General features: G+C 42.8%; 3 protein-coding genes across 17 annotated transcripts; 1 reads left to right on the forward strand and 2 right to left on the reverse strand.

The window, feature by feature from the left end:
* The first annotated feature begins 33,544 nt into the window (after positions 1-33,544).
* CDC42BPB (CDC42 binding protein kinase beta) lies at positions 33,545-124,827 on the forward strand. Its single transcript, XM_039553443.1, is given in 40 exon segments — positions 33,545-33,667; positions 33,669-33,723; positions 62,010-62,101; positions 74,415-74,498; positions 78,052-78,147; positions 82,487-82,635; positions 84,602-84,695; positions 86,021-86,221; positions 88,077-88,325; positions 89,286-89,365; positions 90,337-90,503; positions 90,593-90,712; positions 92,512-92,645; positions 94,340-94,582; positions 96,149-96,259; positions 96,719-96,963; positions 97,146-97,251; positions 97,760-97,884; positions 98,618-98,723; positions 100,310-100,458; positions 101,077-101,171; positions 101,260-101,339; positions 102,792-102,842; positions 103,933-104,022; positions 104,464-104,538; positions 104,937-105,042; positions 107,407-107,543; positions 108,122-108,261; positions 109,811-109,892; positions 113,142-113,358; positions 113,756-113,818; positions 116,580-117,176; positions 120,153-120,250; positions 120,362-120,446; positions 120,593-120,713; positions 120,806-120,923; positions 121,854-121,892; positions 122,022-122,130; positions 122,222-122,292; positions 124,324-124,827. Coding segments are annotated over 40 exon segments (5,235 nt in total). The 3' UTR covers positions 124,456-124,827.
* On the reverse strand, positions 114,488-153,679 carry AMN (amnion associated transmembrane protein). 2 transcript variants are annotated; one of them, XM_019281722.2, is made up of 13 exons: positions 153,508-153,679; positions 151,349-151,467; positions 151,190-151,234; positions 141,401-141,488; positions 139,677-139,912; positions 137,977-138,114; positions 137,788-137,896; positions 136,695-136,777; positions 135,542-135,728; positions 134,621-134,795; positions 132,471-132,573; positions 132,157-132,204; positions 114,488-122,435 (listed from the first exon to the last, which is right to left on the reverse strand). In XM_019281722.2, exons 1-13 carry the CDS (start codon positions 153,566-153,568, stop codon positions 122,397-122,399), a joined length of 1,431 nt encoding a protein of 476 aa, XP_019137267.1. In that variant the 5' UTR covers positions 153,569-153,679; the 3' UTR covers positions 114,488-122,396. The 2 variants fall into 2 exon arrangements, with proteins under 2 accessions (XP_019137267.1, XP_010393671.1); XM_010395369.3 differs by lacking the exon at positions 114,488-122,435 and having other exon boundaries at positions 125,052-132,204; positions 153,508-153,676.
* A 5,680-nt stretch (positions 153,680-159,359) lies between these two features.
* Positions 159,360-229,377, reverse strand: TRAF3 (TNF receptor associated factor 3). 14 transcript variants are annotated; one of them, XM_039552164.1, is made up of 16 exons: positions 229,202-229,376; positions 228,834-228,968; positions 228,193-228,248; positions 215,977-216,115; positions 208,883-214,454; positions 207,887-208,030; positions 193,461-193,717; positions 190,341-190,392; positions 187,968-188,072; positions 186,964-187,131; positions 182,701-182,781; positions 179,953-180,027; positions 178,070-178,162; positions 173,476-173,616; positions 168,351-168,525; positions 159,360-167,129 (listed from the first exon to the last, which is right to left on the reverse strand). In XM_039552164.1, the coding sequence occupies exons 7-16, from the start codon at positions 193,700-193,702 to the stop codon at positions 166,558-166,560; spliced, it is 1,704 nt and encodes a 567-aa protein (XP_039408098.1). In that variant the 5' UTR covers positions 193,703-193,717; positions 207,887-208,030; positions 208,883-214,454; positions 215,977-216,115; positions 228,193-228,248; positions 228,834-228,968; positions 229,202-229,376; the 3' UTR covers positions 159,360-166,557. The 14 variants fall into 14 exon arrangements, with proteins under 14 accessions (XP_039408098.1, XP_039408097.1, XP_039408099.1 ...); XM_039552163.1 differs by lacking the exon at positions 215,977-216,115; XM_039552165.1 differs by lacking the exon at positions 215,977-216,115 and having other exon boundaries at positions 208,879-214,454.
* Between the last annotated feature and the right edge of the window lie 45,233 nt (positions 229,378-274,610).

Here is a 274,610-nt window from a genome sequence, read left to right on the forward strand (position 1 = left end):
TGTTCAGCACACTGATAATGCCAGGGAAGTTACCTGCAGAAATATAGTCCAGCACCCCATAAGCTGAATCAAGAGTGGGATCACTGCCTGCCTGCCTGCCTGCCAGAGTGGTCTTGCCTTCCTGCGGCACTGCACTGGCTCCAAGAGAGCCACCCCTTCTCTGTGGCTCTCCTTGTCCTGGTGGTGCTTCTCCAGGTGGAGACAGAATGTGCAGCTCTGGGGAGGAAGCCTCGGCAGGCCCCTGCAGGGTGCACAGGGCAGCTGTGCAGTGCTGCTAAACCAACATGCTGCTCCTTAAGCACTGGGAAATGACAGCCCCAGAGAGCTGGCACCTAGTCAAGGTGTCCCTGGAGCTGTGGTGTGCTCACATGGTACCAAGGAGGTCAGTCCTGATAAGGAGCAATCACCTGGCTAACGTTTGGAAACAAACATGAATGGCAATGTTAGGACCAGAGCTGGCTGAAGATCAGGAATTCCAGTTCACTAAAAGGAACATTTTTCTTGCCTCCCCCTCCTCTGAGTTTCAGGAAATTGGGGCCAGACCCTTAACCTCAAGGCTTCTTAGCCCAGGAAAAGACTTTCCAAATGCATCTCTCTGATTCCCCAGTTTGCAGTACCCCCAGCCCAGGGATGTTAGGGATCCAGAGGAAGGCACCCCAAAGCCTTGGCCAAACCTAACTCATTCTATATGAGATATTCAAGTCCTGAAGAAAGCAGCTGTTGCCCTGTAACTTTGCTGGAAAGTTTCCAGCGAACCACAGTTTGAAATTAGCCTTCAGGAGCCCTAGACACCAAATGGCTTCACTGGGAAGTCAACCAGCACCTGTTCATGGAGGTTTCTTATGGATCTTTTAGCATGAGCAAACAAAATGCCCCAGGTGCTGGCCATCATTTATACTCTTTAATCATTGTCTTGCTTCCTGGCCTGGTGCCAGCTGGTGCCCTGACATGGCATGGAGGGCTGTATGCACTGAGGACTGTTCCCAAATAAGAGGTAGGGAAGGATAGACTGTACCAGTTTCAGTACTATCCTCCCCACACAGTGCCATTCTTTTTCCATAGCCCTGTTTTCACAGAAATAAAATATCACCCTGCTCAACTGCAATACTATTTCAGACACTTAGAAGTGGGTGAAAAAAACTAAATAAGAAGATAATTCTAAGAATACTGTATTAAGGCCATAGGTACAGCACAGGGGTTCAGGTGAGACCCAGAATCAGATATACTATGGACTGGAAATGGCTAATCTGTGCCACTTGACTTCAGAGACAGAGAATGGTCCCTGTTTTGATTTCTTTATTTATTTTAGACCTAGACTAGCCAGCAAATTTGGTATGGAAGTGAGCAGCTTGAGTACATCAGGCACTTTTTGTGCAGACTAAGTTAGTCCCGCTGGTGTAAATCTCCTTAATGAAGGTTTTGTGGAAGCAACAGGAGGTACAGATGTGTTGTTTTGCTTGCATAACAGGCTCTTAAGGGTGCTCAGGATGAAGTATGCTGCATTAGAGGCTCTTCAAATTGCCAGAATCCTGAGGGGTGCCCAGCTCTTCTGTACATATTGGTGGTCATTTCAGTGGTGGTGTTACAGATGGTCCATAATTTGCCTGCTTTCTCACAGACTTTTTGTGGGACAGTTACTACATGGATTTATCCCCTAGATGGTCAGTGTACAGAATGGGGAATGGGAGTGATCCAAGGCTGGAGGACATAAACTAACTTTAGTTTGGATTTTCACTCCTCTAGTGGTTCTTTGGAAATCAGCCTGGGATCCCTAAGTCTGTTGAAAGAAAGGTATTTGAAAAAAGACTACAAGAAAAGGGCTAAAGAAGGGATTGGTTACACAACTGATCCCACATCACAGCCACGAGCATCTAATCTATCTCCCAGCCATTCCTATTCCATCTAAATAGACCTGTTGTAGTGAAGCATTGAGAGGTGAAAGAGGGGGTTAATGTACTACTCTGTTACTGCTGAAGGTATCATTTACAATTTGGTGGAGGTCACACTGGAAATTGTGTGGTTGTCTCAGTTGATTCTTCAGGGCATGTCCAATGCCTAATTTTCCTGAAATCTGCAGGTTTTGCATTTGTTAAAAATCTGTATATGTGATGTTGAGAGAGGAGATTGTAATGAACCTGTTATGCAGGCAAAACAACACATCTGTACCTCTTGCTTTTATTTAACGCTGTATCCTTATTACTTGGGGTTTACCCTTCTGGTGTAATCTGTTTCCCCCCTCTCAGATAAAGCAAAGTAATAGCTACCCAGGGGCTTGTGAAATATATTAATTGTGGTAAGTTGGAAAGGGCAGCCCTACAGATATGCTGGACTGGGCCAACAAACAAGGTGAGCAGATTAAGCTAAATAAATATTTAAAGAGCTGTAATTAGGACTAACATGGCCTCGCTCCCAAGGTTCATTATTATACATGCACAGGGCAGAAAAGCAACTAATCATGATCTTTCTCCACTTGCTTTTTCTTACATTTTTAACAGTGTTTTTCACTCCCTATGGTGTTCCTGGCTGGCACCGCCTCCCTGAGAGAGGACAGGAGATTTGTCATGGCTTTCTGTGAGACCAGGAAAAAATCTCAGAAAACTTTCATAAAGAAGCAAGGGGGAGATGTTTTCTCTCACCCAGGCACCACCCTGTGCTGCTGGGATCTGGGGCAAGGGAGCAGAGATTTCCTTGCATGGTTATAGGTCTCATCCAAAGCCCAGCAGGACTTGAGGAGCCCTTGCTGAGGGCACCAAGTATCCCAGTGTCACTGTCACACAAACACCCTCCTCCTGTTGGGATGACTCCAGCTCATCCTTGGCTTATATTTGTGGCTCCAAGGCTCAGCTGTTACAACTCTCCTCGAGGCGTACAATCTCACAAGCTGAGAACACTCATGTTGATACAAAGCACAATATCCTCTTTGCTTAGCAACACACATTTCCATGAACACCTCACAACATGAGGCTTGCTGCTGCCTCAATGGTCTTTAACTGAGCCTGATGCCAAGTCTCTTCCCAGGATGGAGGTAAGTGACACAAGGGCCAGTGAGACAGCCCATGGGCTGGGCCACCAGGGCAGCTATCCTGGGTTTTATGCTCCTTGCAGTGCAGCAGGAGCTCACCACCTTGGTGCCACGACCTCTCGGCAGGGAGAGCACAGCAGGCCAGTCACTGAAGGAGAGTTGCCTTCTCCTTCAGGAGAGCACTGAGCTGTCTTCCCCAGGAGAAGAGGGTGAATGAGGGCCAGAGGTTTTTTCCAGATTGCCCATGAACAGACCCTGATGCTGGATGGGAACAGGCCCATAAATTCTGTCTGCAGCATCCCATGCAGGGTTGCTTTTGGTGGGGACCAGCCCCTTCAGGGCTGGTGGTGTGGGTCAGGGCTAAAAGCATACATACACAGCACATTTTTAGGCCTCCATCTTTTCCAGACATAGCATTTTAATTATCTGTTTGTGCCCCTTCCTACCATGCACACAGCTCAGTTTGGATGGCATTTCCATTGAGAAAGACTTTCTGGTCATCTGACCCAAGAGAAAGACAGAAAGAAGGAGGCAGAGTGGAAGGGAACATGTTCCTAGAGAGTCGGGAAGCTGGTGAGCACACCTGGGCAGCACTGGCCAGCAGCCTGCACCCAGACACACTTCCCTGGAAGTGGCCACAGAACAACAAAATTCACATACAAGCACAGGGGAAAAAGAAAAAGAAAAGAAAAAAAAAAAAAGAAAAATGAAAACAAGAAAGGAAAAAGGGTTGTTTGCTGCCCTACTCTTCCCTGCAGCTAAATTAATTGGGTCTTACTCCTGCCGTCTGTATGCCGGCAGTACTCCCACAGCACCGACTTTAATAGGAGTGCAGATTGCAGGATCAGGCCCACAGTGTCTTGGAAAAAATGAATAATAATCACTACGTGGAGAAATACTGCAGTTTGCAACTCAAAGAACACTTTAAATCTGCTTAGCAATTTGTAACGCCCACAGTAGCACACTGTGTAAAGCTGCAGTTATGAGACAAATCACTTTTCCATTAAGCACAGCTCCAGGACGTGCCTTATGGCTGCACACAGGGAGCAGGGAGAGATGGAGGGGAGGGGAATGCTGTGCATGAGGTGGTGCAAGAAGCCAAGAGGTTTGCTTTTTCCAGCAGCAGCTGTGTTATCCCTTTACGGTTATTTTCTGGGCTCGCAGCAATTAATCCCCGTACAGCCTGACTCCAATGTCCATCCATCTGTGGACCGTCGTGCCGCCTCTCACATCTAACCATCTCTCAGTACTGATTACTTTCCTTCAACAGCGAGCCTGGGAAAAGCAAATTATATGAATTTTTTCAAATTACAGTATTTTTCCCAAGTCCAGATCTCAGTGTTTTTTGATGAAGTCTGACCTGGCCACCCAATGTTCTGCCAGCAGTTATCTGACCTCACCTCTGCCCGAAACATCACTCTGCCATGCCAAAACACAACAGTGGGGCTATAAAAGGTCGTTTTAAGGGCCTTCCTCTTTCTTGCTTAAGCATTTGATATCCTGCTGATCTTCTGGAGGCAGAGAATATCTCCAGATGCAATGTGTCCTCGTTTGACTTGGGGCTGTTTGACACTAGCAGAAGGCATTGAGCTGCTCAGGGCAGGAGTAAGTGGCAGGTCCCAGTGTCAGCCACCATGAACTGGTTTAACTGGTGGATTTAACCCACCCTTGCCAGCTTTGACCCTTTTGTCCCCAGACTCCCCCACACTATCCAGTTATAATTTGATGGGTACCAGATGATGACAAAAAGCACCAGCAGAGACAACACCTAAACCACAAGCATCAGTGGCAGGAGGCCACTTGCAACAAATTCTTCACCGAAGGCTTGGGCAGGGTGACCTAGCTCTGGAGTGCCATGACAGCAGAGTGGCCTGCTGAGCACAGATCACTACTGAGAAAAAGGAAGACCTTGGACACACTGGAAATTAAAGTGTGGTTTGAAATGAAGAGAAGGAGGACAGTGAGCTATCTTGAAGCATCTACACAAAAGTACAATGACATTTAAGCCTGTCGAGGCCAGTGAGGAAATCCAGGCAGACTGGGGAATTAGACAAAACAGCCAGGGTCTGAGTGCAAGCTTTTATCTCATTCTTAGAGAAGGTGTTTGGAGACCTTGAATGAGAAAAAAGGGTAGCAAGATAAACAGAGCAGGCAGCTGAATCCCTCAAGATTTTAAAACAATGATCAAAGGAAAATGCAAATGAGAAACCTGCCCCCAGAAAGTCAGAAGAAAAAGACTCATAGCCCAGTGGTGGGAATCAGGTATTAGAAGAGGTATTTCAGCTCCTCCAGGGAATCCAGCCTGTCCCACACCAGGAAAGCACGTTTGTGCTGTAGGGAGAACATGGGCAAGGCTTAACAGATAGGCCAAACTTCTTTCTGCCTAGGTTATGGGAAATGCTGCAGGTCCCAAGTGTTGGATCTAGGATGGCATGGAAGGATATGTGAAAAATAAGATATTCTATGTAAAGGAAAAATTATTTGTGGCACAGATGGTTAAATGATGAAACAGAAGTCAAACTTCCCCAGTTTTCTCTCAGACAGGGGTCTGTGCTGCCATTGTGAATTAGGGATTCTACCAGCCAGCATTTCCACTGGGCAGTGAACCTCCACTTCCAACAGAGGAAAAGAATATCTCTACTTCTTGCAAGCAGTCAGATATTTTTACCTTACATCCCAACGCAAGACAAGTTTTACTGCTGGTTTTGGGTAGTGATGGGGGAGAAGCAAGAACATACCATACCTCAAGGTCTCTTTGCAGACTTCATCCTGCCAGCCTCAGGAGACAGTGTTTGGCTATAATGTGTTTCAAGAGTAAGCCCTAGGTCATGAACCCTGTTGCCCTGACTCAGAGCAGAAGCTAGGGAAATAAAAATTAAAATAAACCCAAAAAATAAAAGTGGAAAAGAAAAATCCCATGATACAGGCTAGTCCTCAGTGACACCAGTGGCAACATTTGATTTCAAGCTGGTCGTGCCTTGCTTAATGGAGCATGGCCAGGGTGCCTTACCTTGCAGCTGTCAGTCACTCAGGGCTGAATACCCCAAACAGATCACATTTGATCATTATTTCTTCAGAAATACCTTAAGGTTTCCCTATAGGACAAAGAGCCTACAGAACCAAATATCATGTACACAAAATATACCCCCCACTCCTCCATCATCATAGTGAAATTTCCCATCTCTTTTCTCCCTCAACCCACATTTTTGTAGCAGAGCAGGTGCTTTTAAATGAAAGAAAGAAAATGAGGAGCAGCTGTTTGATGGCTACTGAACGGCCTGGGATGGCAGTAGCAGCCCGGGCTGAGAAGGATTAATGGGCAGCATGTACATGAGGAGGTCAGAGGTGGCAAATAAATGCAGTTTATCAGAGAGCTACAGAAATAAAGGAATGAATCACATTGCTCGCATCACTATAGATGAGGCATAAATAGAGTTAATCAGCACTGAAAGCATATTAACTCAAGGAGAATTATTCATGCACTGCAGGTGTTTTCCCAGTCTCTGTCCATGAAGTAATGAGTGAGAGCAGTAATTGGTGTCCAGCCCATCTCTAGGCAGCAGCTATTGCCCCTTCTGGACTGAATAAAACTTCCAAATTGCTATGCTGCTTTACAACACATATTTCAACATAATGATCTTTTACTTATTATTATTTTTGGTAGCTTGTGAGTTATAGAGATTGATAGCATCTTTTGCAAAAGAAATAATGAACCCAAGGGGAACTGATAATTCATTGAACTTTTGAACTGCCTCCAAGTCACCTCTCTGGGACTTGAAAATTGTAATGTATTATTTATTCAGCCCTGACTGTGCCTCTTTCAGTGTGGTAGGAAGCTTTGGGAGAGTAATAACACAGGCCCTGTACACTTTCCCTCAACACTTGCTAGAGAGAGCCTGCTACTAATTTTCTTTTCAATAGGGGCTGCGTTTTACCTTTGTAGCCACCTTTTAAAATACCAATTTCTATGTGTCAGTTTATCAGTGCAGCCTCAAGAGTTTCCCTCACTCTGGTCAGCTGAGCTGCTGCTTCCTAGCTGCGGTACAGGAGGTGTTTCAGAGCTCTCACGGGGAGGTTCACAGGCACTGCTGACCTCCCTGCTCCCTGGGCCAACACCACCTCTTCCCACAGACTTCAGCAATACAAGAACAGATCCCCAGATAAGTGGATGTACCTCCTCTGGGTCCAGATCCCCCCAGCAAGGTGCTCAGCTCTGTAACCAGACTCAGAAAAGTGCTTAAACTGAGGCTTAACACAAGCATGTGCTCACCTTCCTCGGGAGCTTAGAGCTCAAAGGATCAATCCCTGCACAAGTCCAAGCCCCGTTTATTTCCCAGTGAAGTGATAAGGTGAAGACTTCAGTGGGTGCTGAGAAAGCAGCTTTCATCCACACCACCAGCGCTGAGTTTTCTCGCCCTCTCCTCCTCATCCTCCCTCCACGGTGTCGGGGAAGATGCTGGCTTTAGGGCGGCTGACGGGACCATCCCCAGCCCTTTGGCCCCTGCACTGGGAGCGGGGCCATGGCGACGGGGCTGAGATGACACCGCTTTGCGATGGCAAAAGCCCACTTCCCCGAACACCTGAAGCAGAGCAGCAGGAGGAAGAGGGGCGAGCACCAGAGGCGTCCACCCGTGCTCCTTGAGTCAGGTTTAGCCTTTGACAGCAAAGGTTACTACAGAATCTCTCCGGCGGGTCTTCACGTGTGTAAATAAGTTGTTAACCCTTCGGGAGCCAACGCCAGCTGCGCAGGTCGTGCCTGGCGCGGGGTGCGAGGGTCCGGGTACCCCGCGGCGCCCCCGCGCATCCTCCCCGCGCACGCCGGCGGGACACGGGGCTCCGCGGCGGAGGAGACGCCGTTCCTTTTCTCCTGGCTCCCTCTCGTGGACCTTCCCAAGCAGCACAACTCGGGCCGCCTCGCAGCCCCTGCCCCGGGGACTCCCCGGCCCGGGAGCCCGCGGCCCTGCCCGTCGTCCTGCAGGCCCGGCTGGATGGGATACACAACTGGAGCTCGGGCTGCGGCACCTGGCTGCCAGGCAAAAGGCAGTAGTTTGAGTTTTCCAGAGTGTGTTCGTTTCACAGCTGTGTTCACGTCCCCAGCAAGAGGGGTTCCTCATTTAATGCTTCTGCCTTCACGCCTTAACACCAGTTTTAGAGACAGATGTGCTTTCTCCCAAGCAAAAAGATCATTCATAGGTGTCGCTTCTCTGCCCTTTCCTGCATTTCCTTAAGCTGAAGTCTTGCAGTAGCTGTGTTGCTGCAATTCCTTTCACTGCTGCTACCCTCTGTCCCATGGGATTGAGCCTGCTTGTCCTTGTGGGGTCCTCCATCTACCCTACAACCTGGTTTAAATCTTCATCTAAGTCTTCAGCTTGCAGAACTTCCAGAGAGCTGTTGCCTTCCTCCTTGTTCCCAGCCTGTCTGCAAGCTCTTCTTCCCCTTCTTCACCCACTTCACCCCAGCTTTCACCTCCCTTTTCACCAGCCATGACCCTACACCTCCTTGACAGCCCTTTTCCCCTCTCTTGCTCCTCTCTAGACACCTTCCAAACTGTTCTCTGCCAGGGCACTGTCAGCACTGCCGTCTGCTTCTGTCAGCTGACCTCTTCCTTTCATCCCCGTGAAGCTGAAACACCTGCAGATGTGCTCATTGTCCTTCATTCCCCTCTATTATTTTTTCCCCTCATGTTTTCATGTTTCAGTTCCAGCTGTATCCCTCACTCCAGCCATAACTCATTCTGAGACACAAAGAGTGACATGCCATGCCACCCAAAGCTGTGCTGGTGATTACCAAGATGTGCCTGCAGCTGCAGGGCTGTGAACTAGGGTCTGATGCTTTGCTGCATGAACTCAGGCAGGTAACTGAACCTTCCCATGCCTGTCTTTCCCCCTTTCATCTGTTCTCTGTATTTCAAACATAAGCTGCCCACTGCAGGACAATTTCTTAATCTCTTGTGGTAAGGTGTCAAATTCAAAGAGGTCCTATTTTTGTAAAATTGAAATCTAAGGCCTGATAACAACACAAATAATGAGAGAGCATATAGCACTTGTGAAATAATCCTTTGCAAATGAATATCTTGGAACTGAAGTGATGCTTTCTAATCTTTTACACATTAAACACCCACAAGCCTGCAGCTGCCTCCAGGCCAATTTATTTCAATTCTACCTCATTTTCCTGTGAGATACTCCATGAGATTTAGTGACAGAATGTGACAAAGGAGCTAGAAAACGTTTTGGTGTAGAACAGTCACTGAGCCATCCAATATGCTTGATGTGCTTATTCAGAGACATAAGTCACTAGGTACTGAAAATTTATGGAGAATTATACCATTTGGTGATGTGTCTGCCTTTCCCTTCTCACTGGTTGGGTTTCTTTGGGCTTACTGGAGCATTTAGCAGGGAGGAGCACACCCTGCCAATTGATCCAAGAGCTCCTCTGCCTCATGGTACAAAGGGTGTTAGTGAAGTGGAAAGCACATGTTCTTTCTCTGTGAGAATCGCTGTTTACATGTCACTTTCTCGGAAAATTTTGCAAGGATTATGTGTGTTAGAAATGTATGAAGACTTCGGAAAACAAAGCAAAACTATTTTGAAATGGTATCATTCAGACTGGAGGGTTTCCCCATCAAGATGGAACTTCACTAGTAGATAGCAAGGTAGTTCACAGCTGACAGGGAGAATAAAGTTTGGTGTCCCTTTGGTCTGGTCATCCAGGTCTCAGCAACATCAACTGCACGTGAGCCGTCCTGGGATCATGCAGTATTTTGGGTAGGAAGGGACTGTTAAAGGCCATCCTTTATGGATGAAATGATCAGGGACATTTTCAACTAGATCCGGTTGCTCAGAGCCCTGTCCAACCCGACCTTGAATGTTTCCAGGGACGGGGCATCTTCCACCTCTCTGGGCAACCAGTTCAAGTGTTTCACCAACCTCACTGTAAAAAAGGAGACAATACAAGGTACTGGACTGAGGGCAGCATGTCTTTCCAACCACCCCAATGAACAATCAAAGAAGTGCAGGAGGTAAGAGAGGTGAACAGAAAGATTCAGCTTTCTTTCATAGTCCCTTGGTGCTAGGCACCACAGATCATTCCAAAGGATCTGCTAGGCACAGATCCTTCCAAAGCACCACTGGCACCACAGAGGACAGCTGACCCCAGGCAGCACAGCACCAGCCACTGCCCACTGCCCAGCCACTGCCATGTGCAAACCCTTTCCACTTGAAGCAGAGATGGGATGCCTCCCATCTCTCATGAGACGCCCTCTTGAGGTGGGGAAGAAGACTCTGCTCCTGCTGCCAGTGCCACCTGTGTGAGACGTGCGCTCAGTGCTGATGGCATGGGGTCCAGCACAGAGCTGGCCACATCAGGGGGCCAGGCTACTACCTTAAAGCATCGGCTTGGCTCCCATGGAGTCCAGCTGCCAGATTCCCACTGCAGTCTGCAGACACTGGATTTGACCCTTGATGGAACAAATGCCCTGAGGCACAGCCCCTTGCAAGACCACCAGCAGCCAAACCCCTTTCCTTGCCCTTGTTCCTGATGCTGACCATCCTCCATCACAGAGCCCTGTGTGGCTCAGACATAGGGGAAGGTGTGTGACATTTGTTTGCCATTGTTTTCCAGAGAGAGCAGTCACTCATGTCGCTGCCACCTCCGTCCTGGCAGTCTGCAAGCCACTTCCCAACACATTCTTGTATCAGAGGGATAAATGCTGGCCAGTGGCATGGCCGCTCAGTGCAGTTAAAGTTGGGGATGTGCTGCTAAATGAAGCAGCATGTGTTCTCTGTCTGCCACTCTCCATCTCCTTTGTCTTCAGCAGGAATTATTTACTGCTCAGGAGCAGCCATGAGGGGCTGGGTGTTGGTCTCCCAGCTGGAGAAAGGCCGGTGCCTAGGCTGAGCTTTGCCTTTTGATTCCTTTGCTGTTGGATTTATTTTTATTCCAGATGAGCAGATATTCTCTTGATGTATAATAGAAATGAGTGAAGGCATAGTTCTTACCCCAGAATCAGTCTCTATGAATTCAGGTTTTTGATCAGCAGACGAAGAGGCAGACAGCAGGGGAAGAAGGGGACATCACAGGACCGTAAGAGTCCTGAGGAAGCCTTGCCCAGCTTTGTGCGGTTTCCATCAGCACAGGAAGGGGCAAAGATTTTGATTCTCCACATCAAAGGTGAAGGCAAGTAAATGAAGTTCATTCACTTCTCATTTGGGCAGAAAGTTTACTCATTCCCCACCAGGTACCTGGAGCCCTAGGCAGGGTAAAGCACTGACTTTTATTCACAGCTCTAGCACTGATCCTGGTTCAAAGACAGATAACTTAGGATTTTCTATTTAGTTTTCAACTTAATATTACATAAAATGGCTGAACAAAGTCCTCTCTAGCCTTTGCCCTGGAGAGGATACCAGCTGTACTTAGGGGAGACAGAAGCACATGCTTTCCTTGCCCTGCAGCTGCAGGACTTCATCTATGGCTGTGCACTGAGACCCCTTTGGTGGCACCTATGAACCTACTGGGTGTGCATGCCACCCTCACTGCACCTTGGGGGGCTCCTTGGTGAGTCATGGGGGTGAGGTGCTGTGCAAACACCCTCCCAGAGACAGTCCCCTGCCACCCCAGGGTCTTCATGCCAAGATGCAACAAAGCGGAGGGCAGCAGCAAAACCAGCCCCTTTGCTGCCCATTGTTAAACTCCTCTCCGTTTGTCCTCATTCACCACAAAACCTCTGTTAGAAAATTTTGGAGATGACTTAAGAGAGACCTCTGCAGTCAACAGGCAGATTTGGGAAGGGATTCCGAGTAGCTGCTGAGTGGGGAAAACAAAAGTGTAACCACAAGCAGCAGAAGATCACAAATCAGCCATCAATATTGCCTACCCAGGGGAAGCAAAGTGGCCAAGAGGGGACAAGGCAGCGTGAATGACTTCAAGACAGAGCCTGAGGTATGGTTGTAGGAAGGCTTCCGAGCTGAGAGGGAAAATGGCATGACCTTGGTGTTATGCCAATCTTATGATGCAACACAAAAGTTACCTTTCCTTCCTTTTTATACTTACTTTTTATTTATAATTTGCAAGGGGAAGGTGGGGAAAGGGAACTGTTTTGGCCTACATGTGGCATGCTGCAAAGCTGAACCATTAAATCTATGAATGCAGGGCTACTTAGGGGAGTCGGTGGCTGCGAGCTGGATGCCCTGCTCATCCCCACGCCCAGGCTTGTGCTCACACGTCGGCTCACACGAAACCAGGAGTGGCACCATGACTTGGTCTGCAGCAAACCTGAGTGCTGGAAGCTCTGACACTCCCCAGGGACTCAGGGCTGCTGACTTAGAGGAGCATTTGATGTTAGTCAGACTGGAGAAGTCCAGTCACAGGCCGCAATGTGGCATCTTATTGCTCAGTTAATTCATCTTATTTGCTAACTTTTACAGGGGAAGAGACACCCTGGAAGGACATAGCCTCTGACAGGCAGGGAGCAGGCAGAAGCCCTGCCAACACAGTTGCTGCTGCTGCAGCTACAACGCAGGGCTGTGGTTAACATCCCCATCACGGTTAGAGGGCATGGTTATGGTCTTCTGCTGCAGCAAGCAGGATCTTCAGCACTAAAATTGGATTTAAGGGAGGGGAAAACGACACTTTGGAAAGAGGGTTCTGGCTGGAAATGATGGAGAAATACTATCACAAGCTCCTGTCCCCTCCCTGGGCTGCTGCTGCCAGGGTGATTTATGAGCTGGTTTATGGACTGAGACATGCAGGAGTGATTGCCTGTTCCTCTGCAGTGCAACACAGGCTGCAGATAGCATCAGCTGAAGGGGGGAAAGCGCTGCTGTGCAGTCCCCACGGCTGGGAAGAGACAGGCCCCCACTCCTGACTACCAAGAGACCCACCCTGGGGTCCTCCTTCCCAATAACATCCAGCTCAGTAGTCACGGCTATCATGCCCTGGCTTCTCACAGGTAGTCAGGGTTTGAAAAATCATATTCACAAGACATCTGCAACATTCAAGGGGTCAGAACTGCAAGGATGCTCCTTTATAAATCAAGTGCAGCTACTAGCTACATCTTCCCAATCAGAGTTCCCAGGGACAAAAAAAGGCTTTTTGTCTGGAATTAATGTTTGAGAGTTTGCTTTATAGTTCTAAGTCAATATCTTTAAATGCTTTGCAAAAGAGCAATGGAAGAGAAAAGCTCTGCAAACTGGCCATGCATATTAAAAGCCTCATCCTTCAGCAGTCTAAAGCCAAGTAATAATCCACTCAGCTCTCAGTTATTTTGAGCTTGCTTTTAAAACAAAATCATCAGAATATTTGGAGGCACTAGACAGTCCAGTATCTCTGACTGAACAGGTCACAACCTGCAAACCTTCCCAATGACCCCTGTGTGGTTGATGTGAACACCCCCCACCTCCTGTCACTGTGCAGGGCTGTGTGTTGGGATTGCAGCCTACTTGGGCCAAGGACAGCTTATGGGATCAGCTCAGTGGCATTTTGTTCTTATCTTGCTTTGCCACAATAAACACAATCATTACAATCAGCATTATCACCCTAGCTATTTATTACTGTTATTTGACTTACAATGATAATTTGCATTATTGCATGAGAGCTTCTTTCTATTCCAAGCAGCCACATTGGATTAGGAAGATATACTGGCAGTCGGGCTGCCCATTTGAACTGACTCCCTCTTCCTAGCAATGGCAGTGCCGGTCCAGCTGGCACGTGGAGTGAAGGCCTGCCTGATGAGGACACCAGCAATTTCCTCAGCTGAGTGTTTCCTCATTTCACTTATCCAGTAAATGGATTTTCACCAGGAAGCCGAGGAACAGGTAGGCGCCCACCTGAGCCTGCAGCAGTTGCACAAATGTGGATGGAGAGACACACCAAAGCCACAATAAAAAACACGGAGTTGCCTGGGACAGGTACAGTCCCCAGGCAGGGGAGAGCTGGAGGAACAGAGATTTCTTCACCCTGGCTGTGTGCAGGGCTGAAGGGAGGGAGGGAGGGAGAGAAGCCTGGCACAGGGCAGTGGGCTTTGGCCCGGAGCCCTGCTGGTGTGGGAGCAAGGGGAGAGGGCTGAGGTAAGATGTCACCATCCCCTCGTTTACCTCATTTACTTGAAAGGTCAGCTGATGACAGAACTGCGAGGAACATTTGTCTGTGACTTTATCACTGGTTTCCATGGAAAATATTGTGTCACAGGGTCGTTTATGAATTCAAGGCAGGAAAAAGCTGAAGAACCAGAGAATCTGGGTAACAGGATTGGGAAAAGGCACGTCATGGACTATGCCTGTACCTTACCGGTGGGCTTTGTACATGGTCAGCGTGCTCGTACGCTCATACCCGAGGCTGCACGGCTGCCACAAACAGGGTTTCCAGCAGGCTACAATAACAAGGCCACGGGTTATTTTTACAAATCCTCACACTTGCAAAGGTCGTTCCCCCAAATCACCCCTCGAGGCCCCTCCGGGCTCCCAGCACGCCCCTCGGGCAGACCCCGTGCCCAGCAGCCCGGCACGGCTCCGGTGCTGTGTCACTAGAGGGCACTCGGGTTATTTTTTCCACCAGGCCTCGAGCATTAATATTCATTGCATGCGCCGCGCTCTAGGGGCGCGTTGGCAGTATTCTCTCACGGCAGCAGAGGGGTTTTTTTCAGCTGTTTTGCAGGGCGCGGGAGCGATCACAAAGGCAGCTCCTGTGTTCCGAGGGGATGCCACAGGGGCTGCCGGCAGCGCCGGGAATGGTGCACGCCCGGCGTGGGCTGCTGCGGCCGCCACGCGTGGGACCGCGTCCTGCTGCACTTCCACGTGGTGCCGGGGGACGAGATGGGTCCTGGCCCCGCAGGGTGTTCAATAAAGTGTGCACTCCCAGCCTTCCGGAGCTCCACACGAAGTAAGAACACTGACACATCTGAAGCTAGATGCCCAGTGAAGGATGAACTAGCAGCGTGAGCTTTTGTTTTCTGCCTCTGCAGCAGATTGGTAACGCAGCAGTGAATACACTTCTGTAGGGGCCTAGAAAGGATCCTTCAGAAAGATGTGAGTGGTGATCTGCCCGGACCGAGGGGTTGTGCTGCGTGCCTTGCTTGGATGGGCTTTTTTCCTCTGTTTTGACCTGACACTAAAGCTCCTGGTGTCCTGTCCTGACTCTGGTGTCCTCAGCGGAGCAGAGGATCCAGCCACTGCCCAAACATTGTCCTGAGCCGGAGCAGCAGCAGCTTCCCCAGCTCGGCACCGTGCCCTACACTTCCCCAGCTGCAGGATGCCCCACGCCACACCCTCCCCACCCTGTCCTGCCCACAGGTGTCTGTGTGCACTCACACACACCAGCACACAGGACACCATTGGCACATGCCCCAGGAGCAGCCAGCAGCTGGCATGGGGTACAGCTCCAGGGAGCAAGGCTGTGAGAGAGGGGCATGGAGGGTCACAGCTCCTGGGTTCCCCCAGCTGGTCGGATCCTCCCTGACCCAAGGGATACACAACCTGTGGCAGATTCCCTGGTGCCTCCTCCACCAACGGCTGGAAACAAAGCCTTTGTGCCTTCCCACCAGGTGCTGGAGCTGGCACACTGCTGTCACAGGATGGTTGGTCTCACTGTGACCCTTGAGCCTTGGCCAGCAGCGAAGCACATGCCTCTCCTCTGATGAAGCACATTTCTCTCTCACAAACCACATCTCATTAACAATAATTCTTTCTAAGCTGTAACTGGTATTCAAATCGAAGTGGAGTATTTTCCCTTATTTATTGCCACTTTATTTGTGCTGGAGTAGCAGCTAGAGGCTCTGATTGGGACCCCCTCATGCAAGATATAATGAAAAGATGGTCCCTGCCCCAAAGAGCTTCCGGTTTAATTACAGAATGAGCGACAACAGATGGATGCCCCATACAGACAGGGAGGAGCACAAGGTAACAGGGAGACAATTATGATTAGCTTAATAACCCACGGTCACAGTACAGCAGCTGCCTGCCATTGTCACTAATTGTCACTCCAATTGCTACAAAAGAACTATTTCAGTTTAATCCCAAATTGCTCTCTGTCTCCCAGGGGCAGAAAACTCAGGTATTTTCCAACACCTCACCTCTCTATGAAACTGTCCCACCAAGCCTGAGAATGAAGGACACGTTGCCCCAGCAGTGGTGCTTTTTCAGGTCCCCCCCTGCCCCTCTTTGCTTCCCACGTGGCCCTGAGACATGACAGCTGTTTCTGTCCCCTCCACTCCTGTCCCTGCCTGGTCTTACCATAAAATCGATGGAGGAGCTACAAATACCCATGCTAGCAGGAGTGCAGAGACAGAGCACCATGCACCCAGCTCACACAGGAGCGAGTAGCAGGAGGAAGTCTTGCTGCTGGAGGTCTGGCACTGTACAACCACAGCCTGAGGATCTAGCCCACCTTTCTATTTTTTTCTGCCTTTCTCACTGCCGTGACTCAGCTGCACGTAAGTCCTCACTCCCAGCATCCCTCCTGTGCTCTGACACTATGACTGTTGCAGTGTAAGACCAAATTGCCCTTTTGTGATTCAAGTAACCATCACAATTTAAGTGGTATTTAATTGAAAACTACTCCCCTCTGTATCGTTCTTGACTAGGTATTTTCTATGTATTTCTGGTTTTTTTTTTTGATGTGTTTTTATGTCTACTTCCAAATGTCCTGCCTGTAAAAGCCATTTTCACTGCTTGGATTCATGTTTGAAATATTTCCAGGAATCTGGCTTGTCCATGTCACACACAAATACACATGCACGTATTGCAGGACCTCTCCCTGCCCAGAGAGGAGGAGAAGTAGGGGGCACATCTGGCCACCCAAATAGGATTTCTGCTCTGACTGAGCCCCAGTCAAGCAGAGGGAGTCTCAGGAGACTGAGCCTGCTGGTCTTAAGTCCAGGCCCCATCAGGCACAGCTGTCCTGCCTCCTCCATTTCTACAGGCACCGGCTGTCATCGCTTTGTGTGCACAGGCACAAGTCGTGGCAAGGTGAGGTGGCCATGAGGTGACTTGGATCATCCCACCTCCTTTCTCCACATCTGCCCATCTTACCTCAGACTGGAAAAAATGGCCTGTAGTGCCTGCTGGGTTATCCCAGCAGGATCCCTCAAGGATCTCCACTGGAGTGGAGTCATGAGCTCATGTGACCATGCCAGCTCTTGGTACTGTCTTCTAGGAAGGAGCAGAGCTGTGAGCATTGCCCTTGCTGGCTGCGGTGGTCACTGTGTTACAGAGACCTCAACCCACACTCTCTCCCTTCCAGGGGCTTGTTTTAAGCTTTGGTTTCCTTTGCTGGCTCCTCAAGCTGAAGTAAAAGACACCTGTGTAGAAAGCATGGGCTAGGGAGGGAGGATGCACTGGTCTGCACCACAGAGGGCATGGCCCTGAGCTCTCCAGTGCTCAGGGGATTCCTGCAGCACCAAACCTGCTGCTGCAGCGTGGCAAAGAGACAGCCAGCGATGAGGAACAGAGGCTGGGCTGGCGTCTCCTGCTTGTGCTCAGAGGCTTCTCCAAAGCAGGACCAGAAGGCTCCTTCAGCCACCACAGCCCACAGGGAGCCAGGAGAGGCTCTGGTGGCCGGGCCAGGTGAGCAGTGGGCTGCAGCACACCCCTGCATGCTGGCACAGTGTGGCAGCCACGTACACCAAAATTGCTGGCTGCCACCACTCTGCTGTGGCATGCAGTGCCAGAGGCCTGGAGAGAAGGGGATTGACAATTTACCAGGTACAGTGGAGCCTGGCCAGCTTTGAGGGAACTAAGTGGGAGCGCTCGCACCAAAGCAAAGGTTAAGCTCATGAGTGCTATGGGCAGCTGCTGGGCAGGCCTGGCTGTGTCCTGCCTGTAAAAGCCATTTCAAGGTACTCCATCCACTTTGTAGTCTTCTAAAAGCAAGAAATAAGTTGCTTGAGCCTTGCAGCTCAGATCACTCTGCGTCCTTGGATACTCACATCAGGTCAAACTTGAATAAATTGTACTTGCTGCTTTCCTAGATATATTGCTTTTGTTGGAACAGCAAACTGCCAGGTTTACTAGCAAGCTGAAGAAAATCTCCTGGGTTTGGTTTATATTTTTTTCCTGAGCATTAATAACTTGTTATTTATTCCACTATTATTAAAAAAATATATTAAAATACGCAAAGATTTTATGGCAGCTACTGCTGAGTCATTTCAAAGTGGAAAAACTCTCGCAGTAAAAATTGGCCCATGACATTTGTTAGCTAGGTTATCTGGGGTTGCATTTCTTTCCTTTTCCTACCTGGTAACTATTGACATGACAAGTACAAGCAAGGTATGAAATAAAGGGTAAATGTAAATTTAAAATAAAGCCTTCTGTGCTGAAAGGTGGGAACTATATTGCAATCAATCTGCTGCTACTGTTTTCCTTCTGCTGAAGTGCATATAAGTCAGGAAAAAGGAGGATGCCACAGAATGTGGCGATGTGCTTGCCGCAGCCCAGGCTGCTGAACGAGGTATCTTGCGGCCTTAAAGACCATGAGAGTTGAAACTGATTTGCTGGCTCATATTTTGCACCATATGTCCCAGCAGTTGAAGTACCTACAAAGTGTGCTTAAGCAATGATATGCTGCCAGGACGAAGGAAGGCTGGTGTTCCTCAGCCTTTCAGCAGCTCTGCTGAGGGAAATGATTACAGAACCTGCAGAATCTGTTGATTTTTTTTTTATGTTGGGAATGCTGAGCTGATTGAACTTGCCATCCAGCCCAGCAAAAAATGGTGAAAGGCATCAGAGGCAATAAAAGGCAAGTCAGTGTAGAACTTGCAGAGTTCAAAAATACTTGAACCAATCCTGTCAGTGAGACAATATTCCCAAAAGAAAATGCATTCAAATAGAATGGGGGTGGGGAAAACCCAACATAAACATGTATTAGGAAGAAAATACTGTTATTTCTGAAGGATGCAGTAATCTGTTTGAGACAGGTCTTGGTAAATCAGTGCTTCAGTGCCTTATTTGCAAAGATGAGACAGATGATGTGAAATGATAAGAAGTCTTGCATAACTAATTCACCGCAATATTTCAGAGCTGTTAGTGGGATGATAGTAAGAGAAAATAGAGAAGACATTTTGTGCCAAGATTTTTAAAAGCACTTCATAAAGAGAAAAGTTAAAGATTAATTGACTACTGGCTGTGGTATGATAATGCAGTAAAGCATTGAGTTAGACAACTGGCTTAAAAACAGCTTATGATGGGAGGCTAGGACGTGAGCACCAGCAGGCATTTGATTTGAAGACTTTAATTATCTGTAATGTCTTGTATTTTTAAATGACTAGGTAGGGATATTGACATATTAGTTACCAAAATTTGCAGGTTAAGACAACAGCTGGATTTAATAAGCAGGAAGGGGTGGTATGTGTGCAATACAACTCTGCTCTGAAAGGTGACTGTGAAAATTACATACTGGAATTTTTTTAATATGGTTATATTTCATGATAGTTTCATAACCACCTGCCCTGCAAACTGAATGGGAGATCCTTGAACGTCAGTGGGAATATTTGCAGATTTGGGTGCTTCTCAAAGTGAATCAGGGCATCAGTCTCTGACCCGAAGCCAATAAAGGAGAGATGGGGTTTAAAGTTGACGACTAATGTGAAACAATAAATCAGGGAGAAGTGCCAAACTGCAAATAGCACTGTCATGCAATACACTGCCAAGAATTTCTGAGTCCTATTCAGGAAAGTTTTGAGCTCATCAGCATTGTATGTCACTGCAATAAAACTGGGAGAAATAATGCTGTTGCTGGGGGTACAGAATGCAGAATCGGTGCCATATGGCCTGTGGTAGGTGCATTTTGCTGAGACTACAGCACAAAACAAATGCAGTAGTTCCACAAGTGCTGGTTTAGGACTGTGTTAAATCTCATGAGCTATGGTAGGTTTCGATTCTGCTTTTCCATTTAAGGGATCTTTAAGATGCAGTAAACATACGCTTCATATAGGGGAGGCTGCTCAGGAATTCAGCTGTTCTGGGTTGCATGGTTTTGTCTGGGTAGTGTTTGAGGCTGAGTGACAAGTGTTGAGAGGCAGAAAAGAAACTCACAGGCCATCCAGAAACAGACACAAGAAGATGTATTAAAAGCACACTCTCAGCAGTCGGGGAGAGAGTACCTGCCTTGTGTGTCCCTATGTCTGTCCAGCCTGAATCCAGAGAGCTGCTCATTCAGATCAGGGCACTGACTGAAAGGCCTTCAGGGATGTCAGCAGCAAGATTGACTTAGACTGTCTTGAGTTCTGTGTTTGGGAAAGCCCGGCTAGCACCCTGGCATGAGGGGTCTGACTCTCTTGAGCATCACAGCTATATTTTACAAGCCTTAAAGAGCAGCTTCTGATGTTCCCACAGTCTTGTTTTCCTCCCTTCTCCAAACTGGGCATGCAATTCAGGTCACAGTCAACCCTTCCATTATTGTTTCAATCCCCCAAGCCAGGAAAAATAGCTTGTAAAGGCTTTCATGTTATCTCTACCAGCCATTTTTTAGTAATTCTGCAGGAACACTCTGCACCCTGCTCCCTTGTTGGGCCTGAGCCTTCCAAGTGTCTTTTGCATCTTTTCTTTTTTTCTTTTTTTTTATTTTTTTCAAAATCCTGCTGCAAACAGCTCAGCTATCTGGGAAATGGCCACTTACTCTTCACCTTTGCCCACTTCTCTGTTAAGAACCTCATTAAAGTGTTCCTCTGCCTTCCTGCAGTTGAATTCTTTACAACTAAAAGCTTCCATTTTTCTTCTTTATCGTACTCACTCCCACTTGCTATCTTCCCTTCACTGCCACTTTTGTAAAATGCTCACATGCTGTTAGGACTCCTACTCTGCCCCATCATGTCCAGAAATCCACAAAAGAAAGATCTTTTGCTTCATCCTGTCAGCTTTTTGTACCCACTTTCAGCAATATCATATGGCTCTGCAAGAAGTTGAGTTGGATTTTGAATGCAAACAATCAGTCACACAGGACATTAATCCTCAGCTGCTTTTGTGTCATCCTCCCCATGTTGGGTATATCTTGTAGATACCAGGATCTTTCACAACTCTCATCCAGCACTCCATCAAACCCTCAAATTCTTAGCATTTCTGTGATGTCCCTTTCTAGATTTCGGTTTCTCAAAGCCTCTGGGGTATTTCTATGGCTGTTCTGCATCTACTTCTTCATCATGCAGGTATTTATGCTATCGGCATTCTTACAAGTCACAGTCAGAACTCCTCAGGAGCCTGGTGTTCTGGGTTTCTGATTTCCTTAGCATCTGTCTCCTGATTATGGGTCTGGTGCTCTCCCTGCACCTGTACCTATGGAACCTGATTTCTACCGAATTTGGCAAAAGCAAAGATGTTGTTGTCCTGCAAGTTCTGTGTAAATGGGTGATTTAATAGAGGAGAGAGAGCAGCTGGACTTTTACCCTCCCAGAGAGAAAGGCAAGACTGCCTCCAGGCCTTACCTACCAGGTCTGGCAACCAGCACAGCCAGGATCCTTGTGGCACCCGGCTGGGAGCCCACAAGAGGTAGGTGAGAAACAGAAAGGGAGCTGGAAATACTGGCATTAATCAGAAGGAAGTGGTAAATTCTTTGGCATACTGCAGGGCTGGAGGACAGAGCCATGGGAAGCATGGGTGGGAAAGGCAGGTACTGGATTGAATGCTGGACACAGAGCAGTTCTGGGGGTGCTGCTATGGAAATGACACAGAGAATGAGTAGAAGAATGATGGTTAGTGCACAGGGCACAGATCCACTGGAAAAAGGTTCCTTAGTTCTGCAGCTCATGAACACTCTCCATCCTGGGTCACTATTGACAAATGGATTGACATGACAAACAGTGACCTGATCTCTGGAGTTCTGCATCATATCTCTAGGTGTGGCACACTTAGCAGATCTCATTCCCTTGTAACTACTCACAGCCCAAGGTCTCTTTTAACATGTGATTGGTTTCTTCCTGTATTTTAGCACTTAGTTCTCTTGCCCATTTCTTATGACAAACTTGAGAAAACCAGCATGTATCTGTACAGTTCTTCATGAACTGTTCCTGTTTTTCATCACTCACTTCTGCAGTGACTACTGACAAAGCAGATACCATACTCCCTTTTTTATCCTGAAACAGCAAATTTATTCACTGAGGGCTTCCAAACTGGTAACTGCTAATAACCCAGGCTCATCATAATACACGCTCACACTGCATATCCAGCTGGCTTGCTTCTGCCACAAAACAGCGGCTTTGTGCATTTTTAAATGAGAGTATTCCAGCTCTCTCAACTTTTCCATGGCTGTGATACTCCTCTGGTTTCAACGTTGTATTTTTGGGGATGTCTTAACTGCATAGGATCAAAACATCCCACATTCCAAGATCCACGTGAACGTATTGTTGTTGGGTGATTTCCCAAGGTGTATTTGAGTTTCACACAAATCAGGGCTTTTATAGGAGAAATGTTCAGCATATGCCCAGCCTGCAGTCTAAAGAACCAGGCTTCTTCACCTGGACACTCTCATTCAGTGTGATGAGGAAAGGAGCCTGCAAACAAAAACTACTGAAGGAGTAGGTGTGTGCTCGTGGGAATACTAAAGCCCTTCTGCAGGGTCATACACTAGCTAGAAAGGGCAATTAAAACACCATTAAAGCTCATGCTTTGTGCTGAATGAGGCCCACAGCCCTGCCTCGGGGTAGTGAAATTGATGCAAACCTTCACTGGAGCCTCAGGACTTATTCTCAAGGGGAAAGGTGGAAGAGGTGCAGGCAGAACAGGACAAGCTGTAAACTTGCAGTACATCTGGGTCTAACCTGAGCTGCAGACTGGTGACTGCATGCCAACTGCATTAAAATCACAGAAGGATTTAGGCTGGAAAAGATCTTTCAGTTCATCAAGTCCAGCTGTAAACCTAACACTGCCAAGTCCACCACCAATGTCACGGCCTGTCCCACAGAGACAGGACAGCTACTCACAGCTAGAAGGGAGATGGCCACTGACCAGGCTGTGTCTGACCAGTCAGGCACCTTAGACATGAGCCTGCCTAATTGCCATCAGGGACAAAATCCTGGAATGGCTGTCCACCCAGGGCTCAGCATGGCTCAGACCTTGGGTTGCTGCCCCACATTCCTGTGTGTGCCTCTAGCCAATGCCATCCTCATGCTTTGCTAGGGGTCCAGGAGGACCCCACAACAGGAGCTGCACATCACTTTGCTCAGTAGGCTTTTGCAGTAGTAACACACCAGATGGTTTTGGGGCAAGATAGATGAGTGGACATGACTAGTGAGGACCTGAACAGTTAAATCCATTGGTTAGCTTAGTGCACTCTTTGTCATGTTCAGAGGAGAGACCCTGTCAGCCCTGCTGAGCACTGTCTCTGCAGGTTCCCTACCTGTGAGGCCTGGCTCCAGGGGTGATGTCATCTCACTCCTGCCCAAAGCCCATTTGCCCTAGAAAAAAAGGCAATTACATGAATCAGCAATGCTTCCCTGTGGCACAGAAGGCCAAAGGTATTCTGGGCTGTGTTGGGAGGAATGTTGCCAGCAGGGAGAGGGAGGTGATCCCCTCCTCTCATCCCTGGTGAGGCCCCATCTGGAGCACTGTGTCCAGCTCTAGGCTCCTCAGTACAAGGCAGACATGGGCATAGTGGAGAGAGTCCAGTGAGGGAAAACTAAAACAATTAAGAGACTAGATCATCTCCCTTATGAGGAAAGGCTGAGAGCCTGTTCAGCCTGGAAAAGAGAATGCTCAAGGGGATCTTACCAATGTGTAATAAAATAAATACCTGAAGTGAGAGTGTAAAGAGAATGGAGCCAGACTGTTTTCAGTGGTGCCCAGTGATAGGACAAGAGGCAGTGGGCAGTGGAAAACCTGGAACTTTCCATCTGAACATCCAGAAATACTTTTTCTCCCTGAGGGTGACTGAGAATGGGCACTGGTTGCCCGGGGAGACTGGGGAGTCTCCACTCCTAGAAATATTCTCTCACCCCTATAGATATTGCCCCCTGCCCTGGGCAACTGGCTCTGTGCAGCCCTGCTTGAGCAGGGGGAGTGGGACCAGATGACTTCCAGAGGTCCCTTCCAACCCCAACAGAAACAGAACAGTAACAGAAATACTGAGGATCATGTGTAACACCTGGACTTCTAAAAAAGGTGACTTCAACTTTCTACTATGACAATGAGTGATTACATTTGGAAGCTGTCCCTGAGATTCTGCTTGAGCTGAAGCCTGCTGTGAGTACTTTGCATTTACTCTTAGAAACTACACCCAGGTGGATGGTTCAGAGAGCAAATGTATTTAAATTAGGCATGTGGATTTGCACCCTAATCATGTTATCATGATTAAGTAGTACCTCAGCATTACCTGAGGCAACCATAGACTACACACCTAACCGAAACCTGAAGTAGTCAAAGCCCTTCTGCTTTACATATGTCAGTGCAGATTTTCACATCTGCAGGGCAAATCACAGATTGGTAAGCAGCATTTTAATGATTGAAAGAGACAGCCTTGTCCAGGACAGGCCCCAATTAACTGCAGTAACGATGAATGCTTTGAAATAATATATCCTGTTCCTGGACCATCACAAAATTAAATTTAGGTCTTGTCCTACTCCTAACATAATCAATAACAAAACCTCGGGGTCAGATGGACATCAGTGGATTTCAATGAAGTTATGACTGATTCTATAAGCCCTGGGGAGTTTAGTTATTGACAGAGTGAGTCTCTGCAATTTGCTCTTGACTCCAATAAAGTCATGGCAATTTACTGTAGCTGAGGACCTACCACCCCCCACCTCCTGCGTAACATCAAGAACAAAAGCAGTATCCATTTAGAATAGAATAGAATAGAATAGAATAGAATATTTCAGTCTATTAGGAAGGGACCTATATTGATCATGCAGTCCAAGCCTGTTCCAGTGTTTGACCACCCCCTCAGTAAAGAAATGCTTCCTAATGTCCAGTCTAAACCTCCCTGATGTAGCTTTGAACCACGTGTAAGGTCACTGGATCTCAAAGAGAAGAGACCAGCATCTCCCTCTCTACTTCCCCTTCTCAGGAAACTGTGGAAAGCAATGAGATCACCCCACAGCCTCCTTTTCTGCAAACTAGACAGGTTCAAAGTTCTTAGCCACTCCTCACAGGACATTCCTTCCAGCCCTTTCACCAGCTTTGTTCCCCTCCTCTGGATGCATTCAAGGACCTCACACCCTTCTTAAATTGTGGGGACTAGAATGGCACACAATATTCAAGAAGATCCTCTCAGAAAGAGAGATCACTTCATGCTCTCCTGTATTGCACCCACACTTGCCACATGGTGTTTGGTCTTGTCTGGGAGGCTGAAATCCCGAGGCAGTTCATAATAGATCAAATTTTCAGAACTTTAGGTTGCTCTAAAATGTGTGGAACATTTCAACGCTATGTGGAGAAAGCTAAAAAGAGAACAAGATAGAAGAGCTGGGGCTGCAGATAACTTTATATTGCCAGGAGTGGTTCAGGGCTGGCATTTACAGAGCTGGCTGGAGACCTGTGTGGGACCAGCAGTTGTCCTTTCCTTCTTCACTGGAGCTGGAGAGCAAGCCTTGCTGCTACTCCCTCCGAAGCCAGGTGAATGCCCTACTAGGGACATTGCCAGTCACCATACAGCCCCCATCCCAAAATTAGCAGGTGCATGTGCAGCTCTTCAGGATCCTCCCTGGCTGTTCATCTGCCCTTCTCCTTGATTCCTGCAGACAGTATGATCTCCACAGACCTCTGAAAAGTCCAGGTGTGTGCCACTGGAGGATGAGTAATTCATCACTCTTCCCAAAAAGAAAGGGATTTACATGGGGAATGACAGAGAGCCAGCCCTCAGCAGAGAGTTGGGAAGTGGGGGGATCAAATATTTCTGGTGGGTGGTGGACTGGCAGTGTCTGGGAGCAGGGGAGTCAGGCAGGGGTAGTACTCACCCTTGCCTGCAGTGCCATGAAGTTCAGGTCTCTTCTGAAGTGCTGTCAATGTTGTTACAAATCTTTGTAATTGCTAACGTGTGAGACGAGACGGAGGGCTTTGGCACAGCTCTCTGATCTGGCGGGATAAGTCTGCAAATCCAGCCTGAGTGCCTCTGGATGTGCAATGGTGCAGTCAAGATCAGCCTGAAGCTTGGCTGAAATCTTTATTCAGAGCAAATGAATAGGAGCAAAATGTCTTTTTTGCACATTGTCAGAAAAATCACTTTGTTTTTGAAGAGGTTTTAGTGAACAGAAAAGTGAGAATTATCAGGAGCAGTCTTTCAGGATATTTGATGCTAGTGCTGGTACAGTTATTTTTTCACTGTCCCAGGATGCTGTGAATTGAAGTCATTTTGGTCCCACCTCTGCCTTTCTGAACAGTGCTCAGAAATTTATAATAAAGAACCATCAGCTGGGAATGGCTTGCCAGGTCATCATTACTGAAGAAGTAAAAGCATTTTTCTGCACAGTGTCTCCTGATGCTTTTAGGGCAGTGTACAACTGCATTTTTCCTGCATGCTATTTATGCTCTGCCTATCTTAGAAAGGGACTGGAATATTTTCTGATTTCAACTTCTCATTACCACAAAATTATTATCTATGGATTGTCCATTGTGGAGAGGGAACCAGGGAAGAGAGTACCATAGAAGTTGCTCTTTATTTTGATTACACATTTTCTGAAAAATCAAAGAGCACTTTGTCAGAGAAGAATAAAGTATGTATTAAAGAAACATTACTTAAAATGCAAAAATATTTCATTCAAAGCAGATTAGTCCTATTCCTTTTAGAGAGACTTAGTTGTGCTTATCTCCATGGGAACACTACTATTAAAGTCAGTGACAGATTTTTAAAGGTTCAAGAGAGAAGACTGAAGAAGTTTTATTTTTCATCTCCTGTCATTCCTCTCAAGACATAAAAAAAATTAATAAAATGCAGTATTAATTTAAAATGCAGTATGAATAACACCGCTACTCTCAGCCACCCAGGAGGACTAATCCTACAGATTAGCTAAGAAAAAGGAACACATTTCCTATCTATTTATTGCACATATCACCTAAAACTCTCTTATTCTCTGCAACGAACAGTACGACTGTCAGCTTGGCTGAACCACAGTGCCAGAGTATCTAGCAAAAAAATAAAAAAACCCCACAAAACAAAATCAGATAATCTTAGTCTAGCGTCAACCCAAGCGCAAAAAATCGCCTCCAGCAACATGATGCTTTTCACACTTCGTACAAAGATTGATCAGACTGAGTCTGGCAGATGCGAAGTTGCAGTAACACAACACTATTAAATGACAAAATGGCAGCTGTACAGAGAGCAAGACATGGTACTGTGACTTGTAAGATGTCATAATTGTTGACAAGTATTTGGGGTTTTTAACATCATCTCTGTACCACTGCCTCCACCTTCTTGGAAGATCCATGAAGAAGTATGAGCCTAAGGAGGATTTTATGTTTTGTTTTGTAACTCTTTCAACACTGCCATGTGCCTAAACAGATTGGGTCATTGAGCCAATGTTTTCCTTAGGATTCTGTGGACTTGAAATCAGAACTGAAATAAAAATGAGCTGTTGTCTTGCCTAAATGTGGTGATGACATTCTGTTCCAGATGTCCATGACAATGACCTCATATAAACCCCTACTTCCCTACACTTCAGTCTTTTTCAGACAAATACTGGGGGGGAAAAAAGAAAAAAAAAACCAAGAAAGAAAAGAACAAGTGATCTTATAATGATTTTGATGAAAGCAGCTGCCCACTTCAGTTAATGCTGCACTCAAAGCGTGAATGGAATGGGAAGCCTTTTAATTTGATGGGATCCATTTCAGGCTCCTGATATTAAACTGCCCGTAATCAGGAAACACATAGATCAGTAAGACTGACGGCTTCCTGAAACAGCAGCAGGGAGGCAAGATCCCTTCTTTCAGGTGAATTTATATGGGCATAAATTATTGAGTAAGACAACTATATGAGTATGAAAAAATGCTGAGGGATAAAATGATGTGTTTGGGAATCTGCTGCAGCTAGACTGGAAGAAGTGAGGAATTAGCATGGTTCCTTTGCTTATTAAGGCACCCTGCTCGCTAAATCCTGCAAACCAAACCAGTCAGAAGTGACAGTATCCCTAAAAGTCTCTACTAATACACCTAATAAATTTTTGCTTCTTCTTTTTTTTTGTTCTCTTTAAGAAAGCATACAGCAAGTACAAAATCTTTTCATATCCTAGTTTGCCTCACCTTCAGTTCAAAATGTTGGGTTATACCATCACTAAAGTCTAGATGCTTACAAGAGCAAAACAGAAGCACTGCCAACAAATGCACCAAATGGCAGAAAGTACTCATCAGGAGGCAACCTGCCAAACTGTTTTGTTGCTCTCTTTTTTTCTTTTTAATTATTGTTATGGGAAAGCATTTTAGTGAAAATTGGAAATGACCAGACTCTCAGCCTTTCCCAGCACTTTCCTGTGAACAACTGTCCGTTCTTTCCTCCCACTTCACTCATCATCATGTGCAAAGGCAAGAGAATTAGTGAAACTCCCTTGCTCAGAGAGTGCATTACCAGAGAGCTGAAGCAGACAGAGCTCCCTGGAAGCTGAAGCACAGTTCTAGCATTCACCAACAAAAGAGCAGACTTTGTCTCCTTTGAGAAATTTCCTATGTACCCTCCCACCATGGCTAACAAGCCAGTGGTGACTTTGCTGTTGTTGTTTTTAATATTGACTGCATTAGCTCAATGTTCAGGCTTACATGGTGCAATGTCATCAAAGACAGCCCCCATTGATAGATTATTTTTGGTTCCCAGTATAGATGACAGCTGTGTATTTACACTGCCTTTGGCAAGAAGGGATTTCTTAGAATATTGCCAAACACAAACAGAGCTGGAAAGGTGACAGTTTCCTAAAAAATAATTCCAGGAAGGAAAGTCCATGATAACAAGAAGATACAAAGCAGTCGTGTGACTTTTAGGCATGTTTAACTCTTTTTTGTATTCTACCTTTGGAACTCATTACTATGAGCTTTCTCTGATTTCAATTTAATTATATTTTGCATTCTGGATCCTTAGAAAACTCCTCCCTTGCTGCACATTAGTCATCTTCTCTCTCAGTTAAAAATTTCTTCTAATTTCCTTAATGAATAGAATATATTTAGGTCTTCTAGCTAGGTTTTCTAGCTCTTTAGACTCTCCCCTTTGCTTATTACTATAAAAATCATTAAAGCAAAAAGCAAATAAAATATTGCAACTTGATGCTTTTTTCCTCTTTTTCTAGAATTATCTGTCTGAATGTATCAAAGGAGATATTTGCAACTTCTTCACTTTTTATTTTTAGCATGGTGTTTTCCTTGTTAATGAGCTACGCTTGCAATTTCTGTCCATAGTCTTTATATTTCTTCATTTTCCTCAATTCCGAAATGATCTGTGGGTGGATTTTCCTGAAGTCATAAAGCAGTGACACAGCTATTTCCTGTTGCCATCAAAATTCTGTAACAGAATTTCTTCCTCTACAAGTTACTAAGGTACTTGGAGTACAGCCAAAACCAAAAAATGAAAAAAAAATAAAAAAGAGAAACACCCGCCCCCCCCCCCCCCCCCCCAAACTTAAGTTGATTGAGTTGATTGGATCCATAAAAACTTTTCAGTAGCCACATGGACTTTGTGCCTTCAGTTCTGCAGATCTCTAATGATTTCAGGTAAGTGAGATAGCTGAGAACCTGTCCACTTGCCAAAAAAAAAAAAAAAAGAAACCTTAAAAAATTTAAAATCGGATCTGTTCCAGAAAAAGGGGCTGTATTTTTCCACTTAAATATGCCATAGGAAAAAGGAACTGGTAAGATGGCTCATTTAATTCATTTTAGCCAGATCACATTTATTTTTAGCCTATGGAATTGGCACAGATGAGTAACAGAAGCAGAATACCTTCAGCTACATTTCCAAGCTTACATACAATTCCTAGTAGGAATACCAAATGTCACCTTTCAGCTCAGTAGGGTTTTTTTGTAGCCGAAACCCTTGCTGTAAAAACCCAGAATTATTTACAATGCACAAGGCTTTTAACTCTTTGCAAGGGTTTGTATTATTTTGGTTTTTTTTAATAAAATTTCAACTAATTCTGGAATGCCTACAGTATTGCTCATAAATAATCCTGCACGTGCTGGTCTGATGTACTAAACCTTCCATAGCTGTTAAAGCCGGATTCAATATCATCTGTCACCCATCTGTCGTTTTCCCAGCACTGGACCCGGTTTTCCCTGCTACTGGAGTAAGTCAGGAATAGCTCCTGAAACCCCTGAATTCTGCTAATGTAAAACAGATTGAGGAGACTGGAAACAACAGGGCGATTGGTAGGCAGAGATGGCTATTTCTTCACCAAGCTGCAGTCTCCTTTATCTCTTCCTTGCTGAAGAAGGCGATGATAATCACCACCTGCAGGAACAGATAAGAAGAGCAAAGACAGATATTGTAACACTATCTTTAAAACTCTGTTCTCCCCGGCCATTACTGTGATCAACTGCCCGAAAATGACTCTCCAAAGTGGTAATAAGCTGAAAATGTTAGGCTCTCCTTTTAAATATAGCAACAGCACCAGAAGAACAATTGTGATTGTTAAAATACCAAGGATCCTCTAAATGAATGTATCTGTGATATGTCACAGTATGAGGTCAGATGAAACAACTGTAACCAAGGAGGAACACGGCGAGAGAACAATGAAAACTTCGAGATCTGCTGTGAAATATATTTTTTTTCCAAGTGGATATTTGCAGAAGGAAGTACAAAGAGATAGAAGTTATTCAGGAAAAACAAAACTATTTTAGTCTACTGTGGGTTTTCTTTGTTTTAAAATTATAGGTTCTCTGTATGATTCACAGGATCTTCTATCGACTTGCATTTTTTAGAATTAACAGGTCCCAACATGCCTGCATCTTCTTGATCCAGGTACTAGGTCCAAATGCACAGGATGGCATTATTATGAACTGAATAGCTTTCAAATGTAACAGATACCTGGTGTCAAAGAGATATCAAACATGCCTGACGGCTGAGGGCTCCGAGAAACAAGTGTTTCTGTAATGATCTGCTGGACCTCTGTGTCACATGGGAAGCAATACTTTCTGCTCCACAATACGCCATCACTCTGCCTGGGTATGCTCCTGACCCTTGGGAAAGGGCAGGTCCCTATGTGCAGCACCGGTTGGGTTTGGCCTTGCCATAGGCCCTGGAGGTGACAGATGGGAACGTTCAGGTCTTCCAGCAGTGACTGACATGGCACGTCTGACCATGAACAAACCCCAGACTGGCTCCTGCTGCCAGAGGCAGGGTGTTCCCAGCCCAGACAGAACCAGCACTTGGCTGCTTCTTTTCCGGTGTGATGGTTTTGAGTGCACAGAGCTCCAACTACCTGCCGGGGGAGACAAGCAAGGAAACAGCATCCTTGCCAGTTCAGCTTTGCATCAGGACCTGAATAGCTGCATTCCTACAGAAGTAAACTCCCATCCCAAGCTACTCAGCATCTTGCCTTGAGGTGCTGCAGCCTCCAGAGAGAACAGTTCTCAGAATAAGTTGTGATGGGAAAAAAGCAGCGCTGCAGAAAGTTTTGAGTGCCTTACACCCAGCTCCCTTCTCCTTCAAGGGATCAAGCAGCTGTGAACACACAGGGCTCTTTTTGCCTGGGCTACCTGCTGCTGGGAAAAAAAGTCCTGTCACCAGGGAGGTTCTGAAAGGCATAAAAAGCCACAGCTTCCAGACACCACATCCTGCTGCAAAGACACGCTACCCAGCCAGCCCTGTGCCTGTTGCCACTGAGCCAAGTCACGGAGCAGGGAATCATGACCAAAGCTGGGAAAGAGAAGGCCCTGCTCCAGGTGTGGTTGGAGAAGTCTCCCAATGGCCACAGTGTCCGGTGAAGACCTGTGGGGATGGTGGCCCTGGGGTCACCTCATCCGTCATGAGAAGCCATGGCCAGGTGTGGGGCTGGGTGGCTCACGCAGGAGCTGGGTGGCTTGGGCAAGCTGCCCGGTCCCCAGTGCACCTGCCTGACCAGTGGGGAGGGACTTTGCCCTGGAGCCCTGTCAGGATGGCACAGGCCAGGGCACGCACACACACTGGACACACATGAAATGGGATTCATTACCTGGTGTGCAAATAGCCAAGAATTGCACACTCGAGAGAGACATTAATTATTTATTTCAGAGTTGTGCAAGCCTGGATGTTCAGTGATATTCCACAAATCAAGTACAAGCCACCAGAGTTTCTGCACCATTATTCTTAAACAGACATTCAGAGATAGCAACTTCCCAGGCTCAGCCCCTCTATTAGGATTGGTTAGTCATTTCCATACAAGTTACATAACCCCAGCTAACTCCTACGAGTGCTCAGAGAAAGGGTCTTCATCTGGGCAGGGGTCTTTATGACCTGTAGGTGTGATCTTTAGTATTATACTTAAGATAGTTCAGAAGTAGAATACATGGACCTTGAGTATTTTGCCAAAGTTAGCAATGTATAGAGAGACATGGAGCCCTTGGAGCAGGTCCAGTGGAGGACAGCAGGGATGACTGGGGGACTGGAGCATCTCACGAGGAAAGGCTGAGGGAGTTATGCCTGTCCAGCCTCCAGAAAAGACAGCTGGGAGAGGATCCCATCAATGTCTACATGTGTCTGACTGGAGGGTGTCAAGAGGATGGAACCAGGCTCTTCCTGGCGGTGCTGAGCAATAGAACAAGAGGCAACTGGCAGAAACTGATGCCCAGCAAGTTCCACCTGAACTGATGAGGAAGAGTTTCTTTATTGTGCAGTGACCATACACTGGAATAGGTTGCCCGGAGAGGGTGTGGAGCCTCCCCCACTGGAAATACCCAAGAGCCCTCTGGATGCAATCCTATGCCATGTGCTCTGGGGTGACCCTGCTCGAGCAGGGAGGCTGGACAAGATGCCCCGTTGTGGTGCCGGACCCATTTTGTGAGCCTGTGATTGTGTGCACGTAGACAGACGCGAACATCGCGATGTACTGCGTGCTCGAAGCTTGTTTGTGCCAGCACGTCCGTGAGCTGCTGCCTGTTCCACTGACTAGGGCTCCTGTGTCGTGCTTGAAAGCACATACAGACCTTACACCAAAGAACCTCCTGATGATCACACACACAGACACAGACACAGACAGACACACACACACACACACAGACACACACACAGACGAAAGTGCGGACGCGGACACGCAACCGCGCCGCCCCTCGGCCCCTCCGCGGCGAATCTGCTGCTACGGGGCGCCGCCCAGCCCAACCTTCCTGTGGCGGCTTCGCACGGCCCCTGCCCACGTCGGAGCGCGCGGGCGCCGGGCGGTGGGCGTGGCCGGAGCCGCTCCGAGGGACCGCCGGGCCCGGGGAGGAGGAGCGGGATCGGGAGCGGGATCGGCCCTTCCCCGCCGCCGGGGCGAGGCCGGAGCGGAGCGGGGCGGGGGGTGGCTGGCCGGGTCCGGCCCATGGACCGTCCGTGCCCGAGGCGGAGCCCGTGGAAGGAGCCGCTCGGCCGCGGGAGGCGGCGCGGGGCGGCTGAGCGCGGCTGAGCCCCGGGGCCTTCGCTTCGCCCCGTCCCGTCCGTGCCCCGCGCCCGCGCCCGAGCGGCACCATGTCGGCCAAGGTGCGGCTGAAGCGGCTGGAGCAGCTGGTGCTGGACGGGCCGCAGCGGCACGACAGCGTGCTGAGCGTGGAGACCCTGCTCGACCTCCTGGTCGGCGTCTACGCCGAGTGCAAGCCGCGACTCGCCGCTCCGCCGCGACCGATACGTGTCCGACTTCCTCGAGTGGGGTGAGCCCGGGCGGGGGCGCGGGGCCGGGTGGCGGGGGCTGTGCATGGTGCCCGGGTGAGGGGCGGCGGAGCGGTCGGGGGTGGCCCGGCCCCGCCGTGCGCTCCCACCGCCGCTCCCAGCAGCGGCCGGAGACGCCGCCCCTGGATGCGGCGCCTCCTGGGGAACACCCCCGTCGCCAGTCGGGCCTTGACCCTCCAGGTCTCCTCCCTCGGTCTCAGGCGAACCGCTTGGCAGCCGGCAGCAGGAACCGCACCGGAGTGTCCTTGGCCTGAAACCCTGCTCGGCTTAGCCCGAAATGTCAGGCTAATCCGGAGCTCCTCGGAGGGTTTCCTACCTGGGGGAGGGGAGGAGGGGAGAGCACCAGGCTCAGGCTTTGAATGTTGCTCTGGTGCCGGCTCGTTGCTTTAGAAAGGGCGTGTGTGTGGCTCGAAGAAACAACAGTTGCCGTTCATCCTACAGTCTTTTTTAATTTGGGCATGCCCCCCAAGGACAGAGTATTTCTAGGCAGCTTTTCTAAGAGCTTTGTTTAATGGTTCCCTACTGTTAAGCAGCCTGATAACGAGAGACCTCCAATAGTCCGGAGCGTGCTGACAAAAGAAAATGTGGATACTTTTGATAGCACTTAGGATAAAAGTTTTCTGTCGAATGTTGTTTAGTTAAGGCTATTGACTAGAGGTATGTGGAGAGCAGAGATCCTTGCCTGCCGCATGTCTAAATGAATTTATGTTAAAACGGCCATGGTGGCTGACTGGTTTATTCAGCTGAGTAAGTTATGAATAATAATGTATGACGAAGGTGACTTAACTTCTCCATGGAATAAGAATTGAAGGGGAGGGAGGAGAGATCATTGGTCACGAGTATATTGTCCCGTTTATCAGCTGTTCTATGCATGTACAGTTAATTAGGCTTTAAAAGAGCACTCTTAAAAAATAAAAAAAAACCACCCCTAAAAACTGAAAAAACCCAACCAACAAAACAAAGGATTTCCTAAGGGAGAGGGAGGGGCAGATTTACTTCAGTAAATGCAAATGCGTGTCTTTAGCACTAGAGACCAGAGCACTAACATGAAGGGACAGCTGGTTCTCCTTAATTTCTGTGGGGACCACCACTCTTTGTCATACACTAACAAACTAAGAGGATTCACTTCCTGGACTCTTCTATTGACGTCAGTAATGCGATTGCCAACTGAATAATTAACCACTTTATCACATCTGCCCCGCAAGGCTGCAGCCTGGGGAACATTGATTATTTGTTTTGTCATGGGAGCTTTGTATGTCTTCTGCAAAGAGCATTCAAGGTGTTTTGTTTTCAAGCTGATGGCTTGAACGAGTGAGCACCAGCAAGCTGTTAAGTATGATAGATCAGACTACAACATACTTTGAAAACTGAAGTTGGAAGGATTTGAGGCAGGCCAGAGAATGATGTGCTTTTTCTATAGCACTGCTGGTGGTTGTGTCTTACTGATTGATCCCAGCGTTGTCATTTTCTGTGTGATGGAGAGGCTGATTATCCAATTGTTTATAAAATCGCTTCTTTTAATTCTATTTATTGTGTTCACTGAATGTGAAAAGGTTACTGACTTGATGAAAAGTATAGCTTGCAATAAAAACAGTGTGTAGTTTTTACTGCAGTGTGGGATTACCCTGGTATAACAAAGTGCCTATTCAATAAATAATTGAAATGTATGTGAGCTACCATCTGGTGCTGCAGAGTAGGGATAAAAGTTTATAATCCAGGCTCTTGATGGTAAGGGGGTGGGCCTAAATCTGGACTGCTGTATATTTGTGTTCCATCAACAAGGGATACCCTTAAAACCAATTACAGTTGATACTGTGTGTTCCTTCCTTTCCTTCAAGCTGTTAAAAACAAGTAAGTGCCAGGAATGAGACACCTTTTATCTGTGTCCTAATGCCCTCACAGTGTGTTTCCACTGACAAGGAACTTGTTTCTGCCTCCAGCTAATAAGGAAAATATCATGCCAAACATGCTAATCTTCCTCATGTCATGATGTGTCTTAATTACAGCCTGATTTGCTGTTAGAAGATATTCTGGATTAATGTGCACAAGTTTTCTGTGCTGTTATGTGTCTGTAGAAGCATCAGAGTGTAGTTAAATACCTGGGATATACTTTGAAGATCAGTGTTTCTTTATCAACTGGAGACAGAAGGAATTTCGTTTTGACAAAATGGAGACTCATCACTGGTAATGGAAATAAGCTGCACAGGTGTTAAGTTTGAATTAAGCTGAGCTATATAACAAGCATTTTTTTACAATTTTGATTTTTAAACTGGGTGTGAGGTGTCACATGTAAATTCCCTTGAAATGATTCAACGTGGCTAATGGACTTGCTAGCCTTCTTAATTGCCAGGGGAAAATAGACTTCAGGTGTGGTAGTTGAGGCAGGGGTTTTTTTCCTGACTGTTGGGTGCAAGGGAGGTTTTGAGTTGTGTGGTGTAGTTGCTGGTTATGGATATCTCTGCTTTCTGACAGAGCTTGGTGCTGCTCATATTCTGTAGCTGGTGGATGCTGGAGAAACTGGGAGTCCAGAAAATCAAGTCCCATGTTCCTCTTGTGAGACTTATGCCACCTCCTCTCTATTCAACATCTGTGGAAGCCTTGCACCTTACCTGTTGAGGGTGATAAAGTCCAAATGGTGGATCCCATTGCTTCTGTCTTATTAATTCCTCTGCTGCTTCCTGGCAGTCCTGCCACAGGTTTATTTCTTCAAAATCTTCTTCCTATTTGCTAACCGTAGAGGAGCGCAGGGTGTGGTCCTTTGCCTTGAGGCAGCTTGTGGCTTCCATTGCTTTACAAATCTTGTAAGAATCTGCCATTTTAACCTTAGCAATTATAGCTTTCCCATGGTGAGTGGAGCTTTCAAACACACTGTTTATTCCCTGTAGTGGATGTATAATACACATATCTTTATGCCAAGTGTCTTTGGAGAAGAGCTAGCTGAACTGCAAGTGAGGAGTCAAAGTCCTTTTCTTCTAGTTATTTTTATTTATAACTTCTGTTGAATAAGCTCTCATAACCCAGTTGGTTATCACTGTTACATTGTTTATATAATAGATATTGAAATAATGCTCAGTATTCTTAGTGGGAATTAAATCCAAATGTGTTAGATGACAGACCCATGTCTACACGTTCAGAAAGAACTTCCCAAATCTGTGCTTAGCGTCTTTTAAACCGTTGCTGCATCTGCTGCTCTTAGAGTGAGAAATAGTTAGGAGTCCTGTTTATTCTAATGGGTTTTGCTCATTCCTCTCTGAAAGTGAGACAACCTAAAGCTATCAGCAGGCACAGAGGAGGCTGCATGAACTTTGGACTTAGCTGATAGACATGAGTGCTGTGGTGTGGTGTTGTCCATGCACTGCAGACGGACCTCCCAAGAGACTCTTCCTGCAAAAAATGCTGTCCCTTGTTTAACTTGACAAGGAGAGAAGTGCAGGAGTGCTGGAGCAGCACAGCTGCAGCTCAGGTGTCTGTGTACCACCTGTCCTTTAGCTTTCAGGTACAGCGTGTTCCTCCCTATGGAGCCTCTTGTTCTGTCATACTGAAGCATCTGAGTCTTGCATAATCCTGTGCTAGAGTGGCTGCTTGCAGGGCACCTTGCTGGCTGGCATTACTCCTGTGCTGGTTTGACATCACCTCGTTTTCCAGGAGTTATCTTAGTTGGCTGTGGCTGGTGCTCACTGCCCCTTCCTTCCAGTCAGCAGGGACTGGCGCAACTGGCTGCTCCGTTTTTGGACAGCTACTTGTCGCAGTTTGCAGCCAGTAGTCAAACATGTTCAGAGGAGAGTCTCACAGGAATGGGCCTTATTTGTATTCAAAATTATCTTGGTGCTGCACAGCCTCTCTTACTCCAGCCTTTGTTTCCTCTGACTCTGTTTCATACTGCTGGCCTGCTACAGAGGGCAAGATGGCACCTGTCCCCATACACTTCATTCAGTGTTGTCTCACTCCCAGACTGGGTACTGGCTGGTTCTCTCTGTGGGAACACCTCAAAACCTATGTCAGAGTAGTTTAGACTGATCTGTGTTTGTTTTAAGCAGGCATATGAGTTACTTCTGTGGACTGTTTCTCCTCAGTTGTTAGGAGCTGTCTGTTTGAATGCTGACTTACCTTCTGTGTTCTCAGTTTGTGCAAGGTCTGCTACCCAGCTAGAGTGGTGTTCTGCTTTTGGATGGTGGTGGTGGGGTTTTTTGTGTCTGTGTTTGTTTTTGTTTTTTCCTGAGAGGAACTTTAAGGATGCTGAAGCTGTGGGGAAAATGAAGAAGATGCAGATGATTAGCACAAGTAGGCCAGCCTGGCACCTGCTGCTGAGCTCTTGAAGACAGTCTGGCATAATAGACAGTGGATGCTGTTGTAGTAATATCAATATATTCCCAGTCTGAACTAAAGGAGAGAAAAAATGTACACACAGAGTGCTCAAAGCAACCTCTAGCCTATTCCTGAACTGCCACTTTTGGGTATATATTTATTACACTTGAATCTGGACCATACATGGAAAAAATCACTCACAGAACATTCACTGGGAAGGGCTGCTGTCCTGGTGCAGTGATTCACAACTTCAGGTCACTGTCGGGACTGGTGCTTCAAGTTTGGATCTTGCTGTTTGGAGGGGCTCTGTGAGCTTTGCAAATTGACTCTCAGGCCCACTCTTTTCTCCTTCCAGTTCTGCTTAAAGAGGCACCGTAACCTTTCAGATAAAAAAATGCTTACTTAGGGAAGGGATAACCTTTCAGGGTGGCCTTTCTTTCAGGACAGTGTAGAGCCTGTTCTCTCAGCCTGAGAGCAGCTGTGTTCAGAAGTGTACATGTGAGCCTGACGAAGGGTCTTTCCAGCCTGCATTAGAGCATATTCTAAACTAGCTGCAGGGTTGACCTAGTTCTCTGCCACAGCAACTGCTATACTAGAAAAAGTACTAGGTAAGGGCAGGGGCACAGTGTGTGGTGAGTGTGCTGCTAGTATAAGAGGCAGAAACTATCCTTAGGTATTTTTGAGATGACCTCAGAGTTGATGGACTTTCAGGGTTGATTATGAGGATCTGTTGGTCTTTTGGGGTTACACCAGGTAAAACTGTTGCTTGGTAACACATCATATCTCTTGACTTGAGGGCTTAAATTCCTCTCTTCATTCCCTTTGGCACTTCTCCCTCCTCCTCCCTTGCAGAAATACACATAAAAAGCCAGGAGGGGACCTGAGGTTCTGCCAGCTCTTGTAATGTCCTTCTCTGTGCAGGCAGAAGCTGTGCAGTGAGTTATAAGCCTGTTAGGCATGTGTATGAAGTGACAGTAGTTGGCTAATGAAGGCAGCTAATGAACAAGAAACTGAATTTCACATTTTGGCTGAGTTTCCTCTACGTCATCCTCTCTCCACCAAAGCCTGTTATGATCCATTACACCAGAGCTAGTGGCAGGGGGGCCCACTGGGGCAGGGTACAGCTACAGGTGCCTTGCAGGTGTTCTGGAAAGGTGAGTGGTGGTAGTGACCGTGGGTTTTTTTGTGCAGTGTGGATGCAGCCAGAACTCTTCCCTGCTCCTGAAGGCTTTCCTGTGGTCAGAGACGGGGTACCATAACTTGGATCACCCTCAGTAACAAGGTCTTTATGGTCATCTGGCAGAATAGTGTGACCATGGCTGCATGGAATCCCAGTTTCCTGCATTCTCTGCTTCCATTAAACTGGTTTTGTTCTTTTCAAAAATGTATGTTAGGATTAATTAATGTTGAAGTAGCCCAAACTGCCATGTTAGCTTTGACAGCATTGTAGTCTAGGCTAGTGACACGAGGGCATGTGGTTAAAACCCTGCTGCTGTATGATGGTGGACTCTCTACAGGACATCTGTTTTAATCTGTTATTTTTAGAGTGAGGCAGTATCTTTTAATGACTTTTTCTGTAAAACTTCATGCTGTGAAGCACTGGCACTGAATGCTGCAGTCATGTTTTAGTAGTGGCAAAGTAACATGGTCTGGAGGATGAGAGGCCCATTGGCATTTGCTGTTAAAGTGACAGATGTCCTGGGTGAAGATTGTCTTTTGTCCCATAGAAGGAAGTCAGTATCCCTTTTCTCCTGTGGATAAAGGGGCTAATAAATAGCACCAGTCTTTATTTAGGGCTTGAGGAATTATGTGGTATATTAAAGGCTGTGATCTATATTTTGCCTTTAAATTTTGTTTATCTACGAAAACTCAGAAGGGGGTAAATAAGTCACTGATAAGTTTGTCTTCATTCAGGAAAATGTGTGCACCTAGTAGTTTCTCACTGATGGCATATGGTAAGGTGTAGAATGCAGAAGTAAGATTTCATAAGCATCCATAAATCTAACTCTTTTCTGTCTTGTTTCACTTGCAAATCTAAATTATTTTCATATTGATTTTTCACAGATAATATTAAGATATAATACTTTGCAAAAAAAAATTACTTAATTTGCATCCTTAAAACTTCATGGTCGGCAGAGTTATGCATTATTAGTGGAAATGGCTTGAAAGTCAGTTTAGATCCAGTACAATTAATTTTTTTTATCAAATTAGATTGAACTAACCTATTTTTGCAAACAATTAATGCGTGGGAATGAGTCATTTTATTCCACACCTACTAGAACAAATGATTTTAACTGTGTGAATCAGAACTGAAGAGACTTGTTTCATTAGCTTTTTTTAGGAAGTTACTTCTACTTTATGGTTATATATTAATGTTTTAGGTTTTAGGAATGTTGATCTGTAGTTGAGATTAGCTGGGAATGTTAAACTACAGATTCTTTAAATTTATAAAAATTACATTTTATCTCTTGCATGTAATTTGAGGCAATTCATGCAAGCTGGTTTAAAATGGGTATTACAAAAAGGAAGAATTATAATACTTAACAATTGCAAATTTATCTGAGCCATTATTAGAATGCAGTGCCTAGGATTATGGGTTCATCTTTTTCATTACCAATGTCTGAAAAGATTAATAGGGTGATGTACCATAAGCAAACTGCTTAGAAAAATAGAAGGGACTTGTTAAATCTTTTTACTGTATTTTTGCCTTTGATAGTACTTTAAATAGAGTTGATGTTTGTTTCCTAAGTCTTTCATAAGGCACACTTGAGAGTTCCAATGTGTTCTTGATGTTACCAAAGGGCTTGTATTATGCTCACTGTTACAGCCAACCGAAGTGCTATGGGGTTGTGTATTTTACCTTTTTTTAATTTTTTTTTTTTTTAAGAAAAGAGATTTAATTTAAAAAATTCTCCAGGTCTGAGAATTTTTATGTATGTTTGCTCTGCGGTTCAATGCGATCTGTTCATTTTTTAGCTGTCTCCTAACACTAAAAACTTCCAGCCTATTTTTCTCATCAGCATATGCAGTTTACCAGAATGCAGGCTTTCATTTATAAAGATCTTGTTCACTATAATGAATGTAGCTTTCTTCAGTAGGAAACTACACACTGTTTTCTTAAGCCCTGATTTTGCATAGACCTCAGTAATCATGTCTGTAGATATACTTAGAGTGCATTCAGATTAAGTGTGTGCATCCATCATTTCCAGCTGAGGCCTTAGGCATCCTGAAGTGCCTGAGATCTTAATTTCTATCATTCATGTCATCAGGGTCTTAACACTGAAACGTGTTATTACTTAACCATGGCCTAAAGCTTCAAATGTGATTAGTACCTCTGGATACCCAACCTGAGACCTCTATAAAGGAGTCTGAGCTTTAGAAAATGCATTAAATCGTTGAAAATGTGTGGAATTTATTAATCAGATGTGCATTAGCATAGTCTGAGGTATAGTTCTTAATTTGCTTAAGTGCACTACTGTTGAGGGGTGAGTATGTATATAGCTGCCTTTCTCCAAAAGGCCAAGAAGAGAAAAGATCAGAAGCAGCACCAATTTCAAATATATCTCAAATTCTTTTTATAATTTGTAATTGTTCTCCAGCATAAAAATAAACATGGATAATTGCTTTGTGAAGTCCTGTTTGGAATGTGTTTATGCCAGTTTAGTGAGATGTGCATGCTCAGGGTTTTGGAAAAGTCAATACAAAGTTCTGTCTGGGCTTTTAATTCAGCTTAAACCTGACTTGCATTGTTCTAATTGTCATCAAAAGATTTGGTGAAAGATGAAGTAACAAGTAAGAAGACACCTGTTTTAAACTTGCTTGAGTAGGTATATGGAAGTCAGTGTTAAAGAGGTGTTGCAGCTATTCTGGCAATACTGTACTTTTATTTGGGACTGTGTAGTTCATGGGATGTGGAGTCATTCTTTTTACAGGAGGTATGATTTTACCCAAAGCATAGCAACCACTACAGTTGTATGGGAGGTTGTGTCTTATGATTTCCTTGTCAGTAATGGTCCCTTAGCCTAAGAACTGAACTGTATGCTTATGAAATCTCTGGCCTCATCTGAGGAAGGACAAGGTTTCTAGTAATTGCATGGTAATAATTATGGGGCATCTGAAATTTTTTTCCCACTCTTGAGGAATTCCTCTGTCCCTGGTTCCCCCTCTACTTCTTACAGAGATTTCACGTGCACCTTGGGGGTGGATGGGGATTGTCTCCATTGCTTTGCACACCTTTGGATTTCTGCTGTTGTTACAATATGGCTTCTATGATCTTCATTTTGCACATCCTTCCTCAAAAGTTGGCTTCTTCATGGAGCTTTTTTGTGTGCTGACGGCCTTATTGCTGCCCGCGTGACTTGGATTATCAATACAGGAAGCTGGAGTGTTCAGAGTGCCTTTTATTTTACTGTAATTAAGGCAGAGTAGAAACAGCAGGAGGGTGACTTCAGGCATGAAGATCCTATTATATCATTTTGAAATATGTTCCCAAAGGTTTGCTTTTTAAGATGCATGTTTAGTCTTTAGATTTAGCTCTTTTTCTGACAGGATTAGTTAGGTTGTCATGTGTTGTTGTTCTCTCCACCTCCATTTCAGTGTATCATGGTGGTGTGGCTGTTGTCTGTCTCTTATTAGCCCTGAGAGATGGACACCCAGTGTGCAAGCCCTGCAGGCTTTGTTCTCCAGGCTTCTGGCCATTCTTGGACTCTGGATATGAAAGAGATTTAGCAATTTTTTTCTATAGTTAGGTGTTTTTCTTATATTTAGGTGTACTTGAGTAAGAAGTTCATATTGAAATTTTTAAATTAACGGTTCAGGTTTCTGTGTGTAGTCTGTGATTGTTTACATTATGTCAGCATGAAATGGGAATGTAGTATCTGACCACATTTTCTTTCTTTTTAGTTTGTGTGCTCTTTAAGCCAAGGAGGGAATCTCACTGTGTCTTCCCTATCAGTGGTTCCTTTTAGGGTGGCATCGTTGCCATGGACTAATCCCTAGTTACACACCTTAAAGGAAATGACATTTTTTGTATTTCAGAACCATGGGACTTCCTCCAGGAGGCTGTGAGAAGAAAAGTTTTACATGTACAAGAGGCTAAAAATGATCTAGTGGTCCTAGTGGAGTAACTGGTAGATGTTGGGTTTAAGTGCAGAGTGAAGGCTGGAGTCTGTGGTATTTAATATTTCTGCCTTTAATGGGTAATAGGTATTTTTCCTAAACTTGCAACACTTCACCTGTCAGAGCAGACTCTTGCAGGTTAGCTGTGTCGCAGGGAAGAAGCACAAACATTTTCCTTCCGGGCCAGCTTGAACTAGTTGTAGTAAAACGCCTGAGGTCATGTGGCATCATATCACTGCTTGGAGGAGTTAAGTTTGACTGCGTTAACTTACTCTGTTACGTAACTGAAGATTTCCATTACCACTTAGTGTTCAGCCTTTGGTTTCCTGAACAGTTGATATTTAAGTTGTGAATAATGTCAATATACACACAGCTGTTTTTAAACTGTGGTTCTTCTGGCCTGGTACTCCAGATAACATGGGACAACATAGTGTGGGGATGCCTAACTGGAGACTGTATCAGGCCCACAGACTGTCTTTATCTTACCCCTAGAGGTATTTACTGGTCATTAAGGCAACTGAACTCTGGTTATCAGTCTGTGTTTGTGATTGTGGGCCAGCAGGATTTACTGGATTGGATGTAGTGCTGTACCAACAAGGCTACACTGGGCAGGCTTGACCCTGTCAGGCACGACCCAGTCAGGTTTACATCCATGGCTAGAAATAACCAATCCTTCTGCATCTTGAAATTGGCTCTGATGTGAATTGTAAACATAAAAGACCTGACATTTTGGGAAGGAGGGAAGTGGGAGATTTTTAATTAAGAAAATGAAAAGTTATTCATGGAGAAGCTTTTACTGCCCTTAGGAAAGGGCTTTGCAGTAATTTTCATCGGCATTAAAGGTATGAATGCATTTGAGTGGCTCAGACCAGGAGAAGTTGCCCTGCTTGATCCTGACAGAACCAAAGGTGTAGGTTGTCTAGGTGTACACTTCCTGTTCTTGTGGGTAGTGTTAAACATCATAAAGATTGTGTTTAGTGTTTTCAGGCATGTTTTGAGGGTGGGGATAGCAGATACTACATTCCATCCTGTACCTTTTGTATACAGCATTATACTTCCTTCACACTGTGAAACATCACAAAATTCAGCATGACAAGTGCAAAGTCTTGCACTGTGCATCTGTGAAAGCTGAGGAAGGACCATCTAGACAGCAGCCTTACAGAAAAGGATTTGGGGATCCTGGTAAACAATTGTAGAAATGGAAGCTGCCTGTGTACATGACTGCATCTGGAGAGTGTAGCCAGCAGGCTGAGGGAAGTGGTTGTTATTCTCTTTACACCACTCTTCCGAGTCCATTTCTTTAGTACTGTGTCTAGTTTAGGGCTTCCTGGTATAGAAAAACCCCTGGGAAACTGAAGTGAGTCTAGCAGTAAGCCACTGATGTGGTTGAGGGCCTGAAGTACGTGATACGCAACAAAAGCCTGAGATACCTGAATCTGGTCAGCCTGGAGAAGGGAATCTCATCGTTATCCTCAACTGCCACATGTGTGCTTAGGGAGAACACAGAGGCAAATGCTTCCTGGTTGGACTGCCAAGAAGAACATACAGCGGAGACAGGCTATGGCAAGGAGGATTCTGATTCTTTGTGAGAGAAAAATAAAAGTACTCCTCCTAAGAATGGTCTCGGACTGGACAAGTCACCCAGGAGGGTGATAGGCTCTTTATCCTGGGGACAAACCTCAGCTGGACAAGGCCTTCGTCACCTGATTGAACTTTGATGTTATCTCAGATTTGAGTAGTTGGGTGGACTCTGATGTCCAGAAGTCCCTTCCAACCTAAATTGACTCTGTGGTTCAGTATATTTTTTTCCTGTGTCCACAAATGTATTTAACGTCATCGGTGCTCTAATAAAAAACAGTTGTTCTTCCTACTTCTCAGAATGAAAAGCAATATGTGAAATAGCATCTTCTTCTTGTTGTAGATGAAGTAGTTCACACAACTTATTTTTTTGATAGTCTTAGGTGGTTACCTTGATTGGCTGGCATTTTACCACAGTCTGAACATAAGTATTGACAAGCTTGTAACTAGGCTTGTAAATGAAGGGAAACTAAATTTTGTTCATGTTGTTCTTCCATGTATTTAAAGAAAGCACCAGTTTCCTTGTTCCTGGCAGTGAATTGCCAGAACAGGTTTTAAGAACTTTGCACCTATGTTTTCTGTCTAATGCTGTTTCTCAAGTGTTTCCTTATGTCTAGTTAGCCTTGATAGCACTTGGAGTATTTTAAAGCATTCCTGCGTGGGGCTGTCAGAAGAGCCTGCCATCCCTGCATGACTGCGAGCCTGAATCATCCTTTATGAAAAATACAGGTTTAGTTGTTCCACTAGGTATGTTCTCGTATCACAAGGGATCTCTATCTAGTAGGGTTCCTAATATGCTTATATCTGACACTATAAGGTGTCTGGCTAAGCAGTTGCTACCAACAGGGTGAAAGAAATCTTCCTCCTAAGAGCAAGATCTAATGGGAGATACTAGCTGGGTTTTTTTATTTCCTCTGTAAACTAAGAACTCATACGACTTACATGAAGTTGGATTCACAACATGGTTTTAATGCTGATATTCTTGATTGATGATAGTGGACTCAGCTAACCAAAATGCACAACAAGTTCAGTGTTTCAAAATCATATCGGTATATGGAAGTGCTGTCAGTGATGAGGATAACAATTTACAAATGGGACAAAATGTAAGAAATGAATCCTTTATAAGTGGTGTTTTTTACTTAGATGGTATCCAAAGTGGCGCTTGACTTTCCTTACAATGAATTTGTATCTGTGTCTCTGAGTATTTTGCTTACAGCAAAACCCTTAGAAAATAAGATTCTTCAAAATTCTTATATTCCTAAATGCCTGGAAGTCTGGTAGATCCCCTTCTCGGAGAGTATATATTGTCAGCTATGTCATGAAGGCATTCATTGACAGCACTATATAATGTAATGGTCCACTGCCCTTCTGGGGCAAGGATTGTCTGTGAGCAGTTCATAATGTGTGTTCATTTTTCAGAAGAAACTTTTCTCAAAGTGTTGTGTACTTGTTTCAGATGCTCTGGTACCTGCACACTGTGCAGGTACCTTGGGACAAAAAGCAGATAGTGAAGTAATGGCAATAACTTTCTTGCAGACTGAGTCTTGCTGCTTAAAACTACGGAGAAATATCATTTTCATCCTCTTATGCCCTAATTTCCTCTTTCAGTTAATTATACAGACTCTTCACTTTTCATTTCTTATTTGTATTTAGAGAAGGCACTTTGCAGTGATGTCTTTAAAACAGCAGTGCTCACTTGTGCACACGTAGCAGCAATGATCTTTTGTGTCAGTGGCTGTAATATGTTGTATTGCACATTGGTAAAGATAGTTCTTTCTTCAAGTATATGGTTGGTAACTACAGAATAAATAATACAGGGACTTCACTGGAAAATGTGCTCCAGTAATTCACCTTCAGAGCTCTGTGGGTGACAGCTGGTGAAAGATAATGGATTATCTTTCTGCAAGAGGAAAGCATGGGCAAGACCTACTTCTTACTTCAATCTCCTTGCCCTTGTCTCTTCCTCCCCCCTCATGTCCCATATAACACTTAAGAACCTGTCCTCTCCATTTTCTGAGGGACTTGGGTGGAGACTGCTTGTTATCACTTCTGTGTTTAAAAAAATAAAACTAATTGGCAAGGAAATAAATTTAGCTGTGCATAACAATTCATGGAAGAGGAAATCAACACTGTCTGCTTGTAATCTTTTAACACATATCCAGAAATAGATTGTTGGAGAGTCATGGTATTTGTTTTAAAATTTGTAGTATTGGAATAAAAAATAAGCAGGTCTGTGAATTAGAAAGCAGTGGAAAAAACATCATTTAAAGTCCAAAATATTGGTCAATATACTACAAACATTGGTCAGGCCAGATGTCTTTACCTGGTGCTTCCAGAAGTTTCTGTACTTTAAGGTAAACTTTATGTTGAGCATTTTTACTGAAATGTCTGTTAAGAAAAATTTTGAAGGAGAGATGGAACTGGTGGTAATTAAAGAAAAACTTCTCACATGAGATAACAAAGATTCTTACTAGACCTTGGGGGTTTTGATCTGTTCAAGTACGTTCACGTAAGAAAGGTGAAACTCCAAAGTGACGTTTTGGTTCCTTGAAAATGGATTCCTCAGAGAGTGGCTCTTCAGAAGAGTAATTCCTTAAATTTTGATTTCATATAATACAGTTGTAAATGCTTCTGGTTTCTTTCCTTTCTTTAAAATATAGCTGAATAGTCAGGAGTGAGCTTTTGCCAACAACTGCACAAACTACTCTCCTATTGTAAAATTTCTTAAAATAATTAGGTACATTTTTGTTCCTATGTAAGAGTAATGACTGGTGTAGTCTGAGCATAGTTAATAGACATAGTGACAAAGTGACCCTTGCTGCTCATGCAGGTAAATACAGTGGAATAGTTTTAACATATGACTGTTCCTTCTCTTTTATGATGACTGATACTTGTTTTGAAAGATTTTGTGGAGCTAGATTTTTGTTTTTAATGATCCTTCTGTGGACTTGGTTTTAAAATTCGAATTATGTAGGAAACAAGAGTTAAGCTTCAAGAAATTATTATAAAAGTGAAATTTTGTGGCTGTTAAGGTATAAACAGTAGGACTCTTGCCAGAAGCGTAGCCTTCAAGGCTTTTAACTCCTATACAGACAATTTGATCAACAAAGAAGCAAGTTTTATAAGCAGAGTCATCCTTCCCCTCAATGCTGTGGGGCATTTGTGTCCTGCAGATGATTGTCACAGACCTGTGTTGTGTGTGTACCTGCTCATGAGAACCAGAATGAAGCTGTATGTTAAAGACTGTGAAACTACCAAGAGATTAAAAACATTTTTGGTAAATGTCATGTCCTTGCTTGATTCATAGTGGCAGTCCAAAGATGGAATAGTGTATTACTGAACAAGCACTCCTGAGCACCTTTGTCACAAGGCTGGGGGGGGGGTGGGGAAGGAGCCCTAAGTGACATATATATTTAGTATCTTATGTAAAGTAAGGGGAAAAAAATCGACAACTCTTCCAGACTTTTCTGTTAGAGAATCCCAAGGAAGTTTATGGAAGAAAAGGATTACATAGCCTCAGCTCCACAATACTAGTATCAAAAATGAACCTAGCTTGCTTGAACTACAGTATCAAGGATGAAGAGTTTGACAGTCTTTATAAGACTGTGGTTTGGGACTGAATGTGTTTTTAAAGTGAGTCCATGCAAGTGGAAAATATTACTTAAGAGCTAAAACAATCATGAAATGGGCAAAGTACCCAAGATTTACTTAGACGACACTGGAGGCAAATTAGTAAAGGAAAATATTAAATTCTGTATGGAAAAAGAAAAGGGAACGGGATATAACTAAAATGACATGTAAAAAAGTAGAAGGGCAACCATTTGGCTTTTCTCTGTGTAAATATTGGCTCAATATCTATACTAGTTTGCAGTTGCATTGAAGTAGATTAAAGCATTTCGTAGATTGACTGAAATTCCTTGGTTTTCTGTTTGTGGTCACCTCTTCTGCTTGTGGTCTCCTCAGAGGCCGAGTACTATGTCAGAAGATTTCTGGAAAGAAGTTAATGTGTCTTTACTGGTTCCTACTCTGGAAATGAGAAGCTGTAAAAGCACATCTACACCAGCAGGGTTTTCCAGCTGCATCTGTACTGGCATGCAGGTGCTCACCCTGGTGTTGCAAAGGAGCTTCCAAATGTTTGGTTGTTATTTCCAAGTATGAGTAAAGAAAAAGGTTGGAAGCCAACAGAATGGAGCCTGAGGTATAGATGAAGATTTGAGATTGCTGGCCTACTACAAGCTTGTTCTGAATGTCCTAGTACTTGATTTTCTGTTTTGAAATCAACACACCTGTCTAGATGGGCTGTAAATGAGGAAGAAAAAAAGGAATTCTCTGCTTAAATGCATGGAAATAAATCTTAAAGCAAAAGGATCATGGATGTAGTGTTTATTAAACAAAGATGGCATGTGGATAATGTTACACTTTAAGTAAAGAGGAGTATACAAAACGGAAAACTTGTGTTTAAAATGACAATCTTAAAAGCAGAATGTTCTATCGGATACTGCATCTGATATAAAAACTTTCTGGGATGATCCTCACTTGCTATGTCTACCTTGAAAAGCTGAGGAACAAGACCTAGAGGTGTGACATGGTATTTACAGTTGTGAGTATAGCTATGGAACAGGTTTTTGTTCCCTACTGCTTCTGGTTTTAAGAATATGCGAGAAAGAGGGAGCGTCTAGAACCCAGGGATCTTGGACTGCTGCTCATCATGCTGGAGTGTGCAGTAACAGGAGGTATGTTCTGGATTGGAATGGTAGTGTGGAGGATATAAGATTCCAGGAGCCTACAAGAGGTTTGGGAATGCCTAGAAGCATGTCCATTAAACAGCATGTCATGTGGGCTGGCAATCTGTTGAGAGCTTTCCTAAAATCATGGTCCAGAAACTGGATTTAAGAATTTCTGAAAGGTGCCACGGCGAAGATGTTAGGAAGAGATGGGCTATAAGTACTAAACAAAACTGAAACTGTTCTTTGATACACAAAATACTGAGATAAGGGGAAAGAGCTTATTCAGTGTAATGTACATAAATTAGCAAAAATTTGGATAGGAAAGCATGATAAAAATACAGAATGAGGGGGAGAGAAGGAGGAAGAACTTCATCCTGCATGTACAAGAGAAAGCTGAATTTATAATGCTTGGAGACTTGGAAATGTCTCTAGGAAGAGGCATGGTGTTCTATTTTTAGATTCTTATTCTGTATGCTTTGCATATACATGTGATGTTAATAGTCATGCTCTAAATCAGTTAGATTTTAAAAATTCACTCTTAAGTGTTCCAAGATTTGCCTCCCCTGAGAATGATTTTTTGATTTGAAGGAAAGTTTAAAAATATGAACCTGTATAAACTGTCATGTGTCTAAGATTATAGATTATCATATATCCAAAATGTTTTGTTTCGTGGGTATTCACTGTGTGTTAGAAAACCAAACCCTGCTTTACATGGATTTTTGTTCTTATTTAACAGCAGATAATTATGGTCCTGGTCAGTTTGAAACTTCAGAATGATTAGCTGATGTTAGCAAGCTGATGGCTTAAGTGGGCAATATTCTAAAACAGAATTCTGCAGGCTTCTTGGTTTATTTCAGTGGTAATTAAAATTTTTGGCTTTTTTTTTTTTTTTTTTTTTTTTTTTTAGCCGTGAGCACTTTAAAAAAAACTGTACTGCTAATGATCTGTTATCATACAGTTTGACTCCCATTTTTTGAAAGCTACATCTAAGGCCAGGGGTAGGATTTTCTCAGTTTTCCAGTAGATTCTCCCCACCCCCCACTCCTGGTAGAAATTTAGACATTTCTTACCCATTTTAAATTTTAACTGTATTACATGGAAATCCTGGGAATAGATACAGACAAATTTGGAAATACACTGAGTCAGTGTCAGACATTAAGGAAAAGTTGCACAGTGAAATTATAAGCATGTTGTCTTATCCGGGTAAAGTTTTCATCACGCCTTGGAAGGCTGAGAGATGTATTCCTCTTCCATTTTGACTCTCTTTACCTCTCCTCTAAGCAAGTAATTGTCAGGAAGCATCCCTCTGGAGATGTGTTTACCTTCAGAATACCCCAGACCCCAGCGATTTTTGTGTAACAGGCAGCTGGCCATGCTCCTGATGCCCTGCTTGCTCTGAGTTTTGTTGGTAGTGACTTTTAGCACTTTGAGTTAGTGAAAATAGTGCTGCTGTATGTAAATGGTGTTCCTCTTCCTTGTTGCCAGCCAGTGGTATTGGAATGAGTAGCGCGAGACAAAATAGCTTTGGCTCTAGATCCCTGGTCTAGAGAGGGAACTGAAGAAGTGAGAGTATTTTTAATAATAAAAAAGCCATTCTGAGCCATCCACTATAATGTGTAGCAAATCTAAGCGTGGGACTTCTTAGTATTCTCTGCAGATTTAAAGACAATGCTCCTCTTCTCTGCTTCTGAGTGTAACTTGAGCTACTGCAAAGATTCTTGTGCCTGGTTACGGTAATTGCTTGTCGCATGTCTTCCTGGCCTTTTCCTACGGCAAAAATCTGACTTTCAGTGACCTTTTAATTAGATCTCAAGCTCCAGGCAAGTTTTGAAACAGGGTGAGTAATGTCTGAGAAAATGTCCTCCTGCCCGCTGCCATTTAGAAGGAAGTGAAGAGAAAGATGTGCCACACCTGTTCTTAAAGTGGCTGTTGCTACCTGAACTATTGAAAAATAGCTCAGGGTATTTATGTGTGGTGTTGCAGCCTTGAGCCATCAAAAAAAAAAAAAAAAAAAGTCAGGTGCAGTTCTATAGCACTGTAAGCTCACCTAATTATCCCATCCCCTTAGTCTTGTATTTCCTAGTTTAAGGTGTTGATCTGGTTGGGAACTGAAGCATCAGGCAAAAGGTAATTGTCGTTTGGCTGTGCTTCCTTATCCAGCTTTCCGTGGAGCTCCCTGTGTGTTAGCAGCCAGGCAGGCCACCTCTGCAGGAGCTGGACGTGCTGCAGGCCGGTGCGTGGGCAGCTCATCACACCCTGTGCCACTTAACAGTGGCTTCTGAAGAAATGCTCCTCTCCTTTACCCTCCTTGCTTGTGCTGGCGTAGCAGCCTCTCCCGACCCTTCAATGATGATGATTCAGTTTGTTCAGCTACAGGGTGATAGCTGTGTTATGTGTCTTGGTAGCTTGGGATCCTGCTGGTTTCGTGAGGAGAATCGGGTCAGTGAGGTGAGACCAGCTGGATTTGTTGGAGCTGACAGAAGGAAGAGAGTAGATCTATGGAACTGCCCGTCTGGTCACAGCGATCTGCTACAGTTGTGTCATTGAACTACTTTACTTCACTCTAAATTTATAAGCAGAGAAAAAGGATGCATCCTAAGGTGGATTTCACTCCTGTCACTGTAAGTACATTTGTGTAGGATGTCTTGGCAAGAACAACTTACTGGAAACCTCTAAGCTGTAAAAATGAAGGAGGTGATGTGGTAAATACAGCACCAGTGTAATGTGTAAATTGTTCTGTTACACAATGCACGTATTATGTTGATAGTAACTTGAGAGAAAATCTTGTCTATATTGGGGGGAAAAAAGTGCATTTACTGTAAGTGATTGAGAAAACAGCTATGCTGCTTTCTTAAGTTTTACTTCTAAGATGAAATAAAGCATGCAGTCAGGAACTAGAGCTTTGCTCATACATTGATGATGTAAGTGGTGGCTTAATTAATGTAAGCGTGTGTATGCTTATATCAGCATAGTGTGGTCATCAGATTGGAATTGTTTTACTTCTTAGGAGGTGCAAGAGGTGCTGGGTCTGATGAAATTTAATTTCATCCTATGTTATTGAAATTTGGGTGAGCTCAAATTTGAGATTTTCTTAATCTCTACTTTGAAACCATCTGAAAAATACGATTTTTTTTCCTGAACAATTGTAATTCTCAGGCTATTCTACAAAAAATTATTAACTATGCTTTTAAGATTATTCATCATGCAGTAAAATAAGTGGATTTCAGCAATATTTGGAATGTTGTTATGGAATAAAAGAAATGCAGTCATTGAGATTTTACTGTTTGGAACTGGTGATTCATGCAAACCCCCTGAAACAATTTTTCCATTACTGATGTGTTTCGATATATGATTACCATTTGCTGTGGCGTAAATGGCCTCTCTAACACCTGCAAAATCTGGCCTTGAAGTAGGAGTACAGAAAAACTGAGATACAAATAAAGCTAAATTAAACAGATACTGCATTCTGTGGTGTTTCTTACAGTGTTTTGACGTGTTTTGGAAGAGCCTATCCTCATTTGGTGTGGGTTGACTAGAAACAGGCTCCGGTGTAGCCACTTCCATGGTTGCTGCACTCCATGCCACATGAACCTCAATTCCAAAAGCCTTTTTGCCCTTCTCCAGCCTCATCCTGGTTCCTGCATTGGGCTGGGGCTCCAGTGCTGGACCTGTATGGGAGTCACATTGGGTGAATGGTTTGGTGGGAGGGGGTGCAATTGGATAGACAAGTTAGCTTTTCCCTGGAAATGTTTTCTGGTTTGACATACCTCATGAAGGATGATGATGTAGACAGTAGAGTGGAGTGTGGTGGGAAGGAACAAGGAGGAGCTCCTTCAGCAGTAGGATGAATTTCCTGGATTGAAGTGCTTGTGTACCTTCCTACTCAGTTGTCTCAAATTCTGGGATGTAGACAGTCCCAAGGAAAATCTGTAAATGGCTTAATGTACATGTGTCTTCCAGGCTGGGTATTATGATCTTGAGGAAAATTAAAGGACTGAAGATGAAGCTTATGAAGGCATTAGATATCAACAGTTATAAAAGAGCAGAAGAGTTTATTGTGAAATAGTAATCTTTTCTTTGCATTTTTTTAGCAAGACTTAAGGGAAAGTATCATTGAAAACCTTGTGAAATTTGAGTAGAAGCAAGATTCATTTGTTTTGGTCTCTGCAGAAAGTGCCAGCTTGCTGACATTGTTGGACTTCTGCTCAGTATTTTAGTCAGTGAAGGTTCTAAGGCTGAAGAGGCTGATGGACCACCAGGGAATCCGTGGTTGGTACATGGTCTGATGAAAGAGCTGGGAATCTTAGGGAAAACCTCAGGAAAAGGTTAGAGAAGCATGGCAGCTTTCCCTCTCCCAAACAAATGTGGCAAGTTGGAAAGAGATATGAAAAACTGGACTACCAAGTGCAGTCAGGAGCACTGTTTCTCTAGGGGCTTTCTTCATTCTCCCATGAGAGTGGGGCTAGAGTTTAATCTCAAACTGCTGGTTTTTTAAATGCCCTTACGAATACATATAAAGGTGCAGGTTTTCTTGTCCAGTCTTTCTTCCTGCTTAAAAAAGTCTGTGTCCTGACAGCAGTATCTTGAAATACTACATTTTGTGAAGCTTTACCAGGTTTGTGTGCATAGTAAGTCACTTCTGGCTTTTTCAAAGTAAATGCTATTTACAGTCACATTTTTCTTCAATGTTAGTACTAACAGTCCCATCTTCCAAGATCAACTTCAGTATTAATAAATAAATAAGACAAACCCTGCCTGAACTGGCTCTAGAAACCAAGTCGTAATTCCCTAAATTTGGATCATTCAGTGACAGTAACAGGAGTAAAATAAGAAATTGGGCAGTGAGCTTCACCCTCTGTTTGTTACAGATGTAAGCTTCCTCTCCTTGTACTTGCATCCCTTGTTGTACTAGCACATGCCATGGTCTGACTGGCATGTGGTTTTTATTTTATCTGTTATTTTTCCTTTGGTAAATGAAGGTCTTGCATATATGAGTACAGCAAATAGTCATTTGGTGTGTTTCTTTGGATGTGTGAGCCAGCACTTACTTCCTCTCACCTGTTAGAACTCTGTTGCTATTTAGTTCTCAAAGACACACAGTGGCCTTGGCAGGAGTTAAATTGGCAATGTAATTTGTCACTTGGACTACTGGAAACCATCTGGTGTTCCTCAGTACTTGTCTGTACAAACCTTGAGTATCATCTTTGATGTCCTTTCATTGTAAGCATGGAAAGCAGTGAATGGGCCAGGCAGGCAGATAGCCAGCTATTAAGTGTTTGTGGTAACATTCATCAGCGAGCTGGCATATTGCTGCTGATTGAGTCCTTCTGTGTGGCACTTGATTTTGGGGCTTGCCACACAAAAAGAATAACAGTGAGCACAGATGATGTTTCAAGGTAAATGCCTTGCTCTTCTGCTGGCAAATTTAGCAACACTAATAGGATCAACATCAGAACTACCACTCAATATTTTTCTTCAAAGCATTTCCCAATGCCATTAGCCTTTAGCTTAGTGATAAATTTTTCATGCAGTTACTGCAGATTAGTGTACAAATTCCAACTGCCACAATCAGTTTTTCTGTAACTGATAAAGCCAGTTATGGAGCAAGATGCCGAAGCTATGAGCACTCAGTCCTGGTTTATGCCTAAAATTAATGATGTTTTTATCCTTTTAAATGTTTGAGGAGTTTTGCATGTAATTATCTGATCCAATTGTTATCCAAAGTCATAGTTCTGTTAAGTATCAGCAAGGTGTCTGATCGAAGGTGCTCAGATACTCTTTTACATGTCAGAAGACTTTCATAAAATGAAGCAAAATCCATAACTGGCAGCAAATGGATGCCTTTGTACAATAGTTGTTCAGAAAGCTTGAAGATTTTTAAAGCATTTATATACCAAATAAAGACTAACAACTTGATATTTAAATAATTAGTTACCACCTTCTGTCTTGAAAAATCAGCCTCAAGAAGACTCAGACTTTCTTGCTATTGTGTTCGTGTATATGTCTGTTTCTACTGGCATTTTATTTCAGATTAATACTGTTAGAAGAGAACATGTTAGAGTTAGGAAATACTGAGTACCAGCCACTGTAAACCTGGATGGCCGTGCTTGGGGAATAATGACTCTTGACAGCTTGTGAAGCAGTGTTGTAGCAAGAGGCTGTTCTGCAAGTTCTGTAGGCACTTCGCAAGAGGTAACCGGGTTACGCTTCTGTGGTTTTAAAGGCAGTGGAGTTTGTGTCATTGTAGTGATAACCAAGAGCCTTGCACCACTGCATTGGTCCAATGGATGCTGATGAATGATGAAGAATTGGATCATTGAGCAAGAGGCAGAGTAAGTGAAGTGTGTGTATGTACGTCATAGAAACAGGAGGGAGGGCATGGCAGAAGTCAAAGGCCCAGGAGAAAATGTGTCAGAGAACACAGAATGTGTCGCCTTTGACTGTAAACAGCAGAACTTTGGTGAAGTTTGTCTTCCTTGAGAGTTTGTATTTATCTCCTTTACTAGGCTCAGTGGAATAACGCCCTGCCCTTCCCACTGTGTGACCTTCCCTTTTCTGCTGCACACTTCCTTTCTTCCCTCTTCTGTGCAGTATTGCCCCACTGTCCCTGCATGACTATGGACAGTGAGGTATGTCTGCTTTGCACATGGGTGTGTGCTGGCTGAGCAGGTGACTGCTGTATTTCTGCTGCCACCTTTCCCTTAGTGGAGGTGATACCGTGAGTGTCTCCTATTCACTGCCGTTTTTTAAATAAAACTTGTAGGAACTTCGTATCTTCCAGCAGCTTCAGTGAAATTTGGTAAAGGGGATATGTAGGGTCTTTATTGGGATCAAAAGGTACTGGGTGAGAGGAGTGGCCTCCGAATGCCCAGCAATGTGATCACACATACCTTATTTCCTTAGGAAACAAGACTGAAAAAAAAAGCATTCACAGAGGTAGACAGTAAGAGGAAACAGGCCAGCACAGGAAAAGGGAAGCAAGGGTCTATTGGAAAAATTAAAACTCAGTCAGCATAGGATGGAAGAATAAAAAAACTTGCATTTCTAAAATACAGAGAAAATTTCACAATCTGATACAAGAGGATTGTACTTCTTTAAAACTCAAGTGTGGGTTGTAACAGGTATTTATCACCTTAGTAAGCAGGTTGGGGCTACCTGGGTGTGGGTATCTCCCAAGACATGTATACAAGCACTAACTTGTTAAACCTGCCAGCCTGCTGTTTTAGTAGCAATATCATAGGAACACTGTTTCTTTGAAAAGGGTGCATAAAGGACACACAACTTACTTGATTTCTAGAATGTAAGTTAAGAGGGATGGCTGAGGGAAATGGTAAAATTTGCTGCTCTTTCATGTTCTTTCTCCAAAGAAAACATCTTAAATAAAGTACTGGACCTGCCTGGTGGGAGTATGGGTCCACAGACAGTTATCTGCGTCATTTTGTTTTTCCCGGACATTAATATTTTGCAATTCACATAGTTTCCTACCACAGTGTTTTGTAGAGGGGATGAGGAGATAAAGGGAGCATGGTGGCAGATGAATTTCTGTCTGACCAGACAGTTTGGACATACCTTCAGGCCAGATCCACCTGAATGTTATCATGTTATGACTTAAACCCCAAATCACTTACAGGATCAGTTCTGAACTGTGAAACTCTCTGGTGTAGTCAGTCTAGTATATGAATAGGTTGTCCCATGGAGTCTTCATCCTTGGAAGGTTTTGAAACCTAATCAGGCAGAACCATAAATAACCTGGTTAATATTGACTGTAATTTGAGCAGGTGATTGGATTAGAGACCAGCTAGTCCCTTTCAACCTGAATTGTGAGTCTGTGTATTATTTTCTTGCAGTTGTCACATTTACTTAAAACTTAGAGCTGCCAATGATACAAAACATCAGATGTTCTTGAACATTTGGCTTCTTCAGCTAAGTGATTTTTTAAAATTTCTGGAAACTTGTACTGCCTGACAAAATATGGAGGAGTCCTCCAGTGAGAGTCCTGGGCTAACTCCACCACTGAAGCAGCAGTCATCATAACCCAGTGGATTGTCTTTTGCCCACTGCAGTGTAAGGATGTTAGCTTTTGTGATTCCACATGATAAATTACTGACATAAATGGAATGATCCAGAATATGAAAAGAAAGTAAAAATTTGAAACATACCTTGACTCTTCTCATTTTTAACTACATTCTAGGTGGGAAAAGTTGACCTATTATTTTTTGAGGGTGATGTTGACAATACTGCCATCCTTCCCTGACTTGCTTTCAGAAATGAGAAGACATCTGACATATGAGGCCAGTGTGCACCCATTCCTGGGGTAGCAGTGCTGAGTGCCCAGTCTGCTGTGTCAGATCATCTCTGCTGGCGTTTCCTGCAGCTTTCAGTCATTTTGAAACTGCCTCCAAGTATTTTCTATCAGGTGCCATAATACAGATTGACTGCAGTGTAGATGGCACCAGCTCTCAAACCTAAATCACAAACCTATTTACCTGTGACTGTGTTTAAATTATGTTTTCAAATTATTCAAATCGATGTTTTCTTTTTGTGTAAACAAAATATCCTAATCCCATCTATCTGTGGAAGAGGAATATATGATCAGAATAGAATTTGTATATGGAGAATTATGTCTTTCATATGCACCCTGCTATTCAATGAAGAAATAAATGCTGGCGTTTCACTTTCCATTATGAATCAAAACATCAACTGTTACTGTTTTGTATTATTTTCTTGAGAGCATACATTACTTGGCTTCTTAAAATTTTTTGTTTGGATTTGGTTTTTTTATTCCTTGTCTGGCGTTACAGAAAACACCCTTCTTCCAAACAAAAATAAGTACAATAATGCAAAATCAGCTTGAGAGAAAAGGCAATGATGCATACAAAGATATTGCACGTAGAGTGTCTATCCCACATTCTGATTACATCCTCACAGTCGTGAATAAACAAACTCTTGCAATTACTCTCAGCTAATGTTACCCTGACAACAGTGTGTATATATAACAAAATTCAGTAATCACTGCCAACAAAACCCCCACTACAGCTAATGCTTCTGTTTGCCAGGATGAAATACTTTCATTAAGGATTAAATCAACTCCAGATCATAAGTTCTGTCTTCAATATTAGGATCAAAAGTAATTATTCATTCCAGTTTATGGAGATAAGTTTGCTTTGAGTTCCCTGTTCATCAAATAGTTACATTTAAAAGGAGAAGCTGTAGCTCTTTTTACCAGTTAGGTAGTGATAAATCACTTGGAATTGTTCTGGCAAGTACAGTGGACACTGTCTCTGATGCTTTTTGGTGCAAGTTTCTCCTCACTCAGTTTTGCCAGTTCTGTGCATGCTACTGATACACATATTTGCAGATTGAGGAACAGCAGCCTCCTGGGACAACTGCAGGAAAGCAAATTGGAAATAGTTTTTGATTTAACTTATTAAGAGAGAGAAATTGTGAAATCCAGTATTTAAATGCAGCAGGTCACATCCTGGTGTAAACAGGGTTCTACTTCAAAATGCCAGTAAAGTTTATATTGGTTTAAATAAATTACTGGTCTGTTGCCTCCTCTGTGCTCTAATCTGCTCTGTAACGGCTGTTGTAGTCTCTGTGGTCATGAGATTCTATTGACATTCAGTTTAATTTTCAAGTTATATTTACTTTTAAGGCATCTTGGATACATTGAGAAAGACTTGGAATTTTTCCAGTTCAGGGGAGGTCCTGCAAAATTTAAACTTTTTCTGTACATTCAAGTGTTTGTGTTCGGTGCTTTCAAAGCAGAGACCACTGAAGCTGCTGTGTTTCCGAACATGATCACCTGCTAAGTACTAAAAGCAAACATTAGTGAAGTGCACAAATGGCTTGTAAAAATAGTAACTTCCTTCTAGGAGTGAATATTTCTTTTAATTTACATATATTAAACTAGTTGATTGTATTGACTAGTACTTCAGTTGACCAATTGAGATGGAAAAAGCAGGACCAACCCAGGACTCTTGTAGATTTTAACAGGAATGGTGGTCAGGAAAATGAGGGCTGCTCATCCTTCCTTCTTCAAGGATACAATTTCTTGAAAGATAGCAGTAATGCCCTTCCCTCCAGGCTCCATTTCTTCTGTGTACTGAAACTTAAGTATGTGCTCTGCTTGATACATAATATTTATTAATATTAAAATACAAAACGAATCAAATTAACTTGCTTTTATACAACTTTATGCATTTCTAAACTGAATTTCAATTTTAGTGGTGTGAAGCTTGATACACTTCCAAGCAGGAAAATTTGTAGATGAAATAATAAAACATTTTGTCATCAGTCAGCAGAAATGTAAGATAAAAGGGGGTTTTTCTGAGTGTACAAGACAGCTTGAACTTTAGTAGATTTGTCTCTTCTGGCTTTGAAAGTTGCTTGTGACCAATTTACAGCAGGAGGGCTTTTTATACTTATACCAATTGTTTCTTTTGCCCAGAGAAGTTGTGGATGCTCCATCCCTGGAAGTGTTCAAGGCCAGGCTGGATGGGACTCTGAACAACCTGGTCTAGTGGAAGGTGTCCCTGCCCATAGCAGGGGCTTGGAACGAGATGATCTTAAAGGTCCCTTCCAATCCAAATCATTCTATGATTTTCTGATTTTGACATTTTGTTTACTTAGTAGAATTTTTGCTAAAATGTGCTATTTACTTAAAACAAAAGTTATTATTGGGTTAGTGTCCTCTAGAAATAAATACTAGATTTTATTTCCCCTTGAGTTTTAATAACAGAAGCTGGTTGTTTTGCGAAATTAGTTCAACGACCAGCATTCTGTAGTAGCAAACCCATACTTAATAAGGGAACTTTCATGTTTATTTCTTGTCTGCAGTTGTGTTTCCTCAATCTGTTTTAATTTGATGGGAAGGAGGTGAGAGAACCTTGCAAAATAGTTGATAGTACCACTGCTGATGGCTGTGGTATATTACTTGTACAGGTGTCTGATTGGACTGGTATAGGTCTCTAACTGGTTTGAGATGGTGGTGCTGGGGAACTTCGGTGGAAACAATTTTGAGTTTGAGGTGATAGTCTCAGTGACCTTGTGGTGAGGGAAAGTGTGGTAGGCATTTCTGCCCAGCTGAAGTAGGGAGTCTAGCAGAAAATGTAGTACTCATTCTTTAAATTTCATACTTTGGATAGACAAGAAACTCTCAGTGAAAGGGGTATTACTTCTGGAGGAAGCCTTTTCAGTAGCACCCTCCTGAGTACAAGGAAGCAACATGACTGTTCTTCAGTACAGCTGTTTCTTCATTATTTTAGCAGTTACGTTTTTTTGCTGAGAGGTTTTCAGGCATTCTTGGTTAGACTTCATAATGAAATTTTCAGTCTCCAGTTCAGACTTCTGTGTCTCTGTGTGGTTATAAGGTTTAGTTTGTTTGTGTTAACATCTGAAATACACCGTCAAGGCAGTGATCCCTCTTGTAGGAATTCTGTTTGGCTTATAACTTATTAGCTTAATCATAATGTAAGGTGAGGTAAACAGGAGTCTGGGCTGAATTACAAGTAGTAGTTCTATGATGTTTTATTCAGTTGCAGATGGGAAAAAAATACATGTGTTTGAAAACTTTGGTCTTTTTAGTCTGGTAGTGTTTGTGATGAGGTGAAGAGCAGCAATCTTTTTGTGCCTAGTTTGAAGAGTAGACTGCTGCTGTGCTTGTGCAAACTCATCCTTGTGCAGTTTGCTTGTACTTGGCACCACTGTTTTTCCTTATTGAGCTGGTCTTCAGAGTAGAGTCTTGTAATAAACGTTCTATCTAAATAGTAATCCACATGCTGTGATACGCTAGAAATAAAGTATTCTTAATGGGATCTGGAGAGGAGAAAACTGATGGATCTGCAGGTATAGTGGAATTTATCCACCAAATATTTTGAGAAATGTGGGACCACCAGAACAAAGTAAGTGTAAGTTAGTTAATTGCTGGACCTCTTTTTAGATTGCAGCCCTTCAGTACTTGGTCTAATTGAGATCTGGTGAATGTTGCTTAACAGAAAAGATAGTTCAAAGGAAAAAGCTTAAATTAGCCACAGATCTTGTGGGAAATGGTTTCACTGCTGTGGAGTAGAGACAGCTATCTCTTGAGATTGGCTTGTTAAAGCCTTAGCTGGTACTAGCTGAAATAATAAAAAGTAAAGCTGCACTCCACTTAAGAAGAGACTTAATCTAGTGCCTGCAGGGTAGGACAGATTTTCCATAGGGTTTACCAATAATGAATGAGCTCTCCCTTTCACATGGTCCTTCACTGATTCACAAAACCCTAAAGAAAGGAGGGGGGAAATCCTTCTGAAAGACCACTTTGCTCTATATTCTTACTAGCAGCAAGACAGAACCATTCATGCGATTGAACTTTTTAAAAAGTGTTAATTGTTAATTAAATAGTGTAATTAGCTTTTTGTCCTTCTGTAGTTTTAGTAGTTGAAAATCTGCTATTGCTCTGGGTATGCAGTGAGTATTTTTGACCTCCAGTTTATGGGTTGGCTTGTGATGTTTCTCTTTATAATTGAATTTTCTTTTTTCTTTTTTTTGTTAAACAGCAAAACCATTTACAAAATTGGTAAAGGAAATGCAACTCCACCGAGATGACTTTGAAATTATAAAAGTGATCGGAAGAGGTGCATTTGGAGAGGTAAGAGATTTTTTACTTTCAGTTGTAGTAATAAAACTTTCATTGTTTGTGCATCTGATTTCTTGTTACAGTTGACCTGAGGACGAAAGGTTCACATAGGTGTATTAAAATACTTCCAAATGTGGGATGTAGCTAGGTACCTAGTGCAAGGTCCCTTTGAAGCAGGAGATTCAGTGTCCAGGTGTGCCATTTCTGTGGCTGGCTCTTTCTGACTTCAGTGTAGCCAAACAAGTGTCTCTTGGATGTGCGTATGGATGGGGTGGTCCCACCTAGCAGCTGCACAGCTGAATTTGGGATCTCTTCTCCCACTTGCCATATGTGCTGCTCGGTGCTGCTCTAATTTAAGACAGAGCTGGGCTGCTTCTATGGTAGGAGCGAGGAGGCTGCTCCGCCCATCTGCCTGTCTCTGTAGCAATCTGGTAATGCAGAAAGACGCATTTGGCTGCCTCAAAGGCTGTTCCCTGTCATCTTTGAAGATCAAAGGCTGCTGGATCTGTTTTTTGGACAGCAAGTCGAGTCATGCTGGGATGATAGGAACGCCTTGTGTTTTGAGGACTCGTCAGTCCCAGGACCCTGCACTGAAGCTTTACTTAATATGTTTGATGAAAGTCTCATCAATTACACAAGCCCGATAGGGGTTGCCACTGACAAAAGCCTTCATGGACAACAGGCATTAGATAACTGAGAACCTCAAAGACAACCTTTTCAGCATTTAAGAACAGGTAAAGTCATAGATGTCAACAAAAAAGGTTATTAACTAGAGAACTTCTAGAAGTAATAAAACCCTTACATTTCTTTCCGGAAACTTCTTCGAAGTAGTGCCACACTAAAGTGAAATGCAGAGACTGCCATTAGTGGCTCACTTCAGCCCATTAGCACCTGGTTGCAGCTTTTGCTGCCGGTGGCTAAGGATAAGCTTCCTGATCCCCATGTCCTGTTGTCTCCACAGAGCAGAGAGCAGGGCTGTCTGCTGTGCTAGGCATTCCTTCCAAGTGTGGTGTGCCCTGGACAGCTCAAACTCTTTCACATAGGGTTTGACTGTGGGACAGGGGTAGCACAGGCCAACCAGAAACTCAGCTAAAGAAACACCAAGACCCTACTTGACCTGGGTTCAGAAAGCAACGAGGTTTCTATGTGCATATGCACTTGGTAATGGGTGAAGTAATGACTTCATATCCATGTGATTTTAAGCTGCTTCAGAAACTGCTTTTGAGAAAAGTGGACACCTAAGACAGAAGTTAATGTTTCAAGAATATCTCTTCATCTGTACCATCATCTAGTGATGTGATGAGGTAACATGTGGTTCACATTTAATCATCATGAACACAGCTGCTGAAGGAACTGGAGCATTTTAATAAAATGTCCAGATAAGCAATAACATCTTGCCCTATAAGACAAAAGTTCACTTTCTAGTGGATGTTGAACTTGATGAGTGCATCACTTGTTACAAAAAAGGAAGTGTTATCTTAGAATAGTGGAAATACTACATGAAAATCAGTTCTTTCACTTGAGTGATTCACTTGAGTACTATTTGAACATGAGTTTTAAAGAAAAAAGGTCACTGTAAAAAGTTTGTCAGAAAAAAGCAAAAATTGAAAAAAAATTGGTAAGTCTAAGGAAAGACTGAGAGCTACAAACTTAGTCCAGAAAAGAAGTCTAAGAAGGGAGGTTTATAAGTAGATAAAAGGCCTAAAGAATCAAGACAGTAGTAGTTACCTGTCTGCCTCTTTGTTAGGGTTTTGGTTCAAAGCAGCGGCACACTTTTGAAGACAATGCCCCCACGTACTGCGTAAGGATTTTACTCTGCAGGAGCTGGGTTTCTTCTGGAGGAAACTAACCAGAACCTCCATTCCAGGTGTGGACCAAATGGCCTTTTGGATTCAAGGAGTGCACAAGAATCAATCACTGGGTTTGACTCTCCTAACAGCTTCAAAGCATGTTTGGTCCAGGAAACCAGGCTAGATACAGTGTGAAATTAAATTCCTGAACTGCATACAATATAGATGGGAAAGCTCAGCACAGGATACTTTGATGTTGTTCTGGTCTTGCTGTGCCAAGTGACTTGCTATAGCGGCTGTCACCACTGATATCTAAAGAATTTCAGATTAGTATTTTGGCAGTTTGTGTTTTGGCAGGATTAGAAGTGGTTTCTGGATCTTTTCAGAACTAGACTTGTGAATGCTATAGCTATCAAAAATGGGAACCCTTTATAGTGACTTCAGATGGAGTCAGTGTTGGGAATGCCTTCCCACAGTATAATATTCAAGGAAGGCCTGTTTTCCATAGTATTTTTTCTGTTCTTTTTTCAAAAGATGCTCTACTTCACCTATGGAACTTACCAATTGGAAATCTCAGTACAACAGCAGATGAAGTATTTATATGCACTTCAAGAGACTTTAGTTTATATTTGCGAGGGCGTTTAGGATGGTCTTCCTTAGCTGTTAATGAAAAGTCTTAAGGTGCATAAAAGATACAAATTCTAGGTGGAAACTTGTGTTAATAGCGCTTGGAGTGCCAGAACCAACAATGTGTTTGATACTCTTTTCATTTGGAAAAGCATGGAACTTCGCAAAAGCAGTTCACACATTCCATCCCCTCCAGTGGAAAGGAAATTTCACAGAAGTGAAATGAGAAAGTATCTTAGTTTCATCCTTCTGTTAGAGTTGTGAGTGCTCACAGAGTTAGTGGTGTCAGTTACCTGTCAATATCACATCTTGTTAATCTCTTACCTAGAAAAGTTTTAGTTTATAGTTGCAGCAGCTTGAAACTTTTGATCAGTTTAAATTATACAGGAATCATTGATTTTAAGTTCACTGTACTTTAATCCCTCTTGCCACAGAGTATTTTGTGCTTTTTGCTTATGAAAGAATCCTTTGACCTTTGTGTATACCACACTGCTATAGCTGCCAGATTTTATAGTTACTATCAAATAGTATGTAAAGGTTGACCTTCCATAATAAGAAAATGAAACATAATTTCTTGAAAGGAGCTTGTGGCATCTGACGTATAAAACAACACTTGAGAAAACTGAATGGAGGAGCTGTGATTAATTTTTCCATAGTACTTTCATACATACATGGGACCTATGTTGGAAACTACTTGATGAGCTTAATCTGCTAAAAATACATTTTAAAAATACCTATAAAGTGCTTGTTTAAATGTATAAAGAAATTAATCAGAATTAAACTAAACGTATTCCTATTAGAATTAAGTAGCTTAATTTAAACACTGAACAGCTAAACAAGGTAGATTTTAAAAAGGATGAAAATTATATTCCATTCTTCTCAGTTTAGCTTCTTTGGATTTTTTGGAGAATGCCAGGGGCTTTATTCTTACCAAACAACTTTTGCATAAATCAGTAGCTTTGAAGAAATATAGTTTAAACAAAATAAAAGCATGGTATTAGTTATTAGTCAGGATCAGTGATCAGTTTTTGCCAGGAAACAATGTAATCCAAGGAAATGTGGTATTTGACCAAAGAGGATTGAGACCACATGTGAATTTATCCCTGTGAATACAACTGCAAAATCAGTATCTAAGACGGATTGATACAATCACCAGTACACATCTGTACTGGCATGTCAGTACCTTTCTCTTTCTTTCTCCTTTGCGGACCAACAGAACTCACTTTGGTGTTCTTTACATTTTTTCCAGCAATATGAGAACTAAACCCAATGCAAAAAAACCACCTGTATGAAACTTCTTCTAGCATGGGATGTCTGAGAAAGCAAGAGGAAAAATGTTTCTTAAATTCTCGTTACTATGCTAGGAGAGAAACAGCCTAACTTAGAGCCTAGAGATTTCTTCCCTAGCCACCTGGACTTCTCCTTTCACATAAAGGAAGCCAGCCACTTTGCAAGAAGTGTGAATTGAATGTCTGAATATCCTTTACACCAGCATGTAAGGCTCTGACTCAGGAAGTCACTGCCTTGAGAACATAATTTATTTTTTTCAGAAGTTTCATAGTAAGGAAGGAAAGTTTGAAATGTTACTTGAGTGCATGACAGTTAGAATAGCTTATAATTTGAAATGCTAGCTGGAAGGAGGATAAACTACTCACGGTTCTTCCTCATCACCTAGGCTGTATTCACCTGGGTATATACCCAGCTGGGTGGAGCATTTTCATGAGTGCCCCAGTGTTAATTTCAGTCTTTCATTTCCCAGGTCATACAGGCAGGTAGTTCATGTATGGAGGGACAACCTCCACAAGGGAATAAAACTAATAATAAGTGAAAAGCCCCCTGAAATAAAATCGGAAATAAAATGGGTTTCTGTTATCTTAATTCTGGTTTCTAAGAATAAAATGACTGCAGAAGTCTGTGTTTGTAGACAAGAAAAAGAGTATTCTCTGTAGCATGAAGTTTTTTGTGAACTACGCATAAAACACACAAACTACACAACAGTGAAAAAATCACTTTTGCAAACTATGCAAAAGTGAAAATACACAGTCTTTAGGAGAGAATGTAAGGAATATCAGCATAGAATGCAAAACTCTTCCAGATTTTCAACCTTTAGAAAACCACACCAAAACAACAAAGAAACCAAAAAAGCAATCCACCTGTGGTTTGAAGTTTGCCTGTGCCTGACTATCCCTTTCATCTAGAAACACTATGGACCGTTACTTGAAATGAAAAGGTGTCCTGAGAACCTGTGCTTGATGGAATTGTGCCTACCTGGGAAACTCAGGCCAGCCTGAGAAATGCTTTCTGCGTGCTTGGTGTTTGGCTGCACATGCCAAAGGAACTGGGAGTAATTGTCCTTACAGCAGGGTGAGAGAGATAGGAAGAGTACACTGTGCGTGGCGACTGCGGCTCTAAACACTTGCATGTGCTCCTTTGCAAGGTTCATCTGCCCTCAGAAATGTGCTTGTGCGTCTTTAAGGTCACACGTCCACATTTTGTGTGAAAGACCCATTTAGGCACACTGCTGTAGATGAGCACATTCCAGTTAAAGAGCAGTTGTTGAAGGAAGAGCGTGTCAAAATGTATCTTGTTTGAGAATTTGGATTGTATAACGTGGCTGACACCTCCTGGAAATTTGGCAGCGTGGAACTGAAACAATTGTTTTCCTTCCCTTATTTGTTAGCAAGGATTTCTTGAATGAGCAATGCTTACTGTGGTTCCTGCAGAAGGGTGGAACTGCTTGGTCTTGCTTAGCACAAAAATAACTAAAACTCTTAATGTGCCCCACCTAAGTATTACTGCTCTGGATGGATTAGAAATACCTTTTCATGTAAGTGCTGTTGTGTACAGACTTGATCTGTGCAGTGTTCAGTAATAATACGTCATCTCGACTCAGGATGCTTAGTCAGAGTCTCAGCTGGGATCAACAGACAGAAAAATGTGTTTCCAAAAGAAAATAATGGCTGAGAGAAAGTAAGACTGATCCATTGTGTACCACAGGTTCTGATCAGTGCTGTGGTTTCTAATGAGAGATACTGGTTGAGGTTGCAGTGAGAAGTGAATGTGTAAAACCGAAGCTTCCTGCGGTCAGTCGTGCTTGGCAGTGAGAGGCAGAGCTCTTTGTGCCCTTTCCACCTTGTAATCACAGCTGTAGGGTACTGAGTTCAGTGTTTTGAAACTTCTAGAAATTAACCTGAGGCACAGCGAGCCTATGGGCTGCAATTAAGGCTTTCTTACCAGTTCAGGAGCTTTGGTGGTTGGTGTTAGGTGCCCAGCAGGGACTGTATCTTCCTACATTGTAGATTAACAGAATTCCAAAGTATTGCGCACCACATATGATACTTTTCATTCAACTATTCAGAGAGTCAAAGCATTCAGAATACAATGCAGAAGTATTTATTTAGTTTTGCTTTTCTTCAGTGTGCTCTTCATGAAAAAATAAAATTAAATCAAAGCAAGCTATTTTCTGCTGTGGAAATGGATGAAGAAAGAAGCTGCTTTGTTTTGAAAATGCTTCAAATGAGCTGGTTGCTATCTCACTCCTCCTCAGCTCCGTGTGTTTGTGTGGCAGCACCAAGTAACTATGGAGACAGGCAGGTTGCAAGGAGCTGGAGAGACACAGTTCATTGTGGTGCTGCTGTGAGAGCAGCCATTTGTCTCTTCAAACCACCCCACGCTTCCCCCCCCCCCCCCCCCCCCCCCCGCCCCGGACCTGAGGAACAGCTTAGGTGCTATTTGAGGCCTTTATTCTTCTTCTGCAGAATCTTTCTGGCGGGTGCTTGTAAGGGATTTCTTATTTGCACAACATGAAGATACACACTGCATGCTCAAAAACCTGATACTGCTTTGTAAATCTGCACCATGGCATATGACCTCTATCAAAAGACACTCTGGCTTTTAAATTTAAATGTAAAATAGACATGAAAAAACTGATAGAGCAGCCCAGACCAGTTTTTCCTCAAAGATGTAATATTAAAACTATCAACTAATGAGCTCTATATCAAAGACTTTTCCTATCCGAGAGTACCAGGAGGATAAAGTAGATCCTGCAGTGTTTTTGCAGTAGCTGGTGTGCAAGCATGAGACAGAAATAGTAGAGTAAAAGTGGCATAAACAAGCTTTAAGCAAAGGAAATGAATGTAATATTCAATTATGAATCTGGTAATAAGACATTATGGATAAATTGTTTACATCTGAAATGACATTTTGTCTCTTTTCCCAGTTGAAAGGCTTGACTAAAATCTCTCCTCAAATGTCTAAAGCCTTTCCAAGTTCCTGTAAAAGGTTAATTCATGGTATTTTACACTCTTTTATCCATGCAATTTTATTGTCTGTTAAACTAAGGAGATCTTTTATCGTCCACATTTATTGATGCCCTTCCTTCCAATTTTATTTTTAGAATCATAGAATGGTTTTGGTTGGAAGGGACTTAAAGGATTTTCTCGTTCCAACCTCACTGCCATGGGCAGGGACACCTTTCACTAGACCAGGTTGGTCAGAACCCCATCCACCCTGGCCTGGAATAATAACAATAATATATGCTTTTTTTCTCTTTTTTTAGCAAGTAAGGCCTTTTCTATTCCCACAGTAGCATGAGAGGCCCTTTAGTTCCTTGATCACCTCAATCGTCCTCTTTCACACCTGCTCCAGGTGAAGTTTGTTTTTCTGAGGTGTGGCTGTGTGTGGAGTTTCCAGTGAGTTTGTATTGCAAGGCAGTAATGTTTACCCATCCCCAGCGGTGTGTATCTGCCTGTGAGTTCCAGACTCGAGTTTCCCTTTTTTCTTAACTACCTGCCATTATGAGAGTATTATCACCTGTATGCCTGTGTTCCTCTTCTTTTCAGCTGAGAACATTTTGCAGTCGAGTTTCACCTTTTTAATTTAAGTCCAGTCCGTGAGAGTAAGTTTCACATGAAAGTTTAAGGTGCCATGAGCATGAATAGTGTCCTAGTGAGCTTTTTTTGTCTTTGCTTTGAAATTAATGCCAGCATGATTTCTAAGAAGTATTTGTTAGCTGGCTTAATTGTTTTTGGAAAGCCAGTCTTATATTTAAATGATTTCTGCACTTTATTGCACCATACTTATCGTTTGTATAAAAAATTTGTAACTTGATGCTGCTTACTAATGCTGATCATGTCGCTCAAAGGGCAAAGTACAGTGGTGGGAAGTTCTGTCATGTCTGTAGAGGCTTATTTGGCTCAGATTCCCACTCTGTAGATTTCATTGGAACATTAGGAAAGGTGGAACTTAACCTGGGATGGCTTTGCACAGTGCAGCCCTAAATGTCAGTATGGAGTGGGTTTTGAAGATCAAAACATAGCAAAATAGTCCTATAAAACAATTCAAGAAGCAAAATACTAACTCTTGCCGAAGTCTAGAAAAGCTGCTTTGACTATATTGGTTCTTTATTTTATTTTATTGCAGTACCAGTGAAACAGAGCTTTGAGACACAAAATATGGGAGGGAAATGTATGGCAGAAGCAATACGAATCTGATGGGGTGTTGTGGCTTGTAGTTACCATAGCTGGATCTCACTTATGCTTTAGCCCCACTTGTCATACTTTTTTTTGACATAAATATGTGTAAAGTTGGTTGAAGTGTAGGCACTAGGATTCATTAGGCTTTCTGAAATCCTCGAGGAAACATACTTGAGCTTTATTGCAGTTTTCCTGTTGCCTCAGCCTTGAGCATGACAAGTCATAGTGATGCTAATCAAATCAGATGGTAATCAGTCCATCCAGGCATGCCTGGAAGGGGGGTTACAGTGGTGGGGGAACCCTTGCATCTGCAGTTTTTCCTTGTCGCTTTTTGAAGAGTTAATAAAACATAATCACCTAAATATCTACCAAACTATTCTGTGATTGTTGAGTATTAGGCCCCCCTGATTCTGCATTCCAACCTGGCATTATGAGATGCAAGTTGGGAGTAAGTTTTCATTTCCTTAGTTTGACACAGGTATTAAAGGTGGTAGTTCTGGGGCAAAGGTGTGTGGATTAGTTAGCACCCATCCCACCCCTTTGGCCAGGTAGAGAGGTGTAGGAAAGAAATCCAAGAACGGAGCAGAGCTGAATCCTCACAGTTTCAGTGGCTGAGGGTTCAGGGTCTCCCCAACCTACATCTTTAACTCGGTGGTCAGTAGTCACTGAGGCCCACACTGCAGTGTGTGTTACTCAGGTATTAAGCATGTATGTATTTAAGTACTTTCTAAATACTTAGATAGCCACAGCAGCCTGTGGCTGAGTTCCAGAACTTTTGTGTGACAATAATACTTTCTTCATCTTGTTACCTTCCTATTCTATTTGATGCTTTTCAATGTCTGTGTTATGAGAAACAGCAAATTATTGTTCTCTGTTCATCTTCTCCATGACATTCATGGTTTCCCGTGTCTGTCGTAGCTGTTATCTCTTGCAGGCCTGGAATATTTTAGGTTATTAAATCTTCTTTGGAAGCTGTTTTATTATACCTCTGCTTGTACATTTTTTTCCTTTCATTATCTTTAGCATACTTCTTTTTGGGTTTTTTTAACTTCTCTTACAGTGTAAGTTGTATTAGCCTTGGAAATGAAGAGTGAACACCAATATTAAATCCTGGTCTGTGCATAACATGAGCACTTGTTCAGCCAGTAGACTTTTAAACTCTGAAGATAGAAACAATGCCTTTGTTCTTAAAGTAGGTATTTGTAGCAGTGTACAAATCTGTGTCCTTTGGAATACCTCTGAACACCAACTGAATGGTTTTTCCTTATGTTCGTAGGTGTGGTGGATTGGTATGTAAGATAAGAACCATCATATTTAAAACCAGACATCTTGCATGGTTAGCACAATTGCAGTATAAGAGACCTCTGTTTGATCTCGCAAAGTGGTCAGTGTGGTTATTGTAATTGAATTTGAGGTATGCCACAGAAGGAGGAATTGATACAAAAGTAAGAAAAAACAACTCCACTGTAACATCTCAGAAGCAGACAAAGCATTAGATGACAGAAGTAAACTTAGAAATGCTGCCACCTGATGAAGAAAGTAAAAGAAAGGTAACTCAAGGAAATGCTGAAGTATTTTATGGAAGAAAGGATCTTTTCCAGTATTGTAACAGTACTCTTCCTCACAATAGCATTGAGTTTATCAGGGCATAATCTTGTTTGTGCTTCCCTGTTTCAGGTCAGACATCAATGAAGTTTGGATTATGCTTTTCTGTTTGTTTTCTTTTAAAAAAATTCTAATGATTCGAGCTGGTTGAGGAGTCAGGTCTTGTCAGGCAAAAATTCTGTCAGTTCTGTGAGATATCTTCAGCAGCCCTAAGATTTCTTTCCAGAGATAAAAATCATGGGGAATTACCTAATTTGCTGTGTGGTTCAATGAATTTTTTTGCTGACATGAGAAGCTGTCCCACTGTTACCCTTAGAACTAAAGCAGCAGTGTGTTTACTGGTGCCATAACTTGATACCCACTTAATGTGAAAGTATGAGTCAGCTTTCTTTTTATGAACTATACTTTTTCTTCCACAGAAGACAATTATCTTCCTCCAGAAAGTTTAAATTGGTCTTTTTAAAGCAGTCTTTTCAGTTGAAAATAAATAGCACTAATATAGTTAGTGGCTGGGGAATTGCTAAATAAGTCCTACAGATTTGGCATCCTTTCTTCTTTTCCTTTCTTCTTTCTCCAGGCCTGTTTCATTTGCCACTTTGTTCTAACATTTGCAGAGCTCCTCTGCTGTGCTTGCCCTCTGTGATGCCAGGCTTCCATCGTTCCTCAGCTGTTGAGCACACTTCAAACTTGTGCTATTCTGCAATGCTTTTGGACGGTGATGGCCTTAGATGAAGTGCAGTAGATGCATATCTGGGTTCTGATTTGTGTGCTGTATTTGTACTTAAATGGCTGAGCAGTTCAGTGTTGTAGTGTTAGAAAACTTGAATGTTGCTACTCCAGGTCTTGCAGAGCTACGCTTGCAAATTGCATCTGCTGCAGAGCATTGGTTCATTCCTCTGCAGTAGGTAACCTCTTCTCTCCACCAGGTAACCTTGGTGCTGCTCTGTCCCTGCACTGGAGGTGGGGGCATTTCCTGAGTCACCATGTTCTGTCTGGAACTGTTTAAAAAGTGTAGTGGGTAATGTCAGCATCTTGCAGTTTCTCCAAGCTTTTACTGTGCTGTTTGACTTACAGTGTGCCTTCAGCTGGATCAGGGTAATGACCCAATTAAGTGTATGGAGAGAGGTTTTTACAATGACTTTTACCTGTGATGAGGAGAGGAGCAAGGCTGTTTACATTTTAGGGCATTACTGGAGGTCAGTTGAACAGTTTCATATGTGCCAAGGAACCTCATGTGTTTGGTTGAGACTTTCTTGTCTTGCTCATCCTTCCACCGCACCAGGAGCAGTGTCTGTGGGAGTTGTTTGTAGGCCAGGAGACACTGGGGTTGCAGTGTAGCTCTGGATATTCTACATTGCTTAGAGAAGCTGCTGCTTAGTGCTGTGCCTTTTCCAGCTGTGTCCAGGGCCAGATTCCCATGTCTTTCCTGCAATGGGTACCTTTTTTCAGAGCTGTGTGTCTGTTACATGACTATGCAGGTGTGTACAAGGTGCTGTCATCCACTATGTGACCTGGTGAGTGGAGCTTCGCTCACTGAGAGGTGGAAGGCTGAGCTGTGCACCTGCAGGGTGAGATGTCTGTCTAAATGTGAATATCCTGTTCTTGTGTTAGTGGAGAAGCAGTAGTTTACCTGCCCCTGACTTGGAACTTCTTTACTGGTACAGTGTAGGGTGATACTACATTTCCCTCTTCCCTCCTCAAGACTTAAGACTTTTTATAATGTTGCTCTGCTTGATGCACTATTCCAACCTTTTTTTTTTATAGTCAGCAAGCATCTTCTTAAAGCTGCTGTAGCTGAATCCTTTCTAGATAAGAGTTTTTAAGCAACAGAAGAGGCGAGGTGATGTCATTCCTGTTGCTTTTCACACGGCTATTCAGAGCTCTGTTGGAAGCAATGAAAGCTGGTTGGTTTTCTGCTTCTGAAATAGAGATGAGCTGAGAAGCAGTAGAAATAGCAGTAGAAATATTCAAGCATGTATAGTCCTGTAAAAATGTTGCTGTCTTAGTCATGATGCCTGTTTTTCTTTTGCCAACTGGAAGAACTTTGTGGAAATTATGGCTTTACCACAAGAAGAATTAGTTTTGGTCTTTGAGAATACAAGTCTTGGTCAAAATAAAGTCTTCGCATTCCTTAGCCTTGAAGTTTTTTTATTCTTTGTTTTTTTTCTTGCCCTGTTACAGCTGTGTGCAGAGCTACTGTTCATAATAGATCAGTGTAAGCAAGTCTAATACACAGGATGCATAGTAAAACACTTCAAGCAAAATGGTGAATAAATAAATGAATTTTTTTTTCTTTTAATATGCATACGGTACACAAAAGCATGCTAATTTGCAAATATCTTTCAAGTTTCTGAGACTTGAAATGTGAAAACAAATTAGTCAAATGTAGTGTATTTCTATTGACAGCTGCCTTTCTTGTTTTCTCAGGCTGCCCTTTTAAATGTTGCCCCATTGGCTGCAGTCATGACTACAAGCCCCACTTGTTCTTGGGAAACAATGCAGCTTTACTACACATCTTCATATGAAAAGCTTCATGCTCCTCCTGTATCATCCCCCACATACTTCATCATGAGCTCTTGACCACACATGGTGCATCAAGCACATAGTAGTAATGTTGGAGGAATATAGAAGGAGCAAAGACTCAGACTGTAATTTATTGATGTGTCAGTTGATCACTGATGACTCCATAGTAACTTACTTTATTGATTTGTGACCATTAAGCTATTTGAAAACTGTATTTCTCTGACCATGCTTTTGTGTGAGTATTGATCTCTTTAAATATTGTATTTTTCTGACCATGCTTCTGTTAAAGATATCTTATTTTTTCAGGTTGCAGTTGTTAAAATGAAGTGTACAGAGCGCATTTATGCAATGAAAATTCTAAATAAATGGGAAATGCTTAAAAGGGCAGAGGTAAGTAATACGGTTTTTTAACACAGAGAATTTTTAAAATTAGGAACATTAGGAAGATTACATTGAAGCTCTTCCAGATTAGGAAGAATTATTTCATGGGCATAGGAGCTTCGTTCTTTTCTCTTTTTTTTTTTCCTTAAGCTGTTTTAATGCAATCAAGTCTGACAGTCCCTTCCAGGCATCTGTTGTTCTCAGCATTACTGTGTATTAGTTTACCAGACAGTCTGCCCTAGTTCTTACCCGGAATTTATTGGGCAGATTTTTGTTTACAGTAAAGGCAAGTTAAAGACTACATGAAAGCTGAGATTGGTGGTACTATGACATTCACAGCTGTATACCAAAACGTTATGAAAAGGTCTTTCTTCTCTTCCATTCAGAAAGCATGCATTAAGGAGCTTTGCATCCTACAGTTTGTAACAGGATTTGTATAGCTAGTAAAACTATAAATATTTTTGAATCAGAGATTGAGATGGTAAAACAAAACGTGTTAAGAAGGTAAATCTGTTTAAGAAGGGTTTTTTTGGTGAAAGGCGATGTTCACTGTCACAGCAAATTGTGTAAATGTAAAGGCGAATGGGTACATCACACATTAGGAGAAGAATACGAGGAATACACAGTGGGAAGCAGCTTCTTAGGTATTTCTAGGATACATACTCCCGTATGATAGAGGAAAACCTTATGGCAGGTATATAATATTACATGAGTTAGCAGATAAATGAGCAATAGATTTGAGGAGAAAAGACATGTACTGCATCAGGACTTGCAGCAGTTCTGTAAGGGGCAAGCAATAGCTGCTTTGCTGAGGTCTGAGCTTGCTGACCCTTCCCTGTCCCATTATTCTGTCCCTTTCCTGACACTTCCTCCCCTCAGCCTGCCCTTCCTAGTCCCTCCCTTCCTTTCAGTGAGTCAGTGCCAGGCCTTTTCCCGTGACAAAATCTCCTCCCTCTTGTTAAGTCCCTCTTCACCACTGCCTTTGCCCGATTTAGTCACAGTCTGTCCCTTCATCCATCCATGCACTTCTTTAGGGGCAGCAGCAGCCGCTGCCACCCGGCTCTCCTTTGAGTTGTCAGGAGATTTCACACCCTGGGCTGTGCTGCATCAGCGGTTCTGCATTAAGCCTTTCCCTGTATGAGGGAAATTTGGTGCCTTTTCTGCGCAGATTTCAGCTGTGTTAATTCATTGGTCAGTATAGAATTATTTTAAACAGAAATCTTTGCAGGGGTCTCCCAAACTCTAATGGAAATACAGCTATGCTGGCTTACTTCTGTCATTTTTAAAGTGATTTCATTAAGTGGCCTAAGTAGATGCAGCTTTTGCATGTAGAGAAGACAGCTGTTTACAAATTGTGTTCTGATCATGCAACTAACTCGTCTTATCCTCTCAGCAGGCATGGAGGATGTATAATGAGCAATAGTTTTCCCAATACACATTTAGGAAAAGTAACAGTCAAAAGACATTTTCTTTCTGCGGATTTTCCCCGCTTACAAAGGACAATAAAGGAGCTGTCTTCTCTGTGGGACCGCTTTCTCTTTTCATGTTCAGTTTGCTCTCTTGATTTGGCTTTTCTGGATAAGCAGGACATTACAACCTGCATATCAAGTTCATGCAACATCTGATTGTTAAAAATTTCCCAAATGTGGTAAAACTTGTTAGCTTTTAAAATGAAGCCTGCAAGACTACACTAGCCTCTTAAATGGAGAGTTCCACTGAAAAAGCAGACTTCAGGTATTTTATTAATCCACTTCATCTATTATTACATAGAAATGTTATCATCATTATTATGAGTGGTCTAAGAAGCATGTTGTTAACACTGGTTTATGTTTGTTGTGTATGACATAAAACATATCAAGAAGTTAGCAAAATACTGCTTATTCATGTACCAGCTGCAAGAAAAAAACCCATATGGTTGGAAGCCACTGAAATAAAGGAAAGGTTAGTGAATATCACCTGACATCCATAAATGGGTTGGAAGCAAAAATAGGCATGCCATTTATGTTGATAAGGACCATTTGTATTCATCGTTCTGACAGCAAAATATATAGTCATTAGAGTATTACTGTTGACAGCTCCAAATAAGTCCTGACTGCCTGATTAGGTAGCCTGTCACACTTTCTCAAGTCACGTCTCAAGGCCTTTTAAGCTAGTGTAAGCAAAGAAGGAGAATTTTATGCTCTGAATTCATGATGCAGTGTTCAGCAGTATTACTGGGTTTTCAGTGTTCATAACATTCCCTCGCTGTTTGAGGTTGCACAGTGTACTGGATCAAGGGACTGATGTCTTCAAAAATAAACAAACTAGTTTTCTGCGTTGGCAGCCTCCTCACATCGTGGTGCCAGGAGAGCTGAGAAGTGCTGTGCTCTGGTGCTGTGGGAAGGGGATAGGATTACTTGGAGCTGCTGTAGCTGCCAGCCTTTTTTTGCAGAGCGCTACTTTGGCCTTGCATTCATAAACCATTAAACAACTCAGTTGGCATTTAATTACAATTTGCTTCTCTTTGCACCAGTGATTACTAATTTATAATGTGACCACAGCATGGTCTTCTCCAGTAAAAATATAGATTGAATTTTGCTTCCTTTGGGAGAAAAATAGTTGGAGATACATTTGTAAGGTGCAATCAGTATATGATAAGGCTTGGGCCTTACAACATTTTCTAATACATCTGAAGAAGTGGCAATGACAAAAAAAACCGAACAGTTCTTGTCTAGAACCCAAACACTTCAATCTGCAGCTACCAAATATCCTGACAATGCCTGTCTGGATTGAGAGTAGTGGAAGAGTCCCAAGGTCTGTTTCTTGATCGTTTTGATCCAATAAAAATATTAATATATTTTTATTGGGGAAGACTCGCTTGAAGTTTATGAAAGTTGGTTTTATGTAAAGATACTGAGAAAACCTGTTACACAGAGCTTGCTTCTCTGAAGTGTTGCAGTGTGCCGTTTGAAGTAAAGGAAAGATTAGTGGAAATGAAAATGTATTATACAGGACAAAGATAAGACAGTAATAGTAAAATCTGCTTATTTCCCATAGTGTGTTAGCAGTGTCTGGAACTGGGACTGTAATGTAATAAAAGTATACATGAAACTGTTTTCATAAAGGTCTTTATTGGAAGAATCAGACTTTTGTAGAGCCATTATCTTTCTGCTACAGATGATAGTGACAAGTTCTCATTTTCTGACTTTAAAAAATGTTTTGTAAAACTAAGATTTGGCTTTGACTTGAATTGATATGTGGGCTTTTTGTTGTTTGGTGTTGGGGGGGGTGTTGTGTGTTAGTGTGGAGTTTTTGGGGATTGGGGGGGTTGGTGGGGTTTTTTGTTTTGGTTTGGGGTTTTTTATTTTGTTTGGTTTTTTAAAGTCACAGTCAGGATTAGAGTGACTGAATGCCTAAGACCTGCAGAGATTCCCTGGCATGTCACTTGTGTAGACTGAATTCCAATGAATAGAGACTTCTGTTCAGTAATTTGAAATAATCCCACAAAACATCCATATATATTCATCCTGTGAAAACTACTTGTTGATGTTGACAATGGCTTTTCCCCCCCTCTCTTCTTTAGACAGCTTGCTTCCGAGAGGAGAGAAATGTCTTGGTGAATGGAGATTGTCAGTGGATTACTACATTGCACTATGCCTTTCAAGATGAGAACTATTTGGTATGTTTGATTCATCAGTAAATAAAAGCTTTGGGTAGTGAAAGAACTTTATTTTTGGTATATTTTTAAAATATTAGTGCATTAAATCAGTCCACCTCATGCCTCACAGCAGTGTTTCAACATTCTTGTTTTCTCCTTGAAGTAAAACTTCAAAGGGACTAACTAACTGTAACTCCAGGAGAGTGAGAAAGTTGTGTAGGACTGTAGTATATAGAGCTTTAGTTAAGAATCTTAAATTAACTAATCTCCCCTTGCATAAAAAATACCATGTTCAAATTTAGTATTTTTGATAAGGTTGTGATTAAGTAATCTGAGAGGTGTTAACTCTGTGAAAGTAACAAATATTTTTATTTTATTTTAAACTTCCAGAATGTCTTTTGAAGCAAGATTTTGTTTTAAACTGGCGAAAGTAATTTAAAAGTTTGGTATTTTAAAATCCTTAGGGGAAAAAAGAGCCTATTTCTTAAAAGTATTTCTATAAAGTATGTTTTTAAATCAGCAGGTTGGTCATCTCAGTAATTTGAGAGACCTTAGCAAACATTTATAAAGAAAATCTGTACTCCTGTGACATTTCTTCATGATGGGTTACTAGAGGTGTGACATACAAGCCCTGTTTACTTTAGTCACAGAATATAGCAGAGTACTGGTTAGGAGCAAAGTCAGTAAAGCCCCAGTATTCTGCAATATACTGAACCATACAGCTTCCCTGTGGCTACTTCAGGCTGGGTTTGCAAACCTGCTGTTTCTGTAACATCTGACACAATTGTAGTGTGAAAGTTTTCACCTTCCTAACACTAGTAGCATGGTAGCAAGTCATGAATATAAATAAGAAAAAATGTATTGATAAAAGCCTGCCAAAGAGTTCAGGAACTAAGCAAGAGTTAGAAAATAATCAATCATTTCCACAGATGCTGAAACAAAACATGTTACTTTGTCATGTCCGAAGTATTTCTAGAATAACAAGCATACAGTAAGAAAATACGTAGTCACATCTTAGGCCCTCATTTACAGGCTGTTTCCATTCAGTGGTTTGTGATAGGTCCAGGTTTTTAATCTCTCACAGTTTAGTTATCTCTGGTACTGTTGTATGATTTCAAATCAGCTTATAATTTCAAATTCCTACAGAACCAACCTTCAGACTTGCATAAAAAGCATCCTGTATTGTATTTCCAAGTAGCTTGGAAGAATGGAGCTACCTAAGGAAAAATCATTAGCTTTGTGAGGTAACAAGTAATAGTAAAGACAGCACAGAGGGGGAATCTTTTCCCAAAGTTCCCAAAGGCGTTTAGATATTGAAGTTTCACTTGACGGCAGACCGTAGACATCTAGCATCTAATTTAAGATCCAGTATCTGAGAAGGCAACAGTTCTGCCCAGCAGCCAAAGTCAGCAGATTCCCAGCTTGCCTGAGGTCTGCTTCCACATGTGCTGAGATGCTGCCTTCCAATTTGGTCTGTTACTCAGAAACCATCTCCTGTAAATGTCTGGTGCTCACAGATGGAGTGGATCTGCATCGCAGTCACCATTGTAAATGATGCATGAAGAAAAGGTGAAACGCACCAAGAAATCAATTCATCCAAAAACCTGGACAGAAGGTTCTCTTCCATACCATCTAGTACTTGTCCAGGGACTGAGATCTCTGATCAATTCTCTTTGGAGCTTGAAGAAGTTTATAGCTACATTTTTCCTCATCCTGGAGAGCGCTGCCTTGTTACAGAGCCTGGGCAGATCTGGTTTACTTTTTAGCTGTGCTGTTCATCCATGATCCTTGCAGAATGGAATACAAAGCTGAGATCAAAACAAGAACAGACAACAGAGCTTGGTTTTCCAACCTGGTCCTCTGCAAGAGAAAGCTCTTGGTTCCGGCATTTCCTCCCAGTGGTGTTGGTGCATTATATCTAGTGATTCTTAAATGCAAAACCACATAAGCTAACCCTGAGCAGAAGGAGAGCCTTGTGTCTTCCCCCACCTAGTGCTCTGCCATCTCTGGCTGTATGATGAAGGGTTCAGAACGAGACAAAGAGGAAGTAAGATACTAGCAGAGAAATGTAGAAGCTGCCTTTGGAGAGTCTAAAAGTACTTAGGGTTTTATTCTCTCTATTTAATATTAACAGAGCATTTGATAATGCAGAACTTACATTTAAGCAAGAAATACAAAATTCTGTGGAATATGTGTGTTCTGGTGTCCATTTTCTGGTTCTGCTCTTGTAGTTTTAAAACCTTTCAAGCAAATACACGATGTATTACTGTTTTCTAAACAGCCAATTCTTAAATCACGACATGGAAATGGTAGCATAACTTTTTTCTGGTTCTTAAAAAGCTTTCATAAGAGACAGCCTAAGTCAAGATGGGTTAAATAAGCCTTTGGTGATTTAGCTGAAGCAGATGCGATGTAAGTGCAACATAGTCCATGAATATTGAAAATTTGTATGGGACTTGAAGTTCTCCATCTCTTCCAGATTTGAATCTCTTCATTTTCTTTCCTAGTCTCATTCATGAAGAAGGGCATATGTGTATCCAACTGCCGTCAGCCTCTCAAAGGCTTCTGAGTACTCATGAAAGTATTTTGATATCCTTTTTTCCTTTGATTTCCAACTACTTTCATCCTGTTTGATGTAGTCACTTCCCTGGAAGAAATGCAATACCTCTAGATTTCAGCATCAGAACAGCCTTTGTTTTAATCCCATAAGAAGGGAGAAGCACCTCCTGGCAAGCAGATCATTTTGAATTGAAAAATTAATACAGCTCCACTTCCTCATAGAAGAGATCTCACCATCTTTCTGTGATCCAGGTGCCTTACTTCATGTGTCACCTGAGTTGCTGTTGAGCTATAAATACTTTGGGAGCTGACAGAAGTGCATTACCTTGTCTCTGAAAGGGAGAATATTTCACTTCCCACAGAAGGCTCTATAAGGTGTCTTTGCCTTGAATTTGACAGAAAATGCTTCAAGATAATATCCCTTTTAAAAGATTTATGGTTTCTGTCTGTAGCATTTTGTTTTCAAGCATAATTGTTGCATGTGTACAGTGTTCAGTACATGCTTAAAGTTTCTTGGAGCAATATACACAGATCGATTTCAACATAAGTGATGCAATTTGCCTATCAGATTAAGCCGTAATTTGAATAAGATAGAGGAAAATACCAAAACTTGTGGCTTTTGGAGTCGCTATTTTAATCCAAAAGATAGTGAGGAAATTGTTAATATTGCACTTTATGTTGCTTGCATTCCTATCTTCTTTAATTTGCTTCCCTTGTGGAAGATGAATCTGTGGCATGGACAGTGGATTCTAGGTTGCTTTTACTTTGAGGAGAAAAATAAGATGACTGCTTTGGAAATTTAACTCCAGAATAAGCAGTTAGTCCTAAAAGCATGTATCAAATCATCTTGGGAAACATGAAACAAAATTGCTCAAGACTGGTAGTACTACATGAAGTCATTATACTTGAAGTGATGCTCTGGATTTAGGTGGATGTTGCTAGGAAATACCTGAAACATAATCCTTGTTTTGTGGTATGAGAAACAAATAGCATGCCTGAGTCTTCTTCTTTTATGTCACCCTATCAGTTTTGGTCTTTTCCATGGATAGGGTGATGGCTGATTGGCCTAGGAGGCTGTTTACATTTTCATTGAAATATATTCAAAGGAACGTTAATCTTTGACTTCTAAATTTCCCACTTTAGTGCCTCTGGCTTGGCAGTGCTTTTGGCTTGTTATGGGCATCCATGTATAGTACAGTAATGTAATGTATAGTGTAATCAAGTGCCTGCCAGCTGTGGTATGCATCCATGATGTGGAATGTGCCAAGATGAGCATTTGAAGATGTTGATGTGATAAGTGCCACTTTAGGAACAACGAGTAGTATTGAAATGGTACCAAAACTGAAAGTAGTAACTAAATGTATATTTTAGACTAAGCTGCATCAATTATTGAGTTTAACTATACATTTTCTTTCATAATCCTCTGGATGTTTGCAGTTTAAGAGTTGGTAACCTACATTAGTTTTGATGATATTAGGTAATTTTCTTTGTGATACTAGTTAAGACAAAAATAAACTCACCCTGATTTACTTGTTTGTTGCTGCCATATTTTATTTGGGCTTTTTTTATCATAGGAACTAAGTGCTGATGTGTCATTCTTACTGTGATTATGAAAGGAATATGTCTTTTTATACTAAGTAAGTAAATAAGTAAAACAGAAGACCACCAATTTTGACTACTTTTCACAGGCATAGAAAAAAAATAGTGAAAGGGTTTTTTTCAGGGGTTCACTGATGAACTGTAATTTTTTTTCTTGCCAGCTGTCTCTCAGTACTTGATTGCTTTATTTCCATATTTTCAGTATCTGGTGATGGACTACTATGTTGGTGGTGACTTGCTGACACTTCTCAGTAAGTTTGAAGACAAGCTTCCTGAAGATATGGCTAGGTTCTACATTGGTGAAATGGTGCTTGCTATACATTCCATACATGAGCTGCATTATGTGCACAGGTAAAATACCTTCTCATTTGGCAAAAACTACATGTACAGTTATATGAAGTTAATCCCAAAGACACTGCTATATATGCAAATGGACACAGTAGCCAAAGGCAAACTGCTATGGATACATGCTTACTTTATGCTGTACAATAGCTCTATAAGCTACTTTATTTTAAATATCAAGTTTTGATGGATTGATATCAGAAGCAGTGACATTTATCTGACTAACCTTTTAAAGTGTCTTCTATTTTTAATCAGGGCTCTTGACTTATTCTCAATTCACTTAATAAATATTTATCTGCCTTTGTCCAAGCAACCTAGAAGTTTGAAGGGGTTTGAAATGGTTTGAACTTTCTACAGATGTTTAGATATTCTGCAAAATTTATGCACAGTAAGCCCATGATAACATCAGTGCATGTACTTACCTGAGGTCATTCTCAAACAGATTTTGTAATCAGTGGGCATGTGCTGGTCTAGTTTTGCACACAAGATGTGTATTCCAAATTAGTGGCTACCATCAAGTAAACTTAGGTTGTGGTTGGTAGTAGCTTGTACAGTTAAAGTTTAAAAAGTATAGGGAATTCTCAACTATAATTCTTTGAACTCTTCCGTTTGCACTTTGATTGCTGTTTTAAAAATTAAAAAGAAAAGACATTTAAACTCTCTAAAACTCCTGTGAGTAAATGTGGGCAATATTTGGGGATTTAATAATGTTACCGCCTCAGAGAAGTTCACCAGAGGCAGCATTGCACCAATTTCCAAGGATGATGGCCTGACTTGCTGAGCAGCTACATCTTTTCATGGGGCTGAATGAAGGTCTGTTGTGGCAATAGGAGTATGTGGCTCTGTGGCCAAAACACGTGCTTTGAACAGGACATGTGCCAATGCCCAAAAAATTACTGCTTGGCAACTGGAATGGATTAGGAGGAAGCATGATTGCTCTGGAGAGGGTTTCAAGGACCCTTTAAGGGCTTATACGACCTGTCAGCTGTAGAGAGGAGACAGTGGAGCTCAGAGAGGAGTCATTAAGCCTTTGTGAACAGCAGTACTGGTCCCTGAGGCAAGTGAGAGCTGCATGCCAAGCAAAGATTGGCTCATGATGCAAGTGGCACTGTGAGGAATGCTCTTCAAAAAACAAACAAACAAATCAGTGTATACTTGTATATTAGTTTTCATAGTCCCCTGCAACTACTGAGCTTGACTTGTGCTTGTGGGACTGTTAAGAGAATGCTGACAATATCTGGAAGTGAAATGTATGGAATAAGTTTAACAGTACAGAATTACTAATTAATTTGCTGGGGAAGCATAGTGACATAGTCCAATTGTCTCAGCACATATTTTTGTGTATTATCATAAGTAAATATGCAATTAAATTTATGTAGACAGGCATAGATTAGCATTTATTATTTTGTATTAAGACTGCTAATGAGTAGCAGTATTAGTGACATTTCAGTAATTAATTTCAGAGCATTAACCCTTGGTTAAAAAAGGTTAATTCCAGTTTGTGTTGGAAAAACGTATCAAGTTGGCAGAATTTTTACACATATGAGAAGCCTTTGTTAAGTCTGTCACAGTTTTGCTCACAAATCTCAAGTGTGAGTCTGGAATTCAGCACCTTAAAAATCAGCCATTGTCAGCTTCCACATCTGTGTAGCAAGGTGTATTAGAACACCTTATTTTTGTTTACTCCTAGTAATTCTAGTCTTCTTCTCAAAGATTAAACTGGAGGTATTGTACAATTTTTAAGTTTTTCAACACATGTAGTGGCATTTGGAACCTCACATTTGAAAAGAAATACAGATTTCATGGTGCAACAAAACTGGTGGGTTTAAGGTTGGTCAAGAGGAGAGAGTCATAAATTGTACCATAAAAAGAGTTTACATCAGTGCGTAAAATTCTGTGTTGATCCAAGATTAATATTTACAAGCAGAGCTAATATTGTGTGTTTAAATCTTTTCACGTCTTTCTGTTACAACAGGGACATAAAGCCGGATAATGTTCTTTTGGACATGAATGGCCACATACGACTGGCAGACTTTGGGTCCTGTCTGAAAATGAGTGAAGATGGCACAGTACGTATAAAGCAAAATTTATTTGGGTTGCTGGTAGTGGAGCCTTAGAAGTGAGTTGCTGCTTTTAAAGAGATTTAGACATCATCAGTGTGCATAAGGGAGGTGATAGATTGGTAACTTTCTGACACGCTAAAAATTGAGGGTACAGTATAACTCAACATACTTAAATGCATTTTTGAAACCTTCATCTCCTTGTTTTACAGGCTGCTAACTTTTAAAGTTAGCCTCTGCTATATTTTTCTAATGTTCACTTTTTGTTCTAATGACCATTTAAGTGGGGGGAACGGTCAGTGACCAGCTACACCAGTTAGGCACACACAAATGTGGAGTCGCCATCCAAAAAGATGCGTAGATGTGGCACTTGGGGATATGGTTTAGCTGGACTTTGCAGTGCTCAGTTAACAGCTGATCTTAAAGGTCTTTTCCAACCTAAATGATTGTCTTGATTCTATAATTAATAAGCAGTTTGTTTTATATGCCTCTGACAAATGGAACAGCAACATGATGGTAATTGGCCATCTTGTGCAGCAGATTGGATATACCTCTAAAAGATAAATGTGACAGGTTTTGTTTGTTTTGCCTCGTTTAGGGCACTTCCAGGGTGCCAGTCCTGCCAAGGTATGACATGCAGCATCGTTCACTGGTTTTGGCACAAAGTCACATCTTGTTGATGTTCTCTAGTCATAAATGCCTGTCAAAGCTTTACCATAAAAAATGCAAAATGAAGGAGCCATTAGAATTGACAACATATTCCTAGAGGTTAGAGCTGTGCTGCCCTGATGGTCAGGGCTTCCCCACTACTTGGGCACAGAGTAATTTCCCCACTTTATTCCTGTAGTGAATCCAGTTGCACATTGGGCAATAAACATTAAACTGATTTCAGACATAATAAAACTTACCCAGGAAATTTGTTCTGTGATCTTCAAATTAAACTGTAAAATTCAGGAGTAGGACCTGATCTCCCTACTTACTCCTTTTTCATTTCAACTTCTGGCAATGAATTGCAGTTTTAAAGTATGAACAGCCACAAAGGCAAAATATATTTTGTCTTTCTGCTTTCACAATATCTGTGATTATTTTGGGTTTCTGCTGTGTTCAGAATAAAACATATCGATGTTATGTAGCAGTAGAATGGAACTTAATCTCTGCAGTCTTTGTTACTTTCTTAATATTTTCTTTGTTATGTTGCTGTGATTTTATAGATATCTTCCTTCTCCATAATCATGTCATGGTGTCTCTGTTTTCCAGAAATACTAGTGTTTGAGTAAAAAAGTTCCTGAGAGATACTGGAAACTTATGAGAATTATGTTTGCCTTATTTTTAAGGTACAGTCATCAGTAGCAGTGGGTACTCCTGACTACATCTCTCCTGAAATACTGCAAGCGATGGAAGATGGAATGGGGAAATATGGGCCTGAATGTGACTGGTGGTCACTGGGTGTCTGCATGTATGAAATGCTGTATGGTGAAACACCCTTCTATGCAGAGTCACTAGTGGAAACCTATGGGAAGATTATGAATCATGAAGTAAGAGTTGTATTAAATCTCTTGTGTTCTAAGTTTATAATGTTTACAGAGCAACTTGTCACTTACAGATATTGAAGTGATGGTAGTTTTTTGCTTTTTCACAGTGTTTTAGATTCATGTTGTGTAGGTTTGTTGGTTCAGATTTTAGGAATGCTTGCTTCTCTGAACTGCAGAAATTTAATTCTTTGACAAATTGGAATTTTTCTCTAAATGCTGATGTTCTTGTTGGAAAATCTAAGCAATCATCACAAAATCAAAATTAAAATCTGCTCTTGTGTCAGCTTCCTCTGGACTGTGCAGGAGAAATGAAGTAATGCATTATTTGCACAGCTGTGCACATTTTCTGTCACACTGATAACAGTATCAAAAAGTGGACCAGTGTAGACATGAGCTGCACGAAGAACCTGAGTTTGGGAGGAGTTGCCTGGAGTGGCAGTGGGTAGAAAAACATGAGCTGCATGAAGAACGTGAGATCAGGGGGTTTGTCCAGGGTCAGAGTGGTAGGGAAACATTGGAACTTGGGGGTGCATTTTGAACATTAGACTGTATGAATAAAGCAGTCCCTGGTGTCCTTTCACGAGCTCTGTTAGAAGGAGGTGGTCATGTGCATACTCGAGGTAGCCAGAAGCTGTTGCATAGGAGAGTGTGTTCCTCCATTTTCTTCTCACCGGGTTTACCGTGCTGGACTCTCACCATGAAGCAGTGATGGATAGGATGTGAAATCCTTGCCAGAGCTGACACCCTTACTGTGATGAATATTAATCTCTTCTGTTGCTTGAATTTCTTCAGTGAACTAGCTGATTGCAACTGTAACCAGTGTAAACTTGTTACTCTGTTAAAATATGACTGTATGCTTTTCATTGAAAGTTTTAAAGTTTCATTTCATTTATGAGGGTTTGGTCCTTAATTATTTCATTTTTAAACTTGAAAAGTTGTATTATAATATATGTATTTATGTATATAAATATATCAGCAGCTTGATCTACTGGGCGGCATCTCTGCCCAAGAAAGAGGGGTTGAAACTAGGATGATCTTTCTGGTTCCTTCCAACCCAAACCATTCTATGATTCTGTGATATGTGTAAATATGCTACTGTCTTTTATTGGAAAGCAAACAAACAAACCAATAACAAAAAAACCCCAACCAACCAACCAAAAGACCCCCCCCAAAAGCCCTTCCTGGCTATACAGCAGTAGTAGTAACATGCTAAAATACAAATAAAGTTTTCCCAGTTTTTTCAATCTACAGTAATTTCAGTTGTTAGTGGTAATTAGAATTTTTAGATCTTATGTTTGTTTATGATAATAGAAATACTTTGTAAATATAGATTATATTTTGGTAAGAAAAACAGGTATTTAACTTAAAAATTAGAAAAATACATTTTAAATATAATAGCATAAAGAATTGACCAACATCATGGGGTTTTAAGAGCTGAAATTAATTTAATCTCAAGGAGTACATCTCCAGGAGATCAACGGGACCTCTGACTAAGAATACCAGTGAGAGTCTGTTTTTATTGTACGATCTTTAATATATTGTTGTGTGTAAAAATTCTGGTATGTCTTTTAAAAAAAGTTTACTTTTCCTGACAGAGTTACTGTAATCACAGATCAAACAGATCTGTTTTAAAGAAATTGAAAAATGATTTCTTGTCTTTGAAATCCAATTTAAGACAAAAAATCTGTCACTGAATAGATTGAATTGTGCTCTGTCATTGCTCATTGTAACTAGAACAGTATTTGACTATTCATCTCCAGTTTTATTGGTGTAATTTTATGGTTTTTTTGAAACTACAGTTGACAGTTTTGGAATTAATTCCTTCTCTAAAAATTTCTCTATTTGTTTTGTTTTCTAGGAACGGTTTCAGTTTCCATCCCATGTTACAGATGTATCTGAAGAAGCAAAAGATCTTATTCAGCGACTTATCTGCAGCAGGGAGCGTAGACTGGGACAGAATGGAATAGAGGATTTTAAGTCTCATGCATTTTTTGAAGGACTTAATTGGGATAACATCCGAAACCTAGAAGCACCTTACATTCCAGAAGTTAGCAGTCCTTCTGACACCTCAAACTTTGATGTAGATGATGATGTACTAAGAAATCCAGTGAGTGTTTGTTTTAAAATATTACTAATGGAAGTGTGCATCTTGCTGCACTGTAAGGTAGTAATGAGAACTTACTTCAAAATAAATAAAGTAAGAGATTAAAAATAAGTCGCTCCAAACGTGAAGAATTCAAGTTTTTCACCTCTTTGGCATTTTGTGCTATCAGAAATCATAAGCTGCTTTTTTAAGTGGTAGCACTTGCCAAAATGCATTACTGTTACATGGTCGGAGTTAAAACATATTTAGGTGGGGAAAAAAGCCCATTAGTTGCCCTTTCAATTTATCTTTACCGGGAGCTAGTATTTGGATTTGTTCCTTCTCAAAGGTGAAATAAAATCTGTCTTTAGAAATACACATATATTCTCTGTGTAGCTTGCAAGCACAGCTGTCCAAGTGAGAGGACTCATACTGCTACTTCTCCACTCACTTAAGAACCAGGAGGTTGGTTCTTGGAGTAAGGAACATTGGTGTTCCACTCCTCCATTTCTGTTGTCTTGTAGTTTACAAATGGGCCAGGAGGAGAGAGCTTTTGTGGTAATTTGTTCACCAGCTTGTACTCCAAGAAATGAAGAGCTTTTGGCATGTTTTTCGATTACATGTCTGACAGTAACTAGAACACAATGACTAACAGCATGCATTTTGGTGCCAGGTCACTTTTAATTAGGAACTTGAAATTTCGGGTTTCCTTTTACTGGCTGCATCGTGCTTTGAACTTGTTGAAATGCTGCCCTTTCAAGTGCCAGTTCAAGAGGCTCCGAAATTCAAGTCATTCTGTTAGGTGACCTAATCTGAAATAAAGCTTGTCCAGAGGCAGTGGAGCATAACTGCCAATTGTCAGTTGGTGTATTAAGAAAAATCTTTCCATTAGCTGTCTCTCTTTTAGCTGTTGAGGCTTAATGAAATGCTTTTCACTCTGTATGGGTTCTCCGTTGGGTTTTCATGCACATTGTTTTCATGCAGGAAGTGGTGCCACCAAGTTCTCATACAGGCTTTTCTGGATTGCATTTACCATTCGTTGGGTTTACATACACAACTGATAGGTAAGCAAAGGATATGTTCTTCATTAAACTTGTTTCCCAAATGCAGCTAATTCCTGGGAATTCTCATTTTTATAAACATGTGGAAAGGTTGATGTCCATAGGTATACCTGTGGCTAAACTTTTATCCCTTGTTTTTTGTTTTTCAAATGTCTGAACATATTTTGATCCTGTTTGCCAAGCTTAGGTGCGTTTGTATTTGATATTTTATCTATTTGAAATGAAAGAAAGTTAAGGGACTAGATGTGTCAATTGCAGTTCCTGCGTTGAGAGGCTGAGAGCAAGTCTTGTCCACAGTGGACATCTGCCAGGAACTGTTCAGGATTATCTCATTCCTCCACTGTCCTGCTGGTGTAGACCAAGTTAACACAGAAGGTTCTGAGCCTGGACAAAGTGGCTCACTTTGCATATCTTTGAAATGTCCTCCCTCTGACTTCAGAGATCTCTCAAACATATGCTTATCTCTGATCTTAAGGTATTATGGCCTGTTTGTTATTCTGTTATTTCTCTTTGCTGGGGTTTGTTACCCCATGAACCCAAAACATGCATGTCATCCTTTTCACAGTGAGATGATGTGCCGTAACTTAAATCCATCTTTGCCTTGCTTTAAACTAAACTTTTGGGGTTGTCCCTCAGCTATCTTAGTGCAGGTACATTTACCTGCTTCCTTTCCTGCCAGGTGCCTGTAACCTTTGGCATGGGAGAGTTAACATTTTCAATCATGTAGGCAGTTTGTGAAGTGAAGGTACATCTGCATCATTGAAGTCCTGCATGCAGGTATCTTAATTCTACAGCAATTGCACAGTAGCTAGGGAATAATAAGTTTACCCTGAGAATTGTCTCTACAGTAACAATTACTGCACTAATTGTATTTGTCAATTTAAGGTGCGTATTTGGTGGAATCCCAGCATGTCCCAGCTATAGACTGCTGTGAGTATTTATTAAAATGTCCTAACTTATGTATTTCTGTTCAGCTCTTTATCTGATAGAGGCACTTTAAAGAATGTGCTGCAGTCTGACACTGTAACCAAAGATACGGATGTACAGCGCGACTTAAAGAACACTTCACAAATAGAAGGCTATGAAAAGAAAATACGGAAATTAGAGCAAGAAAAGCAGGATTTGAACAGAAAACTGCAAGGTTAGTGGTTTATATTTGTTTGGATTCTTAGTTCTGCTCATTGGAACATATTTGATTGAAAATCTTTTCCTTTCTTTTTGGATTTTAAGAATCTACACAGACAATGCAGAACCTCCAAGGTCCAGTGTGTGTTACAGCAAATACAAGCCGTGATAAGGAGATTAAAAAATTAAATGAAGAAATTGAACGGTTGAAGAACAAATTAACAGGTAAGCCTCTGGCATGGTAATTATAGTAATGCAATTTATTTTGCAATAAGTATAATTAATGTTCTTGAAGTATTTAAAAAACAAAGGGTTTTTTAAAGCCTAGTTCAATATTAAGAGGCATTTCAGTTTTTTCTAGATGAACACTTAACTAATTCTTCCACTTGCTTGGCTTGATTGCACATACTAGCATGGAAAGTCCAGAGTGTGATGAACTGTGTGGATGGATTTAGTTAAGTATTTTGTGTGATACTTGTTTCCCTAAAAATCTCAAGAGATCCTGTGCTCTTACTCCTCCATTTGGGGAGGAGTATTGAGTTGGAAAGGTTTTATTTGGAGGCAGGTGTAAGAGAGGAGATAGAAGTCTGGCTGCTCTTCAGTAACATAAAGGAGTAGATGAGGGAATGTGTAATAGTAGTTCACATTTAAATATTTCTGAGCTCCTGCTCCCTTTGTGTTTCTGTGTTTGGTGATGCATTAATTAGGAAGCACTGAGCGTTGCAGAAAAACAAATACTGGCATCTGTCCTGAGGGAAGACTGACTCACCCATATCACTGAAAATTTGTTGCTTGACAATGCTGTTAGTTTATCCATGCAAACCTCCTGTTAGCCCCTAATTTTTAAGTGGGAATCAGTGATAAACAAAGTGGTAGTTTTGAATCCTAATGACTTGGCTGAGAGTTTTATAGAGGCCTGTATACTGTGAGTTCAGATGCTGAGTTGCTGATGCTGATTTTTTAAAAACTTTTTTTCCCCATTTCGTTTGACAATATACCCTTTTTGTCTGTGTATGCACTGCAAAAATCAGTTCTGCTCTCCTACGTAGATTAGCCTTCCAAAAAAAGCTATTCTTGTGTATTCTGAAATTAGCTTTGGTTCACAGCAGTTAGATTAAGGTTCTGCTTTTGCAAAGGGTTTGGGTTTATCTAGGTCTTCAGTCAGTGATGTCCTGTTAAAATCTAGCAGTATGTTCTGATTAAAAAGAGGTATCATTGGTTCACGTAGGGCGGGAGGAAGTTTGTTCTGAGGTGAGGAAAGGAATAATACTTCAAGCATTACAGCAGTGCTGGGGATCCTGAATACATGGGTCCATTTTCCTGGTCTGTCACAGACATCAGGGAACTTGAATGAGACAGTTATTCCCTGTGAAATTTCTTATTTATTTGTTTAATGGAAGTAGTAATTAAAACCAAAATAGAGAATGGCAGTTCATTTTCTTAGAGTTGGTAAGACTGAGCAGAAGTATATAAAGGTGGCTATGCTGGGTTTTTTGCACTTAAAACCAATAATTTCAAATCAAATTTGTTTATTTGTCTTTGAAAGTAAAGAGAGAACAAACTGCTAGGTATAGGGGCAGTCAGGTCTCCAGATTGCCTTGTGCAGGATGGTATTTCTTTCCCAAACTATTTATTAGTTCTTATCTAGAAAATAAATAGTCCTTGCCTGTCTTGCTGGATGCACTAATGACTGTAGCCCTTTTGTTGCATAATGAAAACTATTTAGGAAACACATTACTAGAACTGGAATTGGAACATTTGGGGTTTATTTTAATGTTTTCAAGGGCTAGAAGTTGTGTTCATCAAAAGCAAACAAAGCCTTGTGCTAAGGCTTTTCACTTAGAGATCACAATCTTTGGGGTCTGAAAAAAAGAAAATTATTTTGAGGTATCAATGCCCCAAAGTTACTTTAAACAATCTAAAAGTTGATTTTCCAGGCAAAGTGATGCCAGTTTGCGTGAGTAACGTGGCTTGTTTTATTGGTGTTAATTTTTAAGTTACCTTTAATATGTATTAATCTACAGATATAAGTAAACTGGAAGCACAGCTTGCAGATGCAGTGGCTTTTCGACAAGAACATGAAGACTCCATTCACAAGTTGAAGGGACTAGAAAAGCAGTGTAGAGTACTGAGGCAAGAAAAGGAGGACCTTCATAAGGTATTGATCCAAAGATAGGTACTTCTAAAAATGTAAAGTAGTTCTGGAACAGTTATGTTGTGATTTGCAATTTTAGTGTTTTAAATGCTGCTTTTTAAAACTATGCTGTGATGTTAGGGAACATGTTCAGAAGTACAATAGCTTTCCAAATTATCACACTTCCTTCTTTGGAAGTTGGTGGGCTTTTTATTTTAAATGTGTTCTGCTAGATGAAACAAACGCCTTAAGAATGGTTTTAATTAGGCAGTTTAATTTTTCTTAACTTTTTCAATAGAAGTCTGAGGGCAATCAAGAGAGACTTCAGAGCCTTGGGATGACTTGTTAAGGGATCAGGAACACAAGTATTGTTCTCTTCCATTCTTCTAGTTTCAGGCAGTGATGGGAGACGAAACAGCCCCAGCAGACACCTGGCTGGTATCCCTGGCAGAATTCTGGGGGTTTTGGCCGTTGGTCAGTTTACATGACACCCAGCCTGCTGCTGACAGCTGGGGTGCACCTGTCTATTTAGGGGGAAAGGATCTTTGCACAGAAGTTAGCAGGGCTCGTTGAAAGAGCCTATTTACTGTCTTTTATACCGAAAGGTTAATTATTGCTTAAGGTTGATGATGACTTTTATGTAATCGCTGAGTTTATTTGCTGCTGTGTAAATTATCCCTTCGTTTGCTTCCTAAAATTCAGCAGCATTTCAGTTTTAAATCAGCAACGTATTCTGCACTAAAATAAATAGGGATTTGCATATACTACATACCACTTTCAATAATAATTTTAAAAAAGCTACCTGTATTAGAATAACGAGTTTTGCAAAAGTCTGCCAGTCATATTGTTCCTGAGCATTCATATGGATCCAAAAGTAATCCATGGGCCAAAATCTCTGGGCTGTTTGTACACTAGAATTTAATATTTAATAGTCTCTCTTCTGTCTGTTAACCACCGGTAGGGGTTATTTGCCAGAGTGTATGAGTAGCAGAGAAAGGAGATCTGCTGCTTCTGGTCTGAGCACATGCTTTTTGGGAAGTTAATCCTCCTGCAGTGTCCCTACTAATGGCAGAAATTTTTAGAATTCCCTTGGCCAGTATACATCTATTTTGTTGTATAGTTCTGCTCTTTTTCTCATTTTTTCCTCCCACTATCAAATGATTTTATGTTGAACATTCCATTTGTATTTTAGTTAATTAGTTAATTTTTGTTAACTACTTTCCGTAAAGGAAATAGTTTTTATGCTTTCAATTAAAGTATTAAGAGCTTCACAGTTTATTTTAAGGAATCTTGCTCAGTTTTCTGAAAAACTTCACATTTGCTGCAGCCCACCAGTGCTGGTACAGTGTATTTGATGTCTCTCCTGAATCTGCTGTCTGCTAAAGCATTCCTTTAAAAAAGGTTACAAATACGCAGATACATGGTATTAATCTAAAATTAAGTTATTTAGAAGTGAGGTGGCCTTGTGTACTCACATTTATAAGAAAGACTTCTGGGACACCAAAGGTAGTTTGCTGGCACACTAGAAGCAAATGGCTGTCTTTGTATGTCTCTGTAGCTGCTTAGGTAAACAATTGTGTAAATTAAGAATTAGAAATCTGTAGTAGTTACATGAGGTGGTCAAGACAAGCTTATGTAGGTCCAGTTTTCTTCTTCTTGGAAAGAATATATGGAGTTCAAATTACTCTTTTAATTTTTTTTTTTTTTTTTTTAACCAGCAACTTGTAGAAGCCTCAGAGAGATTAAAGATGCAGTCCAAAGAACTGAGGGATGCCCACCAACAAAGGAAGCTGGCTGTGCAGGAGTTCTCTGAGCTCAGTGAGAGGATGGGAGACCTGCGGTCCCAAAAGCAGAAGCTGTCCCGGCACCTTCGCGACAAAGAGGAAGAGTTGGAAGTGAGCATGCAGAAAATTGATGCTCTGCGACAAGACGTCCGTAAATCAGAGAAGATAAGAAAAGAGGTAGCTTGATAAAATAGCTAGTACTCATGTGTTTCAGCTGCTGCTTACCCAGTATGTCCTATGTGACTGTACTGAAAAACTGCGAGTGTCTTCTGGGGATTTTGGGGTTTCTTTTATTTGCACTCAGACTGATTTGAATCTTGAGGAAAGTATTCTTGCTATATGCCCAGTTTATTGGTTCTGGTGTTTTGATTCTTGCAGAGTCTTGACTCACAGTCAGCTTGAAACCAATAAAGCTCAGTGAGTGTCTTCATGTGCTCTGAGGTTGGAGTATTCTGACTTCATTGGGTTTTTTTAACTGAATGTTTCTCTTCAGCTGAAAGGAGAAATAGCGATACAAACTAAGTATGTGGTTTTCCTTCCTCTGTAGTTAAGTCATTCTAAGAGTGTCCGTAATATCTTTAGGCAAGTTAATTTCCAATTAATATTCTAGGCAGATTATAGTTTTACATGAGATTAAGTGGATAGCCAGAAGAGGACATAAGAAAAAGCTGCTGTGGTTAATCTGGAGTGTTTTAATCACTGAAAAATCATCATGTTTTCTGTATTCTCTGGGTGAAGTGTAGAAGAGAAATTCAAGAGCTCTGTAAGCACTGCTAGAAAAACTTCTGGAAAATTGAAGGGCAGTCTCTGAAAATGTAGTAGATGATGAAGTTTCTAAGGCTTTTATCCATGAACAAGAAGTGATAGTTAACTGGGAAGGGGTGAATTGCTGTGGCATCTCATCTCTAGAGCAGAGTGCAGCAGACATTCAAGTATTGTTGCTTATTCGGTTAAATACTTTCATGCAGAGCTCTAGAAATCTCCAGTCTTTGTTCTTAAAAATTCCTCTGTACTCCCTTTCATAACAGTTGTATCAATCTTCTATTCAGAGCATAGTCTAGAGGTTCATTATCTTGTCCCACAGTTCTAAGTACAGTCCTTTTAAAAACAACTTTGCTAGTTTAATTTGAACATAGAAAAACAAATCTTACTCTTCCTGTCAGGTTTTGAAACCGTGTTGCTATTGCTTGAATTGCAGCAGTTACCTTAGTTGCCACTAAATCTAAATTGTCTTTCTGATAAGCTTTCTGAAGTCAGTAAATGGATGATCAAGCTTATTTTGTGCCATAATTGCAAAGTAAAAATATTCAGTGTTCATATTTAAAATGCTTTGCAGTAATTTGGCTCAAAGGTTGAGATTTTTAGGCTGCATTACTTAGATACTAACGCATGGAGCTGACCTGTAAATGTCAGAGATTTTCTTCTTTCTCAGCTGCAGTGTCTTCCTAGTGCCATTTCCTTCTCTTTGCTTTAATAGGAGCTGTGCAGTTATCCCTGAATGGGCTTGATGTAGTTCACATCAGTACAAAGAGTCATAAAATAATAGTTCTCTGCATGTGACAGATGGATGCCTGAATCACTGAAGGCAAAACAATTATCATGACATTCTGAGATGGTTGTTATAGTGGTGTAACTGAAAATAGAAATAAGTAGAGCTTGCTGCTAGGCTGTGGGGAGGAAAGGAAATGAATGATACAGATAGTGCTATCTTGTGTTGAAATGACCCAAAATGACTCGTTACAGCTGGAAGCCCAACTTGAAGAAGTCTTAGCAGAAGCATCAAAAGAACGCAAGCTCCGTGAGCACAGCGAGGTTTTCTCCAAACAACTGGAAAATGAACTGGAGGCTCTAAAGGTTACATGGTTTTTGACAAATATTTACTCATGGCCCAGAAACTGCAGTAGTTTGGCTTACTCAACTGTTGATACCAGTGGGAGACTTAAAAACTACAGCATTACTAGAAACCTGACCTATCCCATCCAGATTTACTTGCCTTTTTTGCTTGAAAGCTTGTAATTGCTGGATACCAATGTCTTGAAAGTGCTCAGTTTATATAAATTCTAAGCAGCTACTAAACCAGTGTGATCCAAATCTGTTATCTCTGCAACCCATTTCAACCGCTTCTTTGGGTCATGTAAGCAGAACAGTCACTTATGGGCTTAATGCTTGGAGACAGGCACCTTTTAAATCACTTGGTGCCCAAATAAAAATTTTTCCAGAGTGCCACCAACTGGACAATTCTGACTTTTAAAAATATTCTCAAAATATAAAGATCATAGCTTCTCCGTGATGGTTTCTCCTCTTGTTCCGCAGTTGAAGCAGGGAGGCCGGGCAGCTGGTGCCACACTAGAACATCAGCAGGAGCTTTCCAAAGTTAAGTCTGAGCTGGAAAAGAAAATCTTATTTTATGAAGAGGAGTTGGTCCGACGGGAAGCATCACATGTTTTGGAAGTAAAAAATGTGAAAAAGGAAGTACATGATTCAGAGAGCCATCAGCTTGCACTCCAGAAAGAGATCATGATATTAAAGGATAAATTAGAGAAAACAAAGCGAGAGAGGTAAGCTTTTGGGCATGATTCCCTCACTATGGATTTCTTTTTGTTGTGTATATGTATCGCATTGCATGGGTGCCTGTGCAGGCTGGTATTTCACCCTAACTCCATTTATTCCTTTTTGAAAATTCCAATGTACAGGTTCAGCAATGTGACAGTGTGTTTCTATTTCTTGCCCTTCTCTTTAGGCACAGTGAAATGGAGGAAGCAGTAGGAACAATGAAGGAGAAATACGAACGTGAAAGATCTATGCTCTTGGAAGATAACAAAAAGCTAACAACAGAAAATGAGAGGGTAATTATTTCAGGAAACATACAATTCTTACTTCATTAGTCTCTGATGTTGAAGTAGTCTACTCACTGCTCAGAACAGGATCTGTGAATGTTCAGGCACTATGAATTTTAAAAATGTCATTTTTGCCATATAAACATTAGAGATTTGCCTACATAGTAACTTCAGCATCTTGATACTGCTCTTTGGGGGGTTGATTCCCACAATTCAGAGGACATCACCCTTTGATTCTTCATGAAGGCTGCAAAGAGAGGGAATCATTGACACACACACTGCCTGCCTTCCTGCCGGTTTACAGTTAAACTTTATTCCTCTCTGATCTCTACACTTGCTTTTTTGTTTTCCTTTGTTTTAGATTACTGTGTGTAAACTGATAGTTCATAAAAAGAAGCCCATCCAGATAGCCCAGGGTGGTCTTGTTTGTTCAGATTGTAAAGGTGTGTAGGCATACACATATATAAAATGTCTGAAACTGACCTAAGTCACAAGTGAAACTAATCTCTTGTTTCAGCTCTGCTCCTTTGTGGACAAACTAACAGCACAGAACAGACAGCTGGAAGATGAGCTCCAAGATCTAGCAGCAAAGAAGGAGTCTGTTGCTCACTGGGAAGCCCAGATTGCAGAAATTATTCAATGGTATGTGCTGATTAGAGCTCCAGATATGGCCACTTTCAACTTCTGAAATACTGATTGGCGCTTTTTTTAACATATAGCTAGGCCGTGTCTGAGATCAGCAAAGGCATGGTACTTCTGAGAGTTGATTTTGCTAAAATTGCCAAATGCCACTGAAACAAGTACGAATCAGAGTCCTGGTGTCAACTTCCTTCACTCTCTAAAGTGATTGTTGTCATCCAATCTGGAATATTTTGATAAATTCGTTCAGGAAGTTGGTCATGATTTAAAAGGTCAGCATTAACATATAGAACCTCACTAGCTGTACTAGACAAGCACTTAGTACTTGCACTGTTCTTCCCTCTATAATTCACTGTTTTAGCAAGCTGCGTGCAAGAATTTCAGTGTGCAGAACAAAAAGGACTGGAAGGTAGCCCTTATAAAAATTGAGCAAGTAATATGCAGATCATATTCCAAACTATAGCAGTCAATCTCTGCAGAACTCTTGCTAATGGCAAAAGGAAAGCTTCAGTTTCCCTAGCAACTGCCACAATCAGGAAAATCAGATAAAAGAAAAATCTAAAGCAGGCAATCTGAGATGTATTCAGTTTTCTGTTGCTGGGAGAGTTTTTCCTGCTCTGTTCATTCCTCTTATGTCCCAAACCCAGTGCAGACACTCTGATAGTTTGGTGGTACAGTGTTTGGTGCTATGAGCCATGAAACTGCTAAGTTACAGGTTATTGTAATTGCACAACAGGGTAAGTGATGAGAAGGATGCTCGTGGCTATCTCCAAGCATTGGCTTCCAAGATGACAGAAGAACTAGAATCATTGAGAAGTTCCAGTCTGGGGTCACGAACACTGGTAAGGAAATAGGAGACATTCAAGATGTTCTGGGCATGTCTGAGAAGCTACATTTTTGTCCCTAAAAAAAACTAATCCTCTGCTCTGCTTTCTAGTTTTTAGCTACTGCTTGCAAATCCAACTAGGTAATCTGATCAGAATTTGATAATTACAGGGGACAGTTGTTTCATGCTAATATCTGCCATCACAGATATTAAACACTACAGAGCAGAGAAGAAACAATAACTTAAACCATCAAAGGGGAGTACAGAAATATACCTTACCATGTTATGTGCAATTGAATAATTGCTGTTACAGTGGGATAACGAAGTAAGTTTTCTTCTGTGAAAAATTACTGTCTGGCTGATACCAGTGCAAACAAGGGACACGCTGAGAGCATGTGGCATTATTGACATGCAGAACAATGAGACCTTCTGCCATAATTTTCCCATACAGTAGTAGCATGAATTCCTCAAAATCTAATAGAAGAGTTCTCAAAAAGGAGTACGATTTCAAAGAGAAAACACCTTCATAAGGAAAGGAAGAGAGCCATTTGCAGCTTGGCATGGGAGCCCACATCCCTATCAATGCAAGTCAGCAGTCTGCCATGCAGAGTCCATCTGCTGCTGGTTTATACATAGGAGAAGTTAATCATCCCTTCCAAACCTATGAATATGAGAGAATAAGAGAAAGTTTTATTTCTGTGAGCTAACACTTGTCTGCATCATCAGGAGACAATTATAATACTGAGAGGTTTAACGTGAAGAAAGATTGGATCAAGTGCAGTTTGCATTTTTATCTAAGCTACTGCCAGAATAAAAAACACTGTCTGTTCTTTATATTATAACTGGTTTTGTAACTTCTACAGAACCTGCTCTAAGGCAATTACATCTCAACATAAAAAGTGCTTCTCAGTTTTCATGACTGTTATTTGCAAGTTCGTCTCTGACTAGGGAGGTATTCATTAGGGAATATCAGAAATGTAGTCCACACTGAAAAATGGCTGGAAAGGCTTAGAATACTAGCTTTTGGGGTAGTAGGGAGGAATTGCGTGGTGTATGCTGAGGTATAGCATATATATATATGCTATATATATATAGCATCTATATCTTAGCAAGCGTAAGAATTGCTTAGGCAAACATGCAGGTATCTTGGGCATCTCAAGACCCAGATTCTTTTTTTTCTTCTCATGGTTTTGCTACTCTTGGTATGTTTTATGTTAATATGTTTACATTAAATGTTGACATTTGTCTCATATTTGAAAGTCCATTATATCACTGTGCAAGTTTTACACTTGGTTCTAGATTGGACAGTGAAAATTAGTCATTTTCAATGGGTTCTGTCTGTTTGACTTCCATGCTCAGTGATCCAGCATTTTGGATTCCAGCATATTGTGTTAATGGTGTAACTAATTTTAAAATTGCTTCTTACTTCATTTTTGTGTAATGAAGTCTGACTATTGACTGATTTTCATGCAGCAGGTATGCTGTCCATAACTAATTAAAAGAGCATTCTCTGAACCAGTGTGAAAGTGAATTTATGTCTTGAACAAGAGCAGAAATATCCTCAGACAGTTAATAGTAATATTCAGTAACTTACTGCAACAGGATCCACTTTGGAAAGTGCGACGCAGTCAGAAGTTGGATATGTCAGCAAGGCTGGAATTACAGTCTGCCCTTGATGCAGAAATTCGTGCCAAACAGCTAGTTCAAGAAGAGCTACGGAAAGTTAAAGATGCAAACATATCTTTTGAAAGGTAATGAGGGATGTGGTTCTGTTTGGGGATTAATATACTGATCTAAACTGCTGATTAGAATAGCAGCAACTTTCTTAAAATGGCTCCTTGTGCCTGGGATATTGGACTTTGCCAGAAGGATCCCATTCTACAGACTGCACATTTCTTACATAGTCAAATGAGAACTGTAAAAATTTCAAGTAAACATTGCACTGCTATACTAAGTTACGAATCTTGGGTATCTGAGGAAGAGAAAGTGTAAGAGTGAATTCAAAGCAAATTCACTACCATTCCTTCAACTAACTGGAGAGTTAGACATGTTCTTGGGAATTAAAAGTCAAAGTACTATTAAAATAATTTTGTTTAGCAGATACCTGCTGTGATAGCAGAAGTCTTAAGTACAGTTTTAAATATCTAGTCAAGTAATGAGGTGTCTATTCAGGGGAAAAGTAAAATTAATCATCCTTAAAAAAAAAAATCACTTAAAAAAGCACAATGCCCCACCCCCTCCAAAAAAAAAACCAAAGGCATTTTGTGAAAGTCTGAGATGTGGGACCAGAAATTAACAACCTTGTGTACTGGCAGTCCTGCCTTTTAGACATTTCAGATTACATTTTGACCATATTTTTTTACTGTTAGTAAATTAAAGGAATCAGAAGCAAAAAATAGAGAACTGTTGGAAGAGGTGGAAGGTTTGAAGAAAAAAATGGAAGAAAAATACAGAACAGATTCAGGTAATTAAAGTTACTGTGTTCTAACATAGTTCTAACACCACCTGTGATTGTTGCCTTTTAGCTAAGCCGGTTCTGCTTTTGGTTTTAGGTCTCAAACTTCCGGACTTTCAAGATTCCATTTTTGACTATTTCAACACCTCTCCTCTTGCACGTGATTTGACTTTCAGAGTGAGTTATCACATAAAATAACTATAAAAATGAGATAACCGAATTATATTTTTATCATGTAAAAGTAACTCTTAGGCACTGTATGGCAGATTGGTATCTTGCATATTAGCCAAATCAGTGTGGCACAGAATTGGATGCCCAGTAGATGTTAGATAGCTTGGCATTTTGTAGAGAAGCTGGCACCTCTGGGGAATATTCTCAGAAGTTCGCATTAATTATTTCCCATTCTAGCTTCTTTGTGTAGGTTAATCTCAAACATTTGGCTAAATGAAATATATTCAGGGTTTTTTGGAAGTGCTGGCACACCCTGTTACAAATAAGGAATTAAATGCTTTGCAGTTGGAAGATGCTGATTATTACGAGGAAAAGTGTTCACACAGTTCAAGGAGTGCTTAAACAGATATGCAAAATTGTTGGCTCCAGATCTTAATGGAGCGGTTAGAGGAGAAGGATCTGGGAAGAGAATCAGAGGACCCACAGATGTTGGTATAATAAGTTTATCATGACACACCCTGTGATCCCTAGAAAGCTAATCATACAAATCACAGCTCCAAGTAGGCGTTTCACTTTAAATGATTTGTGCATTCCCCGAGGAAGCAGCTGTTAAATTCAACATTGAATCACATTTCCTTACTTCATGAACTCTTGATCCTTGAAGATTTTTCCGGAGTTTTTTAAAATTTTGTTTTGCAAAGCATAGACAGTTTAGGATAAAACCAAGGGCTTGAACTGGAACAAATAATCTGTTTATGAAGTGGAGTTAAAAGGGCTCAGGTTAAAACCTCATCAGTCTCGTTAGATTTTCTATCTGAGATGTGTACTCTCTCTTTTTTTTTTTTTTTCCTTTTTTTTTTTTAATTTTTACTGTTGCTAAAAACAAAAAAGCCTATGGACATGCTGTGATATTTTCATACAGTTTGTGTATTTGCTGTTCCCAATCACAAAATGTCTGTGCTGCCTTTCTGTTGAAGCAGCAAGATGTGCACTATGGGTGACGTGGAGGGAAGAGAGAAGCATGATATATGCTACTTTCTCAATTTTTATCTACTGTAGCTTTTATCTACTGACCTTGATGTTTTCAAACATTGCTTTAAAAAGTACCAGATAGACATTAGACAGTAACATGTAGAATATCAAGCCCATAACTAAACAAGGTTCCATTCTATAGATCCTGAAATACATACCTATTCTCTATGGAAATGCAGGTGGCATTTTCTGATGAATTACATTAGAATTGCTGATACTGTGCTTAATGACTTACATTAGCAATTTTTTTTTCACATGTACTTATAAAGATATTTTGTATCATCTGCATTGGGGTTAATTTAGTTTGAATGGGTATCATTTGGCCATATAAAATATTTTATTTAGCTAGCCAACTAATATTCTATCTGAAGTTTTCCTGTGGGTGATAAGCGATCGTTTTTATCCCTCATATCCGTTACAACAAAGGATTCTGTTTCTTCTTCGTCTACATCTTCTCTGCTAGCCTTTTGGGAAGAAGTAAGTTTTTGCTAGTAGTTTTGTGTCCTTATTTTGTTGTGACCTGTCATAGTAAAAATGGCCCTCTAAAACTAGATATTTTGCTTCCTTCATCTCTCTGTTACTTAATCCACTAAACCTCTTTGAGGCTTACTGTTTTATAGTTCGACTATCTATAAAGCTAAAGCTAAAACTATATAGCTAAAGAATCACACTATTTTGAAATTGTTCATATTACATAATGATGCAATTTGATCTTAAATGGCCCAGCCCTTCCAATCAATTTGGAACAAAACAGAAGTAACTGAATATCTGAACATATTTAGTGAGCTAACTGAACTTGAGACGTCTTCCTGTCTAAACTGGCTGGGAAGTGAGTGATTCATTACTTGTTGCCTTTAGTGCTACTTACATCATTGATGTGAAGTCTAATCTCATGTTTGTTAATCATAGTTTTCATGATGTCCTGAGAGTACAGTAATACAGAATCCTACTTCCACACCCAGCTGCTTTAACTCTGGAATTGTAGCATACTTCCCCCTTGTGCTGGCAATTAGTAGTTGCTAATTTAAGTGTGAAATTAATAGATGGCTTGTAATGGATGCTAGTTTTAAATTTTAGTGAAATATGAGATACTGTGATTAATTAGACATGATTCTTTTAATGACGGGGGCCAATCATTTTAAAACAACTTTTTAAAAGATTGGGTATTAGTAATTTTTTTCTTGTGGCAGACTTGCTGGCTTCTGTATGATAGAAAAATCCTAGCATAGTAAGCTACCATGAGAAATCAGCTATTTTAGGGATGATTGCCAAGGTACTCAAACATCATTCCATACCTGCAAGCAAGAGATTAGACACAGCCTTGCTGGGAGAATTTGACTGTTAGAGCATTTATGCTGTCTACATGAGATTTTGCATTTCAGTACTTCCCGCTTTTCCGTCAGGTGTCAGGGTTTGTTTGGAGGAAAGTTCTTTTTTCGGTGAATGTTAAATGTATGTGTACATCATATAAAAATTGGCACTGGGTCTTGTTTCCGTTTTGTTGACATGAGGACACTTTGTCAGATATGTGGTATCTAATCTAACATGTTTGCTGTCGCTTTTGCAGACCAGCTCTATTAGTGAGCAGGAAATGCAGGGTCCCAAGTCAGAAGTTTCACCATCTACTTCAGTTGTAACTGCAGAGCAACAACAGGAAGTAAGAGACCCGTTATTTTACCCTGAAGAGTAATTCCCCAGAAAGTCTCTCTGTCTTGTTCATAATAAATACGTATTGCAGCATTCATTATGAAGAAGCAGGATTGAATGCTGTGTATTTGCAATGCCTCAGTGCTTATTGCACCTGCTTTGAGGACACTTGCAAATGAAATCTTTTCACTGGCTTTGTGTATGTTGATGTACCTCATTTTCATGTTTTCTGTATTGCTGCGTGTTTGTTAGTGTGCAGGCTTTCCTGTGAGTGCTTTAAGACACAATCTGTTTCTATAAAATCAGAATGGCAGTGTTTACAATGATTAAATTTTTGATAATTTTCAAAAAAGGAAAAAAAAGAATCAGAGAACAATAAGCTTTGCCACCGCAATCTTGAAACAAATTCTTGAAGCCTTACTTTGCTCAATTACAGTTTCTTGTGATTCAGGAACCAATTCGGCTTCAGAGGATGCCTGCTGCTCCTTCCCCCACCATTCAGTCCATTTCTCTAGCTGTGCCAAAGGTAGGGGGACTGTGCTAACCTTATTCTAAAGAGCAAAAGAAAAAATACCATTTATAAATTAGCCCTCTGTGTTTTCTTGTCCTGTTTGGGTTTGTCATGTGTGTGTTTTTGTTAGGTCTGTGTTTTTAATCAAATGTTTCCAAACGCATATCAATGGGTTTTGTTTTGTTGGAAGGGATGTCAAAACATGGTTGTAGTTCTGGGTTTGAGTGTCTTTTGGAGTTGGCAATAAAACTGTTACTGTTGTCTTGCAGCACCTGCTACAAGCTGCACTTACATTAAAGAAGCCCAGGCTTCATAATGTACACGCTGATGTACTGGAGGGTGGTGGAGGGTGGTGCTTGCATTACTTAAGTCCAGAAAATGAAGTTATTTTTTATCCTGACTGTATCTTCCAGCCTAAAGCTCACCAGCTCAATATCAAGTCGTTCACAAGCCCCACTCAGTGTAGTCATTGCACCTCTCTTATGGTGGGATTAGTTCGACAAGGTTATGCCTGTGACGGTGAGTCAATGAAACTTTTTATAAATTTTCAGCAAGCCCCTCAAAAAAGCATCCCAGTGTATTTTAAGGCAACCATTTCTTTGTGGAGGGAATGATAGAGAGGGGTGGCTGCCACTGGAGGATTTTCCTTTCTTTTTTCATCATCAGCCTACTCATGAAGTCCCTTTAGGAGTATGATGATGATGTATGATGAAGCATGGTTTCCTTGCATATTGTTAATTAATTCTACTACCATTAGTGCTGTTATAGTGCAAGGGAGGGGGTGGGGAAGACAGGACTGTAGTAGAGAAAACTACGGGAATGATCTAGTGACATGCATCTGATTATGTCTATTTATGCAATTCTGGTCATAAACCCCATATGTTGGGAGGACTATTTGCTCGTGTATTTGGCCTGTAGCCTGTCTTGCTGTCCATTAGTTTTATTTAAAATGCTTTCTCTGATGCATGTATCACTACTGAATTCCATGTTTGAGTATATGGAGGTATTTTCATTTGAAAATACTTACTGTATATTGATTAGACACATGAACTCAGTTCAATAAGCCACAAATCTGTTGAAGACACTACAGTATTAATAACCTTATTTCTGTGCCCAGCTTAGCTCTTGCTAGTGGCAGCCTCTCCACTGTCAGCCTCAGTATCACAATTAGATTGCCTCATCTGTCCTTCAGGGCTTTTTTCCTGGCAGATCTTCTGGTGGCAGTTCTTCCCCAGGAGGACCTATCACTCTGCCAGCACTTGCCCTGGGGCTGCCTTTTGTCTCCTTTTGCTGACAGTTCTGAATTCTTGTTTTGCATCTCTTCCCTTCAAGCTTGAAACTGTCTTTTTCCCTTAATGTAGCTATCGGCTTCACTCTTCTTTTTGTCTTGTGTGTTTCAAGCTCTGCATCGTTAGTTTTCCATTTTGCCTAATCTACAGCAGCTCTTTATTGCTACAGTAAAAACTAAAATCACATTGATATAAAAACAGAGATAACTCCAGTAGAACAAAACTTTGCCATGTTCCACTTTCAATCACTTGCATTTCCCAATTCCTCCTCTTTCTAATGCTGGAAGCTATGGTAAAATACAGCTACACTTACAGAAGACTGGAACTGACTGTCCTGTGGATTTTCCCTATTCTGTAACTGGTATACCTTGATACCCACTGTCACAAATAATCATGATGCCTCCTCAAAGAGCTGAATTTATTACCTAGTCTTCGGGAGCACTTACAGTACTTTATGTGCATGACTTTTTGGTAGCCCTCTGTCCTCCTGGGAGCAGACAGTAGCTCAAAGAATAAGCCAGGCAGCCTGCTCTGGGCTCTCTCCTCTGCTGTCTCTTCCCTCAGGTGTCATGAGGGACACCTGTGGCTGTAGCAGAAGCAGGCTGTTTCCAGGTTTTTTTGAATCCTTTGACACTTCATAATTACAGGCCTAGATGTACCTAGGATATCTGCCAGATTCTCACTTGTGAGAATATAGTAGGAAACACAGACAGATGAGAGTATTGTGCCCCTCTCTTCCTGCCTTCCCAAGCCTACTGGTAGAAACAGGGTAGCTGGGACAAACCAAGCAAAATCTCTGTGAAAAGATCAGGCCCCTAAGCTGTGGGTCAGATGCCTCGATATAATACATTAACTCACTCCACAGTTCTTGTCGCCTGTCTCATGTGAAGTGGCATATGAATTTTTTCTGTGTACTGCTTCTGTGTGAAATGCTCTGTAGATGAGATCTAGAGACCTCTGTCCCTTGCTGGTGCAGCACAAAGTGGTACAAAATGGTGCAAATGGTAAGAAAGCATGCAATGCTGGTTTGCTCCTTATTTGAACTTGAACTCTGGGCAGTAGATGTATATACCTCTTTCATCATGCAGCATTTCACTCCTTGTTCCTGGTTTCTATTTTATTTATGTTTTATTTATGTCTATATCTTGTGTTTAATAGTTTAACCCTTTCTGGTTTTTTAATCCATTTAGTTTTACTTTGTCTTTGCAGTATTCTTGCATATGTGGATCAAATTAAACACCTATTAGCACTACCCTGTAATTTTTATTCCTCCTTTATTAATACTGTTTCTCTTCTGTGACTGGGTTAGTTGGTGCTTAACACCAGCAAGGCTGCCCAACTCATTTTCCTTGAAATGTGGACTCAGTTCCTGCCCTTTATGAATGTAATAGGCTAAAAAGAGGAAATAAAAGCACTTTGGAGAGTCTCATACAATATCTAGGTGTGTTCACTCCTTCAGCATAGTGAGCTATTGCAATATTTGACTGCCAGTTTCAGTGTGATTAATTAATTCACTGAGTGTAGACTGTGTTAATCAGCTGTTATGACTGACTCATACACACATTTCACTGTGAATTTTCTCTTTTGTACTTAGTGTGTTCATTTGCATGCCATGTTTCCTGCAAGGATAGTGCACCTCAGGTCTGCCCTATACCCCCTGAACAAGCCAAAAGGCCTCTTGGAGTAGATGTGCAAAGAGGAATAGGAACAGCCTATAAAGGTTATGTCAAGGTAACAGTCTTTTGTTCTTGGACAAGAGAAGAATACTTAATTTCACTTAGAGCTCTACAGCATGGAACCTCTAAGTATGTTTAAACACATCTCCTAAATAGTGCTAAAGCCTTAAGGCTTTGTGTGCCATCTATGTAACTTATTTAACCTTCGTTGCTTTAGATGTGGGAGAAACACTTGGTTTTACTGCAAGAGCTGCAGGTTAGTAGATTAGTAGCTACAATGTTGATAAGCAGCAGGGAAAAAAGAAAAAATGGTTTAAGAAATAATTTCTGTCATTGTTTGTGTAAGCATAATGTAAAAGGTAAACTGTCCTACCATTTTGGCATTGGTGGAATATCCAAGCCTAATATCTTTATACAAGTCTTAATACACTTTTAAAGCTGTAACAAGGAATGGTTGAACTTAAAAGAGGAAAAATGATTTCTTGCTTACTTGATATTTTTCATCCTATTTTGAAGGACAAGTAGAATGTGTTCTAATTCCGTTGATCTAAGTATAAGCTTTTCTAAATGTCCTGCTTTCTGTGTCTCCTACATGTGCTTACATGTATTAAGCAATGAATTATTTACCCACAGGTCCCAAAGCCTACAGGTGTTAAGAAAGGGTGGCAGAGGGCTTATGCAGTTGTCTGTGACTGTAAACTGTTCTTATATGATGTGCCTGAAGGAAAATCCACCCAGCCTGGAGTTGTGGCAAGTCAAGTGTTGGATCTCAGGTTTGTATTGTTATGACAGAGTAGAAATCCTCTCTACATTTTTTCTCAACAGGAGTATTTCTTTCTAGTACACAAGAAACTATAAGATTTTGAGAGCTCTGGTCTAAGAATATTTGTGTATTCTGTACATAAACTGCAGCTAAGTTTAGGCTGATCAAGTTGGCTCAACAAGAAACTACTTTTGTGACTTTATAGTCAGTCACACTGCAATCACCAGTATTTACAGCATTAGCATGCTTCTTCCTGCAATTCCAAATGCATGTAAAAAGCAAGTGTATTTTGGTAGATTGCTTTTCCCATGCACTCTGACCCCAACACTGAGTCACAGATCATCCCATAGCCAGTAAGTTCAGGAATGATAGAAAAATTGAAGTAGTCTGCAGAAAAGCACCAACTCATTTACACTGCAAATGGCTCTGACCCTGCCTTCTCACAGGAGTTATTACTTCATGGGGAACCATCTGAACCAGTGAACACTGTCTACCAAAGATCTGAGACTTAGGTTGATCAGAGTAACCAAGGAGGTTTTTGTATTTCAATTTATGGAAATACCAAGAAAGTGTAATACCTTTTAATGTTACAGCACCTTTGTACCTGTGTTGAATATAAAGTTTGCACCTTGATTTATATTTTTTCCAGACAGTAGTACCGTGGGGTTGCACCAGTACTGCTGTGCTGTTCTCACACTCACTGGGATCTGTCAGTGTCAGCTCTCTGACATGCTGGCAGCAGGAGCAGGAACATGGAAGTACTGCAAATAGCAGCATTCACATTAGTGCATTGCTTGAAGCAACTCAGCCAGATCCTAATAGACCAACTGTCCCATGCTTTATCTGCTTATTGTAGCTGCCTCTTTGAGGCTGTCATCTGAGGATTCTTAGATGTTTTTAATAGATGCTAACCACCACAGCTATGAATTCTAGCATGGACAAGTTTCAGACATTAGTGTCATCTTTGCACCAAAATTGGCAATTATGGTGATCAACTTGGTCAAATTCAGTTTAAAAAGGCTAGTGTAGACAAGCCCTCTGGGGTGGAGCACTCTGAAATGCAAAAGTTGTTCTGATGTCTGTTTATTTTACTGTAATAGAGAATAAAATCTAGCTGTTTTGAAAACACTTATTTGAAACCCGCAAACTATAATTATGTTGCCAAGAGCTTTTTATGTGATTTTTCTTTTTTTCCAAAGGCCCCTCTCTTGCTACACATTGAGGTATGAATTATTAATTTCTAATGTGTCTGCTGGGCTGGAAGAGCAATATTCTTGCTTCTAATTGTAGAATAGGTGTGGTTGGGACACCAAAACTACAGAAAGCCACCCTGCTTAACTTCAGGTGGACTGACTTACACGTACCAGATGCTGTAGAGACATAAGTGAGGCTTGTGAGTTGTTTGGGTCAAGGATAGTTAGAGCATAACAAAGCAGCTGTGGCCTCTGTGTGGTGTTAGGAGATTGCAGCCTATTGAAACAGTGGTGATACCCATTAGATTTTGCTGAATAATCCTAGTGTGTGCTTGTATGTGATGCTCTTGTTTCTTTTCTCACTAGAGATGAAGATTTTTGTGTGAGCTCTGTCCTAGCATCGGATGTAATACATGCAACTCGTAAAGACATCCCTTGTATATTCAGGGTATGGCTACCAACTGACTCTTGTAGATAATATCAGTTAAATACCAGTGTTTTGTTTTGATAAATGGCATGTACTATCCATATCTAATGTTGATTAAGTTATGTAGAAGTGTAAGAATTTACAAGGGCTGCTGAGATACGTAGAAGAACAATATGGTGCTCCTCTTGTAAGTGAACTGTAAAGAACAAAGTTCTCCTTCTTTAGCTGCTGCTTCGTATATGAAGTTTGGCTTTGTTTTATTTTCTTGACTATAATTCAGTATATTTTTTATATCTTTTTCCATTGCTATTACCAGATTCTGTTTTTTCTTGCCTAGCTTTGGACTTTTGCATTAGGAACCAATGCTGTAACAGAATATTCTGAGACTGATCTAGTTTGCCATGTATTGTCTTGTATACAAGAAATACATTTCAAACTTTAGTTTCCTTAATTTCATATTTAAGTATAGTAGAAAAAAATAAAATAAGAGAAAATAATTAGCTGAGTTATCCCCTTTAGTGTATGTTCTATTTGAATACTGTATTTTGTTTTTAACAACAGGAACTTAATTCTTATGTTTTATGTGAATCATATGAAATCTGGAATTCTAAAATGTAGAAAGGAATACATTAGTAGCCAGTATCTATATTCCCTTACATTTGAATACAGAGACTCACTGTTTTCAGCATCTATGATCTTCATCCATTTAGAATCAAGTCAGTCAAACATGGAAAGCAAAGACCTGTCAGTCAATTGCAGTCCCTATCATTTGGTCCTTCAGGATTTTACTTGGCAATTGTCTTTGCTACTTGACTGCCTCTGTGTCTCTGCTTTTCTGCTTTTTTATAAAAATATTTTCTGCAGTGAATTTTCATACTTTGGTTTACTATTACCTTTACCTTAAGTTTCCTCTTGTTTCTGTTTTGGTTTTGGGGTTTTTTAATTCCCATCTGCCTGCTCTCTTCTTAAATTAGCAAACATAGAATACTGTAGGAAAGGACTTCTGAGGAGAGAAAATATGCTGTGCAGAATGATGGTTGATTCATTTAAGAACAAGGCATCCATACAGTTTAGCCTGCCTGACTTGCTGCTCTAGTTTCTGCCTGCAGGTTTTAACTGAAAGGGTATCTAAATAATAATAACCATTTTTGTCAAATATCCCTGTGTAAAAATACTTGTCTGGATAGACATGACCAAATATGTCCATGGTTTGATCAGATTATCCCCTGCTAAAGAGATGTGATGAATTAACTGGAAGCTTGATGGGCGAATATATCCATTTAGGTATGGGACCAGAGAAGCTGCTGCATTACACCTCTTTTCTCAGTTCTGTGTCCTCCTTCAAAAGCAGGAATTTGTAAAACTGGAAACCACTAATACCTGATGAGAGAGTCTCTTTTCTCAATTTCATTTAGTTCTATATTTGCATCTTGCTGACACAGTCGCATAGAGTAGCTTGTACACAACAGTTAAAACTGTTAATTCACATCATCTGAGTAAAAATGTGGTCCTTCTTTTGTGTGTGTCATTGCACATAATACATGATGATACTCGTGGCCTGAAAAAGACAGGTTTTCATTTTTTCTGGATCTTCCAGCAGCAGAAAACAATACCAGAATGCTGCCAAACACTGAAATGTTCCCACCTCTGACCCCCCATGAATTCAAGAAGAGTAAGAATTTCTCTCAGATTCAAACATTTCTCCTTGGTAACCAGTTTTTAAAGCTGAATGTTAGGCCATGCTGACATTCAGACACTGCAGTCTCAAGTGCTGCCATCGACACACATTTTTAATAATAGTGTAAGAGAGTTGTCTGTGTGCTAAGCTGAGTGCTTCCACAGCTTAGCAGTTCGAGTTAAGAAGCCTTGAGTTTCATAGCAAATAATGGATTTTTGTATGATGAATAATGCTATTTATATTGTGACCAATTGCTCACTTTTTTTTCTTCATTTGACTATATGTAAGCTGCCACCTTCAAAAGACTGAGGAGTTAATACATGGTGGTACTTCAAAGGGAAAACCATTGCTGGAATCTGTTTTGGTGTTGTTTTCTAAGTATATTATCCATTATGCCTCCATCTGTCTTTAAAATATTAATGCTTTATTACAGTTTAGATAGGAACAAAGCTTTACGCAGAGTAGTAAGAACTATGAGCAATTGCAACTACTCAGTTCTTTCCCTACCTCCCTTCACCTTCATCTTACTTCTGAACTTCTGTCTTTTACATCCTGTTCTTTCCAGTTTACTTTCAGATACATTTTATCTTCAAGATGAGAGTTACTCTTATTCACTCTGCCAGGAGGTGTGTGTGTGTGTTGCATTACCACAACATCCATCCTTATGATGAGTTTCTTATCAAGGCATGTAGGCCGAAGGTCTGATACTCCATGTTACTGCCTTCAGATTTGCGCTTTTATACCTCTTGTTGCTTTTTAATGTTTAACTGTTGTTATTCAGAGTCTGTGGTGAGAGATGACCCTGGCTGTTGGCCTGTTTGTCTGTGGCTGAAAGTGTAGTTCCCATGATCCCACAAACCCTTCAATCTCTTCATAGAGTACAAAAAACCAAATATTATGAATTACTGAGGCCATTCTTCAGGCAACAGAAGTTCCTGGATAGTTTTTCTCTTTAGAACACATGCTGCTTTGAGATCTGTGGGATGATTTAGCTGAAAATTAAGTGAAGCCACAGTGATTTTCTTTTAACATGGGGACATGGGAGAATGCAGTACTTCAGTTTCAAATATTGCTTTCCTCCAGAGCTTTGTATGCAGATATGATGTGGTCTTCCCCTGAACAAATATTTGGAAATTTAGGTAACAAAATCAAAATCTACAAGAACTGATGATAGCAGTGCCTTTGGGTTTAAATGCATCTGGTTTGCAAAGTATGTGTGTCACTTTCAGTAAGTTATGGGTGGGTGGGAGGGATCAGGACAAACTATGGTATGCCACTGAAATTCCGGTTCAGAGCAGGAAGGAGCCTTTTACTGCCATGTATTGATTATTGTAGCATTCCTTGCCCATATTTTAGGATTCAGAATATTAAAGCAAGACTAAATACTTTAAAACCAAACCACTGTGGCTTGTGCAGTGGTTGTTTTTTGGTTGTTTTTTTGAAGCACCATGGCTGTGTTGGCTGTGTTGTGCATGCCCCTCAGGTATATCATTCCATTGTCATAAGAAAGTCTACTTTATTTTCACAGTTCTGTGTGATAAAAAAGGGCTTTTATTACTTTAACTAATTTCACTGTCTCTGTCTGTTTAAAGGTGACAGCTTCTCTCTTAGGTTTGCCTTCAAAGTCTTGTTCTCTACTGATCCTGACAGAAAATGAGAATGAAAAGAGAAAGTGGGTTGGAATCCTAGAAGGGTTGCAGTCTATCCTGCACAAAAACAGGCTGAGGAACCAGGTTGTGCATATTCCACAAGAAGCCTATGACAGCACACTGCCTCTTATTAAAACAAGTTTAGCTGCTGCTATTGTAGGTATGTTTGTTTTAACTTTTGTAAGTGTTAAGGTGTGAAGGTTGTTGGAACTTTTAGATGGGCTTCTATAATGACAGCACTGACGCCTTGAAATAAATTCCTCAGTTGAATTCCTTCATAGGAATTTAATAATGGACAAAAAGTGCTAATCTTGCATTGATATTCAGGTCTCTTCATCCACTTGGAGTAAATAATACTGCTGAGTTGTTCAGCAGGTTGTTCTAGCAATATGGTATATAGCATGCTTTTGACAGGCTGTGTGAGCTTAAGCAAATTGATTTGCTGGTGAAAATCAGTTTATGCAGAAATTTTTTCAGCTGTTCAAAGCAAACAGCCTGTTTTAAAGATCAGACTAATTGTATCTAAATTAATGGCCTTTTTTTCCCTCTTGGTTTAGATCGAGATAGAATAGCAATTGGTTCAGAAGAAGGGCTGTATGTGATAGAGGTGACCCGCGACGGTAAGTTAGGCCGTAATGCATGCAGCAATTACATACAGAATTATGAGCTCCATAACTTTCAGTGCTGCTGTAATATAGGTTGCACATGTGTAGTAAGTATTAAGCACTCAGTTAATTGATGAGAAGGAAAAGTGAATGTGAGATATAAGCACTAATTTGGTCATTATTGTTACATTCAGTTGACTGGCAGAAATTAAAGGGATGAGGTACTGGGCATATTCTGACACATTCTCACTTTAGCTGTATTCCCACAGCAGGTAGCAAAATGCTTCAGCACACAGAGCATGCACAGCACACAGTTTGTAGACTTTCTTTTAAAGCCTCCATGTCTCGTTGTCTGTTCCTTCCTGAAATTTGGCAACCACTCTACATTCTCTTTCAGACTGATGATGTCCAAAGCAAGTGATTGGTTGTTCCTTCCCATTATCTAATTCCTTGACTCTGTGCTTCCTCCTATACCTGCTTTTTCCTTCCTGTTCTTAATGTACTTTGCCCTCTGCCTAGGGAAAATGGGATCAGTATAGTCTGTTATTCCTGCAGTCTTACTGTGTCCATTCCAGAAATTCACACAGAGCCTACTTCGGGCACCACAGCAAAGCATATGCTGCGTAGTCACTGGGCAGCACAGGCATATCCCTCTACTGTTGAGTTATTAGGCATCACAGGGAATAGGGGAAGCATTTTCCTCTTTATTTGGATATACTGAGGACAAACACAAATAACAATGGGAGATTTGCCTTGGTATGGTAGGGAAAGCATGGAGGCCAGAAGGACATGAGCATGGGGATCAGTCAGGGTCAATCCATACAAAATGCAGTTTTAAACATGGAAAAGCAGAGAACAAGTCTGGTTCACCAATGGACGGTCTTCTTTCCACCATTCCTTTGCCCTTGTCTCCTGGGTCAGAGATTCCTGAGTGCTAGTCTTGTCAGTGATTTCCTTGATTCCTTCTTCTGTGTAATTTAGTTTGTGGCTATTTGAAAGTTGGATTTTACTCATGCTAAAGCTTGCATTTCAGTGTAAAATAAAGCAGTGAATATAGGCTTTTAAAGACTTAACTTTCAAAATTAAATAACATCAGGGATATGGTTTTGGGTCAAAAGAAAAACGTTATTGCTTCTTCTTGTTTAGAATAAGACATTGCCCAGTTCCAGGAGAAATTGCTTTATACATGGATACAGCAGATACTTGAAATTCTTTTTAGCAGTAATGAATGCCATTCCTTTGAGTTAACTTTCAGTCGTCACGATTCTTTGATTAGTTAGATATAAACATAACTTGAGGTGCAAATAATTCCAGGGATTCCAGTACCGTTTCTTGCATAAAAGAAAGTTGTAAATTTAATTTAAAGGTCATTTCATAAAGGAACAATTATCTGCATCACCATGTCATATGTAAATGTGAAAATTAATTATCAATTCTGGTTTTAAGTTGACATGTTTAGCAGGAGTTTTCTATGGCCAGTTCTGTGTGTTAATAGCATTTTTATAAATCATAATCTGTTTTTCATTTTATGGCAGTTGTAATTTTTAGTGTTAATTAACTACCAGCTGTTTGTAGCAAAGGTCTTTGGTTAGAGTATTGCTTAATTCTTGACAAATAAGCTGGAGTTGGAGCTAGGAAGAAAACCATTTCTCTGTGGCAAAGCTGGTTATTTCATACAACATTTCTTAAGACATTTCATCTATTTATGCAAGTGGGGGGATACCACAACAGCACTTTGTGATTTAAACAGCTAAAGTCTTATTACCAAGTTTACAGAATTTGTTTACTTGGCTACATTACTCAACTGTTACTGAAAAAAGGCAGAGAATTTCAAATTACTAATTATCTTTTTTTTTTTAACCTACGATTCACAAATATTTTTAATGCATTCAGCTAGCAGAAAAATTAAAGTTACAATTTCATTTAATTGCTTTATGCTTATTAACTTCCCTAGTTTAGAATTGCTCTTCTGTTTGTACCCCACAAAATACTCACTGCTTTCTTGAAAATTCTTGTGTAGACAAGATCACCAGAGAGTACACATTGCACCTAACCCCCTGCCCTTAGCTGCCTCTAGAGCCCTGCTTTAAAAAAAAATGCATCAAACAGCAAAACTCCCCATGGGTAGCCTGACTAGTCCTTGCTCTGAGAAGGGTTTTCGTGGTGCCTGTCCTAAACCTCTCTTCCTGCAGCCTAAGCCCATTCCTTCATATCCTTTCCCCATCACACACAGCATTTTTTTGCCTTTCCATATATGTGTTTTACACCCTCTTAACTGGACTGCTTTTGTGTCTGGCTGAGAGATCTGCCAGCAGTACAGCATTTTGTATCCTCACTTATCAGGATTAAATACTTCATATTTCTTGTCTTTATATTCTGCTAATTTGGTCTTCCTCCAAAATTCACTGAAGATGCTGATGTTTTCCTGAAGGTGGGACCCATTTCTGAAGATGCAGCATCTTGCACTGTACAGATAAAATTATATAAAAAAATTTTCTCCATTTATCCTGCATGTTAAGCAACACAAAAAACTTTGTTTTCCCACAAAGCGTTGTTGAGATATTTTTTATGAATAGAGAGGGTTACAGGAATGCTTTGTTTCACTGTTTGCTCTGAGAATTAATAACAGAGAATCAAACGTGTAATAAGTGCTCTTCCTCACCTGGTACACGTCTGTGTTTAGATTAATTTTCAGGCATGACTGTGTAGCACTGCAGTGTTTCCAGGCCTGGTGGCTCTCCTGTTTAACTCACAGCAGTTCTTGTTTCCTTTGCAGTGATAGTCCGAGCTGCTGACTGCAAGAAGGTGTACCAGATAGAGCTTGCTCCCAAAGAGAAAATCATCATCCTCATCTGTGGTCGGAACCATCACGTCCACCTTTACCCATGGGCCTCTCTGGATGGGTCAGAAGGGAACTTTGACATTAAGCTTGCAGAAACTAAAGGCTGCCAATTGATTACAACTGGAACACTAAAGAAGAGTTCTTCTACTTGTTTGTTTGTGGCTGTCAAACGACAGGTTTTTTGCTATGAAATTCACAGAACTAAACCTTTCCACAAAAAATTCAGTGAAATTCAGGCTCCAGGAATTGTACAGTGGATGACAGTGTTCAAGGACAAGCTCTGTGTTGGCTACCAGTCTGGGTTCTCTCTGTTGACCATCCAGGGAGATGGACAGTCTATAAACCTGGTAAATCCTAATGACCCCTCGCTTATCTTCCTCTCACAGCAGTCTTTTGATGCCCTTTGTGCTGTGGAGCTCAGTAATGAGGAATACCTGCTTTGCTTCAGCCATATGGGAGTTTACGTCGATTCGCAAGGTCGAAGGTCACGCATGCAGGAACTAATGTGGCCTGCAACTCCTGTTGCCTGTAGTATGTATATGTTTTTCTGTTGCCATATCCCTGTTGCTGCTTTACTTGTCTAAAAATACTCAGCATTGTATTCAATTTTGCTTCGGTTTGTCTTTGAATATCGAGTGTAAGTTTTGATGAGTTAACAGACACGTTCTTCCTGGTGGTAGTTGCGGACTTGGAGATCCTGGATGCTGCAAGAAATGCTCTGTCTTATTACAGGACACAGAAGAATAAAGAGTGGAATGCAAAATAATTTCTACAGAGAGTAGTCCTGGATGCAGGACAGTGCAAGGACTAGCTGTCTTTGAAATTCTATAAAGATTTTTGATCACTTAGAGAATATAAATGTCCAGTTGCCTGTAGGGTGTCTTCTGTGTTCTGTACTCATAGTACAGTAGAAAGTTGAAGAAGAAATGTAACTGCAAGTCTAAAGGTTCATAAAGATAATAAGAGAGAAAAATTTTGGCAGAAATGGTAGCATTTTTTCTCCTTTTGGTTTTAATTTTAGGGGGCAATATCCAAAAAGAGTATAAATGGAGGGTAGTATTTGAACCATTCTCCTTGTTTCAGGAGCATTGGTTATCAGCTTGGTAGAACAGAGGTACATGCAGAGCGTTTTTCAGTATTCAGTAGTCAAAGGCAGTTGGTGATAAATCTGGTATTTGAAGCTCAAATAGCAATTAAAATTTTTTGAATGATTGAAGGCAAGAAACAGCTTTTTGTTTAAGTAATACAGCAAGGAGTTAAGTGCATGTTGGTTTGATCAGGCCAGGCACTAGTAGGAATTTGTTTAATTTTATTTGACTTTAACTGAAATTGTTTGCTTGCTTTACTCTGACCTAGTTCTGTACATAAGTCTGAAGCAAAGTCCCAAGGAAACAATGTAGTGGCAAATTTACTTTAAAACACCATTAGGTAAAACTAATGTTTCCTTTTCCTTAATCAGCTTTACAGTTTTTTGCATTTCAGCAAACTAGACTTGCTAGTTAATGGTTTTGTCTGTTATTATTAGAAGTGTTCTTACTGTAAAGTATTTTATAACATTTTTGTATGTGCAATCCTGAGTGGTGTTGGCCTCGGGCTGTTTTTGTAGAAGAAGCAACATTTTCTGCTGCCAAAGGAAACTGAATTACTTCCCTTTTCATTAGACTTGTCCTCCCTCCTCAGTCCTAGTGTCTGTCACTAGTGATGGTGGCTTTTTTTAACTATCCCATCAGGAGGCTGTAAAATTACAGAATGGTTTGGGTTGGAAGGGATCTTAAGGATCACCTACTTCCAACTCTCCTGCCGTGGGCAGGGACACCTTCTACTAAACCAATTTTCTCGAAGCTCCATCCAACCTGACCTTGAACATTAGCATGGATGGAGCAGCTTCTTCCAGAGCTTCTGTGAACAACTTGTTCCAGTGCCTCACCACCCTCACAATAAAGAATTTCTTCCTAATACCTAGACTAAACCCAGTCTCAATTTAAAGCCATTTCTCCTTGTCCTATCACTCTGTGCCCTTGTAAAAACTCCCTCTCCAGCTCCCTTGTAGCCTCTTTAGGTACTGTGAGGTGCTGTAAGGTCTCCCCAGAGTTTTCTCCAGGCTGAGAACAACTCTCTCAGCCAGTCTTCGTAGGAGAGACCAAGAAAGTGGAAGTGATTCTGCTGTGCTAAAGTACCATGTTGTAGAGAGGTTTTGGGATAAAACAGAGAATTTGTGTCTGGGGCATTCAGTGCCCTTGCCCTGGGAGAAGGCAGGGTGAGCACTAGCACAGCTCTGTTAGCCCAGGTGGCCTGTTGGGGTTGGCCCTACACCAGCTTAGTTCTGGTGTCCTGTGCTGAGCCAGTGTGGGTGTGCTAGGGCTGCTTGGCTCCCGTGCAGCCTGGTGGAAAGCCTCGGAGCCAGCTGGTCTCGAGGCTGTAGCGTGGGCAGGCCCAGTGCAGGCACTGACACGGCTCTCGGGGAGCCACTTGAGATCTGGTCAAGCTCATCAGCTCTGACTGCCAAGCACCAGCCTTGGCTACAGATGGTGTTTCTGCCTGATGCTCAGTTCTCCCTCTTGATTTGAACATCCAAGCCAACTAAGACCACATGTAATAATGCTTGACCATAAATCACTTTTGTGTTACATTTTTATGATAGCTGTCCAAGGCATTCTTAGAATGAATTTAAAAAATAGCACCACAACTGTACTTTAGTTCTTCTAAGAAGATTCTGTGATGTGTTTAGTGCCCTACTGGGTTATTTTCATTTTGTTTATTGAAGCATCTTCTCTCTGTTAAATCCCTTAAGTTTCTAGTAACTGCTTTTTACATCAGGAGACAGTCTTTACATGAGCGGAAGCACGTTGATACAAAGCTCTAGAGATCTCTGCTTTTCGTTTGACCTAAAATAAACTTGTCTGCTGATGCCTTTTATGCTTTTAAAAAAAAAGTTGAAAAGAGAAAATGAGTTATAGGCTTTAAGCATTGTGACATTTTTCTGTCAGCTTGATGAAAGCAACCCATACATGAATATCTAAAGCTAGAAAATTGTAAGCAAAAGAGGAAGGAAATTGAGAGCAGATCTGCATCATGAGGTCATGACCCAGCTCACAGATGGTGGCTCTCTCATCTCCTCTGCACACAGCAGATGTATAGTTGGTTTGCTGCTTCTGAAATGAAGTAATCCATAGCAAAGCTAGCTGCTCAGTTCCTACCACCTAGCAAATTTGTATGCATCTGAAAACTTCAGATGCCATTTTGCAATTTAATGAAATGGCAGTGTGAAGTTTTAAAAAACATTGAGAGGGTCAAAATTAAATCTTTCCATGATGCTGGTAGTTGTCATTAGCAAATCTATTCTCACCAAAAAAATATCTGTTTTAAACTGGGGCTTTGAAAATGTTTTTTAAAATGTATCTTGCGTGTAGTGGAAAACTTGTAACTACTGAAATCTGCTCAAATATTTGTCAGTTCTGGACTACTGAAATGACATTAGGGTTTTCTGTTTGTTTTCAATCAACACAGGTTGCAATTCTTCATATGTAACAGTGTATAGCGAGTATGGTGTTGATGTGTTTGATGTTAACACTATGGAATGGGTCCAGACTATTGGCCTGCGAAGGGTAAGTAATTTTCTTTGACTATTGAACTTAATTGGGTTACTGTCAAATGAGTTGTTTCTTCACAGTGTATGCTAGACTTGAGGTAATTCTCTGTCTCCTTCCTCAAAACAGATCAGACCATTAAACATGGATGGCACACTGAACCTCCTTAACTGTGAGCCTCCAAGGCTAATATATTTCAAGAACAAGTTTGCAGGTGAGTTCTGAGTAAGGGGGTAAGTCAGAAACTCATTCTGACTCAGTAATTTTCACCATGTTACCTTCGCACTAGATGAAATTGGCATTGGATGTGTCTGGGTCAGTGTGTACCTCTGTATGTGAAACTGCTTTGTGCTGTTACAGCAGGAGCTGGCCTCAGTGTACCAGAAACGTCTGACAACAGCAAGAAGCAAATGCTTCGAACCAGGAGCAAAAGAAGATTCGTATTTAAGGTTCCTGAGGAAGAGCGGTTACAACAAAGGCGGTAAGAATTTATTTGTGGTACATAACTGAATATACATGATGACATGCAGAGACTGGGAATGCTAATAGTAAAAATCACTCTGGTTTTTTTAGGGAGATGCTTAGAGACCCTGAGCTAAGGTCAAAGATGATTTCTAACCCAACGAATTTCAACCACGTGGCTCATATGGGACCAGGAGATGGAATGCAGGTCCTCATGGACCTCCCACTGGTAAAATACATTTATAAGGGAGGGATATATATGTGCATTTGTTCTTGCTCACAAAAGCTGAAGATGAGCTGGATGGGCTCAAGTATTACCTCTGTACCGAATTCTTCTTTAACTCCTTTTGAGAAAGGTGAACCTTCCTGCTGTGCAATGCTTCTAAATCCTGTGCAAGGAAATACTGTTAGCTGACTTACAAATGAGACACTGAAAGACAGTTATCACTGCCAGGAGCTTGTTAGTAGTTTTGTAAATAATCAGTCTCTCCTCCTTCCGTTTTCTTGTTTGTCTTCTTAAAATAACAGAATGAATTTCCTTTCCCCTCATCCTCTCAACATTCTGCTCTTGATATCACCTCCAACAGGCTTTGAGCACGTCTGTCCCATGAGCCCTATCTCTGCTGAAATCTCTCTTCAGAGTGACCATTCCTCACTGCAAGGCTCCCCTCTGCTTTCTTCCTCTTCCTGTCCCTCCTCTGCTTCCCTAGCAAGGGTAGGAGTAGCTACAAACTGTTAGGAACTGGAATATGGTATGCTTGTGGCACTTCACCAATTTTAGAGCAATAACAAGGGGAAAAAAACTGATGCTGGAGGTAACTAAAATGCATGCTATTTGCAGTGCTTTACAGCATTAATTTTATTTTGTATTTAACCAATACAGCACTTTGTGAGCTATTGTAATGTTAAATCCACAAGAGGAAGATGTGAAGGTACACTTTTTATGTTCTGTATGTACCCTCCGTTTTCGAGCTGTTAGTCAGGCTTTCTCTTGTCTTTCTCAGATAGTCCAGATGTGGGTCAGGCATTTGTCATTTTAGCAGGAGGAGGAAGGAAAGCAGAGCTGCTAAGTACAGTCCCTGCCCCTTCATAGAGGGATTGCTGGCTGACAGGTTCCAGTGGCTGCTATGGGGCTTAGTTCTTTCTCTGTCTTTCTCAGGGTTTGTGTCTGTTACTGAAAATATGTGGATGTGGTCAAGTAAGTTCAGTTTTTCTACCAACACTGGGTTGTAATAGCTTCAAAAGCACAATAAAGTTTTCATGAGTAACAACTTCTCGTTGGATAGCTTTTGTTGCTGGCTAACAAGGTGTTTCATTTCAACTGCAGAGTGTCCTACCTCCTGCACAGGATGAAAAAACCTGTCCATCTTCAGCTAACCTGTCACGGCAGCAGCAGCAGCAGAGAAACAAAACCTACATCTCATGGCCCTCGTCAAGTAAGACTGGGAGCAAGCTGGTCACTTCTGAGCTGTAGTCTGTGGTGTCAGCAAGAGGTGTAAAGTGCCTTTTGTCCTTTACTCTCTGCAGGTGGCAGTGATGTGGGAGCAGCCATGCCTTCCCGAAGTATGTCCGACCCTGACCAGGAGTTTGACAAAGAGGTAAAACAGCTTCTGTTAAATGGAGACTGAAGATATCCTGTTGACGTAGATTGTTCTCTTCTTCCAATAAATTACATTCCCAAGGAAATATTTCATAAAGACATTTATGGAGATGTTTTCTTTCCACAAGTGTTTTTCCCAGCCTGTAATTTATATTTGCAAGTTAGATATGCCAGCACAAAAGCAAAGCTGTGAAAAGATCTTCTTACGGTGATATTTTAAGAACTATTATGTCTTCAATTAAGCTTTATAGGCAACAGAAATTTGACTAATTGATGAAATGTCCTCAAAGCTCCTAAAAATGTTCTCTGGGATATTAGCATAGAATAGCAAAGTAATATGACTAGTTAAGTAATTTTCAGTGCTGCCTTAAGGAAGACTTTTTGTCATATAACTTGAGAAGGAATCATATCTATAATACATAGAACTGCTTTTAGCGAGAATAAGAGTATGTGCCAGTAGTCACCAAACTTAAAATGTCCTGGCTCTACAAAACTGGTGTTCCTGGATCTAAATAGAGAAGACAGAGGATTGTTGTTTCCATGATTTATCATATGTATTCTTCCCAAGCTTTGCTGAAGCACTGTCTGTGCAAGGAAAGTGTTAGGAATTATTCTTGGGAAGCAAAGTGCCTGATAAAGATCTTTTTTAGTGCTTTTTGGTACCCAACTGTGGGCCCATATAATGCTCTGAGTTTTGAAGCATGTTTTCATGAAGCCAGACTTTTGCAGGATGCCTTAGCACACGCCAAGTCCAGAGTTCTGATCACACCTGTGGTCTGACTTCTTTTGTCACCTTCAGTTAGCCATTAAAAGCACATGAAAGTGGGGATCTCTAAACACAGGTATTTTTGAAACAGTCTTGGTTTTCAAAGGTGGTTATGATGGACTATGTTAGTTATTCTGCACACCCTTCCCAAACTCCACTATATTCCATGCTGTAATGGTAACTGTTGTTTGTAGGCACAAGTAGTGATAGATTCTGAAGGGGTTTTTTACCATCTTTTCTCTTTTTGGTAGCTCTTAAAATTTCTTACGACTTCTTAAATTTAAAAAATAGTAGTTTGTAACTGGAAAGAGGCTCTAATAACACCTTTTGGCTTTATACTATTTCCCCCATGCCTTTTGGCTTTATGAACTGGATCATGTCAGGATAATCTTGCTATAGATTATCTTATTACTGTTCAAGCAATGCAAAATCTTTTGAACAGCATTCTTTAAGGATGCTACCTTTCAATCTATTTGCTAAGTATATATTTCCCTTTCTTGAAAATAACTTGCTGCAATGGTACCAGGTTTTTTTGTGCAGTATTTCATTAGCTGTGAATGTGTGCAGTGCTCAGAGTTGTAACACACCAAAATAGTGGGAAGCTTGCCAGCCATCCTGTTGAAGTGAGACCAGCCTGTGAAGGCAAATACCCAACAACTAATATAACACTGGGGAAATAACTGTGGATAGTCTTTATTAGATATTAACGTAGGACGTACCCACTAAGCATATTCTGTTTCCAGATCTCCAGCCTGAATCTTGGCAGCCTTCACTCATTTGTCAGACACTTCACAGGCTTGTTGCTGTTTTGTAAACAGTTCATACACGTGTTTCTTTCCTCCTCACCAAACTGAAGATGATTTGACCATGGTTTTTAAATGTTTACATGGGTAGATAAACCTACTCCTGGGCTATAAAAATTGCCTAAAAATTGCAGGCTGGTAAATTCTGAACAACAGTGAACAGACTGTTGCATTCCATCAGGAAAGCTTTGCAATGGCTAAAAGAGAGGAGCCAGAGATGTAGCAATTTCCACATACTTTACCATAATTCCTGTTGCATCAGAAGGTCACCTTTGGGACTGCACTAGAGACTGTTCATGGTAATGGAAGTACTTGCTTGAATGTTCAACTGTGGAATTAATCTAATGCACACTGCTTTGTAGGTGTTGCTCACCCTCATTTTTAAGTGCATTTGAAAGCTTTTGAGTGTAAAGAATTTACTTCAAGTAAACATAATTTTTTTCATGTTTCTCATTAACAGCCTGATTCAGACTCCACCAAACACTCTACTCCATCTAACAGCTCAAATCCAAGTGGTCCCCCAAGTCCCAATTCTCCTCATAGGAATCAGCTTACGCTAGATGGACTGGACCAGTCGACCTGTGACGCATAATGCCACCACTCTCACCATTCCAGCTCCGGTCATCCACTACTCCATGGTGTTCAACAGCAGGGCAAAGCTGTCTCAGATGCTAGTGCCAAGACTGACACAGACTCTCTAGTGTTGTACAAGAATAATTATATATCCAGATTGTAGATACAAACTATGGAAATGAAGAAAATTCTTAACTAATAGCGATTGAGCTTTTTATGCAGAATTGTTCACTGCTCAGTTACGGTTGATTCCCTTCTGCACAGCTGTGACAGTTTTATTGCATAGGAGCATTTAAGGCCACCAGTAAATAGTCTTATTCTTATGGTGAAAGAGAAATAGAGAGAGTTACTGATAATGTTGCTACAGTATCAGGAATATTATTTTTCTATAGAATGATGTAATGTCTGATTAGCAGGATATCCTTTTAGACAGAATTTGGACTTCTAAATAGGAAATGTGAGCAGGTCTAGTTACATCCTCAGATGAATACACTTTTCCCTTTTTCCCGTAACTGTTTTTTTCCTAAATCTTAAGGAGAATGGTAGGAAGCTGTAGGTTGTTTCCAACATCAATAGAATCACCAGGAAGTCAAAGACAAGTTGGTTATAGTTTTGTGGCCTTTTAATTCATTTAGCCATTACATATACAGCTGCATAACTGTCTTTCTATCTTTCTACCAACTTTTTAGTCTTGTACATAGGACTACTGCCAGTTACCTCTTTACTCATTCCCTGCTTTTTAGTCCTCATCAATCAGTCGTTAGTCAGGGCTTTAAAAATACTGGTAATTACGGCTGTGAAAAAAATTTTACTCCTAGTTCCTGCCTTTCTCCTCCTGAGAAGTTGTTTCTCCTGGGTTTTTGGTGTAAGGACACACTACGCTGTTCAGCTAGCAAGCCTTCTCGTGGACACATTGCCCTCGGAGTCTGCTTGACTAAGGGACTGTATCGCACTAAAACATCAGTCTGTTCATTGGTTACCAAAGTGGAACGTGAAGGATGTGTAACTGGGGGTGCTGCTTTTCTCATTAATTGTATCCTCACCTGCATGAAGACCCCATGATTATTAATCAAGTATTGATCATGTAGAAAAATGCACAACACACTCCTGTATATTTTGCGATGGCCCACGTGCGGTGATGTTTTGCGTGTATATTTAATCTCATGCTTCCATGTATTATACATTTAGTACTCAAAGATTTGTGACCATGTTTCATTAAAAGCTTGTAATTAATTCAGTGGCTGGCATATCCAGTTTGTCATTGTCACACTAGTGTGCCTTCTGTGCCAATTTTATGACAGTTGGATGTCACTTATTTAAAATTCAGTTTAAATGGGCTAATGATATACCAATGGCTAATGTTCTTTTCTGAAACACTGTATAGGACGTGCACTTATCTTTAGTTTAAACTGAGTGTTCTAGTCAACATTTAATCCTGTTATGTTAAGTGTTCGACAGTACTTGCTCTTTTTCTCAGATTCTTGATAAAGGGGCTCAGTTAGAGCTGGACACTACTGCTTTGGGGGTTTTCTGGTTTTTACTTTTTTAATGTAAGTCTAAGTCTTTGTAATTATTGAATTGTGAGAACATTTTTGAACAATTTACATGTCAATAAAGCAGAAGAGGGAGGTTTTAAAGTTTACAGTCGTCTGTCTTGACATCTGAAAACAATCTACCACTGACACTTGCTTCAGTCACATGGTAAATTCACTTTGTTCACATGGACATTTTACATAAACTGAAGATATTTTGGAGCTCTGTAGCAAACCACTCCAAGAAAGGTGAATGAGTGTTCAGAAGCAATGGAAGTGCTTTTGGTGGAACACAGCGCTGAAATTTTGTGCCCTCAGTTTTAGAGTTGTCATTGCATTGATTTGCTGGCCCTGTTAATTCCTTTTAAAATGATTTATATGACTCATTCATTATGGCCAAAGCATAGTAAGGAGGCTGCAGGATCTATTTATGCATCGTCAGTATCATAAAACAATAAATACATTTCACTTGTTGTCAAAGCAGTACTCCCAAAGAAAGGCTTAGGAACGTTTCAAAGATTGGTGTGTGAACGGTGCAGCCTTTCATATACGGGATTTTTTTAAAGATCTCCTCATGCTCTGGTATGTGAGCACCATAAAGCCCACTGTAGCTAGACAGTGCCAACATCTCCTCTAGGGTGTCCTAGGTAAGCATCCCTCATCCCTTATGGAGTGCCAAGTGTTCCTGAATTGTTTCTCGGTTTATCTTGCCTTTCACAGGAAAGGCCGAGGTGGGTGTTTTGGACCCCTGCTGTTCCTTGCCTGGCCCAACCTACCTGAGCAGGCTGGGCTGGGTTGGCTTGGGAAAGTGCACCCACACTCTGCCCTCGGGATGGGGTGATAGCTGACAGGAGGTTTGAGGGCTGTGTGCCGGAAGCCTTCTCACAAGTATTCATGCTAATCAGCCTTTGACTTTTAAAAAATATTTCTTCTGCTCTTGAGCTGATTTTTCTCTGCACACTGAGGACTTGGGATGACAACAAAGTCTTTAATTATGGGGGTATTAAATCATAGCACTCAGCAGTGCCAGGGCTTGGTTATAATTTAAGCAGGAGAACGTTTCTAGAAAAATAAATTAATTGCTCATATGAATACATTATTCTTTTTTTTCCCTGCCTACGTCTGGGCAAGCAGAATTCCTTCCCAAGTCCTCCACCACAGCCCTTTGCAGACCATTTTGGCCCTTATGGATTTTGATTCTAGTTACCTAAAGAGACCTCTTGAGCCCTCAGGAAAATTTTCATAAATGCAAAAATTCAGGATGTGAAATGATGCTCTGACAATGCACTTTCTTATCCCTGGAGGCTACCAGTCTAGGATCAAAAGTGAGGAATTGAGCTATGCAAGGAATGAGGGTAATTTGGTCTCTGCCCATTTCTCTGCTCATTCCATTTTCACAGAGGCATGACATCAGGTCCTGAAGCTGGAGTGGTGGGTGTACCACTCACTGGAACAACTGGTCACTTCTAGCACATATCTTTGCCCCAAAAACTGAGTATTTTGGAATACATCATGGTGTCACTTGCCACCCAAGATGTAAACTCATCTGCCACCATCTCTCTCTACAGAATAGGTGTGCTGAGAATAAACAGCTTCCTAAATAGGTGCAATCTGCTGGAGAGGGGGTGCATTAAAAGCTCGCTTTATCTTTGCAGGAAGTGCTTAACATAGCTAAGGCACAAGGAGGGGACTTCAATGTGGAAATGCTGGAGGTGCAGGCACCCTTGTTCTGCACAGCGCCAGATTGGCATCCCTGGGAGAAAGCAGATGTGTAAAAACCTTGAAAGCTGGCACTGGTAGCCTAAAGCACTGAGAAGCAGGAAAGTGTTTGAGGGAAGAGATGACTGTGGGAGTTGAACTGCACCTTGAGGTGCAGTTAAGTATTAGTCAAAGGAAGGTGGCATGTCATGACCAAAAACCTTGTCTTGCTGAGTTTAGCTTATTTTGAAAGAAAAAGGACACATGGTGTTCTTGCATGCCAGGCTACTGGAGCATCTTGTGTTCCAGTTTGCACCATCTGCTCTGGATGAAGCTGCTCTGGCAGGCAGAAGGGAGGAGGACAATCCAAAAAGCAGTGTTCACCTGCCCAGCCCTTGCCATCCACTGCTGTGGCAGCAGCTCTGACCGGCCTTCTCCTGCCTGTTTGCACGCCTGTAAATGTGGCTCCCCTCTCCCCTTCTCCTTAACATCCCTCCTTGGCAGCCTTGGGGCTCCTGGCAGCTCATGGAGCAAGAGCTGTGGCCACTACCACCCTCACCCAGTGCAGGGCAGCCCCTTCCTACAGAGTGAGAGCTGCTCTCATGGCCTGGGCTCGCTGCTGGCAGGGCAGCGCGTGGGGCTGGAGGGGCTCTGCTTGAGGGGAGGGGGTACCATGGGCACAGTACCGTGTCAGGAAGGCAGGATGGGAGGCACAGTGCCAGCGCCATCTCACTGCTTGCAAAATGTCCTAAACGTTTTTGGGGACGGGGGTGATGACGAGACCAGGCATCAACTGCAGGCCTGGTGTGGGATGCCCAGGAAAGCCGAAAGTTGGCAAGAGCATGTCCCAGCGGTGCCTGATACTTGGGCCAGCGTTGCCAGCAGGGTTAGCTGAGGACAGGAGCAGAAGACAGCAGGACGTGCTCAGCCAGCGGGAGCTGCAGTGCTGTGCTCCAGCCAGAGGAGGAACATGGACTCAGGAATCAGCCCCTTCCCTGTCCTTGCAGCAAATATTTTCCCTGCTCCCCAATAAGCTGCAGCGCTTTTTTGTCATCTGACTGCACACGTTCATGCAGGTTTATTGGTGCTTTCTCATAGTTAAAACCCTCAGATCTTTTTCAGCCTTGCCTCCTTTGCTGTTTCTTATGCAGCCCCTGCTCTGCGGTCCCGTGAGGACGAGCAGTGCAAAGCCCTGCATGCTGATGGACACAGCCAGAGCTCAGCTGCCACCCCGCAGTGCCTTGGCCAGCTCCTGCACTCCGGTGAGCCCAGCCCCTGCCAAACGCCCTCCCACCGCTGCTACCTCCTGCTAAAAGAGATATAAAAAACTAAATTCATTGAGCCAAGTCTGTCTTTAGGCTTGGGGATATTTTGAGGACTCTGCCAGTCTGAATCTGGGTTTGCACAACTTCTGTGAGCGGCTGACTCATGCAAAGGGAAGGCACTGTGCTACGAGTTGTGTCCATTAATAGTGTGCAGGTTGCTTTTCCCATTGAGACCCTGGGAAGCAATGACTCCTGAGATCTTGCCATTAACACTAATGCATTTTGAATTAGTCTGTTGCAGTGGGGAACCCCTGACTCTCAGGACCAGAAGCAAAACAAAGCCTTCAGGTGCCCAGACGTGCTGCGCACAGCCTCGGTGACATGAACCACCCACCCAATGTGCTGCTTATCAAAGATGCCTGTGAATTAAATTCCTTGTTTAGGCAGGATCCCAGGAGACACCCATGTACCAACCCCCTTTGCGCTGCCCTGCCTGCACCGTGGGCTGTCTGCGTGCGTCGGTGTGCAGCAATCACGGATACAATCATGGATACCGCTGTTTTTCCAGCAGCTGTTGGTCCCCAGCATTGCAAACTGACTCTGGTGCTTCAATTTTTTTCTGCAGAGCTCCCCCCTCCCTGCGGCGCGTTCTGTACGAGCGAGCGGACGTGGCTCCTGAAGGAAAAGTACAGACTGTGCTCTGCCCGTGCACTGACAAAAATTGATCTCTGCTTTAATTAAAGCCTCTATTGTAAGTGACCTCGAGCTGCTAATGCATTTTAAAACTGAAGCTTTGCCAACAGCAAATCCATACACACCAACACACAGGGGTGACCAGGTGGAGATTCCTGCCACAGAGTGGTCTGCCTCCCTCTGTGCTAGTGATGTGTCCCAGGATGGTGTCCCATTCCACAAGCACACACCTGCCCATGGCTCACCCTCAAACCCCTGTGTGTCCAGGCAGGACACTGAGCTGATGTCCACAGCTGCTTGCAGGGGAAGGACATCATCCTGACACCATATTGTGCAATGGTCCCTGTTGTAAATGAGTTGTCTTTTCTCTCCCTTACTCCATGGCCATGGGATGCTCTTACCTCTCCCCTGCTGCACACATTGTAGGGATGCAGCCATCGAGACCCCTCCCAATCCTCACATCACAATCCACACTCCCAATGAGCAAGGTCCAAAAACAGCCAGGGAGGGAAGAAATTCACGCTGAGGTGAGGGACCAGGGGCTTCCTGGGGGACACCCTTGAGCCCCTTCCTTGTGTGGGCAGTGCTGGTGTGATGGGCTGCCTGGTGCAGCAGCCTCCAGCGTGCAGCACTGCATCAGCCCCAGAAAGATAACTCCTCTGTGTGTGTGTATTTGAGGGCTTGTGGGCTGGAGGAGACTCAGTCACCTGCAATGAACTGATGTGAAAGGGGAAAAGAACACAAAAAGGCCCTCACAGGCAGAAAGTAGGGATGTAGCTGGTGAAGCATGCGAGTGCTCTCACAGGCACCATGGTAACACCACGGCTGCTGAGCTGCACTGAGCCCTGTCCAGCCTCGTGGGGTCAGCAGGAGGGCTTGAGGTGGGGGCTCTCCCTTGGGCTCACGTCACAGGAGTGATTGTGTGTTGTGTGGCGAGTTTTTGAGTCCTGCCCCTGGGACACTGCTCCCCACAGTGATGCACTGGTTGTAGGACCACGGGATGGTGGGGATTGGGTATTCCCAACCTGCCCATGTCAGCTGCTGCAGGCTGATGGCTTCCTCTGCTTTTTGACCTGGCTGGTGACCATTTCACCCAGCAACAAGTGCCTGACAGATGCAGCAGAAACTCCTGCCCAGGCAAGTCGCTTTTCATCTCAGTACTGGTGGAGGAGCACCCTCAGGAGAGGTGTGCATGACAAAATCCCAAGGGTGTGTGTGTCCTGAGCACAGGACGACTTCTGGCTCTCCCCCTCTTGCAAATTCACCACAGCAACCAGGAGCTCAGAGAGGCCTTGCTCCCTGCCTGCCTCATGCTTTTGTCCTGCCTGTTTCCAGAGGTATCTCCAAGGGCAGGGCTGGTTCCACCACCACATGCTGCCTGTTACCTTTGTCAGGGCTCTGATGCACCTAATTATCAACTCCCAGGCATTTGAGAAGGGATTATGTCTTCCAGAGACTACAACAAAATATTATAAACTTAAAATAGCTGCTTCCTTATGGAATACACCAACAGACCCTACTGAACACCCAGTAGAGTGTAAATTTGCATCCATTTGCATACATATCCATAATTTCAGCCTCACACATCAGCCCTGCTCCATAATGATGCACTGCATGACATTGTGGGCAGATGAGGGTCTTTGACACAGGCCAGGCATAACGAGGCCCCTGAGTGCCACTGTCCCAACCCTCATCAGAGATGGGCCAGTGTGATTGTCCCCAGCCCTCAGCTCCTGCCTGCATCCCTCCCCAGGGACCCTGGCATCAAACTGCTTTCCCCTTGTACCATGAGAAGACTTTCTCACCTCAAGGAGTAACAGAATAAATCCCCTAAAGGGTCCAAGAGGGTTTCTTACCTACCAGCCCAAGCACAGAAGGAAGGAACAAGCTCCAGAAGCTTCCCAGAGGAATTGTTTGCTCAGGACTGCACCTCACCAGCACCCAGTGGATGGGAGTGAGAGGAGGAATGGGAACCCTGAGCAGAGATCCCCAGCACTGAGCACACTGCTGGAAAGCAAAACAACCTTCCAGCTAATGGGTCCAGACCCTGAAGGCCCTGGGTCATATTCTGAAATGTGTTTGAGCACTTAGTTTCTGTCATGCATCCAGGGATGCTTCCTTCAACCCGCTCTGTGCCCTGGGCACAGTGCTGGCTAAAGGGTGCTGAGCTAGACCCCAGCTTCTCTGGATACCACCTGAGACCCAAATCTCAATGTTGAACTATCTAAAAAGAACTGACACCTAAAAAAGACAGTTTAAAATCCAGAAGTAACACCAGGGAGGGCATGTCCATGTGACTGAGTACCAACAGTGAAGGTTTGCTATGGTTTCCTTCACTGCATGGACACTTTTATTCAGGTGGGATCTGCTTCTGGCTTAAATCCCACCAGGAGTGATGCAAGGGACTGTGAGGGGCTGTGAGGGCTGGAGAGGCGGTGGTTTCCCCAAGGGAGTGGTGTCTGCCCCCAGTATGAGCCCACACCATCAGGTCTCTGTCTCACTTGCATCATACAGAGGGTTGAGGTAGAAGACCTGGAGATCTTTAGGTGTTTCCTCTCCAAGGTCAGCCCCTGGAGGCTCCTGCAACAGCAAAGAGAAAAAACAACTTATGGGGAAGAGAAGCAAAGCCCTTGGCACAACCCACCCAGTGCTGAGTCCCTGCAGCAGTTGAGAGGCTGGTGACTTGAGGGAGAACGGGAATGTCCCACAGACCCCTCCCAGCCTGGGGAAAGCAGGACCCCTGTCAGGGTAACCCCAACAGGCTCTCAAGAATGTCATGGCTGGAGCCCCAGCAGCTCCTGCCCACACCCCTGAGCATCCCGGTGTCCCTGGCAGGGCTGACTCACCACGTTGAACATGGGGTTGTTGAAGCCTTTGTCACTGGCTGGTGCGGGGGACACCGGCTCCTCCATTCTGTCCCAGGACCGGGACAGGCGCAGGGCAGGCAACCTGGGGAAGAGCTGGGCTTCACCTTCCACATCCCTCCCACCCCTGCAGCTCCCCCAGCTGAAACCCTGCATCTTTAAGAGGCAGATGGGAAAATACAGGGGCAAAGTGTCAGGCTGTCATTGAAATGGGATGATTGTACCCTTTCCCAGGGAAAAGCTGCTGTATCCAGCAGAAATCATTAAGGCTGGAGATCTCGGACCTGCATTCTGGAGGGAGGAGTTTGCAGAGGCAGACAGCTCTAGCACAGGCTTCACTTTGGAGCAATCACTCCTTCCCTGTGGCCTAAAGTGAATTGCCACAGAGCTGACACCTGTTCCCACTGCAATCCCAACGAGCACTAATTACTTTTATCATGTTACCATTTTTTCACCTTAATCACCATCACTACTTGTACTATTCTCTTCATTACTTTTGTCCTAAGGTTCCCAGTCATGGAGCATCCTCCCCTGCACTGGGCATCTGGTGCAGGTGGGCTCAGCAGCAGGTCCACGCACATCACCTCAGGAGCTCTGAGGGAAGCTCTGCCAGGCCCCTTTCGGAGGAAATTAGGGGACCTGCAGCAGCAGTGGGTTGGCCAGGGACAGACCCTGGGCTCGTGTTCAGCTCTGTCTCCTGTAGCTACACCAAATTCCCTTCTGCTGCTGACAGAGCTAGTTTCAAAGGCCTGTCCAGCATCCAAAGAAGAGTCAGTGAAAGATAAATCATCAAGCAGCAATTATGGGTCTGGGAGTTTTATTTAGAAATTAGATGAAGGCATGGGTTTACTGCTAGGAAATACCATGTCAGCACGTGTCAAGCAGCAGGGCAACTGTCCCTGGCCACGGCCACTACTGCACAGTGACAAAATCCCAGTGGAAGAAGTGGGAGGGAACAACCAACCTGACTCGTGAGCCTCTGACACGGCAGCCCCAGCACTGGGGAGCTCAGCACCCCCTGGCAGACACAGGCGCACTTTGCACATGCAAATTTAAGCAATTCCTGGCCCCTGATTATAAAATGTGTGAGGTCAACCCCACTTGCCCACAGCTGGGTGAGAAACAACTCGCAGTGCCTCAGCAGGCAGCCAGTAAATACTGCAAAACCCTCCATGTGAAGGTGGGTGCCCCAAGCACCTGCTGTGGGTACTGCTGGGATGCCCTAGTCACTGCCAGGCCCCATCTCCAAGCTTTCCTTTAAAGAAAAAAGGTGATGGAGAAGGGGTATTTGTGACTAGCTCCCAGCTGTGGTGCAGCCAGGTGTACCCTCCAGCTCTCCCCTGGGACCTGCACTCTATGTTCCATGCTGTGTGAACAACTAATGCACCAGGAGCTGCACTTGCTTTTGGATGCTCTCTCTCCCTTTACTGGTTATAAAGCTGTGGGACAAGTGTTCTGCATTATTTTGATGCATTTCTTTTTAGCAGCTGGCAGTTTCAGCCCTCCACTCCCCAGCAGGGCTGCAAACTAATGGTGCCAAGGAACCCACGCCACCAGGCACCATGACTGGGCTGTGCAGAGCTCCAGCCGAGCTGCAGCAGCTCTGCTCCCACCAGAGCACACTGCACCCTGCCAAGAGGCAACTCCTCCTGGTCACAGAGGAGAATGAAGCAGCAGTCCAAGAGTACAGAAGTGCCTTTCAGCCACCTTACCTCCAATAAACCATGAGGAGCAAGGCCAAGTTTTAAACTGACAGAGGGCAGTTAGATATTGGGAAGAAATTCTTTACTGTGAGGGTGGTGAGGCACTGGCACAGGTTGCCCAGAGAAGTTGTGGATGCTCCATCCCTGGAAGTGTTCAAGACCAGGCTGGTTGGGGCTTTGAGCAACCTGGTCTAGTGGAAGGTGTTGCTGGCTATGGCAGGGGTTTGGAACTAGATGATCTTTGAGGTCCTTCCAACCCAAACCATGTTGTGGCTCTATGAACAGTAATGCTGGGGGTAGCAGGCTGCCAGGCTCTGTGGGAGCTCTGGGCAGCACAGTGTGCCAGGCTGGAAGGACAGCCTGGGCTGGCAGCTGCTCCCAAGCAGAGACAGCCTGAGTATTTGCTGCTGGCAGAAGCCCCATCCCTACCTCAGATTTCCCCTTCTGTAGAGAAAGAGGATCCCTCCAAGGAACAGGAGACTGAAGAGTAGCCCCATGACTGTCCCCGCTGTGATCCTGCTCACTGGGTGGCTCCCCACCTGCCCGCTGGCAGTGCTGCCAGTGGCCACTTCCATTTTGCCACTTGAAATGCCAAGAGCTTCACCTGGGAAGAAATATGGATGAGGATTGTACAGGGCAACACATCTCCACACCCATGGCAGAGGGAGCCTTCAGCTGGGTCTGGCCCTGCTTGCCTGGGGATCACCTTTCCCTGAGAATGGCGATGGCATACACAGGTGGATGGACTCAATGGGGACAAGCCCGTGTGGGTCTGGTATCCACAATGACCACCAGGTCCCCTGGCTGTGACCTGTGTGCCCATCAGCATCTGTCAGCTTCCATTGTCTGCCTCCACAAGCAGCATTCTGGCTGCAGAGCAGCTCTGCAGAGAGGGACCTGGGGGTCCTGGCAGACACCAAGCCGGTCATGGTCAGACATGGCATGGGAAGAACACCAGTATCCCAGGCTGCATGAGAACTGCCAGCAGCTCAAGGGAGGTGACCCTTCCACTCTGCTCTGCTCTGCCCTGGTGAGCCACAGCTGGAGCACTGAGCCAGGCTCGTCAGCAGTGCCCAGTGACAGGGCAAGAAGCAACAAGCAGATACTGAATATGCTAAATTCCACTTAAATACCGATATTTATCTAAGTATTTATATTTTAAAAACTGGTTTACTGCAAAGATGATCAGTTGTGGAGACAGGCTGCTGAGAGACATTGTGGAATCTCCAACCTTAGAGACATTCAAACCCCACTGGACATGTGGGCTGGTGGCAGGGAATACGAAGCTCTGGCCAGCGGTGGGTCTGGGTGCACCTGCAGGGGACCTGCTGTGGAGAACAGGGGCGTTACCATGCTGTGCTATGTTCTCCATGATGTCTGCTGCCAGCTGCTCCGCAGCGGTGCCCGCCTGCACTCCTGCTCTGTCATCGATCAGCACGATTTGGATCAGAGGAGTGGAGCTTCGGGACAGGATGCCCAGGAAGGTCTGTGCTTTGTGCACCTTGGATATGGCCATCTGCACACCAGCGTACTTGGGCTTCCCAAAACACAAGGAGATACGTAAAGCCCATGAGAGGGTAGGCACAAATTAGTCACCTCTCCAGACAGCCATGACGGGGCAGCTGCAAGGCCCACCTGAATCTCCATGTGAGCCCCATCGCAGAGCTGCCATCCCTGTCCCTGCAGTGCCACTGCATTTCCCAAAGGAGAGGCTTGTACATCCCCTCTCTCCCTCTCTCCCAAGCTGTGACCAGTACCCAGCACACACTGAGCCCCCACAGAGGAAAGCATGCTGAGAAAACAATTTCATGTATAACACCCATTAAAAGCTGTATTAAGACGTGTGGCTGTAAGGAGGGCAGGCAGACAGCTTTCAGCTCAGGATCAATAGAGCAATACTCCAGTATCAAACCTCCCAGCACAACACAGAGCACACCTCCTCCCCTGGCAGCCCCTGGCAAGGAGGAGGGATGTCATGTTGTCTCTGACAAGCAGCAGCATGAAGTGATGCTTTGTAGAGCATCTGAGAGCTGACCAGTGCCAGTCACTCACCCAGTGCTTGCCTACTGGGGAACGGCAAAGCAGCTCAGCATTGCCCAGAGGCCAGAGGATGCCCTGCTGCAGGTTTGCATGATCCCAGCTGCGTGCACTGAGCTCCCATGTTACCTAGACCTGACCTCCTGTGTTTTCTGGAGCAGGGTTTGCAGCAAGCCCCCCTGCATCCCTCCCCACTGCATGTCGGCAGCTGTTCCTGCCCTGAGCTGAGCGGGATGGTGGGGCTGTGGTGGGGAGCAAGGGACCCAGCACCCACAGCAAGCTGGCACATCCAAGAGGTCACACGGGGAGGGTGGGCCCTGCAAGGTGGTGGGGAGTGAGCTGCACCCCTGGCATCGCTGGGGCTGCATGCCAACCACAGACACTCCCACACGCATCATGTCACTGGCAGATGTGGCCAGTGGCTTGTGGTTTCATTAGCCCCTTCCGATCTGACAGGCTGATGTACCTGGCTCAGCAACTCTTGTACCAATCTGTCCTGGTACTTCTGCAGGTCAAAATCAGGAGTGAAATCCAGGTTAATGGTGGCCCCTGCAGCCGGAAAACAGACAGACATCAAACTCACCAAGTGTGGACAGAGAGCTGTCACGGCAGCACAGCTCTGACTGCCATGAAAGGCGCTGAGGACCCTCCAGTACCCCTGTGCAACCTCTCCCTCCCTTGTTGGTCTTTTTGTCAGCTGGGTTTGATGAAAGGCATTTGGCTTCCAAGAGAAGCTTTGCCTGGAAAGCTTTCTCCCAGTTATCCCTCTGGGAAGCTCTACATGTTCCTGGTTTTGGGGCCACGAGGTTGTAGTTCAGCAGCGCTACCCTGGCTTTGGGGGGAAGGCTGAGAGGAGGGAACACCTCTGCTCCCCGTGCTGCTGCACTGCAGTCATGGAGACAAATATTTTCCTTGGAAAAAATACAAGTAAGAATTAGCTGAAATTTTAAATTGTCCTAACGACTGTGAGGGACTATGCTTTCAGGAGCATGTTGGAGAAACATGGTGCCATTTTATTGAATTTGGTATGATATACCAAATATCAGATACCAAGTATCCAGGTACAGATGTGCATGAAAAATTGCCCCTAACAACCTTTCATGCAGATTAATGGAGCAGCGCCCATTGGAGAGGGAACACTGCCAATCTGCATGTTTTTATTTTAAGTGAAATGAAACAAGCTGGCTGTTGAGAAGCTGACATTACAGTGGAAAAGGCTGCATTTCCTCGGAGTGTTTTCTGTTGCATAAACTCAGCAGAGCCCTATTAGCTTGACGAGCTGTGACATCCTGACAGGATAAACCAGAGGCAGGGACAAAGGGCTGCGACTCAGAACAGGCTCCCAAAAACCAGGATGATGCTTCAGAGGGATGTGCTGGGAAGGTGGCACAATGGGATCTGCACACGGGACCCCTTGGGAGCAGTGATACAGCAAAACTTCAGCTTACAACCAGCAGCAAGCATCCCCTGCACCCAACTTTCCCCCACGGAGCCAGGGGAAGCAGGGTGGGGCAGCTGGCGTGGCAGGGAGGAGGAATAGGGCCATGTCCCCCACTCACCACAGACCCCACAGCAGTGGCCAAGGGGCTGCAAAGGGCTCTGGCACGCTGGCTCTGGGCACTGCCTCCCTGATGCCCTGAGCAGGGCTGCGCAGATGCGGGGGCCATCCTAAAGGAGAGCAGGGCAGCGTCAGTCCCTCACCCCGTAACCTGCACTGGAGCCCCCAAAATGGGAAAGGGAAGACTCACCAGGGTGTTCTCGCAGGCACAGCCGGACTTATCAGGACAGCCAGTGCCTGTCACCTGGAGAGTGCCATTGCCATGAAACTGCAGCGGGGCGGAGGGGCCCCCCAGGTACCCAGCCCAGGATGCTGGGGTGTTCAGCTCCTGTGCAAGGAAGAGCAGCAAAGCAGGTGAGTGTCCCAGGACAGGTCCCAGTGCTGTCCCCAGGCACCCAGCCGTGCTGCTGGGACACCTGATGTCACATCTGATGGACATCACTGAACAGCCTCGCTGCAAGCAGTGATGCAGCAGGAAAACCCTGCCAATACACCCATTCCAGCTTTTCCCCTGGACCAACAGAAAAACTCTCTCTAAAACCAAAAACAATGGCAGTGAGATGGCTGGGCCTTTTCTTCTTTTGCTTTCCATCTTTCTGCTGGCCCAGAGAATTCAAGGTACCAGCTTTTAACTACCGGGAGGAAGGGGGCTGGATCTGAGCTGTTTTCCTCCTATCTGGGAAGCATCTCCATGTGCTTGGGACTAGCAAAGGCTGAGCTGGACTGACCAGCCTCATCCTGCCAAGCCACCAGTGATTCCCTCACCCACTCTCTTCCACAGGAAGCATCTCCATGCTCTGGCACAACGGGCAGATTTCTCAGGCCCTGGGGTGAAAACAGTCATCACACAGCACAGAGTAGGCTGGCCTCAAAGGGATAAAGAAGCTCACGAGGTCAGTTCTTAGGAAACATGCTATGATCCTAAAAAGCACCTTCTTCCTTCCTTCACCTTCTCATCGCTCAGCAGCAGCCTGAGGGACAGCCAGCAGTGGTCCCTGGGGGGGATGATGAGCCGTGGGGTGGTCTCCAAGCATCAGCAGGATCAGCATCACTCTGAGCACCCAACAGCATCCACCTCTGCATCCCTGGGGCTACGTGTGCCTGGAGTGAGTTCTGCTGGGGTGCTGCCTTGCTCAGACTCACCAGCACCCGCCTGGACACCGACTGAGTCTATTACTCAAAAAGCAGCTACCTAATGCCTGGCCCTGAAATGGCAGATCCCAGCCAGCACAGCAGTAGAAATAATAAATAACTTATGAAACGCCTGCTGCATCTCCCACTCCTGGAAGGAACCTGTGTTTACTGCTGCAGTGCCTGTGATCTTCTGCTCCCCCGACCAGGAGGGATGGGGCTCGTGGGGAGCCTGATTCCCAGGCTGAGGCACAGCAGGCTGCCAGCGCTTCTATAATTATCCCTCCGATCAATTAAAGAGCAGTGCTGAAGCAAAGCTGGGAGATGATCACTGGGCCACAGGCCATGTTAAGGTCAGGGGCAGGAGGGAGGTGTCCCCAGAGGGTCCCTGAGCAGCACAGCTGCAGACACGTGCCTGGGAAGGGAGAGGCCCCTGGGAGCCAGAGAAGATGCCATTTGCTGGTGGTTTGACCCGTGCACATTGGCCCTTTCTTTAAACATGAATAGCGAGACAGCCTGTGCTCCCACACTGCAGGGAGGGAGGCGATAACAAACTGGTCGATGCAAAAAGGCCATGGAGGCCACCCACAGCAACAGCAACAGCAGCAGCAGCAGCCCATGAAGCTGCAGCCCCACAGGTGTGCCCCATCTCCCTGCACAGCGCTGCTCCCCCATCTCCAGCTGGTCCTTCCTCGCCTCACCTACTTTGGGGCTGTGGAGAGAAGGTACCGAGCCAGTTTCTCATCCTCCCCACGTTACCTGGCCCATGACAGAGATGCTGCGGAGGTGAATCACTGGCTGCGATGAGTCGATGTTTACCCGGAAGGAGGTTTCGGGCTGGAAGACAACATCATCATAGCGGCACGGGACGCGCTCCTCATCCACAGAAAAGATGGGCCCACTTGGCTTGGGCTCCCCACTGGGAAGAACATCCTGCCACAGTGTGGGGTCGAACCACGTGTGGTGCTCGGCATCGGCAAACCTCACTGTTCCACCTGGAAAAGCGATAGGAAAGGCTTAGCATGACCCAAACCCAAACTCAAAGCCCCAGCAGATGCATCTGGGTTGGTAAAACCAGGCACTGTCTGGCCTGAAGTGAAGGATCTCACCCTGTGGTCAGGGAGCCAAGGGCTGGCCCTGGCATCACCCTCATGGGCAGCCACTGCAGGCATTTCCCAGAGCTTGGCAAAGTTTCCCAGCACTCAGAGCTGGGGTCTCAGCCCAAACCCCACATCTGCCTGCTGCTTCCAGGCCCAGATCCCACAGGACAGTTTTTTCCCCCTTTTTTAAAGCTCACCCTTCTTGCTAAGGAGGAAAACATCTGCCCGAATGCTGAGTAACAGCTAAACCTGATAGAAATGGGTATGATAATTCATGTCCCAGTTTCCCAGCAGCCTGGAAGGTCTGCAGAAACGTGACCAGCCCTGTTCCCTGCAGCAGCTAACCCCAAAGTCAGTGCTCCATTTAACTATCAATTATTTAGCCATTAACCACTTCCCTGCTGGTTAGTCTCATCATGCAGCGCCCTGATTCCTCCTCCCCCTTCCCAGCAGCTGAACCTTTACCAATTCAGCCAGCTTGAGGGTGTTTAGTGACTGAATTACTCGCATTCATTTTGAAATCGTGCTTTAAAGAAGTCCATTTGTGGAAGTTGTCCCAGAAACGCTGCTGATTTCAGGGGAGCAGGGCGTGGTCAGCAGGAAAAGCCCAGTGCAAAGCACAGATGCCTGAGCTTCCCGGCGGGGGGGGGGGGGCAAACAGCCCCAAAATAAAAAAATGATAGGAATGAAGGATTTCAGAGTGGCTCCAGACAGTCTTAAGCTACAATCCTTCCTCTGGGAAGACTGATTTGGACTTTTCCTCCCTTTTTTTCTCTTTTTCTTTTCCAGTCAGAGTGCAGGCACAGGCACTCTGCTTGGACTCTTCCTTCCCTGCAGAGGAACTAAAAAGTTACTTGCCACTGAAAGCATGGGGTAGCTCTTAAGCACCCAAAATACACCTCCCTAGAAAACAGCTTTCAGATAATAGCAGGCACCAATGACACAAACCTGCTGTCTCAGCCATGGGCTGGAGGCTGGGAGGGGAGGGGAGGATGCATGTGTGAGGCCAAAGGCCAGCTTGCTGCGATGGCCATGGCTTGGCTCACCAGTGTGTAACTCCTAACTGGTTTTCTTTAGAAACACCATGCCAGAGACAGTAAGGGCTTTGATGTGGCTAAATGCTTAATAGGCAGGGGAAAATACAAACAATATTTGCCTCTCTGCTACAACTTCAAAGGCTTCCCTACCGTAATTACTTTTTTAGAAGACAGGTGATCTAGCAGGAAAAAAAGATCTGATGTGAGAGAGGCCATCAAAGGAAAGGTAAGTACTGAAGAGGAGTGATTCACTTTGCTCTGAGCTGGGACCTTTGTAGAGGTGTTTGGGCTGAATTTGCATGATTCATCACGGGCTGATGGGGTGCCTGGTTTCGGCACAAAATACCTGAGTCACAGCCTGGATCCCAGCTGCCATCGAAAGCTGTGAATCCTGCACCAGCTGCCAGCACGAGTTCTCCGTTCAGGGGCAGGTACTAGACGAAGGGATGCAGAGTGTTACTGCGCGGTCCTGCTGCCAGCCACCCAGGCTTGTAACCAAGTAACACTGCTAATCATTAGGCTGCCTATTACCCTCACAGTCTCCAAGGCACTTCACAGTTATCAGGAGCTACCCTTGCCATGCCCCATGTAAATGGAAAAGTATCAGCTCCCGGTTTTACGGACGGGGAGGCTGCAAGGGGGAGGGGCAGTTTGATGTTATCTTCCCTAACACAGCATTCAGAAAAGCAAGAAAAGGAAAAAGCAAAATAAGCTCTTTTGACAGCTCTTCCTCCTCTTGCACACACTCCCAGCAGCTCAGTAATGGATTTATACATTGGAACACCATGAAAAACCCAACCTTACTCTGCAAGTGCCAGAGTGCAACCCCTCACTTAATGGGTTCCCACCTCCAGGGGCTGTGCTTGCCCCATAAAACGTAACTCAGGGACCCAAGTTATGCTTGGTGCAGTGTCAAGTAGGGAATCTGCACTCAGCACAAGCTAAGGGAAACACACAGCGGCATTTGGAGAAGCTTGCTATAGCCACACCCTCTTCTTGTTGGGTAGGACATCACCAGCAGGTAGTCACAGTCATGGTACTGACCTGGCTTCAGCCTGGCCACGGACAAGCCTCAGCAGGCACAGCTCTGCCACGGGAACCTTTTCAGCAAGAAACTGTGGCCACCTGGGTCACGAGCCACCACTGCCAGCACTGGGACAGGCCCTGGTGAACGATCAACTCAGGCAACTCATTCACAGCACACAGGCTGTTCAGCCCAGCCCGTTTTATTTTACATTTAGAAATTGCAGAGGGAAAGTCATGGTTTCTCCCAATATTTTCAAGTCAGTGATGCTCAAGGCTCCCTTCTCTAATTCAGTCTATCCAGTGTTTTAGCACCACTCCCCAGACAGCAGCTGGGAGCCCTCCAGGACTGCATTATGCTGACTTACTGGGTCCTGCGCTCAGGCAGAAAACATTAAATAGGATTTTACGGTTTCATCTACTTAATTGGTCTTTAAATATGTATGTAGGTTAGAGAAAGCAAGACTTATAACTGACTGCTGCAGGTGGCTGTGATAGCTCTCTGTCCTTGGCCAGTCTTGCCTGAGGATGCTCAGTCCCACTTGGGCCACCATGGGGTAGGCAGACCAGGCAAAAAGCTCATCACCCCTGAACTGTAGGCACCTGTTAAGAAGTTTAGTATCTTGGTGGTGCAGTGCTTTGAAGGCCATAGCCCAGGTGCTCCTCTTGGTTCAGGAACCATGAGAAGCCAGGATAGAGAGCAGAGGGTGGCTGCCACCAAGAAGAGCCCCACAGTGCTCCTCTGCACCATCTGCTTTGGACCCAGCAACGCCATACATTGGGCTGGACAAGAGGGGATGACACTAGGAATAGCTGAGGTTGGGGCAACATGTGCCCCAGGGGTGTGGTGTCTCCCCCCAGCCAGGAAGGAGCCTTTGCCTATGGACACTGCTCCATCAGACCATAGCCTGTGTCCTGCTGTCAGGTTCTCTGCATTTCTATTACTTTTGAGTAAAGGAAATTTGTTCAATACTGAAGCACTGAAAAAAGCTGAAAGGTCTGCCAGGATACAAATGGCATCATGTCCTTTAGCTGCAGATGTAAAAGCCATGTCTGTTTTGGCCTGCATTCAGCTGGGTGAGGGCAATGCTACCAGCTTCAGCCACAGAATGCTGTACTTCACTTCAAGTGGCCTGGCTTGTTTTCCTGTGAGCTCATGCGGGAGCAGGCAATGGGACATTCTGGAGCAGTCAGCTGTCACCCATACTCAGGCTAGTGCCAGAAGCACTGCCAGCCAAGTCTCTTCTCCCAGACTGCCTGGGCCATGGCAGTCTGAAGCCCCTGGGCACTGCCTCTTGCCCAGTTTGCAGGCTGGCCCCCTGCACCACAGCAGGGCCAGGCAGGAAGGGTGGCCAGCCGGCTGCTGGGCCCCATCTGAGCTGCCCAGCGTGGGGCTTTGGATGGGACGCAGCAGATCCTTCCACCAGCACAGGGTACCAGCTCTGGGCACTCAGACCCAAAGCTGCAGGGATCTTTGGGTGGAAGAAAGAAAATCAGCCAGCAGCTGCTGCTGAGGGGGATGGTTACACAGCAGGATCATGACTGGTCTCCACTTGCTTTCCCAGCATGCTGAAGTTGACATTTGTGAGTGTTGTGGCTGGATCAAGACCACTGGGTTGGGAAGTCCCTGCTCTCATCCCTGCCTGCCTGCCAGCTCCCTCTCCTGTTGTTACCACTTTGACTACAGCCGTGGGTCAGAGCTTCCCAAACACCCTGTGGTAACCATGCAGGACACAAGAAGATTTTGTGTCCAAGGGGATTGTTCATTCAGATCTTCACAAACTAAGTAGGAGGGAAGGAAAACACAATGAGGATTCCCATGACAGGGCTGAGTTCAGTGTGGTAAGAGAGGAGATGAGGTATAACAGGATAGCTCGTTCAGTTAGGGATGCACATATGGATGCATGACACTGATTCCAGGACGAGGTGGTGCATCGTGCATGTGCTTGGGAGGGCAAGCACGTCTGGATGGGCCAGCAGCACCAGTTCTGCTCAAGGGGAGAGCTGGGGGAAATGCCCCATGCCTGCAGTGCCTGTGCTCTGGAGACACTGGCCTCTGAGCTCTCTGGACAAGATGGAGCTTCTCCAGCCACCGCAGGAGATCCCCTTCCACTCTTGAGGCCAAAACCCCAGGCTGGCTGGACTTCCCAAGCCCAGAGTAAGCTGCTCATGTGAGTGTCAGAGTGGCAGGGAAATGAGAGTGAGCACACACAGTGTCCCTTCACACCCTGGGACTGCCCAGACACTGCAAGCACTTGCCCTGGAATTAAGATGGCAACACAACACGATGGAAGACAGGGGATAGAGTCACCCCATCTTCACAAACATGAAGCTCAGGAAGAGCTCTGTACTTCTGCTTCATCACAGGAATTTCTGGGGCTGGCCCCTGCAGCTATGGCTCCTTGCCCACTGAGGCAACTGTGCTGCACATCCACCACCAGCCCTGCCTGAGCTTCTCACCACTGGGTAGCATTCCAGGAGTGTCTCCATTGTCCAGTGGATCTTTGTAAATAATTTGCCCTTTCTTTTTTCCTAACATAAGTTAGGCATCTCAGCTCACTGCAGAGGACAAATGGAGACTCTGGCTGGGCAGTGGTTTTCTACCTTTGGGAGTTTAGTGTAGAAATTGCATACAGGTTGGGCCACTTTCCAAGTACATTTTGAACTGAGCAATGACAGGTACCAATGGACCAGAGCCAAAAAGCTGGCAGTTTCATCTGCTTTCCCTTCCTCCTGCCAACCTGTACTCCAGGGCCATTAATACAGCGAGTGCTTAGAGTCCCATTAGTCATTTCCCATCCCTGATACTAGTAAATCACTTATCTCCTCTGTTATCATTATCAAGTGTAATGACAACTGAAACACAGTCATCATTCTTCTTATCAAAGTCATAAAAAAAAAAGGATGAAAGACCCCATGTAGCCCTTGGCCCAGCCCCAGCACTGCACCACTGAGAAGGAATCCACTGCCCCAACAAATAAGTGGAAACAAAGCTAACCTCCAAAATGTAAAAGAAAGAAATAGCAAAGTCCTGAGAGATGGTTTTTCAATCAGATGGCCTTAATCACCCTCTGGCACATCCTGGCTCTGCTTGAGTCACAAGCATTGGGCTGAGATGACTGACAGGAGCACTGTGACTGGCATGTCACCATCATCAGCACAGGAAAAATGCAGCACTTGTGCTTTGAACCTCAGTGAACAACACTTGTGACTGCAGCCGGGTCTTTCCCCAGCCTTGCTTTTATTTGCAGCATCTATGCATTTAAATTCCTTGCCTGGATGAGATGGTGCCACCATCCCCCATCATTCAACACTAACACTGCCTGGGCACACTGGGCTCCACAGTGCTGCATCCACAGCTGCACCAGCAGGCAGGTCAGCAGCCATCGGCCCCCAGGTACATCCCCTTGCCCAGCACCCAGCCCAGGAGCAGCTCTGGGGCTGGTGCTCCTGGCCCTCCATTGAAAAAAACTGTGATAGGATGCGAGTGGGCTATTGCTCCAACACAGATTGCTGTAACCCACCACAGGCAATAATGCTCAAGGGAAATGATCTCCATATCACCTTTCTCAGTCCTGCTTTGTTGGGTCAGTGGCAGCCCATGGGCAGCAGCAGGCAGCCACGGCAGCAGGCGGGCGACCCCAGCCCATGCTGCCCACAGGTGCGAACAGCAGAGATTTCCCCAGTGCCTGCTGAGGCTGGGGGTCTCAGCGCAGCTGGTGGTGGAGCCTGGGTGGTATCCAGCTGTTGGGTGACACCCCAGAAAGGCACAGGGCCCGGTTCACCCACAGGTGAATCCCTCTGACAACTCCAGAGCATTGCCAGGGGCTTGCTTGCAGCAGCACTTCTTGGGTTCATTACTGGGGGTTCATTTATTCGCTTTCTGGCCCAGATGAAGCTTCCACCTGCACCCTCAGGACAGTGTCCTTTGCCCTAGCCACACATGCCACCTCATACCCCCAGTTTGCTGCCAAAGCCAGCCTGCCCCCACCACAGCTCTCGATCCCACAGCAGCTAGTCCAGGTTCCCAGGAAGGCAGGAGGACCTCCTGCCACCCCAAGACCTCCGTGTGAGCCGAGGAGGGCCACCTGCCGCTGGAGCAGCACCTTGCTGCCCAAACATCTCCCTCCAGGCACATGGTCCTATGAGGAATGGGGCTTTAGCTTCCCAAGGAAGGCAGGCAAGAAATGCAGCCTGTGTCCCCATGAAGCCTATGCTCACGAAGGCTGGTGCAGCACACCCGGGGCACAGAAGCTGGGGCTGCTCTGCATGGGACCCACCAGCGACAGCGGGGGATGCCCACAGCCCTGATCTGATCCCAGCAATAGCTCGCCCCTCTGCTTCTGACCCACAGCAGGCAGGAGCACAGGCACAGGAGTGGTGTGCCAGGGGATATCATCATTTCAGTGTCATCTCCTGCAAGCTAACAAGGTGCTTGGCTGCTCCCCCTGCCCGCATCCCTGCCTCCCCTCCTGCCCAGAAGCAGCAGCCCAGCCGCGCGTTCATTAATGCCAGAGCCAGCTCCCCTGCTGTGTCTGCTTACCACATTTTAAGCTGTTTCAGTGTACGGGCTCCCCACAGCACCTGCCCAACCTGGTCTTGCCCCCACATCCCCTGGCATAGGAGTGACCTGACACATCAGGTTCCCAACACATCACAGTCCTGCCCATCCCTACAGAGAAGCCACAGCTCCTGGCCATCCCACACAGCCCCTGCCAAACCACCCCACAGGGCCCAGAGAAAGCCATGGGAGGATAAAAACAAACAACAGACACAAAAAGCCCATTAACTGGATTGCAGATCCCCAGCATACACTTCTAGTTGCAGTGCCAAACAGGTCCCAGTGTACAGAAATCAGGTGTCACAGGGACATGGGAAGCCCTTTGGGTAGCTGAAGACATTGAGCTATGGCTGCAGAAGACACAGAGAGGATTAAAGCCATTTGCCAAATCTATTTCAGATTAGCTAAGATCCTTTTCCTGAACTTTCCTCTACAGACAAGATCAGAGAAAGCTAGGAAGAGGCTCGAGGTGCAGGCAGGGGGGCCATGCCCGGCAGCGAAGGGGATGGCAGACGATCCATGGAGCAGCTTCCCAACCAGACGGGCTCCAGCATCCGCTACAGCCCAGGATGCTGGCAAGCTGCTCTGCTCATTGCAGACTTTAGTAACTCCTCCTGCTGGAAACCAGCCTGAAATGAGGAAATAGACTCGGCGAGATGAGTGTAAATGGCTGTTTTACCACACTCCTTTCCTAGCACACACCTTCAGTGTGAATACTGACACAGAAAAGACTGCAGGATTCCGGATTGGAATTATGTGCTGGCACACACTCCCCTCAAATTTTTTACCTTCATCTCAGGTGAAGGAAAAATAATCCCTTTTCTGGTTGTCTCATTATCCCGCTGTCTGGGAAGCAGTGGGGGAGGGAGCACCGGTGCCTGGGACTAGCGCGAACTGTGGCAATTCATTAGAGCCGGTGCCCCTGGAGAGCAATTGGCATTTCAAGATCAATCTCTGCCAGGAACCGAGCGGGAGCATCCTGCAGCAAAGCCGAGTACATTCTGCTCTTGCAATTAGGCAGCTAAAAATACAAGGCTGGGGGAGGTGTCCCTGGTCAGACCCCAGTGCCCTGCACACTCCGAACCCTTGCCCAGCCTTGCAGCCCCTCATGGGGCAGGCAGGGAAGGGGTACGAACAGCTGCCACCCCACAGCAGAGCTCAGGGATGAGGCACAGCTGGAAAAGAGATGTCAGGGCTGCTGAGCAACCCCAGCCAGTGTCCTGACCCTGGGGTGGAGCAAGGCTGCTCTGCCCATGTGAATAAAACCCACTCCCGCCACCCCAAAAATAGAAGCAGCAGCATCCATCCCTGGCCTGCACGTCAGTGCTGGCCAGCTCAGGCACAAACTGCACAAGGGCTGGTGTTACTGGGGCAAACACCAGGCTCACTGCTGCAGCCATGCCCTGGCCTGGCTCCCTTTGGAAGCACAGCCATAGCCAGAGGGTCCAATCCCTCACAGGAGTCTTTCTCCCCCACCAGGAGACAAGCAAAGCCAAAGTCTGCCTTACCCTGGAGCACCCATGCCAGGCATCATCACCTCCATTTCCATCCTTTCTGCACATTTAGTCTCAGGCACCTCCAAAAGCTGGCTAAATACTGATCTGCATCTTTAGGCAGCTAAATACCATAGAAAATCTAGCCTAATCACAACGGTTGTGCATCAAAGCCATTTACGCTTAAGCTGGATTTGGATTTAGTGTGTGGCTGAATTAGGGATCCATTTGAAACTTCAAATAACTGCTGAGCTGGGCACTCAGTGGGTGAGCTCTGAGCAGGGAGGCAGGTTCTGTGCCCCAACAGCCTCCTCCCAAGAAGGCATTTCCCAGCACTTGGCTGGTGCCAGCATAGTACTGATGGGAAGGGGAGCTGGAGAGCTGACCACACAGAAGTGAGCTTTCAGAAAAATGTCTAGGAGAGGAGCGATAGTGACACATGAGGACCACCCAACGCTCCACTCAGCTGGGGAGTTGGGATGGGAGATCTCATGCTGTCCCTCCACCACCAGCACCAAGCATCCTCCCCTACACTTGCCACAGCAGGCACTGTTCTCATGAAAGTCAATGAGAGCCCAATCCCTCCTCAGCTGTGAATTTCCTTCTAGGCTACTATAGCAAACAACATTCTCCTTTTTTTTTTTTTTGGCCAAAGGCTGTATAGCATCTCCATGGTGACTCTAAAGCTTAATGTATTCTTGCTGATTTAAGTGATTAATGCTCCAGTGCGCGTGGCTGGCAGCCGAACAGGTGCAGCCCAGCCTCTCTGCAAAAAGCCTCATGACCAATTCATTTTCTAACCAGCTGGTTGCCAAATTTCATGCCATTTGCATGAGTGGCAGCCCAGCTCAGGTGGTGGGTTTCATTTCTTTTTCATCCTTAACCTTGGCAGTCCCTGTATCACCTGGTGACAGCAGAGCAAGGCAGTGAACAGGAGGGAAGTGCCTGAGCTGAAATTAAAAAGAAATATTAACCACCTCACTAAGAGACATGCTGGGACAGTTCACAGGGAATTGCCGGGGCAGCGATGCTCAGAAGGAAGGTGTGAGCTGCAGTGCAGGTTACAGGCAGGGGTGGCTGCTCACCTGCAGTGCAATTCAGTGCAAGAGCAGAATGGTGCCCTCAGCCCATGCCATGCTTCCTCCCCTCATGGATCCCCCCAGCAGTCCTCCCCACCTGCACAGCAGCGGGACTATAAAATTCACTGTAACCCTGAAGCCTGTGCAGCTGCCTGCCATCAGTGGGGGCCCAGAGAAACCCCAGGACAGCAGAGGGGCCCCAGGGGCTCCTGCCAGCGCTCTGGACCCGTTGACTGGGACAAGCCATGGGTCACTCGGGCACCCTGACCCATCCCTGAGTCACGATGAGAGCCATCAACCCCAGCAGTGGGCAGGGCCGTGGATGCTGTTTTGTGTTGTGCAAAGGTTGTGTTGATCTCCCTCTCCTCAGGCTGCTCAGCTCTGCTCTCCAGCTTGGCTGCAGGAGGCTCAGCCGTAATGACTGACGCTGCTCTGCAATTATGCACTTTGCAGGCCTCTAATGAAAGTACTTTAGAAATATTATACATTCATCTGTAAGTAAAATAAAATCTGCTGGAGTGGTATTTTGCTCTTTTCTTCTCTGGGTAAATTCCACATCATTTATTACATTATATTTGTACATATTTCCCCAGTACATTCTTTCCTTCAAAAATTCATATTTAAAATGCCATATAAATAAAGTATCTTCTCCAAATATTTGTAGAGGGATTAAATGTGGCACATGGCGTTATTAAAGCATCAAAACTATTAGTGGCATAGACAGCCTGAACAAATTACACCACATAAATTTCAAGGGCTTCTTCAAATTTAGTGGCCAATAAAAGAGCAAAGCTGCCCTAAAACCGAGAGAGGAAACTTGTATGCAAGCTCATCAGGTCTAGAAGAGGAGGGTTTCCAAACAGGATCCAGCCCGTCTCTTCTTGTCCCAGCACTGGGAGAGGGCTCACTGGTGACCCATCCTCCACTGGCATGTTGGGGCATGCTTTTCCATTTAATTCCTCCCTGTTAAATTTTACCCTCCAAGCCATGGAGATTGAGATGCCATGTTTTCATGGCTGCCTGTCAGCCTGCTCTGGGGCAGAGTTCCTCCTGTGGGGCAAAATCAGGTTGCTCAGAAACCCGTCTGAGTTGAGACCCCCCCAGTCTTATATCACTCAACACACACACTTCAGCAGGGTGTCATGCCCATCTTGCCACAGCCAGGCTGATAATGCCACAGAAAAATATAAAACCCAATGGCACTTGAAAGAAAATTTCTTAAGCAACATTTTGGGATTTGCCAGAACAGTTTGTTTTCATTTCAAGATATTTTGATGTCAGCTTCACTTAGCCTCTGCCCAGGGCTAGTGCCTGCTCTGTGTCAGCAATGCTGTGGGTTGGTGCTCCTCAGCCAACTACTGCCAAGTTTTCCATCACATGGAGGGAGTTTTATCCCTCCCTTGAGGAGGAAAAATCAATTTATTTCAAATGAAATTGGGTTTTGTTGTACTCTCTCTCATCTCCCCTAATTAAGAAAAGAAAAGAAAAAAAAAAAAGCCCAGAGATGGCCTTTTTGGTTCCATGGTACAGAGAAACCCAGACTGCCATAGGACTCCCATCCCCTGCCCCAGATGAGGCATCCTTGGTCTGGCTGGACCATGGAGAAAAGTGTTGAAGTCCATGGAATGACTTTAAACTGACAGAGGACAGGTTTAGACTAGATATTAGCAAGAAATTCTTTACTGTGAGGGTGGTGAGGCACTGGCACAGGTTGCCCAGAGAAGCAGTGAATGCCCCATCCCTGGAAGTGTTCAGGGCCAGGCTGGATGGGACTTTGAGCAACCTGGTCTAGTGGAAGGTGCCTCCGTCCATGGCAGGGGGTTGGGACTGATGACCGTTAAGGTCCTTTCCAAGCCAAACGATGTTATGATTCTGTGGAGATGGGGACAGGGAAATGTGCCACCAGGCAGAGCTGCAGGGCTGGCCCTGCCCTCACCCACCCTCTGACAGCCCTTCACACCATGCACACCACGCCTTACCATGTCCGTCAGCGCGTGGGGAGACCTGACGAAGACTGAGACAACCTGTAAGAAAAGCAAGAATAGAGTGTGCTTTGCACTGTCAGGTAAAGGGGCTTTTCCAATGCCTGACAGCATTTTGCAAAAACAAAAATAAAAATAAATCAGAAGTGTCTATACCTTGTCCTTCTCAAAGTGAACCACGTCGCTGGCACAGGGGACTCTGTCTTTATCCCAGTTGGAGGCGGTTTCGAAATTGGTGTTGGGGATCCACTGCTTGTACACAGCAGCAGTGGCAGCTGGGAGGGAACAGAAGAACCAGTTTAACCCAGTCCATGGGAGGCACCAGGAGCCTGCTCTGGGATGTGCTTCAGGATGGCTTGGCCTTTTTATGCCAGATTTTTCACCCAAGAGCAGCTCCTGAGTTTTCCCAGCTGAGCAGTCACAGCCCTTCTCTACACAGGGGATTTTTTTTGGCTGGGTGATGGTTTTTACCCACCAAGACAGGAAGAGAAGCAAGGGACAAACACCTGGCAGGCAGAGAGAAGGCAGGAAAGTGTCCTGCAGGCAAAGGGCAAGAACAACATACACCTGGTAGTTAAGCAATCCTTGCAAGGGGTTTTGTTGTCACTCACTAATTCAACAAATAGAGATTCCTCAGCCTTTGGTTTCCAGAAGGTACAGAGTGGGCATGCAGAGCTGGGATACCACAAAGACAGGGCAAGAGAAGAAAAGGCATTTGTTATGGGACATGTAGCACAAAATACAGGCTAGTTTCATGTGTTTGGAGCTGGAGGGGGGGATTCAACGGTGTATTTCAGCCTGAGGCATAAACAGGTTGGGTTGGAGGGTTCTTCCCCTTGGGGTTTGCTGGGACAGTGGCAGTCTCGTCCTTGGGGCCCCACAGGGATGAACCTGATGGCCAGGGACAGGACAAGGGAGAGGGGGTTTTCACTCTGACCTCCGTGATTGCACAAGCACAGCAGAGCAGCCTCCCGACCTGTCATTGCCCAGGCTTGGCTGGGGGATGCACATTCAGCTGAAGATGAATGACTTTCCAGCAGCCTGAATTAAATGGCTTCAGGCAAGTAAGTATGAGACAGAGAAGAGAAAATGACCAAAAAACCCCCCGACTTTTGCCGTTATTATGGATCATCTTTTCTGTAAGAGAAAGACCCACAAAATTACAAAATATGTAGAAAATCCATGGTGGAAGGGACTGGGGCACTGGAGGGGGCGTGGAGAGGGAACGCCGGCCCAGCCTGGGGCAGGAGAGGGGTTCTAAATGACTCCAGCTGACAGAGGAAGGTGCACTACAGAATGCCTTGGCCCGGCTACTCCAGGTGATGGGGAGGGATGTAGCTGCAGAGGCTCTATCAGTACACAAGGATCACCTTGGGGTGTAATTTGCGCTGTCTTACTCTGCCAGGGGCTCTGCTCAGACCACGGGCTGTAGTAGCCATCTCCACATGAACAGGAAACGATGTATTTTTAACCGGAATAAAAGTCCTGGAGCCCAGCTACAGAGCGCAGAGGGGCTCCCCTGCCTCATGCCGGGCTGCGGGTGCCTGAAGGAGTCCTCAGGCAGAACAAACACACCCGTGCCGTGTCCTCTTTAAAACCCTCCGAGAGGGAGAAAGACGCTGCCAGTGGTGAGAACGGGAGCCAGGTAGGTGCTCGCAGTGTTTTGGGCACAAACACCTTGCTAGCTCAGAGCAGAGAAGAGCTTAGGAAGGGAAAAAGCCCCCAGATAGTAATGGCAAGTTGTTCTGTCCTTGCTGCGGTTCCTCCCTCGCGTCCCTCCCACCTCGGGCAGCTGGGGAATGGAGAGGTCAGAGCTCCAGCCAAAAGGCTCGGACAGCCCCATCACACAAAGCCTCACGTCCCGCAGGTCAAGCGAGCTCTCACCCGGGCACACCCTGGAGACGGCTCCGCATCCCACCTGGCCGGAGGTTACTCCTTTTGCCCCGTGCAGCAGCGCCGTGCATTCCTGCACCCTCCCCAGCCCTGGAAATATCAGTGTGCTATTTAATCGGCCCTGTCTCCCGGGAAGCGCAGTCCTTGAACATCAAAGCTACATGCATATTCAACAGGGAGCGTGTCCTGCAGCGCAGCGCTGCTGACTTCAAATGAGAGGCACAGCAGGCTCTGCACGGCTATCCCAGCCTCAGCCCCCTGCTCCCCTGCTGCCTTCCCTCGTTTGCCTTACGGGTACGCTGTGAGTGACAGAGCCTGCAGCTCTGCTCCGAACCAGGGCTGCCAGGAGCATACCCGAAATGCGGAGGTCGCCCAGCGGTCACCCGTGCTCGCCACGGCGGCCGGGCCCTGGGCGTACTCACCAAGGAGCTGCAAGATTCCCAGAAGGAAGAGCAGGCGCTTCATTTCGCAGCCGGCTGCCATCCCTCGGCTCCGCGCTCCCTTCCCAGCTGGACCTTGCACCTTCCCGGGGCACGTGATGGGCTCAGCCCGGAGGAGGCTGGGGGGAGCAGGGAGATAACCAGTGTGGGAGGCAGGTTTCCCCAGCACGAACCTCAGCCTTGGTCTGTTCCAGAAGCTGGTTCGCGCTCAGCTCCTTTCCCAATCTCCCTGTTTCCTTGACATCCATGGGGAGCCTGAGAGCCACTGAGGATGTAGTTGGGGAGGCAGGAGTGAGGGTCCCCCCAGCTTCGCTCACCAAACCTCGCCACCCCACTCTCCCCACCCATCCAGGTCCAGCTGAAGGGTGTCAGGGTGAACACGCTGTGTGCACACCCCACGCCGCTCTCCCCTGCTGAACAGCGGCTACCTCATAATTACTAATGATGGCCTCCATGTATTTTCAATTAGCTCTCTTGGAAGGGAGCAGCTCCCAGCCACGACTCATAATTGTACTTTGGCCACCAGCTGATTTGATCATTACCCGGCAGTGCCAGCACAGCCCCACGCTGCTCCTGTGGAGGCTGCACGGGGCTGCTGGCAGCGGCACCAGTGCATGGGGATGCAGCAGGAGGGGGGACTGCACCATCCCCGTCGCCTGTCACAGCATGGAGCAGTGCTGCGTGCTGGTCCAGGCCCATGTCTTTACCAGAGGTGTGTTAGGAGCAGAAAAGGATGTGGGAGAGCAATGACATCCTGGCAAGGGGACAGCAGAAGGATTATGGCAGAGGCTCGTGCCATGGAGAGAGCTGTGGGGCTCAGTTGCCCTTCAGCTGACACTGATAGCAGCAGGGCAAGGGTAGAAGATTGGTGAATGCAGGGGTTTACTAGAGGCCAGGAAGAGACTGGAGAAGTTCTTGGAAGGGTCATCCAATGGAAGGGTCACAGATCACAAGAAGCTCTAACCTGACACCAGCAAGGATTTAGGAGTGCAGGAGTGGGAAGCAAACTATCCCTGTCCCACCATTTGTGCTTTCCCTGCTTCCTAGCTTCCAAGTTGGCAGACAGACTGGGGTGCCGGGAGAGAAAGCTCCTGAGCTGCAGCTCTAAGCCTGGGCATCAGCCAAAACACAGTCAGCACTTTCTGCCCAGGGAGCTCGATGCTGAGAGATGTCCTCGAGGTGAAAGGCTCCTGCACTCTAATTACCACTCACAAATCTCTCCCAGGGGACTCAGGGTGAATGCTGGCTGCAGTGAGATGTCCTGTCATTATTAGAGGGGGGAAAAATTATAAATCATGGATACTCAGCAGTCAGAGCTTGGAGAAAGGACTGCAGTGTGCAGAGGGCACACTTTCTTGTCTGTAGCCTCAGCATCCTGCAGCACAGCCAGAACGGGAGAAACCACTCACAGGACCTTGTGCAGAGAGTAGCGCCATAGCTCCTGAAACCCAGTGTGCCGGGATGTGCTCCACACCCTTAGTTTTACTTTTTGTACCCTGCAGCTGCTGCTTCTCAGCGCTGCTTGTCCCACCAAAGCTGATACTTGATTTTTAAATGAGCTGGGATTCATCTGGCAAGCAGGCAGAGGTCAAAAATCCCCTGTGAAACCCTGCTCAAGGATGGACAGTCCCTGCTCCAGCATTAGGGTGGGGCAGCATAGGATAGGGCAATGACAGAAATTCTAGCAAAACTTATTACTGGGGCCAGGTGCTCACTGTGGCACTGCTGAATAACCTGGCCCTTGCTGCGGGTCTCTCCCCATGGCTGGAGCACGCTCCTCTCCATCCCAGATTTTGTTGTTGCTACTGTCCCAAGATGCTGCTGTGCCTCAGGACCAGACAGGCACAACAGAAAGCTGCATAGGAGCAAGGTTTGAATCATGTGGTCACAGGGAGAGTGAAGCAAAGTGGAAAGGAAGGAGAAATCAGTCCCCAGAAATTAAAGCAGCAGCCCTAATGCACAGACAGCACATTTTGCTCCTTGCTGCCCATCCGTCCTTCTGCTCCCCCATGCTGGCTGCCCACAATGCCCCTGAGGTGGGGTGAGCACATCACCTCCACAGAGGGGAAACAGCACTCAGTGGATGCTTGACCTTCCCAGCATTGAGTTATAAATGGGCATCAAAGCCAAAATCACTGTTCACCTTAGCCAGCCAGCAGAGCCACCTCCTAAAGCCCTTCAGGGATATCCAGCACCTCTCGGAACTTCTCTGTTGTGCAACTGCATCTCTCCTCATCACTTAAAAGTTGTATCCTGCAACACAAGGGACTTCCCAGTATGAGTACTCAGCCCCAGCACTTTGGGAAAGGGAGCCCACGGCTGAGCACAAAGCAGTGATGGTGTGGGCACCAGGCCCCAAGGTGGATGACTGCCCCCCACATGCACACACTTCCTGCAGCCCTCCAAACAGCCAAGCAGCAATGGCACCATCTCTAGAAAGTCATTAAGGGCATGGAAGAATTATTCGGTGGTAACTGTGTTACACGCCATGGCCTCAAACAGAGAGAGGGGAGAAGGCAGAGATGTGCCAAAAACTGGCTGCAAACCCCCAGTGCTGAAATACCCCCTGTGGGGGCTGGGCTGTACCCAGGCAGACAATGTTTGCCAGTCTCCGTGGCAGAGTGCAGCATTGCCGAAGGTTTGAACCTAAAGCTAAGCTTAAATAAATGAGGAGAAATGTCCTGGCAGGTGACAGCCCCTCTAGCTGTTGCATCTCATGGCTGCCCTAAAAGCAAGCAGCCCCTGGCATCAACTAGAGAAAATCCGCACATGGGATTTCCTTTAATATAAAAGAAATACAGTCTTGGGTGCAACAACCCCATCTATACTGCCAGAACCAATCTCTGGTGGCAGAGGAGCTGTGTGTGCCACCAGGAGAGGCACAGTCTCATTTCAGGGCTGGTCAGGAGCTGAAGCTGAATATCCAGTCAATCTGTGGAGTTAAACCCTCTTTGGAGCTCCATGCCAATTCAGCAATAGGAACTCACCCAGTGCTTACAGGCCTCCAGCAGCCACACAGTCACCTTACCCTCAGGGCAGCAAGGCAGGAGAAGTCACCAGAGGGGATCCCTTTTGATCTCAGAGCTACCTGGAAGCCACACTCCAACTCACTTCTAATCTTGTAGTGTGAAGCAGGGGAACAAAAGCTTCTTGTTAGGGGTGGCTGCAAGGAGCAGCTACGGAGCGAGATCTGTGCGGATGCAGGGATGTGAGCAACCAGGTTTGCTTCTCAGCTCCGAGCCCATGCCAAGCTGCACAATGGAATCAGCCCACTCCATCCAGCCCTGTGCACGGCTGGGATTTCTTTTTATCCTTGGAAAATGGAGTGTCTTTAACCAGCCACCACTACCTACCCCAGGGACACCTGCTAAAGGGGCCACAGCTGGGGACAGGCTCACTCCTCCCCTGTGTTCCTGCGGGCTGATGGCACAGAATACGCCAAGACAGATGCCATTTCTACCAGCCAGGTAGAAATACCTGGTAGAAATCCAAATAATCTCCTCTGCAAAGCTACTGTGTTGGCACAAAGCAGCCATTGAGTGTCCACAGCAGTGTCTGCAGACAGCTCCTGCCTCCACTCACACAGCCACGCTGCCGAAACACAGCTGCAACCAAACCAGCTGTGCCCAAACATTGCTTAACCCAAGGTGCAGCCTGCGGGGTGGAAGTCAGTCCCTGAGGTCTCTTCTGTGTTTGCTAGCCCAGCCAGTGGGAATTCAGTTCCTGGCTTGGGCCATTCCCCATTCTTGTGAGCCTACAGAACACAGCAGAGCATGCGCTGAGGTCCAGTGTTCACTGCCAAACACCAGCCTGAAGGAGCCGAAGAGATCTGAGTGGGCTCAGCCTCCCCAGGTGCCTCATTTGTCAAGGGGGGTAGGGGAGACACTTGGGTTTTCACCTGTTTTGGTTAAACAACAAGCCAGACACATTACTCAACAGGAACAGCCTCCAGGGCTCAAACCAGGCGTGCAGGAAGGAACCACACAACTGACTCACAAAATAACTGGCTTTGGGAAAGGCTGGGGGAAATCACCTCTTTCATCACTTCTTTTGATCACTGGATATTTCCCTATTCCTCAAACAATTCCAGGACTTGGTCACATCAAAGCAAACAAAAAGCAGGATACACAGGACTAAGCATTTTCAAAACCTCTGACTTCTTATCAGACAGCAAGCAAACCCAAGGCTTGAAACTCTGGAAAACTTCCCAAAAACTTAGGAAAAAGCCCCGCAGTTCTTCCAAGAGATGGCCCTAGCAGCAGGTCCAGGCTCTGGCAGTGTTCACATCAGCCAGCACCCTCTGTAGCCCAGGAGCTCCTCACCCTGTTCTCCCCAGCTATTTGGTGCTCCCAGAGCTGGCACTCTGCTCCTGTCCTCCTAAGTACTGGATGGCCCACTGGGGGAAAGCACCCCACGAAGCTGACAGTCACCCTCTGGGACCTGGCATGAAGGAGAAACCTTTAATAAAGCCTCACTGGAGCCAGGAAGGGCATCATGTGTCATTTCAATTATAATTCTGTGCTGGGGGAGGAGGAGCAGGGAGGCAAGGAGAGAATTAGTGAATTAGAATTTGCCTTCATGTTTAAAGGAATTTGTTTCCTCTCTGTCTATCCTGCTGCTCTGTAATGACAGGAGTGTCACATCTGAGCAGCACTAAGCTCCCCAGTTTGGGAGGAGGAGTCTCCAAGAGGACTCTGCTGGAAGGTAACCCACTTCATTAAGGAAGCTCACCACCCCTTCACACTCCACAGCAGATAGGAAGAGCTTCAGGCAATGCAGCCTCAAGTGCCAACGCTGGGAGTGCAAGTGGAAAGTGATGAGCAGGACAGCGCAGGCTGGAGCATCCAGTTACATCCAGTGACTGCTTTCAGCAGCAAAGGTAACAACCACCTCAGCACATTCTGCAAGAGATGAGGATGGCACTTCTTAGCCACCCTCCCCTCACACCATGGCCACCTGCCTGCATTTGCCATTTCTCTGGCATCCCCATTTTATCAGAAGGCACTCAGCTGCCTGTTCCAAACACTGGTATGGGCTGGCCAGGTCGTTCTCACATTCCAGTGCCAGCAACGCCGCCGCGGCTTTTGCCCAGACACTGCAGTCTCGTGTCTGAGCACAGGCAGGACAGTCCTGCATTGCTAAACCCCGTACTACCCCTGCAGTGATGGGAAAGAAGGGAAATTGCAATTTCAGTAAGAAAGGGGTGAGAGACCATAGGGAAGAAACAACAGTGTGGTGCTCAGTAGAAGTGGCATGCTTCATACAACACCCCAGGGGATCAGGGTTTTCAGCCCTAGGGTGAATCTGAAACGTGGTGGAAATATTATTGTTCCACTTGTTCCAGAACTGTCTGTTGTTGTTACAGACTGCATCATGTTCCGTGACTTCAAGCACACACCTGACACGCAGTTCTGAGTTGAGAAGAGTCTCTAATGACACCAGAGAAGAAACAGTAACAAACTTACCTCTTTAGACATTTAAGCTCTGCTTCAACTCTCCCATACCTCTCTGGGAAAGCAGTGTACCACAAATGCATGAAAAGCCATTTCATTTATTTCTACTCTGTGTTTGCATGAGGGCTCTCAACTCTGATGTTAGGATGAACACCATCACCTGGTTTATTCCAGCACAGTTAGCACATGGAAAATAGGACTCTGACAGAAGTTATGGCAAGTTACCTGTGCAATAACACAGTAAAGCTTTATCCGGTGCCTGAGCACAAAACACTGAACAGCCAACATGCAGTGGGCTCACAGAGGAGAAAAGATGGACCCTGGCCATCTGCAAGTCAACAGTGGTCATTCAAATTCAACACACCAGTTTTTTTTAAAAAATATTATTTCCTACTTATTTATTTTTCCTTTAATAACACAGTTTAGCATTTCAGAGTTCAGCATTCTACACTCTTACACACTGTCCTTGTTTATTAGCATTTAAACACAAAAAGACATAGCAAGACCTCCAAACACAAATAAATACAAAAACACAATATACAGTAAACTGAAATACAACATATAATAATGCTATTGGGAAATTAAGACATGTTGCTAATTCCTTTTTTTATTATTATTTTAACAACATGGTTATTGCTGAGCAATAAATTATACATTTTAAAATTGTTTTTCCCCCTAAAAGAAAAGGACGAGAACCACTGGTTACCAGATCACTTGCACTGTATCCTTACAGCTATTGATAATTAAGACAGGCAGAATATACACAATCAAATGAGGCTGGCCTTCTTTGGTCTTTGTTTTTGATCATAAAACTGAACACAAGTGTACCGTTCACTGAAGAGTATGAGATTAAAGAAATGGATACACAAGTTTCAAACACATTAATTTGTACATTATTCTCAATCACTGATGTCTTTTCCATAGATAGTTCTCACAGAATTTCTTGGAAACAAATGTCAGCTTTAGTTTTCCCAATTATTATGTTGTTCCATGCATCTTAAAGGTTATCCTACTTGTCTAAGAGGAATGGACCTACATTTAGCCCATCATCTCCTAATGGGGTATTTTTCACAGCTCCCTAGTCACACCACTAATTAATTGGAGTTTTATACCTTGTAGAAAAAATCCTGAACTTCCCCATTTTTTTTCTATAAAACCTAAAAAAAAAAAGAAGTATTAACCGAACAACAGCTATAAGAAAAACAAAATAGGTGGATTACACAATGCATCAGCAACGATGGAAGCTTGTACCTTCCCATTCCACAAGTACAGATTACACAACTCTCTGCCAGTGATGCAGGTCATAGTTGGAAGATGTGTCCTTTCAGGTGCGAGCTATATTCAAATACAAAGCTCGGAACACTATGCAAGAAAATGACCTTTACGAATGATAATGCTGGTTTATCTCAGTAACCCTTAGACAGAGTCAAATTTTATCACTACGCATCGCACTGCCAGCAATGGAGCGTGTGAACACCGGCATTGCTAAGAAGTTAAAAAGTCCTTGCAGAACTGGCAACCAAATTAAAAGCTTAGTTCCAAAGGACCAAGAACACGAACACCACATAGAGACAACAAACCCTTCCCTAAACGGGTAGGTTAGTAAGCCACAGAGTTGGGATCCAGATTTGAATTCCGCATCAAGTCTGGGATGTTTGAATCCAGGGTTTTGGTTCAGGTGCTTCTCTGTGAAATTCAGAACTTATTTGAACCCTAAGGAACTAATCCTAACTTGGAGGGAAAATATGAAAAAACACAGCCTAGTATCTACACTGACATCATGAAATGGAAGACAGAAGCTGCAGTCTTGACTATATATTAGAAGAGAAACAGGAACAGTCAGATCCCTTAAGCGTTGTATAACTCTACTCTTCTAAATCTTAAGAGGATGTCCCTGAATCAGCAGTCCAAAGTTTTCCACAACCTTCTATCTGGTGCTTTCTGCAAAGGCCTGGATTAAGAGGCAAGAAAGAAGAATTAAGCCCTCAGATTTTGGTTTACAGAAAAAGGGAGAAAGCCCCACAAGAAAGAAATGGTCAGTCACACTGACTGGTAGAACAAAGAGGAACCCACTTCACTGTACAAGGGTATTCTCCCTCCTCAGTTGAGAGGAGCATCAAACGAGACTGGTTTTGTTGGATGATTCTGAACAAACAGAGCAGGACACACATTTGCTGCTGTTACTCACACTGACATGCTGTGCTTCACTCCACAGGTCTGGGCCACCATGCGTGTACAACCCCAAATCATGACAGCTTGTATGTTTAATTCTAGCCCTTACTGTCCTGATGTGGGTCTTCAGGGTATGTCAACTTATTTTCCAGTTCCTTTAAGGGACAAATGTATTAAAAGAGTAAAACCTTGTGATTGAGAAGTAACACTAGGGAACTGGAACCTCTCATTCAGTCCCAGCTCCAGGAGATTCCTTTTGTGACTCTGGGCAAATCACTTCACATCTCATCCTTGATTTCCTTTTTCCAAGAACGACAAATAGCACTTGCTATACACTGTACACAGTATTAAAAACTATTCTCAGATTAAACTGCTGAACCAATCCTTTTTGTTGCAGTAGCTCTGACTTCAAGGTCAACCAGAATATCAAGGTATTGACTGAACAGGACAGGAATTCCAGGGAAGAGGTCCAGATGCTTTTAATCATCTCTTGTTCCCAAATTAAAGGAAATAATTTGCAATTAAAAAGTTGCCCATCACTATAGTTGTTTAATATACAGGAATTATTGAAGCATGAGGAAGAACATGTGTCCTAAATTACAATTCAAACTCTTCAGAAAAGCTAAACAAAGTGTTTGCTACATACAGGTCTTCAAACCTGAAAGATATGAAACCAAAAATTGCCCTTAGCCAAGATCCTCCCTTAGCAGCAGCAAGTTGTATTTGCACCAACTGATCAAGTGTAACTTGGAGGAAAGGGTTTTGTTTCATCACTTCTACATAAAGAAAAGACTTTGCATATTTATGTGCATGCATGTCTGTGTGTTTATGTATGTACCTACACACATACAAGTAATTTACAGAGCAAAATCTATGAGATTAGGTATGCAACCCAAGAATTTCCCCCCTCACCTATTTGTATATTTGCATAGTTAAATCATATCAAAGGCATCAGTACTGCAGTCACGTTTTTCACTCTTCTGCAGTGCAGGCAACTTTTCTTGTCACTCCCTACATGCTTCTCTATCTTGGACCAAACAGCACCAGTGTTTTAAAAACTAAACAAAGTATCAGCAGATACCCTGCACTGTTGGTGAAATGCCTATCCCAGGTGATGAAATACAGATACAAATAGGTGGTAGCTTTTAAATTCCATCTCAGCAAGCCATAATCGTGGCAAGCGGAGGAAACAGAAGCAATACAATCACAGCCTAACATTCATGGGTTCAACACTTAAATCCCAGCTAACACAAATCTCTATTACCTTTGCATTTGAGAAAGTCACCAGGGACAGAAACAGGCACATATCTTCATCTTTCCTTTTCCAAGTAGAAAACACCACGAGAAACGGAAATAAACTGCATTTCTTTTTTTCTTTTTCCGTATTTTTAAAAAAGCTAGCGTGTTTTTTCCATCAAAAGTATGCCACCCACCATTCCCTTTTCCTATTGCACATTCTCTTTGTGAAGAACAACATTTACAGTACAAGGCTGAAATCAACATTGCATATTGTAAATCAGCAGTTGAAGGTGTACCGTGTAGACAGTAAGTGAAACAAGACCCCAATTAATTAGCTCAGAGAATAAATGCAGACATGGTCATGCATCATAATCGCAGGGTGGTCTTTAAACACCCAAACAGCTTCATCCTGTTTAGGATTCAAGACTTTCTAGGTAACAGGTGCACTCACTCTGTGCTGTAGAGTGTACACAAAGGGCAACATCCAGATTGTCACACACTGGAATCTCCCTAGAGGAAGCTGGAAACAGAAGAGGTTTGTACATAACTTGGAGTGTCACCATGAAGAAAGAATACCAGCAAGAGACTTCAGCTGTGTGCTGCTAAGAATTACTAAGCAGAGGACAATATGGTTCTGTTGAACAAACTCTGTTCAAAGTAATGCAAATACTCTGGGACCCCCTTGCAATAATGGCACCCCCCAGGCATTTGCCGGGATTCAAGAGTATACCTGAGGGCAGGGTGTTGTCCCATGAATTACTTTAAACAGACAGTCCCTAGAAAACTTTGGATATCTCAGTCAGGAACAAAGAGAAAAAGGATAAAGGGCATTTCAGCGATGAGAGAAACAGTTAAATAACTTAAAAGTGTTGAGTAAAGCACCAGGTATCTTTTCCTTTCAACTCAGAGAATATACAGTGGCCTTGTTTTCACAAAATGCTACATACTCCTTGCTGGAAAGCAGAGGAAACCGATTTCTATGTACACAGTAAGAACTCTACAGAGATGGCCCGTGAGTTCTGCGGAGAAAGGGGTGTTACAGTCAAGGCTTCAGGTATTCCACAGCAGGCGGTGTCTACATTTGTGTAGCAAGATCCTGGATTTCACAGTACGCAGGGTTGGCAAACTGGAAATTCTCTGGCAGCTTCATGTAGTTTTAAAAAATAAGTGCAGTAGGCCTCCGTTTTATTAACTGTGATAAAAAGCACATATGCAAAAATATTTTTATATCGATAGCACATTACTGCATTATAAAAGCTGCCCAAGTGAAGCTGAAGATTCTGGCAGCTGGTGCTTTTGGCACTTGGGAGATGTGGAAAGCAGCATAGAGATCTGTGAAATACAACAGTGACTGATGTTTCTGCTACAGTGATCGGCATTTAGACAGTTAGCAGTGTTCATATTTAAACTTCTCTGTGAAGTTTCTGAGTCAATATCCCACCAAGACGAGATATTCAGAGATCTCTTAAAGCTACTAGTTTAGGCTGTGTGCAGACTCAGGAAGACTTCCCTATTGGTTTACACATTTGCATGTTTCAAAGTCCTCTTTCAATCACCAAGGCTGGAAATGCTTTTTTTCCTCCTCTTTTAAAGAGCTTGGATTTAGAAGCGCAATTCTGTCACAGAAGTTGGAAACTGTAGTCACAAATCTGCAGAATATGCTGGGCCCTGCTTATACTAGAAATCTCCTCCAAGTCCCAGATTGAAACAGGATATAAACTGTTTTGAGATGGCCAAACGGTTTCATTTAATTTTACAAGACATGCATTAGCAATGGGAGGAGAGTCCTTTGGACATTTCCACTTGGGAATCCTGTTTTCAGTAAAATTCTGTGATGCACAAACACAAAAGCTCAGCTGCCTACATTCACAATTATTAAAATGACAAGTTGAGCGAACCTTCGCCCTAAAGCGTAAGTGATGGGTTTACTTATGCAGCCTGCATAAAACTGCAAGTGCCATACAATTATATCTAGAGATATAGATGCAGGTATATCTATAGATATTTTCTCTTGTGCAGAACATCCTCCTTCCGTGCTAGAAATTAAATGCTAGCACATGCCTCCATATTTGAGCTTGCACCTGTTGACAGCCACGTACCATAGAGGGAGTACAGTACCCGGACAATGGAAGGCAGGAAAAGGAAGACAAGTTGCTGCTGGCAGTCGGGACGGTCAGCAGCAGGCAGTATTCTAGCAGGTGCCTGGAAAACCCATGAAGACCACTTAGCATGCATTGTATAACCATAAATACTTCTTGCAGGCACTGTGTGTGAAGGCACAGCCAAAAAAGACAACGGCAAAGACAAGCTGAAATACAAAGGCATGAATTCAACTGCACCTTAGACAAAAATTTTGACTATGCTTCAAAAAAGCAGAAAACTGATACAGCCTGACATTAAAGGCTGAGATGCAATAGTTTTTTCAAGCCCACGAAGGCTGAAAACACAGTGGTGCAAGTCTGCTCTGCTTAAGCAGGACTTTAGAGAGCACCACAGTCAGGCTGTGTCTCTGGACTTGCTTGTCACAGGCTATTAAATAGAAGCAGATGAAAACAGCAGGTTGCAATCAGCATGTTTCAGGGCTAGCAAATGCTTTCCACTACAGTTCACGCTGTTACAAGAAAGAAGCCCATGCATTCCCCATTAGGATGCTTGTCTGCTATGAGAAGCTGCCACGAGCATCCATATTCACAGCCCCAGAGTTCTCAGATGGATTTGTTTCAAGTGATGCCACCTTACAGCCACAGGCATTAGAGGAAAAATGTCATCTGCCTTCACAGTGGCCATGGAGACTGTCTAGTTCAAGCTCCACAGGAGCACTGAGCATAACGTTTTGGCACCTCAGTAGGATGGATTCCACCATGGCAAAGTCATAGAAGCTGCAAGAAGCCAAAGGAATGGGCTTTGGCTTCTGTTTTGTACATTGCAAGGTACCTAAGGGCTCTGAAGACAAGGCTAAACATTATGCCTGAAGTCCAATTAAACTACCATTTCAGATATCAGAATTAATCTGAATAAAAGCTATGGTTTATAAGCAGCACAGCACATCTAAGGCACATGTATGCATGCAAGCCACCATCACTGTATTAAGACATTGCTGGTTTGTCTTGAAGCAATGGCTGCTAGTACAGAACAAACATAGAGGCTTTTTTCAGCACTAAACCTCCTCCCCAATACTGAAAATACTATATACTGCTGACAGCATAATGTGCAACATATATAGCTTGATTGGAAAGCATGGGGCAGAACTTTAAAAAATGTACAGGATTCCGTTTAGAACTCCAAAGTTCAACAAATGCCCTATTTTAGGGTGAAAACAATTATAAATCTGATAATGATGCACAGCATCCATGAGTGATTTTTCCTTAATTTTGAAATAGTGTCATTAACTACGACATATATTGTAGGTTTACATTTCTAAAGAGAAATAACAGAATTGAATAGTTTTTTTTTCCTATCACAAGTGATAACCAGTGTTTGATATCTTCTATTTTTTCTTCCAAGAAATATCAGTCTATCAACAGTTTTAAAATAAAATGTTTTCTGTAACAATAGAACTTTAAATAAAAATATGATTTTGATTCAGATACTTTTGAGAAGACATGGATACTTTTCCAAGATCTTCTGACAAAGTAATTATTAAAACAGAGACCAGATGAGGCCTTAAAAAGACAATATACTATATTTCAGACAAGATTGCACCTCAGTTTTTCAAAGAATATCATAATTGCAACATGACTTCATCTTCTTCTAACATGCTGACAATTTCCAGCTAGCCCACGTGTGAAGGGTTTTTTTTGTATTCTAGCTTAAAAGAAATAAAAGTCAGTAATTGATTCAGCACATACTGTATGTCTTTTCACCTCCAATTGACTAGATCATTAATAAGTTAAAAAAAATCCTCTCTGACCATAATCACTACCCCAGCAAGGGATAAGTGATTCTTCAGAGCTCAAGTGTTGCTAGTTCTATTAAAAAATATACCATGGTATGATTTCTTAATGTGTTGCTACTTTCGCAATTGGACCCTATGCAGTTATGCCTTCAAACTCTTCCATCTGTTCCACAAGGTGGTTCTGTGAGCTTTAGGACCTCTGATTGAAGACAAACTGATATAAAACCCCCAAACGGAGTTGCCTTCTGTTTAATCCGCCTCCCCCAGTGTATGTCAGGGGTCTGGTAGATCCGATGTATCCACTATGACTTTAATAAAAATAGTATCATCTTTAATATACGTTCCATTCTCTAGAACAGTTTGAGCCACAAAGACTGGGCAGCCAGATGCAATGTTCATTTCTCCAGTTGGCTTCTTGAAACTGCTGCTGTTTGGATCTGGCTTGAAAGCATCTCCCAAGTGGCGTCGAGACGGTCCCTGATCCATGAGCATGAGAGTCACTTTCTGTTTGAAGGGCCAAGGAAGCAAAGCATCGTATTCTCCACGCATTATGACAAAAAACAGAGACAAGTGCGTCCCCTTTCCCATGCCATCTCCGTTCAGGTAAACTCTAGCACACATCTTGTAGCCAAAGTATCCAGTATAAAAGGGTTGGCTGTACAAGGACAGAGTCTTCCCCATGACTGCTTCTTGCTTCCGACGTTTATAATCTCGGATTTTCCAAATTAACACTCCGTTGTAACTCGCAGTTTCTAGAACCTGGAAGCGGAGGTCCATGTCAGCCAGCCGAATGTCGTGAACGCTCAGCATCTGATCGTGCCTGCTCAGCTGGGTCTCCAGCAGGCCTGTCAGGAAACAGAAAGGATGGGGGTGAGAAATGTGCTGTTTACTAAAGACTATTTAAAAAAAAAAAAAAAAAATCAGTCGCCAGTGCTGCTGTTGTGTATGAAAACACTTTCCTCCTTGAGAACCAAAGTGCATTTGGCCACTGATGAAGCAGTGTCTACAGGCTCTAATTTGCTGGCTGGTATCTAGGTTAGCTGGGATTTTTACAAACATGGGTGTTAACTGTACATGCAGTAAAAGTCAAATATTCAAATCACCTAACAGATTTTTCCTGGTCGCTAAACAATGTAACTACAGAGGCTTCCATTTTTTGAAAGGAGACTTGGCAGCATTATGTGCAGGTTGCTATTTAGCAGGGAAGACCTTGGAAGCAGTCATACAACGTATGTAATCCCTCTGAAATTCAGAGGCACCACTGATGACTCAAAACATTCTTTTTAGACACTACTTGTCTCAGAAGCACAGTGCTGTTACAGTGTCTAAAGTTCGTTGTAAAAGAACAGAAACTGAAGCTTAGATCTGTATTATATGGTCATTTATTTATTTTGGAGGGAGGGCTGTGTTTTCTGTGTCCCCTTTCCCTTTCATGTTACTATTTGGTTTTGCACACTGGCAAAATTGGCCAACATACAATACTGAGAAGCAGATGAATTCATAAGGCAGGTTTATCTTATATAGATCTATTTCAATGTTAAATTCTTTGTCACAATCATTTGAACACTTGCATACGATCTACACTATGTTGCTGAATTCCAGTCTATTCAAAAGCACAATAACCTTTTTCTTAAGCATATCTCAGTTTTCTTAGGATCCAATACCCCTGTGTAACAGAATCAGGATGGGTGGTTTCAGGTGGATAACCATACTGATCTACTCACAGGGGAGAAGAGTAGTAAAAGATGTCAATACACCAAGACTATATTTAAAGAAGCTGCTGAAAGCTATTAGCTATCAAAGATCAATTGAGAAACTGCTTATAATGAACTAACAATGCAGTCAAGACAAGAGTCAATAAAATAAAATAGAAGACAAAAATCAAGCCTAAAAAACAGCATGGAAGCAACGCCACACCATCAACAAACGAAATACACAATCTCCTATTCAAAAATCAGAAGAATCAGCATTATTGATGTTTCCATATAAAAGCCCCAATGGGAATGCCACTCAAGGGACACTGTTTTCCTCTCAACAGCATCTCAGCCCATTGTGCTCACACTCACTTGTATTCCGAGCTCCTTGTCCTGCAGTTTTATCAACACTTTCCAGCTCAGTCACTCTGTTCTGGAGGGATTCCACGCTGCTCTTCATGCTGTCAGCCTCCTCCCAGTTCTGTCGGAAGGGACGGATTTCTTTGTCCAGTTCTTTGAGTTTCTCTGCTTGACTGTCTATCACTCGCTTTATAAAATAATAGCATATGAGTTAACATAACACAAAGACATTAATTTATGCAAATTAAACAAAGATTATACGTTGGTAATAAGACTGAATTCCAATATAAACAAGTTTTGCTCATGTCATGTATTTTAATAACACAAACCTTGAAAATTTAAAGGATTAGCCCAGGTATTTATGAAACACAAAATATTTAATGCTGCATAGGTAGAACACCATCAGAATTAGCAACAGACTTATTTTTAAAAAGGAACTTGTTAGTGTGCTCTTGTCTAAAGTAGTTTGATTTTTGGGTTTTTTTAAACCTTTCAATGTAGGAACATTTTTCTGAATGTCTCTATATTGGTATTACAGGCTGATACTTCCTGGGTTTCATGTGAGAGTACTTAAGCAACGAAGTATGGGCACAGCTTACTGTGGTGTGGATTAAGGGGCTGCCCATGTGCACAAGTTTATATTGGTTTACAGCAAAATAACTTATCCCTCCAGGAAAACATCATTACTCTTGCACACACAGAACATGAGTACACACACATGCAAGCTCCCAGCTCATATAAATCAGTCATCAAACCCTAAGTTATTATGTGCCCATAACTATATCAGAAGCCCTCAAGAACGTAAGCAGAACTACCACCTCTGTCCCCTTAAGTACCTTTAAAACTCCTACTCTCACTTCCTAAACTGAATAACCCATGCATTTTGAAGGTACTTGCTGTTGAGTCTTTTTAAGAAAACAAAGGAAAAAACAGCCCAGCTGGTTTTGGAAAGGCATGAAATATAACACTCAAGAAAGAAATACACAGAAAGGCCAGTATTCTCTGAAAGAGGGACATTGCAAGCACTTGAGAACAGTAAAAATATAAAGAATGTATTTCCCAGTCTACTTCAAATCTGATGCAAGAAATACACAGCACTTCACATTATCAGGCTAATTTGGACTAGCAGGAATTTTAGCCAGAACCCCATAATCAGTTGTGAAGTTCAAATGATAACAAAAACATCTGAGATAAGAAACTACTTTTGCTACCACCTACAGTTAAATTCCAAATCCAACTTTATAGTTTATCATCATATAGAGCCAACATATGTAAAAATTATTTTTCATTTCTTCACAAAAATAAAGTGGCGGTTGAGTACAAAACAAGAAAATAAATTTATTTTGCATTTGCCTTCTGGTTAGCCATGTGGATTCAGTGTTCCCCACTGATGGGGAAAACCCTTCTACCTCATGCAACCTCCATTTCCCCTTTTAGCCATTTGCTTTTAATCAGGTGGTTTCAGTTATACTGAAAGTCTGTAACCATTAATTGAAGGTTGTCAATTTGATGAGCCAGCTAGCAAAATCAGGTTCTAGGAATCTTTATTTTTTGTCTCAAAACCACTGAGCAATCTAACGTATTTCAGGATTAACTATTTATTTCTATATTAATGTTTTAAAACAAGTTATGTATCTCTCACTTCCAGAATAAGGGCTTTGTGAAAGAAGTCACGAATTTCCTGAATCATAAATACAAGGGGGATGGGCCCAGTAAATGTATGAAGCAGCTTGCCTGGACTTACTAAACATCACCTACCAACACAGTCACACCCTCCCACTTGGACTGATGGTAATCAGACAATAAAGCCGGGAAGGGCTGTCAGCCATATATAAAAGTAAACACACCACACAATGGCCTGGATGCACGTTGTGAGAGCAGAACCAGAAGATTAGGCCAGTAGTTCACAGCTAACATGCAAAAGTAAACTCAAAATATGCCCACGTCTGATATTTTTCCTTTACTCATACCAAACATGAACTCTCCAAGGCAAGAATAGTAACATGGCTGGGGGTCTGCCCAGTGCCTCACAGCTTGCATCTCTTTGGACTAACACAGCATCAAATAAAATAAATGATCACATTTTTACATGAACTGGGGAAGTGCTAAACATGCAGAAGAATTGTAAGCTATTTTTTTGGGAGAAGTTTACCCAAAGTTGTTATCAGGGACCAACTTCTCTCCATCAACCTGTGCAACATTCTACCTCTGTACATGCAAAACCAATTCTGGTTTAGCTGCTTCTGCTTCACACCGGCGAATGTATAGCATTTTTACCTCCTGTACCTTGACATGAGAATTCAAGGGATACAAAATAATCAGAAATAGGACTTCTATTTAATTTTTAAAAAGCAGTGGGATCTCTATCTTTTTACCCTACAGGGAGTCAACCTCCTCCTGCTGGGAGGTCCTGATGTACTAAATCTGAATTTAATGCAGCAGTGGAGATTTTCAGTCTAATTATTCCATTAGAAAGCACACAGATGTGTCACACTGTACTCATAAATTTTCAAGTAGATATAAATTTTCTACATGCACTTTTTATTCTAGTAACTGACCTCTCCAGCTCATTAATCTCGAGTTATGTGCTTGGCAAACCATTGTGGGCTCCTTTTGATGTTGGTTTTCATATAGGGTTTTGTTTGACATTTCTAACAACTTCCAGAATTTTAGCACTATACTTGCTAAAAGAATTTCAGAAAATGTCATGAGGAATTGAAGAGTTGTAATGGACCTTTCCATTGCAACTGAGAGGGCAAAACTGGAAAGCTAAAAAAAACAGACTAGATAAGGTACTATTTGACTTGGAAAAGAAATCATGTGTCCTTCTCCTCTGAAGGAAGGTATTACTCATCAAATCACTTTATGTTCATGAGGCTACTGTTTCTTTTGTCCCTCAGCACCTCACGTCCCCACTTCGATTACAGCAGGCTTACTCATAAGCTTCCATTTCCATATGAAAGGCTGGATACTGCATGCGAAAGTTTCTCTCCACGTGACAGCAGCCAAAAAAAGTATCACACACCCTTGGTAAAAACACTTTCCCCAGAGACCAGTATATAGAAAACTCATCTGAAAACAAAGCATCTCTAGGCTGAGGTTCCTGCCAGTGCCCAGACTCCCTTCATGCATTTACACTGGTTGTTTCAGACCCCTCACAGTGCAGATGATGCTCAATGATGCTGCTGCTGCTCCCCAGACAAAAAAGGTCACCTGACAGCCAACACTGGAACTGTACTAGACATCAGTAGCATTAGTAGGTCTTGGGGGACTAAGCAAATACCCCTTGCCCAGACCTGAACTGGTTAGTGCAGTATCTGTAGCTCCCACATAACCATGGCTGCTCAACACAACCCAGGAAAAGAATGGCTCACAAAAGGTAACTAATTTGCTCCACTCCTGGTGGGCAACAGAAGAGGCTAATCATGTTGTCTAGGAAAAAACAAATTGAGGTGTGTTTCCAGGATACCCTTAACAATCAGACTGAACCAGGAAATTCCACTGAGTGGAAGGAATCAGGTTGAAATAGCTTTGAAATACAGTTTGGCTTAAAATAACCAAATTGAAATAGCTGGTGAGAGGAAGTAAAGAGCAGGAGAGGGAAAAAAAAAAGGAAAAAAAAAAAAAGAAAAAAAAAGAGAAAAAAAAAACAGAGCAAAACATTTTCTCCAGTACTTATTACCACCACAAAGCCACCTGTTGGAATCTGCTGCTTTGTAGTGGTTTGAGGTTTTTTTTTCCTAAACCAACTATGCGAAAATTGATTTTGCTAAACACTTACAGCTCAAGGAAATCAAAGATATGGCCATTTGTCATTTAAGACAATAATGAAAAACTCTGCTCTATGTTTTTTCCATTTCCACTCTCATTGCTGGCCACAGAGCCAGCATGTGTAGAAACTCCAGGCTTACAAATTAACTTACCTCCTGGTAGATTCAATCAGCGATATCAGTACATAGAAGGATTAGCTCCCCAGTGTCAGAACACAATACTGCAAGCAGGCAGCCATATCCCAGACTATCATCAGACAAGTAACAATGACTAAGGCAGGCTTAGCTGGTCACTACATGGGCAGGCCATGGAAAGAAATTACTGCTATAAGGAAAAAGGTTGCAGCTGCCAAACTTGAAGGTTTCCTTATAAACCATCATCAAGGATCTCCAGGCTCTGAGCTCCTGAATGTGCCACCCTCTGAATTTTAGCCACACTCTGGTTTGGATACTTTTATCTTTCTTGAGTATCAACATTTGCAGTTTATATGTGAAGTGAACAGAAAGTGAAAAAGATAATTTTATTTACGTTCCGTTAAGGTGGATGCTACAACAGGTATCTGATATTCTAGCAGCAGACATACTACATTAATGTGTAAATGATACCTCCACAATTGCTTCCTAAATATCTCCTAAGGTTTCCCTAATTGTAGTTAGTAACATGCAAGCTAATACAAATTCCCAGCACCCACGTTCCAAATCAGCTCTGAATACAGAGCAAGGAGTTTCAGCCTGGGCTAACCACCATGCCAGAGCATCCAGAGGATTTCTAGTTTGATGCTGCCTTGTGGCCAGATCATTCGAAATAGAGAACATGAAACTCAGACCTATGAGCAAAGGAATAACTAGATACATTTTCCTCAGAAGGACAAGAGAAATGTGGATTTTTAAAAAGTATTCAAATGCATTATGCTATGTTTGAATTAAATCCACACCAGACTGATCTCACTCAGGATTCGTACTTCTTTTTAAATACCAGCAAGTAGAAAAGAAATATACATAATACTTAAAAATTTTAAGGTGCTAATCTTACCCTTCAGTGTGACAGTACTGCCTTAAGTATTTTTTTAAGTAAAAAAAATTATGATTATTCTTCATATAAGATATCTATTTTGTTTTCAATCTTTTCCCTTTTTAAACAGTTTTTTGTTTGTTTTAATATAGGCTAGGCAATTGCCGTGTTTTAGTAAAGTATCTTACCCCCTTAAACACAACAAACCAGAAAAAAAAAAAATCAGAAGGGCTCTCTAATAATGTAAAATCTCTCCCCCCCTTTTCAATTAGACCACCTCACTTCACAAGTGTAAAGGCACAGAACAGAAGCTACTACCATTTCTGCTTTAATGGGGAGATTCTAAATTTCTTACCTGTAAATGAAGTATTTTAGATTCATTATTCCGCAGCATTTCCTTCTGTCTTTCAATTTCTATTTCAAAGCTACAAATCTGATTATGTAAAGTTTGTATACTCTTGTTCTTTTCCAAACTTTCATTCTGGAGCAAGGCCACCTGGAAAAAATTCTACAATTACTCCTGCCAAAGTTTATCAAAATACCTGTAACTTTGTTAGTTTTAAACTATCTTAAACACATGAAAGGGATAAGATCCTAATAAAATCTCTCTCCATGTCTTGCAAATAAATAAATAAAAAAACCCCAACCTTCTGACAACTACTTTAGCACTTCCAATGTATGGCATTGGTACAACTTTGGCTTAAGAAAGTGCAGTGGGACACAAAACCAGCAAAGAACTTGTGCCTAAATGTAACATTTTCTTTATTCACTTGTTGTTTAATGGCTTGATTTCCTGGTTTCCACCAACTGACTTGGGAGTTGCTTGGAGTTTGGAACAACCTAATTCACTCTAGATTGGTGTTAAGAACTTGAGCCCTGCACAGAAGGGACACCAGAGACAAGCAGAGCTGGTTGGATCAGGGAACACTAATCTTCTTCACCTACTCCATTATAGAGCTATCCTGATCTATAGCAAATTTAAGGAAAAACATCTGCATGGGATTGACTTGACTTAAAAGAATGTGATGGTGATGAAAACTCTTGAAAATGAGTGAATACAGAAGGAATCCATGCATTTGAAGGACAATCCAATGGTGCCTACTGGTAGAAAAGACCAAAGAGCTACAGGCTGTGAATTATATTATCTCTCTGTACTGACATTTTATGAATTTATTCATTTAGTGACTCATTCTGTTTTTAAAACATGAGCCCTGTTAAAAGAATATCATATTATATATCTCCTTTGGGATGAAAGTAATACAGTAAATATTTTCTGTCACACTTCTTAGTGCTTGTTCATTAATGCGGTTTGGAGAAGGGGGCTGCTTGGTGGTGGTGCATTGCTTTTTTGACAAATCTAGTTATCCCCCAGGCAACATTATTCAGCAGCAAAAACGCAGAAAACACACACTTGGCACAAAATGATGTTTGGACTTGCCCTGACTATTCCACAGATAGATCTTTATACAGATATGAAGCAGCACCATTTCAGGCCCAGAAGAATCTTGGTAAATGTTTCACATCAAGACCAATTACTTAGATGTTTCATGTTGTCAAAAAACCCCTACTCCCTGGCCTCTGTTACAGGTGCTAGTTTGAGGTTAAGCCATCTTCACCTCTGATGTGGGTGCCACTGCGGAATTCCATCCCCCTAACTCCCCTCTAATCAGACACCATCACCAAATCCCTTATGTGTCACTGCATTCCTAGCAGAATCTAGCCTGTTTGAAAAGGTAATTAATCTCAAACCTCTGAACCAGCCTAAACTAGACAAAGGACTGTCAAAGTCCACAGGCATTCAGCAAGTTCATTAGACAGGGGCCCAAAAACACAGAGATGCCATAATATATGTGTGGGTATCTACTTTTCAGTATAGTACAGTACATGTGCATATACACACATAGGTTGGTTCTGCACTTTATACATAGAAATACTGGCAAAAGAAGCTCAACAGAAATGAGACAAAGCTAAGTTTGTCAGAGCAGAGAGAGAAGCAATATTGAGGCTGAAGGAATGCATGCCTAGGTACTAGAAAAAATTTTCAAGAACAAGCTTACATTTAAACCAGTACCTCTGCCTCCCAGATATTTAAGATCTGCTGGGTAGACACTTCATTTTTTTGCATCCTCCATTTCCTTAATGAATCAGAGTTCTTTAGTTAATTGTGATCTTTACATTTCCCTTTTCTCACTGTCTCCTCCCCAGGCCTCCCAATCACAAGGCAGTTACGCTCTGGGTCACTAAGCATTACATTTCCATTTTTGTACAAGTTATAAAATGTGGGCCTGTCTTGTACCAAGATTTTCCACACAGTTTTACAGAATACAAGAAAACTAAAATCATGTCCTGCAGTCCCTAATCATACAGAACTGTCATTGCTAAGTCAGCAATTGTAGTTTTTGTGATTTGTGAATTAAAAAAAAAAAATTTAACACTAAATAGTTTTCCAACTATAGTTTCAGCATGTCTTCAGAACTTCAGTTTTAATAAGGGTAAAGGAAACACAGCATCTAATTACAAACTGCATCAGCTTCCTTTACTTCACTGACATATTTGAAATATTCCTATGAAAAAGCATGCTCTTATTCAGCAATTTTGCAAATTAAGCTGTTGCTTACTAAAGAAGAATGGAAAAAACCTTATGCCACAAGAAACTATTCAAACAGGTCCCATATTTAAGTCTTGTATTAAAAAAGAAAAAACAATTTATACCCGTTTTCATTAAGAACGTGATGCAGCCACAAAACTACATTCAACTGATTATTTCCAACATTACAGAACTGTGGGAGTTCAGTCTGCAATTCTATCCCATCAAAGAGTGCAAAAAGCACTGAATTTTAATTCGCCCCACAAAGTTTTGGTTCAAGATTTTACATCTGACCTCTTACTACTCTGTGCCACCAGCACCATTCAATACCAAACTCCTAACTTAGCTCTGCAGCTCTGAAGACTTTCAGTTTGCCTACTCCACATGCACTGTTAAAGAATGTGGTGACTGGGAGAAGGCAACTTCTCCTTTCCCCTCTAGACGTATCACAGAGAGAACCCCAAATGAAATCTTGACCCTACACAAACTGAGAAGACTTCCCCTGACTTCAGCAGGGCTAAGATTTCTGAGATACCCATCAGCCAAGTTGACCTTGCACTGCTGTTCTTCAGCACATTCATTAATTTTTTCCTCAAAGAAGAGCACAGCAATAAAGTTACAAATCATTTTGTTACCCTTCCCTAGAATAAAGTCACTGACATATGACATGCGGTTAGCTATTCTGGTAACTTGGCACAGGCTTGGGATTTCCAGTGATTCAACTCTTTATTATGAATAGGAAGAAGCCTACAAAGCAGGAAGTAAAAAGAAAAAAAAATGGACATACAATGATAAGCAGTTATGTCCTAAATGAAAGTTGAAACAAAAGTTGAACATAAAACAGTAGTAAAGTGTAGAGTCTCTAAGGTCTGTAGGAGACAAACATAGAACCACTGGGCATTTTTTAAATGACAGAGCACCTCTCAGGACACTGACAAAAGGCAGAACATGATCTGTTCTGGAAGTCACAGGGAACGTGGGTTTTTTCCTACGATGTAAAACAAATTGTGTAGTTTTAATCAGACTAATGAAAAATGAACTAAGGATATGAATCTGTATCTTTCAAAACTGAAAAATGTAAAGTTCCTACACTGACAAAGTTTCACATGCAAAAGCAAACTGAAGTAATGTTATGGATTGTCAAACTAAGACCTACCTACACATGTAGAAAAATTCTGTCTAAAAAAAGCCTGTATTAGACCTCTCCCAAGTTCAATGGCTTCCTTAAGGAAGTCCTTAAGGGGCTTCAAATTCAAAACCAAGTAGGTCAGGAACAAACATGCTGGGGGCAAAAAACGTATTACACTGTTCCAGTTACTGTCTGCTTTAAAACTACACCTCCTGCAGCTGCAGGACCTTGCTGGAGACCCAGGCACACGAGATCTCTGCAGGCCAAGAAGGGACCATGCTTTCTAGACAGAGTTGGCTAAACTCTACCTTGTGGTCTGCTCTGAGATGACAGAAGTCCTATCCCTAAGTGCCACTGGGCTTACACTGGAATTGCTACTTATAAACTCATTTGAGTAAAGTCTGAAGGGGCTCCTGACTCTTCTGCCTGCATTCGTAAAATAGTCTGGTAATTCTGGGATCTTCTTTCCCCTAAAAATACAGAAACATTATTTTGATGTCTATGTAAGACTTTTTCAAAAAAATTTAAGAAAACAGTCATTTGTTCTGAAGTTTTGTATTTTTAAATCAAAGCCTTGAATTTTATTTTCAGAACAGGTGGTTAAGTCATTCAAATTTATTCACAAGATCATAGCTGGTACAACTCCCAGCATCTCCCAAATCCCAAACAATTAAAAACCTGGAGTCCCAAGGAAGCACTGCAACATGAACTTCACTCTGGTCTAGCACTAAAGCAGACATCATCATACCCATGAGTTACAGTATCTTTAATTTAATTAACCTGTGCAGGTCTTTAAGTTTGGAGAGCAAGAGCAAAAATAAATGAAATATATAACCAGTTTATTACACATTTCTAAAGTTATGTCAGGGAAAACGATGAGGTAGCAAAGATACAGCTCATAGTGCTGCCATGGCTTTCTACACTCTCTGTTCTGTAAGAAGGCAGCTCAGAAAGGAAATACAATCCTGGACTGTTTATCTAGGTGAAAAAAGTGTTTTAATTAAGTTATCAATGAGGAAAATTGTCCATGGAGTTGCGAAGCCAAGTTTCTCACAGCATTTTATTCTGTAACAAAGGTACAAAGATATGCTAAATGGCTTGATAGCTTTTGAAGTCTACTAGGGCTTTAGCTGTAATGTTGAACAGCTGTGAAACAGGAAAAAAGCGCTTCTTCCAGTACTTTTAGATGATTTAAAGAAGTCAATGAAAATTAGAAGTGAGTAGAAGATATACCTTATTTTCTAGAGCATTGCTCCACTCTTTCAATAAGTTAACATGCTGCACTGCTGAGCTGGCTTCATGTGCTTTAATTTGTTGGTTTGTTCCCTGTGACAACAAAGAATTTATACATTTTAGCCAATTCCACTTCTTTTAAACCTACAAAGAAAGAGTATATAAAGACATCGAACCAACACTACATATTTTGGTTCACGGGTGCATGTTGCAGAACTGTAGAGAGAAGGGAAATCTACTTGGGAATTTACAAAAATCAGAAATACATTTAATATAGCAAGTGTTTTATACAACTGCCATGTATCTCCATCCAGTGTGCTTGATAACTCAGAAACAATAAAGACGAACAAGATTTACAAAATGAATTGTATTTTAGAGCCTTTTGTGTAGCTTTGAACTAAACAAAGCACAATAAAACCTTTGAGTCATGTAAAATCTAGAACTTCCAATTCCACTAACTGTAATTTAAAACTTCTGTTCTATTTCATGAACAGCTTCATAAGCACTGTATTTTTCTTCAGCTGAATATTAAAGACAAATATTTAAAGATAAATTTATGATCACTGGAAACTGCCAGCTTTATAAACTACACAGTTATTACAATGCTTATTTTGTCACCTTTAAGATGTTACCATGATTGTTCTGTGATATGCTGCCTCTGCACAACCTATAAGTGCTGTTACAAGTAACCACTATATAAAGAGTTTACAGAACACACATAGATTATATACAGAGTACATAAGATGCAGACCACATTACTTACTTGATTTGTATTGTGTTGCATTGCACCTACTGCAGTAAGTGCTTTGCAATGCAGAGAATATTAGCTTTGATGGTAGATATGCTGCAAAGCAACTGAAAGGGTTTCAATGATCCTCAAGGTATGTACTCTATATAAAATACTAAAAATATATATGTGGATATATGTACATATATGCACACATATACATACATAAAATGAATGGCAATACGTACGACATAACAGTGGGCAGGGTTACAGCATTGATCAGTTCTAGCACTAAGAGCATTACTGTTAACACTTAAAAAGATGAATGCTCATTATTTAAGAACCTGGAAATACCTGCAGGACATCATCTATTGAGAAGTGTTGCTCCTTACAGTCCTTGTCTCTTTAAATAGCCATGGGCTAACAAATGAATCATTCTATCAGATAAACGCCATTTTTTCCTGTCAGCGGTTTCTGAAATGTCCTGACTAATATTTTCATTATATAAGCATCCAAATTCCCCAGGATATATGGTAGGGGAAGCAGAATATTGAAAGAGACTGGAATAATACTACTAAAACGAAACTTTGAGGTTTGACTTTTTTTATTTTTTTAAATATTGCAGGGATTGCCAGGATTAAAATTGAAAACTTTATTTTTTAATATAAATTTCATGCTTTGATTATACACCTGTGTGCACACGGACATATAAATGCACATAGAAATACACGTTTTAAGTGTGCTAACCTATGTTTAGCCTCAATTAGAAATATTAAGACACACAAATGAGAGAAAATATAAACATACTTAGTTCAGGAAAATGCTTTCATAGAAACAACTGAAGTTACTCGTCTATCTTCTTAAGAACCAAAGAGACTTTCCTCTTATCCTAAGTTAACAAGTTCTTCAAATGTGTCATATTCCTATTTCAACAAGATGTATCTAATAACTGAACTCCCAAACCACTGCAGGAATGTGTGGGCTTTCCATGTTTTATTTTTAAAATGCAAAATCAAACATCTCCTGTATAAATCACTTGGTGCAACTGGATGATTTTCTTAACCAAAACTACAGAAGTCCAGAACTTTCATGTCAAAGAATTAGGTTCTATTTGCAGACTTTCAGCAATTGGGAAGTATAATTGTTATATACTGACCTGAAAAGTGCAGCCATAACGCTTAAAACTACAGGTACTTGGGGCATTAATACATTCTGACAAATGTGCATTCAACTGCAATAGGAAAAAAATGTGAGTTTTGGCAAAAAGACTTTAGCATGATAATGCTCAAAACATAAAGGGCAGAGATTATCAGGTTTGTATTGTGTGCCATTTGCAGAACATACAACACACATGTGTATATTTTCTCCAGTCTGATCTCAAGTGCAAATTCTGTATATACACATATGTAAACCACACGCACATGCCAATACAGTATACAGTGTGATACATTTAATATACAGTGAAACTTCTACCAAAGACTATTTCAATAGGCAACCCAATTAAAAAAACCCAAAACAAACAGAAAGAACATACTCTACAATTATTTGATTTCATTTGACTTCAGTGAATGACTAGTCTTTTTGCAAAAAGTGATTTTTTTTTTTACTGGTGCTCTGAGCAAGTCTTAAGATCAGTTTCACTGTAGCAAAGTACATTTTTTTCTAATCCTAATTTCATGAAGAACCAACTTTTCAAAACAAAACATGCAGTTCTCCGTGCCTAAATTTAACATTACACAAAAAAGACTAAACAAGTACTGCATGAAACAGACAAAAGTTTTAGAATAGGTACAGTTAAGTAACTTTAAAAAAAATGCAGTACATGGGATTAAAACTGATTAGCAAAATGCCTGCATTTTTCACAGATTGAGATTTAGTCCAATATCTTGGATTACTACGAGCACAGACCATTTTTCATTTAAAAATAAACCAATTCACAGAAGCATATACATATATATGGACAGCAGCAGCACAGATGGCAGCAGCTGGATGCAAACTGCCTAAAAGTTGGAGCAGAGAGACATTTTTGGAAAGGACAGCGCAACAAACACTCTTTTCGAAAACAGGGTCTGCAGTTTGTATTTCCCACAAAGCAGACAGGAGCTAGAGCCTGGCTCCTCAGCTGGCACCACTCTTTTGGGTTTCAGAATTTCATTTTAAATTCCCACACCCTAAGCCCCACATGACTCAGCTCATCCACCTCCCTGGAAAGAAGTGGTGAATCAACACTGCTTTGAATGTGTAGCTCTGGAACAGACAAGAGTGTCTTTAAAATCACATACACTGAGATGCCATCAGTCAGTCATCTCTGATTCACAACTACTGTGTTCTAAACACTACCTGTAGAAATCCACAGTATCATTTCAAAAGACATGTAGTTGAGAAAAAAATAAGAACAAGTAAGAAAGGGACATGTGATCTAACAGGTTTTACAAGAATGCCATGTTTTTCAACTCCTAGAAACCAGAAGTCTGCCAAAGAGTTATGAATTAAACATGAAAATCGCCTTTTGTTCTACAGTAAGATATCCACTTGTACAGTACAGAATTTTCTCAAACTGTTAGGCAGGCATTTTCCCATTTTCTGCATTAGACTTATTGTCCCTAACCATGCAACCAAGTAATATATACATTTTCACAGTATTAGAAAAAAAATTAAGCAACATACAGCAACAGATGATGCAGGGCAAAGGGCTGTTTAAAGTTCTGTTTCTACCCATGGTTTCAAACCCAATTCTGACTGCGTGTGTAACAATCCAGGCTTTAATGGTTCAGTTCTTACAAGCACTCAGACACACCTCTTCTAAAAGTAACTGCTGAAGTCAGGGTGTAAGAATAAGAAAAAGTGCTCCAGAACCAGGATCGAATCTCTGAAGTAAGCACTGGCAGGGTTGGCCAGAATACATATTTTCTCTTAACAGCTCAAGTTCTCTTAATAAATACAGTATCTATCATATATTTTGTATTTCATCATCTTGGAGGAAAAGACTGCATTGAACTTTGGCAGGAGCCTTATGTGCCTTGTGCACTCTGCCATGATTAATAATTTATAAGTGCAACTGAAAAATGGTACAAATCCAACTTGGGACATAAGTAGCAGAGGAAAGAGAAAAGCTCATCCTCAGATCAGAAACTTCACTTTCCTTAAAAGTGGCTTACTGAGTGATGAAGACTTCAGTAAGATCTTCTCTATCCTTGGTAAGTAAGTTCTCCTTTTAGGGAAAAATTAGGTACCTCGATTTTGACAGATGCTACTTTTATCTTTTCACGTACAAGAACATGGATCTCTTCAAAGCCAGGCTTTAATTTTTTTTCATCTACATATTACTGGAAGCTTCTATACATTAAGAGAAATTTTTATGCATTCGTTCATCTGCTGTTGGAGTGTTGTACTCAACCTTTATCTTACACAATTTCTCTAAGTATCAGTTACTATTTTTTCCCCCAAATTTAACAGATTTAATCGTAATTTAAGTTTTTCCATGAAATTACACGTCTATATGATTTTTGTAGGCTTTACTAACTCTTGTCAATGTGCACTGAATTTTAATTGTGTATTTTTATTTCAATATAAGCTAACTACCCCAAGATGCTGTTCTGTGGTGCTGAAATGAGGGAAGGGCAGGGGGAGAGCTAGTAAAAATGAAAGCAGGAAGGACATGCGCTAATCTTGGACAAGCCAAGTGTAATAATGACTCAAAATTAAGAAACTGTTTCTTTTAAAATCGTTTTTCAAGAAATCATTAAAAATATTTGAGTGTTATCACACTTAACTGCGTGGTAGAAAAAGCTTTTCCTTAGATCTCACATTTTAACAAGGAAATGGCTTCTGGCAAAATTCTTGCGAGATCTTACTAAAGACATTATTTAATTTTTCAGCACAACACTGGGTATTGACTTCTTACCTCGCTCCTCATGAGTGTTTTAACACTACATTTATGAGGACATGAAACCATGACACATGGGCAGTCTGTATCTTCATGTTTCTACAGAGGAAAAAAAGCAAACAAACCACAAATCAGATCTTACTCTTTAATTAAGAGAGGACTTACCTGCAAAGAAAAGCATCCCACAATAACTAAAAATCACACAAGATTTTTTCAATGTTATTCCCAATCGTGCAGTTACAGAACTGCAATTGCTCAAACATGAGTTTATACTTTTGATGGAGGTGTTGATATTCTGAGGAAGGGTTTCCTTGTGTTTTCCCATGCAAAGCAAATCTATTTGCTCAGCATTTTATTGGTTTTACTTCAAACAATGGAACAGTATTAAAAGTCAAAAAAAGTCAAGTTTCCTTCCCCAACAGTTACTCACAAAACTGGGCATCTTTAAGAGCAAGCAGAACCAGTGCAGACGTCCTTTCTAGTAAGGTATATAGTGCTTGGAAAAGTTCTTCAGAAATGTACACTGCCCACTCCCAGAGATTCTCTTTCCTATGTATAGATATTCCCTTCCAGTTCTTTTCTAGTTTTGATGCCCAGCTATCTGATACTAAGTCTCACTGTTACACATCAGGATGCTGGGCAGGGATTTTAACCTGAACGCAGACGACAGGTATCTCAGCATAGCTGTCAAACCCTATCACCCCAGTGAGGGAAGGAAGTCAGGCCCAAGATAACTGAATTTACATTTCCTCTCAGTTTTCTCAACAAAATGAAAAATGTGTTTCTCGTCAAGTGACACGTCCCATTCAACCTGAAACACACTGCTTCATTTCTGGTACTTAAGCAAAGCAAAGGAAACAAAGCTCTGGATCTGTAAGCCTGTTAGAAAAGGAAGAACAAACAGCATGTCCTTTTTGCTCAGTAACCAGGTTTTTGAAACAAAACCAAGACATAAAGGAGATCTGATCTCCTAGATGTGAAAGGCCTTGGTCAGAATTCTGGCGTAAATCAGCCACTACTTGAAATTTTATCTCCTCCTTTTGAAGCAGGTGCTGTCCTGACCCATCCACCCTGGCATGCTCCCCATTCACACTTGCTCACTTGGCGTGGCACACAGAGACAGTCCCAGTGACAGGAACCAGGGAACCCCAGCTGCTCTTCACCAGAGAGCTGGGACAGCTCCTGAGCTACCTTCAGTCTGTGCCCACCAGGGTACCCAGCCAGGAGCCATGCCAACCACTCTCCTCAGAGCAGCCTGTAAGGGTGACAGTGATGCTCTTCTGATAAGCAGAGTCCCAAAGCACCACTCCTGCCCATAGTGAAGAGCTGGACCTGGACCCCTCATCATGAACACACCTGGAATCGTGTTGAAGGGAGACATACACAACCACGTGGTTTTAGGAGCCTAATGGCCCACACACTTCCTTATTTATCAACTACAAACTCAGAAAAGTATTCCCTTCTAATATTCATTCCCTAATTTTAATTCCCTCTGTTCTCTAACCTACCCAAACCATTGGAAAAAGGCTGTGATACTGAGTCTTGGTTCATGATAAAAAGGCATCATGCAACTTCTCAGCATTCTTTCCTCCTCACTCCACATCCCAGTGTCCACCCACTGAAGCCAAGGCAAGCCTTTCCAATGACTTCAGGATATACCAGAGTAATCCCAGTTCAATAGCAGAACTCTCTTCCTCCCAATCAAAATTCACCCAGTTGAGCACATAAAGCCAAATGCCAAATCCAGTACAAACCACAGGTGATACCACATGTAGGGCTCCCAGCACAGATGAGGGCAAGGCAGGATGTTAACATGGCTTCCAGAAAATCCAGTGCCACATTAGGAACAAGCCTGGCTCCATGCAGCGACAGGGAGCAAGGGACAGTGTCTGGGGTCTTCCCAGTGGCTGTCCCAGTCAGCTCAGCTGTATTTCAGACCACTGGGCAGAGCCCAGACTGCCCTGGCAGGGTCTGGTTTGTGGCCAGGGTTCCAGGGAGGGGCCCAGGCACCAGAAGTGCTGTCCTTCCAGATCCATGTCATGCTACTGCTGCCTAAGCATCAATTTCACAGGACAAGCACTCCCATGTGGCTTTGTGGATTATACACCAAAAAATACAGTAATCCAGAAGCATTTCAGACTACCAGTTTCCATTTTAACAATGTACCATCTTCATTTGTCAGGAGGTACAGGAGGGAAGAGGTAGGTTTGTGACAAAAAGAAACCCTGAATTTTTAGATGGTTTGAACAAAAGACATTAAGAGGCTAAGTCACTGGGTGAGCATGCAGGCAAGACAAATGCAATCTAAAAAAATGTTCAACTAACGTTGTTAACTTGTTGGAGTCTGCCTCCAACAACGGGGATTTCCTACCCCACGGGCCACGGGATTCTATGAAGATGTGAACCACATGTTCTCCAGTAAAATTTTTTGTTTCCATTTGCATACCTTTTTTCTCAGTCTGCTCCCTCTATCTCCATTTTCAGTTCAAGTCACTGAGGCCAGCTTCAGTCATTATTTCATTAGAGAAAATTCTAGGCTACAGAACTTAAGAGATGAACTCAAGTTCATCTCTAAAAACCCAGTTTCGTCAACGAGGTGGCAAAACTCAAATGAGAAGTCAAAAGAAACCTTATAGTACCTAAAGGGGCCTAGGGAAAGCCGGAGAGGGACTTTTTGCAAGGGCATGTAGAGACAGGACAAGGGGAAAGGGCTTTAAGCTGAAAGAGGGCAGGTTTAAGTGAGATATTAGGAAGTTCTAGACTGTGAGGATGGTGAGGCACTAGAACAGATTTTCCAGAGAAACTGTGAATGCTTTATCCCTGGAAGCATCCAAGGCCATGCTGGATGTGGCTTTGAACAACCTGGTTGAGTAGAAGGTGTCCCTGCCCACAGCAGGAGGGGTGGAATGAGATGATCTTTAAGGTCCCTCCCAAACCAAATGAAATTCTGTGGTTCTAAGATTCAAATGTTTCATTAAGCTTCTGATTCTTATTACTAAGGTGTAGTGAGGTAACATTTTAATCAGGCCACAACAAATAAGCCCATCTGCATTTCTATAACCACTGAACTTTTAAAAATCTAGGCAAAAAACCCCAAAAATGTCAGCCAATCCAGTTTGCAGAACATATTTAATGCTCACTGATTCTGTCTGTTAAGACACCACACATTTTCTGGTATCACTTTTTGCCTCATGCCAATCCCCAGCCTAATGATAATTCTGGGAGAACAGAATCGATAATCTACCCAAATACACTTTCACCTCTGTATCAGAATGTACAAGAATAAATACAGGGCGGAAATTTTTTCTGTGTATTTTCATGTCTCATCGTTCTAGGTAAGGCACAATTATTCAACTACCAGCCCCTGCTAGTGTGCACTCAAATAACTGAGAGCCAAATCTAAACCAGAACTTGGTGAGGTTCTCCCTATGCCTTTTTGTAACAACGTCTCCAAGCAAAGAACACTTCTCATCGTTGTCAGACCTCACCTAACAAACAGCACACAAGAACACAAATGAAAATGAAATTCTCATCACTCTTACTATACCAAGAAGGTGTGAGATCCAAGACGATCGAACTACGGAAACTATGTAGACAGAGTTTAAAAAAAAAGGAGATAAAATTATAGCAAGACAGATTCAGCATAATACCTTTCAATGTGAAATAACCCAAACACAGTCAAGTTACAATTCTATGTGTAAAGTAAACCTCTGCTCCATAATTCTAACCCTCAATATGCTGCCTATCAGACAAGCTACTCTGATGCCAAGAACAGCAGTAACTCATCTTAGGCCTGTCATGTACCATTGCTGGTTATAGCAAGACACAATTGGTTTTACATTCTTCCCCTCCTCTCAAAACAGATCACACAGTACTCAAGAAGAATCACATAGAAGATGTTAAAAAAAAAAAAAAAAAAAAAGCTTTTGCTTTTTCCTGCACAACATCTGAATGTTATTATGGTAGTTGCATTTATTACCTAAATTGTAAAAATCTAAAAAGCATAGCAAAATTAACTTCAGTATCAATACTATGCAGTGGATCTGAACTTTTTTAAATGCAGTATCTGAACATCAGAATAAAGAAAATATTGCCTATTAAATACAAATTTTTTCACAGGAAAAAGATGTGTTTTGAAGGTCAGCCTACTTTGTTTTCTGAATTATTAATTCTGGCTGAGAGGCCAAAGCTCTTTCGGCAGCTATGGAAAAGGACAGGAAGAGTTATTTTTCCACATTAATATAGGGAATCTTGATGTATATACACAAGAAAATACTGCACCTGCAACATAATCATTGGGACTTGGCTTTTACAGTATTTACAGGTTGCCTCCCGGTATTTACAGGTCTTCTCTACATGGTCTGGCAAATCCTTTCTCAGTATTTTTTCTTTGCAATCAGCACGAGGACATGGGAGTTCTTCAAACTGACAATCAGTTTTCAAATGCATCTGAAAGATAAAAGAAAAAAAAAGGTCAATCCAATTAAGTTGCGTACATGTCCTCCATCCTTTGAAGACATCCAACATTAAATAAGTTCAGAACCAAAGTAAGTTTAGTTATTTTGTGAACTGCATCACACAGGAGCAAACACTAACAAATCTACTCAGGAATACATTTCTGACTGTACAGTCCCTTGACCTGGACAGCTGATTTCACTGTATTACAGATGTACATGAGCTACACTAAAAGCATTCTAACACAGCACAAAATTCCACACAGGCTATTTAAACAAACAGTAAGCATTCTTTTTCAAGGTATATTATTCCACATAAACATAGATGTTGCTTTGAGTGCAAACTGCTGTGCAGCCATACCATACAACTGTAAATTACTGAATTACTGCTATCTCATGCCTTCACCAAAACAGCTACAGGTCATTTTGCACAACTCTGGAGAAGCCAAAGGTTTAATTTCACGCATAAACACCACTTACATGAGAGGATTAAGATAAATAAAAATAAAACCACACCAAAATAGAAATCAAATTTCTCACATTTGTCAAGTACACATTAAGATTCTTCACTACTTTATTTCTCCCTCCAGTTCTCATTAGGTTCATCCATTTACATTTCCAAGCTTTAGTGCCAATCACATGATTTTTACAATTCCTTACAGTTTATCAAAAAGCTGAGTTTCAAAACAATTTAAATCTATCGTAACATTTATAAATCAAATAACCACCAGTGTGAACAAGTTAAAAAATTTGACTGGGATTTTAATTTGTAAGAATTTTTTCCTCATTCTTCAACTCAAAAGAAAGCTTATGACTGTTAGATTAACTTACCAGTAATTGACCCAAAGACAGCTGTTCCTTACAGCCCTTGTTTTCATTTCTGCAGTATATTTGAAGGGCAAGTAGTTCTCTCCTGCAACAATTATCTTTAAATACCTGAAACATCAAAAATCGCTTTATTTTAGAAACTGAAAGCCACTCAAGGATATGGAAGTTCAAATAAAGTAGAAGCCATGCAATTCAGCTACAGCAGTGTCATTCAATTCTAGCGTTATGTGCCAGAAATAAAATCCTGCTATTTGATTTTCCTGGAATGTGTGCAACACTGAGGTTCCTCCACTGTGAAGCAGCTCAATAAAAGAGAGTATTTGGACAGATATTCTACTACTGTTTCAGTTTTACTATAAATACAGTAAAGGGAAAGGTGCAAGAAAGGACCAAATTTGCTGCTATTTGCTTGCCAACATTAGGCCTGCACAAGAGAGAACTCTCTACATTGTTTGGGGAGCTGCTGTATTAGGCACAATACCGTAAGACAAAAGAGACTCAGAACACAGTGGTTCAGAGGGGAAGCATTTCATAGATGGTGGACCCAAAATTACGAGATTGGTTGGCTGGAATACCTACTTGCACTTCAGGGGTAACACATAATTACAGATATTTTCTAAGGTTTTGGACCGAAGGAGGTTTTTTATTTCACAAATAAGCAGGCTTTATTTCTCCATATTAATGTTTATAAGCACTTTCAGCATTTTTTGTCCACAGTAAAACTGGAAGAAGTTACAAATAGAGAGCTTGGGGTTTGAGCTTTACACCTTTTATGTGAGATACCCCATAAGAGACAACACAACTGAACTCTCAAGAAGCCAAATTGGGAAGGGCAGGAACTAAAGAGAGGTAAGAACTGAAGACCATTACTGCTATTTTAAAGTCCAAAACCAAAGAGATAAAAACTTCTAATTATTTTTCAACTGCTTTAATGGCCATTAAGAAACCAAGCACAACCTATGACTGCTTCTCTGATAAACAGACTCCTGTGATACTGTGTACACTGCAGCACTCCAGTAATTACAGAATGGTTCTGCATGCTAACACTTAACCAAGAATTATGATCCACCTGCCCACAGTGACTATGAACCTATCCCCAGTATCAGTGAAGAAGGAAACACTGCAATCATTTTCATCTGATCCCATCTGACACAGGTCATTGATTTCTATTTACTTTTCAGAAGCATATGGGAAGTTTAATGAATCAACAAGTCTCATTTAAATAATCAATTGCCTATGCTGCAGTATCTTTTCCAAAGTAATTCACAGGGTTAGTATGCAGAGTTTTGCTGACTGAAGTTAAGGTAAGAAGACAACTTTTAAAGTTTTTCAAAGACTATCTAAAAGCATTTCTGTGACTTTGGACTTCAGCATTCTGTGGGAAGAGAGGTTTCCAGTTTCATGAAAACCGGTGATTTGCACAGTTAGCCTAACAGGTATTTAGCATATACTGGCCTTCTCGTCCTCCTGTTCTAGAGATACTTGAAGTTTATGCATGTACAAATGCGCATATTTATGTATATTGAGAGCCAGAAAGTCAGAGTTAAAAGAACAAATAAATTAGGCATCATGATTATTGGTCTGAGCTCCTGGAGAGTCCATCTGTGTCAAAACTGAATTACGCTGAGCACTGTTCAGAGAACTGTTCTGGGTTCAAACAAGGAGAGATTAATGTACCCATCAACATTTTCTTGAAAATGGTTATGAACACAAGCATTCATTTAGGCAAGAAAGATACTAGCACAAATAATTTACTAAACACTTAAGTAATAATGAAAAACCACATAAACCATGTACTAAGCCAAGAAGTTTTTCTACCCTCAACCTTTCAAAGGCAGCAAAACATTTTGATGTGAAAAACACTGAAAAGTGTATCACTGAAATAACTTATTCATACAAAAAAGAATCTATTACCGTTACTGTAACTCCCCACTGTCCTAACTCCAGTGTGGTTCACTGAACACCACACTGTAAAAGAGATGAGTCAAACAGAAGCCCCTGGTCCAGAGCCAAATCAGGAACAGTGTTCGTCTAAGACCTGTCGCATCCCTGAATCTACAGCAGATAGAGTATTTCTTATCATTCTCTTGGTTGATGGGAGGACAATTGCAATGTGTTGCTGCAGCTCCCAACTATGAATATGAGCTGTGACACCTGTCTGGACTTTTTGGGATGAAGCTGACATGTTTTCTACCATGAGGTTACCAGGAAAAATAGGCCACCTACCTCTATAAAATACATGGTTTAGGGTTTATGACAAACCTACCTTTTTAAGTGGCTTATCAGGTTTATAAAATAATTATCACATAACAGTAACACAATTCATGTACTCCACACAATTCAATACTCTTGAATAAGAAAAAATTTTAACAATACCTTATCTTTTACTATGCTTTCTTGACACGCTGTACATTTTGGACTAGAAGAACTGAAGAGAAAGAAAACAGAAAAACTATTTTAGCTCATCTGAATTTTTGCAGTACAAAAATTTCCATTTATGAGGCACTTAGTTTTGATTATTCAATATATTCTAAAACCATTAGAAGTGGACATAGTTCATTATAAGGAGAAAATACAAGGTTATTTCATTAAATTTGAATGTTTGAGTTATCTGGCATTCCCAAAGATATAGGACCACCACAATGTCTCCAGACAACTGCTCAGGGGTTTTCAAATTGGCAAAATTCATTCCCTATACTTCAGTCTGCACCTGATCCACAACTGTTGTCACTTCTCAATCTGTGCAAACAGGCAAAATATTGTCTCTTCAATTATCCAGTCCTTTTTCAAACAAAACCTAATGAAAATTTACTTTCTCTGATAGTCAATTATTCATCCTTTTAGGGTGAGAAAGTATTTATGTCCATGTCCTTCAAGCCTATTCTGGTTTTAGCAAATGCTACAGATGCTTGCTGCCTCCTTTATCTGAACTACTGCCTTGTAGCTGTCTTGGTAAACTAATTACCAAACTTGAGACCTCTTGGACAACAGGAAGGATCAGGAGCAATGCAGACTGTGAAAAGAAACCGGAGTGCAGAAAACCTGAGTTTCTACAGCAGTTTCTGGCTCTGGCCTGCCCAGTGCTGTAGGGTAAACCCCTCAGAATCACAGAATGGATTGGGTTGGAAGAGAACAAAGATCATCTGGTTCCACTCCCCTGCCATGGAGAGGAACACCTTCCACCAGACCAGGCTGCTTCATTCCTTTTTAGCTCCTTTTCCCCATGTAAAATGGGGACAAGTCAGAATGATCTCCTTTGTAAAGCACCAAGACTAAAAGCACCAGGTAAAAGCTGCATGAATTCTTCCATAAAGCAACTCAGTGACAGGCTACCTAAGCTGTGGCTTCTAGTAGCAGTGCAAATCAGTGTAAAAGGCTAAAAAAGTTCAATTATATTATATAATCTGTATGGTTATTTCAAATCATCTCACTGGTTTCTGCTCCTTGAACCAACCATTCCGTGCCTCATCATATTTCTGAGCATCTTAACTACCTTGAAGCTTCAATATCTGTAATGCTTTTCATAACTCAGGAAAAAAAAAAGGAACCTAAACTACATGAGGGCATATAGTGTTTAATACAATGTCATGCTTTCCTTGCTCTTACTGAATTCACTCAAGCATCCAACTTGCTTTTTCAAACTACTCTTGCATACTGAGCAGACATCTTTACTGCTTTATCTCCAATAACTCCCCAATTCCTTATCCTCAAACAACCCTGGAACAGAAGTTGCTAGCATATAATCACTGTGTTTGTGTATGCAGCAGGGTATCAACACTGAATGAAAAAATTCTGTGCCAAATACAGGACCAACATAAACTGATTTTGCTTTCAATTTTATGGCATGCTTTTTATTTAAAAAAAAAAAAAAAAGTAGATGTAAATTCGATTTTAATAAAGCATTTGTTTGCAACAAGCACTTAAATATAGTGAAATAACTCAATGGCCTTAAGCATGTGTCCTTTTCAGTAACAGACTGGTTGGAAAGTCAGGAAGATAAAATTACACATATTCTAGCTGCACTGTAATAAGCACATGTGCATGTCTCACAGCAGGGAAGGAAAATTGCCCAGACTCTAGCAATGTCAGAATTGTTACTGCTTAGATTGTCAGGGATCTGCTCTGTCCACCTGTGCACATTGAAGCATGGCGGGTGTTTGGTTTTTCACAGTCACTGTTAGTAACCATGTAAGCATCTTCCAAAAATACGTACTGAGAAAGAAATAACTGCATTTCTTAAATAAAAAACACACCTCACTTGACACTGTGTATCAAAAGAAAAGTTGGTGGGTTTTTTTGTTGTTGTTTTAAATTTGAAATGCTGTGGGCACAAAACCTGCAGGAATGCATGAGTGAACTATGGACCCTTGTGTTTGCCCAGTACAGACATTACTCTTTATCAGGAGACAGAGTATTGTAATAACCTTCATACTCTTTTGCCATGCTGCATGTAATCTTGACTTACACATCTAAGTATTAGATATCAGACTACAATATTTCCAAGTGAGATATAAATCAGTATCTAGAGTCAGAGAGGTCACAAAAAGTAAACAGGAGATCACCAAGACATCCAAAGTCAAACGCTCTCTCTGAGAGCAGTCCAGTATACAACATTCATAGAGCCGAGTATCTTCTGTATTTCTGCTTTTCCAGTAGTAAATCAAAGTATTCACTGCTTATGTACCCCAGGAGATTAAGGTTTGCTGAAAGGTCTCCAAACATTATACCAAGTTTTGAAATCACACCACTGAATACAACCAGTAGCAATACACCAAAGTTGAGAGGCAAAGAAATGTACTTCTACTGATGCACAGGTACTTCTTAAAATCTACGTGCTCCCTAAATGATTGCCCTTTTACTCTTATCTAGGCTGCGAAAGATTGCACCTCTCAGCATTCATTTTACATCTATATCATTCACTCACCTTCTTCACACTCTGGCCCAAATATCTCAGTAATAGAAACACCAGCCTTTCTGACCCTCCTGCAACCCACAGAACATACAAGACCCATAACAAACAGCTGGAAGGGCTACAGAGAAACTGCTCCACAAGCAGTTACATTTATCCAAGGGTCCTGCCACTCATCTGTAAGACTGGGTCTGCAGCCAGGTTAGGTATCACCCCTCTAAGGAACATGTGCAAGCTTGCTTCCTCAGACAGACACAATCTACTGTGTGTATTTGACACCAAACTACCCAAGTTAGAAGTCTTGTGAAACAGCTACTCCATTTGGCCGCCACAGGGAACGAAATTCTTACCTTATACATTGCTACACCTTAACAACTGTTCCAACCCTGCTGATGGAAAGCTCAGTTGTCTTACCCTGACCCAGAGTAGAGCACAAATATTTGCACCACCACATGGATAACAAATACTCAAGCAAGCAACAGTGGAAGGCTCAACAAATTCCTAAAGCTACAACAGTGTTCACACTAATGTCAACAGTTCACAACATTTAAAGGTATCAACATGCTCTACCAGAACAAACAACATACCTCAGCAAGGCATTCATGCAGGTTTCACAGAATCTGTGTCCACATTCAGTCTGTTTAGGATTGCATAAGATGAGGTGACATTTTTCACATTTGTACTTATCTTCCACAGCATTCACAAATTTCTCTTTGTAGCCTCCTTGCTCTGGAACATAGATCGATGCTGATGGACTGCGGTCAGGATTGGCCCTTTGTTGTACCATTTCTACAGATAAAGGGGGTTCTGACTTCTTACTGGTGTCCATGCTCTAAGATAGTTTCTGTGAATCAAAAGTGAGAAAAACCGAGAAATTAGGACCTCTTTCAGCATTTGAATAAAACAAATACAGCATCTGAGGGACTACATAAAATCAGAAAGCATCAAGAACAGATGTGTGTCCACACATCATGTGAACATAATACATATATTACTGTCTAAGTATTTTAAGCATATCAAATCTGTAAAATATTCTACATATTCAAAGGCTCCAACCATTAGAGGAAGCACTAAGAGGTGTGCTGAAGAAGGTGCACTGGTACAGTACTACATGTGACTCTGCTCAAATGCTACTGCAAAAGCACACAACCACCCGTGTCCTACACAGGGTATCCAGAGCCTACCCAGCTCCCCTGCCAACTTTTCCTGTCTATTCCATGCAATAGCAAAGCGTAAGACACACTGCTTTAAGTCAGCTTTACAAAACCACAAAAGGGTTTTACTTGTTAGATACTTTCCAACTTTTTCATTGCACATCTTCACCTGAAGAGAACAGCTGAGCAAAGTCTGACAGCAGAGAAGGGCTTATGTAATGTGGCCATTTGATTAATTTACCAGGACTAAGCACACCTGACAGGTAGCTGAGAAAATAATTAATCCAGCTGAAGAGTAAATTACAGTACCTATTATCTTGGACAATGCATCTTCTAAGTCATGCAAAGCATTAGCAGAGCAACAGAGGAATAATATCCCAGGCTACATTTTAAAATGTGTTTTCAATCATTTCCTAGCTAATCCTGTAGTCAAACAAGCATAAGTGCTCTTAAAAAGCCTCAGCATAAAGAGGAGAAAGCAGAGCTGAAGGATACAACACCTATTTACCTATGGGAAATGCCTGGCTATCTAAAAGAGGAAGGCAAACTTCAATTCTCCCTCCATGTTAACTGATATTTTAGATATAAACCTATTCTATCACTCTGCAGTTGCCTCAACTGATATAGTTATAATTCAATTTTTAAGAAGCAGAATGAAGAAATGAGGCCCAGTTCACATCGTTATAAAGTATGTCCATAAATGCCACAAAGGGAGTCAAATGCCTCATATTCCAAAGACACAAACCCTCTTGTACACAGTTTTTGTGATATCTTATCTTCCCTCGCTAAGCCCAAAACGATGCACTTGTAATGAAACATTTTCCTGTAGGTAATTACTGCATCTGTAATTTTGGTACCGAGTTCTCCATGCACACTAAACAGGTACAGAATTTTCCTTGATTTCTGATGCCGTTATTTACAGAAACAAAAGACAAAATCACTGTGACTCCATGCTGAGACCATTTCATGTTTTTACAACACCAGCTGAGCAAGGGTAAAGGTGTTGAGTGAAGAATCTTCACTTCATTGCCCCCTTGTCCAGGGGAAAGCCTCTCTGTATCTCCATCAAACACAGAGAGAGCCCAAGGAAACCATCCCCGTAAGTTGGCATGCAGACCCAGCGACTGTGTCTTATTCCAAGCCAATAAAAGAACACACACTCCCCAAAAAAGAAAAAAAACCAACAGGTTCTATGAACTGAAAAGCTACAATAAATTTTGATCCACAATTTGAATTAATGTTAGTCTATTCCTTGTCTGCTCTTCAAAGACTGCAGAGACTTACGTCTTGATAGAACAGCACATGAAAGAACCGAAAAGTCAGTGTTGAACTGAAAGTAACTCATACTTCTCATTAATGAGGAAATTCAGATTATTTCAGACCTGAGCTAGAGTTTCACCAGCAAGCATAAAAACCTAGCAGGTAATAATGACACTGAAGAGGCAACTCGAGATTGTAACCAGCACACAAGAAATGAGATTGATGCTGAGAACATGACCCACAAGGAGGTTCAGGGAAGTGCCATGAATGAGAAAGGAAAGAAGCTTACAAAAGTAGTCCAGATTTAGAGAATGCCCAAGTCATGACTGCTGCTGCTGAACATCAGGGGCTGGACATGGGTAAATAAATGCAGCCATGAGCTTAGGACCTGACACTTTTCTGTGGTTGTAAGAGAAAAGATTAGCAAGAGATGGAAAAAAGTGCAACTCCTGAAGTATCCAGGCTGCTGAAACGCAGCTACCTATAGACTTTCTTCTTGAGCGCAACTGGAAAATCTTCATTTGGTACTTGTAGTTTAGGAATCTGTAAAGGTTTCAGTTCCTTGATTTACAGATACTAATACCTCTTTTCCCTCTGCAGCTGTGTATTTTTTTAAATCACATTTTTAAATCACAATCTGTCAATTCTTGAAGTCAAAAGCCAACTTCAAGCATGTTGATTTGTAGGAACAACACAGGCAACATTACTTTCCTTAAAATGACAGAAAAATCAAGGCATGATCTGCTTCTGACCCACAAAAGAAATACAGAAAAAGAGGCACTAGAAGAGATGCTGACAGAATTGGCAAGTTGAGAGAGCACAAAGTTCCCAAACCTGCAAGTCACAGGCCACAACTACTGAATGTCTGCTTCTCCATTAAGCTTCTTCCAAACAAAAAGCAGCTAAAGATTGTTAGAGATGTGAAGTCTTCCAAAAGCATGATTTCTTCAAGGAAATTGAATAATTAGTCAAAAGGAGGCAGGCAGGGGTGACAGGAGAATATTTAAGGTTTGACACAGACAGCACCGAATGCCAAATGAACAGCAGGTGAGAGTTTCACAGAGATATGAAACTGCTTAGAGCTGGACTGTCAGCTGTCAAGAGAGATTTCACACCAAAATAAACTGCACAGGGCTCCACAGGACTCCGCTTTTGAAATTGACATCTTGGATATCTTGTCACAGAAAACAAGCAGAAAGCACACTGACAAATAAAACATACTATGTGATATACCTAACAGTCAGATTTGTATGCCTTGGGTTTTGTATTTCTTTTATGAAGAAGTATGTCAGACCAGAAAAGCTAAACAAGCTCAGCCCCAGAGTAGCCAGATTGGTGAGGAATTCTCTTCCACAGTACTCAATGCCAGCATTTTCTTGCGCAGCAAAACTAGGAAGCCATTCATGAAGTATAGTCATAAAATACAACAGAGCACTGATCTTACAAGACCACCACAACCTTATTACAATGAACAAGCTGTATTTACCAAGGGGATGGGGAGAAGTGATGTCTATCTAGCTGCACAGAGCTTTGCCCTAATGCATATCAGTTACGTGCTCCTACACTGGCATGTGGGATCAGTGGTGAACACAAGTGCAGATAATACAAACATTTCAGCTGCCTCCCTTTTGCAAACAGCGTTCTGTTATGGTTTTCATACCACTACAGGGTGTCATCTGCAATGGCTTCTCTTCCTTTTCAGGAACCTTTAATGGCAGGACTCAGATTATTCCCCCATAATCATGTTTCAAACTGCCAACAAGAAGCGACCTTGAAGTGACATGTCAGTAAGATACTCTGCACTTACGGCAGTGAACATACTTCGAGAGAGCAGGGAGAGGAGCCTGGCTAAGACATTCAGGATGGGCTGGTTCTGGTGGGGGCCTCTGATTCCTAAAGGCATGGCAAGCTACCATCCAGCCAAAGACTCTGGTTCTTGTTCAGCAAGCTAAATCTTAATGCCTAATTAATCACTAGCTAGTTCGTATGCTCCAGTTTCTTATCTGTGGGAAAAGATCATCACAATAAAAGAGTATGACTTTTAGATGTCTTTTTAAACCGTTAAACCTTGAACAATCACTTTTCAGGACAGATAAGCACATAAAAAAAGAGGCACAGTCACCAAGGTTGGTTCTGTCCACTTGCTCACTTTCTTTCAGCCACCTCTCCTGCAGCCAGCATATGCTAATACTTCAGTGGACATTGCTCTGGCCATCAGATGGGTGACACTGTGACACTGCTTGCTCCAGTCTGGTCACTACTCTTCGATACAGGTGGTCTTCAAGCAACTGAGGCTGGACCTCAGTTGACACTTCAGGCTGTATATACTGCAGTAAAGGTCAGAACAAGTTTTTGGTGCTTAACTCATACTAACATTAATACAGAGGGCTAGAAACTGGAAGCAAAAGTGAGTTTACCCACAAAGTTGTTCTGAGAATTAGGAAGCACGGGAATTCCCAAACAAAAGGCATTTTGCTCTTTCCTTATTTAAGCAAGGATGTTGTTCTCACTGCACAATAAGCAAACATCCTAAAAATGTGCACTTGTTTTCTGTGTTACCACATACCTTTTATTATTTGTTCTTGGGGAATAAATCCAGTTTGTGACATAAAAATACAATAAAGCTTCTATAAAAATTCAAGGTAAATTTGCAGCCTAAAGAAAACAGAAAAAATTAACTCTTATGTAAATCCAAAACACTCCTAAAAATTTGACTGCACTAGGTACCATGGGATTGGGAACAGAAAGCTCTGCATGAAGACAGTTTCAGTATATTGACAATATGAAGCAAATAAGCTTTTGCCAAAGTTCTAAAATTCAAAAAGAGCAAAAGGCTAATAGAAATAAGTGTTTTCATTACAGTACCTTAGAGGAGAATAATGCATGACACAGTTTAATTTGGTTCTTACTAATGGACAGCAAAGCTTTTTGATCAAATTACAATCTGCAGTGAGAACAGAAGTTCCTCAAACAGAACAGCACTGCATGCACAATATCTAAATTAAGCTCTGGAAGAGAAACCTAAAGTGGGACAGAGAGCTTAAGATCAGAGCAGAAAAGTGACCTTTCCTCTTCAAAAAAATTTTGTATCTGAAACGTGCAAAACCACACAAACTTCAGCATCTCATCCTAACTAGGTCATTTTTTGGGTAGCCTGGGGTGTGTTTTTTCAGTCTAGCTTTTAATGAGATAAGGGCTTGTGATTGCACTTGTCTCTCCTCTCAGCCTCCCAAAACCACATTGGAACCAACTGGACAGAGTTTTCATGAAAATGAACAGCTATGTGGGGAACAGAAAGAGAAACTTGAAGCAGTGTCCCAGTGAGCAAGAGGCTATAAAAGTGCACCACCTCTGCATGGTCCATCAGTCAGTCAGTGCACGGAGAGATCCAAACCAGCCAAGAACACCTGCTCCCTCTTGTCCACCAACCTTCATGGCCTTAGTCTCCTCCTCTATACCATAAACGCAGGGGTGGGCTGGAGATTTAGGCGTTTTTGTTGTTTGTTTACTTTTTCTTTTTTGTTTGGGCTTTTTTTTGAGGAGGGAGAAGTAGGGGTTAAAAAAGGGATGTTGAAAACAGATTAGTAGGAAAGCAGATTTCATCAGTTTCAGTGCTCTTCACAGAATTTTCTTCCATATTTCCCAGGATATCCTCAGAGAGACAGATAACCAGGTACCAGGAGAGGTATTTCCAGATCTTCAGTCCTTCCAGCTCACTTGCCTTCTATCATCAAGAATTATTGCTTCAAGTTAGCACATAGAAATCTTTATCTTAAAATTAAATTATTAAAACAATCTGAACTTTTCCTCTGTCTTATATTTCAGTATTTTATAGCTTCTAATAAATTCCTAGCACATACTGAAAAGAACGTCCATCTTTCTTTCACCATTTTTAGATAAGTATTCTGAGTTGGTTCTGCTTCTGAGTGCTATCATGATATGCAACATATACTGTCACACCCTGATGTCTTGTTAAAACAGTAATGAAAGCTGAAAGCAGTATATTGGTGATAACATATGATCAGTTTACTCAGGGCACACGTCAAAAAATACTAAAATAAAGCTGAGCAGGGAGGCTGCCATGGGAATCTCAATTCTGGAGCACTCACGTGTGAAGGTGCCCTACTGCAGAGTATCACTCTCACAACATCCACCACACCTCAGCCTGGCCTTCTGGCAAAGCCCCACTGCTGAGTCTGGGCAGGGGCACTGAACAACAGATAAATAAAATGCAAATGGCTTGAATCACTCCACAAAAAGACTCAGGCCATGACTGAGGCAGCACTGAGTGACAGGTTTGAAAGCAGACAACCATCCATCAAATTTGGTTTGTGTGTGGTCAGAGGTCTTGGTAGTTTCACTCCTCTTGTTTGTACAGGGGAGCTACTGATTTATTTATTTTTACCTCAATGCATTTTTCATGCTTGAAGTGCTATTTACTATTTCTCCAGAGCATATATATATGACCAACTAACCAGAGGTTTAGGTATTTCCAGGACATGCTCTGAGAGAATATTCTGAGGAGGGTAGAGAAGGGTTGCCAGTCACCAACACTGATATAACTTTACAGAGTGAAAAATATCAGACTACTCCTCACCTCCCTTTGTATATACTCAAATACTAAGCCTAATTCCTGTACAGAAATGAAAGCAACATTAATATTTAAAACTTCCTTTTCTTTGTGCTATAATAAATAGGCTATTTTAACTACTTTAAACTTTGCCCTGTGATTTCATAAGCATGGACCTTCCTTGCATAAAATAATGCAAACCAGCTGTGAAGAGGACCTGGCAATCACACATATTATAGAACAGATGAAGATCAACAGGAAAAACCAGTGCTTGGATATAAGAAAGTAGGACAAACATTTGAAAACACACAGAAGAAACACACTGAGTGCCTGCCATTTGCAAGCCCTCCACAGCCACTCATCAATGCAGTATCCCAGCTGCTGAGCTTGGAAGGCACCTCTGAAGGTCATCCAGCCCAACCTCCTGTTAAGAGGAGACCATCTTCAAGGTGAGGTCAGGTTGTTCACCGCTGAGTTTTCAAAACTACCTGGGTGAAGAAGCTGCAACCTCTCCCCGCACTCAACACCACTCTGTGAGGAGTTTTTACTGTAGCAATTATGATGCAATATTCTTAGCTAGCAAAAAACCTTGTTCTGATACATGAACTGCTATGATCTCAAGCAATTAAGTCATATTTCACCACAATCTCCACAGGCTCTAGCCTGTAGAAACTACTGAACAAATAGCAAAACTATTTTTGGTTTGGAAGGTACAGGCTATTCCTTCTTTTCCTATCTGACCTAGAAAATCAGAAGTATAATCAAAAGATGCTATCATGATATTCTTGCAAAAGAACAACCATGCGTGTCACTTGAATCACAAACATTGTGTATTTCCCATGTTCTAGTTTGCAAGATGGCTGAACAGCTGAAAATGAAAGGTAAGTTACATTTTACATTGTTTCATTCTTTTAACTTATCACTTTCCTTGGCTCTATTTCTTTCAAAAATGAGTCTGCACATCCATGCAAAGTGTCTCAGAGGATTAAACAAAACGGCATCCCAATACGAGGGATCTCAATTTAGCAAATCTGCCGGACTGTGCTGTCGTGAAAAGTGTTCTAACATATACTCCCTCCTGCTCAGTGTAACAAACTTCTAGATTCTAAATAAAGGACAGATTTGGAAAGTAATTGCATCAGCATTAAGAGGTTAGAATAGTAATATTTATAAATAATAACATAGTATTAACATAGTTCAGAATGCCCAAGAAGCCAGGGACTGACACTTTTAGTAACTATCCAATAACAGGCTGAGTACAATTAACATTTAGCCAAACACATATTTCACCAGATGAGAGAAAAAAAAACCCCACATCTTTTAAAGGGAGTAAATTTTATCAGTAAAAGAAAGACAGCAGAGAAAATAAGTCAGTGCAATTAAGGAAAGCTGATTTTTATGTGACACTACGTTCAACTATTACTTTTTTGAAACTTTACAGAATTCCTTTGAATCATGACATATGGGTTGGCAAAACAGCTTTAAGATTCAGCCTGAGGCAGCAGTAAAAATAAAATGTTTGTATTTTGACTTAACACTAGCTACAGCTCTCAGTAATTACTTCCTAATCTGACTGGGCTACCAAAATACAGTATAAAGTCATCTGAAGTGCAAGAAATCAAAAGCATCTTTTAGAAATCAAAAGACCTCTTAAGCTTTGAAAGCCTGTGTCACAAGACAACATATAAGAGAAATGCTGTCCAAGCTAGCCATGAGTATTCTGCATTTCGAATTCCAATTCAGGTTCCTGAACATTTTCTCTTTTCTCTCATGCACCCCTAGACAAAGCTATTGCATTCACCTATGAAGTTAACCCCCAGCTGTGATCTGTATTTCTAGACAAGGCTTTTAGTAGAAGCAGATAAAGAACAGGAAAGATCAAAAGATGATCAGATGATCACAGAACAAAGTATACTTTAATCTCTTCCTCTGCTGTTTAGGGGAAATCCATGATTGAGGTACATATGACAGCCCTATGTGGAGGAAGTGGATGAACATTACGAAATTTTTATTTTTTTTAACTTCTGGCTCTGTTTATAAAGGAAAAGCTCTATCTACCACAGAAGAAATATACTCAGACAAAATATTCCCGGAAATGCCATTAAAATAATAATATTTGAAACTAAAGGTAGTTTCCTCTTTCGAAATGGTTTTATATGTGCTTTGAAGAGAGAACTAGGAAAAAAACCAGCTTACATTTGCATTTCAAATACTCTGTTTTGACTGGGCAACAGTACATTTGAACCAGCCATGACAAATCCTAACAAGGATCAACAAGGTTAAGGCAGATGGCATATCCCAGTCATTCTGACCCAAGCACATAGTCCTAGAAAATGATGTCTCATCCTCTGGTGACCTAGTCTAGAGTCCCCTTTTCCTCCCAAGGTGTGCCTTCAAGAAAAATCTGCTGCATGATTTATCAGGAACAACTTGCTTATAAATTATAGCAACTTAACAAAGTCACTGCATCTTCGAAATCACCAAGTAGGAATCAAAAAATTATTGCAGTATTTTTGTCAACTTTTTTTTTGTTTCTTAAACCACGACCTATCAATCAATGCTACTCTTTTCCTTTTTGTTAGTCAAAGAAATCCTCAGCTTCAAATCTAACAAAATTTCAAGTCTATCAGAAAAGCAGAAGATATTCTTCAAATCAGAGTCTACCTATCTACACTGCTGTCTGCCAAGTACATGAAGAGTATTTCTGCATTGCCAATTCCTGACAGTGCATCTGTGCTGTCTCTTAATGAATCCAGCCTTGAAATCTCAGCAGAGGTAAAAAAATATGACAGGTAGTACCTCATATTATACAATTAGAAGAAAGTATGTGAAGGCAAAGGTGTCAGAGACCAGCAAAAAAAAAAAAAAAAAAAAAGAAAAAACTCAAAGCACTTCAAGAAGCTTATTATGAATAATTACTGCAAAACTGCCTTCTCAAGAATACCCACAAAATGCTACTTAATTAATTTTAAAATGCAGCTCATCTTTCACAAAAATAATCCTCCCAGGAAATTCTGAACACAGCAGAGTTTAGAGGAATCTGATAAATGAAGCAGAATGCAACTCCAAGTATGGCTCAGCACTTTTTAAACTCAACACTGAAATGAAGTGCTGTGAAACTAGAAAAGCACAGTATCTCACTTCCACATGAAATTCTTTCCACTCTAACTAAATTAAGTTTTCTAAAATGAGATACAAAACTCTAAAAAAAAAAAAAAAAAAATCAAAAAATCTATCTGTCCTGTCTTTGATGGAAATTAACTCACTCTCATAAAACATTTCCTGCTCTTCCATTTTAACCCATTGAACACAGCATACTATGAACACAGGTAAGAAAGAAATACTTTACACTACCCTAAATACTAATCAAACTCTAGATGTGACATCATCAGAATATTTTATTTAACACTAAACTGCATGGAAGACATTTTTTCATGCACAGAATTCAACCTCTCATTAATCCTAAGTGAAATTTTCCACCCTTTCACATAATGTCTTCAGCTTTGTCTGAATCCATTGCTTCTTATTCAGGAAGGAAAAGGAAAAATGAGAGTAACAGTAACCCTCTTTTCATTTGTCTATATTTTATTATTTATCAGAATGTGAGTGAAAGAAAAACATTGTCCACTTATTTAATGAAGCAATAGCAGGTTTAACTTCAGTGATCTCAATGCCTACACTGTACACTTCACTGTTTACATTGTATTATCTATGACCAACATCTTGGAGTTCAGGAAAAATGTGGGTGTTTTGTTAAGATTTTTCTATTAGGTGAAAAAAAAACCAAACCACATTTGTAAATAGAATCTGGAAGAAAAAAAAAAAACCAAAAAAAAATTAAAAACTCTCTAAACCACTTGTGTTAGAATTTCTAGGTACACTAAAATACATTCCAGTTTCTACATCTCTAGTAAAAAAAGTATTACTGAAGTTGAGTTCTCAGGAGAATGTCACAGACCCTTTATCCAGACTTGTCACAGTATTAATAATCACAACTTCACATTCACTGCTATCTAAAGCATTTCTTACTTTTATTAAGGTGTTCCTGGAAGAAGTTGTTTTCCCAAGCTGAAGATTTAGATCCACAAAACATGCTTCCCAGCAATGTAAGAAAGGCAGGAGCATGTTGCTTCTTCTTGCAGTAAACACAGACTTTAGGAATGTGCTACTGAAAGCCAAGTCCATGTAAGACAAAAATGCCTGCTGGTGTATGACAGTATTCATTATTCTAACTGTAAAGTCTCATTAAAAGACTCTTTCACCTGGAACCTGCACGCAATTTCCTAGTTTCTCCCCCAGTTTCTATCTCTTCTTTGTGATTACTTTGCCAGGTAACAAACTATTTTATTATTTTGTCTTGCCAGCCTTAAGTGTTTTATTTGCTGTCTGCAGGTTTACACCAACTGCAGTTCTGGAGGGTTCAGATCAATAGGTATCATTGACCTCTTGAGAACAAGCCACCTCTACAGCCCTGGGTCAGACTGGATACTACTAAGGACCAAAAAAACCCAGGTCCCTTTGAAGGTTTCTCTTGTACTGGATTAAGAGAATTAACAAAAGTAGATGAGGATGTTACCTTTCTATAACATACTTAATGTGGAGGTTGTAAGAGTAATTTATAAAATTTTTTACCAAATTTCACATCACTACCCGGAACCAAGCATTCATCACTGTTACCCAGCCAAAAAAACTTAACACAAGCAATAACAACCTTTCAAAGAAACTTCTGATAAAATTGTACGGTGCTGTTGCTGCTTCAGAAACACATTAAAACTGGTGCATTTCACACCATCCACAAGGCCTTAAAGAGATGTGTCTTCAGATTTGGAATATAAAGTTGACAGTTTTAGTTGAAAATTCTTCTTGCATGCTTATCGCCTGAGGGCTTCTCTAGTTAATATTAATGAAATCATGTTCACCTCTACCAAAAAAATACTTAATAAAGCATTTCTGTTTAATGTATTAATGGCAAACAAACATTTAAACATGCATTCTTATTTTTGAAAATTCAAACCTGAAAGCCTCCAGGTGTTACACTAGAAACTAAATGAGAATACCCAGAGATTCCTTGGAGAATTTATGCTCATAAAGACTTATCTGCTTGCATTATAAAGATTCACACAGGCACAGTCTAGATATGCAGAATGCAAAGAATAATTTACAACTGGAGCAAATGCCAGACTTAAAAGTATACACTCACTGATAGAGCAAGGGGCTTAAATCCTAAGGTTAGAGCTTATAGGATGTTGCTCTACTAATGACACTTCAGAGGAAAGTGCTGATTCCCCACTTTTTGCAAATAACTTGTATCTAGGCAATGAAGCTTCCACTATTACAGCAGTGGTTTGGATATTTTTCCCCACCAATTCACAGAATTGCTACATGATTTTAGCACTTTGTTTCTCCCTAAACTGTAAAATAAGCAGAACATTGCTTACCTTTTATAGCATCCCTGGCCTGAAGTATTCTACATTAGTAGGAAGTATTATTTTTAGACTCTTCTAGCAAAATTTGTCACCACTCTAAACCCTCCTAGAAGCCTGGATAAAAAGAAATCACTTGCCCACACTTCTTAAGTGTCATAAGAGACTCTTTTTTCCCGTGATACTTTCCAACTAAACTTTACACCAATGTTTTTCTATCTTAGGAAGCAATTTCAGGATCTGAAAAGACTAGGTGTAACATTAAAGACAAATCTACATCTCTGTATATAAGGAGAACTACCACCTTAACATTATAAATGCTTCTATGAAGAATCCTTTCTGCAGCCTGCTTCACATTGTTTTGGAAGTTCTTTTATGACTGCCTTTAGAAGATCCCAATGGAGTGTCAAATTTAATTCAATTCAGAACATATATAAAAGCACTTCCTACAATACAGCATAAAGTCACAAAATACAATAAAAATATTGTAATGTGGATCCATCAAGCCAGGCACAAAACAGCTCCTGGGATTCTTTTCCATCATTATACAGCATCTACAATACACTAGTGGGTAGGCAAGAGGAAAAAAAAGGGGGCAAAAAAGGTAACTCCAAAGCATCTGCTAAGCATGATTCCTGCTTCCTCTATGTATCTGCTAAATTTACAAGCAATTATTTTGAGGCCAAGAGCAGCAAATTCTTAGTGTTATCTCAGAATAGTGAGTTCTACGGGTTACAAAGTGCCATGGTGTCAAAAAGTGGGTTTTCTTTGTTTTGGGGCTTTTAAAAATAATTTTCCAATTTTCAAGACACTTATTCAGGAGAAAAAAAGAGATCATTAAACTAGGTATATGTTTATACCTGCATACTCACAACTGCATTTTTATCTATATAGTTTTAGTACTTTGCTAATTTATCCTCCTGGGTATTGACTGCACCAGAGTTGTACTTATTTGCTGACAGCTGCGCTGGTGATAGCTGTGATTAGTTACAGTGAAGGCTATTCCATTTTGGAACAAGGATAGGTTTGTTATCAATCCAAACAGCCTCTGAGTCTCAGTGAAAAAAGGGACTTCATCAGTGCACTTACACAAGAGAGAGAGCCGACAACAGCTGTAATTAAGGCAAATCCACAGTATCTTAAGTTCAGCTGAGAGAGGACAATCCTAACTTTTTCTCACTTCCCACAAAAAAATTTTATCTCTTTAGTGATATGTCATCACCCAGTTTTTTAAAACCATCCCCAGACAATTTTTTTTAAAAAGTGGCCTAAGCTGAATGTAATAGGCACATAAGAGATCGTCTCTATTAGTACAAACTTTTTGTACTCATATACTATCCTTAATATAGCCCCCTTTTTTCTCTCATCTGCTCAGTTTTGACCAGTAATTTCAATCAAGCCCTCCACTACCACAATCAAGTTTTACTTTGATGCACAACGCAAAAATCAACAACACAGATGCCAGGAGTATATATTGTAAAAATCTATCTTTCATGATACCAGTGGTGCAATGCTGAATTGCTGGAAGGACTGCACATGAAAATGCAGACCAAGGTCATCAAAATAAATGCTCATTCTCACAAAAGGTTGTATTACATTTTTGACGTAAGGAGGAAATATTATGTGCATGACTGGAACTAAAACCAAAGGAAAACAGATTTCCAAGCACCTACTTCAAGGCAGTAATAAGACTGCTCAGGTAAAATGTTCTCTTCTACCCAAATATTAGGAGAAGACAATAAAAAAGAAAAAAAAAATCACAATATCCTTAATAAATGTAGCAGCAATTTGTCTCCTAACCAGCAGCTAGCAAGCTTATGAAGTTTGGATCGAGTACAGCCCAGTTCAGCCATGCACTCAAACACAAGGCAAAAGAAACCTTTGAGAGAAAGTATATCAAACTGTAATTCCAAATAAATCTCCTTCAGAGTTTATCCAATGCTATCAATTTTCATGCTTGACAAATGTGAGAATTTTCCCAGCAGCCAAAAAAATCCTTACCTTAAAAAGAAAAGTAAGAATTTTACCATGTCAGAGCCACAGAAAGCAGTGGCAGTGCCACCAAAGAACATGCCATATATGTGAATACAGTTTCAGGCAACAAACAAGTCAAGTTACAAGCATAAGAAGTTTAAAGATGAATGTCCAAACTCACAGTAACACAATTCCATGAAATGTATGTATTTTATTAGGATCTAACCTTTAGAAAAGGTTCACCTTAAGAACAGGTGACAGGACCCTTTCCCATTTAAATACCTCTTCAATATCAGAGCTGCTGCCTGAATGGCATAAAGGTTTAAACCCTTTACAGTTCTTGCCCAACCTTTGTTCTTACTCACTGCTTTTCCTAACCTCTTCACTAATTACTTGCTAACAGGTAAACTCTGCATCAGTCTGGAAATTTTATGTTCCTTCCCACATAACAATTCTCTTTCACAGACAACTGAAGAGACTATAATATTAAAAAGGGAATTGTTAGCTTAAAAAAAAGCTCTTGATTTCCAAAGTCCATGCAACAGCTTTCTTGATCAAATCTGTATACTTCTCTTCTCCCCACACTAACACCCTGCCCTCCCCCAAATTTGGAAGACTCTCTGATTGCTTACATTTCCTTTGTTTTATTTGAATCTCATTTGATCCGCAGCTTGAGAAGAAAGAAGAATAGGCTTTCTCAATGCTCTGATAGGGTTCTCCTTACTCTTGTCAATAAAGCGAGCTTTGCTACAGTTTGTCTGGTTTCTTTCTTTGCCCTGAAGAAAGAAAAAGTTTGAGTTACATCACCTTAATTCAAAAACCCTGTAACAGGCTTCTCAGAATCTATCAAGTTACTTCCTTAGTTTCATTAGACTATCAAACTAATTCTTAATGATGACTTTAAAAAATAACCTAAACATATGATAAATAATGAACACTACACAAAACATATCAACATGAATTTTAAGACATTGTTTTCTTCTCCTCCACTGTTGCTCACAAAGGACTCTCGACAAAACAGCATTCAAGGAGGACAAGCATAGTTAAAATCACAGCTAACGTATTTTGCTTTCACGCACACAAAAAACTTCTCCACCCAAATATATTGTGTGTCATTACAGACTGTACAAAATCTTCAAAGCAGCACCATTTTCCTGGAAAGTCTGAAAAATTCCATTTGAAAACATCAGCCCAGTTCTGGGGAAGTAATTAAGAAACACTCTGCAGAGCGTTTCTTAAAAAAAACCATCCTGTCATGATATTGCAAGAGGTCATTAGAAGCAAGCAACTTCATTTGGGGAAGTTTGTTTGATACTGGAATTGTTACAAGCACAGAGAAAAATAAGAAAATGGTCCAAAAGCATAATTAATACAAATCTTCATCAATCTCTATGTGCATTCCTAACCGTGACAGTGAAGTTCAGATGCAACAAATACTACCACAATGCCCAGGCCACCAGTACACGAAGTCTGAAGCCTTCACAGCCTCTCTCATCTTTACACGTCACGGCCAACTTTTTGTGAGCACAAAGCAGTAACCTCACCTGGCCATGTACAACACAGAGCCAAAGCACATTACAGGAATTTCAGCTGCTCAACTCTTGCCAGTGAACTTTGCACCCACCTACCCCAGAGTCCAACAGTGCCCGTGAGCTGTGACCAAGCCGGGCGGCTATTCCGTGGTGCCAGGGCAGCGACGTTCCCGGGTGGCACTGAGCAGACCGGCACCGAGGGCCCAGCTTGGCAGCGTGCTCCCAGCTGTCATCCTGCACACAGTGCTGCGGACATGGATCAGCCTCAGCAGTTACACACAGCTGGCTACAGAAGGGCACACAGTCACAGAAATGCTTACCTGACTCTAAACGCGCTGGGCTTTCACTCCCATTGCCACAGCTCAAGTGTGGGACTTTGTAACATGAGACCAAGATAACATTTAGCCAGTCAGGAGGAATGCCACAAATTTCCATAGCTATAAAACAGGGGTTTTTGTGGCTGATTTTTTTTGATCTTAGTCACGTGCTACAATTCACCTTTGGTCCTCAGGAAGTGGAAAGGAAAGGCTACTGCTACCAACAAAGTAGCAGCAATGCTACTTTGGACCATAATCATAATAAGTAATATGCTAATGAGTGGTTGCAGATTCTGACAAAATACACACAGGCCAAGGAAAGCCCAATCTGGCTCATTCTAGAAACACAGTACCTGGAAAAGTAGCCCAGCACTGAGATTTATAGAAAACTCCAGGAATACATGCTTACTCATACAAAAAGGAAATCTGCAACTGTACACTTTCCCCACCAAAACAGTATATTAATTACAAGTCAGCCCATGATATTAGAGATATGCTGAAAGTAGTACAAATTTCTGTACTAAACATTTACATATTAACACAGCAAAAAACTGAAGTTCTAAAACTCTTAGCACCCATCCTGAGCTCAGACACCGATTATATCAATGACCCTGGGCCACTGTTCCTTCGTATACTTAGGTATAAATCCGAATTTAGTGCAGGGAGTTTTGCACTTTCAGCCTCTCCCTCCCCTCCCAAGACACAAAGAATTACGGTGCCTCCGAAGTTTCATTCTTACTGAACAAGTGCATTCCACAGCTGAACAGCAGCACTATGACAGTGCTATGCCCTTAAAAATCTGGCATGAAAAAAAAAAATCCAAAATATTGGTAAGACATAGAAAGGATTGGGGATTTAGCTCTTAAGATTAACATAAAAAGAGGAACATTCTCAGAACGCTGTTCTTGAAAATAATTCCGTATCATATTGCAAAACCAAAGTGAAAACTGACTACAAAAAAACATCTTTTAATGAAGTACACATAACTGTTTCTCAACTTGAATATACTAGATAATTCAGGGAAATTATTACAAAGAATTTCAATGAATTACAAGCAATAAAAAAGGCAATCAAAACTTTTACTTTCCAACAAGCACAGTTATTGTTGCATGCTACAACATACAGAAATTACTTCCATTATCATTTATATGTTAGGCAACAAAAAGTACCTTACCTTATTCTCCACACTCTGAGCACACAGGATTAAAAACAAAGTATTGGGCAGAAACTGCAGGTGTTTTGTACCAAGAAAAAAACCCAAACCACTGCATCAATAAGCTTAGTGGCTGTCCAGCATGCCATGCACACTCTAGGGACATTTAATGAAAACTTATCCACATCCCTTTCTTTTTTTGCAAGCTTCCAGACTTCCGAATTGGAAACCCAAAGGCAGCCGTTCATTACCTCCTTCAAAATGCAGATCTCAGCAACACCACACTGCAAGAGAAGCCACCACAGCTTAATTTTCCCTCCTAGTAATTCCCTCCCTGCCAACTACTGCACTGCAGTCTTTCTGAGGGCTGTGCAAAATGCAATCAGGGGAGGGCTGAAAGAGCCCGGCAAAGAAACACAGCTGCAAGAAAGTTCCTTCGAATCATCTCATGTCCCCCTAGTTGGGGGCCGAAAGGGATAAACTGCAGAGTTTGGTGGGATCTCTTAGGATTCTCTCTGCTGCTCCTTCTCTCATGTTCCTGCCTACCTTTTACTTCATTTTTCACAGGATAATCTGGGGAGAGTAATTTGTAGCAAAACTATAGGGAATGAGGGGAAAATAATAAACAGTTTTGTTACAATAAAGCTACCTTTTATTCTCATAACCATAATATTTTAAGAGATTAAAACCAAAAAGTCTTCTAACGTTTAGGATGTTTTGGTGTTTTCTCGGTTCAGGGAAGGGGAGATACTGGTGGATTTTTTTTGCTTTTGTTGCTTAAATTGGGGAGTTTAGTCAATTAACTACTTAGCACTTGGATGCATTCCCTATACAATTAAAACTGCCATGATTACACAACAGCAGCATTTCTGAGACAAGTGCCCAGCAGGGGCATTTGTAATTATTCCCCAAGTGTTCCACAACAGCAGCAAAAGAATACATCCAAATATTAAAGAAGCTTTCACAGAAGGGGTGGGGCTGGAAGGGACATCTGGAGACCATCCAGCCCAGCCCCTCTGTCCAGGCAGGGTCAAGCAGAGCTGCCAAGCACAGCCACCCATCGGGTTTTGAGTATTTGCAGAGAGTGACTCTACCACCACTCCTGGGCAGCCTGTTGCAGTGCTTGAGCACACCCCCAGTCAAAACCTTTTCTTGTATTCAGACGGAATTTTATCTTTTTTTCTCTTAAATTATGCCCACTGCCTCTCTGGACACTAGAAGTCTGATTTATAATTTGAGTTACCTCCATTCCCCTCCACTCTCGACAGCTGCATTTAAGAGCAAAGGAAGCAACCATGAGCCCTCAGTGTCAATCAGCCAGTTGTTGGCTCATTTGAAACAACAGGCTCATCACTGCTTTCCACCCCTCCTTCCTTCTGCATCCTGCAGAGCCAGGCTCAAGGCCAGATCTTTTAGCTCATCACAGCTGCCTACCATCAGCAATCTATTATTCCTGGAGATCCAGGTCTTCCTTGGGGGAGCATCCTGCCCAGTCTCCTCTGGTTCAGCCTCACTGGAACATTAGGCAGGGCTGATCTCATGCTGGCAATGACATGGAAAGCTCAGAAACCTCCACAGCCCTTCAGCACACGCTCCCAGCTTCTGCAGCCCCCAGGAGAGGGGCAGCAGCCAGCAATCAGAGCATGTTATATGGGGATAAGCAGAAAGGAAATGGGATAGTTAAGACGTAGATGCGTCCTTTGGGGGTTTGGCTCAAAGCAGTGCAAAGGCTGGCTGGTTTTAGGGGCATGTTTCAAAGGTTTCCTCTCCTTTAAAAGGCCAATATAATGGGCAACAAAGGTACAGACTCAGGTACAATGAACACAACTACTACCTACCCCCCCACCAACAGATGGGAGGAAGATTAATTTCTCAAAGCTGTGCACAAGTCCTTTGCTTACTCCTCGCAGGGGCTCCTGAATTCCCATGCACTAAAACAGTGATTTTACTATTTTTCTTCTAACATGGATTAGTTAACTTTGCAGTTTCTGTAGTGGACAATATATACCCAGTTTAGGCTCCCAAACAAAGTTTTAGTTAGTTTTATTTTAAACTTTTATCTCTTGAAAATAATTTACCACTAAAGGTCATCTTCAGCTTCAAATCCCTTCCTTGGTTTGCAGACCACATGACATACAACATTTTAAAAACATGATCACAAATTTGAAAAGGGGAAAGAGAGGCCTGTTGGCTTTGAAACAGAAAAAAAGATCAGAAAAGCTATCAAAGACTTTCTGCGTGTCTTAGAGCACTTCTGTATATTTCTATTCTCCTTTGTTGGGGAACAGACCCCCTTTCTCTAATCTTACCTGGACACCTACCAAGTTCCCATCTCTTCATATTTATTACCTTGTATAATAGGACTCCAGTCTTAAGCTGGGAACTGTCAAAAATGCAAAAATAACTAGAAATAAGGAACAATAAAACAATTACAGCTTGGCAAAGTTGTGGAGAAGAAGGACCAAAAATATCCCTTTCCCCTAAAAACCTAATATACATAGTAAAATAAGGTCTTTAATTATTTTTTTTGTTTCTGCAGTTAGTCTAAGACTAGCACCTTAACACTTCTTAACCTTAACACCCTCAGGACAGTGAAAATTACTTCAGGACAGCCATGTGTAGCCTAGTTGCTTTCTGGCAGGCATTTACTCACCAGCACAGAGGCACACAGCATTTCTTAGGAAAACACCACCAAACACCTAGCACCAACTTAGAAGACGTAGCCAAGGAAAAAAAACCATCTTACAGAAAGATAGCAAGTCTGCTTCATAAATTATTCATGGTCCTGTGTGGGAGGGTAAAAGAGAAAGAGAAAAGGCCAAGAGAGTGTCCAATTATTCCAGCACACTACTTCCTTTTCCTGCACCCTTCAGATGTTGCTTCTAGATCACAACCTAAAAAGGACTTGTTATACTGTTATGTGAACCTACAAAAATAGCTTATTGTGACAAGAACATGAACTTCTGTATATAAACAGCATCATTAATTCACATAATTTATTATCAACATGAAGTTCTTGGTCACAGTGCTTAACATATGGTCTAGTAATAGTGTAGCAAAAAAGCTTAATTTTTATCCCTTTCCACAGAGAATTCTGAAAGAGCCTCTCTACCTTCCAGCTTTATAAAGCTGTACCTGTTCGGAGGAAAAAGCCACAGGATAGTCCCAGAGCATCACCTGCTGCTCCTCTCCAAAGACACAACCCCCATCACTCACCTGAAGGACTGATGAATTTCCTATGTTCATGTCAAGAAGTTGAAAGGAGCACGTTTCACTTCTTTTATCCGTTCCTAATTTAAAGCTTAAACTGAAGGCAAACAGGACTAACTTTTTTTTAAGGAGCATAATTTCTTTTTAAACTCCAGAAAAAGTAGAGTGAAACAAGGAAGGAAAGCACAACCCCAAACACATTTAAGGTACTGTTCTAAAGGATTAAGGACACTTTCTCCTCTTGCAACTAAGGTTAAATGCAGTTTTCCAAATTAGGCTGTGGCTGACTGAGGAAGCTGGTTACCACCTATGAGTTCTAATCATATTTTTAATCTATTTGAAATCAAACATCTGAGGGAAATATTTTTTTGTGAAATAGAGATAATAATTTGCTTACCTTCCTTGCAAATACAACTGATGAAACAAAAAACCAAGCCTCCATATACTATCATGCAACTTAAGTCCATCAGGCAGAATGCAGAACTTGCCAGATAGTCCATTCTGATTGTGTGCAAGACACACGAGATAGAACAATGCTACAAGACGGTTTTTATTCATAGAAATGAGAATGAAACTTGTTTTAACTTTTGAGGTATCACCCTCATTCATAACTAAACCGAGCCCAGGCACTGAAGATGATTTGTTAAATTAATACCATCAACTTAAAGATGTGAAAACACAAAGGAGAGCAAGGTACTTCACAGTGTCATGCAATGATACTAATACTAAAAAAAAAAAAAAAGCCAAAAATCTCCACCAAGAAAAAAACCCCAACTCACACAACTGTCATGAGGTTTCTCAACGTACACATTAAAAGCATACACAGCATAAGGATTGTTCCTACGTACCTGTTTACATGAAAAAAATTCACAACACAAACCCCAGTGACACACAAGACTGCAGTCTGTGCTTCCAACAGATAAATATATTGTTTCCCACTGCTGAGAGCTGGTCTTGATTGAGTTAAAGCCTAAGCACTTAGGCTTTCCTGCCGGGAAACAAACAAGTCAAGTCGGTTTCAAGCATCTCCTATTAATATACAGAAACAGTTCTCACAAGACTGAAGGCAGAAAAGAGAAATAGTAGGTAAAGGCTGCACCAAACCCTTACAAACTATAGCAAATCAAAAAGCTGCACTGAGACTTACTAGTTCACTAGAAAACTCATTGCAAAAGTCTGTGTACTTCATGGAGGAAGTCACCACCACCATCACTTAGTGAGTCAAGCATATCTACAAGAATGTTTTACATAATGGGAAAATTTTTATTGGCCAGAGATTCACAGTGTTCTTAAATTTCCAGAAACTGCAGATGTAAAGATACTTCTGTTAACCCAAACCAAAACCAAGAAAAGAAACTATCTGAGACGCACGCTCCATTTCACAACACGGCTCTAATTTTACTGGCTACTGTTCTTCAACCTACTCAGCACAGGAAAGACTTACACTCTGGTATTAAAGGATGGAAATGTGAACACTGGAAACAGAGGTAGCTTTTAGACTACCACCAAATGGTATTAAAACATAAAATTTTGGTTAGCACATTGTTGCCATTTCTGAGCTGTGACACTAAGAACTGAAGTAGTTAAAGCAAGCAGTTTTATTCTTGTAGAGAATTAGTGAGCCAGTCAGAATGTATTTACAAGAAAGCATGATCCCATCTTAGTTCTTCCATTTTCACTTTACTTTTAAAAGCTAGTAAGAGAGCCAAGAATCATTGTCAGTAATGAACTGAACAGTATTCCTTCCTCCTTTTAACAAGGAAAATATTCTGCAATACAACTACAATATAAAATCCAGTTTACTCCAACACAGTAAAGTAGCTTGAATGAAGGAATCTTTCCTCAGTTTTCAGAGGACTGATAACAGTTTAGGGATTGTATTTAAAAACCAAAGAATAAGTTTAGAACATTGCACAGGTTATATTATTCCTCTTAATCTGCTAAAAATTACCAATTTAAAAATGCAGATGATATTTTAGTTGCTGCTTTTAAAATATTTGTAATGATACTTAAGAGTAAGCCTTTTCATCACACAACTTTCTGAAAGTTGGAAATTCAATAAATATTTTCAATTAGTGTCATGGATCACAAATGCACAAATATCAGGATTAGAGTACTAAAAGACACTTTAAATTATGAAGCTGATCATAAACTAAAGCCTACTATGTGAAGTGTCAAAAGCACAGAGACCACATTTGTTTTAGTACTGAAGTAGTGTAATTCTATTACCATGATAGTACAATACAACTTTTCTAGAAGGCCACAAAGCATTCAGGGGGACATGCATGATCAGAAGCTTAAATTCAGACAGTTAAGTTCATATTCAGCCAACCCTTAGTGCTGGTGCTCCATAACACAATATATGAACAACTGTTTCTGTAGTCCTTATTAACTGCTTTTGGTGATGCAACTCCTTTCTAAAGCATTCTGTCCTACTGAAACATTCTCATTTCCCACGAATGCCATCGACATCCCATCTCACTTTTCTTCTCATAGACAATTTACTTTACCTATGTATTTGCCAGAAAAAGCCACGTTGATGGTAACAGAAGAATGAATGAGAAAGGTCTTCTGACTCAAGTAACTATATGCTTCTTTTAAACTGAAACCTAGTGATGGGGGCTGCCTCCACTGCACAACAGAAGCAACCTGTAATTATGGAAAAAGAGAAAAAAGCACATGCAGAATAGAAAACAAAAAGCATGTTTCTTTCTGTCACTTGCCAATGCACTCATTCCTCTGCACGCCTAAATTCTATGCCTGGAACATACAGACCAAGACCAGCAATGCAGCTGCAGTACTCAAGTAAAAAGCAACATTTTTATGTTGTAATTACCAACGCAATCTCTTGGGTCCTCAGCACAGTTCCCAAGGTGTCCATCAATTCACGTGGAAAACAAACAGCACCACAGCTCTGTTTCCTTGGGACAGCTGAACACTGCCTCTCACCTTCAGCTAGACTCTTCTGGACAGTCTTGACAGCGCTGTACTTACACAGACTTCACCCATGTTTATCCACATATGGATATAAGCCTTCACCCTCCATGAACTGGCAGGCTTCACTCCCCATTTGCCTTACCAAAAAACTACAACAGAAAAATACTGGCTTTGTGGTCTGCCTTAGGTCTTCCACTCAAATCTCAAGAGCAAGCATAGCTCTTCCTACAATGTTAAACATCTGGAAATCATGCTGGAGCAAGCTTAATCTGCTACTTTGCAAGATGGCCCTACAGAGCTCAGAACCCTTGGAGCTACTCTCGTAAGCTAAGGTCACACCATAAAACCCATTGCCTCGATTCAGATAGGAACATAACAGCAGAGAAGCTTCAGTAATTCTTTTCTAATGCTGTATCTCCACATGGTACAGGGAAGAATCTCAGTACAGTAATCTAAAACACAAAACTCACATTGCAAATTAGAAAAAACCTCCAAACAAAACAAAACAATCACACAAGAAATAAAATACTAATAAAAAACCTAGACCAGAGATAAAGGATGAATTAGAAAAAGAAATCCTTGCAGCAGCAAACAGCCATGTTCCAGCCTATAGTCCAGCCCCTGATCCAGGCCTCTGGTGAATGAGAAAAAGGAGAAGATGAAAGCAGGCAGAACACCACTCCACACATGAAAGACTCCTATTACTGTAATGGAGACTTGTGTCTTTCTACAGTGCTCTGCCTGCAAAGTCCCCTGTATCAAATATTGGCTTCCCAGACTTCACACCTCCAGTCCAACTATCCACGAGTCTGAGTACACATTGGAGACAACCCTGAAGCCTTCTGTGTTTAGACAGCCACCAGAAACAACTACATATGGGCAAACTGCAGGCAGTGGTTACTGATTTAAAATGTGTAACTCTCCAACATCTATTTCCCCCATGCATTCCTCCCTCACTCGGTATCGGCAGTAGATCAGTTTTACCAGTTAACGTAATGCTGAAAATTCATCAGCCTGATTTCAATTCTCATACTGCCTGCTTTTCCGAAGTTCATTAGTTTGGATCTTGTAACTAGTTCTGCCACAGTCATAGCAAAGCTGTAATACTGTCAAAAGAGGACTGACTGACCACACTGGGTATCTGCAGAAAGAATGACCCCAGTCACCACTTTTTCCAGTTAGTGAAAACAGATTAATACCCTCCATGAGCTTAGAACAATAGAAGCTGAACTCTTCTTCTCTATTAATTTACAGCTGTTATGCATTAGCCTCTTTACTCTTGCAGTGAGTACCTGGATATGTAGGGTAGCAGTAGGAAATAGCACCTCAGAAGTCACTTGCATGTAAACATTAAAGCTTTCTTAAAAACATTTCTATTTACAGGAAAATGAGTAGAGACCAGAAGAACAGAAAGACTTCAGTTTAAGGAATGTGTCATATGGGTTCAGGGAGCTGTAATAGGGAACAAAGCCATACATAAACATTATTAAAACACTCACTAAATGCTCTTGTTTCTATTTCACTTAGTGTATGTAATACTTGGCAATAGGCTCTGATGCTTGAGCCCTGGTAACTGACTACTATACTAAGATATTGGTACATCTTTATTTGGTCTTCACACCTCTTCCTTGGAATTTACTATGCTTGCAGCAACAAAAAAACCCCCAAAAAACAAAAAACACCAAAAAAAACCCCAAAAAAAACAAAAACAAAAAAAAACCCACCAAAAAAACAAAAACACAAAAAAAAACCAAAAAACCCCAACAACAACAACAACAAAAAAAAAAAAAAACACCAACAACAACAACCAACCAAACCCAAACCTAAAATCATGACTTGGCTTTGACAGTTCACTTGACATTGTCATACAACACAAAACTCGTGTTCAGTGGTGACAAACGCTATGTTTAAAGGTACAAAGTGAGTTCCAGTACTCTGCAGTTCTGGGCCCACTCTAAGTGGTGGAGATACATGATTTCATTTTGGTGTCAGTAACAGCACCAAGCCTGACACATTGCATTTTGTCTTAACATCAGGCTCTACCATTTCATTTAATAACTTGAGACAGGCATCCATATGTATTATCAAGAGCTTTCAGTATATCAGTAAATTCTTGCACAGGTGTGTGGGACATGTATTCCTTTCTCAAAAGATACCTGTGCAAAGAAAACCCTTCATTTATGCAAAATCTCATGTTTGATCTTTTATTTACTACTTTTTTTTTAAAGAAACAGAAATACGTTTCACCATCCCACTCATTTTTGGTGGGGGTACTACAGCCCTGCTCTTATCACTCCCTAGGCCTCCCCTCATTACCTTCTTCACCTAAAAATAAACAAGGCACATCCTCAATACACTATAATATGTTATCACTTCTTCCCTGACTGTCCTGACTACAACCTCTCTGATCAACATGGTATCAGCATGGGATAATGCTGCTGGATGTCATTTTGCCTGAAGGATCAACAGTTATTCCTCAGTCTGGAATCCAAGCATAGCAAAATGCAGTGACAAATGCTGTTAATTGCCAAATCTTAGCCTGTAAACACAGTTAGTCTCCTAACCAGTTGAAAGTCAAGGTAGGAGGGAAGAGGTAAGGCTAAGTTTTGTTAATATTTAAGGATGTACCAAGAGAGTGCAGAATACTATTAGCCTTCTCTCTGTGCACTATCCTGGACAATGCCAGGTTCAAGGCTTCCTATTCAGGGTGACCAAGCACAACTTTCTTCCTTCCTGATTCATTTCCACCTTCGGCTTTGGCCTCACTCACCAAGCCAATCACGTAACTGAGGAATGACAAGTTCTCATTTGATTTGAAGTTCTATGGCTGGATGACATCATAGCTGCTATCTTTTAATTGCCCCTTTAAGGGTTATTATTAGCAAGCTCTAAGTTATTATTAGCAAACTGATAAAAACACTAATGGCCAAGTTCTCTCACACAACAGCTTGTCCATTTTACCAGTTATCACACTGAGTTATTCCAAAATAGATTAAGACCAAGAAGAACTATCCCCCTGCCTATTACTTGAACCTGCTGTATTTTGAGGAACTAACAGCATCTGACAATCACACAAATCCTGGCCAAGGTTACAGTAAGCCAACAAAGAATTTTGCAAACTTCTCAATTTCTCTTTTTGAAAACAGAAAATTGCACGTGACATCCACTGGCTCTCACAACACTTCAACAGCTGGTAAACTCAGGTCAACTCCGTTAAGCTAGGTTTCCAGCTGCTAGATCTGAAATGATTTAAACTTCCCAATTCTAAGAAGTGGATTTTTGCCAAGCTACATCTTCTTCAAAAGAAAGAAAAAGAGATTAGTCCTCAGCTTCTTATGAAAAAGTGCACCTCTTGCATTTCTTTCTCAGAGCTAATTAATGCCCCTAAACTTTTTTTGCTAGCTGGTTATAGCTACCTTGATTCTGTAAATCACACTAAAAATACTTCTACCTGTAATGAAAATAGAACCCATTGTGACTAGCTCTATTGCTCTTGGCCAACACCATTTCTAAAAATGAGGGTTTGGTTTTTTTTCTACTTACAGCCCTGTGGTGTGGGAGAATTCAAAGAGCTCAGCAACCTCATTCTGTCTTTGAAGCAATCCCACCAGCAAGGAGTACTTAACAAATTCACTTTTAATTTAGTTCATATCTCAGCTCTAACTACTGCAGAGAGAGTCAAGGGTCTAATCACAGGTGTTTAGTACTCCAGATGCCAAGTCACGTGTAGAACTGGCAGATAAAGAGTTTAGCCATATGGAAGATCACATACTTTCCAAGCATCAACTTCACACCACAGGGGAGGACCTACAGCATTTAAGATGGTACTCAGTGCTTCTGTGTGTAGCACCATCTTTGTTCCCTGAGGTTTTTCTGAAGTCACTAATCAGTCAGGCTTTAGGCAAAGATGCCGTCATGATGTGCTTGTCAACACGGCTCTTTAAAATTAAATGCTAGTAGACAGCGTAAAAGAGATCACAGGAACTCAAAAGATTCACAAGAGGGTTTCTGCTGTAATGGTCAGTCTAATTAATTTCTGGATTTTAAAATCAAGTATTTCTTGAGACTGCATTTCTTTAATGCTACAGTACCCCTATCTACACAGAAGCAGGGTACGAACATAACAGAGTCAATACTTGAACAGATGAGAGCTACAACAGAGGCAGGTGCTAAAATCTAAATCACCCACACAAAAAGCATATGATTGACTCCTTCCATACCTTCCCATGGCGACAGTCTGTGTTTTTAGTATTCTATCTAATCACTTCAAACTGAAAAAAACCACATACCTTAGCAAGTATTCCTGCCTTTGGAAAGTTTTTTTAATAAAGAGAAGACCTTAAAAAGAAAAATACAGACATGGAAATAGTTCTAGGCAGAAGCCTGCTTCCACTAGGTATATAAATATTTCAATCTCAGCAGCACCACCTAATGGAGAGCTCACCATTTTTCCCCCTTCTTTAACATGACAAATATTTGAGTCTGGAGGTGTTAACAACTGGTACTTTAGCACATGGCCTAATTAATACTCTATAAAATCTGATTAGCTACAAGAGAAGCCAAACCCTTTCTTCATAGACAAGCAGGGTCCCTTTTTCTGCACACAACCACATTACATTCCCATAGAAATATTAAGTACAACAAGACATTTGTTTAACCAGGAGATAAGATTTTAGGAAGATTTTAGTTAGAAATTTATTAAAAACCTCAAACAACAATAACTGTGCAGCAGTGCCAGCTACCTTAGGCATGTTTCAACTTGCCCTCAGAAAGCAAAACAGAGATGTCACTACCTCTAAAGTGTACAGAACACTGAAAAACCCCAATCTAAGATGAAGTCATGCATTCCCAGACATCATCATGTTGCAATTCTGCTAAAAAACATCCTATGGGAGATGGGCAGCCATTTATTGCAAGCATCAATAAAGTGTGTAGCATGATGCCTGTTGCAAACTTCCACCATTTATCTCTTGCCAACATACACGACAGAACTTATGTATAAATGGATCCATAAGAAGTAGGCTTTTTCCTCATTGCCTTTTGTTCTCTGCGTTCATTATATAAATCACAACATTTTAAGTAAGGCTTCAACTACTTTGAACTTTTCCAATTAACTCAGCATATGGACACTCTTGTTCTGGAATAACTGCCTTTTTATGTACAGCTCAGAGACTTTTAAAGTCTGTCTGCCCTACCTCATCTCAAAACAGTCACCTAATATACTGAGAGTTCATATTAAAAAAAAAAACAACAAAACCAAAAACCAAAAAGCACCACCAAAATCTTAGTAATGAATTCTGCAAAATTACAGCATCATACTTTGGCTATATGTACTAAAAGCTTTATTTACACAAACAGGAAAATTCCAAGCTTCTTCCTCATTTATTTTGAAAGAGTCTCCTCTGTAAAAATACATAGAATGCAGTGGGTAGATATTTATTTGCTTGTCCTAAATCTGTCTTTAAAAAGCAAATAGAAGTACACACAAAACCAACCAAACAAAAAAACCCCAACACAACAACAACAACAAAGCCCAAACACCAACCAAACCACACCAACTGCCAAAAGAGTAAATCCCCCAAAATTCCCTCAAAATCTTACTGGCTAAAATACTGAAATTTGCATGTCTAAATAATCCTTTTCAAAACAAAAGTGCAGTTCTCAAGAATTTGCAAAAAGGAAAGAGGAATAGGGGAAATGTATGGTGCCAGCTAGTGAAAAATATCTGATGAAATTCAATACACAAATTACAATAAACCTGTTTTATCTTCATAGAGATTGCAAGAGAATTCTTCTGTTCATGCTCAAAACCACACAGCTACAAAAACCACCTGCCAAACAGGATAAACAACACAACAGCAATATCTACTAGCTGAACTACAGCATAGGATTCATTGACATTTCCATCACATATTGACACCATGGGTGAGTAGTGAGATGTATTTGCTAATCTGAACTATAGCATGCTCAGGTTCTGTAGATAGAAACATGATTCAACTCCTGACAGAGAACAGGATATTACTGACTTCAAGTAATACTGCATGTCATTAATTTCAAATGAAGTTAGCACAAATGCTTTATCCCCCCTACCCGAAACACTGAATTTTAGAATGCAATGAAAATACTACTGCATCAAAGGGTTCCAACACTGCTGGAGATTGCACACATGCAACTCAGTAGTATTCATTGTTTTAGGTCTCCAACCTCCTCCTACTCGAACTGCCAGCTAAATGGTAGCATTTTGAGAACATGGCATTTTACAACCACAAGCACTTTACCTTCACCTATTGAATACAGAACTGGTATCCTAATCAAGTTCAACCACAACAGACATAATGATAAAAACATTCCCAAGCACAACATCTTCTCAAGGATGTTGTGCTAAACAGAAAAGAGGACAGTGCAAAGGATGGAATAAGAGCAAGTGTAGAATCATAGACATATGTACTTCAAACAAGAGTAGGGCACACTGCACTGCATCTTTGGTGACCTGGAAGACAAGAGCATTTTAATTCACCTGGAGTGGGAGGTGGGGCAGAGAGGGAATCAGAGAAGCAGGTAGCTACAGAGAGGTCAAAGAAAAGTGGATTTTGCAGATAAAAATTACTTGCCAGAAGCATGAAAATAAGTACAATCCTGGAAACAGGTTATTTCAAGAGAAAAAAAGAGTGATATAAAAGGAAGTAAAGGGGAGAAGGCAGTTATTTCACTCAACTGCAAGGACGAAACCACCCTGGAATAAAAGTCGTCCCTTAGCAACTCTAAAATGACAAGAAATCCGGCTGAAAGCAGGTCAAAATAAGTCACTTCTAAGAATCAGAAGAACCAGCTGGAGAAATTAAGAGCATTTATACTGTTCAGACAAACAAGATGGAAGAGAAGCACAGCACGGACAAGAGCAATCCATTAGTAACTAAACAGCGTAAAATGCAGAAAGAGGAGTCACTTAGGATGGTTTACAGGAGATTAAACAAGAACAAGTTAAATGAAAATTATGAAGTTTTACTTCCTATGCAAAAATCAAGACTTACATCTGCGAATCATTAATTTACAAGCCTCAACACTCAAAGCAACCTACTCTCACAAGGCTCCTCTCTGTGTAAAGACACAGAGAGGGCACAGTCAATCTGGTACAGCACACAAGATCTTCATTATAAAAACCTCTAATAATTGTTCCAATTATCTCCCTCTCACATGTACAGAGATGAGCTTACAAAACAAAATCCATTCACAATTTGGGTTATGAGCTGAGCTTTGCTACTACAAAGTTATTTTAGGCACAATTATCAGGTAAGCTGGCTCCATAAAATAAGTAAAAAAATGTTACTTTTCTAGAACATCCAAAGGAGAAAGCCAGGAACAAGTACAAGCAGCAGAACAGCTACCACTGAAAAAATTCTGTCCTGTACATTCAGCTTGACAGAGGCACTGCATGTTTGCTGTGGGCATCAATGGAAGAGTGAAGCAAGTGCTGTTTCCTGTCCCACAATGCTGACAGTGCAGGATGGCACAGCTCTGCAGAGGAGGCAGGACTGAATGCCTCCACACAGCACTTGTAATTCACTCACTTTATCAACAGATGACGCTTACTGCCCTGCTGGGTCTCAGCACCTCATCATTTTTATGTCCTCAGATCATAGGAAAGTACCGCTACTCCCATGTCATTACAGACCAGGAAAATGGTCTGTATATGGAGCAAGAAGCCAGACACAAAATAAGCCACTAGATGCACCAAAGTTATTTTTGGAACTCCCAGTCAGCTACCACCTAACCTGAGCAACACCCAAGTTCCTCTTTTCTTTCCCAGCATATATTCCATGCTTAAGAAAACATCCTGACAAGGCTGATAACCTCAGGAAGAACATCAAGTTCAAATGCACCAGAAGACAATAAACAAAACTAAGCATCAGCAGACTAAGTCTTCACTAAACCTGGTAATCCTAAAAAAAAGTCCTAACCACTTGACTGAGACATCATGCTTGCTCTTGCTCTGCTTCTTAGGCACACTGAATTTTGATTTTTCCTGGCATGGAAAAAAGTTTCAAGAGAAGGAAGTGACACTACTCTTAACTGGCCTGTGGCTTGATGATGAGAATACTCCCCAGGGAAGCAGGAAACTTGGACTGGAATCCCCCTTCTGCCCCTGGGACTCGGACATGATGTCACATCACTCAGCACTGCAACATCAAAGCCCCTTGTTGGTTTGGCCCTAATTTAAAGGCTTACAGTACACACATCTACAGGAATGAGAAAAAACCAAAAGCCAGCCTCCAGGTCTCCTAGATTTTACACTGGCATCTGCAGTGGACCATCTTCTCTCTTGTGACAGATGTCAAAACTTGCAGGAACAAAGTGGCAGCCAGGAAGGCACTTCTTATCTTACACTAGCATCTGCAACACACTTTTCAAGACAGATCAAATCCAAATTACTTGTTTTCCTAGACACCCAAGAAAGCTGTAAAGACTCATGGCATTTTGAGCTCGTCTTCAGTGCGCCTATCCTGCTTTATCTACAAAAACATGTTTTTCATATTAATGCAGAAACCAAAACATCGGACAAAAGTCCACTATTACTCCAAATGTTAAATTTTTCTAATTATGAGCTACCATACAGTCATCACTAAAACATGTAAAATGGAAGATTCATTACTTCTTTCACAAGCATTTTTGACTGAAGCACTTGGTATTTGTGTGAAAAGATACATTCAGAGCATTTAAATTATACTACAGAATTAATAGCAACTTTTATCACTGCAAATAATCTACAAAATGTTTCCTCTATACATCAGAGAAAACTATTTTACAAATCAACATTTTATGAAACCATATAAAATAATACCAGAACTATGAAATACTCCAACTTATGGCATTCCTGTTATGCCCACTGAGGTTCTAATGCCTGCAACTGGCAAGAATTCAAATCTTGATGTCCAAGTACACAACACCCCAAGTTCCACTACAAGCAGTGAGCCAGGCATGGAATCCATCACACGCATCCAGTATTGAACTTCTGCACACACAAACATGTTGAGACTTTGCTTCCCATGCTGCCCTGACTAGATGAACAGCAGAACTTGAAATTCTACTAAAATCACATTTTATACATGCAGAATAAAGCAGTGGGAAAGAACAACAGCATGGAAATCAAAGGCTTAACATTTTTTGGGGGGTAGAGAGGATTAGTGACCTACAGTTGTTGTATATAATTTTAGAGACACTAGCCCTGTTAACCTACTTACAAAGCCAACACTCAGTAGCAATTGAAGTCACAGTGGCAACCATATTTTGCACCAGAAGAGAAGATCTACATGAAGAAAACAAACACTCCCTCAAAGATTTTGTAAATATCTCTCCCTCTCACACACACACAGAATTCTCAATACCAAATAACCTTTTGCATCATTTTCTCTTTAAATTCTAAGATGTTTCCACTGGACACTTTCCTTACTTCCCTTAGGTATCCTAAGAGCTTTTTTGCATTTATTTCCTTTTCTCCTCTTTCCCATTACAAAAAGAGAGAGAGAACACATCTTCCTACATTGTGGGCACTTAATCACAGTTCACTGTAAGTTGACTCCCTTTCCCTCCCAATTCTCTAGTCCTTTCTTCTTCTGCCATAAGAAAAAAGACATCGAAAAAAATGAAATGTTTGTGATTTGTCAAAATTAAATATACTGCCTTTAAACTATCAATTTATGAGGGCATGGGCTTCCAGTAGGCAGAGCTGGGAAGCCAGTTATATCCTCTCTGTCAGCCCTTCACTATTGTAGTTTCTACAGCACCACTTCATCACTCAGGTTAAAAAGTGTAACATAAAACCTAATGCAACTACAGCACTCCTTCTTGTGCTACAATCACACCTTTATTCTGCTGCACAAAACCACACAACTCTCCTTCCCTTGGCTTCTTTTCCCCGTATCTCATTTTGAAATCTCCAATTTCTCCTACTACTTCTGGTGTTCCTGAGCCAGACACTAAAATCTCAAGGATGTTTCAAATACAAGCATCCTATTCAGAAAGTATCCATAGCTTAAAAAAACCCAACCAAACAAAAACAAACTTAAGCCTTGGCGATTCTTTAAAGGAACTGTGCACAAGTGTACGGATACATGAAACCAGTGTGTAATGAGAGGTCTTCACACATCGTAAGACGCAGCACCTTTAACTAAGAAACACTATCATAATAAAAAAAAACCTAATGAAATCCAGTTACTACATCATCTAAGGCATGAGAGATTAGAATGTTTTATTCTTACAATATCTATTCATACAAGACCAGTTTAGGGTACTGGAGCAGATTTAAGTCATTCCTATTTTTAAACTGCCTTTTCATCTGAAGAACTGTGATCGGCTGCTTATCAATGTATTTATATTCCAGTGGTTTAACAATACAAGTTAAAAATCAAGATTTTTGTCTTTTTCTACTTTCAGCATTGCCATATCTACTATAGAACAGCTGGACTTCAGTACCAAGAAAACCATTCCTCTTCCCTCCTAAAGTGTTCATTATGGACAAGGAACAACGTAAAGATCTAAAATACAACACGATCCCAAGATCATTTAAAAGACAAACTGTATTAACACAGACTAGTAAGACTTCATAAATAATCTTTGGTCACTGATGCTAACTACTGCCATCTTACTGAGTTTTCCAAGGTACAAACAGTAAATAAGCTTACACGATACTCAAGTTCTCTGAATCCATGCAAGAATGGCTTCCCAAAATTGGTATCATCAAATTTAATGACAGAAGGACTTCAGGAAAGCCTGAAGACTGAGTCATTTAGCACCCCCTTTTGATTAGAATTAATTTGCTTTGATACTGAGTGCACTTTATTATTGTATATTCTAGGTCCAGCTATTATTAGAAGCACCTCACCAAGTCATATTTCAGTAAAACACCTACCATTCTCGTGCTGGAACAACACAACTTTTATAACCCCCTCGTGCCGCCTGCTTGCAGTGCCCAAGCTCATGATACATCAACATTTCCGTTACCAAGCTCTATGAGGAGGGGTTTCCCAGTGCAGCCATAAAAAAACTGATTCTGTCCAAACGTTCAAGCATTTCTCATCTTAAATGAATAGCCCTCTCCCTAACCACCATAAATAGCATTTAGATCTTAACCCATATGTGGTATGAGGCAATGGCTCATTTAAAAGGACAACATGCAGTATACACTATGGTGTCTCCAGTTCTGAACAACCATCAGTGTAGCCTTTTAAACCAGGCTTCTAGGCAAGTCAATAGCCATTTTAAATACATCTTTTTACTAACTACTTCAAATTGTACTATTTCATTTGTCTAAGCTAGACACTGCTAGCACACCTTTACATCATGCATCAAACTCCCTTTCAGTCTATGAATGCAAATTCAGATTAGGGCTCAATAATGCTATATGCATCCTATGGGACAAATCTGCAAGGAAAATCACACCATTCTATTCAAGAAATAGAAAACACATAAATTACAATATACAATATATAAGGCTCAGATCTCAACAAGCTAGAGAAGTCACAGACCCAAAGAAACAGCATATTTCAAATTGTATCATTGGAACTTCCCACATTTTACTACTACAGAAACAGAAAAAGATGAAAGATGCCCTAATGCGTGGTAAAGATCCACGCAGAGGAACACATACAGTCTGTCATGTCACACACAAGCTCTGAGCGGCACAACATGGTATTATGCCTCTTAACATTGATACAATTTCTCCCGTTTTTCCGCAGGTAATTCAGATCTTAGGCACTCAAAGACACAAATAAATCAAGACATAAATGCCTTACCTTCCTATTTTACAAGCCACTGCAGTTCTCAGATTATGAGTCAGTCATAGGTTAATCTGCAGAGGAATGACTCAGTATAAACTTTTAAACATTCATTATTTTTCCTAACCTAAAACACGGCGTCGCGAATCAGCGCATGAAATGAATGGCGTGAAAACAAAACACTTTTCTTTCCGCTCACGGCAGGCAGACGGGGATAGCGCAGCGCCGGTCCAGCCAGACGGACTTTGTGAAAATACAACTCCTTCCGCGCCGCTGAGGGGCAGCTCCGGCGCCGGCGGGTCCGGGCGCAGCCCCATGGCCGGGGAGCGGCGGGGGCTCCGCCGCAGCGGCAGCCGGGGGGACGCGCAGCCGGGACCGCGCTCCGCGCCAGGCGCGGCGCTGCCGGCAATGCCCCTTTAAAGGCCGTCGGCCCGCCCCCAGCACTGCATATGGAGGGAGCCAGGAGCGAGCGAGCCTTCTGCATTCAAACGACACATCAAACGCCGCAAGCGCCGCCGCGGCTCCCGGCTCCGCTCCGGCCTCGCCTCCCTCCCCTCCCCTCCCCGCACAGGCACACACACCGCGAGGAGCGGGGCAGAGAGCGAGAGGAGCAGGGGAGGGAAGGGAGAGACAGGAATAAGTAAGTGAAAAAGGGGCACCTGCAAAGCCCTGGAGTGCGAGTGCGTCCGGGCAGGAGAGTCCGCGCCGCCCCGCCGCAGGCTGATCTATCCCCGGGCACCGGCGGCCGCCGAGGTCCCGGCACGGGTTGCGGGTGCAGCGCGCTCGGCCCCTGCCTGGCAGCAGATGCTTCGGTCAGCGCCGTGCCCCCGCCAGAGCACCCCGGCTCCCACCGCCCACCCGGCCCCGTCCCCCTGCCCGGAGCGCCCGACAGCGGGAGGCGAGCGCGGCCGCTGCCGGAGCCCCGCGCGGGAGCCGCCGCCACGGCGGCAGCAAAGCTCCCGCCCTCCCTCCTCCTTCTCCGCCGCCCAGCCGAGCCGAGCCCAGCCGAGCCCCACGGCCGCCCTACCTGCGAGCGTGTGCGGAAAGCGGGGCGGCGGGCGGCAGCTGGAGCCGGGCGAAGGCGACCGCCAGCCCGGCGGAAAGTCCCGACCGCTGTGCGCCGTCTCCCCCCGCCCCGCACTTCCTCTCCCGCCCGCTCGGGCTGGAAATCCCCGGCGAAGCCCGCTGCTCTCCCGGCTCCTCCCAATCACCGAGGGCGGGCCCGGCACAGCCGCTCAGCGCGCAGGCGGCAGCCGGGGGCCGGGCTTGCCCTGGCCGCTGGCCCCGGCTGCACCTGATGCCTCCGTCACCCTCCTCCCGCGGGCACGACTCGGGCAAAGGGGCCCCGCGCCCCGCGAAGGAGGCGTGGGTTGTGCTGCGGCGGACGGCGCGTCCCGCTCCGGGCGCGGGGTGGTGCCGGCGGAGCCGTGGGGGCTCGGCCGGAGGGCGGGCGCTGCTGCTGGGCACTGGGGAAGGAAGGGCATGGGGGATGGCGCCGGGACGCGGGGCTCGGGGAGAGTGGGATTGGCGCGGCGGAGAGCCGCTCGCTTCCCCTGCCTGTCCCGAGGGAGGTGCAGCAGCCCCGCTCAGAGAGGCGCCACGAACACAATAGCGTTTATTAAACAAAGAAAATGCCACTGGGAATAACGGGAGGGAGGGAAAACAGCGGTTGGGAGGGGGAGAAGAGTCTGGAAGAGATGAGGAAAGAGCAGCGAGCCAGAGCCGCTCGCCCCCCGGGAGAGGCCGGTCGGGGTGCCCCGGCAGCCGCCGGCCGTGGGTGCCAGCCCCGAGTCCCGGCGGCGGGCGGGAGGGGGGTGTGCCCTGCCCGGCGCCCCGGGGGTGCGAGAGGCACCCGCGTCCCCTCCGCAGGCGACCGGAGAAAGGGGGCGGCGCTGGCAGCCCATAGAACCTGTCCCTCCCGGCAGCCAGGTGAAATAAATGCCTGTGTCGTGCTCCGCTTGCATCGCGCCGTGTCCTACCGGGGGCATTTGCCCAGCCTGTACCGGCGGTCTCGCTCTTACACGGGGCATCGTTGGGTGTCGTGCCTTGTCGTGTCCCCGCCGCCTCACCGGGCTGCGGGGAGAGAAGGAGGGAGGGGGAGAGGCGGCTCTGGCGCAGAAGCGGAGCGGGGGCTCAGCCGGTGCCGGGAATGCCCAGCCGGAGCTGGGGTTGGGGGGCTTAGCCGGAGCCTGGGTCCAGGGTGGGCTGGAGGAATTGCTCCACAGAGGCCTTCGGAGCCCCGGGTGCAGCGATGGGGCTGGCAGCCGGGAGAGCCGCAGCTCTAAGGAATGTGCGGAGCTGAACACGGAGAAATGTGTGGTGTTTGGCTAATTTCAGTGGGATGAGGTCACCGTCCTTTTTGGACGTTGTTTATCGAGGGATCACTAGGGAGGAACAGTTGGATGCGTGATCCTGAACGGACAAACTCTGCGTCATAGTTGCCGCTTGCAGCATCTCCACGCGTCCCGAAATCCATCCTGAGCCTCCTCGGTCTTCATCCCCCGGCTCTCTCTAACGCCCACGCCAAGCTGCCCTGCGAAACCTAAACATCTCTAGCTCCGGCAGTGTCCTCACCAGCTTCTAAATCACGAAGCTTGGCCGCACTAATTCCCTCCTGTGTGCTGTTTTTCTCCTCATCCCACTTCTCTGCTTTCTCTCTTCCCCATCTCTCTCGCCTTTGCTGCTGTCCCCAGTCAAAGGCTGGCTTAGCTGTCAAGACAACTGCGGCTTTTGAAACGATGCCGTGAACCTGCCATCAGAAAGTCTCAGACAGATGCCTTACATGTTCTCATCACTTGTTCAAGATTGCTTAGCTCTGGACCAGCAGAAAGGACTGTGCACCAAGCCTGGATTTCTCCAGCAGCAGGGCTGCAAATAAGTTTCTATCAGAGACAAACCTGCAATTTCCTCCTTTGCCACTCTTTTTGCTGTTGTATAGGTGTCCTCTTGTTTTGCCCTAAAAAAAAAAGGAAAAATGGAGAAAACCTAATAGAATTCCAGTACCTGTAGCTCTAGCAGCTGTACTAATGTATTCTTCCCTAAAAAGAGAAAACAAATTCTTATACCATTTAAAGATGTCAGAAGCCTTTCCACCTTAAAAAAATGTCTGTAGCCAAAGGGATAAAGTGATCATTTAATGAAATACCTACCATTTCAATTGCTTTGGTGGGTTTTTTTTCTTTTTCAATATTGCGACTACAAAATTTTAGAGATTTCTAATACAATTATTACAGCAAGATATGTCACCAATATTTCACCTTTAATTAGTTTGGAATTTTGTGTTATAAGCAATGTTTTCTCTGGGGTTTAAAGTGCTGTCTCAAGGCTGCTGCAACATGCTGAACACTTCTGCTTGGCAGTAGTATTTAGAATATAGTCGTTGGAGGGGTAGCTACTTAAAACAGCAGAAATAATAGTAAAGACCATGGAGTAGCTCTATATTTTAGTAAAATGGCTTGAAGAAATAAAATAATAGTGCATTACATTGGAAAATCACCTGAGAGGAAAGAATAAAAAAAAAAATCTACTGAGAGAAGAGTGGTAATCCCTTACAAACTTGGACAGGGATACTTATCTCCAAAAACTATTTGGAAGACATAGAAGAGCAAATGGCATGTGATTATGGGAAGCTAATTTCTCAGCTGCAGGCTGGACGGTACCACTGGGAACTGGTAGGGCTTAAATGTTCTGGAGTGTCATAGAAACTCGATTTCTCAAGCAAACAGTCTATGTGAGAGGATGCTATTTTAGGCCTAGTATTAATAAGCAGCAAGGACCTTGTAGTCGGCCATAGTGTTGAAACCAATCATGAACTGAGTGATCACAAACTAATCCAGCTGAAGTTGAACTGCAAGAGAGACAAATGCAGATACTTGACGAAGGCTTGGGATTGCAGAACAGCAAACTTAGAGAAATGGGGAAAATTCCTGAGGCTGACATGATGGATGAACCCAAAGATGATTTTCACTTACAGATATTGGAAGAAGCAGCAAATAACAATTGCCAAAGCAAGTATTTGTTCAAGGTTAAAAAGGTTGGAAGCAATACCCTGTGCCTCAAACAGTATCGTGAAAGAAGGAAGGTGGTGATGCTGGTAGCCTTAAGTCTAGTGCTCTGACCTTACTATGGGGGTGAGTTCCTCCATGAGAAAATGACTGTGAGCTGCCAGCAGAATGGCTATGGAAAAGGCTCACTTGAGTCTATGATGCACAAAGCATGGTATTTTTAGTAGAGAGAGGGAAGTATTAATATGGCTTTACACAGTACAGCTAAGGAACCTTGTTTGGAAAATTGCGTCCAGTTCTGGTGACTTACAGCCAGAAAAGATTGACTCAGGTTGCTACAGGTGCAGAAGATGAATACTGGAGTGGCAAGGGAGCAGAGTATCTGTATTCTTGGATGGGAGCTGCAAGCAACCAAGCTTAGCTTCCTTAACTAGCCAAATTAAGCCAAAATAGCATGATTCACACAGTAAATATCAAGGAAAGAGTACTATTTAAATTAAAGAATTATGCTACCACAGTGATGCATGGTCATAAATGGGTCATGAGTATACTTAGGCTGAAAAGCTTTCTAACAATTCCAAGAGCAAACAAACAGTACTCCAGGCACAAAAATCTACATTATTTTAAACCAGGGCATGATTCTTTCTTGTGTCCAAAGGGGATTTCAAGAAGACTGAGCTGCTGACCTTTGACACTGTACTGTAATCATTCCCAAGTTTCAGGCCTGTTTCTGGTCCTCTGCCCCATCTACATTTGGCTTGTGAGGTTTTTTTTCAACTGCCTCTGAGGCACTGGAAATTAGTCAGAGACAGGATGTAGAAAGGGCTGGTGACATTAAGTCATCAGGTGGTTTGTGGTGCATGTTGCTCAGAGGCATACTGTGATTGCCAGATTTGTGCCACCACAAAACCTTTTCCCTCAGGTGAGCCTGGCAAAGGACTGTTTTGTGTTTCCCCTTGCCACCTTTTCAGAATCTTCTGGGAGATTTAATTGGTGAGTATCTTGTTGCATGGGTACTGGTTATAATCTTCTATGATATTGTGCTTGAGAGGTTTAGCCTTTTACTGCAGCTCTTAAGTTTATTACCTCTTACCAAAAAGGGTTCGGTGACCCTTGATGAGTGGGGATGCAGAAAAGTTATTGCTCTGAGATCTCCTAAACAAAATGGCCTTTGTGTGTTTGTAGAGGGGGATCATTCCCAGTCCTATCTTCCCAGAAGCGGCATCAACAGGTTATTTTTAATGCTGGAAGTAAACCTGAGAGAGGGAGAGATAAAGAGGGCAGCAAACCATTGTTTCTTGTGTGAATTTGCTTATTGCAATTAACAGTCATTCAGCTGAACATTTGTAATTGGGAATGGTACAGTACATCCTTATTAACCCAGCTGTTTCAGCTGCAATTTGGCACTGCTTCTGTATGGAATGCTAACTCTAAATGTCGTGGTTCGTGTGCCTCACATGGCTTCTCCACAGTTTCTGCAGAAGGTGGTTATGGTTTTTTTTTCTAATCAATACCTATTGTGGATCTGAGCAACACTTAGCAGGAGCCAGTTTCCACATTTCTGGCACTGAGGCAGTTACTTCACTTGCAGCTTCCTCATCCTATGTTACAGGTTGAAGATGCTTATTAACAGAATAATAAAATCATTAAATTTATATTTTTTTTTTTATTGCTGAAGAACTGCCCAAGAGGACCTGTATTGTGGGAATACACATTCATTTATTGCATCCTATACATGAGATAGGGGTTCCTCAGAGTTTATTTCAGCTGGTACTAGGCAATAATGTCTAATGTGATAGCCCATTTGTTTAGGGGAAAAATTCCCCTGCCCAAGCTATGATTCTCTACCTTAATTTCCTAAAAAGTGACGGTTTTACAAATGACAAGCATTTGAGGTGAAACATTCCCCAATTCTTCCAGAAGTAAGTTATATATGCCTTTATGCATTTGCTGTGTAACACTTTTCCTTTCTTTCAAGTTAATTTTAATTCCCAACTCAACTTATAGAGCTACTTCACAATTGACAAGAAATATTAGTATGGCATAACACAACTGCGTCTCAGTAATCTTAGGGCCTTCTTACTGTCTTGTTGAGACTATTAAAAATATATTGAGGTCCTCAGGCTCCCCTGTTATCAAGACTGCCATTGTGCCCGTGCCAAATTGACTTTGGAGTCAAATGAAATTTTTGAGTGCGTGTCAGTGGATTCCCAAAGAGGCCTGTAAAGTGGTTCACGTGAACTCTAAGCTGTGCCTGGAAAAAGAGACAAGATACAGCTCCACAGCAGGGAATTACTAGAGCACAGCAATGCCTCAGCTATATATCTGCCTCTCAGTATGGCTGCAAAATCAGAGCTGTGATGGGAGGAGTGCAAACTCAGCAAGATCAGCTCTCCACCATATGGAGATTTCCCTGTGACAGCTGAATCTGAATATAACCGATAAAAGCATCTTAAAGGCTGCTTTGTGCCTTTAGAGCAGCACAAAGAAGCTTTATCAGGAAGAAGGATTTGGTCCAAAAGATTTCTCCAGACATAAAGTGTCAGTTATTATGCTAGTTTGTAACTAGCAACTGCAAGGATTTTGTTGAAACCTGGCAAAGTAAAAGGCTGACATGAATATAACAGATGTATTGATTTATTCAGATGCCCTCATTTTCTGGATGAAATACCCTTAGGATATCCTGATATTCTCAGGATCTTTACTCCAACAAGAATCTCAGAATCTAATCATACAAGAGAAAAACCCTTACCTGATATTATCAGGTGGGTATACTTTCAATGCTGAGAGTCTGTCTTTATTGTAGAAATTGTTACAGCCTCTTCTTCAGTAATCAATAATAGCTCTTTCTTCAGAGTGATGTAACTACTTTTACTTTCACCTTTTCTGCATGTAGTCATGGGAACACCAAACAACCTGTGAGAACCAGGCTTAGAAATAATTAGAGCATTACAGATGGTTGGGAGCTGGTCACTGTCTCATAATTTTCCTGGCTTCCAGCTTAGCTGTGTGCCTTACCCCCAGTGCCATCAGAGCATCAGAACAGGTGTGAGAGGCTTTTTCATGTCCCCTTTAATTGACAAGGCTCTAGGTAGTTCTAGAGGGATATTTCAGAGTATTCTAGAAGGTTGTTTGAGCCTCTGGATGTTCGTTTGTTGTAAGTAAACTGTCCATAAAAGGTGCATTTACAAACCCTGAAGTATTCTGTCCTGCATTTACATTCAGTGTGACCCAGGCAGACCAACTAAACTTCAATACTGAAGAGATCACCATGGGATGGAACCTCTGTGTTTGCTGCCCTGGCAGATTCTTGAAGAGAAACCAGTCAGGAGCAGTCACCATAGAAAGAACAGTTGTTCTAGAAGCCTAGAGACTCTAGGCTCTTCTCTCATCACAATGGTTTCCTTTGTCCCATCCAGCCCTCTAGTGGATCCACACTTGCGGGATCCAAGACGTGCACACCTGTATGACAGCATAGTCCTTCTACCCTCAAGCTTATAGTCCCTTGTTGATCTGCCTCTTGTGACTCCACAGTTTTTCCCACTGTTCTTAGAAATTTTCTCACTTTGTATGGAAAAATGGTAATTCAGATTTACAGTTTCCCTGGTACCATTCATTCTGTCTCATGACAGTATGCATAAAACGAGGTAACTCTAGAGAACCAATAATTATCCAGCTGTTTGTCTGAAGATACCTCTGAGCTGGAGATTCTATTTATCCACCCGGGTCTTCAGAGTTAGGAGACATCAGCATATTCACTGGCTGATATTTAGAATTATTTCATGTTCACCTATAATTTTTTATCACAGTGGTTGGGGAGGTTTCTGACCTGTGCATATGAACAAAATGACTAAAATACCAGGTGGGATTGGGAAGAGAGTGGCTGTCTTGGGATGAAAACAACTGGCTGTGTTAGCAACCCCCACATACTGCATTGTTAAAACCCAAGAGCAGGTATCTAGTTTAAATGTATCTTCGGGGAAGCATGATTATATTCAAATATTTTCCTTGCTGAGTTTCAGCATTCCCTGTATCAAATATGCTCAGTTTTCAAGTAAAAAGAGTAAAATCCAAATGCTCTCAGGACAATTTCAGCCTAGCCCCTATGAATCAAGCTTCCCTTCTTGTCCCTTCTTACTGGTTATGATGAATGCTCCGCGAGCCACATTACACCCTAATCAGCATTTGCATAATCTTTACTATCTCTGTGATTGCAGTATGAGGGGGTTATATATAAGCTAGGCAGTAATTAACGAGAGCTAGAAAGAACCCAGTTCCAATGATTAGCATGAGGCAGCAATGATTCAAGAGCTGTGAGTCTTCCATGCACAGCATTAGGAAGAGAGCTACCATGCTAGGAGAACTACTTTGAGTTTCTTAATCAGGAGGGACTATTCATATTTTTGGTGCAGAGCCCCACAAAAGCCCAAGCAGCAAAAGGAAGCCAGACAGACCTGTTGGGCATTGTGTCTTCAATTACTGGATATAATCTTCAACAATTCCACTGTAGAGGCTGCTGTTTTGGTGTTGGGGGGATAACAGACAAGTTCTGTTGGCACCAACCCACACAAGAGCCACGTCCACCAGAGAAGAAGCCCCTACTGCTCTTCCAGATGCTGAAAGACCTGCTGTGGAAGTGGTGAAATTCTAGCTAGGATTCTGCAAAGGTCTGAGCTAGAAGTATTAGAAAAATTCCTTTGGAGCCTTCAGATGATTGGAAAGGAGTGTGCCTGACAAACTGGCTTGTAGATTTTCCATAGTAAATGCATGAGCTGCTTCTCTCAGCAGTGGTCATCTGCTGGAGCCATGGGATGGTGTCTCAGTCACAGACATCTCCCTGCCGAAAAATGGGCAGAGGGTAGTAACACTTTGCTGTAGTTGCCCTTGAAACTCAGAAAGGTTGCTCAGGCTGCAACTCCATAAGAACCCTTGGAGCAGCAGAAGATTTAAGGAGAGGTCATCTTACAGGACACACTTAGTAATCTGCTGCCAGTGTAGGAAACAAGGATTCTTTGCAAATCAAAATGAATTTTGGATTTATTTGTTCATAAGAACAGATAATAATAGAACAGAACCTGTTGTCAAACTGCAGGCAAGCCCAGACACTCTTGTAATTTTAGCAGATGGAGCCAAAGGAGCCCCAGAATATTCTAAGGACAATCCTCTCACTTTAATAATAGCAAATGTCATCAGTGGATTTGAGGACAAGGAGCCGCTGTGTTCAGCCTCAAATGGAATAGCTGAACTCTCAGGATTCCTAGGGAGCTGAGACAATGGGACTTCACCATTCACTAGGTCACACCACAGCAGTTCCCAGGTCCTTCACTTTTTCGTCCTTCCTAGTTTGTATCCCAGAGAGATAAGAGCCATTTTTTTGATCCTGGACCACTATCCTGAGTTCAGTCCTCAGTGTCTGCTCCAGCTTCTAAGAAAAGTGCTTTCACATCCTGAATTGAATGCTCCTCTGTTGCAGACAGATGCAAGTTAAAATGCAAAAAATCTGTCATCTTTGCACTGAATTAAAAGCCACAAAAAGCCAATTCTTCTTTGGCCTCAGTCTTACCTAAGGAATGCTAATTTGCCTTTGTGCAATTGCGGCAGAATGAGACCAACATAATCCAGACCAGAAAGAGGCCTCAAACTCCTGGGCTGTTTAAGATACTACACAGTCATAAAACCAAAACCCAGTATCCCTCCCTCCTCCAGTTTCCCCAAGGTATCAGGAAACATTCTGGTCTTAGATCCAAAGTGGAAAGCTGTGGTATTTGCACTCACTTTCTTGGAGTTACTCCCAATCCATACAGTCTGGTAACAGACTGTCGACTCAGCTGAGAACAGAACTTTTTCATTAGTTGGGCCTCCCATTTCAGTGGCTGTGGAGAGAGAAGGTGGCAATCTGCATCTTTCCCTGCAGAAAGAAAGTTATTTCCAATGATATTGCTGATGAAATATAGCTTTGCATCTTTTATAGACATCAAGAAGTTCTTTATTTATAAGAAGGGCATTTCTAAACCTCAAACACACTTGAGGAACTACAAATTGCCAATTCTCACAATCTTTATCATAAGTTTTGTGATATTTGAGGCTTTTTCCTCAAAGTACCAGCTCTTGGTATGATGTGATTATGTAAAAAACTCTCATTTTTCTTTCATTTAAACAAAAAGGCAGTAATTTTCCTGCTTTCATGGTTGTAGATAGAAGCTTAAAAATATAAATTGAGCACATTGCAAAGGCTGAAGAATCAGAAAGCAAAGCAAAATAAATTGAACATATATTCACTCTTAAACATTATAACTAGAAGTCCCTTTCATAATACTTCTTTTTTAAATATCTGACTCATTATTTTTAAATGATTCAGTTTGGCAACACCATATAGATTCATTATGCTCTTGGATAAAATTCTTTGTCATGCTAAAGGCTAAACTGAGCCAAGAGTAATTTCACTATAAACAATTACATGTATTGTCTATTCTTGGCTTTTTAAAAACATCATCTACTCTTTACAAAAACTCTGTAACACAATGAAGACTAAAGCGTTCATCTAGGTGAGCTCCAGTATATGACAAATATAAAAATTGAAAGGCACAATGGAAATAGAAGCTAATAAAACTTGAAATAGGTGAGAATTATTTCTTTAAAGTCTAACTTTTCTCATACCCACTGGACCACAGTCTGTTTTGGGTTACACTAGGGTAAACCTGGAATAAACTCAGTGAAATAATGTGACTTTATTTGTCACAACTTATATATTTTGCACTGAATTGATATCAGTTCTGCTAAGTGTATTTGTCATTCCATTTCTACTTCCACCACTTATATCAAAATCTACTAACAACAATGTGACTGGGGGACTGAGGAAGTTCTAATATTAAGCCTGTGTGTGCAGCTTCTGTTTGTCTGATATCCCTTCTGCCCTGCTTCTGAATGTGTATTCTGAAGCCCTTAAAGATGCAATCATGTTTTTTCCACAGGATCTGCTGCCTCTTTGAGTAAGAGATCATTCTGTTGAGGTTTAGATATGAAGCATGCAGCAAGAGGGACTCCTGCCTTCCAGATCTGTATTTCACTCTATCCTTTAAGAGGAACTTGGTGCTACAGAAACCAAGCCCTATAGAAAGTAGGTGAAAAGTGGGTATTTGCACACTCAGCTAGTAAGGAATCCAGGATTGCAAAGAGTTTAACATGCTATGCTACAAACACCTTCAATGAGAAGGGAAAAGCATGCAGCCTGCAAAAGAAACACTATCCAGGAGTCATACTTGCAGTCCTCTAATTCATAATCAGAAGGTGTTGTCCATTATGCTACCAGAATGCTGTTGGCAAGGTCTTTGCTTGGACAGATGCACCTATAATCAAAGTTGAAAGATGGATAATGAAATTTATCTGTAAAACCCCACCTAATTTCTCCCAAAAATAACAGAGCAAAACGAAACCCTTGCCAAGCTGATATGAAGATCAATTGAGTGTTTGTGAAGCCCTCAAGAGCAACAGTGATGAGTACTAAAGAGAAAATTTTAGGACTTGAGCTAGCACATCACTGACAAAAAGAGGAATAGAGGTCTTACATGGTTACTCTCAAATCCTCCAAAGCCAAGAGCACTTATGCCTCAAACCCTCTTTTAAATTCCTGTTTACTGCCTAAGAGAATCATCCAGCTGGGATTCAAAGGGCAGAAAAGAAGAATGTACCAGAGAAAAACAAATATATAGCACCCTTACTTAGGAGGAAACAGATGGCTTTTAAAACAAGCCTGGATAACACAAAATAAATAGGTAGGGCACCACACATTAAATACTGCAGATGAAACAAAATTACTGAGGGGTCCTCTGTCCATCTTGTGTATCAAAGAAATTCAAGTCCTTTGGAAAGAATAGTATCCCACTAAGAACTGCATCATAACACAGTCTTTATTCTGACATTTTTCTGAGTCATCTGAATTTCTGAATCACCTGAACTTTAACGTCATTGTCACCTGTACATGTGGATTTCTATTTTGGGTTGAGGGCAAGGAGACGGACAACTGATTTTTTTTTTATTGTGTCATCCAGAGTCATTCATATTCTCATGCTCAGATAGAGGAGACACTTTACATCCATTCCACAGACTTCTGCTTGACCTAACGGAGCAGCTTCTCACAGTGCTGCAATGCTAGGTGCTCTGGAGGAAGAGCTCCTCTGCTGCCACCACAGCATCACTGCTGTTTAACCACAGTAGAACAGTTGGGCTTAGCAGCCTGCATGCCTTTCCATGCACTAATGGGGGGCTGTTGCACATCTTGATGGGCATTCCCCAAAAAGAGACCCTACTTCGTGTCATGCTGCTCATTTTTCCTATTGTTTTAACTTCACTCTCCGTTTCTCAGGAATCCCATCCTCATCCCAGTCTCTTTCTCATTATACCAACTCTGGATTTTCCATCCAAGTACTGTTCTCCTTCTACACTGTCAATGCCTTTGCACCAAAGAACAGCCATCTTTTAATCATGTTCATTCCTGTTTTTCTCCCTCGAGGTTGTACAATTTCCCTTTCCCTTTATATCTCTGTCACCTCTAAGCCTGTGCCCCATACCAGCTATCATTTTGACATCTTCGCCAAAATAAACACCCATTTTAACACCATAGGTGTTAAAATAAACACCAAAATAAACACCATGGGTTACTTGAGACAGCCATGCTGCAATCTGTTGGTGCATGAACACTACAAATAACACGAAGTAAAAAACCATGCAAGAGTAAGGGACAGTACGTTTGTCTGTTGATGTGGGTTCACAGTTTCGTTGTCCATCATGCAGTGCACTTCAGCTGCACATTTTAAAATAGTCGTAGGAGGGCCCAGGAAGCCTGAAAGCTGTCTAGAACTGCAGGGTTCAAGAGTCAAGAATTTTAACATCCTGTGATCTGCTTAAGAGACCAAAGGAAGGGGCCAAATTGGGCTTGACACGCTTTTTCCTGCAACACTAGGCTTGATTTTACAACCCAAAGGGAATGAGAATATTCTGGTGAGGATGTTTATTGAATGGGAAGTAAATCTAGACTCAGTCCATTCCCTACCCTTAAAAATTAGGCAAAAATCACAAAATCCCCAGACTTCTCATGGCATAGTCAAAGGCCTTTTCTCATTGAAGAAGGTCAAGGAAAACAGGTTTGAAAATCTAAAATTTACTTAATTTCTAAAGAAAGAAAGAAAAAAAGACAACACCAGATGATTTTACCATGAAGCATTAAAAGACACAGGTGCAAGTAAAAGGGTCAGAGTAAATGCAGCATAACCTGAAGCCTTCAAAGGGATAGCAATAACACACTTAATAACCAGTGTCCAATTTTTGTGCCCTTGGAGTATTCCAGTCATAACTGGAATGAGACTGATGTTTGTCTCTAATCTTATACATCTCTTTTCCCACAGTTCAGAGAAACCCTGCTGTCTGGAATAAAGTTCTGAGGAGACAAATACAGAACAAGACTAGGCATGACTAGCCAAATTAATTCCAGAGATGGCCTGGGATGCTGAGACTCAGAGATAAGTGCTGTAATATCTGGAACAATTATTCTCCCCCTCTGTTGTCCCTCAAGAATCTCTAATTATTTCATGCAACAGATAAAAGCTTCAAAAGGTCTTCAGGATCTTCTCTTGTAGCATAGTTCCAGCTCTGCCTCAATGCTCTGCTGATTGACAGGAGGTGAATGGATCTCTTTGTCAAGTGTGCTAACCCCTGCCTCTTGTGTCATCTCCAGCAGCTGACACAGAAACAGCACAAACAACAACAACCTAACACAATAAAGCAAAGTTTTAGGCATCAAGCTCCAGTTTGAATTCTGAAAGGAGACAGGCACTGCCTGGTGGCATGCAGTCAGATGTCTCTCCCATGGGAAGGGATGGATTTAAAGCCTCGGTCAGATGGCCTCTTGCAAATGGAACTGTGGCAGTGTAAGGAATGTCCTTGTCCTTTAGCTACAACTCCTGGCCTGAAAACTGTTGCTTTCCCTTAACAGGGCTGGCAGAGGTGCTTGTGACATAACTTGCGTGCCTCGGTGGTGAACTGGTCCAACATTGCCCTGGGGCAGGTGAGGAGTGCTCCAGGTGAACTGCTGTGGTGGGACAACGGTAACCTCGGGCAGGGTCATGACCGACTCAAACAGCTGGAGGGATGATCATGTCTTAAATTGCCACAGTTTCTTCTAAAGTGGCAATGTATACCACACCACCAGCCAAGGATGTCTCCTCCTTTCAGTGCCTCCTATTTTCGGTAACTGGCATGTCAGTATAGTGGGTTTTGGGATCTTCTTCTGATGTTACCTTGCCACCTCCATGCACTGGAGGGGCAAGGGGTCTGACACAGATCCACAGATCCTCCTGTGGTGGTTGTGTTCTGATTATCCCATCAGTAGGGCAATCCACCTTTCACAGCAAGAAAATGCACTAACAACTCAAAGGCACTAGTAAAAGACAGGAAGGAGGCCACAAGGAATTTTTTCCCATATCAATCTCACCACAAAGTTGGTTAAGTTTAGCCAAGAGTCACTTGTATCAAAAGAGAATATTCTTTAGCTAAAATTAATTGTAACCCTTATATGATGATCCAAATAATAACGAGAAATGAATCTTTAACAGAATAAAACCAATAGCAGCAGACAGGCTTGGAGATGTCAGATGGTGCCTGCCCATTCTTTAGGGTTCCCAGATATGCACAAAGGCAGCAGGCTGCTTTTTAAACCTTGAATGTTTTCACTATCAACTGACTTTGATTTTGCCCTGTCTTCTGCCTCCCTCCCTCATCATCACTATGGTGACTACTGTATCACAGCCTTTGAAACTCTCTCTCTCTCTCTCCCTTATTCATCCTTTTTCTTTTAGCATCCCTTTTCCTTTTGACCCAATCCTGCCCTTTAAACGATAGGATCAGATCTGGACTGAGACTGAAGTCATCCCAGCTGTCCAGCCTGTCGCTGCTGCATGCTTGTCTCATTGCTCATCAATCATCTCCTGAACTACCTCGGTTTGCCAAGCAACATTTTAAGGCGAACTGAAATAAGCAACAGTTCACCTTGAAACACACACTCCCAGCTGTGACAGCCAAAGAACTGACTGACGAGCAGCTGTACAACAAAGGGGAGGGGAGGAGAACAAATGTCCTAAGGTAAACTTTCCCTTCTCTTAAAACAGTCTCCTCCATAATACAGGTAATGAATGCTCATCCATCTTCCTTTTATTGATTTAATCTTATGTCAAACCTACATTTTCACATATTCTGGAAGAGATCCTGTTTCCCTCCACGTGTCACCCCCCATCACGTAGCACAGCGACTGATAGGAGCAGGGTTCAGGGATGATAACGAGCTGTGTTGTTTCTGATGCAAGACACAGCCCCAGAGGCTCAGAAGTGCTAACTCAACTTCAGCTTGGCAAATGAAGTCTGAGGCTTCAGACAGAGCATCTCAGCCCTGTGTGCCCCCCTTAATGTATTGGAAGAGAGAGAAAATACTAAAAGCATCAGATATGTGAAGGACCAAGTACAAATGTTATTTTAACATGACTTGCTCCCTTTCACATTTTATACCGATTTCCTATAGAAATAAAGCTTATGAGATCAGCTGGGCAATGCACATCTCTCACCCTTCAATCTTCTTTCCCCCATTAGCCAATTTCAAGAGCACTTAATGGAAAGTAAAGTCCTTCAGGCTTAATTAAATTCTTACAGAATTTATAAAAACAGTAGCCAGGAAGCAGAGACCATGATTTGGACTTTTCCAAGTTGGCCTCTGATAATTTTGCTCCTGTCACCCAATTTCTAGAATATCAATTTGCTTTAAAAGACTTGGGCATGGGGGGAAGGGAGTGGGGTGGCAGGGGTGAATTATGTGTGGAATGCTGTAAAGGCAAAGCAAAGGGGAACACAGGGCCACAGTGAGTACAGCAGTGCATCAACTAATGCCATCCACAAGAGCCACTGTGGTGCTGTTGTGGTGAAGGCAACAGACAAAATCCTCACAGCCACCCTCACGCAGCATGCCATGGACAGGCAGTGAGGGGAGTAAGGCAAGATAATGCAATGCCAAAAACAGTGTGAAGAAACCAGGAAGCCTCATGTAGCTGTGTGACTGTGGCCACACCAGTGGGACCAACAAGCTTCTCCTGAGCAGCCCACCTTATGGTCCAGGCAAGGACTAACCAAATCCTGGCCTAAAGGCCTGAAGTCTGACTTGATATGGGCCATAAAAGGGTACTGTACATTAGGGATATGTCATCCAGGAAATGTCTAAATATAGCTTTACATGAAATGAACATGGGGTGCTGACAATGACTGCCACGAATGTGCAACCTTAGGATAAGGATGAAAAATGAATCAATTAAAAATGTATAATAAGAAATAGCAGCCACCAAGGAAGTGCACTGCACAGTGCAAAGGGCTGATTGAGTACCAGGGAGCAGCTGTGGCTCAGTTCTTCCACCTTTAGCTGCTGTGTCATGTAAGCCCTGGTACTGGTGTTAAACTACTGTCCCCCCTATGAAGCGCTGGGGTGAGCCCTGTGCTGTCTAGAACTGGGTGAAAGAGCTGTGCAATGGCAGGCAGCAGGAAAAGGACATTCCCTAGCTGGATTGTGGTCAGTGGATAAATGGTCAACAGCGGAGATGGGCTGTGGATGGGTCCTGTCTCTGGAGCAGAGCAAGTTCTGGAGAGTCTGTTGTGATTAATGGGGATGTGAGAGACCTTGAGAGATCACCGGTTGTGGAGGGGTGCAGGGAAGTATCTCCCTGTTTCCCTGGAGCTCCCCATATACTGGGAGTTGTTACTGCTTGACCACAGCCCTGCTGTTATTTATGCTGACAGCAGCAGCTGACATGGCCCTGCAAAGAGAATGATCGAGTCAGGTTAAAAAGGAGGAGGAAATGACAAGATGATTTCAAGAGAAACCTGGAGCAGCAGAAAAACGCAGAGGCTGTAAAGTGCAGAGAAAATGGAAAGGAGGATGAAAGGCTGAAGGCAGCAGAGCAGCCATGGGGAGGTCGGGGAGGCAGAGTGGCTGAAGAACATGGAAGTTGCAGGGCACGACATGCTTTATGCAGAGATAACAGTAGATTTGAGTATAATTAACTTAAAAGTCAATACTGCCCTTTACATGATAGGAACATAGATCTGCAGAGAAACAAGCTTCATTATTTTTCCTGCTTACAGGATGATCTACTCTCAGGGAAAGTCACTCTCTGGCTTGCTCTTGTAAGGTACTGGAGGTGTCAACAACTGTCCATTTTGGCAAAAAGGGAAAAGGTTATTTTAGATGGACCATAGAAGATGTTGTTCTCTTTTGTTCCTCCAAAGCTAAAAAAAAAGACAAGAACTCACAAAGGGAGAGCAAGAGGGAAGAGCTGCAGAGACAGAACAGACAGCGGCTGTTGTGGTGCCGACTCTTCCTCTCCATCTCATTGTGAAAGAAAGGGCACAGCTCACACTCTTACCATTTCCTCTGAGATGATTTGTACCAGCATTGGGCTGGTCAGGGCAGTGCTAAGCCTTCCTGAGCACCCTTGCAGTGCTCTAACAAAAATGCAATCTTGGCTGCCTGATCCACACTCTGAAACAGGGACACAAGCAGACAGAGAAGAGAGGAGGAAACAGGGAGAGGGAAGAAAGAGAATAAGAAACTGAGGCCCAGCAATGAAGATATTGACTAGACCCTTTCCTTCAATTTCCCTAACTACATAACTTTCCTGAGATGAAGTAGATTACACCCATTTTAGTAACTCAGTTGTTTCTGGGATTTGAGAAATGACTGGGCAGGGCAGACCTGGATTTAACAACTCCCCCAGAAATCTGTTTACTTCACCTAGTGCCCACTGCAGGCCCAATATGGGCAAAAACACCACTCACTCATTATTTAGCCTTTATTAATGACCTTTTAGTTTGCCATATGAATCTACAGAACCCTGAGTCTCTGACAACAGGCCTTTTGTGCTAATGAATTATGTGTTTTTTTAATAATTTCATTACTTTTATTTTTAAAAAAATCTTGTGGGAGGGACTGAGTTCAGCCCTGGGTAACCCCAAATACCTTATATGTTGATTTTCACATTTTCACCTCTCTCTCTTCAACCACAGTTTGTTCTGCTGTAGTTTAATGTAATGGACTCTTACAACTGCTGCAGTTAGAAGCACCCAAGAAAGCCCCCACTGCCCATGGCTGGAGCCTGCGTTTGGGGCATTTTGTTCATGGTGTTTTTGCAGGATAGGCTGAGGGTCACAGCTGCTAACTCCCCTCTCCCTGCATTTCAGTGGTATCAGTCCCACCTCAGCCATCCCAGCACAAACACTTACTCTAAGAGTACAAATGCAAGGAAAATTAAGTTGTTAAAATATTGACCCTGCAGTATGGAGTGAAGCAGAGAGAGTCTCCTGAGAAATCCTCCTCTGCTGCATTTTATTAAACAAAAATAACTTGCAGAGGCCAGAGAGCTGACTATTTGCTCAGGCCCCAGTGAAGAGATTTGATTTTTATTCTACTCTTGCCTCTTTCCTGGGAAGGAAGGAGGATTAAAACACCTCCCCAGGTGGACAGAGGTGTCTGAATAGGGTCCAGTGTCCAGGTGGGGCAGCTGACAACCGAGTATGGTGCTGGGGCTGGTGAGGGAGAAGGGTCAGGAGCAAAGAAAACCAGACAGGCTTTCTGCACCACTCAGTGACACACCCGCATGAAGTCACCCGAAGGACTGACTTCCTCCAGGACATTTTACACATCTTAACTTTATGCCAACAGAACTGAAGCAGAGCTAACCAGACATTTGCCCCCAACCCCAGTAAACTTTCATGAGTCAGTTTGGTCTTCGCTTTTGCTTTGGGACCATCACTTTTCATGATAACCTGATCATTGCTCCAAGACATGCCTCAGAGCTGAAGAACTGTTAAAGCTGAGGAACAGAAGTAGGCAAAGACCACACCAGCCCAAGAATTAAACCAGTAGTCCCTGAAAAAACTAAATCATTACTTTATACAATTTTAATGCATTTTTTTCAAAGTGTAGAGTCGAAGAATTAAATCAAACTTATCCAGAGACTAAAGTGTATTGGTGTCTCTAGATTCTCACCAAGCCCTCAGAGATGACGCGTGTGATACTGGGGTTCAATGGCAAACACAGAAAGACACCAGCCCTTTTTAGTCCATTTCTTGCTCTTCCGTGGAAATACCCACTTTAAGTCTCTTTGCTTCTTACCCCTCAGGCAGCCTCATCTGCAGCTTAACTTTGGAAGGTTACTTTGGGGAACTTACTTCATATTGTGCTGTATTTGGGATCTTCAGGATTTTGCAATGAGGGTTGGCCCATTCTTTTATTAAATAAGGGGTCATCAGTAAGTTTTCAAACTACCCAAGCATCAACACAACCTGAAGTGGTCCTTCCTCACACATCAGCGGCCAAACTGCAGCCCAAAGCTGCAGTTGCCAAGGTGGAAAGTATGGCAGCTACTTACTTCTTGGTCATCACCTAAAATAGATTACAAGGCCCAGGCATTATTTTTGCCACTACCATTCAAAATGGATGACTGCTTTTGGGTCATTAAAAGCCCTTCCTTTTCTCTATCTAAATTACTTATTTCTTAGGTTATTACCAAATCTTTTTAGCCCTCACATGCAAGGATTGCAAGAGGAATTTTTATTTAGGTGACAGATAGATAATAGATAGATGAAATATCCCTGGGAGAGCTGGGAAGCCCATGCTTCTACAAACATTGGCACATGGTTTTCCATGGGCCAGCACTGCCTGACTTTGTGAGCAGTGTCTGGGGAAGCTGAGACGCTGCAAAGGAGCTGCCTTCCCCCTGGACATGTAGTGGTTCCAAGAAAAGGATGTTCTGTTCTCCGCCACCTCTAAAAACAACACTGATTCTGTCATCTCCAGGTTTGTTTTGCTACATCTGATATTTTTAAATTGTTTGTTAAACATGGTGCTGATTTAATTGGGTGTTTGCAATAGCATGAGATGTGTGCCGCTGGCCTGAGCCAGGAGCCAGAAGGCTTCCCCCATCCCACGGACATTGCCAGGCCTCCATGGCTCACAGAAAACCCCTTTCCAATCACCCAGTACTAAACCTCCTTAGTGTGATTTCACCAACTGGGGTGAAACTGCTGTGAGAAGTTGTCTCAGAGTCTGAAATCGTGCACAAAAGCACCTCTCTTTAATTTCACTGTAATTATCAAAAATTTTCTTCAACCACAATATAGAAGGAGTTCATGTAAGAGTCTTCTCTCTGTGTTTACCAGAATCATGATGCTGCAGTACTGGAAGCTATCACAAGGAAAGCTCATTAAATTTCATTGCAGAAGTGACCAAATATAAGCATATAATTTCATAGAGCATAATAATTTCAAGGAAAGATCCTAAAAGATCCCATTTCAGGAAAATGAAAATGCAGGCTTTTCCATCTGGAAACTGAAGGGAAAACTGTGCTTATGTAGTTACAATGCTAAAACAAACACTAGAAAAATACAGAAATCATCTTTGTAATAGTTAAATAAAGTCATTGCTAATTAAGTGACTGCTTAAATAAAAACAGTGTTAAAAATACAATATTAAGACATAAATACACAAAAGGGGAACTCTGAATCAAGTCAACTCTTTGCTTAATGCAATTCTTATAAAAATTACACTTTTCCAGAAAGATGCCTAATTCCCAGCATTTCATTTTTCTGTGTACCAGGCTAGAGTAAAATGAATAAATGATTGTTTACACAGTTTAATTAATGCTCCATATGTAACATCCACAGATAAATGTGTGGGACTCATGGTATCCAGCAATGTGAACAAGTTGCCAAGTCTCCATTTCACTACAGCTCCTTCATGGTCCAAAGTCACTTCTGCAGGGGAACTGGTGATGTTTATGTCCCCCTACCCTATTCTTTCCCCAAAACCAAAAGCAAGTAACATGCCATGAAGCCTGGGTCACCTTTCTCTTCACTGCTGCCCTGCCACATGGAGAAGATGGGGGCTGCCTTACCCCAGGCATGGCAGGGCTTGTGTCTGAGCCCATCACCAACCCACAGCAAAGGGACAGAAGTGACAAGGAATGCACATGCCAGGTGACACAGAAAACAAAACAGGAGGCCTGTGGGAGAAGCGTGTGATAGAGAAAAGGATGGAGGAGGTAAAAGTTGAGGAAAGGAAAGCGAAACTAAGAAAAGTACTTACTCCTCTTGAGAAGGAGGCACTGGCCCCTGGAAAACTCCGTATTAGACAAAGCTTTCCTTCTGTTTCCAAATTCCTCATGCAGAAACAGGGACAAGAAAAATATTCCTCCTGCTCTTGACAGAACAAATTGGGATGTGCCCTGTAAGAAAAGCTACTGAAGGAAAGTCAGCACTGGCACAAGAACAAATGGGTCTCAGCTGGCCATGAATGTGTTTAAAGTGGCAGCAAGAAGTGTGGCTCTGGGGAGGGAAAGAACAGGAGTTTAATTAAGTATGGAAAGGAGTTTGATGCATTCATTAAAGGGATCATAGAGTGCGATCACCTCCGAAGACAGGCAACTTGTTTCTACGGTACCCAAGACCCCCACCTCTGTTCCCAAATCCCACTGTACTTTCTTTGCCTCACTTTTACCAACCTCTCTTACTTTCATGGACCCACACTTTCAGCACCACATTTCAAGAATAAAGGACCAAAGTACAAAAAAATTTGGATGCTATTAATGCAGTGCCACACAATTTTATACCCTTACACGGGTAAGACCAACTCTTTCATTTAGAAATATAGGGCCTATCAAGGGCTGCAAGAGTACATACAGATCCATCCCAAAATAATGCTTTCTGTATATTTCAGGAATGAGCCTTAACTATACTTAGGATAAGGAATTTGTCTTCATGTGCTGAGCCTGACCTCATCTTCTACAAAGGGAGAGGTTGTGAGAAAGCAAACACTCCTCTCATTTGCAAGGTCCAAATCACCAGTATATTTCATATATTTAAAGTACTGATCTGGAACCCATTGCCGTAGTGTCTGGGTGCCTCACAGTCTGCCTAAAAATAAACAAATATCAGTTACCCAAGTGGGTGACTCATAATCATACATGAGCCCCTTCCAGTGTGAGCAGATTGCCTGGTTAATTAACTTGAAATCTGACTAACAGATGATCCTAATACTATCCTCAAACTACCATCAAACCACTTTACTCAGTATGTGCAAAAGGGTCAAAGTGCACAAAGGTAATTGCCTCTTCCCTCATACATCATGTACGAGGAAAAATTCCCTGTTCCCATACCAGAATCCATCCTTATTGACAAGAAATGCTCATAGAGCTCTTTCTGTCCCACATTCAAAATATGGGCAGAAGGGCAGGTTTTCATCATGGTACCAGTGAAAACCTTTCACCAAGGCATGAACCCAGCATAAAATTCAATCTACTCTTGAAATACTTACTACGGTGCTCATATATTGTGTTGTTGATGCTTCCGATAACCTCACCTTCCATCCCCTCGACACTCCTAAAAAATACACAGCCTATTGAGAACATCCTTCTGAATCTTGATGTCATGGGAAATACTTTTTAAAATAACACAAGTATTTCAAAATTAAAATATTTTTGAATGCGTGGAGCCCATTGGGATTTGATAAGTGGTTAATTCCCTTGAGTTTAGCTTTTTGTTTATAAAAACTCCTTTCTACCTGTAGGTATAAACACACAAAAGAATAGATAGATATAGATATAGATGTAGATGTAGATGTAGATATATACAGGTATACATAGAGATATATACGACCACATGGAACCCTCTTTGCCAAGCCAGACTCATCCCAAGAGGGAGCTTTGCTGGCAAGTGCAGGAACCTTTTCTGTCCTTTGACTCAGCAGCAGCCCTCTCAGTGCCAGCAACATTAGTTTAATTACCATTCAAAAATGCAGAAAAAAAAAATCTGGGCTTAATTTCCTTAAAAAGCCACCAAACTCAATTGTTCCAAGAAAAAAAAAATCTACAGATCTTGTGGCATCTCTATGAAGTGTTACAGTTGGCCACCTTTAAAAGAAACTTTAAGTTTAAACCCGTGTCCTACTCCACATGCTGCTTGCTTTCACAGTCTAAACAACTCCTCTGGGCTGGAGCAGGAAGCAAGGGGGATCCTGACAGACACTCCTTACCTGTAACCATCAGCTATAATTGCACTTTCCTTTAGCTGGCTCTAGCATTTTCCTGGCTAAACCCCACCATTCGCATGCAGGGAAGACTCTCTGGAAGTCAACACAGAACTGCTGCTCTAAAGTCATCCTGAATTGACTTTTTCAGCCTCCCCGCAGGTGCCAGCCATGGTCGCTTTTTGACATCCCTAAATTACATTGGCTTTGTGTGTACAAGTGAGTGAAGTTGTTCCCTAGTGACTGATTTGAAGAGACCTGTTACTACCAACAGCTGCAGGAACTCTCTTTTTGCTCAAATCATAAAAAATGTGCAGTTTGGAGCCAAAGAACCAGACAGGCAAAGTAAAACACAATGAAGTTGATAAGAAAACTCCTACCAGATTCAGTGGGACCAGCAATTCACCCTTTCTCCTGGGTGCTGACAGGTGTGTGCAGTTGTGCCTTGGATTTGGGGTTTTTTTCCAGCTCACACCCCCCAGGTCCGACTGTGCAGCCCTGCAGCACTTGCACACAGCAGGATCAGATGTAAAACCAGAGCTCACATCACCAAGAGGTCTTGTATCTCCAGCAATCCCAACATTTTTCTGCTCAGAATTACATGCTGGCCAGCACCGTTTAATGAATGAGAAAAACATCTGGTCTCATAACTGCTCCTGCAGGCTCCATGGAGCTGAACTGAGGCAACTCTTTACAGCTAAATGCACACGTACAATGCTCCTCTTGGTTTTGTTACTTGAGTTTTCTATCAGCATTCCAAAATGTGTGAAAACAAAGATAATTCAGGTTTTCACCTTACTTTATTGACTGTTTCAAAGTGATGTTCACCAGTGCCTACATAATTATCTAAGTGAGATAATACAGCAAACACCTTTCAAGCCACAGGACCGCACCAGTGGATGAGCTGTGCATATCATTTGTACTCTGAAAAATAGTGTTCAAGGAAGTAGGGATTTGTGCTAAGTTATTAATCAAAAGGTTTTGGTGGTTTTTTGGGAGGTTTTTGTTTTGGTGGTTTTTTGTAGCAGTTATGAAACGACATGAAAACAAATGGAAAAATGTGTTGTAGAGGCAAACACAATGCTCACCACAAAAGCCATCCCAAAGAAAAAAATAATTCCAACATTGTGCTGTGTGGGTTTTGTTTCAGGGATAATAATTAGCATGAATAGCATGAATATGCAGTTCTCTGACCTGACAGGAATCTGAACAAAGGCAAGAAAATCTTCGTGTTGTGGGGGCTTTTTCTAAGATGCTTGTGAATTCCATGGGATATTTTCAGCCTGGTGTTGTGAAAGTGGTAGAAAATGCAGACAGTTTCATGTGCTACCCCTGACCTTTTTCTCTCCACTGCATGCTTTTCTGGATATATAATTGCAGTTTCCTTTTGTGCTTCCTTCTTACTCTAGAAAAGATCTACACAGAGCTACAAGGGGAAAAAAGTAGCAGCAAAACGAATTCTACAGTGGATGTGGTCAAATCTATCCAGTGAACACACAAGAAAAATAGAGACATTTTAATTATTTTGAGTAAAAGCAGTGTGATGCTGAAACTGGCAGCATTCTTTTGTTATTAGCAAAGGCTGCCAGTCTTTGCTGGGGGTCAGAGTCTTGTCTCTGTGTAATGGGGATTTCTCATTTACTGCAGGTACACACACCCCTGTCACTGTGCTGGGGTCTTTTTCTACTTTGTATAAGTAAAGCAGGAGATGAAATGAGAAAGGAGATGGCACAAAACCAGCAGATGACTTTTAAAGACATTCAGACTACAAGTTTTATTTCTGTCTAAATATGTCATTTGTGCCAATGCGCTGTGTGCCGTGACCATTACACTGCAATAAAGGGAATTCTGCCATTGGTGTTACTAAAGGAAAATCGTTTCTGTTGTAACTCCCACCTTGGGAATTGTGTCTGGGTTTGTTTTTTGAATGGAGGAGTTTTCCTCCTTGTTTTAAAGTTCCTATGTAAAAATACCTTTATACTTTTTTATTTGGTTGGGGTTTTGTTCTTGATTTCAGTGCCTGAAAAGAAATGCATCCCTTTTGTTTGGGTGAAACCCTGTGGCAGAGTAATGCCCCATGCTCAGGGGACTGCCCATGCCAGTATCCTCAGTATAAGCCTTTCCCTTTGGTTCCTTGGGGGAGGAGGTCCCCATGTCTCCCTCCCCTTCTCTCTGTTCCCAGGAGCTCAGAGATAGTGCTCCCATTTGAGTACTTCATCCACTGCTTATCTGCCAAGCAATTCCTACAGGATCCAGAGGATCTTTATAGACCCTTTCAGCCCAAACCACTCTATGATTCTGTGATCTGACTTAACAACATGAGTTTGGCCCCTCTCTCCTTTGTATCCTGTAGCAAAACAAAGCAGTGAGTTCTATCTTCAGAGTCTGCATCGGTGCCCTCCAGTACACAGGGTTACACTGCACCCATGCAGTGCACACATGCTCTGGACCATTCCAGCTCATGGACATTGGACTTTGCTCCAAATAGAAGCAATTCCCAGGTGCTACACATGGACACCTGAAACAGATCAGAAATAGGATCTAAAGTCTGTAGAGACCTCAGAACTGAGAGAGTTTGGGATCTGGTTTTTGTCATGATACTGGTGACAGAGGGACTCAGAACACCTTGTGATCATCTGGTCATGAGGAAAGGACTATCCTGCAGCACCGCTGCTGTCTGGGGTCACTGATGGCAGGCAGATGCATTCAAAACTCCACTCCCAGCCCTGGTCCCTGTGATTCAGTGACCAGCTGATCCTGTAACACCCGTGCCAGCCCCGTAAGCCCCAGAGGCATGTCCCCTCCATGCCAGGAGTGTGTGTCTGTGTGATACCCAGTCCATGCTGCCCTGCCTCACTCTCATATCACAGCCCTGAAATACCTGCTGAGCACCACCAGCACCAGCGCAATCACGTCACTCCTCACACTGGTTTACACCAGCAGCACAAACTCAGGCTTTGAGCACAATCCTGAGGTATTCTGGTTACTTGCCATGAGCAGTGTCTAAAGCTCCCTCACCCACTTATCCTTCCAAAATTCAAGAGAGAAATTACAGCTTGTCATCACCCCCCTTTCTACCAATCCATCCTCATCCAAATTTGACTTAGTTAGCATCCTTCCCCAGGTATATTCATGTTGTTGTTACCTTTCTTCCCAGTAGACTTACACACTGAACAAACTGGCAGGTCCAGGTCAGGTTCAGGCAGGGGTCTCTCTAAACTCACTGCACTGGGTTTTGGCACAGGCAGCCAAACTACCCTGATGAATTCCAGGGTTGTCATGGCCTGTATCACCTGATTGTTCCTGTTCCAGGCCATCAGTGCTGGCCAGCATCTCCAGGCTGTGCTACGGGGTTTGTCCATAGGGGACCTCTGAAGAGCAGCTGCTCCCCTGTTCATCCATCTCCTCCCAAAGAACCATGCCATGACAAGGCCCAGCACAGATGGAAAGGCTGTCCTGCCCCTGGGCTTTAAACAAACCCTGAGTCTCAGTGTCATGGAGCCCTGCTTGGGATCTTCATACAGTAAAACAGAAAAGTGCAATCAATCAAAGAAACAAGTAATACCGTGTACAGCAAAAAGTTTTGTTTTCTATAAACATCTTAAAGGAGAAGCTTGATTCTTACCAGACACTCAGAGAAAGATAAATTGCTGCTCCTTTCCTGTCCAAGGAGTGGTAACAGGTCTTCATATTCATGGAATTGAGGGAGCTCAATATTTCTGAGGTCCCTGAAATTTTGCCTCATTTGGTCAAATGAGTTAAAAATCTGAAGGGGACAGAGTGGTAATATGAGCACATAGTATCACTTGCATAGTAGCCATTTAGCCTGAGTCACAAACACCTTTCCTCCAATGTCTGGTCCTCTTTGGGAACTGAGGGCAGGACAGCACGACATGTCCCACCTGGACCTTCTCCTGGTGGGAAGTTTTCCCATGTGCTGAACAAGAGCACAGCAAAGTGTGTGCCACAGACCTCAAATGGGACATCTCTATGTGGGCATGAATTCATCTCTATTTTTTCCCTGCTGGCCCACTAATACCAGGGGACAATTCACAACCAGGGACTCCCATTCACTGCTACACAAGTAGTAACATCCTGCAATCTCATTCACTGCTACACAAGTAGTAACATCCTGCAAAGCCTGGGATGGTCCATTCAGGCTTCAAACCACCACCACAGGACCTCCTGGATCTCCTCTGACAAAGTCTGTGGTCTCTGTGGCTTAGTGGTTCTCATGAATATAAAACTGCTCCCCCTTCCCTGCTTTCAGTTTTCTGGCTCTCACAGTAAGAGCAGAGGTTCAAAGAACATGCAGGAGAGCACCCCAAAAACCTGAGGTTTGTTTCCTCATTTTTTGTTTTGGTAGCAGAAATGCATATGAATTTGCAAGTGGTCGGTTGATTCATGTTTTCACAAGGATATCTTTTCCTTCCCAAGCATCCCCACCTTCCCAGATACAGGTCATACCTCTCAGCAAACACCCTTAAGGAAATGCAGCTTATTGCAACCTCCTTCAGCTGGAATATCTCAGACTGGCTCTTAAGAGATAGCAAACAATGCCAGCAAAGTCCTTTTCAAGTGATACAACTGCATTGGCACTGGGACATTTGCCCACAGATACTCTTTGGCAGCAGAGGAGAGAAAAGCCACTGCTCCAACCAACATAACGGTGCTGGCAACACAGAAGCACAGACCATTGCATCCCTGATAGCCTCTGTCTCCTCTGTCCCCCTTCCCTGGCCCCACTTTCTCCCACCATCACTTACACATTGGGTCTGCCTGGGAAGGGGAGGGATGCACTTCTATCTTCTCATATAGATAAAATGTCTCATGTAAACAAGTCCAAAGGATCTGTGGGAGATGTGGGCCATATGCTTCACGTCAATTAATTCACTCATCACCTCATTGAGTCCCTAACCCAGCAGCATCTCCTCAAATCTCATCTAACTACAAAAGCTTTGTTTCAAAGGGGAAAGCTTTGAATGATCTTTGTGAAAGAAAAGATATCATGTGGCACTGAGAGCTGCAGCGCTGCTGCTGCTTGGTCTGTGGGGCACTGCTGAAAGCACTGAACAGCCAGCATGGCTGCAGCGCTGTCGCTTTAATGAGCAGGGAACTTCATGGGGGAGTTGGGGCTATTTCATCAGTAACGTTTGCATCCCTGCCTCCTGCCTGTGAAAAAGGAGAGAAGTTTAATTCTGGACTCAGCTCTACTGCAACTGTAAAATCACAGTTTAAAAAAAGCTCAGAAAGGGGAAGCTGAGGGGCTGGTTCAGCATCAGCCGTAGTCCAGCCTTGCTGCAGTGACCCAGGTGGGTTCCCCTGGGCGAGGAGACACTGACAGCATTACAGCTTCCATCATGATGCTTTGGCAGAGCACAGAGCTCAGGGAGACTTGGCACAGCCTGGATGCAACTTCAGAGCCTCTGCAGGCTCACATCTTGGCTCTCATTTTAGCAGTCAGCGCATGGTGCAGTCTGACAGTGCCTGGAAGGAACCTGTGCCATACATGCATGTGAGCAAACTGAGGAACAGGTAGGAAAAACAAAGTATATGAAGTCACATCTCTGCTGGCATGCAGGTGAATCCTGATGACAGACTCTAATCCTTCTTGTTAACATACCTAAATTTCTTACTGCCATTTAGCAAGTTGATGCTATTTGGACAAAATGACACAATCAACATATAAGTTGGCAGGCACAGCAAATTGAAAAGGCTTTGAATAATGTTCTTTCAATTCCTAGCTTGAAAGCTTATAGCTTACAAACAACATAACATGTAACAACACTGTGTATTGATTTCATTAAATAATAGCATCGGGAAGGGGGGGAAATTGCTCTGAATAGCGGCTTTTAGGAAAATCACTTTATAGTCCATAGCATCTGATAAAAAACGGTGCTAGCAATCGAGACCAAGGGGAGAAAGAGCTGAATCAGAGGCCCTCGGGATGCAGTGCCAGTCTCTGCTGCAAGGGTGTGGGAATCCTGCAGCAAATTTTACTAATTCTCCTCCAGCCCTGCAGTAGTGGCATGTGACTGCAATCCCCCAGCCCTGCTCTGCCCTGCATCCCCAAGAAACGCCGCTGAAATCCTTCATGGCCAGACACAGCATCAATCCTTCTGAGCGGCACTTGTGCTCAGCCTGGGCAGATTGTGCCACAATTAATTGTGCCAGAATAAAATGCTCCAAACTAAAAAGGGAGAGATTTAGATGAGATGTTAGGAGGAAATTCTTTACTGTGAGGGTGCTGAGGCCCTGGCACGGGTTACCCAGAGAAGCTGTGGCTGCCCCATCCCTGGAGGTGTTGAAGCCCAGGTTGGATGGGGCTTTGAGAAACCTGGCCTAGTGAAAGGTGGTCCTTAAGTTCCATTCCAACCCAAGCCATTCTATGATTTGGGTAGGGGCTAGGCCAGCACTGGTGGGGTTTTACCAGAACAACTAGACCAGACTATCCCCAGGCAAAATGGTCTGGGTGCAGGTGCTGGGCATCTGCAAAAGTGAATTTCTGCCAGATAAATGTACCCAATATCTCCTCTGCTCCCCTTACCCCAAACAAGCCCTAGTACAAAAAAAGCTGCTCAGGCCATATCCAAGGGGCTTTTTCCATCACTTCTATCTTGACTACCTGCTGGATGTCATAACACTTCCAGCTGGTGCGGGTAAGACCAGAGCCTGGCCTCCAGTCAGACATGTGGAATAAACCTCAAAAATTGACAAGTTATCTCCTGCTCTGAGCAGCACAAACTGTGTTGGATCTGTGAGCCATTTAACCTTACCATTAAGTTCCCATCAGGCGACACCACTGCCCCTGCCAGAGTGGATCCCAGTTAACTGGGCTTGTCACCTCCCCATCCCTGGCTCCTCTCATTCAGAGCAGGCTGTAAAGGCACAGACCCTGCCAGCCAGAAGTGCACTATTAGTAGTACTAACAGTGGCACAGTTATTATTAGCTAGTCTTGTATTTATTTTCTAGGAAGTTCTACTGCTGGACTGCAGACCTGCCTGCAATGCTTTTCCAAGGGGGGGCTGGGGAGGGCAGACTCCCCGGCACCAAACCCATCATTAATCTATTTTGAAAACAAGATCGTGTTTTCCAAATAGCTCTGCATGACTTGCTCGTATTCTGCCAACACATTTTTATGGTGGTTTGGGATTTTTAGGGGGTTTCTTGGTGATGGGGGAGGAGGTTAATGACTGATAAGTATACTAGCTTGCTTTGCAGCCAGCCAGGAATAGAGCCTGTGCCCTTGCCCTGGGCTGCTGAGTGAGTAAAGCCCTTCAGCATGGGGTGGGGAGTTGGTCCCCGGGAAGCCCTCTTCCCAGGCACTGGCTATAATCCTTTCCAGCTGCAGGATGTGTCTGTTTCCATATGCAGCAGTATCTGGAGGCAATGGCATCACCGGCCACGCACAAGTGCAGGGGTCCCACCTCTGTCCCTGCTGGCATTAAAGATGAGGCTCAGTGACAGGCTGCATGTCAGAGCTGCTCTGAAGGGTTTACAGCGCCTGAGCTCAGACCAGTGCTCCAAATCCAAGCAGATTTGCCCTGCATCTCAGTAGACACTAGCTCAGGATGGAAAGCTGGTTCAATCTCCAGCTGCTGCTGTTAAAGGAGATGTGTGTTGTCCAGATGGGAAGAATTGAGCTGGCTGATGGCAGGGTCAGGAGGGACAGGCACAGACCATCAGCCTTGCAGAGAAGACAGTATGGAAAGCGAAACCCCAGCATTTTAGCTCATAGCTTTGGACCCCCTTTGGAGAATTCCCAGCATTCAAGATGCTGTTTGCTTCCTTCTGGGGTCCCCTCGGGAGCCTTGGGGCAATTACAAATGCATGTGGTGAAGCACAGAACTTGGCTTCTCCCTGGGGTAGAGGAGGCAGCCTGCTTCTGCAGCAAGGGCTTCCCGTGGCCTGGAGGAGCCGTGCTCAGCGTGAGCTTCTGCCCCATGCCTGCCTCCAGCCCAGCACTAATGTGGGTAACAGGCACCCGAGCAAGAAGTGGCAGAGGTGAGAGCACAGACCTACAGCTCAGGAAACAGAAGCTCTACTTCCAGCACCACCTTTGCCTCCTGATGATCCTGTACAAGGCGCCTGGCTCCGTGCCTCAGTTTCCCCTCTCTGTAAAACGGGGTAGCAGCCATCCTTCTGCTGAGCTCTCTGACAGGCAGGGAGGGGAAGCACTGCAAGAGCCATCACACGGCTCTGCCCTGAAGAGAGGCAGGGACTGGGAAGGGGGCGGGTAGATGTGCCAGCTGTGTGGCAGGAGCAGCAGAAAGGACCTTAGAACCTGGGTTTTCCACAACATTCATTTTTAAAAACCAGGAAACCTGGGTGAAGGAAAAGAAAGTAAGAAAATCAGGAGAGAAAACAGGTGGCTGGTGAAGTCATACAACCCAGGAAACTGAGGCAGAGACAAGCTTCCCTTGGGAATCAATTCACTGACAGTGAAAAGCCTTTTCAGCAGAGGCTCTCATCCACTCCTGAGACTGAGACATTCCTGGCAGTGAGAATTCCATATGCTACTTCTAAATACTGCAGAAAGTCCCAGATGCTGCAGGGAAAGGAGTCTTCCCCCTAGGACAGAGTCTGGCCGGCTCAGGAGAACGTGAGTGTGCTGCAAAACAAATCTCAGAGAGGCTACTGGGTGCTTTGGTCATTTAGAACAGCATTGTGCTTATTCATCTTTGTGCAATGTCCCCTGTGATTGCACACAGCTGCATGCAATACTGGGGAAGTTAGGAGAAATTCAATTATATTGATTTACAGAAGAAACAGACAATAACAAATGTAATGGGTAGTTGCTATTCCATATTTTATCGTGAGCCATTAAGACTTCGGGTTCTAATATCCTCTATCTTTAGAATGAAATTAAAACAATTATTTTCAGGATGAGGTGCCTCTCCACACAGAGGATGGAGCTGCCAGCTGACCAAGTGTCGACACACATAAATCAAGACCTCCTCAAATCTGGGTGCCCTCAGACACTTGCTGGAAATCAGTTGAAGAAGGCTCCTTTCAGTACAGTGCTTCTTGGTGTAAAAGATGCCAAGCAGGTTCCCCACTCATATTGCAAACCTGGTTATAGGCTGGATAAAGAGAGCTTGTAGGAACCTGAACCTGAGGAGGCTTCTGTTTAACGTCCATGCTTCAAAGATCTACCTTCTAACTACTATTTAGGTGACCAGAGTCTACAGCAGGGAAATAGAAATCTCAAAGTTAAGCTAAAGCAAGCAGAGAATTGTACTGGTCTGTAGCATGTTCCAGGTCCCAATGACCACAACCTGATTGATTTTAGGGGAGACTTGGAAAAAAAAAAAAGATTTTTGAGAGGGGTAACAAAACCAGTCATCCAGAACTTGAGACTACCAGCCAAGAAATCCCTGGCATCTCCCACTGCTGGATACGCTTATCACTAGAGACAGCTTGATGTGCTGCTGCTCTGACACCAGGTGTACATCTCCACTCTCACAAGGAATAAGCCCCTGAGCTTCTCCTAATCAGCTTTCTTCCTCTGGCTCACCTCTCATTAGGTTTTGCATTACCATGATGGCCCAGATGGAAAACAAAATACAAATGATTCTCCAAAGCTCTTCTTTTCAGCAAGCATAATGTGAAACCACCTCATGGATAGGTGTGCTGCCAGTGGAGTTTTCCTCCCCAACATTCAGGTTCTGCTGGGGACACACAACCAGGCAGCTTCTCTGTCTAGCATTGGCTGAAAACACTTGTTCTTTTTTATGGGCAAGGGCTAACAGGCTGCTGAGACACATTCCAGCATTGTAATATTGCTCTGAATAGAAAACAATAGAATAAAACTCTGGCTTCATGAAGTAGAGCATATTTATGTTAATTGTGGTTTAGGAGCTCTGCTCAGGACTTGAATGAGTGACCATTTGTTTGCATCATCTTAAGCTACCACTGCATGCAGTTTATGGCAGTTTAACAGAGTATTTATAGCCAAGGTTAATAATTTCCCTGCAGTTTTTCTTAGCTCCTTGCCATCTCCTGACACCTTGAATGGCTCCTGCCCACCCACTGCCTGGACCAAGCAGTGACGTGCTGCCAAAACAGCAGCAATGCCTCTTTCAGCTCACTTCTGTCTCAGCTGAGTGGTGGGAGCAACTTCTGCCTACCTAAAGCATGGCCCCTGATGCTGTCAACACTGAGGGCTTCCCAAAAGCCCCCCTTAATAAACACCACAGCAGCCTGCACGCCCCCTCACAGGGTCTGGTGGGACCCTGGTGCAGCTCCCTCAGGACATGAGGAAGACTTCGAAGGCACCCAGCCTTCCTCCAGTGAGCAGAGCAGGGTGCTGCTTCAGCTCACAGCTGTCTGGCACTCCTCCAGGTGATGCTTGCTTGCTTTTCAAAAGCAAGCCACTCACAGCCAAGTCCCACAACAGGTGGTTTCCCCAGCACTGGCTTTCCGCATGAAGCCCAGAGGCATCTCATGGTCCAAAATCACCGGGGGGTGGAGAGTGACCACCTGAGCCCTGCACATGGGCACTGCCCAGAGCACTGCTCCTGCAGACAACCTCCAAAGGGCTTGTGGTTCCTACCAGCAAAGTCCTTTCTCTGGATGGGGAGAGCCCAGAGGGCAGCTACCTCCATCAGGCTCTCCCCTCTGCCACAGAGCTCCTGTTTCACACCCATTTAGGTGGATGGATGGATGGATGGATGGATGGATGGATGGATGGATGGATGGATGGATGGATGGATGCTCCAGTGCCTCCACCTCCTCAAGGATGCCCAGCCCCTGCAGGGCAGCTCTCTGAGGCCTGGCTCTGTCCCATCCTGAGCCTGAAGCTGACCCCTCCAACACCTTCAGACCATCTTTGGGGAGAGATGACCTGATGTTTGGGTGGAGGCCAGGCACGTGGGAGGGGGCTCTGGGGCATCCCTGGGGTGCAGGGCAGAGGTGTGAGGGGAAGCAGCAGCTGCACACCTTCCCTAGGGAGCAGAGAGCTGAGATACAAGTTTCAGTGCCAGTTTCAAAGTCAGTGCTTCTCACAATTAACCCTCTGACCTCCCTGCACGTCCTGGCACGGTCAGACAGAGTAGGTTGCTCAGCTGGGCTCTGTACATCTTTGAGAGTAGAGATGCTACATTCTCTCAGATGGTCTGTGGTTCCCATGTCTGCCACTGGTAATATCCATAATATCCAGGCAGGCTGGAATTTAATCTCAGTCAATATCTGAAAATGTCATCAAAGCTGGAGTGGAGCTGGTAACTCTCATCCTAACCCCAAGAATCCTCCATTTCTCTGTAAAACTGTCACCCTCTGCCTGGCCTCAGTCCAGCTCTGCCCCTTGGGAGCCTGCACCATCTCAGAGGTACACCAGCACAGGAGACAGTCTCTCAGCTGGACCTACTCCCCCTCTGAGCTCACCATCCACGTGATAGTTCACAGATTTAAATATTCTACCTCTTGCCATTTAACCTTTGTCGGCAAAGTTAATTTGCAGAGGCAGATTGTGAGCTCTGTGGGACAGAAACCACATTTTTCTACTGTGTTGTACATAGTAACAGTTTCTATGTAATATTCCATAGAAATAATAGTCTTTATAAGACAGACTAAATATAACAGCTCTAATGAAGTTACCTCTGGTCTTAAACATAACATGCTGCCTTTCCAGCCTGCAGGGCTTCAGCACATACATTGTTCGCCTTTAGCAAAAATAGGGGGGTAGGATGATGGTTTTTCTGTCCTCAGGCAGCTTTACCTGCTTCCTTTTTGTCCTGCAAGCTGCTTAAATACATCTTTTACTTTCTAAATATCACATGATGACCGTTAGGACATGTCACATTCCTCTTTTGCCACCTCCTCCTGCCCAGGCTGCTTCCCAGCTCTGTCCCACCACTCCATGGCCTCCTCACCCTCACCCCTGCCATTTGCCTTTCTTGACATCTCCATCCCTCACTACTTCCCAGCTCTACTCAAATCTCAGCAGAAAACAGCTCTGCCACCTTTTGCTACACCTTTTGCTCTTTTTTTTTTTTTAATTTCCTGTTACCATACCTAAAAGTGAGGAGACCAAATTTCTGTGAAAGAGAACAAAATCATCCTCCGACCTCAGGATGAACAAAATGAAGCCTTTTCTGGTTAGCTAGAGCAGAATTGAAACTTCCCTCTAAAAGCTGTCAGCATACTAGCTTAAAAGCTAAGGAAACTAATGACTTCAGCTAATGAATGAGGCAGCTCAGGTTGATTCCTACTTGTGAGTTACATGGCATCACACACAGTGCAGCAACACAGCATCATCACACAGCAACACAGCCATCCAGGCTAAAAACAGCCACAGTCACTTCCAGGGCTGCAGACAGTAATGGAAGACGAGGGATTCCTGCCTGGCCTGAATTGAGAGTGCCTTGGATCACTGCACCCTAAAGATGTAAAGTTATTAAATGTGTTTGTTGGGACCATCTGCTCCGAGAGCTGCAGCAGGCAGGCAGGGGAGGCTGCCTGCCATGGCTTGTTGTCTGTAGCTGCTTATCTGGAACCCAAGTCACAGTTGGCTGCTGGTCCAGAACGGAGAAGCGAAAGACACCCAAATGAAATGTAGTCCGCTCAAGCTTTAGCATTTCACTCATGGACCACCTCGCTGCAAATCACTTACAACTTCTGCTACACATGCAGAGGAAAAGAGCACTCCAGAAGTTACAGGTACTCTACAGATGCAGAAACCCAAATGGTGGCTTAGATAAAATTGAGTATAGATATGTGGAGGCAGGGTGGGATGGGAGAACCCAGTATTCCTATTATGCATTTCAGGCTCACAGATAATAAGAATCTCATTTTCCTTTCACACCTACTATATGCATTCTCTGCCACTGCAAAATAACCCAAATAAGCAAAGAGTACCCCGATGATGTGCCACTGCAGATGCAGTGGTGGCACTTGCTGTTTGCACACAATTGCCTTTACAGTGTAAAACTCACTTCATGCTCTAGTAAGACAAGCCAGAGAGTCTGTCCCACGCTCCTTCATGAGAGCAGGTACACCTGGTACAGCTGTACCCATAGAACTCTATCTATTCCATGGGTAGAGAAGGTACACTTGTTATCTGTACCCGAAGATGTGCTGGATGAAATAGGGGAGAAGTTCCCTTAAAGCACCCGTTTATCATTTCCTGCGAAGGCCAGACTCAGGCAATAGCACTCTGTACTGTGTGCACTGCAAGAGGCTGAAGGTCACTGTGTGACATGAGGCTGTTCTGCAGACTGCCAAGCTGTCCAGGAGCTAGAGACAGGAGACCCCGGTGCCTCCAGCCAACCTGATGTGCTCAGGACCTGTGGACCACTGTGCACTGCTCTCCTCACTGCTCAGTCCAGGTGATGAAGTCACTCTCTTTGGCAACAGTGACCAACACAAGTCACAGCCAAAAGCCTTGTGGCTGGAGCTGTTTCATGCAGCCGCTGTGGCTCCCTTTGCAAAGGGCAATCAAGCTGGGCAGGGGCTAATGCCGCTGGTCAGCTGGCTGGCTCCTGGAGAGTGTTCCAAGTAGCAGTGGGGGGTTACCTGCCTAACAGGATCTCAACTTGGGATGTTCAAATTACAAGTAGCAGGTCAATTTAGTGAGCTAGACCTGGAACTCTGCGCTTGCAGGAGCTTGAGATGCTCTTCTGAGCATGACACTGTCACAAGGAACCAGCCACCTGCCAGCCCCAAGGTCTCCAGGCTGGGGCTGCAACTTGACTCCGAAACAACCAAAAACCCACATAACGTTCTCATTTTCTGTTTTACCAGTCAAAAAATGCTGTGTTTTCTCATGTGGCCAACAGCACCCAGCTGTCACTGCCGAGCAAAGGCAGCTCAGCAGCCACAGCTACCCTGGCACACCAAGCTGGAGAGTGTGGCCACAACCAGGGGGAAGAGCTGCACCAGAAGAACTGTGGAGAGGCAGGAGACAGGATCTTCCTTCTGCTTTGCTCTCTATTCACTGTTTTCTCCTTTTATCACTTTCATTCCTCCCCTAACCTTTTCCTGCTGTTTTCTTCCTCCTCTCTCCTTGATCGTGAACCCACCCGTGGCTCCTACCAAAGCCAGTGGGTTCAGCCTCTAGCATTTGAAGCTCCCAACACTCATCCAAGCTGTGCTCTCTCTTAGGCAAGGATCATCAGCTCCCCCACCAAGATTGGTCCCCAATCTCTACATTTCATTTCCCCCCACAGCTTTTTCCTCACCAGTCCCCAGAGTCACCCAGCTGTCTGGGCAAGAATTTGGAAACTGCCAGCAGATGTCCATGGTGGCAGTGGACAGCCTTTGGCTGGATCACTGGAGCAAAGCACTGTGGATGCCTGAGCTTTGATGCCAAATCCACGAGTCCCTCATGGGTGCACACAGTGCATCCCTCTGTCCAGCTGTGCCTGGACCTGCAGCTCTCCCCTGCCAGGCCAGCATCTCTGCTCACATCATCACCCTGTGCTCTGCTTCCAGCACTTGCTCAGAGTCAAAACATGCTCAAAGTTAAATGACATTCACAGTGACTGGATACCTATGTCCTTCATTCCCTCTATTTCACTATGGCACAGTGAGCAAATACTCTTCAGATTCAGCTTAGTGCAAGAAATTCTTTCATTAAATGCTTACCAGAAACCCCTCACCTTATCCACGCTGTTTATGCAGCACAGGACTCAGCATTAATCCAACATGCTGCCACCAACAAACCAAATTTGTTGCTAACAGATATGCAGAAATGCCTGGCCCCTGATGCATCCATGACTTTGTCTCTGACATCACAAGGAATTACTGTTTTCCCTTTACCTGACACCTTCTCTTCCACTTCCCAGGATGTTAAACAATCAATCATGGGGTGGGGAGGGAAGAGGAGAAGTACTGCTCCTTGCTCCCAGAGAGGGGAAGTAAGGAGCTGCAGGACACTTATAGCCCAAGTAAAAAGCATCAGGATAACAGTCTGGCACCAAGTCATTCTACAGAAAAAATAGCAATGATCTCCACTGCAAAAGGAACAGGAGCTGGCTGGATATTTGTCAGGGTTTTGGCATGTGTGGTTTGGGGTTGGTTGGGGCTTTTTGCTTTTACACAAATTAATTTAGAAATGGAATGCAGAGGTGCGTCTTTTATAGTGGCTCAGCTCAGAAAAATGTTGCAGTTTTTGTGAGGGTTTAGGTGATAATGTTCCTCTTGCTTTCAGTGTAGCAGCTCATTTCTACACCATGGACACACCAATTTGCTTCTTCTTTGCATTTGTGGGGAATGTATGCCAGCTCTATATATGTTGTTTGTTTTCTGTGTATTTCAGACCTCCTTTTTTCCCTGTTCAGGCAATCCTTATTGACAGACTAATAAATATTACAGCCTCTCTTTCCTGTGGATTAGGAGGGCTGCAACTATCAGTTGAGATGCTCAGAGTAAGCCATTTTTTCACTGCACATAATAGGGGAGGGGAAGAAAAAGCATAACCCACGATGGGCAATCAGGCAGGGGAACAGCGTGCACACAAAATGCTCCGTGGCAGCTCTGGACCTACACTGTACCTGCTTCTGAAAGCTTCATTTGTCATTTCAGGATTTTCTATAGCAGAGGATCCAGCTGCAGGCTTGAATCACTGTATTCCCATCTGGGCAGCTCACAGAAATCATCCACGAGGAAAGACGCACACCAAACGCCACAGGGTTTATTGTTTGCAGCAGGCCAGGTAAGAACGGGTGTTTCAAAACAGCAGTGTGCCTGTGTTTCTGGAAACACAGAGCTGGGTCTGAGGTTCCTGAGTCAAGAGCAATCTTCTGGTCTTCTCAAGCACCCAAATATCTCAGGATGCCACAGCCTCACCTGCTTTCCCAGAGACGGTGCTGCATTAGTTAATCCCATGCTGCAGTGTGGGACCAGACAGGGGAAAGCCACACCAGATGTGCAGGCAGGATTTGCATCACTGATGTATTATGGCTGCAAAATTCAATGCTCTAGGCAAGGCCAGGGTGTTGGGACTTACTAAAATCACTGCTTTTCCTCAAAAAATAGTTGTTCCTTGCCTTTACTGCAGGGAAATTACCCATGGACTCATGGAGCTCTGAGAGCAAAGGGCATCAAGTGAATAAAACTGACAGGAGTCAAGGAGAAATGAGATATGAAATTAAATAATGGATTATAGCACTTGTTTCTTGCCTGTAAGAATTTGGAAAATAAGAGACAGGAAGATGCCTAGCACCAGAAATGCCATCAATAAAAGTTCATGCAAGATTTTATTTTTATGAAGACATGCTCAAAAGGAAGACAAGCAAAGCATGGCTCTAAAACAAATATAATTTTTCACTGTCAAAAAGATTAGTCTTGCTCAATAGTCTACAGCTAAGTGGGAAGAGCTGGTAATTAGGTGATACTGGAAAAGAAAGAGAACACTGCAGTCTCACAAAAAAAATATTGGAGGGATATCACCTTCATATAAAGACAGAAACTTCTGAGATCTAAGATGGGAGATTTACATCTAACTCAGTATACTGAAATGCCTAGTTTAACCCTAGGTTATAAGGGCTGTCAGAGACACCAAACTGGAAAAGATCCTGCTAAAAAAGCCCAGTAAGGATCCACCATTGCTGAGGATCACAGCTGCAAATCCTGGCCAGAAACCCATGGTGGACTGAGCAAGCACATCCCAGCACCAGGAATTGGGGGTGCAGAGCCAGAATTGCAAGACCTAAGGCAAGATTTGCAAAGCCCGGTGTTTTTACAGAAAGGGTTTTCAATCCAGTGTGAAAGTACATGTGGGCTTCTGCAGCTCTGCTGCACTGACAAGAACATGGTGAGGGCCCACAGAAACACACCTTGGAAGCAGCCCCAAAGGTCCAGCCCTGCCAGGAGCAGGCGGCCCCCGTACAGAGGTGAGGAGGGCAACCACTGGCAGGGATCTCTCTAGAAGTCAAGGCTCTCAGTGAGTGCAATGCCAGTGTGAGGGTCTCCTATAACCTGGACACCTCTGTGAGTGGGTAGAGAGAGGTTCAATACAAGGACTGGAAGGAAAATGTAATCAAGCTCATTGCTTGCACAGTATCAATCTCACTGTTTGATCTTACAATCAAACTCAGCTAGCACAGTAGGAAATCATTTCTGTCATAGACAGAGGCAAGTTAGAGGTCTGAAAAACACAAAATGTTGAGCAGTTTGTTTCAAGTAGCAAGTTTCTGTCCCAGAGCTAAAAACATCTAAAGCTTCAGCACTTGGACTCCTCTTCCCCAGCTTGGATGGAAACCTGAGTCTGCACTGACTGTCCAGCAACCCTCATGGGTTAAGGAAGGAGAACAGGCACCTCTGGGGTGCAGTTCAGCTCACCTAGCTTAGAGATCTAACTTAAGAGGACATGAGTTGTATCCTACAAGAGGGTATTTTTCTCCATCAAATAAAAAGGGAAGCTTTACAACACAGGTATCTACATGAGTTGGTCACCATCATCTGAAACCAGGATGGGATTCATCTCACCTAACTGAAGAAAATTTCAGATCATAGTGCAGGAGCTTGCAGAGAAAAAATAAAGAGAAGCAGAAATAAAAAAGGGACCAAAAACAAAATAAGAGCTCAATTCCCAGTAGTAGGTGAAGGCAATACAGAAACAGATACCTCTAAAGTAAAATGAAAAAGAGACAGAATAAAAAAATCCCTAAGACAGTGTTCTGAACATTCTGGAGGAAGCCAGATTCACAGGCCAAGGCTGGCAAAGGCCTGCTTATGCTGGGAAAATATATCTATTGATTTTGGATCATTGTCCTTTGAATCCCAAAATAGCATGATTAAGGATTACAAACCAGTAACCATGTGTCTGAAGTCTATCTGCCAGTCACAGCATAACAACCATGGAAACCACAGATAAACAAACCACAGCTTGTCTGTTACAAGTTAAAGTGTTCCAGGGGGAGAAAAATTATTGTGAATAAAACCCTCTGAGCCCGAAGCGATTTGGCTCAGTCTGGGATCTCCAGCTTATCTACCTCATGGGAAACAATGCCTGCTGTCCCAGACCAGCATACAAATGTATTTTGAGGTGTTATTCTGTGTGCTGGTGGGCGATTCCACCCTCCTCCGAAGGCATTACTAGAGGGAACCAGACCAACAAGAAAACAGGACACCCTGCATCAGGTTTATCCAGGGAAAAGGGAGATGGCAGCTCTGATTCTCTGGGTTGGAGAGTGAGGCTGCTCAGGCTCATGGCACCTGGAAGGGGACTGAGAAGCAGCACAGGGACACATGGGGTGCACAAGAGTGAGGAGGCCAGCACCAAGAACAACCAGGTCCTGCTGAAGTGCTTGTTCAATGCAAGTCTGTCCTTCTGTCTCTCCAAACAGTGGGGCTGTGTCACTCTGCAGTGTCCCAGAGCAGCCCAGCCAGGGCAGTTTTGGGAACAGCTTGAGTCTGCAGCCAGGGACAAGCGGATGATGCCTTTCTTCAGCTGGCAGGAGGACTTTTTTGAATTTATCTCATACACTGAGAGATGCATCCAAGTCATTGCTCCAGTCAGGCAACGTCCCCCTCCTCCTACACATACTGCCTGTGTGGAGAGGCTGTTACCCACAGCTGGACACCTCCACCCTGCGCTGTGGCTGAGCCTCCGTGACTGAGCTCCCTGCAGGGGGAGCGGGCTGTTCCCAGGGGATCCAGCACCGGCCAGGGGCCAGGCAGTTGCTCCCAGAGCTGCAGCTCCTCTGGGTCTCCAGCAGCTCTTCTGCATCCAGAGCACTGCAACTTCAGGGTCTGCTGCAAGCTTGACACTCCTGTTTGGAAACCTGGAATTTTTAGCTCTTGGCAGAGGCACAAGAAAGAATGGAGGAAGGAGAGGGTGATGGAGAAGAATTTGATGCTGCTCTGAGCACAGTGAAAACTACAGAAAGAAAAAAATAATCCTGCAAAGCAAGAAAAGCTGATTTACAGCTGAGCTCATTTTTAGAGTGGCAGCCACCAACATCTGCTAATGGCAGTAAAAGTCCTCTCACTTTGGCTTCACATCAGCTTCTGTATAAAGTCATCTGAAGGCTGGCAGGCATTCTGGGATGGCTCTTCCAGCACGTTTTATTGCTTCAGGGCTTGCAAAGGGAACAAATTTGTGTTCCTGATGGCCAAGGGCCACACGTAACCTGCAGCCTCCCCTCTCATGGAGATTTAAACCCCCCCTGCATCCCCTGTCCCACATTGACTCATTGATGCTGCTCCAGGCTGAGGAGTCCCAGCCCAGCACCCACCTCCACCAAGTCGCTGCTTCCCAGAGTAGCATACAGCACAGGATCAATCCTACCTTCCTTGCACCAGGCCAGAGGCTCCATCAGGAGGAAGGCTCCAGTAACCAAGCCCAGGGCAGGCATTGCCTGGAGCGTGCAGCCACCCAGGGCACTGCCAGCGGGGCAGGAGAACAGCTACAACTTCTGCTCAAGTTCCTCTGCAGAGGACTCAAGATGCTAATGGGTTTTAATTTTCCATGAATTTGCAAATGCAGTATCCTGCAAAGCTGCAGATGATTGTTCATGCTTCCTCACCTAGTCTAATATTTATTATATTTTTCAAACAGACATTAGTATTAATTTAATCTTGATTTTTTTTTTTTCCTGAAGCAGGCTATAATTAAATATGCTTTTCCCTGTGACATTTGCTGGGATATAGTGAGGCCAGGTCATTTTAAAAGACTCATTCAATATAACTAGCATTTCAATTAGTGTAAGCACATGAAGTAAACATCTTAAAAAAACAGTCTGGTCAACTTGAACTCATCCACATGGGACAATTTGATTTTTAATTGACTGCAGGTTTTTTTTTTTCAAAGGATAGGAAGTCTGATTGAGTGCTGGAAGTCCTAGCAGAGTATGCATGTTAAAGCATGCTGAATTACTTCTCATTTTCTCCTCAGAGCTGTCATTTATTTTCCTTTCCACAACTGAAGCTTCATGTCGACATTAAATCTCTGTGTTCCTGCCCTTACTTGGGGAAATTTTCGTATAGGAAATTTCCTACTGAGCAGCACTGTTTCACTGAAGAAGGCTTCTCTTTTGGTCCATCCCATCAACATCCCTGAGCATTGACTGGGAAAAGCATGAGTAATGTTTTCAATGGCTTACCCTTCCTCTTTAAAAACAGTAACAGAGAAATATGATATTCATCTCACTACTCTATTTCAGGGAATATCTCTAAAAAAATAGAATAAAATAAAGGCTTCCTTTGGGAGTTCACAGGTCCCAGTTACCTACTGAAAAGTAGGTTATTAAAGCAAGAGTCACATCTTACTGTTTATTAGTGCAGCACCTCACACAACAGACCCCTGACCTTGCTTGGGGTGCTGGGCAGGAGGCAGCAGTGCTCTGCAGCAGGAACAGCCATTGAGCCTTTAATAAGTTGTCCCAAATTACCATAGGAGGCATTAAGGAAAGAGACATTTAATTACAATGCTCTATTAGAGTAAAAAAAAAAACCCCAAGCATCATTTTAATCCATCTCCCACAAGCATGGGAAAGGAAGACCATCTTCCCTGTGCTATTTAGGTCTTTTTTCCGTACCATGGTGACCAAGGCTGAGGGCCACTAGGAGAGGACAACAGGGGGTCCTGGAAAGCAAAGTGGAAGGCTCGACTTTTCCAACCCACTATAAAGGCAGCTATAATACAGCATTGGAGAGGTTTTCCTGCTTGGAGAAGGCTCCCTGTGCTCCTGCAAGCACCCGAGGGCAGCATGTTTGTGAGAGGGCACTAACACTTGTGCGCTTGTCACAGGAGCCACAGGGAGAAACTGTGCTGAAGCTGAAGAGACAGGCTTGGCAAAAAGGTGAACCTGATCTTTCCCTGCAGGAAGCAGAGGCCTGGAGGCTTACATGGCAAGGGAGGCATGTCCCTAGAGTGACTGCTCAGAGGCACATGCAGGAGGCTCGTGCCACAGCAGCAGGGGCGGGATGCAGACACCTCGTCCTCGAGTAACCCAACTGGGCTGCAGTAAACTGGGCAGGTCTTTAGCTCCAGTTCCCCCCAAGAGCTGGAGAAACATGGGGACAGCACTCAAGAAGAAACCCAGCATCTGCACCACTGTTTCTCTTCCCAATAATACTGCTGCAATACCAAAATGAAGCGTGATTACAAAAGCCAACAGTACTTCTAAAAATAAAGAAATACCAGTAAGTGCCTACATATGAAGTGTAGCATTTTATCTAACACTCCCAATGAACTAAACTCTGTGCTGCTCACTCTGCTGTTCCCAGGAAAAGCACAGTGCATCTCAAATTGATTTACCCTTATTACTCATTTTGTACTGGGGTTTGCAAATTCCTCTCCCAGAGCAGCACATAATTTTTCTCCATTGCTGACGAACAGCAGCCAGCTGACTCCGATAAATCCCACTTGGTCACTATCAAGTATCTCCATAATCATTCCTCCTAACCAAGTGGGTGAAACACTGCCAGCACTGCATTAGCGGGAGGCAATCTTTCCTTCAGCCTCTTCACAGATCTCAGAGCTTTCCCATTATTTCAGATGCTGGAGATGCTTTCCTCAACTTAGGTGCAAGGCAATCCTCTCCAACAGGTGAGGAGATTTGAATACCATCATCTCTGGGTGGAAAATCACCTTTAGAAAGGCTCAGCCCAGAACCACCAGCCACTCCCACGGGGAGCAGAACATCCCACTGCCCTTTTCCCACTTCACCCAGAGGCACTTGGCTTGAGCTGGAACCCAACAGACCCCATGGTTGGGGTAAGATTTGTGAGCAGTTTAGCAACATGTTTGGTTTTGTGCTGTCAGTTCCTACACAATGACAAGTGTCCTTAATATGACACTGCTGGGGCTGGCATTTCCTGCCCAACAGGGAAGTTGCTGACCCAGGGGCTCTTACTAATTAATCCCTGGCCATGCTCAGTATTTGCAGACAAGACCCCAGAGCGAGGGTCCGTGCTCCATTTTCCTGGGCGTGAATAACTCATCTCGCCCTTTTATTTGATTGAACTTGCAACATGTGAATACCAGAGATAAACAGGAGCAAGATGATGAATTAAACATGGAAGCAGACCTGCCTGCCATGCCAATGAAGCTCCTCCACTGGAAAACCATTTCCCCAGCTCTCCCTCTGGCACGGGAGAGCACCACAGGGAATGCAGACCCATTAGCTGTGCCTCTCAGTGAAAGGTGACATTTAGAAAGCTCCTTGCTGCAGGAGGGAGGTGGCACTCCTGGCTCGCTTTGCCCCTGGAGCCAACACCATGCCCTTCCCAGAGGAGCCTCCATCCAGCTCCCTGCCCCATGGGCTGGTTTTGCCTTGAGATCCTGGTGCCCCCCAGGCCTCCAGAGGAAACCACACTGTTTTTTTCTCAGGGACACCTGGGGCCTTGTCTGGACTTTGCCAATTAGAGGCAGAGTTGCAGAGACTGCAGAACTACTTTCATTTTGTATTTCATTTTTTCAGTTAGATTAGTTCAGGGATCAAAAAATGAATGAGCTTAGCTCGAGTCCCACAAGCCTGCTTTTCCTCCAGGCAGCTAAACCCGCTGCTCAACTTGCTAGGCAAACATTTAATCACTTTCTGCACTCAGCATCCTCTGTCACGCAGGAGGTGGGCTCTGGCTGGGCTCCTCAAGGAGGCAAAGCAGCCACACAATTTTTTCCCGAGCAAGTTGTGGCCAATGCATAAGGACAAACACAAAGGCAGGAAATCACCTTTTGTAAAGAAGAAACCTTGGATCAGATTAAATGGATTTCTTGACTTCCAGAGTATCTTCAATGCATCCATGAAACAGGAATCTGGTAATGTACCTGTCTGATAATTTATTCCAGGAAACACAAGAGAAGGGAGATTCACCTCTGCACATCACCAGTGCCAAATACCATGAGTTTGAGTGGAGGGCATTTAAATTCCCTCAAGTCTTCCTTTTAACAAGAGCAGCAGCAAACTCATACTACTTGCTTTATCCAAAATAAGACTGAGATGTAGCTGCCCCCTTGTTTACAAGTAGCAGGCTGGGAAGAAGTGGCTGATCAGAGTCTTTTTAACCTGGCAGAAGGCAATGCAATCAGATAGGCCAAGGAGAACACAAAAGAGATGCTGGGAAAATTAAGGCAGCAAAGGTAACTTAAAATTGAAGCCACTTGCCTAGGGACCTTGTGAATTCACTGTTGCTTGAAGTCAAACCTGGGCATCATTCCAAGAGCTACGTTACAGCTTGAGAATAAATTACAGGTGTGACAGAGCTGATGTTCTGGAAGTGCAGAGATATGATAAAGGCCGTGGAAACAGTCACATCAAGCGGATGCTATTATGAATAAATTGGTATTCCTTACCTGATGGGAGCTGCTGAAGTGTGGGGGAGAGGAAAGGGGAGAAAGGCATAATTAGGGCAAGCTCCCACAATTGCCTGTACAG

The sequence above is a fragment of the Corvus cornix genome, chromosome 5 (genome assembly GCF_000738735.6).
Source record: "Corvus cornix cornix isolate S_Up_H32 chromosome 5, ASM73873v5, whole genome shotgun sequence".
Classification (NCBI taxonomy): Eukaryota; Metazoa; Chordata; class Aves; order Passeriformes; family Corvidae; genus Corvus; species Corvus cornix.

Coding starts and splice junctions, on each gene's coding strand:
- TRAF3 (XM_039552171.1), bottom strand. CDS start 193,702: ATGGACACCAGTAAGAAGTCAGAACCCCCTTTATCTGTAGAAATGGTA. Junction 190,393..193,460: donor TGCATGAATGCCTTGCTGAG/GTATGTTGTTTG, acceptor CTTTCTCTTCAG/TTCTTCTAGTCCAAAATGTA. Junction 173,617..178,069: donor GCAATGCTCTAGAAAATAAG/GTATATCTTCTA, acceptor AATTTTTTCCAG/GTGGCCTTGCTCCAGAATGA.
- AMN (XM_010395369.3), bottom strand. CDS start 153,568: ATGGCAGCCGGCTGCGAAATGAAGCGCCTGCTCTTCCTTCTGGGAATC. Junction 137,897..137,976: donor GTGCCTGCGAGAACACCCTG/GTGAGTCTTCCC, acceptor GCTCTCCTTTAG/GATGGCCCCCGCATCTGCGC. Junction 132,574..134,620: donor TACAGAAGGGGAAATCTGAG/GTAGGGATGGGG, acceptor GCTCTTCCCCAG/GTTGCCTGCCCTGCGCCTGT.